Source organism: Ambystoma mexicanum, chromosome 4q, assembly GCF_040938575.1.
Source record: "Ambystoma mexicanum isolate Mex_15411 chromosome 4q, UKY_AmexF1_1, whole genome shotgun sequence".
Lineage (NCBI taxonomy): Eukaryota > Metazoa > Chordata > Amphibia > Caudata > Ambystomatidae > Ambystoma > Ambystoma mexicanum.
The window spans coordinates 326898330-327186687 of record NC_090928.1 but is presented as its reverse complement, the minus strand read 5'-3'; positions in this window follow the sequence as shown (position 1 = coordinate 327186687).

Here is a 288358-nt window from a genome sequence, read left to right as displayed (position 1 = left end):
AGTCTGGCTCATACCCCAGCTTTGCCACTTTTCTGAAAGGGTATCTTGGGCAAGTCATTTTCTCTTACTGCACCATATATTAGAAGTGATTCAGCTTATAGTGTATAGTCACAAAATCCCAAATGATAGTTTCAGCAGGCTATAGTGTTGCTCCATTTATGTCAACATTGGTGGCCATTCATAAGCCACTTAGAGTTATTAGTCTCATTATTCTTTTATTGTAACTTACTGTATTTTTCTATATTGTCCCTCCCGTCCTGGAGATGTCAGCATAAACTAAACAACATATTTTTCCCCTTCAAACACTATAACAAACCCCTATTGTAAATAACTTTCATACAATTGCACCAATATGTGCTAGCAGATTCTGTCATGCCCGCGCCGCTGGCACACGCATTGGCAACCATCATGGACTACTTGGTACTCATTTATCCTCCTAATACTCTTTGAACAACTCCTATTCACGCCTTGGTCTTTAATTTCCATTTGCTCGACTTTGGTTCTTTCTTATTTTATTCATCTAACTACATTTACCACAATGCACCTTGCTACAGTCCTCAATTCCTGGCTATTCTCATTCATCGTTATTGGGACCACAATCCCCAGAAGCCCTAGCGGCCAGTGCTGCTTCCACTTGCTCAGGACCAGAGAGGGAGGAGGCAGATTGTTTTCAGGTGTGCTGCTCCAGGTGCTCTCAATTAGCCTGCCTCAGAACCGGGCAGGGCTGTATATAAGCAGCTGCCTGCAGGAGCACAGTGTCTTGCATCTTGAGATCTCCCCACTCCTGTTTGCCTTGACCCTCTACTTTGTTTGCTGTTCCTGCATTTTCCTGTTTTGATCCAGTGCCCTTTCCGGGCTCCCTGCCTTGCAGCCGATCTCGCTCCGCTGCCTTCTACCTACAGCCCTTGTCCTCTGGGCTTCCTGCCTTGCAGCCTACTACAGTCCTCTGCAGCCCTCTACAGTCAGTGGCCCTGCTCCTCTGGGCTTCCTTCCTTGCAGCCGATCACGCTCCGCTGCCTTCTACCTACAGCCCTTGTCCTCTGGGCTTCCTGCCTTGCAGCCTACTACAGTCCTCTGCAGCCCTCTACAGTCAGCGGCCCTGCTTCTCTGGGCTCACTCCCTGCTGCCCTGCTCTTCTGGGCTCCTTGCCTTGCAGCCTGCCTCACTCCGGCTGCCTACAGTTCTTGTCCTCTGGGCTCCCTGCCCTGCAGCCTGCACCTCTTCGCTGCCTACAGCCCTTGTCCTCTGGGCTCCTTCCTTGCAGCCTGCTCCCTCCGCTGCCTACAGCCCTTGTCCTATGGGCTCCCTGCCTTGAGGCTTGCTACACTCCTCTGCCTTACAGCCTGTTTTACACTTAGTTGCCTACAGCCCTGCTCCTCTGGGTTCCCTACCTCGCGGCCCTATTCTTTTGGGCTCTCTGTCTGTTGCCTACTACTAATCTCTCTCTGTCCTGTTCTTCTGGACTCCCTGCTTTACAGCCTACTGCAGTCCTCCACAGTTCACTACAGTTTGCCTGCACCTAGTGCCACTCTTGACTGCAGACCTGCTTCCTACTTTGCAGCCCTTCTGTTTTCCTGACTGCTGCTCCCTTGAGTCCTCTGTACTCCACCTTAGGTTATCGTCTTCTGTCTAACTGCCTTTCCTTCATTTCCTTCTGCTAGATTGCTCATTGACTTCCTTTTCGCTGGATATTTCTGTTCTTGTCTTCTCATGTGCCTTATGTAATCCCTTTTTACAGAGCTTGCCCGTTGGTTTCCGGCAGGCAACCTCTGCCCCTTCCCTTGTCACGTTTTCAGTGTTACAGACACCCACTGCTGTTGTTCCCAGTCATGAGCATACAGCGCGGGCCTCTGTTATAGAAATCTGTGCAGAAGGCTGGAGTTTCCTAAGGTTCGTGGAACACTCTTTCCCATTTCAGCATACACCCCAAGAGGGAATCCAATTTGTTTGTACCTTTGTATCTTTTGCCCCTTTTTGGCTCCCAGCTACAGTTTCCTACTCTTCTTTCTTGTTGAACTTCCTGCTGTGTATGCTTATCTGCTACCTTACTTCAGCACAGCCACCCAAACCCTACCGGGGTGCCATGTGGCACTCTTGACAGAGTGCCATTCCTGACAGATTCCCATTACATATCATGTTCATGATGCTACAACCCCCATATATAATAGAATTCATAGCATTCATATTGGAAATCACTTGTGTCGTACCCACAATACATGAACGTAAATCAGATTCCTGGAGAATACATGCCATCATAACTGTAAAGCCCTTTTATTAAGCCTCGCTTTCTGCCCGCCAACATACATCCATGCCAGTTCTTGCACACACATTCATTCTGTCACACACTCACAAAATAAACACACAGCTGCACACTTGCACAGACTCATGCATGGGCATGCTCAAACTGTTGTGCTTTCTCTCTTTCTCTCTCTCTTTCTCTCTCTCTCTTTCTCTCTCTCTTCAGAATCAGCAGCATCCCTCCAGCGCAGAAGTGGTGGATACAATGCCAGAGAGTGCAACCAAGCCACATGCCATGACTCTAATCCTCGGGGCACACACATCCAGCACATAGGCCACCAGGGGTGAAGGCAAACGCAGCAAATTGAGCAGTAGTCTAAACTGTCAATTGCCCCCTACAAGGAACACTTAGGGGAACTGGCCCGAGCTCTAGTTCTGTGGTGATTGCAGATAGAAGCCAATCCTCCTGCTTTCTCCTGCCCCATTCCCTCCTAGGATGAGCACCACCCACATGTCATGTTACCTCCAGTGATACGTAGCCTGAAAATTCATGGGCAGTGGCTGGGCTGTCATACTTGTCAGGTGGCCAATCAGAGCTGTGCCTATAGAAATTACGGACAAATGGTGATCGTAATTTCTGTAGGTCTATAAACGTCTGTTAAGGACGTTTGTAGACAACACAGACAACTAGCCTAAATTAACAAATGTTTGTGAGAAATACAGAAGGGTAATCGCCCTAACTCAGTGGAGACATGTATGTATGAGAACAATACATGACTTGACCATTAAGATGTTCTTAAACTAGTTGTATACTGACACAAGTGTTGGGATGCACTTACAACATTCCATCCAGGCAAAAAGGTTCAGGCTGGGAAAAACCTATTAGTAGGGGGCCACAATGGGAGCAGAGTGAGTTTCACACAGCAGAAGGCGCATATGTCACTTTTAGTTAGTTTTGATACCTAATAGATACCCCATACAGCAACACAGAATGAGCAACAAATGTATTAATATTGCAGTTGCTGAGATTATAGATAATGGTAGCGTGTTATTGGCCCTGTGTTTAAAAATAGTTACGCTTTAGGTGAGATGCGAGAAGGGAGCTGAAGTAGGTCAAAGATGGAGTCAGAGAAGTATTGTGGTAGAAGCAAATTCAGCGAGTCACCATGGCAAGAGTGTCGCCATATTGTATTTTAAGGCTTAGTACATGATGGACAGAATAAAGGCCCTGATGTGGAGCTGCAGCTCTGTTTAGCAAATCCCTTTTCCTTTGCCCAAGAGAGACGCCGAGGTCAGAGACACCCACGTTGTGCAGATAAACGCTAATTGTGTCCAGCTGCAGAGCCTGAAGGCGATGGGAATGGAATGTTAGCTGTGGGGAGGGCAGGTAGGGCTACGCCCTTTGAACGACACATTCATGAGAATAAGGCACAAGGTTTTGTGATGACAATAGACCGGGAAAACATTTAGAGCATTACTGCCTTCACCCAAGGAGCGGTCACCCCATTAGAATTACAAGTATATGCATAACTGAAGCAAATAAATGCCTGATATTCAGATTCAAGAGTGGTGCCCTGGTCACATCATTACTGGGCACCTGGGGTTTGAAGGCGATAAGGGGACAGCCGTGTCTAGAACGTTCTGGGAATTGGGATAGGAGGAGCACAGGTGATGCCTGTTTAATTCGGTACAAGTTCGGGGGTGCAGCTTGTGAACTGTCAACAGTCATATAATGAGAAGGCCAACTGACTTATCAAAACAGTGTTGGCCTCTCTAGTCTTACTTTGAACATGTCTGGGTTGGAGGGGTGCACATCACATGACGGTCATGATTTATTTGTGCGTCAATATACCTGTTAGCCAAGCATGTGCCTGGATTCAATAGTGATTATGGAGTGGGTCACGTGGACAGGGGAATGGGTTTAGATAAGGTGTGGGAAGTCAATTCAGGGAATATAGAGGGGTGTTAGCATGTTCTATAGGTGGTAGCCATTGAGGGTGGTGGGATGACATTGTAACCTATGTATGCTAATATGTGATTTTCCACTATATAACATGTAACTTCTTGTGTTGTGATGAACTCTGTGTCAGTTCAGTTCTACAGGACTGCCTGAGACCTTTGCATATAATGAAACCTTGTTTTCCCTTGCAAAGCGGTGCAGTGGTGAATTGGCCGTTTGGAATATTTTTATCATACTGGTTTTGGGTCACGTCTTTCTTTTCACAAGAATAAGAATAAAACTAGTTTTAGCGTAATTTTAATCCACAAAAGTAACTTCATTACGTGATCCCGCGTGTCATATCAACAGTGATCACAGCACATCTCCATATTGGAAAAAATTACGTATTGTGACGAATCTGGAAAAGTCGTCAGTAGACTCTGGGGGAGGGTCATCCCCTATGTGGGCAGGGAAGGGCAGAGGTTACCTGACTCCAACCATAGGGCTGACTATCTGAGGGAGCCCCACGTGAGAGGAGACCAACCTCGGTGGGGTGAAGATGGCTCACTAGAAGAAGACCTGTCATAACCCCCCTTGTGAGGGATAATAGTCACCAGTCATTGTCTTCCCAGTTATGTATGACATTGTAATATGGACCATCCTGTTAAATATTATAGGCAAACACAAACTTGGGCCTATGGGCCTACTGGGACAAGGAAGAGGTCCAGAGTAATGAAGATCATGCCTACTGAGAACTAAACAGTGCAATCTAGTTGTTTTGAACAGCTTACCAATGCCGGGAACTTTAAAACGCCAGACAATCCGGGAAGATGGCGACCATACCCAAGGCCGTTTGGGAAACCGGACCGATGCCGGACCAGAAAGCAGGCAAGATTGTGGTAGTGCCAGAAGAGCAGGCTCAGAGACCAGAGGTCCGCGCTGAGGAAGTAAGGAGCAAGAGATGCTCTACTGGGAGAGCCACTGCAGTACGAGGACCGGAAAGCCTACGCAATGCTGGCCAGAAGACGAAGCTTACCACTGGGCAATGCGCAGGCTGCTGGGAATGCAGAAGCAGCCAGGAGAGACTGGTGAGCCCACATAGGGAGATTGGGGCACCAGTGCAATTCGAGGCATACACTGCACACCAATTCAAAGTAATTGGAAAGCCTGGGAGAACCCGAGCAGGGGAGCTGGGGGAACCTGGCAAGCATGTGAAGTTGTGAATGAAAGGCGGGCAAAGGCCCAGTACTGTAATGGAAAAGAATGTGAACATATGAGAGTGTTACAACATTGGCAAACTCCTGACAGGAGAGTATACCAGGCACTTTGCATGCAAGTTTGGGACCCGCACCAAAATTAAGGAATTAAAGAAGTCTAATAAAGTCCTGGCAGGAGAGTATAACAGGCACCCTGAATGCGAGTCTGGGACATGTGAGAAACCTGATGGCGTTCTTGCCTATAGACCCCAGGGATTCTTTGTTCAGGTGGCCAGGGCATGGCTATCGCCTTTGATACCAGACCCTGGGGTTGGAACAGTGCTGCAGGATCACCTGGGCAGCGGGTCCTTGGGGACTGCTGGAGGAATGCCCTGGGGAAAGACACTGTATTCACCCCTTTATGGCACACACCTTCCCAACACCTCTTCCACCTTTTTAGGTTGTTGTAAATCCTGTCCTGTTGCAGCCTTCCCAATTGAAACAGGTACCCACATCAAAAGGAGGCGTAGGGGAATAAAAACAACACCCTATATTTCACAAGAACCCTATATTTCACAAGAACAAAATCGTTCCCCTTCTTCTAACAATATTCGTCTTCCTTTTTCTGACAGCACACGAAAAAACAACTCCCACAATTCCTACTTCCACTCTAGAAATCCCATTTCTATACTAGAATACCAAAACACGAAGAAGAAGAAGAGGAAAAAGGGTGCAGTGAAGATTATCTATTGGAATCAATGCACTAGGGATTCCTATGGGCAGTCGCCATTTTATCCCGATAATGAGACCAGGCAAGGTCAGGCCTCCCTTCACAATCATTCCCACCTGAAACCTGTTGAGACTTCCAGACAGTATAATAGACAGAGCACACAGGCACACTCTGAGTGAGCTGGGGATGCTGGATGGAGCACAGAGGCCAGGAGGAGAATTCGAGCTGAGTACATGGGAGGATGCAGTGTGGCAAGGGAGTGTCAGCTCCAGGGAGCCAAACCAAGGGCAGCTTGGGTCACCTGGCAGTGCCCACACACCAGAGCTCCTCCCCTGTGCAAACAGGAGAGCCCAGGCCTTTCAGGGGCAGGTGGTAGGACCCTGACCTCAACAAACATCCCCTTGTGCTCTTGCTGCTGCCAACACATGAGAAAGCAGTTTTCGAAGTGGGAGATAAATAAGATAAAGTGCATTCTGGGACTGGAAGTTGAAAGACATTTATTTTGTGAACTTTGAGAGGGGTCCAAGCCCGACTGAGGGAGAACCATATGTGAACTTTAAGAGGTGTCCGAGTCTGACTGAGGGAGACCCATCTGTGAACTTTAAGAGGGGTCAGAGCCAGACTCAGGGAGATCACTGTGTGAACCTTAAGCAGGGGTCCGAGCCCGACTGAGGGAGACCTGGAAAAGACAAGAAAGAAATGCACACAGACGGTGAGTAGGCGAGCAACATGAAAGTCTAATGTGTGTTAAGGAAAGATTGAAGTTGCAACATTATATCGCACAATTGAAGTCTGCATGCATATGGATGAGATGGGAAGGAAGGCAGGCCCGTATTGAACGTTTAAAGTACTGACAACAGCGAAACTAGCAATACAGAATAGCGGAGTGGTCCGGCGAAGGAAGTAGCCCACTCGAAAGTCTCCACGAAAGATGAAATGGTTTTCTTGTTGAAGTGAAAGGGTATGAACTCTAAAAAGCTTGATGATGAAGATTAACCCAGAGAAAAGGGGGAGTGAAAAGGTCAATGTTGAACTTTTGTGCTTATGAGACCGAACTACATAGACCAAGAGATAATGGGGCAAATAACACAAGAGTGTGAGCTGAAAGGAAAGTCGAAGTAGTCCTGCAGAGGTCTACAGTAAAAGCCTTGCATATTCGAAAGTCTTTGACATCAGGAAAATGTCAGAGCCCGACTGAGGGACACCAGAAGTGTGATCAGTTAGGGGAAGGGAACCCCTAAAGGATGTGATCTAAGCTTGAGGAAAGGAATCCCTGCAAGTGTTGTGTTTGAAAGGTCCCATCCCGACTGAGGGAGACCTACGTGATGTAACGTTCACCTGGTATCCACGGGGACGCCACCCAATCTGGCTGGACGGCTTCCGACCTTGGACCCACTCCCTTGGACTCTTGTTCGGCTGAGGACCAGGTCTGAAAACACAGGAGTTTAGGTTTTAGCTTATAGTCTCTTTTAGCCCGGAGCCCACCTCGCTTGTGGACCCAACGACCCATTAGTGCTCTCCTCACCTTGGTTTTTGGTATGGTGCGCTCGCCATCCTGCTGTTCTGTGCAGGGGTGTGTTGTGGATGGGCGCGTCGCAACCTAGTTGCTTCACTGGTGCGGGCCCCACAGAGTCCAGACCTGCTGTGACTCAGTTTGTCAGGTAAGTCTGCTGTTTTGACAGCTTGTCCTTTATTTGTAATTGCCCCTATTAATGTCTTTCCTTCTTTCTTAGGTGCAGAAGGAGTTCTGGTGATGCTGTGCACGAGATGGTTAGTGAAAGCGCAGAGCATGGCGCTACGTGCTTTTCTTGTGCTAACCTGTTTGTTGTCCCTTTCTTGCAGGCCGCCCTGATGTTCTGGACTGTATGTTGCCGAGAAGATGGAGAGCGGTGAGTAAGGTTTTGTTCGAACCGCCTTCTACCACTTATGCCTGTTAATCAGCCTTGTCTTTATTCTTGCAGGTCGTTGAAAGGCCCAGAATGGACGTGGACCAAAAGCAAGTCCAATTCAGGTAAGCGTGCGCCTTTTGATTGTTTTTTAAATGTGAACCATAAACGCTTACTAATGCTGCTTCTCTATTCTCCGCAGGTTGCGGCTTCCAGGAGAGAGAGCGAGCGTTCGCGAGATGCTGGATGTTTGGGATTCTGGAGCGGATGACAGGAGCAGGGCTCACTATAGGTAAGCGAAAACTAACAGTGTTCTTGTTTTCTTGTTCTTGCAGGTACCGGGCCCGGAATGCAGAGGAAGATCTGACAGACCGTGGTGAGCGTCACGCTGCGACCAGCAGAGTAACGCAAAGCGTGTTCTCCAGCTTGGGCATGGCTTATATAGCCTGCAGGTATCCCAGGTGCCCCCAGGCCTGACCACACCCTAAATGCTAGACCGCATGGCTCAGTTCTGGAACTGAGCCATGCGGGGGCATCCATGTTGTGAAACTGCCATTGTAAGTTCCAGTTCTCCCATTTCCCATATGAACCTGGCGCCAGAGGTGCCAGGACTGACTCCAAGAGAGTCTTGGGGGACATGATGGGACCCTTGGGGCCATGATGGAAGACCGTGGTACAGCCCAGGTGGCCTGACTGCCAGGGGCAGGGGTAATGACAGCACTCCCCCCCAAGGCCCCTCTCAGGGAGGTTCTACTGTCTGGTCCTGGCTTGGTGGGATAATCACGATGGAAACACTGTATCAAACGTGGTGCATGGATGTAATCACAGGGTTCCCATGTCCTGTCTTGCGGACCATACCCTTTCCAGTCCACTAGATAGTATAATTTCGTTCTGACGTACTTTGAGTCCAGGATGTCCTTGACCTCAAACTCCGGTTTTCCATTGACCATTACTGGTTCGGGTGGTGTGGTAACCCGTGTTCCAGGTTGAACTGGTTTCACGAGAGATACATGGAACACAGGATGAATATGCATGTTGGTAGGCAAGGCCAGTTTAACTGCAGCTGGGTTTATAATAAATTCGATGGTGAAAGGTCCTAAGTATCGTGGACAAAATGTCAGGGTTCCTTTTATAGGCACATGTTTTGATGTTAACCAAACCTCGTCTCCCACCTGGTAGTTGGGAGCCCTTTCACGACGCTGATCTGCGTATTTCTTTTGGCGGTCTTTGGCTTGACGTAAATGTTCGACGGCTCTTATGAAGGCCTGAGAAATGATGGTGTGTAAGGTTTTGATGGCCAGCATTTCCAGAGTCGTGGGGACATCCAGTTCAGACTTGCGTGGATGTCTGCCGTAAATTGTGTAAAATGGGGTCTCTCCTGTACTGCTGTGCAGGGAATTATTATAAGCATGCTCAGCTATCCACTGCAAGTCTTTCCAATTCCCTTCCACTTGATGTAACATACAGCGCAGATACTGTTCAAGCGTTTGGTTCGTCCTTTCTGTTTGGCCATCCGTTTGGGGTGGTGGCTAGTGGATAGTCTGATGTCGATTTGAGCCATTGAACAGCATTTTCTCCAGAAGTTGGATACAAATTGGGTACCTCGATCAGAGATCAGCACTGACGGGAACCCATGAAGTCTTATGATGTGTTCGAGGAATATCTTTGCCAGGCTAGATTCATTTGGGAGACCTTTAAACGGCAAGAAGTGGGCCATTTTAGAAAAAAAGTCTACGACCACTAGAATGATATTGTATCCTTGACTGGATGGTAGGTCGGTGATAAAGTCAAGTGATAATGTATGCCAGGGTCCCGGCAGAATTTCCAGTGGTCTGAGGAGTCCAGCTGGTTTCTGCTTAGATGACTTCTTTTGCGCACATATACCACAAGAGATGATGAATTGAATGACGTCTTTACGCCACATGGGCCACCAGTAGCTTCGCTTTACCTTAGCTCTAGTTTTAGCAATTCCAGGGTGGCCCTCAATTAGGGAGTCATGATATCCTGAGATTACCTGTTCCTGATGCTCTTTCTTGGGCAAGAATAGATGGTTCCTGAAATATGGTAGTTGGTCCTTGACTGTATAGTGTTCTCCCCGCGAATCCCATTCTTGTAACAACTCGGGAGTCATCAGGTGTCGGATCCCTTGCAGCAATTCGTCCTGAGTCATCGTGGTTGTAATGCCCAGGAGTTTGTCACTCGGGATGATGGCCACAGGATCGGGGGTCGTGTGTACCAGTTCATCAGTACCCATGCGCGAAAGGGCATCGGCTTTTCTGTTTTTGACCCCGGGTCGAAACGTGATCACATAATCATACTCCGCAAAGAAAAGGGCCCAGCGTAGCTGTCGTGAGGATTGAGCCTTCGCAGTTTTTAGGTATTGTAGATTTCGATGGTCAGTTATCGCGGCGATAGTGAGCCTGGTACCTAGCAGATAATGTTGCCAGACATTGAAGGCTGATTTGATGGCTAGGAGCTCTTTGTCCATGATAGTGTAATTGAGTTCAGGTGGTGAAAACTTACGTGACCAGAAGGCTATAGGATGTAGCTGTTACGGACTTGGTCTTGATGGTCGTGTAGATTAGTAAGCCTCCGTCCCCAAGTACCACACAGACAACGAGATATTCAGTGTCTGTGCAGTCTTTGAGGCCACAGGTTTTTTGTGAGCCGTCAGGTCTGGAACCGGGAACAGCCAGAAGGACCCCTGGAGCACTGCAAGGCAATAAGTGACTATCAAAACAATGTGCGTGTTGTACAATAAATACCCAGCAAGGAAAAGAGCACCGCTTACCTAGTGTATAGAAAATGACACCCTGATGGATAGTGGGGCCCTGGACGGGGCTTGGTGTGTGAGACTCTGTGGATGGGCGCACACCGAGGTTTGAGGCAATCCAGGTTATGCAGCCAGGCGAACGCCTTGCAGAGGCCGGTGGCCAAGAATACCAAAACACAACGAAATCCGTGAGGCAATCCAAATACAAGTCCGAGGTCGTACAAAATGTTCAAAGGTGCCAGAGGAGTAGACAAATCAATCCAGTAGACAAATCCGAGGTCGTGACAGAGTTCAAGCCAAAGTTCACAAATGCCAAGGGTTGGACAAAAGCAATCCAGTAGACAAAATCCGAGGTCGTACACAGATCGTAGGAGCAAGGTTCAAAACAAGGAACAAGAGCCGTACAGTACTGAAAGAGTTCAGCTGTAAAGCAACGCTTCCGTGTTCCTGGCCGCTTTTGAATCCTTGAGAGAAATCACGTGATGCGTGTCACGTGATGCGGAAGCGTGATGCGGAAGCGTTGTCGCCACGTGACTCCTGGCGGTGCTCGCCCCCTCACGTGATGCGTGATCGTGTTGGCCCTCTCACGTGACGCGAGGATCGTTGCAAACGATGTGGATTGTTACGGGCTGCCAGTGGGAGTCTCCATTGTGCTTTCCAGCGCTGGGATGGCCGGTAAACCCCTGGTCCAAACAGTGTCCTGGTATGGCGGGTAAGATGATGCAGTCTCCGACTGCCAGAGTGCATAAACGGGATCCCCTGATGGATTTTGGCAGGGACCGGGCGTGCGGAGGGAGCAGGGAGAGGGTGTGCGGGAGAAAGCGTGACAGAGCCCCCCCTCAAAGGCCCACGACCCCGTGGGCTAGATGGGTAGTCCTTATGAAAACGGGCAACCAGGGTCGGGGCTTGCACATCTCGGGAAGGGACCCAGGAGCGGTCCTCAGGGCCATAACCCACCCAATCCACAAGATACTGAAGACGACCCCTGAGGAAACGAGAACCCAAAATGGCACTGACCTCGTACTCGTCAGGAGAGGACACAGAAACAGGAGCAGGAGGGGCACTAAGTCGGGTAGGCGCAAGACAGGGCTTGAGGAGGGAGGTGTGGAAAACAGGGTGAATCCGCCAGGTAGGCGGAACTGAAAGGCGCAAGGCCACAGGATTCAGGACTTTAGCAATTTTGTAGGGACCAACAAAGCGAGGCAGCAGCTTGCGACAGCCAGGTATATGCAAATGGCGGGTCGAGAGCCAAACCCGGTCACCCACACAATATTTAGGAGCCGCCAGCCGCCTCCTATCTGCCTTGGTTTTCATCACCGCCTGGGCCTCGCGCAGGTGGGTAAGTGTTTGGGCATGGATCGCGACCAGGTCACGAGCGCAGGCGTCAGCAGCAGGAGTGGCGGAGGGGAAATCAGGAAGAGGAAGGGCACGAGGATGCTGGCCGTACAAGGAATAGAAAGGGGAGAAACCAGTAGACGAGTGCCAGGAATTGTTATAGGCAAACTCAGCTAGGTGGAGCAGGTCAAACCAGGAATCCTGGTACTGGAGGGTAAGACAGCGCAGATACTGTTCCAGGGCCTGGTTCACTCTCTCGGTCTGCCCATCACTTTCTGGATGATAGGCAGAGGAGAAGCGGGAATCGATACCCAAAAGGCCAGTGAGAGCACGCCAGAAACAAGATGTGAACTGGGACCCTCGGTCCGAAACAATGACCTGCGGGAGACCAAACAGACAGAAAACGGACTGAAAGAACAAACGGGCCAATGTGGGTGCTGAGGGTATTCCCGTACAAGGTATGAAGCGGGCCATTTTTGTGTAGGAGTCAACGATAACCCAGATCGTGTCGTAGCCTCGTCTGCGGGGTAGGTCAGTGATAAGGTCCATAGAGACCGTGTGCCAGGGCCTGGGCGGGACTGGTAGTGGTTGGAGCAGCCCCAGAGGCCGCCCCCTAGACGACTTGCACTGAGCGCATATTGAACAAGTGTTGACGTAGTTCTCTATGTCTCTCCTCATTGAAGGCCACCAGCACCACTGCTGTAGGAGTTCTAGAGTGCGTTTTTGCCCCGGGTGCCCGTTGACTGCAGCATCATGAGACCAAGCGAGTGCCTGATTGCGTGCATCGCTGGTTGGGAGAAATAGTTTCCCTTGAATAAAAGGCAACCCCTCCTGTAGTTGAACATCCCACTCATTTAAGGCATGTGGGTGTTGGGAAACCCAGTGTCTGATGGTGGTAAGCATAGGAGGGGATGGTGTACACACACAGATGACGTGGCCCTTTTTTAACAATGTGTCGGGAAATAGAGGTAACGATTCCCCCCCAGGAGACCGGGAAAGTGCATCCGCTTTGCCGTGGGAGAGACCCGGCCTATGTTTCACCACAAAATCAAATGCTGCAAGAAAGAGATGCCAGCGGACATGCCTGCTGTTTGTACACTTCAGCGTTGCTAGATCTTGCAGGTTCTTATGATCAGAATATACCACCGTCTGGTGTTTTGCCCCGATGAGGTGGTGTCGCCATGTCTGGAGGGCGTCCTTGATGGCTAACAGTTCCTTTTCGGTAACTGTATAGTGGGATTCGGCTGGAGTGAATTTCCGGGAATGATAGGCTACCGGATGGAGACGGCCTGTGGTTGGACAAGACTGGGAAAGAACTGCCCCTAATGCGAAAGAGGAGGCGTCTGCTTCTAGGATGAACAGGAGTTCTGGGTCTGGGTGTTGTAAGACCGGAGCCGAGGCAAACCTAGATTTAAGTGCCTCAAATGCTTTTTGGTGTTCGGGAGTCCAATTAAACGGAACAAGAGGGCTGGTCAAGGCTGTGAGGGGAGAAACAATGGCCGAGAAACCGGCGATAAAGCGTCGGTAATAATTGGCGAAGCCAAGGAAAGACTGGAGCTGTTTAACATTGACCGGGGCAGGCCATTCCATGATGGCTCGAACTTTCGACGAATTCATGGAGAGACCCCCGGGGGTGATGTGAAAACCCAGGAAATCCACCTCCTTCGAGTGAAACAAGCACTTCTCTGGTTTAGCAAATAAAGCATTGTTCTTGAGACGGGATAGGACTTCTCTGACATGCATGACATGTTCTTCCAAGGAGGACGAAAATATCAGTATGTCATCCAGATAGACAACAACATAGACATCAAGAATGTCAGAGAAGACTTCGTTGACGAAACGCTGGAAGGTGGCAGGGGCGTTACACAGCCCGAAAGGCATTACTGTATATTCATATAACCCTTGTCGGGAGCAGAACGCCGTCTTCCATTCGTCTCCATGGCGCATTCGGATCAAGTTGTATGCCCCCCTTAGATCCAGCTTAGTGAAGATGGACGCACGTGTCAGTCTATCAAGCAAGGTGGAGATAAGCGGGATGGGATACCTGTTCTTTATAGTGATGGCATTCAACCGTCTATAGTCTATGCATGGTCGTAGGTCACCCTCCTTTTTGGGCACAAAAAAGATAGGGCTGGCGGCTGGGGAACAAGAGGGACGAATGTGGCCTAACCGTAGGGCTTGTTGTATATAGTCCTTCAAAACGGTTTCTTCGGAATGGGATAATGAGTAAATCCTACCCTTTGGTATTGGCGCATCGGGAATCAAGTCAATGGGGCAGTCATAAGGCCTATGCGGAGGGAGACCCTCTGCCGTGGCTTTATCAAAAACCTGCAGATAATCGTGGTAGTCAGCAGGAATACCAGCTGTAACAGCCCCCACGGTATGTGTAGGTGTGGGTGGATCAATATCCTCAATTCGAGAAGAGGCCATGGCGCCAAGAATAGCGGCGGGAGAGGTGAGTCTCTCGGGTTCTGTTAAGCAGAAATGCTGACATACATCTGATTCAAACGTTACCTGCCCAGTGCCCCAATTGATCAAGGGGTTGTGTTGTCTTAACCAGGGTATGCCCAGTATGATACCAAACTGGGGCGTGGTGATAAGGTCGAAAGACATGGTTTCTTTATGGGTGTCCTGAATCACCACTTCTAGAGGGGCAGTCTGCTGTTTGATTGGACCAGACGAAAGGGAGGTGCCGTCAACCGCTTGTACAGGCTCAGGATGTTCTTTCTGAACTAGGGGCAGATTGAGATGCTGGGCTAAAGTGATGTCAAGAAAACAGCCAGTGGCCCCTGAGTCAATCACGATGCGTACGGCATGCATGACTTCCCTAGAGGGTTTCAGCAGTGCCTGTACTACTATGGGTCTAATAGGGCCAAATACGGGTCCAGTGGGGGTCAATGAAGGGCTGGCCGGTACCCCCGATCTCAAGGGCGAGCCTTCGGAAAACCCAGAGTTTTGTTTTTTGGCCGACGGGGACATTCTCTTACATAATGCCCACTAGTCCCACAGTAAAAACAGGCATTACTGGTTCTCCTGCGTTCCCGCTCAACTGAGGTTATAGGACTACGGATGCCACCGATTTGCATAGGTTCACCACCAGTGGCAGTTGAAGCGGGAGAGAGCTGGCCAGAAATAAACGTCTCTGCTTTACGCTCGGTTCTGCGAGCGTCCACCTGGAGAGTGAGATCAACAAGATCAGAGAAAACAGAAGGAAGGGATGGAACCACCGCGAGGGCGTCTTTCATGGGGTTGCATAATCCTCGATAGTAGACAATCGCCTTTTTCTGCTCTGGCCAGGACGTTTCGGCTGCAAGCTGGTTGAAACGAGTGATGTACTCAATCAGAGAAAGCTTGCCCTGTGATAGTTCAAGGAGTTCCAGGTCTCGTGATTGGGCCTTATATCGGGTATCGAACACCTTCGCCATCTCGGACACTAGTAGCTCGAAATCATACAAAGCTGGATGGTCGTTCTCTAGTAACGGATTCGCCCAAGTAGCGGCTACACCGGATAAGTGGGACAGAAGAAAGGCGGCCTTGGTAACGGAGTCGGGGAAGGCCTGGGGTCTGCACAAAAAATGTAGTTTGCATTGGTTGACGAATGTGCGGTATTTGCGGGGATCGCCTTGGTAGCGTTCTGGAGCCGCCAGGGGAAGAGGGGTTGGGAGTAGAACAGGCATGGGAGTAGGAGGCAGAGTAGGGGCAGGCTGGAGTGGAGGGTCGGGATCCCCGAACTCAGCGTCAACAGGCAAAGGTTGGCGTGCGCTTTGTAAGGCGTCGAGACGATGGTGAATGGCAGTGGTTGCGGCGGCCATGTCGGTCCTAAGGGCCGCGACAGCCTGCATTAGAGCGGTCACAGGGTCCCCGGCGGAGGCATCCATAATCAGCATGACCAAGCAGGCTTCACAGTCTGTTACGGACTTGGTCTTGATGGTCGTGTAGATTAGTAAGCCTCCGTCCCCAAGTACCACACAGACAACGAGATATTCAGTGTCTGTGCAGTCTTTGAGGCCACAGGTTTTTTGTGAGCCGTCAGGTCTGGAACCGGGAACAGCCAGAAGGACCCCTGGAGCACTGCAAGGCAATAAGTGACTATCAAAACAATGTGCGTGTTGTACAATAAATACCCAGCAAGGAAAAGAGCACCGCTTACCTAGTGTATAGAAAATGACACCCTGATGGATAGTGGGGCCCTGGACGGGGCTTGGTGTGCGAGACTCTGTGGATGGGCGCACACCGAGGTTTGAGGCAATCCAGGTTATGCAGCCAGGCGAACGCCTTGCAGAGGCCGGTGGCCAAGAATACCAAAACACAACGAAATCCGTGAGGCAATCCAAATACAAGTCCGAGGTCGTACAAAATGTTCAAAGGTGCCAGAGGAGTAGACAAATCAATCCAGTAGACAAATCCGAGGTCGTGACAGAGTTCAAGCCAAAGTTCACAAATGCCAAGGGTTGGACAAAAGCAATCCAGTAGACAAAATCCGAGGTCGTACACAGATCGTAGGAGCAAGGTTCAAAACAAGGAACAAAAGCCGTACAGTACTGAAAGAGTTCAGCTGTGAAGCAACGCTTCCGTGTTCCTGGCCGCTTTTGAATCCTTGAGAGAAATCACGTGATGCGTGTCACGTGATGCGGAAGCGTTGTCGCCACGTGACTCCTGGCGGTGCTCGCCCCCTCACGTGATGCGTGATCGTGTTGGCCCTCTCACGTGACGCGAGGATCGTTGCAAACGATGTGGATTGTTACGGGCTGCCAGTGGGAGTCTCCATTGTGCTTTCCAGCGCTGGGATGGCCGGTAAACCCCTGGTCCAAACAGTGTCCTGGTATGGCGGGTAAGATGATGCAGTCTCCGACTGCCAGAGTGCATAAACGGGATCCCCTGATGGATTTTGGCAGGGACCAGGCGTGCGGAGGGAGCAGGGAGAGGGAGTGCGGGAGAAAGCGTGACAGTAGCTGGCCGGTATGTGGGTCCCTTTGCGATAGAACAGCACCCATCGCCATGCTGGAGGCGTCTGTTTCCACCACATACGGAAAATCTGGGCGAGGGTGTCGTAAGATCAGGGCGGAAATGAATCTCACATTGAGTTCTTGAAAGGCCTTTTCTGCCTCTTCCGTCCACTGGCACTTCTTGTTCCACTTCCTCAATAATTATGTGATTGGATGTACTATTTGAGAAAATCCCGGAATAAATTGGTGGTAAAAGTTTGCAAAGCCCAACATGCTCTGGATCCCTTTGAATGAACTTGGGGCTGGCTAGTTTAGAATGGTGTCAACCTTGTGCACATCCATTTGGATTCCCTTTGGAGTGAGGATGAAGCCAAGGAACTCTACCTCAGTGACGTGATATGAACATTTTTTGAGTTTGGCATAGAGGTGATGTTGGCAGAGCTTCCTAAGGACGGAACGAACATGCTTGACGTGGTCCTGTTTCGAGGCCGAGTATACTAGAATATTGTCTATATACACCAGGGCACAGACGTCAATCAGCTCTCTCAAGACATCGTTCATGAAATACTGAAATGCGGCGGGGGCATTGCAAAGGCCAAATGGCATTACCTGGTATTCATATAAGCCATATTTGGTACGAAAACGCTGTCTTCCATTCATCCCCCTTTTTAATTCGGACAAGATGGTATGCCCCTCTAAGGTCCAATTTCGTGTAGATTTGGGCATCTTTGACTTGGTCTAACAATTCCGGAATAAGCGGCGAGGGGTAACGATTTGTAACAGTGATTTGGGTCAGCGCTCGATAGTCGAAGCAAGTCCTCAAATCACCTTCCTTCTTCGGCGCAAAGAATAGGGGAGATGCTGCAGGTGACTTCGAGGGGCGGATAAAAGCATTAGCCAGGTATTGATCTAGGTAGGACTTCAAATGTTGATTCTCTGGTTCTGTAAGTGCATAGATTCGAGGGATTTGTGCACCAGGTACCAGATCGATCTGGCAATCATAGGGTCTGTGTGGTGGTAAGGTGTTAGCTTGTTCCTTTTGAAACACATCCTGAAAGTCCTGGTATTCATTTGGTAGGGTACCGATCACACCTAGGGCAATTGCCGCTGTTCCCTGGACAGATGGGCTTGTATTCGTTGACTTCCTTCCTTTGTAATAGCAAGTGCGAGCCTTCAGAAAAGACCAATTCCCTTGCACGCCAATCAGTATGCAGATTGTGTGCGACCAACCACGGCATCCCTAGGATCAACCGGAACTGAGGCGGCTTGATGAGATCGAAAGCAATAGATTCCCGGTGGCCATCCTGACATAGACGGGTTAGAACTGTTGTGCATTTGGATACTGGACTGGAAGCGATTTCTGTACCATCAACGGTGGTTACTGTCTCGGTGGTCGACTTAGGGAACAGAGAGAGCCCCATCTTTGCTGCAAGATCCTGGTCCATATAATTCCCAATGGCTCCGCTGTCAACCTATGCTTCTACAGTATGCATCCTAGACAGCTGCTGGTGATTGATTAGGATCACAGGCAACGCGAAATGGGAGGTCTGTAGTTGACTTTCTTCACTCGACAAATGGACCCCTACATTTGCCGGGCTTGGTAGTTTTCTGACTCTTCATTCATGTTTTCCTTATCCGTGGCTCCTACGGTCCTCCTTGGTGGCTTTACTGGGCACTCTTTGAGGAAATTACCTGCTTTTCAGCAGTATAGGCATAGCTGCTGTTCCCTCCTCTTGTCTCTTCCAGCTTTGGTTAAAGGAGGTCTTACTCCTCCTAGTTGCATTGGCTCCACTGAACTGTCTGCCACTCGTGGAACATGGTCCTTAGACCGCACAAACATAGGGCGAGTGTCTGGTCTGCTCTGATCTGCTCTTCGGTCTTGCAACCTGTGATCAAGTTGAACCACAAGGTTGATAAACTCTGTACAGTCTTTTGGTGGATCCACCACTTGGGCAAGAACATCCTTTAGCTCCCCCCGTAGGCCCTGGTGAAATAGTGTGGTTCTCTTTTCCTCCGGCCACCCTGCTTCGACCTCAAGCCTGTTGAAGGTCGCTATATATGTTAATAAGTCTTGGTTTCCTTGACGGAGGGACAAGAGTTCGTTGTCTAGTGCCTGTCCATGAGTACGACGGGCGAAGAGCTTTTCCATCTCCTGCTGGAGCCCCCAAAGTCACGTAGCAGTGTGTCATCCTGACTAACGAAAGGTACAGACCAGTCTGCAGCACTGCCACTCAAATAAGACAACACAAAGGCCACCCGTGATTGATCATTAGGAAAGGCCCCTGGTCTGCAAAGAAAATGGAGGCGACACTGGTTCATGAAGGTTGCATACTTCCTAGGATCCCCTGTAAAACGCTCTGGTGAGGCTAAAGGAACTGCTCCTGGGAGGGTGATCTGCACCGGGAGAACTGTGTGAACTTTATGTTGAACTGTGTTTTGAAAGCTGGAACAAGAGACTTTAACGTGGAAGGCCAGCCTTTTGAATTGCCTTTGTTTTGAGAACCTGAGCCAGAATGTGTCACCCTGTTTACAGGGGCTGCCTTAATCCGTTCTGTCCAACGTGGGAAGGAGGGCTGACTCAGCCATCTTGATCCTTTATGTTAGAACACTGTTTTTTCTTTATATATGCCTTTTCTCATGCACCCATTTATTGTTATAGTATAAGGGCAGGCAATAGGTTTATTTAGTATAGGCAATTTTGTTTTGACTGAAGCAACTAGGACTGTTTTATTTATTATTTGATGGTAGAGCGTGCTCCCATCTTTAGATATAGGGCCAGACAGGAATTTATCCTACCCTTTTGCTAAAATAAACACCCTTGAACATTATATCTCTTGTGTCTGTCTTCACTTCACTTCCATGCCTCCCTTACATATGGTATCAGGAGCGGGACGAGACTCAATTGAAACAAATTTGGGGACCCCACCAGAAAGAAAAGTATTTGAATCATAGGATGATGATCACCTTTCACCCCCTGACTCCTCGGGCTATTCTCCCTGAGAGGAAATTGGTAGAAGGGAATGTCTAACACCACCTGTGACCCCAAGGCCACTTAGTACCAGGGAGAGATACAATCCTGATATCGTTAGAAATACAAATCAGTTTTCTCAGTATTATGTTGGTCTATATGATACCCTACAGTAGAAAATATTTAAAAATAATACCTCTCCTTGCTAGTCGAGATGAATTGTGATTAGTTCTACTTAATTTTTCTGCTAATCTCATGAAGATCAGTAGGGGTAAACTTTTCGGAAACCTCCTCGATGAGAACCAGGGAGAACCACTGTATGAGAAAACTAACGAGACCACACATCTACTTGACCTCTCCTCAAGCAGCCACCCTGACACTTTCAGAGAAGAAGAAAACGTAAGTTATTCTAAAAAGGATGAAACGCAGGGAATAACATATTATCCCAACAATAGGATGCCACCTAAACATCTGCTTATTTCCTTGGAGAACTCAGAACCCCTAGGGCAAGAGTTGAGATTTCCCTTCAGTTATTACCCTATGAGCTTGGGGAACTGGAATCATTCTCTGCAGATATATCTCTTAAATGCACACCCCAAACTATACACCAGGTTGAAAATACTAAGATTTATACTCCAACTACAGAATCTATTAAAGGGAGAGCTCCTCTGTCGCGCAGTCTCGAAATCCTCAATTTCTCCTCACAAAAATCCCCATAGGCAATCCAGGGTTTGGAAGAAAGCAGAAAGCAAGCAAAGCACTCTGGGTTAAAATACATCCCGGGGATTTAGAAAAACCTGCTATTCCAGCTGATGGAGATGATGGAAATGAATTGTGAGCCCATTCTATCCCCTATGTCATCAGGCTCTACGGGAGGAAACCAATTCTATAGATGCTCGGAGAATCTGAGAGACAAGGTACCAGAAGAGACGACCTTAGACAAAGTTAGGAAAGAGAGTGACAATCCCCCCAAAAACATTTTTTTACCACCTGATAAAAGAAAGGAGAAACTCATTATCTCTGGCTTGAACCACTTCCCTGATTCAGAATCCTCCCAAATAGAACAATGCTATTTCGGTGGGTATTGGAACCATAAATTAAAAGATTGTCCCTGTAATACTTTAGATTAATTACGAGAATTGAAATGACCAAAGGGTTACCTTAGAGAAACACCAGTCGTTATCTCTCCTACGCTTCCTTCTTCGGAAATGGTTTCCAACAGGGGTAGAAAATGAGTGCCTCCCTGAGACCCTTCCTCCGCCTCGAATACAAGGATTAAGGAGGGGAAGGACTCCAGGGAAACCCTCTGGGGAAGAAAACCCTGTGTTGATGGCCCCTGGATAGATGTTGTCTGTCTGGCGAGGTTCTTGGTACCCAGAATATCCGCTGAAGGTGAGCCGTCTGAATAAAGACAGAGGAAAGTGGTAAGTTGAGGCAAGGATATTAGAAGGCAGAATATGGGTAGAGGAAATGAGGAGTACCTGATTGAAATGGGGAACCACTTATCAAGCTAGATTGCAGGTCTCCCGATGAGACGCGGACAGGAGTAACCTCGGGGGCGTCCCAGGAAGAGAATTGTTCTCATATCTCAATGCTGCAGATCGTACCCTGCTTTTCCCTGCTTCTGCATAGGTAAAACAAGGTTAGGTGTCAATTCTGATCTATATCTATCCCCGGGTATACTAGGGACTGAATATCTATCTTCACGTACCGCACGCCAGGGAGGGAGTCTCACTAGCGAACCGATCAGTGAGGTTCAGCTCGAAACGAATGGGGCTGAGGAAATCCGCTCGAGTCTTAGATGTTGTGCAAAAGTTGAGAGAAGGATTCAGGTCTGAAAACAGGTGAGTAAAAAGGGGTAGAGTTACACAGAAGGAATGACACACACTCTGGTAAGTAATAGATCCTAGTATCGAACTCACGAAGCGTTGTTGTGGAGGAGTAGCAACGCATCCGCGTGTTGTCCGCAGGATCAGATGAACCGGCTCCGGCGTCGGGGGGCGGTCCTTCCACCGCGTGGCCATGGTGTACGTCTAGACCCACACCCTCTGTAGCGGCGGCCATCTTGGTAGTAAAGATGGCCGCAATCCGTCTAATAGACCATCTATGCCACAGTGACCACGGTCTTCGCAGGGGCGTGACAGTATGCCCCCTCCGAAGGGCAGGGGCCCCCGGCTTTCCCGGATGGTTACGGAAGAATCGGCGAACAAGAGCTGGTGCATGTACTGCAGATGCAGGTTCCCAGGAACGGTCAGCAGGAGAATAACCCTGCCAATCAACCAAAAACTGAAGGCGACCTCGAAAGATGCGAGAGTCACAAATATCCGCCACCTCATATTCAGGACCCGACGGGGTAGACACCGGAGGAGGGTGAGTATTCTTCAATCTTGAAAATCGATCACACACATCCTTCTTTAGTTGGGACACATGAAACACGGGATGAATCCGGGACCAAGAAGGAGGAAGCCTGAGTTTGAAAGCAGAGGAACCCAACTTCCGCAGAATGGGAAAAGGTCCGAAATATTTAGGAGACAGTTTGGATGGGACCAGATGCCGTGGTAAGAAACGAGAGGCCAGCCATACCAAATCACCCGCCTTCAGGGAGGGTGCTGGAGAACGGTGTTTGTCTGCAAACCGTTTGACTCTATCCTGAGCTTCAAGTAGCGAGGATTTAGCCGCCAAATGACCTGACTGGATAGCTTGAAGTAGGTTATCCACATCTGGAAATCGTGACGAAGAAGGAAGGCCAGTAGGAAAACAAGAAGGGTGAAATCCATATGAGCAAAAAAAAGGACTGGAACCCAGAGCGGAATGACGGGAATTATTATAGGCAAACTCCGCCAATGGTAATAGAGAAACCCAGTTGTCCTGTGAAGCTGAGATGTAGCAGCGCAAATAGCCCTCCAATGTCTGGTTCAGTCGTTCCGTTTGGCCGTTGGTTTGAGGATGGAAGCCAGAACTCAATGCTCGGGAGATCTTGAGACTTTTACATATCTGTTGCCAATAACGTGAAGTATATTGGGAACCACGATCGGAGATGATAGTTTCTGGAAGCCCATGGAGCGTGAAGATGCGTGAAAGGAAAACTTTCGCCATCTGGGCTGCAGTGGGAATGCAAGGTAGAGGAATAAAGTGTGCCATCTTCGTAAAGTAGTCGATTGTAACCATGATTACCGTACAACCATCTGAGATAGGGAGTTCGACTATAAAATCTGTCGAAATTATCTGCCAAGGTCGATCAGGAATCGGCATCAATGATAGAAGACCCACTGGGCCCGACCGAGGGGTCTTTGTTTGTAAACACATGGCACATGCCGACACATAGTCTCTGATATCTCTGCTCATCTTTGGCCACCAGAAATGGCGTTGAATCAAATCCTTGGTATTAGTCATACCGCGATGTCCTGCCATCGGAGAATCATGACAGAGTTGAAGTACCACTCTTCTTAATTCTTCGGAGGGAATGAATAACTGTTTGTTTCTATAGAGGCTTCCTTGAGAGGAGTTAAGTCTCCAGAGAGCGGCAAACCGTGGATTGGCCTGTATAAATCGAGAGGTATCCATAGCTACCAGTTGAAGAAAGGTGGTGATTTCCTGCAAAAATTTGGCTTTGGGAAACAAGGGTTCGGAACGGAAAGGAGTGGTAGAGTTGTAATCCTTTCTGGATAATGCATCTGCCTTGAGGTTAACTCTTCCCGGTATGAAGGAGAAGATGATATCATAGGGCGAAAAAAAATGGGCCCAACGAGCTTGGCGACTATTTCGGGTTTGAGAGTATTGTAAGGCTCGGAGATTGCTGTGATCGGTCCGTACTTCGATGGCAAATTTGGCCCCTAGTAACAGATGGCGCCACTCCTCAAAGGCTCTCTTAATAGCTAATAATTCCTTTTCGAGGACCGAGTAATTGATCTCTGAAGGTGAGAGTGTCTTAGATAGATAGGCCACAGGGCACTCCTCTCCTTGTTCATTTTCTTGCAGTAGTACTGCACCTACAGCATGATGCGAGGCATCCGATTCTACAATGAAATTCTTGTTTTGGTCTGGGGTCAGGAGTATAGGTTCCTTGGTGAAATCTTCCTTGAGACTCTCAAAGGCTATTTGAGCCTTGTCTGACCAAAAGAACTTTGCATTTTTCTTAAGGAGAGCCGTCATAGGGAGAATCTTCTCTGAATAGTGGGGAATGAAACGCCTATAAAAGTTGGCGAATCCTAAGAATCTCTGCAGGTCTTTAACACACTGTGGAACTGGCCATTCCGTTATAGCAGAGACCTTTCTGGGATCCATGGCAACTCCTTTGGTGGATAGTATATAACCCAGATAAGCCACTCTGTCCTTGTGGAATTCACATTTGTCTAGTTTGCAAAAAAGATGATTCTCCTCCAGTCTCTGTAATACTTCCTTCACATGTCGGATATGGTCCGATATGGAAACTGAGAAGACCAGTATGTCGTCCAAATAGACTATAACGGTATGTAGAAGGATATCCGAGAATATGTGATCCATAAAACGTTGGAAAACAGCTGGTGCATTGGAAAGTCCGAATGGCATCACTTTGTATTCATAGTGGCCCAAGGGAGTACGAAAGGCGGTTTTCCATTCATCCCCTGCGCGGATTCGGATAAGATGGTAAGCTCCGCGTAGGTCTAGCTTGGTAAATATCTTGGCACCTTTTACTGCCTCTAGAATATCTGGGATTAGTGGCATCGGGTAGCGATCCGGAGTGGTGATCTTGTTCAAACCCCGATAATCTACACATGGTCTGAGTTCTGTCGAATCCTTCTTGGGGATAAAGAACAGTGAGGCGCCGGCAGGAGAAGTGGATTCCTGAATGAGGCCGTTATGTAAATTCTTCTGGAGATACTCTTTTAGGACTTCCCGTTCGCGTGTTGAAAGTATATACATGCGCCCAAAGGGGATTGGAACACCCGGATCTAACTCTAGGGCGCAATCATCTCTACGATGGGGAGGTAATTCGGCGAACTCAGAATTGGAAAATACTACTTGAAATTCTTGGTAGTCAGGAGGTATTTCCTGGATGTTATGTAACACCGAAGTAGTGCAATTCCTTTCTTGGACGGAGTGTGTAGAACAAAACCCCAACGCTCCACCAGAAAGGCAGTGAGTAAGGCAATGTTCCGATCCTAGAAAAATTGTGCCGGCCTTCCAATTGATGTATGGATTATGGGCTCTGAGCCACGGTAATCCCAATATCAAGGGATAATGTGCAGTGCGAATGACATCGAATACGATAGTCTCTTGATGAGAAGCAATCTTCATTTGAATAGGTCTTGTTTGTTCCCGGATAGGACCGGAAGTCAGTGGACTTCCATCAACAGATTCTACTGGAACAGCAATGGTTTTAAGGGAGCATGGTATATTCTTGTCATTCTTCCAATGGGTGTCTACAAAATTTCCCGCGGCTCCGCAATCAATCAATGCAGGAACCAATATTGGCTCGGAAGTGCCCCATTCCAATGAAACCTGTATGGCAATCATGGGAGGATCGGGAGTGTCTGTGACTTGAGAAGTTACTGACATGGATGAGGAACCTGTTATTGGCTCCCTAGCCGCGGTTCCCCAAGCGGTTGGGAGGAAGCGTTTCCCTGTCGTTTGGTAGGGGTGAGGGGGCAATCCTGTACTGGGTGGTCCTTGGACCCACAATACATACACAAGCCCTTAGCCCTCCGTCGATTACGTTCTTCCAAGGTGAGTCTACCTCTTCCTCTTGTGATCCCTATTTGCATAGGTTCATCAATTGGGGTTTTCATAGGACTAGAAGGGTGCATAGTAAATGGTCTCACAGAACGGTTTCGACGTCGCTCTCTGAGCCTTTCCTGTAGACGGTAGTCCATTTGCATCACTAATGTAATCATTTCCGCTAGGTTGGGAGGTCGAGACACCCTAGACACCTCGTCTTTAAGTTCCTCATTCAAACCCCTACGAAATAGTGTTATCAGAGCATCATCAGCCCAAGAGGTTCCAGCAGCAAGCTGTTTAAAAGAGGTGATATATGACAGTAGATCCTGTGATCCCTGTTTGAAGTCTAATAATTGCTCTTGGGAAGAAACAGTGATCTCTTGTCTGCTAAACATGGACCTAAGACTGTTCAGAAAGGCGGGATAGGAGTCAAGCAGAGCGTTGTTTGTCACAACCAGAGGTGTAGCCCATGCCAATGCCGGTCCAGTCAAGTTAGCTATCATATGTCCCACCTTGTCACGATCATTCTGAAAGAAGGCCGTTTTAAATGAAAACTGGACAGTACATGCTTCGATAAAGGCTTTAAGTTTGTGGGGATTCCCATCATATAAACCCCCTGGAATAGGACCGGGAGGTAATTCTGAACAACTAGGTACCCTTCCAACCTGTTGTCTCAAAAATGCATTTTCCTGCTTTAATGCCTGCACTTCCGCAGTCAAAGACTGGACAGCAGAAACTAATTGCTGCTGTTGGGCTGCGCCCATGGTATCTCCTAGAACTATCGAGTTCTTTAAGGCAACCGTTCAGCACCTGGGAAGACCCAGTATTTTCTTTTTCTTTTGGGCGTTGCTAACTGTAATACTTTAGATTAATTACGAGAATTGAAATGACCAAAGGGTTACCTTAGAGAAACACCAGTCGTTATCTCTCCTACGCTTCCTTCTTCGGAAATGGTTTCCAACAGGGGTAGAAAATGAGTGCCTCCCTGAGACCCTTCCTCCGCCTCGAATACAAGGATTAAGGAGGGGAAGGACTCCAGGGAAACCCTCTGGGGAAGAAAACCCTGTGTTGATGGCCCCTGGATAGATGTTGTCTGTCTGGCGAGGTTCTTGGTACCCAGAATATCCGTTGAAGGTGAGCCGTCTGAATAAAGACAGAGGAAAGTGGTAAGTTGAGGCAAGGATATTAGAAGGCAGAATATGGGTAGAGGAAATGAGGAGTACCTGATTGAAATGGGGAACCACTTATCAAGCTAGATTGCAGGTCTCCCGATGAGACGCGGACAGGAGTAACCTCGGGGGCGTCCCAGGAAGAGAATTGTTCTCATATCTCAATGCTGCAGATCGTACCCTGCTTTTCCCTGCTTCTGCATAGGTAAAACAAGGTTAGGTGTCAATTCTGATCTATATCTATCCCCGGGTATACTAGGGACTGAATATCTATCTTCACGTACCGCACGCCAGGGAGGGAGTCTCACTGCGAACCGATCAGTGAGGTTCAGCTCGAAACGAATGGGGCTGAGGAAATCCGCTCGAGTCTTAGATGTTGTGCAAAAGTTGAGAGAAGGATTCAGGTCTGAAAACAGGTGAGTAAAAAGGGGTAGAGTTACACAGAAGGAATGACACACACTCTGGTAAGTAATAGATCCTAGTATCGAACTCACGAAGCGTTGTTGTGGAGGAGTAGCAACGCATCCGCGCGTTGTCCGCAGGATCAGATGAACCGGCTCCGGCGTCGGGGGGCGGTCCTTCCACCGCGCGGCCATGGTGTACGTCTAGACCCACACCCTCTGTAGCGGCGGCCATCTTGGTAGTAAAGATGGCCGCAATCCGTCTAATAGACCATCTATGCCACAGTGACCACGGTCTTCGCAGGGGCGTGACAGTCCCATAAAAAGGGTGGAAGAACTCATGGAGAGACTAGTTATAAGTGTTCCTTGTGCGGAAGGCCAGGGTTTTAGGGGAAGAGTATGTGAAAAACCTGATGGCGTTCTAACTTATAGACCCCATGGATTCTTTGTTCAGGTGGCCAGGGCATGGCCATCGCCTTTGGAACCAGACCGTGGGGGTGAACCAGTGCAGGAGTATCACCTGGGCCGGGTGTCCTTGGGGACTGCTGGAGGAATGCCCTCGGGAGAGATGCTGTATCCCCCACCTCCACCTGTATGGGTTGTTGTAAGTCCTGTCCCTCCCCAATTCCAACAGGTACCCACATCAAAGGGCATTGTAGGAGAAAAAAATACAACACCCTATATTTCAAAACAACAAAATCGTCCCCCTTCTTCTGACAATATTATACTTCCTTTTCTAACACCACTCCAAAAAAACTACAACTCCCACCATTCCTACTTCCACTCTAGAGATACCATTTCTGTATTAGAATACCAAAACACTAAGAAGAAGAGGAAGAAGGGTGCAATGAAGATTACCTATAGGAATCGATGCACTAGGGATTCCTTTGGGCAGTTGCCATTTTGTCCCGATAATGAGACCAGGCAAAGGTCTGGCCTCCCTCCACAATCATTCCCCACCTGAAACCTGTTGAGCGTCCCAGACAGTATAAAAGACAGAGCACACAGGCACACTCTGAGCGAGCTGGGGATGCTGGATGGAGCTCAGAGGCCCGAAGGAGAATTTGAGCTGAAGAGACCCTGGAGGACCAAGGACTGCCTAATTTTCTGGCCTGTGAGTACAGGGGCGGTTGCAGTTTGGCGAGGGAGTGCCAACTCCAGGGAGCCAAACCAGGGGCAGCTTGGGTCACCTGGCAGTGCCCACACCAGAGCTCCTCCTCTGGGCAAATAGGAGAGCCAAGGCCTTTCAGGGGCAGGTGGTAGGACCCTGACCTCAACAAACATCCCCTTGTTCTCTTGCTGCTCCCAAAATATGAAAAATCAATTTTCGGGGAGCTAGCAAAGTGGGAACAAAATAAGAAAAAGTGCATTCTGGTACTGGAAGTCCAAAGACATTTATTTTTGTAATGTATATATATATATATATATATATATATATATATCGCGGAGGCAAAAGGGTGTAATACTGGAAATTAATTATTAACGAGGGGATGGGGATTTACAGATAAGATAGATGAATCGCAAGCTTGACCAGACTCAGTCTTCTTCTCTGCCCGCCTCAATGGCCACTCTCCCTCACAGTTCTCGAACCGCCATGAAGTGAGTCTGCCCGCATGGCAGGCTAAGCATGCGGCGTGGCAGAGCAAGTCCCCTACTACGATTTTGTGAGCTTTGAGAGGGGTCCGAGCCCGACCGAGGTAGACCCATTTGTGTTTTTTGAGATGGGTCCGAGCCCGACTGATGGAGACCCATCTGTGAACTTTAAGAGGGGTCCGAGCCTGACTGAGGGAGACCCGTGGAAAAGACAAGAACGAAATGCACAAAGCCGGTGAGTTGGTAAGTGACAGGAAAGACTGGTGTGTGTTAAGGACAGATTGAAGTTGCAACAGTTTATCGCACAATTGACGGCTTCACGCATGTGGATGAGACGCAAAGGAAGGCAGTCCTGTGATGAACTTTTAAAGTACTGATAATGGTGAAACTAGCGATACAGAGTAGCAGAGTGGTCCAGTGAAGAAGTAGCCCACTCAAAAGTCTCAGCGAAAGATGAAATGGTTTTCTCATTGAAGTGAAAATGAATTAACTCTAAAAAGCATGATGATGAAGATTAACCCAGAGAAAAGGGGGAGTGAAAAAGGTGAATGTTGAACTTTTGTGCTTATGAACCTGAACCACCCAGACCAAGAGACACTGGGGAAAATAAAACATGAGTATGAGCTGAAAGGAACTCGAAGTGGTCCTGCAGAGATCTACAGTAAAAGCCTCGTACATTTGAAAATCTTCGACATCAGGAAAAGGTCTGAGCCCGACTGAGGGAGACCAGAAGTGTAATAGGTTAGGGGAAGGAACCCCTAAGGAATGTGAATTAAGCTTGGGGAAGGGAATCCCTGCAAGTGTTGTCTTTGAAAGGACTGAGCTCGACTGAGGCAGATCTACGTTGACATTTTGCTTTGAAAGGTCTGAGCCTGACTGAGGGAGACCTACATGAACTTTTTGTTGAACTGTGTTTTGAAAGCTGGAACGAGAGACTTTAACGTGGAAGGCCAGGCGGGCCTCGATCCACGTTTTGAACTGCCTTCGTTTTGAGAACCTGAGCCAGAGTGTGTCATCCTGTCTACAGGGGGCGCCTTACTCCATGCTGTCCAGCGTGGGGAGTAGAGCTGCCCCAGCCATCTTGATCCTTTATGTTAGAACACTGTTTTTCCTTTATATACACCTTTTCCCATGCACCCATGTATTGTAATAGTATAAGGGCAGGAAATATGTTTATTTAGTATAGGCCATTTTGTTTTGACTGACACAACTAGGACTGTTTTATTTATTATTTGATGGTAGAGCATGCGCCCAGCTTCAGAGATATGGCCAGACAGGAGCTTATCCAATCCTTTTTCTCAATAAAGACACTTGAACATTATATCTCTTGTGTCTGTCTTCACTTGTGATACCATGCCTCCCTTACAGACCCATACCCAAATAAACAAAATAAAGAAGTTGGATAAAGTCCTGGCAGGAGAGTATATCAGGCAATTCGAATGGAAGTGTGGCACCCGCACCCAAAATACAAGTAGTCAACTCTTAACCAAGTCCTTGCAGAAGAGTACACCAGTCCCCTTTTTGGTTATGAGTCAGGAGACTCAACCCTAAACTGTGTTGAATAAAAACAAGGAAAGAAAGCAAGTCTTGTGAAGGATTGAAAATCAAAGTCTTGTGATGTCATGAATGAGATTTGTGATGCAATCTTTGATGTCATGGGCGTTAGTCCTTGCAGTGCACACTGGTGGCACGAGTTATGGTTGCTTAGCTTACCATAACTGTCGAATTTCGTGGGTTTTTCGGTTTTACCTGTAACCATAACGTGCCTGTAACAATGTTTTTCCATTGAATTGCATAGGTTTTTGCTAGTGCAACTTAACCATAACGTCCCTTTAACAATGTTTTTGTTAGTGAATTTCATAGGTTTTTAGTAGGGTACTGTAAGCAGAACGTTGCTTTAGCATACCGTTTTCTGTTAAGAGGATAGGTATTTGGTACGGAAATATAACCGTAACGTCCTGTTAACAACGGTTTTTCACTGATTCCTTGCCTGCACTCATGATAAACACGTGGAAAGGGCAAATTGTCTGCTGCATGTATCCATTTGCATTGCCCCTTATTTTTCCGAATGGAGTTGGTGTATCGTACCAATTACAGATGTACATAGTAAATGTTGTTTAGTGTGTCAGGAGGCTCTCTGTTTCTGTTCACAGTGCACACAGCAGAGTAACCAATGACATAAGCTGCCCTTCAACCATACCCACTTCCATACTCGCATTACATACGGACTACACCCTCTGGCCACACTACCCAACTTCTTACTGCACCATCTCCTGCCGCACACCAAATACTGTAGCATGTTCCATCTATCACCACAACCATAGAATGCACAATCACACTTTGCAACTCACTTGTGCTGCTGTAGCATGTCGACAATGTGCTCCACACTCATTCTCCAAAGATCACCACCCTTTTCCTTATACACTACCAAACCTGCATTGCTCTAGTGGGCCTGTCTTTGCACACATTCCCCCCACCGTAATTCAACAATAAATGTCAGCATATCACCAAATACCACTATGCACATATGCACCACTGGCACCAGCACTCCTAACCAACCTCGACACTGCAATGGACATGCACATCATTACATACAACTGATACCATAATGTTTAAACATTACACTGTCTCTGGCACCCCTATGCCCTTTCATTCACATACTATTGTCTTACCCACTTCCACTCAGAAAGGATTGTTTCACTGGCAAAGTAAACACAACATGTTTACAACTTTGCCCATACTGGAAGCATTGCGCACTCAACACACTATCCAAGCACATATAAGCTTCCCTTCACCCATACCCTGGAACATACTGACAGTATACAAGCATTGCATCCAGTGCCCACACAGCGTGACTTTTCACTACAGCATCTCCAACCACAGGGCACCGCCATGGAGCTATGCAGTAACAAATTGCAACAGTTACCATAAAGTACAAACAAGACAATTTCTCCTGCATCCCTGTGCACTTTCAATCACATACTATGAGCGTACCGACTAAAGTATTGTGCCACTGCCAACCTACCCACAATCTGTTTGCAACAGTGGCCTATAATGGCTTAAATGTGCCTCACACCCATTCCTTACATGTCACCACCCTCTAACTCATGCACATTGAAAAATGTATTACTGCCATGGGTGTCCTCAAGGCCTAGGCTCTTGAATGCATGGCCTACGACCTACGGCCTTCGGCCATGCATCCAATAGTCTAGGCCTTGAACACACTCACGGCAATGTAATGCCACCATGCATGTCTCCATATCAGCAACTGCGACAATCCACATAGACACCACTGCCACCAACACTCCTACTCAACCTGTACACTGCAATGGCACTACGCAGCAACAAATGGCAACAGTTAACATAATGGCCATGTGGGCAGCTACCATTTTGCACAAACATGCCACACGTAGGTAGCACCACTTCACCCCAACACCCAATCACGAACACAGATCGCACTTACCAGAATGCACAAACATACCACATCCTCCACCACCTCTACCCACAGCCATTCACAAAGTATTGTGTCACTAACCACAACATTTTCACAACATTCGGCCTACTTCTACAATTCTGCACACATCATAGGCCTTGAAGACACCCAGGGGCGTAGGAGACACATAAAATCTGGGGGGGACAGGGACATCTTGGGGACTTTGCTTTATTTATTTATTGTGTTTTAGTCAAAGAACCGAACTTTTAACAAAATTAGAATTAAAATAGAAGTAAGTATTAAATTACAAATATCACTGTATAACACAAGAAAAGAAAACAGAAGAAAATTAAAGGATGCAGCAGCAAAGAACATGTCTTTGTATGTTGCATTTCTGGATTTTTCATCTGACTAGGAGCTCATGGTAAGAGAGAGGAAATAACAATTACTTCCAGTGGGCCACAGCTAGAACGCCAGCTTGTTAAGAGGCAGATCACCTGTAAGTGGACTCCTGCCAAATAAAGGAGATGAAGCCTTTTCTAACAACTGCAAGTTGCTTCTTTTTTGTGTGGGGCAAGGAGACGTGTGTGTCTCTTGGAATGGAAAGATGGGGGTTTCAAAGAAAGAGTGGGGTACAGCAAACAAGGAGGAGGAGCGATCGCAAGCCCACCCCTTATAAGCACTCCCCAGGTCCGCGGCCGGATGTGTCGGATGGGCATGGATGATTGGAGGACATTCTTGCCCTGGTTTGGAGCATGGCCCCTACAGCCATGATGGGGGGAGGGGCCTATTACTTTTGATTCTACGTACCCTTTGAGGGTGGGCAGACATTGCCTCCTGCTTTAGCCCACTAACAGCTGTGCTTTGCAACTTTATCACACATACCTGTCAGGTGGCATGTAACTCAATGCTACTAATGTTATCAGCCTCAGAAGTCTGGAATCCTTTGCCACATCAACTAGGGTACAGGCTTGCCACCTGAGACTTACTCATGTCTGAGTTGGCATCTGTCGTCCTGTGGGGAAGACACACACAGAAAGAGCAGGGCACAGTGCTCTTGTTGGTTTTTCACACTTCTTGCTTGGGGTGGGCACAATTCACTCTGCAGTGAAAGTGTCACATGCCGGGCAATACTCTCCCACTTTGACAATGCCACCCAAAGAGCGAAATTGGCCTTTTGAAATACCTCTGTCGACCTATTATTGCGCAATTCACACTGATGGGTTTAAGCACCTGCTTAACGCGAGATGGCAATTAAGGGCATTTGCCAACGCATTCAAGAAGCACATGACATCCTCTTACCAGCGACATGCCATGCTCACTCATTCTGATCACGCATCAGCATTTATCTAGGGTTATGTTAAATGTATTTATTTATTACATGTGTAGCATCACGCAAAACCCCCCAAGCATCAAGGCGCAAAGTAAACTGCATGGAGTGGACCACTTCCATTGGCTCACGTTTTTACTTTTCCGCCACAAAATGGAAGATTTTAGCGTAAAAGGCAGGTGAAATCACATTGCTTTTCCACTTTGGAAGAGTGTAAATACCTCGCACAATTAGCGATTGCTGGCGGAATTGACAATGGCTTCCACTGAACTCTGCCCGCTTTTACCAGGTTTCATTTCCAAGCAAATCCCAGAGGAATCCCTTTCCTTATTTCCAGCATGAGAATCCTTGCTGGCAGTAAGGCCGCATTTGTCTGGTGGAGCGGGAAATACAGGGGGTCCTGGTGTGTCCACTCGGCTCCCGACCTCCACCCACAAAATGCACGAAAATCTGGCCAATTAGAAAAAGCAACATTAATAGTGTTTTCCACCACTTTTTCTGAACCAATTTACCTGGAAAATGCTGTGTTGCATCGGAAGCGGAATGCATTCACTCTGAGTATAATCCCACTGGAAGATTAAGCCAGGTGCTGAACACAGGTGTTAGATATTCCTGTGCACAATCTGCATTTGGAGAATTAACTAACTGAGCTACCTTACAAATGATATCTCCTCTGGGGCTTTACCGTCTTAACCCCTTAACTGCCATGGGTATTTCCCCCCAGTGCCAAGGCCTTTTTTAGTAATTTCGGTATGTCGCCATTCAATCCCTTGTAACTTCTTTGTTACATGAGATATCTCGGCCAAAGTTGGCCCCTTTTTTCCCACATGTAGGCAGTCGTAACGCCACCTTGGAATCCTAGTTTACTGTAGGGGGGGTGAGAGAAAATAACCAAAAAGGAGAACATTTGTATTTTGTTCAGAAAATGCCAATAAAATGTTGTACAAAGAAGCCTGTGGTGTTTTCCTTGTAAGAGCTAGGAACAAATGGTTTGCTGTGCTGGATTCGCCATTTTCCAGGATTTCAAGAACAGATTGAGTGAAAACCAAAATAACATATTTTGATATGCTAATCAGCCGTTTTGTGAGAGGTAGGCGATTTAGGCGTTTTTTGTCCAATAGGACATGCCTGGACGGAATGGAAGAAAAGGGTAGGAAAGCTGGATGGGAAGCCAGAAAGGCATACATTTCTGAAAAGTAGACAATATTGCAAGTTTAGGAAGGGGTGATTTGCGCAGGTCAGGCAACAACTATTTAGGGAAAGATTCCATAGTTTGGGGGGAAATCGAAAAAATGACAGGAAAAAAACCCCCACAATTTCCGCACATTTCACTCTGGTCACCCACCGAAACACGAAGCCAACAACACATGGCCTACCTTCCCATATTCCCACAGGTTCCCGATGAAAACGGTACCTCGCATGTGTGGGTGCACCTATCTGGGTGCAAAGGAAAAGCTTAAACACTGGTAACCCCAAGTCTTTTCGCAGAGCAGATTTTCAGGAATTTTGCTCATGTGGACAACCTACAGATTTGGGCGTAGGGTGTCGAAGCCATGAAGGAAAACAGGGAACCCCATGCATTTCCGAAAAGAAGACACCCGTGGGAATCCACAGAGGTCTGACGTGCATGAATCGCCCCATAATTTATGACCCACAATCCCTGACAAAGCCTGAAATTTAGTGGAAAAAAGACAATGTTCACTTTGTCTGGGATTGTGGGTCATAAATTCTGGGGCGATTTGCGCAAATCAGACCTCTGTGGATTCCCACGGGTGTCTTCATTTAAGAAATGCAAGGGGTACCCTGTTTTCCTTTGTGGCTTCGAAACCCTAGGCCCAAATATGTAGGTTGTCTCCCCAAACCCTTTGGGGGTTACCAGTGGTTTAGCCTTTTCCTTTTGTGTCCAGGTAGGTGCACCCACACATGTGAGGTACCGTTTACATCAGGACACTTGTGGGAACGCGGGAAGGTAGGACATGTGGTGTTGGCAGTGTGTTTCGGTGGGTGGCAAGAGGGAAATGTCTGAAAATTGTAGTTTTTTAACCAAATTTCAGACTTTGTCAGGGATTGTGGGTATTACATTCTGGGTTGATTCGCCCTAATCAGACCTCTGTGGATTCCCACGGGTGTCCTCTTTTTGGAAATGTATGGGGTTCCCTGTTTTCCTTGGTGGCTTTGACACCCTAGGCCCAAATCTGTATGTTGTCCACATGAGCAAAATCTGCTCTACCAAAAGGCTTGGGGTTACCAGTGGGTTAGCCTTTTCCCTTTGCGCCCAGGTATGTGCACCCACACATTTGAGGGACCGTTTTCATCGGGACACCTGTGGGAACGCAGGATAGTAGGACATGTGTTGTTGGCGGTGTGTTTCAGTGGGTGGCCAGAGTGAAATGTCTGAATATTTCCACCAAATTTCAGAGACATTTCCCTCTGCATACCCACCGAAACACACCGCCAACAACAGATGTCCTACCTTCCCGCGTTCCCACAGGTGTCCCGACGAAAACGGTACCTCACATGTGTGTATGCACCTAACTTGGTGCAAAGGGGAAAGGCTAACCCACTGGTAACCCCAAGCCTTTGGGCAAAGCAGATTTTGCTCATGTGGACAACCTACAGATTTGGGCCTAGGGTGTCGAAGCCACCAAGGAAAACAGAGAACCCCATGCATTTCCAAAAAGAAGACACCCATGGGCACCCCCCTTTTCACTAAAAACATCCATGGTGGTTGAGTGAACCCCACACCCACCCAAAACACGTTATAATTTTTTTATTTTTGTTTTGCCTCTTTCCTAGCGGCAGATTGTGCTAGCAATCTGCGCCCAGGGAGGGCTACTTGAGATGTCCCCCATCCATTTGGGGTGGGGGGAGAGGGCCACCCCCCTTTCCACTAAAAACATCCATGGTGGTTCAGTGGCCCCCACACCTACCCAAAACAAGTAATAATTTGTTTTATTTTTGTTTTGCCCCTTTCCTAGGGGCAGATAGGCACATGTGTGTGGCCATCTGCCCCCCGGGGGGGCAAAACGTACTGCCCCAGGCCTGGGGGATGGCTCTACCAATATTTGCAGTGGCCTCCCTCCCACCCCAAATGGATGGGGGCCTCTCATGTACCCCTTCCTAAGGGCAGAGATCTGCCCCCAGGGAAGGCTACATAAGGTGCCCCCATCCACTTAGGGTGGGGGGAGATGGCCACCCCCCTTTCAAACACAAACAATCCTGGTGGTCTAGTGGGCCCCCACCCCCACCCAAAACAAGTTATAATATATATATTTTTGTTTTGCCCTTCCCTAGGGGCAGATGGCATATGTGTGTGACCATCTGCCCCCAGGGGGGTGGCAAAATGTACTGCCCCAGGCCTGGGGGGTGGCTCTGCCAATATTTGCAGTGGCCTCCCTCCCACCTCAAATGGATGGGGGGATCTCATGTACTCCTTCCTAGGGGCAGAAATCTGCCCCCAGGGAAGGCTATATAAGATGCCCCCATCCACTTAGGGAGGGGGGAGAGGGCCACCCCCCTTGCAAAAATCCCTGGTGGCTAGTGGTCCCACCCGCACCCACCCCACCCAAAACTACGTTTAAAAAAAAGATATCTTTTTTTTTGTTTGCCCCCCTTCCCTGGGGGCAGATGATCACCCATCTGCCCCCAGGGTATTGCGCCCATGCTTTGGGGGACTGGGGGAGAGGGCAGCTTGCATAGTAAGCAGCTCCTCCCCCCACTTCAAAAACAGATCCCTGCACGACACACCAAACACATATTCTGGGGGGGATACATGACATTACACCCCCCACTTAAAATGGTGGGGGGGATTTGTCCCCCTGTTCCTCCCATGTCCTACGCCCATGAAGACACCTACAGCAACATAATGCCACCATGCATTTCACCATTTCACCAACTATGACCATCAACATATAGACCACTGCCACCAGCAGTCCTACCCAACCTGCGCACCACCATGTAGCTATGCAGCTACAAATTCCAACAGTTCACACAATGTGGAAAAAAACACTCTCTCCTGCACTCCTATACACTTTCAATTACATACTATTGGCGTACCCACTCCCATTCACAAAGTACTGTGTAACTGCCAACCTACCCACAATCAGTTGGCAGCACTAACGCTACTGCAAACAATCTGCACACACCGCACTATGCAAGCACCACCCTGTACCGGATGCAGACTCAAACGTGCTTTCCTGCGGTGTGTATGTTGCAGCCCTGCGCTCCTCAGTTCATGCCCTACAGCCTACGGCTTCGGCCATGCACCCAATAATGTAATCCTTCCACAGACCCACCGCACCTTCATTCACCCATGCATGCCTCCATGTTCCCAACTCCACGTTCCATCTGCAGCGCACCACCACCCGCGCTCCCATCCTACCTATGTAATGTACAATTCACTCCCCATCTGCAAATGACCTGCCACCACTCACCACGAAAAGAGTTTTCCAAAAACAGGTCACGGCAGAAGCTAAGGGACCGTTATGACAGCTGCCTCCAATCACCACAGAAAATACTAGCCTACATATGTCACATGAACCACTTCTCACTCCCCCAGCCATTCCCTCCCTTATTGCCACCAACACAATGCGTACAGTACATTTTCCAGACCCTTCCGTCGCTGCACTGTCCTCCGATACACCATGGCGACTTTCCCAAAATGTTTTGATGCACAGCACCCTTCCCTCCAGCCAACCACCGGCCGTGTCCAAAGTTCTCCGTCACCACGCCGTACCACGATCCAATGACACGTCTGTCTGCGGAGGAAACAGGGAAATGGGTCCGCAGAGCGGACCCAGATATCACTAATTATTTGGGGCGTACATTTCAGTATTTTACAAAGAAATTACTTGTCGGATTTCCACCAAACACACAAAAGCACGCTTTCTGGCCCAAGCTCCCGCTTATAGCGCAAATTTGCTGAAAATCCATCCAGCCGTTCGCGCTGTAGCCGTGCGCAAAGTTTTTCCCCATTCAGTCTATGGGCAAAAAAATATTTTGGGATCTCTCCTATACCTCCACCCACCCCCGCACGAAACCTCGCCCAACTTGGCGAAAAAATTCAGAGCCGCCCATATACTTTTTTTGCTAAGTTTGGTGAGGATTCGTTCAGGTGGAGCGAAGTTATAAGCCACCGAAAAAAGTGCTCTTCCTATGAGTTTAGCAACTTAACCATAACTACACGGCCGCTACTGCAGGCCGTGTAATATATGTAAAGTGAGGACAACCATACAAGGTCTGAATACAGACAATTAATGTTTTTATTTAAGCATTTAAGCTTGCCAGTAAATTGCATTTTATATTTAATCTTACAACTCGATATATGGTATTGATTTGAGTGTGTATGGCAGAATGCAATCCATAATTGCTGCAATAGCCATAGGCACTAGGGAATATCACTGAGTGGCATTATTGCACATAATTATTTCGTGCCAATCTTCTGTTAACTCTATATACATATTTATCTCTCCGATGTGCCATCATTCTGCGTAAATGGCTGGTGTTATAAGTGATTTCAGATATCACAATCCTTACACACACCTAGTTACACTGGTTTTGGATTAACTATTTCTTGAGGCTAATTTATATACATATGTGGCTCATGAATGGTACTGATTGTGCAAATCCAACATCGGAATTGATTGTTTAAATTCAGTTATACTTTTCTTTTTGCAATTTACTAATAATTTATGCACATCTTAATGGTCAACTCATACACTATTTACAGGCATACATTTCTCCATTATGGGGAAGTGTTGTGATCATTGTTGATAGCACACGTGGGATCATTACTTTTGTGGATTAACATTAAGCTAAATTTAGTTTTATTCTCTTTCTTGTCTCAATATAAAATTAGTTTAAGAACATCTTAATGGCCAAGTCATGCATTGTTCATCTCCAATATGGAGACATGCTGTGTTCTCTCATGACATCACATGCGGGACCACGCAATGATGTCACACGCGGGACCACACAATGATGTTACTTTTGATATTAATATCACACTTCAAAATGGTGGCGGACTAAAACAAATGGCTTCTGTTGGCAATGCACCTTTCTATTTACTTAGGATGGTACCAACGCAAATGCTATTTATAGGAATTGGATAAAATATTTTTAATGGAGAGAAAACACGTCACTCTGAGAAAGTTGAATCTTAAACTGAGTATCTTAGTAAATTTCGTACAACTTTGGTTTTGGATTAATAGTGCTTTTAACAACTATGATAGTGATATAATAGTACAATGTTTGTTTTGTTGAATGATCCATATCTTTTGTTTAGATGGAACATACTGTTACATATGCATAACATCATCTTGGATTCGTAATATTATGACGTTGATTAGAATTACATTTCAATAAGTCAGCTATCGATGCAGGACTTTCACAAATTGTTAAGAGGTTTAAACATATCATTTGATACAGCCACCAATTTATATGCCCAGGTGCCGACCATAAAAGTCACTAATGATTTCTCTTTACTTTCCAATTTCTTTTTTATTTTTTCCATGTGGTTTGTCTATATAATCTGTTTCTCTCCCATATCCTCTCATTTTATGTTATCAGTATAACCATTACTTGAACGATAATTTTATTAATTTGAATGAGATTTGTGTGGACACTTGGCCTTCAAAAAGCCCCGCAGGGCGAAACTCATAGCCATGTAGTTGGCAAACAGAACATCAGTGTAAATTTGACATTAAATAGTTCTTGTCACTTTAATAACACACAAACGTGAAGTGTGATATTTTTCTTTTTACTTGTACAAGGACATATTGATTAAATAATCTAAAAAAAATTGCTATATTTCTTTTATTATGTACTAATTAGTTTGGAGGGAGAGTGCTAGAATTTGGGTTATGTTTCCACTTTTGGATACGTTTGGACCAGCACTTGGTTGTCTGCTAGTTTTCCCACAGCATAGCGCTTGTTTTGGACTAATAGGCTGCAGGTGTAGGGTAAGGGTTTGCCTTGCCTGACCATAATTAACTACATACATGGGACATGCCTGACCTTCATGTCTCTTTTTGTCCCAGTACTTGAATGGGAAATGGAGGTAATTTTCACAGCTCCTAGTTGTCTCTTCCTCGTCTCAGTATTGTCATGCAATTCAAAGGGTGAGTGAAGTGGAACACTTTTACAATGTGTCATAAAGGTCAGAAAAAGATTAGGTTTCTCATCCTGAGGATGAGGGGGATACCACGATTTATTCCTAAGTACCTCATCTCTACTCTTTCTTTTCCTTTGTTTAATATGTCTGGCATGATACTGATTCCTATCCTTCTCTGAGGCCAGGGAACTAGATGAAAAATATCTTATAACATTTTAAGGGATAGGGGTTCCTTTTGGAAAGGAAGATATGGAATACTGTGTCTTGCCTATGGGAATCTCACCTCCAATTCCAGAGGACCCTCTATCCAGGTGATCCTCCCTCGCATGTCCACCCCCAGGGGCAGGATCCAAAAGTGATGGCCTTTCCCTGCCCACCTGCATAGAGTATACCCGGAGAGTAGACATGAGAAGACCCTCAGGTTTCTCACATACACTTCCCCAATGCAGGTTAGACCATCCCGCTTCACGAGGAAACTGGGGGAGAAAGTCTTCATTAGCTTGTTCGTGGCTTCTCTGGTTTTCACTCTGGAGTATTTTAGAGCACTCTCCAAGGCATCCCGCATACCCCTTAGTCTGGGTTTCTTCAGCAGCAGTATGAGTGTTTCTTTATCACTAACCTTCTCCTTATTTCTGGGGAATTGTAATTTCCCTGAAAAAAACTTGCAGTTTCAACAGCATTGGATCTTCACTGTGCTATCCGGGATTCCCATTGATCGAACTGAGGTAAATCTGTTCCTAAGACCAATGGAGTTGGCAAGTTAGCAACTATGGCCACTACCAGATGTATCTCATTACCTAGAATAGAAAGGGGTATTTCAACTTATGGGTAGGTTTCAACAGGGCCATGTACACAGCCTACCTTCTCTTCACCCTTTTCCCTTAATTTCTGGGGGAATCATTCTGTTTTAATGCACATTTCTTACTCCCGCTGTCTAGTTGAGCCCAAATGGGCTTCCCTTGCAAGATGGCAGAGATTTGATAGGAAGTTTTATTTCCAGTGCATAAGAATATCTCTGATGGTTTCTTATTTCCTTTCTGTTTATAATGGCCTTCCTTCGGGGTGGTTTTCAAGATACCAGGTTGATTTTCTAATTCCTTGTCTAATGGTTCAACTCTCTTATCTCCCTGAATTTTGTTAGATGAATCTACTGGTGGTGAATGGAAAGGGTCTGTTTCATTTAATGGATACTGTCTTACTACATGTCCATACCACTTAAAAGAATAACATTGTTTGTAGGGGCCGAGAAAGGGGTTAATTATTAAAGGATATCCTTTTCCTTTTTCCTGTTCCCCTCAAGAGTCGTTTTCCTGTTTCATTGATGTTGTAATCAAGGGAAGATGGATAAATAGTAGTTCTTTCGAGTTAGATGTTAGTTGATTAGAACTGCTTGAAGCATTATTACCCGTCTATCCCTGAAAGGTTTCCCTTACAGTACCATTGATGACAGGTACCCTGAAGTTTTCATACTTTAAACTGCCTACCTGTTTAATTTCCATTGGGTTATCCGCAAAATTCAAAAATATAAGCTTCGATTCACCTCCCCAGGAGAGAACCAGACAGATCTTTAATTCTGTCTCTTCAGGAGGTATGACATACACACCTATACCTGGTGGAAAATTGATGTGTAATCCTAAAGAGATTATTATTTTATCTCTTCCGTGTACTCGGCAGTAATATGGGCAAAAAAGATAAAAATCATCCCCCTCTACAGTTTTCCTAATGAGAAGAATGGTTGAGGAACCAACACCTTAAAGTGCAATACCAGCAATTGGTTCCTATTGTTAAAAGGATTTAAGCTTTCTCCCAAGTCCTCACTTTGTTGTTTCGACCAGTTGAAAAAAAAATGTTTGGTCATCCTCCATCTTTTTGTCTCGTAATCCCTTACTACCTCTTTTGAGTCTTGAGTTAGCAGAGTCCTCAGAGATCCTAATAGTTTCCCAAATCCTTTGAGTTTCCTCGTCAACTCTTTCCTCATGGATTCTGAAGAGCATAGCTCTCTCCAGCACCCCTTGAGCAGTCTTATGACCTTGAAAACATTTAAAATGGGTTCTTCCCGTAGTTTATCATCAATATCTTTACATTACCTCAGAAGTTTGGGTCTATAACTCCTGCTAAAATATCGATCCCAAAATTCCAGGCTAACCCTAACTTGGGTGCTATTCTGATGTACGTATCTAGGGTGGAATTAATATAAAATCTGTGGGGATCAACTTCCTTTCACCTGGAGGAACCATTTTGTCCCTACTGCTACAAATGTCAAACCTGATAGAAGCCTTTTTGGCCACTGAGAATTCTGACACTATTAACCCACTTATGCTCTGCCCTGCGGCATCACTGTGTCCGGGTGGTGCCAGAATGATCAAAATGGCCGCAAAACCCCTTTGCGTGCCAAAGCCTATGGAAATCGCGCTTTGCAACACGAAAAGATGGCTGCCAAATCTACCACGCATGCTGTCAGTGGTGGAACGGAGACCTCAATCCTGAAACATGTCACTGGGCTTCACAACAAGTAAAAATTGAGCACAGATGAAAAGCAGTGCTTTACTGAAAGAAATCCAGAATCTTGTTTCAAATCTTTTTTCTTGGTTACTGAAACTGCAGAATGCCGGTCCAAAACACCATAAAACATCCAATATTCTTGCTGGGTGTTACTAGTCACTTCATTCAAGAAATCATTTCGTACATACAATGACCTGAAAAGCGGAATCTGACATCCGAACATTCACAGCAAAAATGTGCCTCCCTGTGAAACCTGTCAAAATCTGGGCGCAGTACCAGCGGGCGCCTGGGGACAGCTGTCAGTAGCTTGCATCAGAAGATTTAAACTTGTGCAACTGAAATCAAATGTCTGAAAACTAAGTGACCTGTTATCAAGAGTAACATGGGTTGTAAGTATTTAAATCCCATGGTTTAGAAGCTAGAATAAGTGTTCTAGCTGCTTGTTTGAAAATTGCAAGTTTGTTTTAAACCCAGAAAATAATGTAACAAAATGACATTTAAATTGAGCCTGCCTAAAAACAAACCAGTTCCACAGCTTTCCCCCACAAAGGTGAGGCACCTCCCTTCTGCTCCACTCCACCAGGAAATCACACCTCTGTGATGATTAGATCAGGGGAGGAGATCTTGGGCTGTAGGGGAAGAGGACAATGGACTTCCTCTGGCTGAAAGGATATGCAGAGTGTGAAGAGTCATAAACGGCCTCTCCCAAAAGAAAGGGGGCGGAGATTGCTTCTGAGCTGCCAGAATGAGAAGGAGGCGGAGACAAACCACCATTTGCTGTTAAACAAAGGCAAAAGTACAAAAGTACATTTTTAAAAAAAGACTGATAAATTACTGTCTATAATTGTGAAAAATATGTCAACAACAGATTTGTGAATGGGATTTCTGGATGCACGGTTTAAGAGATGCCAGAAAACTGTGAGATGTTCTGGGAAGTAGTAGCAGAAAATATGGTCTTACTCCAAATGTATACATGCCAAAAGCATGAAACTTCATACTCTTATGCCCATATGCAATGCGCACATTTGTACACATTTTTCGATAAACTAGACATTGTTTTTCGGCCAAAAAGGGACCAATTCTGTCAAAAGCAGACACAAGATCTGACAACGACGGGGATTGGAAGAGCATCTGCCACACAAAATATGTAAACTGTATATATGATTGTTATAAAGATTGTACACATGTAAATATGTATTATACTAAAAGTAGATTTTATGTTCAAAGGGACAAGGGGAGGATTCTCTGACTCATAAACTCACACCATCATGGTGACACCCTTTTTTCTCCTCCAATCAAGGGAGAGAGGAGACTCTAGCCAATTGCCTGCCTAGAGGGGCGCGCTTAGGATAAACCAGCACACACACCCTTTATGATATGCATAAATAGAGACAGCTCAGACTGAAAAGAGACAGACAGATTCACCCACTATCCTGATCCTGGCGAAGCACCCTAAACTATCCATATTCCCTGCTCCAGACTCCAGAAACGTGGCAAGCAGAAAGGCCCATTCGATTAGTTGAACCATTTTCAACTAGGCCTTGAATTTCAAGAACCAGAAAGAATTCCCCGAAACTAAAGGGGAACAAAAGAAACAGCCGGGCTGTGCTGTAACTGCTTGCCTGCTAAAATATTATCTTCACAACCAAGAAGGGCAGATTAAACCCAATCCTGTGCCGTGCTGTGCCGATCCTGTCCAATCCTGTCGTGCGGTGACCAGAGCACCTTGCTGATTGCAGACCCAGTCCAATCCGGTGTGCCCAGCAGTCTGTCCCAGAACCAGAATTCCTGACCAGAATCCCTGACCAGAATCCCTGAGGTTCCATTTGAAGCCCAGATAGTGAGTATCTATAGATAGGATGGTGTCACTAGCATATGTACTGTCCATAGTAATCCCTGTCTTAAACCCATTCTCTCTCATATTTAGAACCTGATATTGTTAGGAGTAGTTTGAATTGTCAGAGCTTTTCTTGCGCTTAGTTTCTCTCAATTATTTTCTAAAATCATAAATCATTAGGGTTGTGAATAAATACATTGAATCCCAGAAAGATATTGATGATCCGCCGGATGAAGGGTCTGTGGCCAGGACTGTGGAGATACACGTGTGGCATTCTCATTTTCTATGGTCATAATCTAGTATAAGATCCCCCATTTATCTTTTGAAAGTGTTTCCTGGTTTTCCCATTCTTGTGCCTATCTCAGAAAAACGACCTCCACTAAAACGTCCATAACTTTCTCAGCATCTCAAATCCATATAGTTTTCCCACAATCGCGATTACCGCACACAGAAAGATTTGCTGCAAATTTTGTTTTAGGCAAAATTCTGTCACGTGTAAAACAGCTTTTCATTGCACCCGACCTCAGTTTTAAGTTTTAACATTGCTTATTAGTGTCAAACAATTGCTAGTGTTTGTCTATAACTATCTAAAGCGGCTCCCATTAGAATTTAAACAATTTCAGCGATTCAGACCCTATTTAGTGTTTTGCACATTCCATTCCGAGATAACTTTAAAACCATTTTGACAGTTTGCCAATCATTTCTGTTTCTCTCTTGTGTTTGCTGGGGGGGGAGTTGGGATTGACACTTTGTTTGAATTCTGCAGTCCTAAATGCCTGCTCTCTCTCCTCCTATCTCTTTACATTGCCTGTTGGGTGGCTGAGGGGTGTGCAGGGGGAAATAGTAACTACATTGCTATTTGATTTGAAACCACACAAAAGTATTACTTCTGTTCTGAATTGTTTTTGCTCATTATTACTCCTATTGATTAAAGCAATTGCTTAGTGTTGCATCACCCCATTGGTGACTATTGTATACCCATTACACATAGTGTGATTATATTGTGGACTATATAAATACATATTTTAACTTTGCAAACCAGCCTGATTCCTGGTTCAGTGTGACCGGGGGGTTCCCAGAGAGGGGTGTGATATAAGTGGTACACCGTTCAGAATGAAAGAATTTTTACACACAAATAAATAAATTAGGATTTCAGTTGTGCATTACACGCTAGGCGTTGACTTAGGTGAAGTGCCGGATTGAAATCCCTTACTGATAACAAGATCACCACCAACTTCAATTTCTCATCCTTTGAATATTAGATGAGACACAGTTTTATAAAGGTCAGGGTGCCGTTCCCCAAGTTCAAAACAATTCCAGAGTTACACACTTCCAGGACAACACAACTCAGGGTTCCCTTTCCCACTTTAATGTCAATATCAAAATGAAATGCCTTGAAGTCTTTGGTCTTTTCACTGGAATTTCACAACCTGGAGTTCCCTTCCCCACTTTAATGTCAATATCAAAATGAAATGTATTGAAGCTTTTGGTCTTTCTGCTGGACTTTCACAATTTAGGATTCCCTTCCTCAAGTCTGATGTTTGGCAATATTTGGTTTCCTGCTTTCACCACAGCAAGCTTCCTTGTAAACATAAGAAAGTTCTCTGGTCTTGGCACAGTTTTAGACCACTTGTTCCACCCATTACAGGTCATGCAACCAGGAACTTTCAGGTTTCATTCAAAGTCCAACAGTTTATGGGTCTGTAAAATGGAGAATCTGTGGATACTACAGTAACGTAGCAGTATGCCTACAGACCTCGAGCACGACCATCATTCCCACATCACTAGAGATTGAACTCCATTCAGTAAGTTTATTATGTATCCCCATCAGTGAACATCTCAGTTTAGATTGTTCGTGTCTTTAATTATACCAATATACCAATATACTTAGACTGGTCCATAACTTTATTTTACACAGGCTAAAACACCGTATTGACTCCTGATGAAACTGTCGATGTGAAATATTTTACAGACCCATAATCATGGATCATCCTTCTTATTCTAATGTTAAAAACATAAAAAACAGGGTAAGCCAACCACTATTCCTTACCACCTTGAGATCTCATGTTGAAATGATAAAATATGTAATTAGGAATTACTCGATGTCCTTCTTTCTGAAAATGGCGATTAACTAGTCCTTTCTCTTTCTGTTACTTTAATATTAGCCAAAAAACCCATTAGGTTTCAATTAACAAAATCTTTTTTTCCCATAAGAATTATGGACACCTCTTTTGGTTTTATATGGTTTTAATTTTCCAAATTGAGAACATATCTGACAGTAGGATCAATGTTACACGATAATCAATGCTTATACTGGAATTATAAATAATGATGTTTTCTATTATCTAATGAATATCTTCTTGTAAAAATGAATATTGCAATTGAATGTAAATTATGAATATCAATTATTCAACTAATCTAGAACATTGTTTAACTTTTCTTAATAGAGTTAAAGTTTTGAATTGCATATAGCCCCTGAAGAAGAGAATAACTCTCGAAACGCGCTGTGCAATCCTGTTTGGACCAATAAATCCTGAACTAAAGATCAAGTCACAAGTTGTCTTTTGTACTTAAGAGAATATTTAATCTACGATTGTCTCTATGTTCTAACTATGTTAGGCAAAAAAACACTTGCTTCAATTAATGCATGGTATAAGTCTAACCAAAAACCATACTAAATATTCATATCAGATACTCTTTTAAAACTTTGGCTCCATAAGCCCCAGATAGTGTGCAGGGGACGGGAGTTCCCTAATAGGGAACTTATTCTGTTCTCATGTTTCCAGGATAGAGGTTCCCAGAAAATATGGAATACTATTTCTCGCCTATGGGCATCTCACCTCCAATCCCCAAGGACCCTTTATAAAGGCGATCCTTCCACACTTGCCAAAAGCAATGGCCTTTCCCTGGCCACCTGCATAGATGATCCTGGGAGAGTAGACATAAGAAGACTCTCAGATATTTCACAGTAGCAACGCCCGAGAAACGAAACAACAGTTCAACGGTCGTTTCTTTACTTTCAGTCAGAAATGACTGACTGAACACTGCACATGGAAGGACACAAAGAAAATTACAAAAGCGGACAAGAAAAGAAACACGGTAACCTCAAAGAAATAATTAAAACATGCAGCATATAAAAAATGAATTATAAAAGAATTAAAAACCAAACTAACTATTACTACAATTTATAAAACTAGGATTGCAAAGAAATAGGGAAAAGGCAGTATATTTACTATCAAATAAAGGAAAAAAACAACTGAGCCTCAAAGGACATATATAGTCATGAACGTTCTCAAAATGGGATAAGTTGGTGGAAGTGTACAGAATATTCAAAAACTGATTGCAGGGGAAGGGCTTGCACAAAAAGTGATAGTAAGTAAGTAAGTGGTAGTAAGATGATAGTGGAAGCAACTCCTCACATTTTATTGTGATTGGTCATTGGTGGTCAGCTCGAGTTACAGGAACTGCAAACACTGCAACATCCAATAGCGACACCCTGGCTGAGTCTGTCCCACCCACCAGAGCTGTGGCCACTGATGGGGGGTCCCACATCATGTTGAGATGGAGATAGAAAAAAACTCCTGTTTGGCACTGGTGGGCTGCCGACACACAGCTGCGGTAGCACTGGGCTTGGCAAAGAACAGGTATCGCAACCATAAGATTATGTTTCTCTTGAGAATTTGATCATAGGACAATATTTTTGATGACCAATGTAAGCCTGTTTGAGATCACATAATGCTCTGATTCACTGCCTAGGCTTTCAGTTTACCTTCGTAGGATAATGTGGATACTTGAGTTTGGTTTGGAGCATATTGTCCATGCCACTTGTAGTGTATGCCATAAAGATAGACTACAGGGCGGCAATTCATTACAAGATTGGATGGTGTCACTCATGCCTCTTCAGATGTGTCCACATTTGTTGTTATTGCAACTCTTAGGTAAATAGTTGTCCGGCCCCGGGAAGTCTCTTAAGAAAGGAACTGTACTGTGTGACCCATAAGTCCCTTCTTTGGGGCGAGGTTTCGCTAGACATCATGGCACATTGTTTTTCTATGTTGTCTAAGACTAGATGTTACATGGAGTTCTCATTCGAAGGCGCTGTTTTCAAGAAATAAAACAGTGTTGACTTCATCACAGTGAATATTTTTGTCCAGAAATGACAGACAGCGAGTAAAGGTGAGCATTTTTGAATTAGATATCTGGAAATGTATATTCTCAGTAGGATTGACTCCCTTCTCTTGGATAAATGTGTGGTTCTTTGACATGTTCTCCTGTATAGCCAGATCTTTTAACACAATTAAGTTGTTTTTCCTCTTTTGAAGAGGAGGGCCTCCTTGAAATTTAAGAAGTTTGAAATCGCCTGATACATTCTTTTCGGGCAGTAAGTGACATGGTGTAAAATAGGTTATTTGTTTTGTGAAAGGGTCCACATGGGAGTCGACTGGTGACAGTTTCTCTGCATACCTTGGTTTCAACAAGCGGTAAGCACATGTTAAGGTGAAACATTTAATGACAATTTAGCGATTTATTTATAGTTCCCTGTTGTCAGAGTCTTTTTCATCTCCTTTACAGTGGGTTCAACCGATAAGGAATTTGTTTGTGAAATACTAATACATGTGTCAGATGCAGGAGCCGACATGCAGAAGTAAGTGGTTTTGTGATTTCTTACTTAATCTGAACATTGACTTTCTGCGTTGTGTAGAAGTTTAGGTTTTTCGATAGAAAGAAAAATATGTGAAAACTGGTGGCAACGTTAATTAAATGAAATGGGGCCAAAACGTGACTGTAGGTGCGGCGGAAATACTTCTAGAGTTTGACCTGTCAGGCATTGGAGGCAGGGAAGGGATTGCAGAGAGGTCTATTTATTTTGTTTATAACAATATAGAAATAGGGAATCAAGTGGGTTATAGATACGCAAAACTCTGATTACAAAAGGGCTAAATTCTAACAAAATTAATCTGGATTAGAACTCATAATCGTATATATTCATACAAATAGGCAACCTTTTTGACATTTGCATTGTATATATGATTTGTGACTAGGCCTATTATACTGTTGTTTCTAGAGTGATGTGGTCCTCCTGACAAAGAGCAATTCTGACTGCTTGAAGCGTGCAGAGGTGTATTCCATGTTTGCCAATAAATCAGTCTGCATGAGCATCATTGTGCACGACCTGAGTGGTAATCATTGAAGCATATGTCGAAAATTGGAGTAATTGGGCCTCATTACGAGTATGGAGGCAGCCATGCCCTTAACAAGGGCATGGCTGCCTCCATACCGGGTTCCAGCTCCGGGTTTTGTGAATGAGGAATTACCGGGTCATTCCAACCTTGGAGGACCCGGTAATTCCTCATTCACAAAACCCATCCCCATTCCCATTTGAGCCCCAACGGGCCCGTTATTAGCTCCATGGTCCCCTTGCGGGAACAGCTAAGGACGTCTGATCTGACCAGACGTTCTGTGCGGGTCCCGCAAGGGAACCTCATAATAGGGCGGAATGGGTTTACCGGCACCAGCACCATTACCGGTGTCGGAAACCCATTCCGCCAACCTCGTAATGAGGCCCATTGTGTTAAACATTACTACAAAAGCTTTGTTTGAAAAATGTCTTAAGTGATGCTAGCCACAATATGTTTGCAACCACTTTGGTATACCGAATGTGTGCATCTCTGTCACGGCCTCCCGATGGTCATTGTGGCATCAGTGGAGGAGGGGGTGGCCATTACATAGTGCCATCACATTTTCTTCAGACTGTCCTCAAAGCTCTAGTTGTCATCCCAAGGTGGCGACCGCCAGATCCGGCGTTCTTCATAACGAAGCCGGAACCCGCAGGACGCTGCATTGCAACTCTCTGGTGTGCTTCTCCCTGAGGTATTATGCTGCCTTTCCTCCCCCCTTGTAACCTCTGTTTGTGTGCCTTTTCCTGCCCTTTTCCTTGTTTCTTGTTTTACTACAGGATCCTTTTCCCCCTGTCTTTTGGATTTCCTACTGGGCTCCACTTAGTTTGTGCCTATGGACTTATTCAGACTAACAGAGTGGCAGCTTGTCAGGATCAACCTTTTCTCTTCTCCGACCGCCTGCACTCCAGAATGAAAGGATCAAAGACCTCCAAGCAGCCTGACAAAAAGGTAACTCCCGCATCTGAGAGTGAGATTTATGAAAAGAGTGACGTTGGAGAGGGCCTTGTTGAGAATCTCACGGTCCACCTAAAGTGTTGTATGCGTGGTCACATCTTGCTTAAGGAGCAAGCATCGGCCATGTTAAATTGAGGAAAGGCAAGCCAGCCACTGATAGGGTGAGCCTTCCTAACTCTGAAATGGCTGCCACTGCAATGCTCTTTCAACCGCAGAAACAGGTATTCAGTAGTTCTATGTAAGAACCACCCACAATGAGCTTGGTGGCAACAGATTCAGTAGAAAGCCACAAGTCGTAAAACTTCTAGACAATGCAACTTCCAAGAGAACAAAGAACTAATTGGAAGGGGAATCGCCTAGAGTATTCTATACTTCAGAACTTAGTAAACGTGATATTTGACGATAAAGTAGATCCAAAACATGTACTCACGTAAAGCAAGCCAAGCAACGTGAAGGACCAGGAAAACCAGGAGAGCTGATTCGATGTTGATTCGATGTTGGACGGTTAAATGCTTTCTTAATAGAAGTCCGTCTGATGATGCCAGTTCCAGGGTAAGGACAATCCAACCTAAACCTATACCCGACGGCACGAGGACGCCTAATAGAGGTCCAAAAATAACAATCCCAATTCCTTATGGCAAGTTCCAAAGAAACAGTTCTCCGAGTAGAAAGTCCAAAGCAAAGTTCAAAGTGCAGAAAGAATCCAATACGCCAAATCCAGAAATGTCAGACAAGAAACCAGGTCGTTCGTTCCGAGTTCAAGGGAATATTCAATAACAATCCGAGGGACAAAACAGGGTACAAGATAGGTAATGCGAGGACAAGGTGGTGAGCTCCAAAAATCGTAAATTCAGAAGCCGCGTTCCGACTACCGGGTGGAGATTTAAAGCAATCACGTGACTCTGCGTGAAACGTAGTCACGCCGCAATCGTGCGCGAGCGTGCTCAGGCAACCAACGTCTCCACGGCAATCCCCAACGTTGTTTGATCCGCTGGAAGTGTTTCGGCTCCGAATGTTTTGGGATTGTGGAACATGTAGTTCTGCCATAACGCTTGAGGGGACGTGAAGCAGACGCTGATTTCTTGACATTCTAAACCGAGTATTGTAAGAACTACTTTAATTCCTGCTTTTACTGTGGATACAGAATGTTATAAGAACTAAGCAGAACACATTTTCTGATTAAGAAGAGGGGAGGCTTGTGGGGACCTAATGGAAACAGATTTGTATGTGCCAATACAGCTCTAATGATGAAAAATGCGAATTTCCCTTCCATATTGATTAAGCTGGCATGTAACATGCTTTTTTCAATGATAACTACTATAGAAGTATGGAGTGTGGCAGATCAGTGGTGTTTGAGCATTTATGGGTGAAAGGGGTGTCTCTGGCATCTCAGGGTTTTTGATTTTCAAATGTAGGCAATGTTACCTATATTTGTATCAAAGAAATGTGGGAAATATCAGGACTCAGGGTCACTAAGTGAGCAAGAACAGCAAGCTGTGCCAACCCCTTGTTAGTGGTGCGGCCTGAAGTGAGCACAGGGGCACACAAGCCATTTAAAACACATCTGTTTTTAGAAAGTATCAAGCATGGCGTCCCGCCTCTGCTTCTTACATGATGCTGAGCGGGGCTGTTCCAGGATAAAGTTAAGGGATGACATCGCTGCCAGGCAAGAGAGGGTTGATGATTCGAGTGAATGCTAGGAATTAACCTCCAGGATCTTCCTGTGTCGCGAAATAGGAAGTATCTGCAGGCCCACTTCCGTAGCTCATGATGGCGTTCTGATTTCCATCGCGTGGGGAAAGTTCAAGCAAGCCAGGGGTTCACAATACGTCTGATGGTGAATCACAACTGGAGGACCAGGCTGCAGAGACCGGACCTGTAGCAAGCAGGCTGCCTCCCTGCTCTGAGCAGGGAGGCAGTAGGAGCCTCATGGGCTCAAGATGGAGGAAGGAAGGGAAGGCCAAGCTAGACTAAAGGCAATGGGAGACAGAAGGCAAGGTACCACAAGGAGTGGCAGGCAAGGTAGGAAGGGGATATGTACAGGAGCAGAGGAACTGAATAAGAATGCAGGCGAAAGGACTGCAGGAGCAAGAGCCAGAACTGAGAACAACAAATCCAAAGGTCAGGTCACACTGTAGGTGTGTAAATACACCCAAATATCTCCAGCTTGCAGGTTAAATAACCCGCCGGCTTGGCACTAAGGCTTTGTGGCCTCAGGCATATTTCCAATGCAAAAGGTGCTCATGGATAGATGTGAGACGCCGGTCTCCCGCATCTGAGCTGTACCACCAGAATGGCGGCGGCCATGGGCCATGGAGGATGCCAACTACTGCAGGATTCTGTCTTCCGTGCCTGGAAGAGGGGCAGCGGCTAGTGCCACAGGCCCTCTTGGAGCCTGTCTCTGACAGTGGTCAGTGTAGAGAGATCCTCCATACAGGTAAGTGGCATGAGCCCGTCCGCTGGCACGCATGTCAGAACGTTTTTACGTATGGGTTTAATGCATTTATGTATTTCTTCCAAAACACCGGAGAGTTCTAAAAGTTGTACAGAATGATTGTTTATGCAACCAGCAATGTTGTGTAGGTTCTCAAGATAAATCTTGCTATAACAGCATTGACAAATTTTGTTTTCTGGAATTGACAGTGAACACAAGAAGGTGGCGACAGCGGAAAAAAGTACAGAACAGTACACATAGAGAAGACATGGAGAAAATGCAAGATCTGTTTATGCAAAGATAGGTAAAATAAAACAGATGAAAGTAAGGAAAGGTGGAATTGGCCATGACAAAGATGGAGAAATGGTTAACTTGCAAAAGGTCAAAGACTATGTTGGAGCAGTTCATCCTCAGCCGGGAGCAAGGCAGCACTAGTGATCGCAATGTTAACAAGAATTAAAGAGCGGTGATAGAGGCAGATGGGCTAAATTAACTGGAACAAAATCCGGAGAGAGGTGAATCAGTAGGGGAGACTAGCCTAAAGCAATGGGCACATGAACTGTAGAGAGTGAGGCAGGACCAATGCAATGGGGGCAAGAATTAAAGAGAAGTGTGAAGGGGAGATATACAAAATGAATAGGAACAAGAACTGGCAAGAATTGAGCGCTGGGTATAGAGAGTGTTGAGAGTGGTATGGCAAAATAAAAGAAATCAGGGACTGGTGAGAAGTGAGAATGGACAAAAGCAGGTTTAGAGTGCAAATTCTTTCCTGGGACAAGTCTTAATTTTAACACCTATCGGTTTAGAAATCTTGGACAGGCGGCAGTCTGGCACAAGAAGTTAAAAGAAGCAACTGCCCCAGAAAATCTAATCGGGGGCATCTAGCACTCATGAGTAGGCAGCTGTGCATCTGCTGTCACTGTACAGTGGACGCAAGGATCATAAACCTGTAGCCCCCATTCCACCACCTCACCCCCACACTCACTAGCCATCTGTTCCATGGCCATGTTTTCAGGTATATCTTCAACTATTAATTAATTAATTAATTCATTAATTAATTAAAATGTTTGTATCGTGTCACACAACCACAGGTCTCAGGGCACACATAAAAACACAGACTAACAACGAGAGTCAGGAGAAGAGAGGGAGAGGCAGGGTTCAATTATGGTGCAAGATTGAAAAGGTGGGTCTTAATCCTTTTCTTAAAGTTCGTCAAGGATATTATCTTTCTCATATCGGCAGGAAGGGCTTTCCAGGCCAGGGGGCCTGAACAATGAATGTGGTGCCACCAAAACCTTTAAGTTTGAATTTCGGTTGTTGGCGGCTCGCCTGGTCGGAGGACCTGAGTGAGCGGCAAGGTTAGTAGACCTTAGTGCGCTCAATGATATAAGAGGGGGCCTGGAGATTAAGACATTTGTGACTCAGCGTTAAGGCCTTGTAAGTAACACAATGTTTCACTGGGAGCCAGTGGAGCTGCCCCCTCATGTTGCTTATGTGAACTCGTCTGGCAAGACCCTTAGTGGGCCGGACTACCCCATTTTGAATTACCTGTAGAGCTGTAAAGTTTGCCTGCGGGGTGCCCAGGAACAAGCTGTTACAATAATCCAGGCTCAAGTTAACCAATGCTGAAGCAAGAAGGGGCATGTTCCTAGGTGACAAAAAAGGACAAATGTGGCCGAGGAGTTTATTGATGTAGCCACAGGATGCCCTCAGGAGGGTAACCTCAGGTTTCATAGTAAATTCAGCATCTAACATGACCCCAAGGGGCTTTACACTTTTTGCCACTGGGATGGTGGAGCCAGCAGTGTTGAAGCTTTGGAAGTCTGCAACTAGCTTTTTCAGCCGAGGGCCTGAGGCAACAATCAGAAGCTCTGTTTTATCTTTGTTCAAGGCCAGCACATTGGCTGCCAGCCAAGCCTGTATGGCGCCATAGACCACATTAATGGTTGCCGTGTCTTGCGTGTAATACATTACATTGCTAACTGAAGACACAGGCCACAAGAACAGGAGCATTATTTCTTGGACAACTCTCGCCTCTGTCTCCTTCTCGAATGTGGCGGCAGGAATTTTATTCTCTGGATGTCGCATCATCCTAGTACAACCTGTGCTTGGAGAGAGCCATGCACATGCATAGAAGTGGCACGCGGTCCACAATTCCATGCCCCCTCCAAAAATGTAAATATTATATTATCATGATTATTTGCTTAGCATGCACCACCCTCCCCAAAGGGAGGGGATTGATATCTTCCCTATGTAATACCTGAGACATGAAGGTGGTGTTTGTGCACAGAGCTTTTCTCACTTACTCTGGCAGAGGTTGGATGAAGTGCACGTTCAAAGCTATATTTTTTGGGTTTGGTTGATAGATGTTTTTTGTGGCTAGCGGTTTTGACGATTGACTTCTTTGTTAAAAGTGTGTCCTACTACACCATGTTGGTTGTGTGTGGATGAGTATTAGTACTTAAAGTAGTATGTTTGTGCAAGGCATGTCATTTGTGGTGGTTAGTCTTAAGTGTAGAACTATATTCCTTTTTGCTGCATTTGGGGTGATTGGTGCTGTCCTTGCTTGTTCGACCTTCCAGAGCATTTGTTTTGTGGTTGACGTTTCTTGTGAGCTTTGCATGCAAGGATTGTCTTGTTGTAGGGTGGACTTCTTGGTTAATTGCTGTGCATTCACATTTTAAAGTAATATAAATACAAACCTCCACATTGCGATGTGGCATTTTTCTCATTGATAGCTCCATACCATACCCATCTGCTTAGTACTACTGAATGGTTCCTGTCCTGAGAGCTCTCATATGACTCCCACTTGGCAGGGCCAACCTTAATTTTCTTTTGAGCACATTTTAACCCTTCCATGATGCATCTACTCAAAAGCATGTCATGAAATGCTGGTGATATGCAAGTCTTCAGTATCAGAGATGAGGAGCCTGATACGTCCTGTTAAATTCCTTTAGTGGGTGTATTTTACATCAACAACAATCAGGGATTCTGATTGGAAATCCAAATTTAAGCCTTAAGTGTTAGTTAAGGTAACTTGTTATCACACACAGGAACACTCTAAGGAAACAACTTTTTACACGTGATTCTTTTGTTCTCTTTCACTAAATGTGTTACCTAACAGTCCGTAATAGAACACCCTTTCCCTGTGTGGGTTGTCAGTCCCTAGGTAAGCGGTGGTGGACCGCCTATCTAATAGGGAAAGATGAGGAGAGCTGTTCCTAGGTCTACAATGTTATTCGCTAGATATAATTCTTGTTAAAAGGCAAAACAGTATCTACTTCAGTAGAGCAACATTTCTAGGAGGAACCTTTTCACCAGGGCACCAGGGTCGGAAGTGTGTTGACAGTGTACTGTAGATCAGTTGCTTGGTTAAGGGAAACCATAAAATCGTTTCTTAAAAGAAGAAAACATTGTGTATATGTACATTCTATACACCACTAATGGATCTTAATTATTTAAACAAATTAATTAGTTAGTAAGGGGCGAAAAAGGTCTGTTCTCCAGTACAGTGGCATCATGTCATGATGCCTGTCCCCGGGAAGCCAGACCAGGCCCAGCAACCCTGGAAGCAGGCATCATGCCATTTGGAGCATGCCCAAAAACCCCAGTTAGGGGCTGTTTGGGTGCAGTCCTGGCACCTATGGCGCCAGGCTCATAAGGATAAAGTCAGTCCTGGCGCCTTGGGCGCCAGGCTCATTACAGAAAACCTACCTAATGCAGACCATGCTGCATATTTACCTGGTGCAGACTATGCTGCACGAAGCCACAAGCCAAATGGGGCTTAGGAGGGACTATTTTACCTAAGGGACTACTTTCTACTCGGGTGGGGGCTGTGGAAGAATACTTACCTGGGACTTCTTCCAAGGCTATTTAAACCACGCCCGGACAGCCGCACGTGCTTTGCGTTATTCTGCATTCAGCAGCGTAACGCTCACCGTGCCTTCAGCAGCTTCCAGTCTTCAGCCACGCCCGCTTCAGTCCTGGACCACCTGGAAACGAAAAGAATGAAGGAGAAGGGATTTAAACTTGAAACCTTACCTGAATTCTTGATCCATCGCGCCGTCGATCTTGAAGAAGAAGTCATCGCACGCGCGCCGCCAAGCACCTCGCAGCGCCGCGCTGAACTCACCATCCAGTGCAGCTTTTCCTCACTCCATCGCAAACTCTGCACAGACCGCTCTCCGATATCTAAGGGGACAAGAAAAGCCAGGTGAGCAAGGAATGCAAAAGGGCAATACAAGCTACCCCCAAAGACTTACCGGATTATCACAGGGGGGTACTCACCTCATCTCGGGTCGGCACAGTTAACTCTGCATCACCGCCGCACCCCGGCCCCTAAGGGGAAACCACTGGACATTACAAGCTACCCCCCCAAAGACTCACCTGATTTCCCGCAGGGGGGTACTCACCTCATCTCGGGTCGGCGCAGTTAACTCTGCATCATCACCGTACCCCGGCCCCTAAGGGGAAAACCACTATAGACTTACCTGACTCTCACAAACTGCCATTTGGACTCTTCGTGGTGGTTAAACCGGAAACCTACAAGGAATCGGAAAGAGTGAAGATCAGACATTTGAACTCTTACAAACTATTGGAATCTAGAGTCAATACTGGAACTCACCAATTCCTCCACGCCAGTGAAGTAACTGGTCGTCTACGCGCCCCTACGCTCGATGCAGGATGGAGAGTTCATCTTTCCAAACCATCAGGTGAGATTAAGAGGGAACATCAGGAGTGGTCAGTGGGCAGACAACGGGAGTGGAAGGTGGGTTAACGCTCAAATTACGGGAGGTTAATCCCCCTTTCTCCTTTGCAGAAAGATATTCATACGAGCCGACAACGAAGTTAAGTGGGTCTGTCCAGTCAGTCATCTCGGCTCTACGTGGCACCAGGCCAGCCCAGATCGACGCCCCCGTGGGAATCAGGTGAGCGTAACAGAATGCGAAGCCTACCTACAAATACCCACCTGGGCGTCATGGAGACCTCGGAAACGGATCAGTTGGCCCAATTATTAGGGGAATTAAGGGCCGAAGTGCATTCCGCCCACCAAGAAACTAATGCCCTCAGGAGAGAACTTATAGTATCAAAAGAATGAACCGATGATTTGGCCAGACAACTATTGCAAAGGAGGCTGGACAAACACCTCTACCAGGACTCGGGGCAAGTCCAGCTCCTGTACCACTGAGTAACCCGGTGCAGATAAATCTACCTGGAGCCGTACCCTTGGCTCCGCCTGAACGCTTTGACGGAGACCCAAAAAGGTTTGCTATATTCATGAATCAATGCCGCTTGCACTTTTTATGTAGACTTGGAGCCTTCCCGAATGATCAGGCCAAGGTGGCCTTTGTGCTGTCATATCTCAGCGGCAGTGCGGCGGATTGGTCCATTCCTCTAGTCAATCAGGATGACCTGATTCTTCGAGATTTCCAGGGTTTTCGAACAAGCATGGAAAGACTATTCGCCCGACACTCCCAAGGACAGGCTTTGGATAACAAACTTTTATCCTTACGGCAAGGTAATCAGGATCTTTTATCTTACATTGCAACCTTTAACAGATTAGTAGTGGAAACCGAATGGCCTGAAGCCAAGCGAATCACATTATTCCATCGAGGGCTTCGAGGAGAACTCAAAGATGTTTTGGCCCAAATCGTGAACACGCCTCAAGACTGTGCTGAATATATAGATTTAGTGGTCCAGTTAGATCACAGACTTCAAACCAGAAAGGCTGATCGAACCAAGTTTGAGAATAGGGTGTTGACTAAAACCCATGTAAGCTCCAAGGGAGTAGATGCCCCAGAACCTATGCAACTCGGGGGGGTTAGAGGACCCCTAACCCAGAAGGAAAGAGAAAGAAGACGGCAACTGCAATTATGTCTCTATTGCGGAACTACTGGTCATTTTCTTCGGAACTGCCCTGTAAAACCACCCAAGAAAACTATAGGAGCAGCAGACGAAAACCATTTGGAACCTGACTCGGGAAACGACCAAGCCCGGCAAGTGTAGAGGTCCGCTTGCCGAGCTTAAAGAAGGACACTCTGACCTCGCATTTGACCATACCCATGGTCCTTGTAGATCCAGAGCAGCCATCACGCATGCACGCGGTAAAGGCATACGTTGATAGTGGAGCCATAGGAAACTATTTGGACTGTGAATTGGCTTCCAGGATGAATCTACCTCTCACCCGAAAGACCACTGCCAATGTCGTCACCACAGTGGATGGAACGGAAATTATCTCTGGGCCTGTAACTCATTCCACTGCAGAGATGACATTGCTGGGTCAAGATGGGCACCGAGAGGTTATGGTGTTTGATTTGATCAAGGCCCCACAGTTCCAACTGATACTGGGAATACCTTGGTTGGAAAAACATAATCCCTGTATTGATTGGCGAGAGAAGAGACTAACCTTCCCAGAATGTGCTCACACCTGCTACCCAAAGAAAACTCTAAACTCAGTCCTGGCCCCAGTAATCCCAGCTGCCATGCAATTGCCTGCTGAATACCAAGACTTTCAGGATGTCTTCCAAAAGGAACAGACAAACACTTTACCACCTCACAGATCGTATGATTGTCAAATAGATCTTGTACCGGGAGCACAACCACCTTGCAGCAGAATCTATGCCCTTACGGAACCCGAAAATCTCCACTTGCTAATGGTTTCATTCGCCCGTCCAAGTTCCCTGCATCTTCAGCTTTGTTCTTCGTACCTAAAAAGGAAGGCGACCTTAGAACATGCATAGACTACCGCGCTCTGAATCAGATAACCATCAAGAATCGATACCCATTGCCTTTGATCCCGGAACTACTAAACCAGGTGAAGGACGCTTGTATATACACTAAACTAGACCTTCGGGGGGCATATCATCTGGCACGTGTCAAAGAGGGCGATGAATGGAAGACTGCTTTTCGCACCAAGTACGGATTATTTGGGTACCAGGTGATGCCTTTCGGACTATGCAATGCACCAGCAGCCTTCCAATTCTTCATGAATGATGTCCTCCAAGAGCTTATCGATGTCTGTGTGGTCGTTTACATCGACAATATCTTAGTATACTCCTTATCAGAATCTGATCATGTAAAGCACATCCGAGCAGTCCTAGAGAAGTTACGTCAGCAGAAATTATATGCTAAACTGGAAAAGTGCGTCTTTCACACTACGGAAGTGGAATTCCTTGGATTTATTCTGACCCCAAGAGGAATCAGGATGGATACACGTAAGGTGGACGCAATTCTTAATTGGCCTTCGCCAACCTCAGTCAAAGGCGTCCAAAGCATGCTTGGCTTTGCCAATTTCTACCGCAGGTTTATCCCAGACTTCTCACACATTGTACATCCCATTACAATGCTATTGCGAAAGAATAAACGTTTTGTGTGGACAGAAGAAGCCGAGAACGCCTTCCAAGAGTTAAAAGCAAAATTCACATCTGCCCCTGTATTAAGACACCCGCGCCCGGAGCTTCCATACGTAGTGGAAACGGATGCATCCAGTTCAGCCATGGGAGCAGTGCTCTCCCAAAAGGATCCCGAAACTAACCAGCTTCACCCAGTGGCATTTTGGTCAAGAAAGTTTTCAGCTCCCGAATTAAACTATGCTATTACCGACAAGGAGCTGTTAGCCATCAAGTCCACCTTCAAGGCTTGGCGGCACTATCTGCTGGGTGCCAGACATACCATTACAGTCATCACCGATCACCAGAACTTGCAATACCTAAAGACAGCTAAGGCCCAATCTTCGCGCCAACTCCGTTAGGCATTGTTCTTCGCCGAGTTTGATTTTGTAATAACCTATCGACCAGGTTGTAAAAACGGTAAAGCAGACGCCTTGTCCCGGATTGGAATGGGAGAAACTGAAATAGCCTTAGAACCTGTACCCATAATTCCCGAGCAGAGAATCCTTGGCCTGACGTCCATACATACACTGGAGGACATTTAAGAAAAGATCCACCAGCTCTTTGATTCAGTTGCCTTACAGGACTCGGCCAAGAAAGGTCCAGAGCATTCTGTCACCGATGATTTACCTTATTACCAAGGCCGGCTATTTCTGCCACAAAAGGAACTACAAGAACTTGTCATTTCCCGGTACCATGATACCTTACTGGAAGGACATCCTGGTATTGCAAAAACGGAAGCCAAAATTAAGAAACAATTCTGGTGGCTCACCTGGCGCAAAGACATTAAATTGTTTGTCATGTCTTGTGGTATTTGCGCCCAAAATAAAAGTCAAAAGAAAAGACCTGCTGGACTATTACAACCTTTGGACATCCCACCAACTCCTTGGCATACCTTGTCATTAGACTTTATCACAGATCTACCCCCGTGCAATGGCTTTAACACCATTTTAGTTATTGTGGACCTTTTTTCCAAAATGGCCCACTTTATTCCTTTAAAAGGGATACCTTCAGCTTTAGTCCTGGCCAAAGAGTTCCTTGAAAACATTGTTCGCCTACACGGCTTTCCATCCGTGTTGATTTCGGGCCGGGGCAGTCAATTCATTTAGCATTTTTGGAGAAAATGTTGCCAACTGGCGCAGATAGATGTTAGGCTTTCCACCAGTCACCACCCTCAGACCGACGGTCAAACAGAGAGGACCAACCAGACTCTTGAGCAGTACTTGCGTTGTATGCTACATCAGTCTGAGGGTACTTAGAAAGACATTCTTTGGATTGCCGAGTATGCATACAATAATTCCGTACACTCGGGAACTGCACAAAGTCCTTTTTTTACCATCTATGGATACCATCCTCGAACCTCGGACCTTGATTCGCCCCAACACTTGGAGATGCCTGCGGTGGACCATCTCCATGCTGTTATTACACAAGCCTTTAAAGAAGCATCTGCACATTTGCGAAAGGCTAAGGAAAAATACAAGAAAGATGCGGATCTACACAGGAGTGAAGCACCGCAATACCAGATAGGGGACCAAGTATGGTTGGCCACTAAGCACATCCCACTCAAGGGAACACAGACCTTTAACCCTAGGTATTTAGGACCTTACTCCATCAAGGCCATCATTAACCCGGTGGCTGTCAAGTTGGACCTACCTGCTCATATGCGGATTCATCCCGTTTTTCACGTGTCCCTTTTGAAGCCAGTACAACCAGGAACAAGACTAACCAAACCACCCAATCCCATCCTCATAGACGGAGAGCCCGAATTTGAGGTTAAGAGCATCTTGGACTCAAAAAGAGTGAGATCACAAATATTTTATCTAATCGACTGGAAAGGCTACAGTCCTCAGGAAAGGTCTTGGGAACCTAGTGACCACGTGCATGCACCTCAATTAGTGAAGAAGTTCCACCGAGAATTTCCTAACAAACCAAGGCCAAGGGGAAGAACGACTTTAGGAGGGGCCTTGAGGGGGAGTGCTGTCATGATGCCTGCCCCCGGGAAGCCAGACCAGGCCCAGCAACCCCGGAAGCAGGCATCATGCCATTTGGAGCATGCCCAAAACCCCAGTTAGGGGCTGTTTGGGTGCAGTCCTGGTGCCTATGGCACCAGGCTCATAAGGATAAAGTCAGTCCTGGCGCCATGGTCGCCAGGGTCATTACAGAAAACCTACCTAATGCAGACCATGCTGCATATATACCTGGTGCAGACCATGCTGCACGAAGCCACAAGCCAAATGGGGCTTAGGAGGGACTATTTTACCTAAGGGACTACTTTCAACTCGGGTGGGGGCTGTGGAAGAATACTTACCTGGGACTTTTTCCAAGGCTATTTAAACCACGCCCGGACAGCCGCACGTGCTTCGCGTTATTCTGCATTCAGCAGCGTAACGCTCACCGTGCCTTCAGCAGCTTCCAGTCTTCAGCCACGCCCGCTTCAGCCCTGGACCACCTGGAAACGAAAAGAAAGAAGGAGAAGGGATTTAAACTTGAAACCTTACCTGAATTCTTGATCCATCGCGCCGTCGATCTTGAAGAAGTCATTGCACGCGCGCCGCCACGCACCTCGCAGCGCCGCACTGAACTCACCATCCAGTGCAGCTTTTCCTCACTCCATCGCGAACTCTGCACAGACCGCTCTCCGATATCTAAGGGGACAAAAAAAGCCAGGTGAGCAAGGAATGCAGAAGGGCAATACAAGCTACCCCCAAAGACTTACCGGATTATCACAGGGGGGTACTCACCTCATCTCGGGTCGGCGCAGTTAACTCTGCATCACCGCCGCACCCCGGCCCCTAGGGGAAACCACTGGACATTACAAGCTACCCCCCCAAAGACTCACCTGATTTACCGCAGGGGGGTACTCACCTCATCTCGGGTCGGCGCAGTTAACTCTGCATCATCGCCGTACCCCGGCCCCTAAGGGGAAAACCACTATAGACTTACCTGACTCTCACCAACTGCCATTTGGACTCTTCGTGGTGGTTAAACCGGCAACCTACAAGGAATCAGAAAGAGTGAAGATCAGACATTTAAACTCTTACAAACTATTGGATTCTAGAGTCAATACTGGAACTCACCAATTCCTCCACGCCAGTGAAGTAACTGGTCGTCTACGCGCCCCTGCGCTCGATGCAGGATGGAGAGCTCATCTTTCCAAACCATCAGGTGAGATTAAGAGGGAACATCAGGAGTGGTCAGTGGGCAGACAACGGGAGTGGAAGGTGGGTTAACGCTCAAATTACGGGAGGTTAATCCCCCTTTCTCCTTTGCAGAAAGATATTCATACGAGCCGACAAACGAAGTTAAGTGGGTCTGTCCAGTCAGTCATCTCGGCTCTACGTGGCACCAGGCCAGTCCAGATCGACGGCCTCGTGGGAATCAGGTGAGCGTAACACATCAGCTAAATCCTGTATCCCACGTTGTTTCAGGGATATCATCCGTCCAGGTGGTCGACCGGTTTCGATGACTTTTCAAAGTGTGTCATCTTCTTCAGGACCACGTGATTTTGTTGTGACTGGATCAGATCGGCTTTTCCAATTGATATGGCGGTGATCACCACATCTACCTAGAGAGAAATATTAAAAGCTGGTTTTGGTCTAGGTCCGGTAAGTAAACAATTTCTTTATATATGCATACTAGCATTCATTTATATTACTTTAACACTATGGTAACAACCTATTCATAATTGGTTAGGGCTCTGTGTGTAGTCCTTGGGTACCTCAGCCCTACCCAGATGCTTTGTTAGATGGTGTATAGTACAACCACTTGGTTCAATGTCGACCATAGTTGAGTGTTACCTTCAGCCCAGACTTTTTCGTCTTGTGTCTGGGTGGTCTTTAAAAGGTCCCGGTCTCTGGTTGTTATGTGAGATCCAGGAAATTTCTGTTTTGGTCTTGGGTCCCATAGAGGAGGAAAAAGGTGAGTATTAGTCATTGTTTTCCCTTGGGGTCCCGTAATTCAGGTTTTATCCATTCACGGTCCATGTGTCCTTCTGGAAAAAACCTGCCTCTTAGCTTCTTGCATTGGCTATCATCTGATGCGCACTGAGATGAAAAATCATAGCCGTTATATTAGTTCTCCCTTTTGCCTGTTCGTGGTTTAATGGTGACTGGGGATGCTCGATGCGCCAGCACATGGCTGGCTATTGGGTAAACCATAACATAATTTGTGGCTTACTGGTGAACCAAAGTGCCTGTTTTTAGAAAGCACTTTGTTTGTCATGTCTATGCCGTGCAGGAAAAAGCCTGCCTCTTTATTTATATTTGACCTTCATTTGATGTGTGCTCAGTAGGTAGCATTGTTATCTGCCGCAGTATTCTGACTCATTTACTGTCCATAGCTGATCGTATCTGTGCAGCTCTTTCATATTTTACGAGCACCGTGTACAGTGTGCTGCCCATTCCGTAATCCATATTAGGATACAGATAAAATCAGAATCGGGCGAATTACTGTTGAGGTGGGCACCAGACTTCATTCTGCGTATGTATACTGTATTCCGAGAGCTACTTGCGCTTTTATTTTACCGAGTAGTGCTATTTCATATGCACGACTGTTCTCAACCAATATACATGTCAGAGTATTGAGCGTGCTTCTGCTGCGCATCCGACCTCGATCGAAGGTTAGGAGTGCCAGTTGCTTACTGTTAGTGTGGAAAATCCCTGCCTGCAGTGTTAGAGGAACGCCATCTTGCTCACGCTCCCGTGTCCGCACAACAAACAGTTGCTAAGCAACCCAGTGATGGCTTTTAATGGCCATCTTTAGTTTCTACATCAAAGATTTACCGTCGGCCATCTTGGAGTGGAGCAGGTGTGTTAATAGGCAAATTGGGTGCTGCCTGGTGGATGGCTCTAATGGGTTCTATTTGGAGAATTTTTCTTGTAACTCAGGTGTTTATTTGCAAATAATGGTGTATTTCATCTAGTATTAATGTGCTTATACATGGGAGGTGAACGTGATATGGCACCTCTATTTCATTGTAGATTATATAATTTTGGCTGGTGATTGTGGTCTTGTATTTGTGGATTGGAGGGCCAATCTTCATTTTCTGAAGAGTGATTCCCCTTGTGGTGCATTATTTAATCAGTCCAAGCGCATGCCATTGAATCTCTTTGTTGAGGCCATTTTTGACTTTGTCGAGGCGCAATATCCACAGCTGTTCATGTTTCAGTAGCATTTCGGCAAAATGTCCTCCTCTTCGTGGTGGTCTCACCTTTTCAAGAATAGTCCATTTGAAATCATCCTGTGTGTCGCCATGTGTTTGTATTTTACATCATACTTTGAAAATCAGTTTTCGGTCAGTAAAATATATTCAGCTACAAAACCTAGTTTTTTTCTTCTAAAGTTTATACGTTATTGCTATCTGGCGAGGGACAGACACAAGTGTTTTTGCATGTTATTCTCTGATCTTCCCATGTTAATATGCCCTCTCTCTCTCTCTCTCTCTTTCTCTCTCTCTCTCTCTCTCTCTCTCTCTTTCTGTCTCTCTCTCTCTCACACACACACACACACACACACACACGCACACACACTCACAAACAGGCACAGTCTCACTCTTTTTCACTGTCTCTTCATCACTGAGGGGCATTCACCTGTTATTTTCAATAGTGTGAAGCACCGTTGACAAACTCTAATGGGTACAAATGTATGTACACTTTGCAACAGGGGAGAGGTGATGCTGCATGAAGCTGCCTCATTTGTGCCATCGCAAAGTACTTTTGCAACATACAAAAGCACTATTCCAAGAGGACACACCACAAAAAGGCATAGTTTTGCACTCATAACTACCATGGTGTTTTGCTTTTCAAATGTGCACAGTCATCTTCTTTACAGCCACAGTACACAATGATCAGAAAAACTTGTACACATTGAAAGGCAATTATTCACACAACATACTTTCAGCTAAAATGTAAAATGGCTCGTTATGGCCAATTATTATCAAATCAGCATACATAAAGAAATAAACTACATAAAAAGGTGAAGGTGAAAAGGTTAATTATACTTCACCTTTAAAGCGCCAGCCAGGTAACACCTCATCTTTGCCAAAACTGTACTGGCAAACTCTAAACCAGGTGAACAGAGAGATTTGTGCTTAACGGACAATAGAAAGCAATGTGTCCACCCTTTCCCCAAAGCTTCTTCCATCAGCCTAATCTGGTGCTCTACAATTGAAACCTCCCACAAATGCAGGATGGTATTTTTGCAGAAAGCTCTGATTTTCCAAGCCCACCCGTTGCTCGCCTCCATGGGCATTCGGCTGAAATGCTACATCGAAAACGCAAGAGGTAAACACTTCCCTTTCTCATGGGAGCGCGAAAGACAGCATCGGCACTACCATGTTATCCAACAGCTGCTGGCATCTCTGTTCAGAACAATCCTTGAAGCACTCCAAGCTAGCATAGGCGAGAAAAACATGTTTTCTAATTGAAGAATCCAGACAGTGTTCAGACTGTGCATTAAAATGCAGACCTCTCTGAGGAAGAAATATGTCCATTGCTGCTCTGGGCTCACCCAGAATGCATTTCACACAGACTCCATGTTTTAGTCAAAAACGTTACATTTCAAAAGCATTGCGCATGGTAAGGGGGGACGTTTATATGGTGCAGGGTAAACAACAGATTTTCAGAAGCCAGTACTGGGGTGCAAATAGTCTTTTATAGTGCATCTCGGGCTATATAAGTGATGGATGTAAGGTTGTGAATGAGTCATAGCCACTGGAATGGCTCTTAGCAAACAATTGAAACAATTGTTAATCAGTATGCTATGACATTGCAGAAGTGGAAAGGACATATGCAAACCATGTTTGGTTCCACTGCAAAAGGGACAATGCAATACGAACTGCTAGATCACATCCCTATTGCACTAGACCACACGCAGCACCGGCCATGCTTCATCCACACTGGGCACCATCGGTGGTGCGTAGCTTGGCACTCTAGGTACAGCAAGCTCCGGACCCACATCTGGGGATACCAGAGTGACTACAGGAAAAATATAATCAATGCTTTTTCAGTGCATTCAGTGGCTTTTGAAAACTAGGCATTCACATAACAAGGGCAAAACCCTAATCCATACTAGGGAATAGGGTAAAATATTGAAATACAAACACATTTCCCCATGGAGTACATTTTGAAAAAAAGGGTAGCTCGATTTTAAACATTCAAAGATATAGTGGCATTGTTACTAAAAAGCCTCTCTAATATGGTAAATATGCTAAACAGTCAAATCAATATATACAATAATGTTATTATAACATAAAATTCAATATATAATTAATTAAAAACCAAAACAGTGAAAGAGTGCATACCCAACACCCAACCAAACGTAGGGAAACATATTTTAAAATAATTCTGTCCCATCCAATCGGAGAAACATACTTTACCACATAAAGACAATTAAATAATGGCATAGGTAAAAAATACATTTTCAGTATACAAAAGTGCAACACCACATACACACATACATACATGCAGACATTTATGAAGGTATAACTTCATTGTATACTAACATAAAATCAAATTGTAGACAATTATGTACAGTTTCTGAGTCCATTGGAAGTAAATTGCTATGATCATATACATTCTTGTATATGGCTGTCATAATTTCTTTTTGAAGTGACAATAGGTTTCAGGTTGTGTGGTCCAGGTCATTCCAAAGCCTTTTTCAAGATGGCAGTATTTGCAGTGGCAAAATCTATTAATTCTCTTCTGAAGGATATAGAACAAACCTCATTTTTGGTAATAGAATGCACATTTCAGCTCTTATCCTACCGCATCAATTAGAAATTGCACTCAATACCGAATAGCGCTTTAAAAACATTTTACGATTATGTCGAAATTGTGATTTTAGAGCTATCACTAGAGCATTTCTATTATGCACCTCCATTAGGTTCTGCACCAGCAGTGGTAGTCCTGTTTTGACAAAGCAATTGAGCTTGGACCTGTCTCTCTAGCCTCACCAGCAGTAAGCCCTGGTGTACTAGCACTAAGATACCAATGGAGCTCTCAAAATTGACCTCTAACCTGTGTTGCATTTAAATAGCATTAAAATCCTTCCCCCGCCTATATTTCTTTAAACACTGAGGTTCAAGTACAAAAATACATCAGAATAAACGCTGCAATGAACTTTCTGGGACGATAAGTCATCAAATAAAATGGCCAAGCATTCTGAAGTCCTTTCATTTTTTGTAAGTCTGAATTCTTCTGTGCTGAAAATGTGTCAAATGTAGGATTTTCTTGACAAAACCAAAAGGGAAGTCAATCACTAGGTTGTGGTGCTAAGGAGAACAGTCCTTCATTCTGTTTTTCATTCTAAGGATGCTTCTAATACCCTTGAAGTGACATTTTAAACACTCCGAAATCTATGTAAGTCTTTCACAGCCTGGATCTTTCAATTGAGATTTATTTTGCCCTTTCCTAGCTCTCAAAATGCCCCTCTATCCTGACCAGTGCTGAGACATCCCCTGAGTTCTCACACTGCACCCCTGTCTTGACGTTTAAAACCACAGTACTACAACTCCCACAGAGCTTTTAAATTGCACCACTCCCCAGACCTGCACCCTCAACGGCCATTAAAGTATTGAAACATTCACAGAGCTTTCACAGAACACCTCTATTCTGACTTGCAGTATTCACTTCTGTACCAGTAAGGAGACATCCACCATGCTCTCACAATAACCGTTATCTGGACCTGCGCCAGACACCACTCTCCTATCTGTGGATCATTCACAATTCACCTCTATGCTGGCCTGTATGTTATATTGCTATGCGAGAATTGAGACATCTATACAGTTATATCAATGCTGCCTTGCAGTTTGTACTGTATTCAAAGTACTGGGAGATCAGAAGACCTCCCAAATGCACATCTACCCTGATGTGTGTCATCAATTGCTGTCCCACTACCAATATGTCCACACATCTCTCGCAATACCAGTAGTGGGCCAACCGTTGATCTACTCCATGCTTTTAAAAAATTAGTCCAAGAATATTCTTTTTTTTTACACCAAATTTCTTTCATTTCACCATTCAATTATTGGGGCCATGGGTCTTCTACTTGCTCCCCATCCCACCCCATTCTCTAACAATGGAAACTAATGTCTCCCAACACTAGGGAGTTCAACAAAGTACACATTGAGCCTCAAACCTGACTGTGTTACAATTTTCCTTTGGAATGCCTTTTAAAGAAAATTGATCTTTAGGAAGAGCCGATATGCTTTTTAGCTTTATTTTAATTTGTAATGCGCACTCCACAAAATGCAATTGTTTCTTGCCAGTACCTGGTCTCAGATCATGGATGTGACTCTGGAAAGGAAACCAGAAAAGGCAAGGAATCCGTACTAGTCCAAGGAATGAAGAGATTCACGTTGAAAGTCTATCATTGCACACTGCATGATCGACTAGAAAATCCTCATTCATTATAGCAGTACTGTACTCTCTCCGAGGTGTAAGCCCACTTTACTGGACGGAATTCTCAAATTGTCAGTCTCTAACCACAATATGTGGCCCATACAATATTCTGATAATGTCCGTCATGAATCTGTAACTAGTCAGCCCTTTGGTGCAAGCCAATGGCAGATCCATTAAGAAATATGAATGCTCTGTGCTTTAGTCATGTAGTAAGTGACACGACACATACAATCCACAGGATTGACTTACTGTTCAGCAACATCAGAGCATCCAACCCAGGGCTGGACTGGGAACCAAAAATGGCCCTGGAATTTGTTTTCAAAGTGGTCCCATATTACATTTTGTGACTGAATGTAGTGTGCAAGACCAACCCCCTGAAGTCGGGCTGGAGGGCAGGGGTACAACCCCTAAGGCCTTTTGAAAAAATTATACCAAATGATGAATGTCAAAGCACATGTGTCCCTGTATAAAGATTAAAAAGTAGTTGAACATAGCACTATCTCCCATAAGATTTGGTAAGAGTCAATAATAACAGATACTGAAGCTTTGTACGAGTTTCTTTATTTCCTTGCATACAAAAGAGGCCTATGGTGCAGAGGCCCACCAGGAAATCTACCGAGTTCCCTGTAGGCCAGTCCACCACTAATCTAGCCTAACAGTGCAAGGGCAAGCTTAGTTAGATCATTCTCAAATGCTTCTCCATCTCGTGAACATAAAGTAGTGTCCTTAAACCATAACAAAGCGCAGCCTATCCCTGTTCAGGTCAGATAGCTTTGTCAATGTAAACAAAGGTATGTTTGATTTGATTTACAACATAGCTGCTTCACATCTACTTGCCACCTCTTACCTGGAGGGGCTGCTAATAGCTGTAGACCAACATTACTGACATCTTCAGTAACAGTTGGCTTGCACATTGGAGAGATTGTAAACAGATTCAGAACCAACAACATTCACGTGAGAAATCTGAAAGTGCCCTTCAGTCAATGAAGAGGGTAGCTGTATGTGAGAGCGGTTGAGGAGGATCCTAACAGAAGGCTCAGACCTCCGAGTAGGCAAAGAACGAGCCCATAATGTGCTGTGAGAAGCACCACCCTGACGCATTCTTTCAGGCCCGTTTACACTACCTATATAGTAAATTTCAGTTGGTTTAAGACCTGACACCATCAACCCTACCCCAAAGGTGTATGCAGAGACTGAGTATGAAAGCACTCACTGCCAATCACATGAGGCAGAATTGGGTCTCCCTGTAAAAGTATCCAGAAAGGGACTGAGCACATGACCCATGTGCAAATAGACGGCTTCCAGATTTCTGGGATCTTGAATAACAAAGGAAAATGTATAGTACCATGTTTTAAAGCTGCCAATGATATGTGCTTAGCGCGTGTGAAGGAAAACAATATAGAAGGAGCAATTTTCCACCTCATTTATTTTCTCCAATTGCGGAACTGGTTTGCTTTCATGCGCACATTATTTTTCATGTGCGCAACTGACTAATGATCTAAGCCACTTTGTGAACATGGGTAGTTAGTGAGCTACCCCCTCTGAAGGGATTGTGGAAGGGGAGTAACCCTTCACCAATGCTGCAATTCTTTACAAACAATACAAAAGGTTCATCATGCAACATTTTTTCAAACAATATGGCTAAAAAACAAATGTTTTATAATCGGTTCCAAGAGAGCTCATAAACCAATACAAAACCTCAAGATCTTCCACAGTACCTAGCAGAAGGACTACTCTGGAGAGAAAAATGCATGTGTGAACCGAAGGAAAGCATTACCTTCTCAGTATAAACCATGAGGTTAGTGGTGGTTATTCATTTGCTGAGTGGCAAACACTCCCTTGGAGCCAATGCAGAACATATTTTATGCCACTGGAAAGCAAAAGGATCATGTGTATTACAAGGAGCAAATATAGCTTACTTGCTGGGGTAACCGGAGTTGCCTGTGTCCTGATCGAGTGGTGTCTCATGTGCCCTGCAGGAAGTTGCTCTTGTCCTCATGTCAGCAAGTGTTGCTTCAGTTTGCTCTGGTATCTCATCTGCCCTGTAGAAGGTTGCTCTTGTCCTTGTAATCTTTCTTTATTCCCTTTAGAAATGCTGTAATAAACACTTTCCAACTGTATACAGTAGTAATATATTTCAAAGGAATAACCAACAGATGGAACCTTTTGCATCAGACACTTTTACAAATTTTGCCTCATTCTAGTACCTACTGTAGTGAATCGGAGTGAGCATCAGTAAATGAGGCTGTCTACGGAGTGATTTTTTTGCATTCAAACATAGACTAAAAGCTTGCCCCAGACAAATGAGGAATGCATGCAAAATTTGGTAACAGTGGGTTCAGCGGTGTGAATTTGCATAGTCGGACAAACACACACACACACACACACACACACACACACACACACACACACACACACACACACACACACATCCAAACATTTTTCTTTATATATGATTTTTGCATCCAAATATAGACAATAATCTTGCCCCAGACAAAAGAGAAATCCATGCAAAATTTGGTAGACGTGGGTTTAATTGTGTGGATTTGTATATACACAGACACATACATACATTCAGCTTTATATATAAAGATTATTACTATTGTGTGCAGAAAAAGATTCAGACACAATACATTAAGTGCCAGACAGAATAATGGCAGCCAAAGGGAGTGTGCTAGAAAACATGCCAATAAGAGTTCATGTGGCAGTGGCACTAGAATTAAGTAGTGCAGTTGTCAGGAGAGCAGGTTTCTCATACTTTTTGTGCTAGGGTAATAGTTGCATCAGAATTGCTATACCTCAAAGAATGATAATCGGGATGTATGTGCTGCTGCTTATCATCAAGAATGAATTGCTCTGAGAACATAGCATTGAGAACACATTCTTAAACACCCTTACAAATAAGAGGCACACCGATCACTTTTACTCTCTAAAAACAGGCAAATAATCCCAACAAAGAAAATTGGGAGTAAATATATGCCCGACAAAAAAGGAAATAATTAACAAATAGGAGCAAGCTTACCCATAATGTTTCAGAAATATTTTCGGGTCAGTGGTACCAACAGAGCTGTGGAACAGAAAGGGGCTCTAATAATATTATTGCCTGATCTGAAGATGAAAGAAATGGAATTATAATTTAATAAACATGAATTACTAGGTGGAAAGTAGTTTGGAGTTCAAAAAGATATCTGTGTTTAGAGTTAAAATAGATTTCCAGTCATCTAAAAACGTACCCAGAATTGGCAACACCTTGAAAAATCATTTGACTTCAAACTTCCAAAAGTATGGACTAAAATCTTATCAGTACCTTGCATTCAAGACTGCTCTGGAAGGTGAAATGACAGAGCAGAGAATATTGCCTGTAATTGTTTAGCCGACCCTTCCTCACACCAAGCAACATTTGTTTTTAACCGTTTATTTTGATTTTGAAAACAAACACTTTTCATACATTAAACACACAATGCCACTTTGTACGATAGAATCGATTTCCGATGCCACAAAAAACAGCAAAGTAGTCAACAGTCCCTCACGCACCCACAACCCCTGATATCCACTTTTTTTCTGATCCCCCTCTAAGACCCATGAACAATAACACTATCCTGTTTAGTTTGCCGCCTCAAGGCGGTCGTAGATCCGAGTTTAACTCCAATTTATCCCATATCTCATGCCACACTGTGTATCGTAACTTGGTTCCTTCCCTTGGGGTTGTTTGATAACTCAGATCTCTCTCAGCCCTCGCCCATTTGCCCTTTGGCTTGCAGTAGACCCAGTGCAGGGTCTTTAGCCACAACTTTCCCGTGCCTGCCCTTTCCCCAAGGCAGGACCTCTAGCAAGCAGTGTTTAATCGTGAATTCGGACTCGCACCTCAAATAATTCAAACAGTTCAAAATAGATAGCGTCACTTAATCCTACCACCCAATCACATCCCCACCACATGCGTAAGAAGGTCCAATCTTTTTCTTACATCTCCAACAAGTCTTGCCCTCTCCCAACACCATCTTAGCCACTCTCACAGGTGAAATGTATGCCCACCAAACTATTTTGTATTGTATCCATTGAAATTTAAAATTTCTGGATACCCGCTTTGCGTGGTCAAGTACTTTAGATCACTCGCTATCTGAAAAATGCTCACCCATGTTCGTTTCCCACTTAGATCTAAGCTTCACTGCTGCGTTATCACATTCCTCCCTGTTTGCCGCGTACAATTCCAAGACATTCTTCCCCCTTCCACTAGTTGTAAGAGGGTTGCATTTATCCCATGGTTACGTTGTTTCTCAGGGAACCCACCCCAGGCCTCCCTCACTCCAGCCATCAACATGGCAAACTCTAAAAAGTTCAGGCGAACCAAAGAATGAGCACTTTTAAATTAGGTCTACGTTATTGTCCTGTCACCCACATATAGATCGTCCATGATCCCAGCCGTCCAATCGCCTTCCCCTTCTTCCCAGCTGTTACACGTCTCAATCTACTGCAACCCAGGAGTGCAATCAGTGAAAAGGGAAACCTCTGTCCCACATTTGTACAGTAGCCGTCCACCAAGTATTTCCAATAGTCGGTATGGTTCCGACTCTTTCATAATCCAGATCGTGTTGTGGCCACCATGTGCTGTAAGACTGATGGCAAGTCGTATGCTATAAAATCCAGCACACCAATCTCCCCTTTCCCTGCCGGTAATTGTAATGTCCCTAAAGCAATCCTTGGGGTCCCCCTTCCAAAAGAACCGAGTAAGGCTACTATGAAGCGATTGGAAAGATGCAGTTCTCAAAACCATCTGCATTACTTGAAAAACATACAATAATCTGGGCAATATAACCATCTTCACCAAAGCCACCCGCCCTTCAAAGAAATGGGGAACTTAATCCAAAAACCTGTGAGACTTTCGAATGTCGTAATTAGTTTCCCTACGTTCTGGCTATACATCCACTCCCAATCCACACATACCCTTTTTCCCAGGTATTTAAATCTTGTGGGCGATGTCTCCATTCCAAATTGTTCTAACTCCGTGTTAGTTTCGGTAGGCAGCACATAAACAGTCGACTTGGACTTATTGACAAGCAGTCACTATAACGCGCCCAACTCTTCTATCGTTTGAATAGCTTGACAGAGGTTTGTCTGTGGGTTCCGGATATATAATAACACATTGGGCCTCATTACACGGATGGTGGAGAACCATGGCGCTATTAGCGCCATGGTTCATGCCGGTAAAATACCGGCACCGCCTTGGCGGAAAGGGGAATTACCGCCCCATTCCAAGGTTGGCGGAGCAGTAATTCCCCCTTCCACCATTGCCCTTTCCCATTCCCATTTTTGCCCCATAGGGCATAATGGGAATGGGGAAGGCGCTAATTGCGGTACCGCAAATTGCGGTACCGTAATTAGCTCCCTGGGTCCCTTTGCGGGTTGGTTTTTAATGCCTGCAAAAAGCAGGCGTTAAATCCCCCAACCCGCAAAGGGACCTCATAGTAAGGCGGTAAGGATTTACCGGTACCGGTATTTTACCGGTACCGGTAAATCCTTACCGCCATCCGTGTAATGAGGCCCACTGTCTGCATACAAGTATATACAGTGTCTGGTCTATGCTAGCAGCAGAGTTGTGCACTCATGCCTGTGTCCATACATCCTCCCCAGAGGGTCAATTGGCCAATGCAAATACCAGAGGGGGGAGCGGGCACCCCGTTGCATTCCCCTTCCCACACTCCATGAAGGAAACATCACCCTGTTAACCTGAATCCTGGATGAAGATCTTGCATACAAGTTCACACACTCAATAAAGCTGACCCAAGGCCCATTATTTTCAAAACCATCCATTGAAATTATCAGGAGACAGAGTCAAAAGACTTGTATGAGTCCATACTGATTACGGGTAGCCTCCCCTCTGTTTGTCTGTGCTTATCCAGTATCAAAAGCAACCACCACAGGTTATTCATTGTGGATCTCGCCTTAGATAAATCCACTCTGATCGGCATGAACCAACGTCTGCATAAGCAGAGACAAACGGCCTGCCAAGACCTTACACATCATTTTAATGTCCACATTTATCATAGACAGGGATCAGGATGATACATACTCGGTCGCATACCTCCCTTCCTTAGGCAGAGTTATTACCAGTGCTTCCAGCATGGATTCCGGGAAACGCCCTATCAATTTAGCCTCCAGAAAAACCTTGAGTAACTGTTAGGGAGAATTCTCTGTTTAGGCTGAATTTCCTAACCTAGTGAGTCCCCCAGCAGCTTTGCTGGATTTCTGGAGTTTGTTTTTTTCCATCCTGCCAAGAATGAGACTCTTTTTCTCCCACTCTTGGACATGAATGTGTGTAATTCCTTTGAATGTCAATGTGTTCTATGGGCTATGGGGTCTTTTACTCCATAGGGTCTCATATGTTTTACTATGTGTGTTACAACGCACCCTCCATGCCGTAGCACTGGGGCGTCCTAGCGGACCTCCATCATAGACTCCATACCCGGGGACTGACTACTGTCTCCCCGGGCATGTAAAGTCACCATTGGCTTTACTAGACCTAAATTTGCTAACAGAACTAGTACAAACCACCATATTGTGGACGTACTAGTAGGGGTAATTCGAGTACTCCTGGGTCTGTTATTCGAGGGGGCACTGTCCCGTCCCCCCTCGTCGAGTTTTAGCTGGTGGCAGTGGAAACTACTTGTTATATTCGACCCCGAATATAACCCTATGGGATTCTTCCCATTGTTGGAGATTGATACTTTTCCTCGTTAATCTCTAACATACCACCGGTTTACTTATCTTAAATAAGTCTATCGGATGGTATTTTCTGCCAGAACTCGGTTTTTAAAATGGCGTCTGTGTTCATCTCTGTGACTCCTAAACCAAAGGTTGAGCCCTTTGTTCCACCTTTGGCGGGCTTCTGTACAGAGACCCTCCAAAGTGGTGCCATTCTGTCTGGGTTACCACAGGGGTGTAGGAGGGGGTTTAGGCACCCTGGACTGAGTTGCCTTGCCAATTCCAGTCGCACTCTGGTGTGATTGGCCCAAGTGGTGAGCCACCCCGCTCACCACTTAGCGTGTTTTGATTGACAGCTAGGCTGAATGAATGGGGGTTTTCTGCATAAAAGCAGGGCTTTTGGGACTGGATCTTCAGAAGTCGCCACAGGACCTAAGAATCTGACGAGGGTAAAGCTGAGCCGACCTGCAACGACGACACCTCCGGTGGAGCCCTGCGGAACCGACTCACACTTCCCGATGACATAGGAGATCTCCCTGCCGGAGAGTCTCTTCCCCTGACTGGTGGGAACAACCAGTCCCCTTTGCTTTTTCTTCGCTCCAGGACGCAGTGGTCGAATTGCCCGTGCAGAGCACCTCGGCAACCGGATAGCCACTACCCCTGTACCGCGACCAAAAGGTGGTGCCTTGTGACGGAGCACTCCGCGGCTGGTCTCTTCCCTGGTGGTGCACTGGACTTCACTTTTCTTCGACGACGAGATCATCTCTACTCTTGGCAAAGACCCGACGTGCATCCACCACCAGGAACAACTGCCCCCGCCGGAGCTGTCTCTCCACAAACAAGGTACCGTGTCCGCCTGGCTTCCCTTTCTGCCGGATAAAGTGAGGTGTCTTAATCCTCGCCTTTCCATTGGGTCGCCTCCAAGCTTTCTTTAACGTGTTGTTCTGAACTGGTCCAATCTTTCCATAACAATTGCGATAAAGACTCGAAGCGCATTTCCACTGAGACAATTTTTGGGACATATCACCTTGCCTCTCTCCGAGTGGGCCTGGCCTCTGAACTTTGTGATCTGCAGTAGACCATGCCTTACTTGCCTTGAATTTGTCCGTAAAGTATTGGTACCGAGTTGATTTCATAACCTGCCTTATTTTTCTCTCCCGTCCTAACGAATACTAGAGTGCCATCTAGGTTAAAGCATACACCTCTGTCTGCAAATAAGTGATGCCGGTGAACCTAGACTTGTCGAACTATTGTTAGGGGGATTGATCTTTTTCTTCGTATAGTAATTGTGATTGAAGTTGTTTGCCGTATTAGTGCCAGAGTGTTTTCTATAGATGTGTTGTTATAAATAAATACCTTTATATCTTTACACCGAAGCCTTGTTCCGTGTTTGCTTGTTCTACTGTGTAGATTGCCCTATATTGTATACTCCACATACTGCCTAACTCTTCTTGAGGGAAGTCTGACTGCTCAGCCACAGCTACCAAGTGAATCTGTGTGGTACAGACTGCTACCAAGTGGGTTTACTGCCAAACACCTGTAGTCCTAAATCGTTTGCAGTGGTCCCAGAGGGAACTGCACAGGTTTCAGCCTAACAGTAACTTAGGTCCAGGATATCACCATATTCCTTATAAACTTCCTCCAGTATCCCTTAGCCCTCCCGGGCGTCTTACCCCGGGATAGACTGCTAATTTCTCTTGTCACCTCTTGCACATCAAAATCACTCCCAACTGTTCACTCTGTTGATCATTCAATATAGTAAACTCAGCTTCCAACAACTACTGTGTTGCCTGGTAAACGTCCTGTAACGCAGCGCAAATCCCATCGTTATTTGTTGTTACTGTCCCGCCTGGTCCATGTATACCCTAACACCGTCGCAGCCCCCTTTCCTTTCTGACTAACCAGGCCAGCAATGTACTTGCTTTATCGCCCTCAGAGTGCTTTCTGGTCACATATCCAGCATGATTATGAGTATCCAAATGTTAACTTGCTTCACTTAGCTCCCCTTTTCCAGCAGTCTGTACATCGCCCTGCAACCTCCCCCTTGCCAGTTCCTGGGCAAGTTGTGCAAATTTCAGTTCAATCTTCTTCACTTGCCGACCGAGGACCCTAGGGACCCCCACATTCGTTGATATGAATATATGCCACTCAGGATTGGTGTGCCGCCAATGATTTCTGCCTGAATGCCAGCAAGACAGAGATCCTCCTCATCGGCACACCTTCTCCCCCCTTTCCCGTCACTCTCTGGCCAGCCTCCATGGGCCCTCCCTCTACACCCACCTGCGAGGCTAAGAACCTCGGGTTCATCTTTGAATCCACGCTTTTCTTCTTTGACCACATCTCTGATGTCCCTAAAAAGTCTAATTTCCTACTGCACCTCCTCAGAGGTACTCTGCCTTTCCTCTCCTTCCCCCAGAAGCTCACAGTCTCCCGAGCCCTGATTCTCTCTAGGTTGGACTAGTGTAACAGCCTCTTTCTAAACCTACCTGCCTCTACTCTCCGCGCTTTGCAACTCATCCAGAGCAGGACTGCGAGACTTGTCCTTGGCCTCAAGACCTGGGATCGTCTGTCTCCAGCCCTAAAATCTCTCTACTGGCTCCCAGTTGATGCAAGGATTAAATTTTAAAACCTTTGCATTATTCACAAGGCTTTTTGGTGCCTGGCTCCAAAATACCTTCAACTGTCCCTCTGTAAATACCTCCCCTCTCAAGCTCTTCGCTCCTCTACCTCTAACTCCCTCAGGGTCAGTTGTTTTTCAAAGAAACGGGCTGGCAGTAGATCTCAGTCTTCGACTGGTTCCTCCCTCTGGAACAGCCTCCCTGCCACACTTAAAGTTGAGGAGAACCATCTCCGGTTCCGGAAGCACCTCAAGACTATCCTCTTTGCTTCTGCCTTCCCCCCTCCTCTCCCCTGCTGATCTTCTCTATTTCGGCACTGTGCACCTGGCCTACCCTATGACTTCCGGGCCCAGGTACCTGCTCACCCTGCCACCCACCTGCACTGCCTCTGTGCAATCCCTTGCACTGGGGTCTGTATCTGCAAGTTTACAGCCCCTCCACCCCCACTTATCCTGCACTTATCGGACAGACCATGTCTGCTGCCTTAAACCCAGCCCTTGCCACTTGCTGGCTGCACTACCACTGTTTGTTCCCATGCATTATCTTTTTTGTATTTATTTTACTTTATTTATTTTATTATTTGTCCGTTTTCCCTCTCACCGCACTTTCCACTTCTCCCCCCTTTGACGCACATCTCCCCTTTCTCTCTCCCATGCACTTGCACGCTCTCAATGTCACTGCGCCTAGTAAGATCATTGTTTTGTTCTCTCTTGTTCCCCTCCCTTGCCTTGTAACACTCTGAAACACGTGTGTACGAGCACAATACAAATAAAATATCAATATCAATATCAATGCATAACCCTCTCATAAAAACCTTCAGCGCTGCCCACTCCATAGAACTGTCCACCGGAGTGCCCCATTTTTCCTCAAGCAACTGACGTATACTGTCTTCCAGTGATGCCATGAACCCAACATCTTCTAACAATCGGTTAACACACTTCCACATGGTTATGAGCAGCCACATTTTTTTAACCAACTCTACCACAATTGATGAGTGGTCAAATAATGACCTATCCAGGTACTCCACACTGGACACCCAGTCACATTTCTCCTCCACCACAAATGCATAGTCTATTCGCAAATAGGATCTGTGGACCGTTGAGAAGTAGGAGTAGCTGAACTCATTCCCATGTGCCACCCTCCAGGCATCCTTAAGACATAGATCCCCCACCACCAATGCCAGGGCCTTTGTCACCGTACCCAACTGCCTAATCATGGCACTAACCACATCCAACCTGCCATGTAGCACACAATTAAAATCTCTGACCCAAAGGGTCCAAGCATTCCTATGATGCACCATTACTTCCTGCATTTTGTTAAATAACTTCGCTTGAGCAACATTGGGTGCATAGGTTCCAAAAAGATACACTGGTGTACACAGTAACATCCCCACAATGCCAGCATATCTTCCTTTGTTATCCACCATAGTCTGTGAAACCTTCACCAGCGCAGCATCCCTGATCCACACAAGCACCTCCCTCAACTAAGTAGAGAAGATGGTACCAATCACCACCCCTTTCTACCGCTTCTGTACTGCCTGCATCCTTTGTGCATCTCTTGTAAAATTGCCACATCCATTTTGTGCCTGCTAAGGTACGGGTAGCCTTCCCTCTCGCAACTACATTACTCATCCCTCGCACATTCCAGCTAAGCATCCTCAGCCTGGCCATTCCAACAATTCTCTGCCAATGATCCCCAGCCAGTGTGGACCCGACATCCAGCCGCAACCCTCATAAAGTAGACAAGTGAACAGCAATGTAATAATCTCTCATCCCAAACTCCTACCCTACCCCACCCTGTGCCCACAGCCCCCAACGCAGGAGGCAACCCCTTCAATTCCCAAAGCCAATTCACCCAACTTAATCTCAGATTCAGGTCCCTCCCTATCTTCACATAGGACCTGCTGGCCAGTAGTAGGGGGGAGGGTAGAACACTGTAGGCAGGCAACTCCAACTAGCCCTCGTCAACAACCCCCATGCAAATGCACCTTCCAGTGCTCCTTCGAATCCCAGACACCCAAGAATTCACAACCGCCTCAGCCTGTCAGCGTGACCAATTGTACTTTTTGTTCAGAAATAGTCCTTGAACACATAAACGAAATAAACAGTCATGTTCAACACCCACATCAGCAACCTTCAGCCATTGTTCTCTGCAGCCTACGGCCCTAAACCTGCATCAATCGCTGCTGCCTACTCAGGCACATGGCCAGGATTCCAAGGCGCCAGTTCATCTCTAAGTACCAGCGTACCGTCCGTACTGACACAAATTCTCCCAGTACCTGGTCCCACCTTTAGACTCCTTGTAGGGTGTAACATGCTCTCCCTACATGATTCCTCCCACTCCCTAATGTAGCGCTGCCCCCATACTCAGAGTCCAACCAGTCCTATACCTCATTCCGGCGATGGAAAAAAAGAGAGCGCTCATCCGCTAGTACTCTCAGCTTTGCGGGGAAGAACCTTGTGTATTTTAGCCCAAGGTCACAAAGCCTCCACCTCAATGCATCGTAGGAGTTGAGCTGTTTCTGTACCTCTTGGTTAAAGTCCTGAAACACCAATACACACATGCTGTATAGGATGCTGTTCTCTTTGCATCCTGCAAGATTTCATCTTAATCTCTATAATGCAATAACTTCACTATGATGGCTCTTGGTGGAGCTCCATTTGGGGGTCTTTTACCTGGGACCATGTGTGCTCTCTCAAAAGTAAACCACATCGACAGCCCCCTAATTTTCAGGATGTCTGTAAAGAACTGCTCAAGATATAGTTCCATATTGTGGTCCTCCTCCCACTCTGCGATCCCCAAGATTCTGAAGTTGCACCGATGAGATCAACCCTCTGCTTCTTCTGCTTTGACCTCAAGTGCTCTGGTGGTTGCAGTAAGCGCTTCCATCCGGGTCTGTAGTACTGTAACCCCGGCTTCTCCATCTCCAACCCTATTCTGCACTTCAGCCACATGCTCCCCCATTTTCATGAGGTCAGCCCTTACCAGAGAGAGATCAACGCACCCTGACTGGATCCCTTCAGTCTCGGATCGCTGCCAAAAGTTGCTTTATTGTCACTGTATCTTCAGGCGGGCCCAGGTCCAAGCCATCTTCAGCCATCTGTGTTTTTTGTTTAGGCATTTTATCCCCCCCCCAAGCATTGCTCCACCTTCTGCTGGCGCTTCACCATTTTCCAGAAAGACCCCAGCATGTCCGCTCCCACTCAGCTCCAGGACTGCTGTTAACTTACTCAATATGCACACTGAATGGTATCCCCTGTGAGTTTGTCAGTTCTTTTCTAATGATCCTGTACCCAGTAGGGTACATTATTATCTCAATTCAGCCTGCAGGGAGGGTCATCCCACCAACCACTCCCTAATGCTTTTGCCAGCTCCTCTGTGCAACTATACAACTGTGCGATGGGCCAAACAGCTCCTTACTCCAGGCGGATGCCAGGCCCCAGCTTCTCAAAGTAATGGCAGTTTCCAAGCCCAGCCTGTCCTCCTGTCCAGAATAATTGCACGGCATACTGCACAGGCCTGTTACAAGCCGCAGTAGAGTTTATCAGCCGTCCCACCCCATGCGCTCCTCTGCGATGCAGCTCCTGAGCCCCACAGGACTCCTGCAGCACAACCTCTCGCTGCCTGCTCCCCGTTGTCACCGTAGCCACTGTGCACATCCATACACGGACTCTGTCACCTCCAGCTCCATGGCTCACATCCAGCTCTGTGGCCTCACAACGCCACGCAACGATGTTTCGGATGGCAGGTCACCTCTGGCCACCTTCTCTGTGCACCTATACAACCGTGCAACGTGCCACCCAGCTCCTCGCTCCCCCCAGTCCACTTGTCCAGAATACACGTAACAGACCTGTCACAGCCTACCATTTATCAGCCGTCCCTCCCCAGGTACTCCTCTCTGATTGTGGTATCCTTCAACTCATCCTCCTGCTGCACTCTCCCTGTTGTCACCGTAGCCTCGGCGTACCTCTGTGCGCAGGCTCAACCAGCTCCAGCACCCCATGGAAAAGATTGCTGGGCACAGATTGCTGCAATGAACCGCTCTGATTGTGCAGCAGATGCTCAACAATCAGATGTACATTTTGAATGTTGTGTGAGGCCAGGAGTTTGCATAATTTTCGGATGATCTTCCCCAGCTGCATAGAGCTCAGAGTCATGGCCATCTTGTTAGGGCTCTCAAGCGCCACTCAGCCAGAATAAAATTAAACAAATTCCAGTCTTACTAAGGTACCCCTTTAAAAAATAATCACATAGGTTTGCCTAATAAGTTAATAGCATTACTTAATCTCAGGCGTAATAGATGCCATATCCAATGACAATGGCCCCCTCTTCTGCAATTCACTGTTAACAGTTAAACAAGAAAGAGGGGATGCTAGAGGGATGCTAGAGTCTCCAGACCCAGTCTTCAAACTTTCCCATCCCAAGCCCCCCTTGAGGACATTTTGAAGATGGGCCCTCCCCCCAGGGTATTGGTGTCGCTGGATGGGAGGCAGACAAAGATTTCTCAAGGCCACCTACTCCTGGTCACAGGGGTAGCTCTGAGTAAGACGCATACCAAAAGACTTAGGGCCTTATCGCGGGTTGGACAGAGTAGTAAAAATGCAGCGGTAGCGCTATTACTGCTGCATTACTGCTCCACTCCATCCTGAGTTTGGGCGGACCTCAGTGCATTCACCTTCAGCGTTCAGCTGCAGCTGAATGCGCCGACATCCTGGCCATTTTTGGCACAATTCCACCGTCCTGCGAGCCATTTTAGTGATTTAAATAAGCATTCTGTGCTTTCACTTCCTCTGAATGCTTTCCAGCTGATAGATATTTATTTCACTGGTGCCCGCTGCCTTTATCCCATTGATAATCTCGGGATGCACTTTAGATGGCCGCCGCCTCGAGTGCACCCAGTGCCTGATCCCGCCCTCTCTGCTTGCCTGACTTCTTTGCCCGACAACGTTTCGATTGGCTGCCTCATATTTAACTAATCACAATCAACCGACAGGCGAGAGCTGGCCTGCGAAGTAAGGACGAGAAAGAAGGCTCCCCTGCTGACGGAGCTGACTGAGCGTGCTGTGCTGCTGGTTGCGCTAGGTCTCTGAGCTCTGCCTTTCCTGTACTCTGCTGCACATACTCCTTCATCCGGGAACAACCATAGTCACTATCAACCGCTGCAAGATGAGACTGTTATGCTCCTCATGATTTTGTACACTTGTACCCCCTTGTTCCCACAGCACTGAGACTTGCCTAAAACCCTGTGGCCTAAAACCGCAGACCGTGCTATTTAAATCACAGCACTATTCTCTGGCAGGCAATACAACCTTTTCTTTGTCACCCCAGCTGATTGTAGATGTTCACTACCTTTGTGGTGCCTGCAAGCTATGCCACACAACGTATTTGATCCCTAGCTCTCCCCTGTCTGATCCAAACAAAAATGTACTTTAGCAGTAACAGTGCTTTAACTCCTTGTGCTGTTATATGGTAATTGCACTTTGCCCTCTCCCAGGACTATTCCGTAGCTTTCATTCTGGCTGTACTGCATATCTGGTTTATCTAGTTGAAACGCTTTTGAGCCATGCTATTGAATGCCCATTTAGCCCACCTGTAGGAAATGCCTAGTATCATTCACACAGTAAAATGTATGTTATGCCCATTTTATGTATCTGAGTCCCTTTACTGAATCCCCACTTAGCCCACCCCGTGGGTTTACTCCGCAGCATTCATTTTTAGCAGAACTGCATGTCATGCTTATCTATACGAATTTGCTCTCTGCACTATATTACTGTAACTGCATTTAAGCCCCTGTGCAACTTGCCACCATGCCCCGGCTTCCAATAGCCATTCACTCCCTTCAGCCACCTTTCCCTAAGCTATCTGCATTCGCCTTGGTAATCACACTCTACCTCACCCTCTATTCAGCATCTGCGCACAATCACACCACAACTCCGTTACCTAACTCTCGCTACCACAATACCACAACTATGGCCATTACCATTCATTACACAAATCCATACCTCAATAACCCTGCCTTATGGCTCCAACATTTTGCCTCCCGACCCAATCCGAACCAACCATGCTCACTTTCTATGAGAAACGCCAGACTTGGCTCAAAACTCACCTATGCCTCTCACCACCAAATGACACCCATTTTCGTCAAAATAAACACCCACTACTTATCGCTAGGACTGTTTCCTCTCCACACACACCTACCGTCCAACTTAACAACCCTGCTGCGAACACCATCAAAGGGGCATTAATTAATGCTAGATCCCTCACAGCCCTCGCACTAGATGTGGCGGATCTCATCCTAACTCATGACCTCGACTTTATGGCCGTCACTGAAACCTGGCTTCATGCTGCCTCTGGGCCACTATTCTCTCTAGCCATTCCTACAGGTTATAATATCATCAGACACGACTGTAACACTAATCAATCCAAAGGTGTGGCATTGCCATCATCCAAACTTCCGCCTCTCCTCTGTGCATCAAATCTCCTCAATGGAAGCACTTACAGCCAAATTTGCCCTTACCCCTAACCACACCATTCCACTTCACCTACTTAACAGGCCCCCAGGGCCACTCTCCACCTTCACTAAAGACCTATCTAACGTTCTGACAGACAGTACTAAAATCAACTCCCAAATTATTGTACTAGGCGACTTTAACTTGGGTCTCGCTGTCCCTAATGACACTGCTGCCCTGATGATTGACAATATGCTCACAAACTCAGCATATCAATATACCTACACATTCCAAGGGTAGAATCCTTGACTGGATAGCTGACCTTAACTGTGTAATCAATGTTGAATCTAACCAACCTTGTGCTTGGACTGAACACCATTTAATCATCTTTTATATCCTCACCAAAACCATCAGATCCACTCCAGACGTCGCACCTGCTATTCCCACAAGAAATAAGCGTGACATAACTTCTCCCTCTCATCCTTCCAGTCCTTAATAAACAGGCGCTCTCATGCACTGACCCAACTGTCTTGGTTGACACCTTCAACCACACCATGCTAAAAGCCCTTGACCTCCTTGCCCCATCTAAACTGAGAAAACCTAAACCTCGAGCTCACCTCAACTCTTGGTTCACACCCCAGCTTAGAACTCTACGCAAAGAAAACCAAATCTCTGAATCACACTGGAAAAGTAACCCTATGGAAGCTAATAAAGCTAGCATCATTCTAGCAACGCTAAACTATAAGGAAGCCATACTCCAGGCAAAAAAAGACACTTAAAACAAACGCATTGAGCAAGCCAAATCCAATATTTAGAATCTTAAAAGAACTCGAAACCCCTGTCACTGCACCTGATACCTGCACCAAAGATAGCATTTGGTGCACTAATATCCAAAACGCACTCCTTGGCAAGATAGCCCCCCTCCGAGTCAAAATTAATGACAAACAAACTAGTCTACAACTCAACTTGCAACCTAACACTCTTCCGATGATAAACAACCCAACCCCTGATTCATTGATTCCGTTCAGCTTCTCACCTCCATCAGTTACTGAAGTGGAAAATATTATCAATAGCCTTAAACCCTCCAACTGCCAGGGGGGCCTCTGCCCTGCGCCTATCATCAAGGAAGCCGCCTCTGATCTAGCTCCCTTCATTACCACATTCATTAACTCTTCCTTCAGCACTGGGATCGTACTGGACAACTTGAAGAATGCTTGGGCTATCCCGCTCCTAAAAAAAACAACACTGGATGCTAATATACCTACTAACTACAGGCCCATCACCACGGTGCCTTTTCTACTAAAAACCCTTGACCGAGCTGCCTACCTACAGATTCAAGACTACCTCGAATCTAATAAACTCCAGGGACTAAGGCAATCTGGGTTTCGACCGCGACACGGCACCGAAACTACCCTTATCGATCTTAAAACTCAGATCGAAGACCTAAGAGATAAGGGTAAACTTGCATTAGTACTCCTTCTCGACCTCTCTGCAGCATTCGATCTCGTAAATCACCAAATACTGTGTCAACACCTTAAACTAGCTGCACACTTTTCAGATAAAGCCACAGCTCGGATCAGCTCATTCCTGGACAACAGATTGATGCGTGTCTTTTCCCCCTTAGCAGCTTCACCCTCTCCTGTCACCTGTGGGGTACCACAAGGATCCTGTGTCTCTCCTACGTTGTACAACGTGTTTACAAAACCTCTATTTGATATCTTGGATTATCTGGGTGTCACATACACCAATTATGCTGACGACACCGAGATACTCATCCCGATCTCAGGAGACTACTCATCCAACCCTCTCTCTGTGAATGCCCTCTACCAAGTCATCCAAACCTGGATGGCGCAGGATGGACTTTGTCTGAATGACGAAAAGACAGAGCTCCTTATTCTCGGCTCTCCCCAAAAACTAACCAAACGTGACCCTGCGTTCAAATCCTTCACCATTGATGGTAATACCATTAAGGCTTCCAAGGGCTAAACTTTGGAATTCGCTCCCCAACTTGCTAAGAGCTTAACCCTCTTTCCATAGATTCCAAAACATGGCCAAAGCTTAGCTGTCCGCCCAAGACCCCCCCCTTTCCACTCGCCAACCTCTTTCCATGCAATAGCCTCCTGCCTCATCTCATGTATATAGGTTATGTCTTATTATGTTCACTCTGTAACTGCCTTATGTATATAACTGTAACTTAAATTGTAATTGTAATGTTCTGTTTGCCCTATCATGTTGTAACTAAGTGATGTGCCCGGATGTCCTTGAGCCTGGTGCGCTCTATAAATAAAATAAATACAAATACAAATACTGCGGTAAAAGCACTGAAAATGCCCCATTGAGTCCTATGGACTAAAAAAAAATGGGGATTTACCCCTGGACCAAATTGCTTGGCACTATTTGCATTGGGGTTTACCTCAAACTCGTGATAAGGCCCTAAGTGCCCACAAGTACCTCAAGTTCTTGAGTCTCCAAAGGGAGTGAAATGGAGTTCAATATCAGGCATTTGTTTTGTAGAGTTGAACTACCTAAATGAGTGACAGTTGAGAAGCTTGCATATGTGGTGAGAGGGTTGATGTAGCCTCACATCACAGGTTATTTCATTGCAGAAGCATGTAGGGTCAGCATTCATACCAAAAAGACAGCATATATATGTTAGTTCTTATGGATGGGGTTACACAGTATAACTCAGCTGCAGACTCCTTCACATCCATATCACTTTTTTAAAGTCCTTTTCACTGCCTCCTTTATCTGTTAATCCCTTATATATCACACTTCTTCCTTACCTAGTCTCTCCTATCTACTGTCCTCTCTCTTTCTTACTGGAATTTTTCTGCCTCCCTTCTTTCTCTCTGGTCTGGGCTGCAATTCTCTTGTTCTGTCATTGTACCACTTGCAATATATGTAGCCTTCTCGTCCCCTCAAACTCAGTCTCTTTTCCCTCCTCCTTATACACTTCCTACTCCCCATTCTCCACCCCCTTCATCCCTCCTATTCTGTCTTTTCTCATCCTCCAGTTCTGTCTCTTATTTCTCTGGCCTTCTGCCCATTCTGTCTCTTGGCTCTCTAAACCTCTCATTCTGTCTCCTGGCTCCATATCATTCTTAATTTGTCTTCTCTTTCTCTCTCTCCTGCGGCTTCTGCTCTCTCTGCTCACTACCAAGTAGTTGCCTTTCCCCCTTCTGTTTTGCGTCATTGCTTCTATCCCATTACCCCTGTCACTTTTCCTGTTTAGCGTCTGCTCTTACTGTTCTTACTGTTTCGCCTTAGTTTCTCATCCTCATGTCCTCTTATTTGTCAATCCTCTGTCATCTATCACCCCTTTAAATTATCTCCCCATTCATTCCATCTCGGTTTCCTACTCTCTCACATAGTCTTTCACTCTCAATCTGTATTATTTACTTTCATTCTGGCACCCTGTCTCTTCCTAAACAACTATTTGGAGGGACACCAGGATAGATACACTACGGTCAGTCCTGACCACAAAAAAGTTAAATAAAGACTGAGTGTAAGAATGCTCATATGCAGGGGACCATATAATCTTAATGAAAAGGAGAGAAAGTATTCAATTCACTCCTTACTTTGTTCAATTCAAGTAGAACATTTATTATTAAGAATTAGCTATATAAAAAGTTGAACGAACAAATTAGTAATGGAAAAATAGTAGGAAAGTAGTAAAAACGTTATTAGATGCTAACTATTAAAACAACAGGTCATTCTAAAAATTAACCATGTAGAGAATGATTATAAAAACCATACTCGTAAACAGACAATTTATCAAAAAATAATCCAATCACAATACAAATACACTTACATACACAACATTCAATGTGATATATAAAATAGAGTTATTCAATCATTGACTTTTATTTTGAAATAATTAGCCTTGAAAAATAAATATAGGCCAATATTATCCCAACGTGTTTCTTTCCTTCGATTTGTTTCCTTTTTGGTTTAGGAAATTCTCCAGGGGAATATTCAATGATAATTGTTCTGTTAATATGGTGAAGGCGCATGACCAGATGATGTCAATCACTCCTTTTTGATTTTATGGTCGTCTATTCGATTCATTAAGAATCGAATTGGATGGGGAAGAAAATCAATGTCTTCGTTTTCTCTCTTCTTGAAATAATTCAATCGAGTGACTCATGTATGTTGTTAATTACGATTGGAGCTGTCTTCAGAATCTTGTAATTAGGTTGTTCCTTGGGAAAGTACAGTGCAGACAACAGCTATTTTTAATTGCACGTCAAGTTTGGTGTGTATTAGGATATCCAGCACATAAGGATGTAGTTCCCAATTGCCTTATACGTTGTGGGATTCACGTTGAGAATTTAATTCAATTTGAAATAGACAGCCTCACTGGATCAATGGTGGAGTGGAGTTCTAGATTAGTGTTATCCTTTCCCTCGTTTGTGCGCGACCATTTTTGCTACTGTTTATTACTATGCTGTTTCATTCCATCTCCCTCCTGTCTCACTCCATTTTCTTCGCAATCTGTTTCAATCTTTCCCCTTCCATTCAGCCTCACTCCTTTCCCTTCCAATTTTCTCTCACTCCTTCCCCCCCTGTTCTGCCCCACTCCTTTGCCGTCCTATTCTGACCAACTCATTTCCCCTCCTGTTTTGTCTCCCTCGTTCCCCTCATATTCTGTCCCACTCCTTTCCCCTCCTGTTCTGTCCCGCTCCTTTCCCTTCCTATTCTGCCCAAATAATTTCCCCTCCTGTTCTGTCCCACTCCTTTCCCCTCATATTATGCCACACTCCTTTCCCCTCCTGTTCTGTCCCACTCCTTTCCCCTCATATTATGCCACACTCCTTGCCCCTCCTGTTCTGGCTCTTTCCTTTCCCCTCCTATGTTGTCCCACCCCTTTCCACTCCTGCTCTCTCACGCTGTGATTTCTTCTTGCATGGAGCACCTGAAATCCAAAATGCAAAGGCAGCGATGCCGATCAATGTTTATCGGCTGTGTTACAAGTGCTGCCTTTGCATTCTTCCTTTTAGCCGGGCGCTCATTTCAAGAAGCAGTGACACAGCCGTTTAACAGCCTATCAGTGTTTATCAGAGGTGTTGGCAAACTGTGCCGTTCCATTCTGCCCCTTTCACCTGCAGTGCTTGCCACAATACCACTGGTCAACACTGATAGGCTGTTCATTCTTCAAGCTGTTGCATTCCTGCCCCACTCCCCTCCACCTCTGGGGCATGGTGCCATGCCCCACCAGAGGGGCGCCCCCCACTGTTTGATGAACAATGCTCTAGACACAGAAGGCATACTTATATTGCGATCCATCAGCAGCTGAACAAAGAAAATGGATTATTACTAGAGCCTATTGTCCTTCAATGCAAACAAACAACACAATCCAGTCATTTTACGGCCTAAACATCTGACTTGGATTTTGAAAGTGGCTCATTGTCCCCCACTCCCAAGGAATGTGCTCCTGGGCACCCAGGCTCCTGCGCTGGCTTCCAAAAATAGTTCACATATATCAGTAGAAAGTAAGGTAGGCTGCTCTGGTGATTGTGATATTTGTATACCCACAATACTTGGCATTAAACAAATGAAAGCGTCACCCATATTATGGGCAGTTAAAATAATTGGAGGAATCTGGATAAACACAGGTATTAATCTTCGTCACTTTAAACTTTGGTTTCTGATATGGGTGCGGGTCCCGGACTGTTGCGTTGTATCCGCTTGGTTCACTCTCCTGCCAAGCATACAACTCTTCCCTTCCTTACTTCTTTTGTCTTCACAGTCCCAGACCCTCTTATTCTTGATTTATTTTTTGGGTGCGATTCCCAGACTTGCGTTCTTGCATTGCATCTGCTTGGTTAATCTCCTGCCAAGTATAAAACTCTTCCTGGTTTGCTTTGTTTGCAGTCAGGGTCCCAGACCCTCTTATTCTTGACCTCTTATTTGGGTGCGCATCCCAGACTCGCACTGTAGCGTTGTATCTGCTTGTTTCATTCTCCTGCCAAGTGTACAACTCTTCCTGCTTTGTTTCAGGGTCCCAGGACCTCTTCAACCAGCTTCTGTGTTCACCCTGTTGCTTCCCCCGGACCTCTAGCACCTCGCGGGTAACCTGCGTACAAGTTTGTTTCTTTCTCATAGATATTAGTAGTTCCTGGGCAACTGTGTCTCTTCTCGAGTCTCTGGCAGCGTTCGGGTATTCTGCGGGGTCTGCAGCGACTCTGCAGTTTTCTTACTCTTCCCGGCTGTGCGTTGTCTCTCTCTTGTGCTTTGCTTGAGCCTGGGGCGCTCAGAGGATTCACTCGGCAGCAACCTGAGTAGTCCTTTCCTCCATGGACCACGTTCGGGTTCTCCTTTTCCTCCGTTTACAGCTTCCCTTGCGGCTCGCGTCAGCTGCTCCTGTGCATGGCTCCCGATAGTCCCCCTCAGAGGATCGCTCTTCATTCTCTGCATCCCAGCTGAGCTTCTTTCAAACTCCTGCGTGGGACTGTTGTACTGCTTTGGGCCAGTTACTCGTTTTGAGAAGCTAGACAGTTCACGTTGCTTCACTAGAGTGATCCTTGGACTCCTGGTAGTCTTCTTCACAGGACCAGTTTCAAAACTATATGCATGATGCGTTGCACTTTCTGGGATTTCAGTCTCGTCATTTATGTTAGGTTGACTGACTTGACAACAAAACACATTGGCTCTATCTAGCGAGGGGGTTGGAGTAGGGGTTAAGTGTATTGAAGCTGGGTCATGCCGCGTTCTCTGATAATGGTTGGCCCCAATCTCATAGAGGGATTCCTTCCCCATGTGATCCCCCGTCGGTGCACCAACCCCAGGAGGACTATTGTACTGTGGATGCTCCTCCCTGGCCCCATGAGATAGGTCTCCCCCTATGGGAGAAGGGGCGCCATCCTCAGATTCGTCCCACTTACCTAAAATCCTTTGAGGCAAATTAACAGGTTTGTCAGGTCCCCTTTGCATATTGGTGGTAGGGTAAAGAGGGATAGACCAGAATAGCATGACTAGTTCTTATAATTTAGCATTCTTAACAGAGAAAGCAAGTGCCAGGTAAGTGCTATGGCTTGCGCCTCGTGAATGCTTCAGAAGGTTGTAATTGTCCATATCCAACAGGAACATCATCATTTTACTCCATCAAAGACATAATCAATGATTCCAGGGGAAGCACGCTCACTAGTCCTTCTGCAAAGCATTGGGGGCAGTAAAAGGGATTCCCTCTGCTCCCCAGTGATAAAGAATACAACGATAAGTGGCTGGATGAACCTGAGTGGTCTAAAGCTAAATGCCTCCAAAACTGAGCTCATTTTACTTGGTCCCCTGGACCTTCTCCATGGAAACAACCCTTTGCTGGTACCAGCCAGACTCTTTGGAATCGATACTTCAGTTTCAACTAAGATTCGAAATGTGGAGGTTACCTGTGATGGCAACCTGGGATCGAATCCCAGATTAATGCAATTGTCAAAGTGCCTTTTTTTAGACTTTCGGAATGTTGGCATGTTTTGCTGTTTATCCTTCAAGGTGGACCACCATTATGTGCTCGATACACTGATGAATTTGACTCTGGGTTATGCAAATGCATTGTACTCAGGGCTCCCAGACTATCAAATTAAACTTTGTTAGAAGGATCATGTATCAGACCTATGAAGATTGCTGCATGGGTTGGCGGTTAATAGTTGGATTGTTTTTAAGGTCCTTTGTTTGAACTTTAAACGACTCCACAGCCTAGACCCTAACTACTTAATTATGTAGACTGTTCCTTATGTTCCTACCAGGGAACTCCAATCTTACAGGTTTAATCTTCTGAAAGTTCTCCCTATCTCGCAGTGGAGGGGCAAATTATGGTTCAGCACTCTAGTTTATGGTCAAATGTAACACCTGATTTTAAAGCCAGGGTCAACTTTGCCCCATTTCAGATCGCCATTAAAACGCTCTTCACTGAAAATGAGTGCTGTGTCTTCCCTGTATCTCCATCACGTTGGTTGTTCATTGCTTTGCATGTGGCGAGATGAAATTAGTTTCGCATGTTGCGCTATACAAACCGTCAAGTCAATGGGGCAATAACAGCAGGGGAGGGAGCATGAGTTGGTTGGCTAAAGTCTCTTTGCTTGAAGATCACTCGAGAAGTAATTTGTATAGGATTTGCAGGCATGTGATACACACGCCCATAAAAAACAATGCAGATAACGGATAAGGACAACTCAAGTTCAAGAACAAACTATGAAATGCAAGTGGACACTTGATAAACAGACTTTGATACATGTAAGGAGCCTGAACACCCCGGTAAACAGATCCACTATATGGCGATTTTCTGACAGAGATGCAACCAGGCATTATATGTGTGCAAGGAACTCACTTGCTCCCTTTAGAGGGGCCTAAGAACACTGGGCAATGGAGCATTATTATAATCCATTGGAAATGATTGATCTAAACCCACCAAAAAGTATTATTTAAGGGAGCCATGCAATCTGGCTCTCTTTTATACGTAATTTCATTGTAACCGCTGTTTCAAAGGATTTGGAACAACAAACACAAATTAACCATATTTTCCAACAACATGCTGATCATTCAGTGGACTAAAAAACATGTATTGCCACACACAGATAGATCAGTTTGGGAAGGGGCAGATTCAAGGTCGATATTGCTAAATCAGAAATCCTACAGCTAGCTCTCCCGCCCCAAGAAGCGAAGGTTTCAAAGGAAAATGTACGGTTAAGATAAGCATTTAAGTCTATTAGAAATCTTGGGCTACGATTGACCAACTCAGTTCAATTGGGAAAGACATAGATATCATACCACATCAAAGTACTTATCGCATGGTATGGGAGGACTGAAGATCTGAAGAGATGAAAATGAACATTCTTCAGCAGCTATTGTATCCCTTTTATGATTGCCCCACCTAGAAAGACTAATTCCATTAGTAGAATGAGGGGAACATTTTGAGGATTGATTAAAAAAACTCTGAACACCACAAGGGACATGGGGGCAGGTAAGCAGAGGGTGGCTGCATTTCCCTTTACTAAATCAAATATTGCCAAGCAGCGCAACTGAGATATTTGTATTTTGTATTTATTTAGGGGACACGGTTGGGGCTTAGGCTCAAAGTGTCATGCAGCAGAGGCAGTCCCAATACTAGATGCGTTAACAGAGTTGCTGAAAATGTATGGTTGTGATAGGCTGGCTATTGGAGGGGTAGAGTATGGGGGGCATAAAAAAGGGACAACAGCTTTGCTGAATGCAAGGAGAAATGTGGGCTACCCACAACTGAACGGCTCAGGTACACACAAGTGAGACACTGGATCACAAACTCTGCAGTCAAAAGGGCAGGTATCAGGACCCCTATGGGACTAGACCTCACGGTGCAGGAGGGCAGGAAATCTGGGGGGGTCTCCCTCTTAGTGAAACTACCCTATACGGTTAATTGGCAGCATGAAATTGACCAATAAATCACAAAAGAGTTGTGGTACAGGATCTGGCAGAGAACTCATAAAAGCTCTAGTGTACACAAATTAAAGAAGGGGGTATTAGGTTGTGTTATAGGTGGTACCTCACACCAGCGAGACTTCACAAAAATGTTCCAAACACCTCTGACCGTTGTTGGCTGGATTGTGGCGATAAGGGAGACATTAAACACATGTGGTGGAAATGTCCTGTAATACAAGTTTACTGGAAAATTCAAGGCATCACTGGGACTCACCTTCCCTTATGCCCCTTGGTAATACATTTGGGAGACACATCACCATCTGGCTCTGAGGCAACACTTCTCACCCACTTACGGCTTGCAGCCAAAATAACCAGAGGGCGCCTTTGGAAGTTGCAAGATGGTCCAATTGCGTATTGGTGGCTTAAAGTTTGGGACATATTGGCTATACAAAGGATTAAGGCGTTGTTGACTAATACTATTCCCAAGTACACCCAGGTGTGGACCCTATTCATAGAACATGTAAGGGACATGGAGGCTGCGTTGCGTAGACCCTGATTTATGCGGCACTTATGCCTTGGTTAATGGCCTTGTGTGATGATACTCTGAAGATATATTTGAGACATGATTTGGGGTCCCAACCTACCTGAGAACGAAGGGGTCTCAGTGGATTTTGACAATGTGTTGGAACAGAATGGGGTTTTTCTGGGATAATACCATAATGCTGAAACTGTACACAGGCTTACAGTACCCATGCATTACTTTTCTTTTCTTTTTTATTTACTGTTCCCTTGGGGGTAAAGGGGGGTTGAAGTTGAAACTGAAATAGTGTCATCCATCATTGTCACCTTGTAATGCTAAATGTTTTCTGTTATGCTGATGTTAAAGAAAATAAAGCTTAAAAACAAAATGCTCAACAGAAAAGTATATATGAATATATACCTTAAGCCTTAAGTCAGCAATGACATGTTTATTTTTTTTTTTTTTTTTTTTTTTTTTATTGTAATTTTTAGTTTTAAATCAAACTTTTATCACAACATTTTCCTTTACATTTGTTTAAAATCTTTTAAGAACATCAGCTGTTACATTTCACTCTTCATCACCCAGGCTTAAGTTTCATTTGCCAAACAATCATCTAGAAAGTTTATTGTCGAGCAAGTTAGATGTATCGAACTTCCACCTAATATTCTTTGCCACCAATCGTCCATGTTGTCATTTTTTGGCGCAAATTTCCCAAGATGGAGTTTTCTCCTAAGCTTAAGCTCTGGGCATACTGTTATAAGATGTTTAGGTGTTTCAGTGTGTATCTTACAAAATCTGCATGCTTCATCTTGTGTTTTTACCATGTGACGTGCCACAAGCATTTGATTTGTTTTTATAGCATTTAATCTTAATTTCAAGAAGCCATTCCGATGGTGTCTCGAGGGGAATCTCTGCAAATATTTGGGCACGTTATTTAGTTTGTTTGTTAACTGACTTTTGTCCAAGGTGGATGAGAGATCTTTTAGTTTTTCTATATTTTTTATCCACAGCCATTGTTGTAATTTTTTCTTTGCTATTTGTGGCTGATCGAGAAGTGTTTTGAGTGTGATGTCAGTTGCATTCAAAATTTTCTCGAGCTTGTGTACCCAGTTCTCAATTAAATTGCTGGTCTTCGAATTGCCAGTTGTCATTAGTATTTTATATGCAGGTTCAGGGTTTGTGATCCGCATTTTCCTTAACATTGCGAGAGATTTCCATATTACGCAGCCATGCAGTTCTTCTAGGGCAAGTTCATGTCTTATTGCGATAGTTGGGATGTAATTAGGTAAGCTTAACACTTTCCGCCAGAAAATGCCCTCCAGTTTTGTCCAAATTTCATAATCCAAGTTCCATATGGTTTCCGACCCATATGTAATTCCAGGAATTACTTTTTGAATATAAAATTGTCGTACTGGAAGCAGACTGAACTTTCCATACAAGCTATTAATTTTTGCCCCTTGCAGAGAGAATGTTTTCATACGTTGTATCAGGTATGTAACCCAATTGTTTTCACAAATTGACGTATTAATTAATACTCCTAAGTATCGAATTTCTTTAACAACTTCTATTTTGTCGTCGTCAATCCTCCATGTAAAATCTCGGTTTTTCTTTCCTTTGGCTGGTCCAAATTTCATTATTTTGGTCTTGTTTACGTTGATTTTTAGTTCATTTTCCTTCATATAGTGATGTAGACCCTGAAGTAGATGTTGGAGCCCTATTTGTGTTTGATCCAGAAGGACTAGGTCATCTGCATAGGTTATACACCAGATTTGTTGGCCATTTATTTTCGGTGAGAAGCGATGGATCTTGCTCAGTGCATTCGGAATGTCGGCAATAAACAATTTAAATAAGACTGCAGCCAACGGACATCCTTGTTTCACCCCTCTGGTGGTATTTATGGCTTCGGTTAGATCTCCTTTACCGTTTAATCTTACTCGAATCGATGTTTTCGTGTGAAAAGCCATTATTGGGTGCAAAATGTTGGTTGGACATCCCCAATTTACAAGTTTTCTCCACAGAAGATCTCGATTAACTGTGTCGAAAGCCTGTTGCATATCTACAAATGCTATGTATAAATTAGTTTTTTTTGCCATGGTTTCTAGTTTTAGCAGATTTATTATGGTCAGATTAATATCTGTCCCCACTCCTTTTGTGAACCCAGTTTGACGGTGGTCCATTATACCTTTCTTAGTGGCCCATAAAGTGATCTTTTGTTGTAGGAATGTTGCCATTATTTTCCCCATTGTGTCAAGAAGGGCGATGGGTCGATAATTTGCTGGGTCAGCACGATCTCCCTTCTTGAACACTGGTATCACAATAGCTTCTGTCCAAGATTCCGGTAGTTGTTTCTGCTTTGCAATTCTTTCAAACAGAATCGCAATAAAGCTTGCCCATTCAGTTTTCTGAGCTTTTAATTGTACATTGGATACACCGTCAGGACCTGCTGCTCTTGAGTTTTTTAAATTGCAGATTGCGAATTGAATAGCTTCTGTAGATTCAACTACATTCCAGTTGGTTGGTTCACAACTCACATCACGTGCTAAGACTTGCTTTGTTTGGTTAAATACGCCTGTAAAGTGTTGGTGCCACGCTCTCTCAGACACTCCGTTTGCAAGCATATCAGTTTGGTGCGCATTATTATTGTTTAGAATTCGCCAGATCTCGCGCGTGTTATTAGATTGAAACAGGGATATCATTTGTTGTCCTCGTTCTTGGTCTCTTATTATGGCAAATGATTTATGCCAATTACGATATGTCTGACGCTTTTGTTTTATTTGTTGATAGGTATATGTACCCCAGTGACGCTTCAATTTTCGTATGTCCTTATTGAGTTTTTTTTTTTGGCTTTTAACCAAATTGCTCCATTCGTGCTTGTGTGTTTGTTTGTTGTTTAAGAAACTTTGGCTGCTCCTTTGTTGGTACGGCAACAACGACGTGTAGTTGATTGAATCTTTGTCTTTGTTTGGTCTTACTCGAAATTCCTTAGTGAGGTTCTTTATCTGCTGTTCATTTATGCGAAGCCGGTTGCGTCCTTGATTTATTTCCACCGGTTGATTATATGTGCCTGCTTCCTTTTTACGATGTATTGGCCAAGACATTTTTAGAATGTTATGGTCACTCCGCTCTGTTTCGATAATACTTAAATTTAAGATCTTTATCCAAACATTTCTGGATGTCCAAATGTAATCTAGTATTTTTTTGTATCCAAAGTTTCTCCAAGTGAACAATGGAGGGATATCTCCTGGTATATGTCCATTTACTAGATCGCAATCTCTCGCTTCCATTTCATGATCCCAGCGCACTCTTCTTTCGCTAGAGGTTCGTTTTTCTTTTATATTTGATGTTATGAGTTTCCTTTCTGTATTGAACCATGATAGGTTCATGTCTCCACATATGATTATTGATAGATCTTGATATTTCTTTTGATTTTTGTCAATTATCGATGTTACTGTTTGGATGAACAGTTTGATTGAGATCTTTGTTGGATTCCAGTAAAGGTTGATTAAAAGTATGTATTTAACCTCCGTTTCTTGGCTGGTTGATCTCCGCATTAATGTAGCTTGTACGAAACTATTTGGATTGTTAGTTTCACATATTTCCCATCCTAATCCATGTTTGACCATGGTTATTAGTCCAGACTGCGGGCGTCCTCGAGCATTTTTTTCAGCTGGATTTAGCAGAGTGAGGTAACCGTCCTTTACCGGCGAACTACACAACCATGTTTCTTGTAAACAAATTAGAAAATTGTCCGTCAAATCGACTGGAAATTCTTCAAAGAGGTGCTGAAAACCTCGTGTGTTCCATGAGATTAAAGTTACAACCTCCTCTCGCCCATTTTCCTCTACCTATTGTTTTCTTGACTTATGATCCGCCTCATTTTTTTTCACATTTTTCACCTGACAGATTTTCATCTGGTTTCTTATGGTATCACGACGCTGTTCCTTAGCCTCAATTTCTGATTTTCTGGTATTTGAGCTTCTAGGGGGTTGGGAAATGGATTCTTCCTCATCTGTGATTTCAAATCCCATGAACAATAATTCGTCTTTGGCTCCCATGAGTGTTTTCCTTACGGCATTCGAGTTGATGTGTAGCAGTACTAGATCTCCTCGTTCTTCTGAGAGGTATTCGACGATTCTTATGTCATATGTTGTAATGGTTCTTAGGATAGGGACTGAATGTAATAGTCTCATAACATTCCCTCTGTTTAGGTTTACATCGTTTTCTTCCTGAAAAATGTTTTCAATCCTTATTTTTCCTAGTTTTTCTTTCTGTTCAGTTTGTTGTTGACTTTCTTCTGAACGCAATTTAATCTGTGATTGTGCACGTGTTAACTTTGGATTTAGAGAGGCTTGATTTTTTGTCTCCGTGCTATCATTTTTACCACTCTCTTTCTCATGTTGTTTATTTTCATTATTCATTACGATCAGTTTTTCTCTAACCGCTTTTATGTTTGTTGTTGTTGCTCTTTGTTTCTCAAAGTGTCCTTTTTGAAATCCTTTGCGAGGTTCTTTCGAAGCTGACTCACTAGTTTCGTCCACATCGGAATCATCCGTTTGTTCCTCAACAAAATTGTCAGTATAAGTTGACAAATCACATAGGTCTACTGAGGATTCTATCGATTGCACAGAAGCGTTGTCAGAGTCTATTCTCATTCTTTTTTTCAAATTTGATGGGATAGGATTGTCTGTTATCCCCGTTATTTTTATCAAGGGTTTTTCCTTTTCTTGTTTATTGATTGATGCCGATTTTTCTCTTGCAAAAAGACTTTGTTTTATTGGTGTGGGTAAATTTCGAATAAACTTTCTTGAACCAGAGGAATTTTTTTTCTTTTTTGTTACGTCCAGGTTTTTTTTTTCCGTTTTTTTTCTATGCGATTTTAAGTTTTCCAAATTTGATTGATCAGCCTTTGCGTCGTGTGTAATGGTTTTTGCTGCTCCTCCAAATATGCCATAAGTTGTCTTTTTGATTGTTGCATTTTGCAGGTACATAGATGGCCCAGCTTGAGCATCTTCTGCTGTATCACTTTGAAGGTCTCTTGCAGGCAGAATGACTGTAGACTTTGTTTGTACTTCTTTAAGCAATGTACTGCAGTTCTCCATAGTTGATTGTTTTTCTTTATTTGCTGGATATTTATTTATTTGATTTAGTGCAGTTTTTTCCTGCGATAGGTCTTTTTGCTCGATATTTGTTACTTCTTTGTTATTTTGTATTGTAAATCTGTTAGGACTCCTATCTCCACACGTCTGACTAGGCGTTCTTACTTCAAGGTCTGTCATGCCGACCGCATTTTCCATCTCTCTATCTTGTGTACTTGATTCTTGCCTCATGTTTTCCTTCAGAAATTTCATTAGGCGGCTTTTTCCCATGCAGTCATTTTTAATCTGTGTACTTAATTCAGTGTGACGTGACCAGTTTCTGGAAGCTTCATTGCCTATTTGATGAGATAGCTCCCTATTAGCGGTTTCCAATCTATTGAACTTTTCATTTAACTGACTTAATAGTGCGTTGTTATTTTGAAGTTCATCATGAAGTGATTCATATAATTTAATAAAGGGAATTAGAGCCAACGAGGTGGCAGCGAGGACATTATTATGTATTTGAATGGCAGCCGCCGTTGATATATTGGTTTTTGTCGCAGCCTCATTTTCCAGATCTTGATTTGAAGCCTCTTTCTCTTCGGGCTCCCTTTCCGTTCCGACTTTGTGTCTTACGGTGTTTGGAGCTGATGTCCCTGGATTCGTGTTATCAGCTTGTGTTATACCAGGCGTTGCACAACTTGACATCAAATGTGAGGAATTATTTTGGCGGCTTTTTTTCCTCTGCTGATCATGTAACTTGCTGCTTGAACTAAGTGAGGAATTTACCAGCAGCTGATTTTTTTTTGGCGTTTGTCTTCCAGTGAGCGACGCACTTTGTTCTATTTGAGTATGGTTTTTAGGAGACAGATCGATAGTTATGTTATTTTTGTTCTTGTCGATCGTTTCAATAGGTCCCGTTATATCACGTCTGTCTTTGTTTTTATATTTGTCTGTGAAGCTTTCAGTAAGTTTATGCCTCATGGCTTCAACATCTGCTTTTAAACGTTCCGTTAGGCGTGCTTCTCGACCTGCAAAGTCAAAACTAGCGGTCTGTTTTGGCGTATTTTTCTGCCAACTTTCATTATTATATTGAGCATAAATTTGTTTGTGTAATGTTTGTAGCCCTGGTTGTAAATTGATTTCCATATTCTCTTCCATGACCCTTGATTTTTTGGCCATGTCTTTTTTTTCCTTTCCTTTATCCGATCCAACTGAGATATTGAGCTCACAAAGTCCCAGTTCCTCTGAGCTTTTCGTTGTTTGCGCTTTTCTATATTCTGCATCATTTTTCTTGTGGTCTGAGGGAGGATAAACAAAGCGCATAAGACTCTCTTCGCCTGACCGCTCTGGGACTGCTAATTGTAGCAGTTCGTGATCGGTCACGTCGAAGGGCGAATCAAACATTAATGTATTGATTTCAATGGGGTGGACAGTTACTACTCCATCTTGGATTTCTTTTTCAACGGCATTTTCACCATTCAAATTGGTTTTTTCTATGCGTTGGTTTTGATCATCAATATTTTCGCACTCGAGCATTATGGTATCTATATTGGCCATGTTTATTCCGCTGGTATTGATGTTACAATTTGCCTCAAGATTGTAATTAGCGCCAGTAAATGTTTGCGCTTGTGTGAGGTGTCCATTTCCCACCATGACCTCTCTTTGGCTGTTTTTAGTGGAGCGACTAGCCAAGTATTTGGTGAATATTTGCGCAAGCGGAGACACAGAAAAAGATTCATTATTGGAGTTTTTTGAGTTTGCACTTATTGAAGTCCTAGGCACCTCCTGTACCAAACAAACCTTGTTTGTCATTTGCTGTTCGAAACTCGACCAATTATAACCCTCCAAACCATGTGGTTTGGTACATGTTTTCTCACTCATAGTTGCAGGATTTTCAATATGCCGTGTGCAAAGCTTTTGCTTAGAGCGTGTTTGTGGTCCCACCTCCACCATATCGTTTCCTTCTTACCTGACTCGTCTGCTAGCCTCTTTGCTGACTGTAGTCTTTTCTTGCCTTATGCCGAAGTCGCCGAACAGCCTAACAGTACAGCACCAGCCCTTCTGCCACCAGGGCTTACGCCGCGAGGGTGAGAGCGAGTGTGTTTTGTGCTTATTTCCTGTCACGTGACTCCTCACGTGACCAACGAGGCTCCGCCCCCTCCTGGGAACGAAGCGCGGAGCTGTAGGGATAGTGAACAGCTGAAGTTGGAAAGATTCGCCTTCCACCACGCGAGTCTCTAGGTCTCTAGGTCTGCCAAAAAGTCCTCAGCAACTGTAGTACGCCACTCGGCAGAGAGCGAGTGTGTTTTGTGCTTATTTCCTGTCACGTGACTCCTCACGTGACCAACGAGGCTCCGCCCCCTCCTGGGAACGAAGCGCGGAGCTGTAGGGATAGTGAACAGCTGAAGTTGGAAAGATTCGCCTTCCACCACGCGAGTCTCTAGGTCTCTAGGTCTGCCAAAAAGTCCTCAGCAACTGTAGTACATGTTTATATAGTTACATATTTGGACAGGGACGATGGTCATGGGGGACGGGCAGAAAAGAGAGGGTGAAGGGCGCATCTTCTCTAGTTAGCAGGTGAAACTTCAGCCTACTCTGTTCCTTCACTGAATGGAGTGCCTTGACACCAGGTACAAAAGCGATCCAGAAGTGAGGTACCAGAAGGATAAAGGAGAGGGAACGGGGTGTACATGGCTGTCTGGAAGATCATCTGACAACTGTCCCCACTAGCTCCCGATGCAGCTCCAGGCCGGGCCTCTCATGATGTGGACAAAAAAGTTCCCTCGACTTGTACTGACTGCCTTGACTATGTAACATGAAACCAGCGTCTTGATGCTTCCGGGTTTCGTGCACTTAACAAACGAACAAATAAATAAATGTTTCTTATCAAATAGCAGACCTCCTGTGGGACTCCCCGTAATCACCTGCCTCTGTGGATGGAGTGACACCCGTGGCTTACAGTGGGGATCTTGTCTGGGCTGTTATGACACTCCTGGACTCATATCCCGAAGCCTGAGCGGAGCCTCAGAGTCATTGGAATTGACAGCGCGGTTCGTGCTGATTAATCAGCAGCGGCTCTGCTATGGTGGGCACTCGACCCACATCTTCTCTGCAGGACTGCATGATCCTCCGCCACTGAGCTGGGGGCTTGAACAGGTCTGAATCTGTGGTGGCGGGGATGCAGACCTATTGCACCGCTCAATGCCCTGGCATTGCAGGACAGCGTGAGTGCTGCTGGTCTTCGGGGGCCTGGTGCTGCTGTGCTGATGAGGAGCACACTTGCTTTGGATCCTGGGGCTTCTTCGCTGAATCGCTCCTCTGCACAGTCACCATGGGGGTTCTGAAGGTGTCTTCAATAGATTGCAGAAACTGACGAATGAGCACAGCTGCACTATCTGTGGCTAGATGAGCATGCTTGGACCCGGGCAAGACCCCAGCTGATTCTTTTTACACCCAACGAACTCTATCCTGAGGCCTGCAGAATGTCATCCTATGAATTGGTCCAACATTCATGATGCCCCGCTGCTAACACAGGCCAAAGGTTTGGCTGTGGGCTGGATACTCTCATGAGGCTACTGGGCAGAAACTGTCCTCTACACTAATTAGATGGATTGCAATGCGTTGCGGCCCAGCCGTGGGCCTCCCATCCCAGTGTCCTTGGTCATAATTGGACTAAATACATGAAAACCTTCTCAAGGGGATATTGATGGACGGGCATCCTTTGCCGGTAGCTAGTAAGTTTCAGTTAGTGTTCTGTATGCAAGCCAATGATTGATCACCACACTGAAATCTGGTAAAGTCCTTTTTTACCTACTGCAGAGACTTACCTGAGTCAGTCTGAGCTACTCTTCACTACCGAGACACACTCCCAACCGACTTTGGCGACATAGTTCAGTGTCCTTACTACTGAATCAAACTAGATAGATGAACGTTCACTTCAACGCCCACACCACCACAGGTTCATAAGCAGGACCATACCCAGTTCCTATGTGTGGTTTACCCTGGCACAGCACAGGTGAGTTTTAACGGCTTTGATGGCCACGGTACAGAAGAAGCAAAAGGGTCCAAAATCCAAGGCCATCAAAGAGATGATGGCACTACACATTCAAACTAAGTAGCATTGCCAGCAGTTAAAAGTACAGATCCAACTGCTTTCCGAAAGTGACCTAGAGACAGAAGCACTAGCCATGAGGAGTGACCTACGCGTCCTAAGGCAACTACAAAGGAGAGGAGATGTCCAAGTTCTTTTTAGACACATTCTAAACCTTCCTTATGATGCTGATATGATTTTGGATCACACGCACAACCTAAAAATGTGCTTCCTGACACCTTGTCATGTGGGCACTTCCGCCAAGCTGAAGAGAAAATGCAGTTGGCCTCTTGTTGCTCCAAACAAGTTCACTTCAGCGATGGGAAAATATGTTCAAGACCTATCACAGGCCACACTTGTGAGGAGGAAAAAATTTAGCTTTGATAACTGTCCTGGCCAGAATATCCTGGCCCACTTGCCTCCTGAGCGCACCTCGTTATCTCCTGAGGAAGTTCCTGGTAGATGAAGGGGTCGGTGCCTGCCAACATTAGTTCTTGTGCGATGTCACAATCAAGGATTTTTGCAATCAGGGGCACCTGGTGGCAGCGATCAAATGAGGGCTTAATACACCCTCTCTGCAGTGAAGATGGCAGACAGTCACTTGAGAGGCCACACCTCCTTCAGGAGTAGTTTCTCCCGAAACCAGTCAGGTCCATTGCCTTCCTCCACTTGCATCAGGCTCCCCACCTTGATGTTTAAACAGTGTGGTCTGGCATCCGCAGCCCTAAGACGCCTTTCCATGCGCTTGGTGTAAGCAAGAACACTGTTCATGCTGCCTGCAAAGTAAGTTGAATGCGTCTTCCAGCCAGACAACTTTGTCTCCATGATACACACATTCTCCACAAATATTTGTAGGCGCTGATGAATCAGAGAAATGTCCCTCCCACCTCACCTTTTCTCAGCCTTGGTGCTGCTCTGCAGTCCTGTAGAGCTTGCAGGATCTCCTGTGCTCACGTGCTGGCATTCTGGCCCAGCGCTTATCATTTTGTAACAATGCCACACATATGTTCAATACCCTGACATTTTTGGAATTTAGCACAGGTATGAATGACCCCATAAGGCTTGACATCAAATCCTGTTATACAAGGAGCCTCCAAAACTAATCATTAGCGCACAGAGCCCTGAGAAGGAGAGAAAGACATAATGCGATCCTAATGAATGCATATTGTGGTACAATTATACAGTATTAAGACATTTATTTGGTAATCTGTAAATATGCTGAAAAAGAGTCTTCTGAGGTTTGCAGTCAAGAAAAACGAGCCCCTCTGCGAGTCTACAGTTGTCAATAGTTATCAGTTGTAAGCATAGGTATATACCGCTATTTTGACTGCCAAATAGCTAGAATATTTTTCGTAACCAATGGGTTTTATCCTTGTGCGCCAACTGGTAATGGATCTTAATCCTGGTATATTAACAGGTGCTTCAAATGAACAATCAAGTTTTCTTCAACATTACGCAGTTTGTTTATTTTGTCCAATTTTCCACTTTCAAATTTTCAAATTTTTCTCATTTTTATTTTGTTTCCAAATTGGATAACATATTTTCTCTCAATTGGTTAACACATCCTGTCTCTCTTTCAAATTTTCAAATTTTTCTCATTTGAATTCTGTTTCCAAATTGATTAACACATATTGGATCTCAATTGGTTAACACATCTTTTCTCTCTACAAGTGTTTCATCACCTTAATGCAGTGGCTCATCAGGAGAGATTTCCTAGGGCATTTCCAAATTCTGCAATGAGAAGGTTTTTTCCCTTTTTCCTTAGTACATTAAATGCATTTGCAATGATAGCTTCTTTCTTTCTCAAAAGTCAGTTTATCAGGAAACGATGCGCCTGATGTCTCCGATCCTAAAAAAGAGCTTTACTGCCATATTAGAAAAAAAATGTGGGAAGTATTGGCAGAGTTGAATCTTGGGAGTTACCTTGTCAGCATTATAGCAAAAATTAATAGGGATGCCCAGATTATGGTACGGGGTTATGAGATGTGTTTGACAGCAGTACGTTATGGCATGATATGATATGATATGGCATTTATAACGTGCCTTTACACAAGTGTTTTTAGGCGCAACGAGGCAAGGAAGGGGGAACATGGGGAAGACAGAGACAACGATCTTACTAGGCCAGGTGACATTGAGATCACGCACGTGCGGGAGGGAAGGGGGGGCCAGTGCAGTACATGGGAATGACAGTAAAATAAATAGAATAAATAAAGCAATAAGTAAAAGTGCGGCCAGCTGGTGGCAAGTGCAGGATAAGTGCATACACCAGGGGTCAAGTGCTGATAGAGGGCTGTAGGGATACAGAAAACAGTCCCAAGGTGTAGAGGATGCCAGGGAGACAGTGCAGGGGTGCAACTGGTGGGGGAAGGGACCTGGGCTCAATATCAGAGGGTAGCCAGGTGACCAGTGCAGTTTCAGTTTCAGCCAGGAGTTCAGCAGGGGAGAGGAGGAGAAAAAGCTGAAGCAATGAGGAAGGTTTTGAGGTGCTTCCGGAACCAGAGATGGTTCTCCTCAAGTTTCAGGGAGGTAGGGAGGCTGTTCCAGAGGGAGGCACCAGCCGAAGAAAGATATCTACCGCCAACTCGTTGCTTGGAGAAGTGACTGACCTTGAGGGAGTTGGAGGCAGATGAGTGAATAGCTCCTGAAGGAAGATATTTAGGAAGAGTGAGTTGAAGGTATTGAGGCCCCAGGCCCCAAAATGCCTTGTGGACAATGCAGAGAGTTTTGAACTTAATCCTTGCAGCCACTGAGAGCCAGTGCAGAGATTTCAGTCCTGAAGAGATACGATCCCTGGGCTTGAGGCCAAAGACAAGTCTCGCATTCCTGTTCTGGATGAGTTGCAGAGGGCGGAGAGTAGAAGCAGGCAGATTTAGAAAGAGGCTGTTGCAGTAGTCCAGCCTAGAGAGAACCAGAGCTCTGGAGACAGTGAGCACCTGGAGGAAGGAGAGGAAAGGAAGAATACCTCTGGGGAGGTGCAGCTGGTAGTGTGACTTCTTAGAGACGTCAGAGATGTGAGGAGAGAAGTAGAGTGTGGAGACGAAGATGACCCCAAGGTGTTTGGCCTCACAGGTGGCAGCAGGGAGAGGGCCAAGAGAGGCCGGCCAGAGAGTGACAGGAAAGGAGGGAGCAGGAGTGTCAATGAGGAGAATCACGGTCTTACTGGCATTAAGGCAGAGATCATTGGTGGCGCACCACTCCTGTATAGCAGACAGATAGTCAGGGAGGAGAGAAGGAGAAGTGCCATATGGGAGCATGAAAATGAGTTGGGTGTCATCCACATAGCACTGAAAGTTGGGGCAGAGAGCAGCAATGCGGTGGGCAAGAAGTGCCAGGTATTGGTTGAACAGTCAGTGAGAGAGGTTAGACCCCTGGTGAGCACCACAGGTAGAGATAGAGATAGAGGAGAGGTAGGACCCAAGTTGGACCTGCAGGGTCGATCTGAGAGGAAAGTGGTCAGCCAAGCCAGGGCCTGATCAGTGATACCCAGGTTATCATGGAGACGGTTGAGCAGGATGGCATGGTTGACCTTGTCAAAGGCAAAAAGAGATCGAGTAAGATGAGGACACAGGGGGTGTTGGAATCGAGGTTGGAGAGCAGGTCTTCACAGATCTTCAGGAGAGCAGTTTCCATGCTTCTGCAGCTCTGAAGTCAGATTGAGGGTCATGGAGACAACCAACAGATTCAGTGTGAAGATTAAGCTGGGAGATGGCCAGCTTTTCCAGGAGTTTGCCCAGGAAGGGAGTGATGGAGATTGGGCGATAGTTAGCCAGACAGGAGGGGTCGGCTGTGGGTTTCTTAAGAAGAGGGTGCCCAAGGGAGTGCTTCAGGGGTGAAGGGAAGAATCCTGTGGCGAAAGAATGTTTGCAGAAGTCAGCCAGAGCAGGGGCTGAGGTGTCAATGTGGTCCTTGATGGTTTTGGAGGAACAGGGGTGAACCTGTTTTGACGAGACTTTCATAGATCGGACTTGTCTAGAAACCTCATCTGGGGAGAACAGGGGAAAGGCAGAGAAGCAAGGAGGAGAGGTGGCCGAAGAAGGGCAGCAGGGAGTAGAGGGGGAGAGGAAGAGAGAAAGAACAGAATCTCCTGAGTTTTAGAGATGAAATGCGAAGCCAGGGCCATGCAGAGGGCTTGGGAGGGGACAGGAAAGGTAGAGATTGCAGCAGGATTGACCAGCTCCTTGCAGATTTTAAAGAGTTCGGCCGAGTTGTTAGATGCCACAGAGACACAGACTTGGATGTGGGCTCTCTTTTTGGTGCGGACAGAGAGCCGGTATTGCCTTTGGACCAGGCGTCAGGCCAGTTTGTCAGAGGATGTACCGGAAGCATGCCATTTCCACTCAGCCACCCTGCACTTGCGTTTAAGGGTGGCGAGGTCTGAGTCATACCAGGAGTTGCACTTGGCTTTGGGCTTCAAGCGGGTCCTTATGACAGGGGCAAGAACATCGAGGGTATCAGATATAGCAGAGTGGAGCATGGAGAGGGCTGTGTCAGGGTGTGAGTCAGCCAAAGGTCGAGGGGGGTGTGTGAAAGTGGAAGCGAAAACCTCAACTGACACACGCTTCATGGGTCGGATAACCGAGAAGGTAGGTGGCAGTGCTGGAGTTGGCTTGGCCTTAAGGGTGGAGAGAGTGAGCTGGGAGGAAAGGAGAAAGTGATCACTCCCGGAGAGTGGAGTGGTCAGAGGGAAAGAGAGGGGAAGGTCTGAAGAGATCAGAACATCAAGAGTGTGCCTTGCAGAGTGAGTCAGGCCGGAGTGGTGGATAGAGAGTGAGAGTGAGTCGCAGAGGTTGCGAAAGAGTCCATAGGAAGGACAGGAAGCATCCAGGTGGATGTTAAAGTCTCCAAGAAGGAGGAGTTTAGTGGTCGAGACCAGTAGGGAAGAGGAGGGGTCCGCCCACTCAGAGAGGAAGGAGATCTGACCAGGTGGCCGATAGATGGTAGCCACAGTAAGGGAATGGCTACGTGAGGGAGAGAGCCTGCAGACGAGGCATTTGAAAGAGGAGTAGGCCTGGGTAGGAATGACAGAGGCAAGAATCCACTCTGGGAAGATCAGGGCTACACCCCCTGCGGAACGGTTGGACCTGGGCGCGGAGAGGATCTTGTAGCCATCACGGAGGAGAATGTCAAAGCTCGCGACAGGGCTGGCCATGAACCATGTCTCTGTGAGACCGAGGACATCGAGGTTGAGTTCTTCCAGGAGGCGGCAGATGTCAGAAGAGTGTTTGACAGCTGAGTGAGAAGGTTGCCGTCCTTGAAAGACTTCCGCAGTGGGGTATAAATCAGAGGTACGCCATGCGGAGGTGTAGAGGCATCTATTCTGTTTAATATTTATATCAATGCCTAAGACTGAACAAATTAACAACCGATACGCCCGAAATAGGCACAGACCACAGCCATTACAGTCATCTGCAGATGACTTAGTACTTATTGCTAGGACTCCAAATGTGCTCCAGCTGTTAGTGGTTGGTTTTGCTGGTTTGAAATCTGAGAGGAGTCCTTTGTTTAATGGCTGTACCAAAGGTAATGGCTGTGAGTGGTATACCAAAGAAGATGAGATGCATCCAAAAAGATGCCATACACTTCAGACAGACACAGGATTTCAAATATATGTGATGATGTTGCAGGCTGGGCATCAGGAACCCTAGGTGACCACAGGAGAGGAGCCCAGGAAATAGATATAATGAAACCCTGCTGGCTCGATGTTGGTGGGGGTTGGATGGAAGCTGCATAGAGGCGCTGCTGCATTGAAACATGGGGTTCTAGTTGTTGGCAGGAGTTGGGGCTCCCAAAATGCAGTGAACACGGTAGTGCAGCGAGAGGGAAGGCCTGATCCCAAAACGCCTTGTGAAGGTCATCATGGATTGAGGAGCGACGTACTGGACTGGGGTGAGAGGGGTCATGAGTCTGTCCATTGGTGTGTGGTGCAAATTGGCCAGGCTTCAAGCAGGGGGGTCACCTGTCAGTGACAGGGTGGACTCTAGGCTGGAGTTCCAGTGTGGTAGGATAATGGAGAGTAGAGAGCCCTGCAAATTCCTTTGTCTTTCTTGAGAATTCTCCAACAACTCCATAAAGACAAAAGGCATGTGTCAGATTCAGATCAGGAGGCTTATGTACAGAAGGTTTCCCTGTTACTACGTACATCCAGCAGGGGGAGTCTTGTTACTTCTCCTGTTTTATGTGTATGTTAGATGTTTAGGGAAGGATTGTGGTAATTAAAATCCTGTTGTTTAATTTGCAGTGGTCCCAATACCACTACCAGGCTACACTGATGACACTGTTCTACTAGCAAGAATGTCTGTTGCCCTCCAAGGTCTGGTAGATGTCTGTGGGATTTATACGCAAGAAAGGGGGCTCCCGATCAATGCTGCTATATCGAACATTCTAGTAGTGTGTGGTAATATGAATACCTCTCGCTACTTTCCTTTATATGGAGAAAAATGTGATCAAGTCAAATCATTCATGTATCCAGGTGTGCCCTTCTTCACAATCAAGAAGGGGATTGCCCACATAAACAAACAAGCTGCAACCACAATGCAAATAAATGGAGCCAACCTTCATTTTCTGGGTGGGTTTAAGCATGTATCACATAGTACATCGCACACCATAGGTCTGTATTTTTCGGATGTTTGCCATTAAGCAATATGCCCAACTTAAAACAGCTGAAGACTTATTCTTTAAATGTTCCTTGAGCTTACCCACCTATGGTGATTCTAAAATCAGATCAGTTCCTCCATGGCTCATTCTATGGAGTAATTCCAGGCTCTCCCCTCCCAAACAAATATTGAGGGATGTTTGCACCCGGCATCCTATAACAAGTATACCATGTATTTGCCATGTCCAGCAGATCCTGACTCTGGTGCAGTGCTATAGCCTCTTTAGTTTCCTATTTACCATCAGCAGGCAGGATATGGGCTGGATTGGTGCACCAATCAGAGTTGAGAGAGGCCATGGAACTTCAGAAAAAGGAGAATTTGTTTCATTCCATAACTCATATGGTTTCACTGAGAACTACTTTACCTGGATTACTGAGCCTAGAACTAGAAAATCAACGACTTGCTTTAGGTTTGACATATCGCCCATATGGAATACTATGGGGCTCATTACGCGTTTGGTGGTATCTCAGCTGTAAATCCGCAGAGAAACCACCAAACGGAATTACTGTTACCATCACTTGATCCCGTGGGTTTACCACAGAATTACAATGATATGATATGATAAGTCATTGATAACACGCCTATATACAAGTGTTTCTAGGCCTGTACACAAGCTGTCGTAGGCAGTGTAAATCCCCAGTGTAAATCCCCATATTCTGGAGCCCATAGGACTCCGTTGGGGATTTTTGGTGGAATTACCACTGGTGGAATTGCCTTTTTGGAGGCAAAGTCAAGTATTTACATCCAGCATCAAGCTAAAGGTAGAGTGTAAAGACTGGAGGGGAGTATCTGTATGTCTGCCTTCTCTATGGCACGGTAAAGGCACAGAACAAACCAGCCTGGGCTCTCAATTTGGTAGCAATGGATGAGCAGCTAGGCTTAAGTTTTCAGGAGCGGATTCAGGCTTGTTCTTAAGTACAGTGAGTCCCCATGCCCCCACAAAGGAATGTCCACACACTATTTTAGGTGATAACACAGCTTCTTTATATAAACTAAGATTCAGTAATATATATATATAGAGAGAGAAAATGCACGTAAGGAGCAAGCAGTGTTTTATTCTATGAAAAACAGACTTGTGCTACTACAAACAAGCCCAACAACAAACCACCTGATACTCAGTGCAATGAAGAAGTGAGACTTCTCAGAGAATTAGAAAAGCTCCAAAGAAGGGAGATTAGCAAATGGTGGGAAGAGTATTTGTTGCAAAACTATGTTGATGTGGGACGGATCCCGAGAGGCTTAAGCATACTCACAACACCGACCTTTGAAGAACAGGACCCCGTTATGTTGGAAGAATGGGGTGAATCAAGCAACAGGTGCTCAGTGACATTCCTTAACATTTTAATAAAGTATGCAAAGATTGACTGCCAAAAAGTGTTGTCTAAAATACAAGAGATTGAGGAACAACTCAAGGATACCAATCAAAGCGAAGAAAGAAAAGCCATCCGAACGAATATGGAAAAGGGGCTTAAAACATTTGAGGAAGAAATTAAGTTACGAAAACAATGGAAATTTCTGTGAGATAAAGAGGACTATGACACTCTAAGACAAACACTCCCAACAATAACATCAAACACAGAGAACACAGCATCAAGCGCACCATCATCCTCTGATGTTGACACTACAGAGAGTGAAAATGAACAGCCCCAAAGAAAGTTGAATTTTTTAGAAGAGATGAGACTCTTAGGGATGGATGGCAGAAGCAGCAACAACAAACAAACAAGAGGAAGAGGACGGGGAAAATCGGCCAAGTCGCAAGGAACAAGAAAACAAGGAGGAGCAATCGCCTCAGATATCACAGCAATGGACAAGACAGACAGACAAACACGCTCTGGGACAAAAAATTGATGGCAATACAAAGCAAATCAACAGAAATGTCCATTATTAATTTAACATCACGTGATTTCTCGCTGGAAGAACAAAAGGTGTTAAAGCTTGGTTTGAATTTTTGTCCCTCTTCTCCCTATAACTACGCAGAAACAAGAATAGACTTTGACAGATATATGCGTAAGATTTGTTTGAAAAAAATATTTGCCATCAACCCCCCTAAGACCAAGGATGATGAACCACGATGTGGCTACACTCCCCTGGTTATAGAAGATATACATGTACTACGAGATCTCATCCATCTAGAAAACGAATGGCAAGAAAATGAAGATATAAGTGTCCCACAATGGGACCTTATGAACATTTGCACGGATTGGCCCTACAAGAGTAATCTTAAACTAAAATCACGCTTTAATCCCATGTTCAATCCTGGGGGAAACATTGAGGCCTTCCAAGATCTAGTTATTAGCGACCTCAAGAAGTTTAGAAAAACCAAAACCGACGTCAAAAATAATCTTACTCGCTGAGAGCAGGAGATCCTGTCCAGCATGTGCACTTTGGAAGACTATATCATCAAACCTTCTGACAAAGGTACTAAGGTAGTCATAATGAATCGGCTAGATTATATCATCGAAGCCAATAGACAACTGAAGGATCCCAAATGCTGCAAGTTGCTGGATATGGGCCCAACAGTAGAAATGAACGACAAACTCTTTCAGTTACTGATGAAATGGAAAGAGAAAGGCCTATTGGAAGAAGACATGTGTACATTTCTGCATCCTAAGTTTCCGGTGATGCCCACAATTTACTTCTTCCCTAAGGTCCACAAAAATAAAACAAGACCACCATGGAGACCCATAGTAACACTATGTGGGGCACTTCTTGAAAACGTGTCAAAACCAGTGGATGAAACGTTGATAAAGTTTGTTACCAGCCTACCGTCATATTTACGAGATACAAAGGACTTCCTCAATAAAATAGACAGAATACCCTGGGAAACAACCTACCTACTAGCAACATTAGATGTGGTCTCTCTATACACATCAATTAAACACACAGATGGCCTGAAGTCGTGTGAGTATTTTCTAAAAACCAGATCATTGAATTATTTGGAACATGGCAAGATGATTTTAGAGATGATCAACCTTTGCTTAACCAACAATAGCTTTTTATTTGACAACAACTTTTGTACCCAGTTGCAAAGAACTGCCATGGGAACTACGTTAGCCCCTGCCTATGCAAATTTAACGATGGGGTGGTGCGAGAAGTTAACAGTGTGGGTCCCCTCCAACAGTCACCAAACGGACAAAGTGGTCCTTTGGTTACGTTATATAGACGATTTATTTGTAATTTGGGATGGACCCACTGATGAATGGTTGGAGCTTGTTAAGTCACTCAATATAAATGAATATAATCTGCAGTTCACCGAGTGCCACAGTAAGACTGCTATCGTCTACTTGTAACTGTGGCACAGGATGTTCTAGTGACTGAACTTTACCGTAAACCTACAAGCTCCAACACACCCTTGCATGCCAAAAGTAACCCCCCCATTGCTCTGAAGTGGAGCATTCCCTATGGTGAATTTATTTGCATTAGGCGGAATTGCTCCCAACTGGAAATTATGACAACGAATGTAGAAATATGGCCTTGAGGTTTCAACAAAGAAGAAAGTGTTGGAAAGAAGGTACATTAAAGCACGACAGAAGGATCGCTCTATCCTATTGATGCCCAAAGTCCAAACTAAAATTGAAAAGGAAGAAACAGACTCGCGACTCATCTTGACATTTAGCAAAGCTTCTAAGCACATTCGCCATATAATACACAAACATTGGCATGTACGTAAGCAAGATGAATATTTGGGGAGTACCTTGGGCTCTAATTTTAACATCACTTACAGGCGTTCGGCCTCCCTGAAGGATAGCCTGGGGTCTAGTTACTTGAGTCCCAGAACCTCACAAGCAGTCCCGAGCTGGCTAAGTGCAAACTCAGAAGGCTTCCAGAAATGCACAAAATGCAAGGCGTGTAAGTTCACTAAAAACATAAAAAATTACCTACATCCTGTATTACATAGTAATGTGACTATAAAATCTAGGATCACATGTGAAACAGAGTATGTTGTGTATGTGCTTACCTGCCCGTGCAACAAATGGTATGTGGGGAGTACGATCGGCAAATTGAAACTCAGGATATTGCAACATATAAGAGCTATCAAAAATGTCGACCCCACATATCCAATGGCCCTACATTTCCAGGAGAAGCACGGAGGCAAACTAGAAGGCTTTGGGTATTTTGGTATACACACTATCCTAAAAACAGCAAGGGGAGGTAATCAGGAACTTTCCCTTAGACAATCGGAAACCAGTTATATCTTAGACTTTGAGATTAAGAAACCGAAAGGCCATAACCTAGATGAAGAACTATATACCTTTTTAGGCACTTAAGTAGTCCAAGATGTAATTGTAGCATTTTTATTCATGGACTTTAAAGAAGACCCCAGATTCCAACATCTCTTTAGGAGATCCTGTTTGTCTATCAGCATGTATTTTTAAGATAGTTATCTCATCATTACAGTTGTATAAATCTAGGTCCTCTGGACGACTCCTGAGGCTAGAAGAGGCTCTTCCTCGTCCCAGTACCTTTGGTGCCTTGGCAGGAAAAGTGGCATAGTTTCTCGATTTCACTCGGCGATTCGCTCTGAGTAAATGGACCCTCCTTTGAGAAGGAGCCAGTGGGATGCTAAATCCAAGAAGAAAAATCGAACCAAAGTATTTCTGTCGTGCAGCAGTTTTGCTCTTCACAGTGCTCTTGTTAGAAGGTACCCAAGATCCTTCTGGATGCAGTGGAAGGAACATCAGCCACTTTACTTGAAACAGAACCCAAGATGGCACCTCCCCGGTTCCATCTCGGAGAAACCCATGTGCAGGTCTAGTCTTTCTAAAGATGGCAGCATTAGCTTCCTCCCGGATCCATATCATGCCTAACTGAGAACGGGTAGGTGCGTCGCTACTAGCTCCGCTCCTTTTGCCTAAGCTTTTTCCTCAGCATTCCTTGCATAACGCTACTACTTTAGCAATCCTTTCTCTGCCCTACGCTCTTCTTAGCAATCCTTTTTTTTTCTCGCTAGCTTCTGTTCCCCTTCGGCTCCAGTAGCTCCCCCTTCCTGCTTCTTACCCTTTTTTATCCTTCTTTCCTCCCATTTTATCTTGGTCTTTCTCTTTCTCCCCTTTTTCTTGCATGGCTGACTTCACTGTGTACTCGCTGCACTTGTGCTGTTGCGACTCCATGCGGCTCCTCTGCAGCACAAGCCACTGCGGTCATTGAGTCCTCCTTCCTTGCTGCCGCGACCCCAAGCAGCTCCTCTGCAGCACAAGCCGCTCCGGTCATTGAGTCCTCCTTCCTGGCTGCCACAGATCCTAGCGGCTTCTCCACTGCTCCAGCCGCCGCGGTCATTGAGTCCTCCTTACTGGCTCCCACGGCTCCTAGTGGCTCCTCCTCAGCCGCCGCGAAATTGGGACTTTCTTCTATGCTGCCAAGCTTCAATTACATTCAAAGTGCATCTTTCTGCAACTGAATTACGCTGCTTACCAGACTACCAGGTTTTATTCCCCAAGAGGGTTTCCCGAGGGTGCTGCCCCCGAGGTGCACAGAGCTCAGTAACTGGCTTCTGGACATCTTGAGGGAAGTGTTCATATTCCACAAGTCCGCTACAGAACTGCACCAAAACTGCACCTGCAAGGAGAACTGCACCTACTATGAAAGAAGACATCCATAGAGTGTACAAATTCCTTACTAATAGAAGAATGTTACAGCTCTCCTTTGGTCGATGATTCTTCTGACTGTAGAAGTCCTGTGAAGACAAAACTTGCTGTGGACTCCTCAAAGGCTTGACAGATGAGAGAAAGACCCCTGGGACCCTTTGATGAATTCTGGCGGTGATGGGTTCATAGGTCAATTTTGGTGTTGGGTTATGGAATCAACAAAATTTGCCTCATGCTCCCCTGGACTCGCTTTCTAAAAGGAATCGTTGGGATTCCGTAAACACACCAAACAAAAAGCACAAAAGAGTTATAGCACTTCACAAAGGTGTGCAGCGCTTTTTTGCACCTTTCTATTCGCATTGGCAGTTACCTTGGAAATTAGCGGTATAAAACTACAATACCCAGAAAACCTGCCTCCTTTGTAGTCCAGAGGTGTTATCGTGGAGCTTCGTTTCACTATGGTTCCGCCTCTTTGTTCATTTAACCTGCGGCTGCTCTCGGAACGCTGCTTCTGTTTAGTTACAAGCCGGCATTCTTTGAAGTACATACTTCTGTATTCCTTTGTTCTCTCATCTTTCCTTGTGTACCAGACCATTTGCCTGATAACGGACTCCTTCCTCTTTGACTCTGCCTTTGTCTACGGCCCGCTCGTGTACCAGACCATTTGCCTGAAAACTGACTCCTTCCTCATTGATTCTGCTTCTGTTTGGACTCTCCCCTGAGTCTGGACAATTTTGTGAGAGAACAGCCCCGATAGTGGTCCCAGAAGCATCTGCTTTGACTAGAAACGGGAGAAGAGGATTCGGATGTTGCAATACCTGGGCAGTAGTAAACGTTGTCTTGAGAGTTTCAAAAGCTATCTGTCCTTCTGGGTTCCACTGATAGGGTTTTTTGGAACTGGTCAATGCTGTAAGAGGGGCAGCAATAGAGGAAAATGAGCGGATAAAGCGCCTGTAAAAGTTTGAAAAACCCAAAGAAGACTGAAAGGCTTTAGTCGACGTAGGGACAGGCTATTTCAATATGGCCCTGACTTTGGAGCGACTCATTCGAAATCCCTTGGCTGGTTAGGTCATAACTGAGGAATTACACCTCGGTGGAATTGAAAATGCATTTTTCCGCCTTGACGTATAGTCGGTTTTCCCTCAATCTCTGCAAAACAAGTTGCATATGTTTAGTGTGTTCTTCTCTCGATGAAGAATAAATAAGAATGTCATCTAAATATACTACGACGAACTAGTCCAGGCAGTCATCGAAGATGTCGTTCATAAACGCCTGGAAAGTGACTGGGGCATTGCATAGGCCGAACGGCATCACTAAATATTCGTATAAGCCGTATCGGGTTTTGAAGGCGGTCTTCCACTCGTCCCCTTTTCTGATCCGGCCAAGGTTGTAAGCACCCCGGAGATCAAGTTTGGTGAAGACCACCGAAGAACCGAGCTGGTCTAACAGTACTGAAATTAGCAGAAGAGGATATTGGTTCTTCACTGTAATCGCATTTAATGCCCTATAGTCTATACAGGGGTGAAGGTCTCCCTCCTTCTTTGGGACGAAAAAGAGAGGGGATGCTGCAGGGGACCTGGAGGCCCTGATGAAACCGGTGGCTAAAGCCTTATCTATGTAATCCTTCAGGACCTTGTCCTCTGGCAAAATAAGGGAATAGACCCTACCAGTGGGTATCTTAGCCCCTGGCATTAAGTCAATGGGGCAGTCATAAGGTCTGCGAGGTGGTAATTGGTCTACCTCCCCTTTGTCAAATACACCTCGGAACGACTCAGATTCAGATGCTATTATAGGTTCTGTAGTATTAGAGATAGCTCCGATTACTGACATGGATGCCACCAAAGCCTGACAAGAAGACTCCGGACACACACTAGTGTTCTGGAACAATCATCATTGCATTCCGAGAAAGGGAACTGTACAGTTTTCTTCGCCCAGTCAATAGCTGGGTTGTGGTGTTGCAACCAGGGGATGCCCAATATGACCTGGAATTGTGGAGCCTTGATTAAATCAAAAGAAATGAACTCTGCATGTCTGTCCTCCGTTTGCATATGGACGAGGGACGTGTTTTGTGTAACCAAGCCGGAGATTAGAGACGTGCCGTCCACTGCGTGATCAGCCTCCGGATGGGCCTTAGACAAAATAGCAATGTTATTAGGAGTGGCATACTCATAGTCCATGTAGTTTCCGGTTGCCCCAGAGTCAATGATGGCCAGGGAAGGAAAGGTAGTGTCAGCAGCAGTAGTTAATACTACCGGCAGACTGATGGGAGCAGTGACTGCACCATGTGAGTCCAAAGAAAGTACCCCCAGTGTAAGGACTCTATCTATCGCCGGGTTCTGGCGTTTCCTGTCTTTTTAACAGGCTTTTTAGGACAGTCCTTCAATTGGTGGTCAGCTGAACCACAGTACATACTTAGATTATGTGATCTACTATGTTCGCATTGTGAAGGAGTTAGAGGACACCGCACCGCCCCTATCGGCATCGGTTCTTGGAAATTAGCGGTATAAAACTACAATACCCAGAAAACCTGCCTCCTCTGTAGTTCAGAGGTGTTAACCTGGAGCTTCGTTTCACTATGGTTCCGCCTCTTTGTTCATTTAACCTGCGGCTGCTCTCGGAACGCTGCTTCTGTTTAGTTACAAGCCAGCATTCTTTGAAGTACATATTTCTGTATTCCTTTGTTCTCTCGTCTTTCCTCGTGTACCAGACCATTTGCCTGAAAACAGACTCCTTCCTCATTGATTCTGCCTTTGTCTACGGCCCGATCATGTACCAGACCATTTGCCTGAAAACAGACTCCTTCCTCATTGATTCTGCTTCTGTCTACGGCCCGTTTGTGTTCCAGTTACACATATCAGTTCATGCCCTGTAATTTCTCCCGCCTGCATCTCCTGGGGGCAGTTCTTCTCCTGAGACTGTTACAACACCTGCATTACATCTAGCAATGCTGGTAAGCCCAATCTATTTACACTTTGATTCCTGTTTTACAAACTGTGAACTCTGCATTTGGATTGAGTCTCCTCCCATTTAAGTGCATGTAAGGACGCCTTGCTGTTGTGCACCACCGTGAAACTAGAGCGACCCTCGTGCCGCCCTGGTATAGCTACCTCACTAACCATCCTTTTTTTTTTTATACTTCCGTTGTGTCCTGGACTCATCCAATCACTATTACCTCCACCAGTGGTAAGGTCTTGTTTCAAGTTTACCCTCTTTAGTGGTTGTCCTCATTTAGGCAAGTACCTAATATGTCTTCTGCTTTGTAGGTTGTTTCCAATCTTGATCATTGCATAAGGGGAAAACTGCTCAGGTATTCCATTAGAGGCTCGGGACTTGGGGAGGAAGGGATCTGTTCTATCTGAAAACTCATCTCTTATCTTTTCTTTACAGCTGGGTCCGTGGCGGTGCGTTCTCCCCGCTCTTTCTTTTGAGTGATCTGTCCCCTTGTCTGGTACTTCTTACAGCAGAGGGTCATATGATTTTAAAGAGCTATTTACCCTCACAAAGAGGAGGCTCGGGTGGAGGCTCTAACCTGAGCTCTTCAAGCAAATACCCAGTTCGCAGTCCTGGTCTGTTGGTTCGTGCTCCCCTCACCGGTGAGTAACAATTGCAGTATTCCACCTTTCGGTTCTTCAGTGCTGCAGCCGCAGCACGGACCTCTGGATGGCTTCTGGTGACCTGGACTCAACCACTTGAGTGACCTCAGACCATCACCAAGTCTCGACCCTCGGGATATCTTTGGTAGCGTCTGGTGGCGGGAAACTCACAGACGGACTTTCCTTTGCAGTAAGCTAATCTGAACTCTCTCTGGCAGGGAAACGTGGTTAGTGATGATGCAAGGATGTCCTTTGAACTGTTCTTATGCAGTTTGGAACTTTTGCAGCTCCGGGGGTCCAGCAGCACTATGCTAGGGTACCCCCTCTTCTGGGTGGTAGACAGCAACGGCTTCCAGTGGTAGCGGTTACGAAACACACCTTCGGACCCTGAGTGAACCCATGTACTTCTTCGACTCTAGATGTCCAGGCACTCCTCTTAAGGACTTATGATGACCCCTTGCCCAGATGGCAGGCACACAAGACTGGCTTCCAGGGCACTTCGGAGGAAGAGTAGCAGGTGTGCACAATGGTTCCTCGTAGCTTCGGGAGAGGTTTCCTTTGCAGGTCCTCTCTGAATCAGTCCTTGGAAGAACACAGCAGCTTTTTGGACTACTCAAAGAAAATGCACGAGCAGACTTCTCCTCCAGCTGGGCTTGAAGCAACAGCTTCTTTATGCTTCAGCTTCGACTTCAGCTTCTGAACAAACTGGTAAGTGAGAGCTCCCCAGATATACACATCTGTTCCGCATTCACTCTGGCTGAGCCAGGCTCAGTCAGCCAATCACGCAGAAGGGCATTCATGCAGGCAGGCACTGAATCAGGCTCACCTGCATTCAGGCCATTCACTCCACCCAGATACCTATAACAAAGAATGTGGATTGGGTAAGTACCCAGTCTTTGAGCACACTACACTGCATTCATGTCAGTTTCAGTCAGGGTGGTCTTATTCATTGTGTCACACACACAGAAACCTGACACCCATAACACAGAATGTGAGTTCACTTCAGACTCCATTCATACAGTTCCCACCTCTATGGTGTACCCAAACCACACAGCCTCTGGGAAGGCTCCAGTCAGTCTGATAGGAGGCAGCCCCAGAGCCATATATGGAATTTCCACCCAACAGCCAGTCAGGAGGAAGAGACAGAGTCTGGGCTTCCCAGGACTTTGGGAAACAAGGTAAAAGTCAATAGAAACCAAGAGGCCACAGGGGCCATCATGCCCTCCTGCAGGAATCGAGTGATTCCTATGGCAGGGACTGAGTGTCCCAAAGTGGAGGGCACTCAGAGCCACCGCCAAGTCAGCATGTAGCTGCCACCAGCACATACCCTGCCCTGTGGGCAACACACAGGTGCCCAGAAACACACATAAGGGGTACAAGGGTGTACCCCACGCATGGGTGCCATAAGGATATCCCATGGGTGTTGTTCACTAAAAAGAAAACGAATAGATGCACTGCCAGAGGTCCAGGCTGGACCTCAGTGGCAGGAAACAGAGAAAACACACACAGAGAAGTGGTAGGACAAGGACTACGAGGCCATGTCCCTCCATGAGGCACTTCCAGCAGCACATAGAACTTCCACTTATGCTCCAGAAATGGGCAGAATTACCAGTAGGGAATTTACGCAAGTGGTAATTCTGACGTTGCAGAAAAAATTGAGTTAACGTTTACCTCAATTTATTTTCCTGCACCTCCAAACTCGTAATCAGGCCTTTTGGCTCTATGGCAATGTTCAAATTAACCCCATTCTGATATCCTGTTCTGCCTGAAATATGAACATGCTCTTGCCATTTTAATTAATACCATTGCTAAATTCGAGAGCCTTCACAAAGTGGTGACCAGCTCTTTTATTTTTTAAATTAATTCCTGATAGAATGGTTGCCTGGGCCCTTCAGGAGTTCCTAAAAATATAGCTTTAATAATCAGAGGCTGAGATAATGACTGCGACCACAAAATGCATTTTATAGTTAAGTCTTTGTAATGTCACTGTCAGTGTTGTCTTCTAAGCCTGATTTAACTGTTTAACCTGCCCTGTAAGTGTATTTGATGCATTGTTATATGTTGCAATGAATTAATTTGATTTGTATGGCATTGCACTGCAACCAAAAAATGTATCCGTTGCCTAATCTTTTGTACCAAAGGATTGAGATGTACATTTCATGTTTAATTTACAATGTTTGTATTCATTACATCTGCACATTACCAAGGACCTGGGAATAGTATTTAATAATTCACTATTAAGTAAACATTGTTCTGTTTTTGATAATTCATTTTACGGAAAAGTGGCCTTTTTCTGTGGCATGGAATTAATGTGCCCTCTTTTTTTTAAAAACAATTTAATTAATTTTGTTCAAACAACAAATAACAAACCCAACTCAACTTACAGTGGTTACATATCTTGCTCATAAATGCACATACATTGTTACTTTTTCGCCCACTGTATTTCCCGTACCACCCCCCTCCCAAGCCTACTTTCTCCCATTGTCAGTCTCCACCTCTTGTGGTGGGGAGACCTATTCAGCCACGCTTACTGAATCATCATCACTTGGTCCAGCATTCAAGGGCCCAAATAGCTCTGCTATTAATTGTCTCCAACCCGCTAGGGCTCCAGCTTCACCCTCTATGTCCCCTTTACACGCTTCCTGCAATGCCGCTGTTTCTGCCTCCGCCCACTTCTGCAAGTCCCTCCACCACGTCTCCACATTGGGCTTGTGGCACGCTTTCCATCCCATTGCAATCCTTCTCTTCGCCAGTACATATGCCAGATCTTTCAATTTACTTACATGTTTAAGCTTCCGCGGTCTGGGCAACCCCCCCCCCCCAAACAGGCAAGCCCACCCCGTATCCACCTTCATGCGGATTCCCTTGTCCTCCATTTTCTGTGCTATATCTCTCCAATATTTCGCTATCAGTGGACATGCCCAGAACATATGCACCATTCCTGCGTTTTCCTCATTGCATTTGGGACACACTTGCCTTCCGGCGTTCTTAAACTTGGCTATCTTAAGTGGCGTCAGATATGCTCTGTGAGTTATATACAACTGTATTTGTTGCAGCCTAGCATTTCTCAACACTTTTTTATGATACCCCTGAGCCCTTTCCCACATCCCATCACTCATCATATCCCCTACTTCCTCCTCCCAGTCCAGTCTAAGTTGCACCAATTCCTTGCCCCCTTGAGTCATCATCATCTCGTACACTCTAGATGTTTCATGCCCTCCTTCTGCTATATCACATATCACATCTAGTGTGGTGTCCGGTTCCTCTGCAAGTTCCACCTCAGACCAGGTATCCTTAATTCGTTGCACCATCCCATGATACGTAATATATTGCCCAGCACTCAACCCCGTTTGTTCCACTAGATCCTCAAATTCCAATATTTTTCCCTCTTGCCACACATCTCCCAATGTTGCTATTCCTACCGGTTCCCAATACTTCCTAATCTTTAACCTTAATTGCTTTTCTGTCCCCATCATTGTGACCAGTGGGATTTGCGGAGAGCACAGGGCCGGCTTGTCCAACAACCAGCAGGCCCTCTGCCACATCCCCCACCCAAGGCCCAGCATCCCCGGACGACCTCTTAGCTCCCGCTTGGGTAACCATATCATTTCTCTCAAAAAGTATGGGGCGCAATCACCTTGATGCAGCCTATGCTCTAAGGTAGGCTCCACAGAGAGCCATTTGGCTACATGTTGCAACTGGCTCGCTACATAATATACTTCCCAGTTAGGTAATTTAATGCCCCCTTTCTCATGCGGGTTTTGGAGTTTCCACAGGGCTACCCTGTTCCTCATCCCGTACCATAGGAATTCCCTGCATATGCTGTCCAACTTAATAAAGAATTGCCGGGGTATAGAGTATGGGATGTTCACGAAGCAATGCAACAGTCTAGGCAATGCCACCATCTTGAGCATCGCCCCACGTCCCATCATTGCTAAGGGGAGTTTCGCCCAGAACTTCATGCTGTTCTCCAGTTTCTGAACCGTTCTTTCTGTATTATGCCTATGTTCGGCTTCTGCTGTATGATATATGTCTATCCCAAGATACCTAAAAGTTGTGGCCTCCCACGGTATCTGGAGTACCGGCAAATTCTCCGCCAAGAGCCCTCTATATCTGCCCAGCGGGAACACACAGGATTTACTTGGGTTCACGGCTATACCTGAGAGTTCAGCAAACCTCCCCATCACTTTCAACACATACTGCAGATTCTCCTCTGGGTAGCGCAGATACAATAGCATATCGTCTGCATATAGTGAAATTAAATGTGATGTTTCCCCAACGACAATGCCTATTGCGTCATATTGCTGCCTTAAATAAATCGCCAGAGGCTCCAAGGACAGAATATACAATATGGGGGACCAGGGGCATCCCTGTCTGGTCCCTCTCCCAAGTTGCCACCTTTCAGAGATCACAGTTCCTGTCTTCACTCTCGCTAATGGCTCACTATATAGGAGTTCTACCCAGTGAAGATATCCTGGTCCCATACCATAGTTGGCTAGGGCCGCCTTCAGCAGGGCCATCTGACCGAGTCAAATGCCTTGAACGCATCCAGCGACACTATCGGCATTTCGCTAGTGTCCCCTTCAGTGTTTTCAATCACTCGATGGAGTCGCCTCAAATTATTCGAGATATTCCTATTTGGGACATATCCTGTTTGATCAGGATGAATTAGTTTGTTTATGACCTTCTTTAATCTGTTTGCTAGAACCTCTGTTAAAATCTTACTATCTTGGTTCAACATCGATAGGGGCCTATGGGAACCGCAGTTACTACCAGGCCTGTTGGGCTTGGGGAGTGGTATAATAACTGCTTTGCGCAGTGATTCCGGTAATCTCCCAACTTCATATGCTTCGTTAAGCATTTCCAGCAGTGGGGGGAGAATCTCTGCTTTATATGCCTTATAAAATTCGCTTGGGAGTCCGTCAGTTCCCGGGGTTTTACACGTGGGCAGCTGCCTCACCACTTCTTCTAGCTCTTCTAGAGTGATCGGGGCATCTAGCTCCTCCCTTTCTTCCACACTAATTTGGGGTAGCCCAATGTCTTCCAGTATGTCTCCTATCTCCCCTCTTCTGCTTCCCGTCTTGTCTCCGTACAAGCGTCTATAATAGTCTGCAAATTCTTGATTAACCCCCTCTTGCGTATCCACTACGTCGCCATTGTCTTTCACTATTGTTCTGATTGGGGGCCTTGGAGTCTCGTTTTTGTAGAGCCACGCAATGAGTCTTCCTGGTTTGTCGCCTCCGGCATGTTGCCTTTCTATGTACTTTTTATAATTAAGATTACATAATCTCTCCGAGTATCCTGCACATTTCTGCTGCAGGCCCAGTGCCATTTCTGTATCTGCCTTAGTGTTGCTGCCCCGTTCCAATACCCTCTCCAATTCCTTTTCAGAGTCCTGTAATTCGGTCAGAATCCCATGCTGTAGTCCTTTAGGCTTGGCTATGGCCATTCCTCTCACTACCACTTTAAAGGCTTCCCAGAGTGTGCCTGCTGTCTGGACACTGCCAGTATTTATCTCAAAATAACGTATTATTTCCTCTCGCATATCCTCCCTGAATACGCTATCTTTAAGCGCTTCTGCACGCAATCGCCATGTGGGTATCATTCCACTAGGGGGGCGGTGTTGCCATGTTAGCAGCAGTGGCGAGTGGTCTGAGAGGACTCTAGCTTTGCACTCCGCCTGCGGTATTTCGGTCAGTAACTCCTGCGTGACAAATACATAGTCCAGTCTTGTGTATAGGCCCTGCGGGGCTGCATAATGTGAATATTGTCTATCCTGCGGGTGACGTGTTCTCCGTGCATCTGTCAGCCCAAAATTCGCCAATAGTGCATGTAGTGCCTTTGCAGCCGGGTGGGTCTAACTATTTTATTATCTGATCTATCTATGGTGGGGTTCAACACACAATTGAAGTCTCCCCCCCACAATATAGCTCCCCCCACGCTGCCACTGAGTGTACTATACAGGGTCCTAAAATACGCAGCTGTATCTTGGTTCGGGGCTTAAGTATTTACGATGCAGATCTCTCTATTTTCCACCAACCGTCTCATGAACACCATCCTGCCATCCACCTCTACCTGCGAGTTCAGCAACTGAAACGGAACATGTGGGGCCACCCATGTGATTACCCCTCTTGCATAGGCAGAGTATGTTGCCCCCACCACTGTCCCTCTCCATTTCTTCCGTACCACTTCTAGTTTGTCTTTTGTTAAATGAGTTTCTTGCAACAGGGCTATATCCACTTTCTGTCTGCATAGGTACATCATTACCTTGTTCCGCTTTAGATAACTGTTGAGCCCCCTAACGTTCCAAGTGACTATCTTAAGGTCTCCCATGGTTCATCTCGTTTTCTGTGAGGTGTAGGCTCACCCCATAACTCTTCCCCAACTATAACTGACCACAGCACACAACCCCTTCCCTCCCTCCTCCCCAACCTACCCCAACCCAAACAGCTGCCCAGCTCCATCCCTGGATCTCAGGCTCCCCCGCTTTTGGACCTACCCTGATACCCCGGGCAAGACCCCAGCAGGGCATCACCGCACTATCGGCGACCTAACTAAACTCTAAATGGGGGATGTAAAGGTTGGTCCTGCAAGGCTTCTAGTCCAAATCTTGATCGCAATAGTAGCGGATCATGTGTTTCTTCCAGCCTGATCACACCCTTCAACAAGCTACTTCAATTACTATATTCCAGTCCCATAGTCTTAAGTTCTGACACTCCCCGGTGCCCCTCTCGTTCATTACTTATCCGCATCACCTTCTTCTCCTGCCCGAACGTCCGACTCCTGGGGGCATCCTTGCGTGTCGAGCCATCCCATTGCTTCTTCCGGAGTTTCAAAAAACAAAGTTCTGTGCTTGTGAAAAACCTTCAGTTTAGCCGGGTAAAGCAGCATGTACTTATGACCCGCTTCTCGCAATCGCCTCTTGACTGCCCCAAAGTTCATTCTGCTCCGCCGCACCATCAGGGTATAGTCCGGGTAAGCTGTTATGTTTGCCGAACCCTTTGTATTGTCCCACCTTTGCGGAAGTGTTCCAGGATCCTTTCTCGATCCCTGTAGTTAAGTATCTTGGCGATTACCGGCCTTGGTGGGCCTCCTGGCGGTGGTTTCCTCGTTAGGGCTCTATGCGCCCTTTCGACCGCGAACCCCTGAGACAGCACTCCTCCAGTGATTCCTTGTAGCAACATTGTTTCAACGAATTCCGTGGGGTTATGGCCTTCTGCTCCTTCTGGTAGTCCAACAATACGGATATTATTTCTCCGGGCTCGTCCTTCCGCATCCTCCGCTCTGCTCTCCAGATTACCCACTTGTTGTACCAGGGCGTGAAGCTCCGACCGGTGGGAAGCACAGTCTGCCGTGTTAGGGCCCATCTCCTTCTCGAGGTCCCCCGTGCGCTCCGCCAGAGACCTAACATCTTGCCGTAGCAGATTCACATCCTCTTGCACTGCCCCAACCTGGAGCTCCAGCGCTGTTTTTAGTTCTGTCACCGCCAGTTCGAGCTTGGTCTCCCAAGCGGCCTTCAGATCGGCGATCGCCTCAAGGACCTCCTGATTCGTGCCCATGGTGGCACTGCTCCCAACTTGGGCTTTGTCTTTGTTCCTGGCTCCATCCGGGTGGCGTCTTAGTGTATTCCTCTAATGTGGGTTGCTTACTCTTCAGTCTTGGGGGTTTATTAGAGATAGTGCTGTGTCTATGAGTCGTGGGTCAGCCCCTTTACCCGTGGTCTTCAGTCCCAGCAAGAGTGGATTCTCGCTATCCTCAAAGGGCCGATAGTATCTGCTGGTTCCTTCGATCGTCCACGCTCCGCTCCGGGCACTCCACCAGCGTCTCTCCCCTTACTTTCCTTTCACTTCGGCCACCTGGACTGGGCAATGTGATGATTATTTCGTATCCCTAGTGATCCTCCTCGGCTGTTGTCGAACGGAGTCAGCTCGTCCGTCTCAGGGGTGCGCCCCTCGGGAGCTCTTTGTTCTCATCCGCGGCCATTTTGATGTCTCTTCCGCGATCGGCCTCTCAGTCCAAAGTAACAATATGACCGTTCCTCTGCAGTAAATTTGCAGTCAACCTGTTCATGCTCTGCTCTGGGCCTTCCCACGCCTGCACATACTTTTTGGGCTGCCGCTAATCAAAAAAAATATGCGTATCTTGGTCGGATCAAGTTGTCGGATCACGGAGCTCACAGGGTTTCCAGCCTATTCCATGGCTGCCAAGCCACGCCCCCCAATGTGCCCTCTTTTATGTGATATTATGGCATGTTAATAAGCTTTTATACTGCCCCCAGCCCCACCACAGTGGTCATAGAGCGCCGTTGCTTGTCTGGCTAGTTTCATGAAAGCTTTTATTTGGGTCAGCTTTCTGAAAACTCTTTTTTTCCTTTTCATGAACTATATGTGCTTTACATTAACGCCTTATGGGTTAAAGGTGATTCCGTTGAAATATTATTTCATATTGTGGCCACTGTGATGAACTACCAAATGTGAGGGTGTGAAAGCCCTGGATTTTTGATTTTAATAAATAAAATGTGTGTAATTCTGTTTCTGAAAGAGGGGTCTGCTAAAGAGACCCCTGCTTTCATAAATGCGCCATGCTTAAATCATAGTCCGCAAATGTACCTTGCTTTAACCAGTCTCCTGGCTTGTACAGCACCAGCTTTGCAATGGCACAGATCAGGTTCAAAGGTCACCTGTGCATCTCTGACAGCTGCTGCAACACCAAGTCCATGTAGGCAGTTAGAATTTTAACTGCCAGCATCTTTGTGTTACATTCAGATCACTGTACACCCTAGCCAGTCTGGTGTCAGGTGAATCTTTAAATAGAAGCCATGCCAGGGTTGTGGCACAGTGACTACTATGGGTACACAATTATACAGCCTCACCGATTTGATATCACAGCAGTGTCAGCTCTGTGAACAGGGCCTATCTATGGCAGGTCTGATGTTTATTGGGGTATAGGCTTGCTGTCGCCAAAGCCGCCATGTTGTGGAATAATATTCTGAATGCTTACCCTTTGATTCCCCAAGCATGAAGGGTCACACCTTTCCCCAGGGCACATAAGCTTACTACAGGAGGACTCCAGGGAATGGTGCTTCAGGGGCAGCACTTACATAACAAAGCCAGCCTCACACCAGGGTGGTAATCACTGGGATTCCTTTGAAGCTAGCAGGCATGGGAAGGGACAGAGTTAGAGTAGCCAGAGAGGGAAGATAGGGCTGGAGAAGGGTCCCACCATCTTGCTTTCTGTTAGGGTTCTCTTTTTTTCCCGCCCACTTCCCATTTCCCGCAAGCAAGGTACTCTGGCTGTGATATTTTAAGGCAAAGGGCACATGTTGCAACAATGGGGATTGGATTCCTTAGCTGAGGCATGCTTTGGACCAATCAGTAGTTGCATTTTGCCTTTGAAAGGCTTATCTCTGGACTTCCACAACAACAAGAAGAATTGACCTGGACTTCTGTTGGGGATTCTGTCTATCCCGAAATCCTTTGCCAGTGAGTTGACAACAGAAGACATCCAAGTCAGAGGAAAGCTCTGTCCCTTAAACATTGCCAGGGAATAGTGGGGGTGACGTCTGCTGGACCAGGGCCTCACTGCTGGCTGCACTGGAACCAGGTACTGGTTCACTGGATATGAAGGATTCCCTGTAGGTGCCAGTCAAACTCTACAGTGTGGGAGCGCAGAACGTTGTCCCTGGAGACTTTGGATTGGCCTACCAGCAACTAAGAAGTCACAGAGCAGTTCTGGGCACTTTTGCCCACATTGAACCACTTGTGAGCTACACCAACCCCGACATCGCATTCCTGTCGCAAGCGTCTTCATGTCCTGTGCTGTCGCTGCTTGGACCGCACTGTGTGTTGGACCCAGTCTACCAGTTTACTAGCCCCAACCACTTGTGAGCTACACCAACCCGGACATCGCATTCCTGTCTCAAGCGTCTTCATGTCCTGTGCTGTCACTGCTTGGACCGCACTGTGTGTTGGACCCAGTCTACCAGATTACTAGCCCCACACCAAATCTCTACCCAAGGAAGCTCCTAGAAACCTGGCTACATTTTGTAGAACCCCTAAAGGAAGGAATAAACTAATGTGAGGAGGCCTTGTCCCCCATGTCTAGTTTTGGCACCATAGTGCTGCCTTTTACTTCTAAGACATTCTTGAACATTGACAACTTGCCGATTAAGTGCCTGAACATCCCAGCTCATCTACCAGAGTGCTATCCTACAACAGTGTGCATTTTCTGTGTTTTCTTTACAGTGGTGGGTATTGTTAGTGAGTCGATATATTTATAGAAATTTAATTTAACATTCTTTTTTTGGAACTATTGTTGTTTGGGTTGCTACTGTCATCAGCTCACACCCCTCCAGAAAATATAGCCTGCCCTCGGCCAGCATTACTATACAAGGTGAAGGAGGTGTTCTTTTCGGACTCTGCCCGTTTCACCTTTATCACTGGAATTACTGCTGGTTTAATAGTAGTGCAGGGTAAGTAGGCGGTTTAGCCACTCCTTATCCCTGTACCCCTGCAGAGCAGTAGTCATTCCATCACAACCACTTTCTGGTTCTAATGATATCCCATTTTAAAGGAATTGTCATAAAGTGTGCGTAATAATGTATATTTGATGTGCACATTGCTGCTGTACGGTGTAACCTTTTATTCCGAAATAAAGTCCATTTTTACTTTGAATTCATTGTATGGTGCGCAACAATGCAGCTTTCAAAAAGTGTCTTTGGCCCTCATTAGGACCCAGGCGTTAAGGGGCTAACGGCGCCGTAAAAGGTTGCGGCGCCGTTAACCCCTTAACGCCTTACTACAAGGTCCCTTTGCGGCTCCCGACCTTAACGGCTGGTCTGTACCAGCCGTTAAGGTATGGACCCGCAAAGGGACCTTGAAGGTAATTACGGTACCGCAATTCCCCTTTCCCATTGAGCCCTATGGGGCAAAAATGAGAATGGGGAAGGGCTAATGGTAAATGGGGAATTACCGCCCCGCCAACCTTGGAATGGGGTGGTAATTCCCCATTTCACCATGGCGGAATCGGTAAGTTACCAGCGTTAACCATGGTGCTAATAACGCCATTGGTTAACGCCGGGGTTGTAATGAGGGCCAGTTGAATGAGACAATTGCAGGCAACATAAGGGACCCACGGTTGCACCATATGTGATAAATATGTATATTGGAAGATCTGACGAAGTCATGTATACAAATAACAGCCCATATCATAAGGACATCTAAACAGGGAAAAAGAAATGATATATTGATGATACATAAATATGGAAAGAAAGCAAGGAAGAGGGAATTCACTTGTGGTCTAGATAAAAAGTAGCACGCGCGCACGCACGCACGCACGCACGCACGCACACACACACTCTCTCTCTCTCTCAGCAGCGCCTTTGACATGATTCAAGTGAAGTTCTCTGATTTGACTGTCTTCTATTAGGAAAGATGGCGCCATGAAAACGTATCTAGAACCTACAGCGAGCAACTCGCCAACGTCCTGAATCTTCACAGGACAGCTAACCCCATAGGCAATTTCCATGCATACACCGCAATTACTTTAAAATGAAATGTTATGAGGGAGATGTATCACTTTGGAGCCGCTAATTATAACAGTAAATTACAAAGGGGTAACACAGAAAATTCACGTGTGCTCGTAACAGTGTTTTTGAAGGAAGACCGTTGTCCCAGGAGACAGAAGATCCCACCAAATATTAAAAGGTAAGACGACATTGATCTACTGTGAACAGTGAGAGTAGAGCATTAAATGAACTTTTCTTTGCATTGAAACCTATTAAAACCATTAAAAAGCCAGTGATTTAGAGTGGCATTTTCTCAACTACAACAAAAGCACAAAACCCCTGATTAACAACAATTACAGAATGCGCGGGTTCCCCCTGACAAAATGGCAAATGACCTGTCCTGCAAATGTGCAGCAAACTGGTACACAGAAATGTAAGCAGAACTGGATAATGGACTTCAAAGAAATGGCAACTGGCCGAATACACTCACTGAAGTGCTCTGATGGTGCTGTACTGTGTGTGATCTTATGCCCTTGTAGGTTGCTGTAGATTGATGCATGACTTGCCAAGTCATTGATAAATTAAGAGATTGCACATTTTAGGAAAGTCTTTAAGATGCAGAAAAGGAGAGAAAGACCACAATAGCTCTGATGAGTTATGGACTATTGAAAACAAGGGGGTAAAGGCAGGTACCATGAGAGAAATAACCGGATATAAGGGAATGCAGCAACACCGGAGTAGGATTAGAGGAATCATTGGGGAGGGGCACACATTGGTCCTTTTTGCAAGCTCCAAAGCACCTAAAATGACCCAATATAAGTAATTGAGAGAAGGACTTTGGAATATAGATTGGCCCAGCAAGTGAAGCGTTTGTCATAAGAAGAGTCCCATCAAGAATGTGCGGAACAGGTGAAAGATTTTGAGAAGATGGGAGAGTGGCGATTAAATAAATAGAGAGCTTATCACAGCCAAATGCACCTTTTTATATATTCTGGGTGCAACACACCCGAGCATCTCTGCCCTTGGATCACAGAGAAGCATGTTACTACGCTAAGTGAACTAATTAGTGATTGGTTCAACTTTGAGAAAAGACTTGTGTGAGACAAGCATGGCATCAAGAGATACACAGAATCAAAAAGCATTTGTTTTAAAACCTTTATTTACTAAGGTTCCTGGGTTGGTAGAATGCCTGACTGGCCCTGACTCTAAAGGGAAAGTTCCCTTAACTGATGTTTCTAATAGCCGTCATTGTCTAGTAGTCCAAAATAAAAGTCAGCCTGTGTCTAAACCTAAGCTTGCCCTTCTGCTGTACAAATATGTGATAGGAAGTCTTTTCAAAAGGAAAAAAATGATGGTTCAATAAAAAAATGGCAAAACCAGAGTTGGTTCTGGGTGGTCTTCTAACCAGGTTCATTTTGATCAATGTCACAAGGATGATTCCTCAATAGGCCTCTCAGGGTTCCCTCTCAGGGTTCCCTCCCCCAAGCTCAGGCCTCTTCCAGTTCACCTTGCACAATTTTCCAAACTGACAATTATCCTTACCATCATCTACACGACCATGCCTACAGTTCTGCCTACAGAGGGCCTTGGTGCCCACATACAACTCATCTCTAAACCCTGCAACTTAGAACAAAGGAAGCTTAGACTCCGGGCTCGACTACCTAAAATATTCGAACCTATTACTAAATATAACATTAACCTAGAACACCTCCGACCCAAAATATGCCGACCACTGGTAACCACGCCCCTCTCAGACACCAACCACACCATAAAATCAATAAACTTATAGCCAAACCCCCGCTCACAGCACAGCTAGAACCTGAACTAAAAGCTGCTCTAATCAATGCCAGATCATTAGTCGCCCATGCCACTGACATAGCAGATATCATACGGGATAATAGCCTTGACTTCATTGCCATTACTGAATCTTGGCTCCACGATGCAGCAGGTCCGGCTCTCACTCTGGCAGTCCCAGAGAATTATACCATTCTCAGAGCTGACAGACCAGACTCGCGCGGTGGAGGAATTGCAATTATCGCCAAATCTAATCTCTCTATGAGAATCACACCCACACCCTCCCTCAAATCCTGCGAGCTTCTCTCTATCAAATTACCGACTGCAAACTCCCAAACACTAAATATCCACCTTATCTATAGACCCCCTGGCCCCGTCAGCACCTTCACTGAAGACATCACCACTGTTATCTCTGAGAAGCTAAAAGAATCCTCCCAAACACTAGTACTAGGAGATTTCAATCTAGGGCTCAACGATATCAACGACCATCATGCTACTGCCACAGGCAATACTCTGTCAGTGCTAGGCTTCACGCAGTTCGTGAATACTTCCACACATATCAAGGGAAGAACACTAGACTGGATTGCCAGTCACAACTGCTACCCCTCTATAACAGCCATCACCCCCCAAATATGGTCTGACCATTACCTTATCTCTTTCACCCTCAACACCAAAAGACCCATAATCTTAACACCCACGCCAGCCACACCCACCTTAACGAGAAACAAGAAAAACATTACAGCCGACAATATTCTGCCCCACATCCTACCCAAACTAAATTCCCTACCTGACCACTCTGACCCAGGCATCCTAGTGGATGCATTCAACGCAGCCATGTGCTCTGCTCTTGACAGTATTGCTCCATTTAAACTTCGGATCAGTAAACCCAAAAAGCATTTGAACTCATGGTTTACACCCCACCTAAAAAACTTAAGACTACAGAAGAGAAAATGCGAAACAGCTTGGAACCGACTTCCGACCGCTGAAAATAAAACTAACTTAATTAACATCTCCTCGCAATACAAAAGAGACATCATCCTGGCCAAACAAGAAACCTATAATAATAGGATCTCCCAATCCAACTCCAGCATGAAGGAGCTATTCTCCATCCTAAAGGAACTGGAAACTCCTATCACAGTACAGGATGACTCCATCAAAGACAAAACTTGGTGCACAGACATACAACTGGCACTAACCAACAAAGTATCCAACCTCCAAACAAAAATTGCCCTAAAGAAAGCCTCTCTGCCAACTCAACCTCTGATAGTCAAAATTCCCACATCCAACAACCCAGAATCCACCCAATTCCGTTTCTCCAAGGTCTCAGTAATTGAGGTAGAGAAGACCATTTTGACTCTCAAACCTTCTAATTGCAAAGGCGACCAATGCCCCGCACAACTGATCAAGGATGCGGCTAGGGATTTAGCCCCCTTTATCACAAAACTTATCAATGCCTCCTTTACTACGGGCACCATCCCCCGCAACCTAAAGGAATCTTGGGTACTCCCCCTCCTAAAAAAGCAAACATTGGACCCCAACATTCCTACTAACTACAGGCCCATCACCACGGTTCCCTTCCTACTAAAAATATTAGACAAGGTAGCATACACCCAAATCCAGAACTTCCTTGAGATGAACCATCTCCTCGGCACCCGCCAATCCGGTTTCCGTCCGCAACACGGCACAGAGACTGCCCTTATCGACCTAAAAGCCCAAATAGATTCACTCAGAGACGAGGGAAAACTAGCTCTCCTCCTCCTTCTAGACCTCTCAGCCGCCTTTGATCTGGTGGATCATAAAGTCCTATGTAATCACCCGGACTCGGCTGCCCACTTCTCAGAGGAGGCTATAGTCTGGATTCAATCATTTCTTAGTGACAGGACTATGAGGGTGTTCTCCCCCGCAGCGGCAGCAGACCCTATCCCAATCACCTGCGGAGTGCCCCAGGGATCCTGCGTCTCGCCGACACTCTATAACATCTTCACCAAGCCACTCTTTGACGATCTTGATAATCTGGGTATCACCTACACTAACTATGCAGATGATACTCAGATTCTCTTACCACTTACTGGGGATTACGTCGAAGATCTGGCTCTGGTGAATAGAGTCTATAGCATCGTTCAGGCATGGATGGCCAACCATGGCCTATGCTTGAACGATGACAAAACAGAGCTCATCATCCTGGGCACGGCAGCCCGTATCTCCAAACTTAACCAAAACTACTCCGCCTTCATCATCGATGGCAACACTATCAAGGTCGCCAGAGAAGTAAAAACCCTAGGTTTTTACCTTGATGCGACACTATCTTTCACCAAACAGGTGAACTCACTGTCATCATCCACTGCCTATACATGCAAGTTAATACGAGCTGGGAAACCATTCCTTTCAGAGGACAGCTGTCTTATTCTAGCTAGAGCCCTCATTTTATCGAAATTAGATTATTGCAACGCCCTCTACATAGGGACTACCAAACAAATCATCCACAGAATCCAAGTGCTCCAAAACAATGCACTTAGAGCGGCCCTAAGTATCCCCAGAAGTGCACACATTTCAGAAATAAGACGAAAACACAAATGGCTTTCCACCCAAGAAAAAATCAACCTTAAATCTGCGTCCCTTATCCACAAATGCCTAAACAACAAAGCTCCCCGATACCTCTCAGAACGCTTCAACAGGAAAAATCCAACGAGACTCACAAAGACAGCCAGCCCCAACTGCCTCCTAGTGCCCAGATTCAAACTAGCCACCATTGGAGGTTCCAGTTTCCCAGTTAAGGCAGCACAGTTATGGAACTCCCTACCCCTTGCACTCAGATCTGACCAAACCTTCAATAACTTCAGAAAGAACACCATAAAATGGCTTATTGAGAATGCGACATAGCGTATGTCACTTTATACGTAACGTCTTCTTATAATGTTTGTACTAACCTGCTTTTACTGTTTGATCGCCATAGATTTGACTGTTTAGCTACGCCTTATCTGCACTTGCACTTGCCCTACCCTGCAGATTCGAAATGTCCACTATGCCTGTAACCTGTAACGTTAACTAATCTGTAACCTGTAAACGTTAACTAAGCTGTAAACCTCCTTGTTCTCTTGCGCCCTGCTACCCTAGGGTCTGGTGCGCACAATAAATAAATAAACAAACAAACAAACAAACTTTCAAAACAAAATACCATATAACACAGTTCCTTTTTGGTCTCACAGGGTGCCTTTCCTCAAGCTTAGGCCTCTCTAGTTCCAAACATCAATTCAGCTGGTCAGGATATGCCTTTACTTTACATATAGTTTCTCTTTCACATCACTTTGTCATGGGGTACAATCCGAGGCTTTCAAAAACGCCATGCTCTTTGCTTTTCCTCAGCGCGACCACTCTGACCCTTTTGCCCCTCACTTGATTTCTTACTTCTTACTCTTTTTATCTTCCGGTGCTTCCTGCACCACTTTCATGCCTCTCTTTCCTTTTTGCTGTGCACACTTGCAATGTCCCTTTTATCTTCCTCTTTGTTGTGCCTCTTGTACGCTTCCCCACGGGCTTCTGGCCCCTTTTCCACTCTCTTATGCTTTTGTGCCTCTTGCACCTTTTCCTTGGGCTTTTTGTCCCTTTTTACACTAATCACTTCAATTATCGCTTTTATTCCACTTAATACATCACACACACGCGTCTCTCCAGTTTCACACGAACACTGTTACTTTCATATCTTTGAAGTCTTTCCTTTAACTTCACTCGAACACTTTAACAGACACGGTCGTCTTTCATATGCGTTTAACAAGCCACTTTGTATCGCGCTTTTCACAACCCTGCTCTGCATTGCTTTCAGACTCACTGTGCTGACTTCTGCACTTAAGCTTTGCAGCACTTCTTCATTCCGAGGTTAGGGTCTCCCCGGCTGCCCCTCGGACACTCCTGGGCTATCTCAGCAGCCCAGGGGAACGAGCACTTGCATCCGCAGTTGCTACAGGAGACCAGAACACCCTTCGGTTGCCATCTGCAGACTCTCCTGGGCTCCCTGGAGACACGGCTCCCTCCCCACACTTCTGCACTTGCAAACTGCAGCTCCTCAGCGTCTCAGTGTTCCAGTGTCTGACCTCTGGTCCTGGGTCGCTTTTGTGTCTCGGCTCTCCCCCCCGCAACTCGCTCTTCTTTGGCTTTAAAATCTAGTTTGGGGCTGAGAAGGGATCCCCTGCTAGAGTCCACTCAGCCATGCAACCTCCCTCCTGCTCTCTCAACTGCCTGTCACTTTGTTCTCTCATCAGCCTCCTTTTATACACTTGGGGTGTATCAATGGGCTGCAGGTGTGTGTTCAGGGTTGGGCTTGCCTGATCTTCAATATTCCAATTAAAAGGACATGCCTGGCCTTTAGTCCTGTAAATAGGGTCACGTGGAGTCAGGTGTGAGTGGCCAGTGTTAAATGCCTGACTGTACTTATGAGACAACCTGATGGTAGTTGGTGGTAGTCTTTCCTTTGTTTTTCAAGATGTTTCTTATAGGTAATCCTCACCACTCTCGGTTGCCTGCTCCTCGTCCCAGTATTTGTTGGAAATGGAGAGGTGGAGACCAAACAAGATGGTAGTTGATATTTACAGGTTATATTATTTCAAGGCGATTGGCAAAGGAGAGAGGGAAATCCTCTGGCCCTATTTCTATATCCCAAAGATGATTCTCTTGGTGTCAGATTACTGCCTATTTTAAACACTCGGACATGAGTGCTCAGGGCTGTGTAATACTTCCCATGATCAGAACTAGGGGAAGACAAAGAAGTGTTGGGATGAAAGTTATGTCTTTATCTTATTTTACTTTCCCCTTTTCCGGAGTTTGTTCTGAGGTGACATGTGTGTCCCTCTCTTAGGTTTGGGATATGGGGACCTGCATTGCCCATGAAGGCTACTGGATCTCTTCACCTACCGTTCGGTTGGGATACCGCGTCTCGCCTAGGGTACTCTCCTGAGTTTAACCCCAGACTCCCCAACCCAGGAGATCCTCCCTCGCTTGGTTGGATTACAAAAGCGATGGCCCTCCCCTGGCCACCTGAATAGAGGATTCTCAGGGTCTGCATTGGAGAATAACCTTAGGTTTCTCACACTTGGTGTGGAATTTAGAATAATGAATCACAATGATTTGGCAAATTGTAGCTATAAAGATAACATTCCACACATTCAATAGGATTGTATATGGTATCCATCTGCTGGGTCACTACTGAACATGCAGACAGCCATAAACTACCCTAACACAGATGTTAATGGACTAAAGGAAAACACAAAGGTGGGGAAACAACTACTGCAGCGGCGGGCTACAACTACGCCCGCTGAAGAGGCGCGTACAGCGGAAAGGATCATTCTAAGCAACCTGTCACACATGCAAGACCTAACCTGTCGAATGAAACTCTGGACCAAGAAGGGTCTGATGGCAGACACAAATGTGCTCTGTTGCTTTGGAAGAACAACTTCCAGCCTCAGATAGACTCTTGGCTTTCACACATGTCAGAGATGGCCTACCTGGAAAACACGTACATATATGCTTATATGCTTCCTTCATGGGGACAGAGCCACCTTCGTTAGGAAGTTGGAACCCAATCCTGGAAATCTATGCCTAACTGTGAGCCATCCTCTAAGATAGGGGTTTGCAACCTTTGGCTCTCCAGATGTTTGGACTACAACTCCCATCGTCCCTAACTAGCGTAGACAATAGCCATATATCCTGGGAATTGTTGTCCGATACATCTGGAGAGCCAAATGTTGCAGACCCCTGCTCCAAGCTATAGCATCCTGGCTGATACAAATAGCCAACTGCACTGACTTGTTTGAGCTGGAGGTGTACATCCTGAAATGCACTGCACCGTTTATTGGTACTGACAAGGTATGTAAGAGCACTATAGAAGACAATGCCCCTCATTCCAGGGTTGGTGGTAGTCATGGCGCTATTAGCACCATGACTACCACCAATAACGGGACCGTGTCTGCCCTTGTTCAATGGGGACTTACCGGTCCAGTCCAACCCTGGCAGGACTGGTAAATCCCCACTGAAAAAGCCATTCCCCATTCCCATTTGAGCCTCCATAGGGCTTAATGGAAAAGGGGAAGGTGCTGCGGTACCGTTATTAGCTCTGAAGTCTCTTAACGGGCCCCGTCCATAACGCCTGGTAAAGCCAGGCGTTAAGGAAGGGACCCGCTAAGGGACCTCGGAATAGGGCACAAAGGGATTACCGGCACCGATGTCCTTAACTCTGCCCGGTATCCCTTCGCGCCCACCTCGTAATGAGGCCCAATGATGCTTAACCTATTATACCATGGCTGCCTATTCGCCTCTGTGAAATCCTTTTGGTTTTCTTGTAAACGATAATGTACAAATAAAAGAATATTTTTTTTTTGCAAAGAGTATACCACAAAACACCGGAGCTACTATACAGCTGAGGGTACCCCCTGACCGATCAGTCGTTTCGAAACATAGTGACTCATTAGCAGTTGTTGTGTTTTCTGCTTCATGGGCTGTGCATGGCAATTCGTCCAACATATTCCACAGAATATATCGATCTGCATCTGCGCTCCCCTTCTGAAGGGATCTATGTTAATATATTTGCAGCATCCACATCGCCAGCCAGTTACATTATCCTTTTCACAGCACCAGGCTTTGACAGGCCAGCAGTAGATTGCCGAGTCTGTCACGTATTCAAGGTTATGCCTTTAATTAATTACAGCTTCAGTTCGGCTTTAAGCCACATATAATATATTTGTTTTAAGAAATAAAAGTAAAATCGAGCAACACATTATGTTCATTGAAATTTCATTCTACTTTCTTTCATTATCTTCTATTTACTTTTACTTTATTTTCTACCACTTTCCGCCCTTACATCACTATTCCAATTTCCCTTTCTTATTTTTTGTCAGGTCGTGTGATTGCATTGGAGTACAGATAGGTTGGAGATGGGCTCGGAGAAAGGACCCACATCTTGTGGTTGTTGTCTGGCTTTTGACACTTGCATTAATAGCCCGTCGACATACTAATCTTTATGGCCATTCTCACCCATTGCCTGTCACTCATCCCCAAAACAGACCCTCTTGATATATCTGATTTATAATCATAGTAGGTGTGTCCTCACAGCTGTTCTTTGCACGGACGTCCTGTTAAAACCATTGTGACAAGGCCTGCATACATGTCCTGTCAGTGGAGGGAGTCCACCCCACTGCTGCAGGAGGACACGGACGGGGAGAAGACGTAACGGGACACAGCAGAAACTCTAGGTGTCTATGCGCCGTCCAAAAATAGAGGCCTTACTAATGAAACTCCCACCAGCCCACCAGAGATTTTAACATTAAAAGGTCCACCAGAGAGCCTTAGGAAACTGGGACTCCAGTCCCTCAGAAAGTCTTGTAGTTTCTTTGCAAGAGACGCTGCCAGAAAAGGGGGCTGGGCTTACAAGCCCTTTTCAATCCTACCGATGCACGGTCCTTGCAACACCCCCTTGTGCCAGGTAAGCAATTGGACAGGGCGAGTATCCAATCTTGGGTGGGGGTGGGGAATTTAAGAAGGTGCCTGTGTGTTGTGCAGTGTGGGTTAGTTGGGTGAGGACAGGCAGTGGAGAAAGACGTCGGAGAGTCCAGAGGAGGCAGAAGCTAAAGGAGTGCGGGGGCTCTTGGTGAGAGGGGCCTGTGGAGTGTTTGTGTTTGAGAGTAAGGAGTGTGTGCAATAGTGATAGAGTAGAAAATAGTAGCAGTTGGGTGTGGTGGTAGCAGTAGAAAGTAGTAGTTGGTAGTAGTGGATGGTGGTTCATGGTAGCGACCGTGTTAGAAGTGGACAGTATTGGAAGAGATTTCATGAGAGTAGTAGGAGTAGTAGGAACAGGGGGGAGAGAGCTAGTTGAGGTAGTGCGGAAGTAGTGATGACAGTAGAAGGGGGGTAGAAGGTAGAGTAGTAGTGAGTAGGAAAGAAGGCAGTAGTAGAAGAGGTATTGCTAGTAGAGTGGCGGTTTGAAAAGAAGAGTGGTAACATCTGAGGGTGGAGGTAGGAAGGTAGAGTGTGAGAGTGGAGGGACAGTGGTTTGGTGGGAAAGGAACACTCCGGGACCCAGTGCAAGGACGGGTCAGGAGCGACTGTGCATGCAAGGAGAACAAGGGGAACTGGGTGGAAGGATGCACCAACCCATATTCGCTATAGAGTACTAAGCGGGGCAAAGTTAGGGATAACTAGAAGATTCCTAGTGAGATAGCCAGCCACTGTCTTAGGGTTACCCCTTTTAGCCTAAGGAAGAAAAGCAGACAGTAGCGGTCTCCTTCCAATATTACTAACATTCCTGACAGGGATGCCTGGGATAGGGAGGTGGAGATAAGGCCAGGGAAGTCGAGACAGAGAGGGATGGCCCTAGTGCCAAATCTGCCAAGAGGATCTGGTAGGCCCCGCAGATCCTTGAAATCAGAAGCCATTCTGGCCTTTTGCATTGTAAATAAACACCCTTGGACTTACTTCCAGAGTCAACGTGGTTCTTTTTGGCGGGCCACCCAGTCACACCCTGCATTGCCAAAGCCATGACTTGTTGGCTTGTGTGTAGGCATCCACCATTTGCCAGGCAGTGAGATCATGTGCCCTGGTGCTCACACCATGTTTTAGATGTTGCTATCTTACAGCCAAATAGTACCATTATGGCATTGCCTAGCAAATCTCATGCCCACACAAAAGCCAACACCTGGCTCGGACTGGCCTATAGGGCAATAAGCCAATGACTGAACCGAAAACTCAAAAATGATAGTGTGGGACAGTTTGTTTGGTCAAAGTGGGCCAATTTCTGGCAGTGTGGGCCAGTTTGATGAGTTACTTCACTTTAGCCGGCTAGTAGTTTTGACCATTATTGCTGAGCAAATAGCCTTTAAACTGCACAATTTGCATTGCATTTTATCAAACAACTCCCCTTTTCAAACAGCCTGTCCTAAAAGGAATGAATTGCCATTTGTTACTGTGGGCCATTTTCATTGGTGCCGAAACAATTGTATGCCCTAGTCCGACCCTGGCCAAAACTGCTGGCTTTGGCAATGCGCGTTCAAGTTTGTAATGAGTGTGAACCCCATTGCCTCTGCCCTATCCACCTCTCCCCACCCTGTTCACACCTGATTAGATTTTAATCCTCAAATGCTCACTCTTCTCATAACACCTAGTGGCCTCCTCACAACCCACATGTGTGTTTCGTCATTCAGTAGTACATACATCTTTTCAAAGTTCAGATCCTAGCCTGGCGTATCCTGGTTAAATGTAGAACGCCGCTATTATGCGCACTTCGCAATGATTATTCTTGCTGATTCACATTTTTTGTCTAATTATTAGCAAACAGTCTTGATGTGTTTAGCTTGCATAAACAGGATGCTGTGAAAATGTATTTTTGTTAACTCTTGAATAATATTAAAAAGATAAACAAAGCAATTTCCTAAAATCAAATTGATGTGTAAAAAAGATTATGATTTTAGAGAAATCATATTTAGAGTAGCGTATTTATTTAAAGAGAAACGTGTGCATGCATGTATGTGATGTACATATGCATTTTTACAAGCAGGTTAGACTGGGCTGACGTTGTTCCTGTGGTACAGATGAGATGATGTGAAAGTGTGTCAAGAAAAACCTGACAAGGTGACCGGCTGGCGTGGTGATGGAGATAACGAGCTATATATGTCACGATCCGGACCAATTCCAAAGCTCAGGGAAAGACCTGGGCCGAAAGGCTGGCTGCCTGCCGCCAATCCAGGCTATTTGTTGTGTAGCCCCTTCCAAAATGGCCCCCAGGACTGGATACTTTAATTGGATTCAACATGGACACTAGAGGGCCGTATTACTAGCTTCCCTGATGGTCTAGTGGTTCTGGGTGGGCCCATGGCTATATAAACTCCGCCCTGGGCCACACCCAGTGCTTAGCGTTTTCTCCGGCTGCTAGCGTGACGTTAGCCTGCTTTGGAGTTCCTTGTCTACAACAAGCTCAGCACTACGGGTCACGGCATCTTGAGACCAGTTCTGCACTACGAGTCAAGACGCCTTGAGACCAGCTCATGTCAAGGCCTGTGCAACACGGACCACGCGGCGCGAAGTAAGGCTCTTTACAATACTCACCTGAGCGCGTGCAGACCACGGACCTCTTCCTCTCTGTTCCTGCATCACCTTCTGTGTTCTGCTCGCGTTTCTGTTCTTTGTGCACCGCAACACCTGAGGAGCAAAGAAACAAAAGGACATAGTGGTAAGCTGAGATCCTGGCAATTATATTCATCCCGCCCACCACCCACGCATCACTTACCTGCTCAGCTGGGTTCAGGAAACAGCACTGCACTTTCTGTGCCAAACGCATTACAAAACACAAAAGAGAGGACAGTGGGTGTCGCAGCTGGACTGGGCATTCCACCAATCTAGTGGAAGAACTATTACTCACCTCGCCTCAGTGAAGGAACTTAGACGAATGGACCTGGCCTGGTAAATGCCTAGTGAGGAAACTGGGCAGCAGCATTACCAGACTCTAGGACTGGAAAGACTTTGCCGAAAACGCCGGGAGGCGCAACGCGCACCAAAACCGGATCTTCCAGATCTCTCCTACCTCTCTGACCACTGGGTGTTTGAACCAACAGTGAGTAGAGAGGAGGGAGAGTTTTTGGGTAAAAAACAGGATGTGCACAAACCGGACCAGCACTCGTCGACAGACCGGGCCATGCACTCCTGCAGGGCCCCAGAGGTAAGCGTTACAGAACGCTAAGCCCACGTTCTTGCTTTGCCTGAGTGCCATGGCTTCAGAGGTCGACCAGTTGGCCCTCCTGCTGGGGGAACTAAGAGCCGAGGTGCATGCTGCACGCTCGGAAACCAGTGCAGTAAGGAAAGAGTTGGTGGTGAACCGTGAGAGAACAGAAGAGCTGGCAAGACGCCTCACCAGTACCCGAGCAGGACAAACCCCATTGCCAAGCACTGCCGAAGGAGCAGCAGCAGCCTCTCAGATACAGGTAACAACTCCAGTTACTGTCCCGTTGGCTCCACCGGAAAGGTTCTTGGGTGACCCACTGAAGTATGGAGTATTCATGACACAGTGTCGGCTTCATTTCTTACGCTGACCGGGAGCATTTCCGACGGACCAAACAAAGGTAGCCTTCATTTTATCATACCTAGGAGGACATGCCGCCAGTTGGTCAGTGCCATTGGTTGATCGAGATGACCCCGTTTTACATAACTTTGCACAGTTTCAGCAGGAGATGGATAAGCTCTTTTCCCGCCGCACTCGGGGTCACGCTCTGGATGCAGAGCTACTGTAACACTTAACTGACTCCCACAGAGGCGCTGGCCTGGTTCGCGCTGCTGTGACCTCTTCTAAGGTGATGCGCAGGGTTCGGAAGACGGACTGGACCGGGCCCCCAAATCTGGCTTGTCTGGCTCGCAGAAGTATCCTTCTGTAGGCGAAAATAGGGGATTAACTGTCTGCGCGGTAATGCAATCAGCCTCCCACTTTCCCCTCTCACCCTCCTCGAAACCCTTCTGTGATTCCTCGTAGCGTCTCACCTTAGGGTCTGGAAGGACGAGCTCTCCATCCTGCTTCTGATGCAGGGGCGCGTTGGTATCCAGTTACTTCACTGGATTTTCGGATTGGTGAGAACCAAACTTGCTTGGCTTCCAGGTAAGTTTTTTTGATAAGAGGTTCCCCTTGTGTCCATGCATTAATGTACTAATGCTAGTGTCTTTTTCCCCATAGGGGCTGGGGTACGGAATTCCGGGGAACAGGCACCGACCCGAGATGAGAGGTGAAATCCTTGTAGAAATCAGGTAAGTCTTTAATGAGCGTTTTTTGGTAATGTCTTTTCATTCGCTCATTAACGCTGATGTCTCTTTTTCCCCTTAGGGGCCGGGGTCCGGAAATGCCAGGATGCGGCGCGGACCCGAAATGAAGAGGGAATGAATCAACAGGTAAGTCTGAACATGGAGATTTAGCTTTCCTTATTCCCTTCTCTCTCTCACCTTTTGTTCTGGTCTTTTTCTCCCTAGGCGCTGGGGCGTGACTGCGAATCCGGATGATCGCTGCTGAACATGGAGGCGCCCAGTAAAGGTGAGTGTAATGCGGCACTGCAGCGATCGACGCGATGGGCTTTTAAATAAAAGTCTTCCTTTTCAGGATTGTTGGCGAGATGTCTTCGGGATGCGGATTTAGCAGGTAAGGACTTTTCCTTCTTCTGTTCTGTTCTTCTCTTCCTTTGCAGGTGATCCAGGATGCTGGCAGGCATGGCAGAAGTCAGGATGCAGGAGCAGACACGGTGAGCGTCCAGCTGCTATATGCAGAACAACGCGAAGCACGTGTGGCTGTTCGGGTGGGGTTTAAATAGCCTTGGAAGAAGTTCCAGGTATGTATCCTTCCTCCAATCAGGTATGTATCCTTCCCCGACCACGCCCGGATGGTAAATTAGTCCCACAGGTAAAGTAGTTCCTTTCAGGCCTCAAGGAGGCCGGGATCCTGCAGCATGGTCTGCATCAGGTAAGTGCACCCAAGCACATCCATAATGAGCCTGGCGCTTATGGCGCCAGGACTGATGTCTTTTATGAGCCTGGCGCCATAGGCACCAGGACACTGTCCAAAGGGCCCCTATATGGGGTTGCTGGGTCCTTCCTTGGGGACTGGATGTCCGCTTTCGGGGACGCAGGGCTTGAACCGGCTCCCCGGGAGCGGGCATCATGACAGCTACTGGGTCTTTGGCAGGGATCACAAGAACTATAGGTAATAAATACAGCATTTAATCGTTTGGTGGCTGAAACTAATTGGTCGGAGGACAACAGGACAACCCTGTTCTACCTAGGGTTACGCAACGAGTTGAAAGACGTTCTTGCTCAGGTCGTGAACCCACCTGATCGGTGTGCTGAATATATAGACTTGGTGGTCCAGCTAGATCACAGATTACAGGAAAGGAAGTCTGACCGGGCCCGTTTTGAAAGTCGTCCCTTATATGTCCGTCCCCGGGACACGCCACGGGCGACTGACAATGCACTGGAACCGATGCACTTGGGAAGTATTCATGGTCCGCTGACAAAGGAAGAAAGGGAGCGACGTAGAAAACAACAATTGTGTTTGCGGGACATTTCTTGAAGGACTGCCCAAATGAAGTAAATCGGAAACCTTTAGGGGCGATGGAAGCCACAACAGAGCCACCTGAGCCATCGGAAAACTACTTGGCTCGACAAGAGTAGAGACCGGCTTGTCGGGACAGGGAGAATTGTCAGCGGTCTCGCATATAACAACACCAGTTATCCTATTATGCCCCGAGCGGCCACAACGGATGCACGCTTTGGAAGCGTACATCGACTGCGGTGCTGTAGGTAACTACATGGACATCACCATGGCTCAACGGTTAGGGGTGCCTACCCAAAGAAGGGAGAAGGCTGACACCATACTGTCCGTGGATGTAACTCAATTGACTTCCGGGCCGGTGACCCAATTGTACTGGAACAGTTGTGATGCTATGCCATGACGGTCATCGGGAGAACATTGTCTTCGACCTTATCAATGCCCCACAATTTCAACTGATTCTTGGGATGCCCTGGTTAGTACATCATAACCCCATTATAGATTGGCATAAGCATACGGCGCAGTTTTCATCCGAATGTGCTCAGGTCTGTTACCCGGTTCTAGAAAAAACTCAAGAAAAACCTAAGTCAGCAACACTGACTGCAGGAACTGTTCTAGGGATAGTAGGCCAATTGCCTCCTGAGTACAGCGATTTCCAGGACGTCTTTCGTAAAGAACAAGCCAACGTATTACCGCCACATAGGCCCTATGACTGTCAGATAGACTTGATTCCTGGAGCACAGTTGCCATGTAGCCGCATCTACGCCCTCACCGAAAAGGAAAACCAGCACCTGCGTGAATATCTGGACCAATACCATGCCAATTGGTTCATTCGACCTTCCAAATCCCCAGTTTCCTCAGCTCTCTTCTTCGTCCCTAAAAAGGAAGGGGACCTGAGAACATGTATAGACTACAGAGGGCTCAATAAGATTACTGTGAAAAACCGGTATCCGTTACCCCTGATCCCTGTACTTCTAGACCAAGTAAAATGAGCCAAGATCTACACGAAACTGGACCTCAGGGGGGCCTACCATTTAGTTCATGTGAAGGCTGGAGACGAGTGGAAGACGGCCTTCCACACCAAATTCGGGCTGTTCGAGTATACTGTCATGCCCTTTGGGCTGTGCAACGCGCCGGCAGCATTTCAGTATTTTATGACAGATGTACTCCGAGAGTTACTGGACGTTTGCGCTATGGTGTACATTGACAATATTTTAATTTACTCCGAAACCATCGAACAGCATACACACCACGTAAGAGCAGTCCTTGCTAAGTGGCGTCAACACCACCTATTTGCAAAGCTTGAAAAATGTGCCTTTCACGTCACCACGGTGGAGTTTCTCAGATACATACTCAGCCCACAGGGCATCCAGATGGACAAACGCAAGGTGGAAGCGATTTTGCAGTGGCCATCCCCCTCTTCCATCAAGACTGTCCAGAGCTTCTTAGGCTTCGCGAACTTCTACAGGAGATTCATTGACGATTTTTCGGAGGTAGTCCACCCAATTACATCATTGCTCAGGAAGAATCGCATTTTCCAATGGACCCCCGAAGCTGAGAAGGCTTTCCAAGAGCTAAAGATACGATTTACCTCAGCACCAATACTCCGTCACCCAATCCCAGAACTCCCATTCTTGGTAGAAACGGATGCTTCCAATGTAGCGATGGGGGCGGTGTTGTCCCAAAGGGATCCAAAAATCAACCAACTGCATCCTGTGGCCTTTTGGTCTAGGAAGTTCAATCCCGCCAAACTAAACTATGCGGTGACCGACAAGGAACTTCTTGCCATAAAAGCAGCTTTTAAGGAATGGCGGCACCATCTTTTGGGAGCACGACACCCAGTTACAGTCCTTACCGATCACCGTAACCTGCAATTCCTGCGGACCGCCACCTACGTTGGGCTCAGTTTTTCTCAGAATACGAATTTACAGTCAGTTACCGCCCCGGGGTAAAAAACGTCAAAGCGGATGCACTATCATGGATCAGCTGGAACACTGAAAAACTGGATGCGTATGCGTCACCACCTTCACCGTCCATTATACCCGAAGAAAAGCTGATTGGATTAATCAGCGATCATCAGACCACACTGGAAAAGTTACATGAAGAAATCACAAGAGCCATGACCCCCACAGAAGTACAAACATGGGTTTCACAGGGACCACAATGTTTGGCACTGAACAATCTACCATACTACCAAAAACGCCTTTATTTACCGCACCAGGAAATGCGGGACGTAATCATGAAAACTTATCATGATTCCCTTACAGCAGGACACCCTGGTATAGCAAAGACCATGGCAAAGATTCGACAACATTTCTGGTGGCCTACTTGGCGTAAAGACATTGTACAACACGTGAAATCCTGTGATGTCTGTGCTAGCAATAAGGCATCTAGAACCAAGCCTCAAGGATTACTACCTCCCTTATCGATTCCACCGACTCCCTGGCACACAATTTCCTTAGACTTCATCACAGATCTACCCGCTTGTGGAAACTATAATACCATATTGGTCATTGTGGATCTTCTAACCAAAATGGCGCATTTCATCGCTTTGAAGGGGATACCGAATGCTGGACAACTAGCACAAGTTTTTCTAACCAATATTGTCAAACTGCGCGGGTTCCCTTCAGTGGTAATCTCAGATCGGGGGAGCCAGTTCGTGTCCAGGTTTTGGAGAGCGTGTTGTGCCAAGGCTCAGATCAAGGTTTGTCTGTCTACTAGCCACCATCCGCAGACCGATGCACAGACCGAGAGAACAAATCATTCGCTTGAGCAATACCTTCGGTGCATGCTTGGTCAAACAGATCAGAACTGGAGGGAACTACTATGGGCTGCTGAATATGCATACAACAACACGGTGCACAGTTCTACCGGTATTTCACCTTTCTTCTTCCTGTACGGACGAGATCCACGAACTTCAACTCTAGATCCACCGATGGCATTAGAGATGCCGGCCGTGAGCGCTTTGCTCACCAGCATTAAGGAAACCCTAAAAAGGGCTATGCAAACCCTCAAAGACACTAAGGCAAACCAAAAACGTTTTGCAGACAGGAAAAGAACACCTGAACCCTGTTATCGGATCGGGGACAAGGTATGGCTGTCCATAAAGCATATATAGCTAAAAGGACCTAAGAAATTTCATCCCAGGTACATCGGGCCATACCCAATACAAAACATCATCAATCCTGTGGCTATGGAACTAGAACTGCCACTAGAACTCCGTGTACATCCAGTATTCCATGTTTCATTATTGAAGCCGGTACATCCAGGCACGCGAGACACCCTCAAAAGGCCTCCGTCCATAATGATACAGGGAGAAGCCGAATACAAGGTAAAAAACATCTTGGACTCCAAGGTCGTCCGAAAGAAACTCTATTATTTAGTGGACTGGAAGGGCTATGGAGTTTTAGACCGAACTTGGGAACCGGTGGAACACCTTCATGCACCTCGCCTGATGGCCCAATATCACTGAGCACGCCGGGAGTGGCTCTCCTTGGGGGGGTTTTGGGGGGAAGTGCTGTCACGATCCGGACCAATTCCAAAGCTCAGGGAAAGACCTGGGCCGAAAGGCTGGCTGCCTGGCACCAATCCAGGCTATTTGCTGTGTAGCCCCTTCCAAAATGGCCATCAGGACTGGATACTTTAATTGGATTCAACATGGCCACTAGAGGGCCATATTACTAGCTTCCCTGATTGTCTAGTGGTTCTGGGTGGGCCTAGGGCTATATAAACCACGCCCTGGGCCACACCCAGTGCTTAGCGTTTTCTCCGGCTGCTAGCATGACGCTTGCCTGCTTTGGAGTTCCTCGTGTACAACCAGCTCAGCACTACGGGTCAAGGCATTTTGAGACCAGTTCTGCACTACTAGTTAAGACGCCTTGAGACCAGCTCTGCGCTACGTGTCAAGGCCTGTGCAACACGGACCATGCGGCGCGAAGTAAGACTCTTTACAATACTCACCTGAGCGCGTGCAGACCACGGACCTCTTCCGCTCTGTTCCTGCATCACCTTCTGGGTTCTGCTCGCGTTTCTGTTCTTCGTGCACCGCAACACCTGAGCAAAGAAACAAAAGGACATAGGGGTAAGCTGAGATCCTGGCAATTATATTCATCCCGCCCACCACCCACGCATCACTTACCTGCTCAGTTGGGTTCAGGAAACAGCTCGGCACTTTCTGTGCCAAACTTTGAATACTGCGCCTGGGGGAAAAGGAAACAGGAAGATATTAACACATTGAAACAACGCATTACAAAACACAAAAGAGAGGACAGTGGGTGTCTCAGCTGGACTGGGCATTCGACCAATCTAGTGGAAGAACTACTACTTACCTGGCCCAGTGAAGGAACTGAGACGGATGGAACTGGCCTGGTAAATGCCTAGTGATGAAACTGGGCAGCAGCATTACCAGACTCTCGGACTGGAAAGACTTTGCCGAAAACGCCAGGAGGCGCAATGCGCACCAAAACCGGATCTTCCAGATCTCTCCTACCTCTCTGACCACTGGGTGTTTGAACCAGCAGTGAGTAGTGAGGAGGGAGAGTTTTTGGGTAAACAACAGGAGGTGCACAAACCGGACCAGCACTCGTCGACAGACCGGACCAGGCACTCCTGCAGGGCCCCACAGGTAAGCGTTACAATGTAGCTGTGACGGAATGCCATCTGCAATGGTGTAAAAGCCTTTCTTAAACATGTTTTTTAATCATAAAACGATGTGGGTAATTCTGTTTCTGAAAGGGAGCTCGACTAATCATACCCCTCTTTCATAATGATCCATGCCAAAAAAATATTGCACTCGTGTCCCAAAACCCCCAGCAACAAACCTACAGTGGTCTGTAGGACAGATTCAAAGGCCACATGTGCATTCCTGACAGCTGCTGTAGCACAAAAAGTGGCAGAGGCGGCATTATAATCATCGTCATCTTTGGTTCAAATCATACTAATTGTGTACCCTAGTGAGCCTGGTAGCATATTACACTGTAATGATAAACCATGTCTGGTTATGATGTGGTGGCTACTAGGATCATACAATTATACATCAGCAGCATTGGGCATCATATTAGTTTGGTTTGCTGAGCAGTGCTTCAGCCATGGCCGGGCTGATATACATTAGTTGTGTGGCCTAAATATCTCCACAACAGCCACATGGGACACTGCTCGAGAGAGATGCTTCTTTGATCCCCCTGGAGAAGGTAACACCATCCTTCCAGGGCACAGGAACCCCCCATATGAGGTCCCATCAGTGCTTCAAAGGCAGTCCTGGCATAACAGAGCAACAATCGCACCAAGGTGCTGATAACTCATGTCCTTTTGAAGTAGGCAGATGTGTGAAGGGGGTGGATTAAAGTCGCCAGAAAGACAGTGTAGGCCATGATAGGGGTTCCACCATCTTGGATTCTGGTACAGATCCCTATCCTTACTGTCCCCATCGTTTCCTGCAGACAAAGCATCTGGGTATGATGTCAGAAGGCAAAGGACAGCTGTTCCAGCCGCCTGCATTGGACTCCTGACAACAGGTTTGTTTTGGAGAAAACCACTGTAGCACTTTGCCTTTATTAGGGAAGGAAACCCGTCTCTTATTCAATTCATTTTCGGACTCCCCAAAGAAGAAGAGGGATTCACTGGAACTCTGTTGGGAATACAGTCTATTACAAAGTCCTCTGCGATAGAGGTGAAGGCAGAGAGCTCTAAGGTAGAGGAAAGCTCTGCCCTCTAACCATCCCCCAGAAATGTTTGGGGCAACACTGCTGAAAACAAAGCCATTTCCACTGTATGTTCACTGGAACCAGGATCCTGCCTGCGGAAGTGAAGGACCCCCTACATATGCCAGACAAGCTCTCTGGAGTGGACGTGCAGATCTAAGGATTCACCTTGTCCCTGGAGACCTCGACTGGGCCTTCAGAAGTGCAGAAGCACTTAGTAACCGCCTCAAGACCTATCAGAAATGGCTTGACAGCTCTCAACTCACTTTAAGCTGCTATAGAACCTGTGGTTCTGCTTTTGGCACTCTAAGGATTTCAAATGGCTTATCTGCTTCTTTGAGCTGTCTCAACACCAACTGTACTCATTGAAGCTCTTCGCTGCTGTGACTGCTGGCGCTCCTGTGTGGGAGTACCCAACTCGTCGTATCCCAAGCTCCAACATGACCTAAGAGAAGCATTGCCTCGATGCGACTCGAAAACCGATTTCACCTTCAGGAAGCCATCTTCTCATCTATCTTGAATGCTGACTCAACCCAGCAGACACACCGTTTTGACCTGACTCGACTGCTGACGTGCACTATTGGTACCCATCAACTTAAACCTTCTTGAGTGCCGACTCAATCCACAGAGAGCCCTTCCTTGAAGTCGACTCACCATCGACTCGCAAATGAATCAATGCGGCTCGACCATCTCAACACTGGATCGACTGCACCCGAAACAACCTAATAAGGGTATTTGCAGATGCCCTGTGCCACTGGTCTACCTTGATGCACTATAGTGACTTTTGAGCTGCCGTTCTTGCCTTTTAAAGACATATCTTTGATCATTGACATTGCTCCTGAAATCATTTTCCTGAGAAACCCTGCCTATCAACCCATAGTGTCCTTTATTCTCTAAGTCGGCATTCTCTGTGTTTCTTTTACTGGGGTGGGTCTTTAGTTTTTTTAATTTGTTATTTAAGCACCAAAGTACTCTTGTAGTCTGTGTTGTAACTGTATCAACTCACAACCCTATTAAAGATGATAGCCTGCCCTCGACCTTCATAACAAAAAAGGTGAAAAGAGTATAATTGTGCCTGTTTCACCTCTATGATTAGGATCACTGCAGGTTTAGTAGTGGTCTGGGGGTGAGTAGCAGTTCTAGACACTACTCATCCCTGTAATCCAACTGAGCAGCATACTAGTAAGATAGCTGAGCAAGTTGAGCGCTCGCTGCTGTGATCGGTGTGTAATCTGCATGCCGCAGGTTCTAATCCTGGCAAGGCCAACCCAAGCATTCCTCCTTCCCAGATCGATAAATGACTACCAACTTCAGTTGGGTGATAATTCTAGGCGAATATGTTCTATGGACAGCGCTTTGACGAAAGCGCTATATACATGGAAAAAAGTTATCGTTTTGTCACAGGGGAAAGTGATGTGAACAGACGAAGTAAAAGACAGACGTTAAAATGAAAAAGTAAAGGGAGGGGTCCACTTAGAAGCACTGCCCCTAAAGTTGTCACAATGTTGTTAAAAGAGAATTTCTTTATCTTCAGAAAAGGAGATTTCTGAGGATGCAGGTCAGGCGTACAACATGTGTTGACTCAAATAAGAATTGTGATCAATAGCTGTAATTTTATGATAATGAACAAATAGATGCTTCAGAGTAAATTGAACAATTTTGAAAACAAATGATAACCTGTTTTGAGGACGCGTTTTATATTATGTTTTGCCACAATCAGAGTAATCTGACCTGTTGCTAGTTTTTAAATAAATAAGAGAAAGTAAGAGGACTCTCACTATACATTGTTAGAGTGACAGTTACCTTGAGGCAGAGCACTCGGTAGAGCACATACAGGAAGGGGCAGGGGGGTCCAGAATCCCTTTAAAATAGGTTAACCTATTTTATTTTAATTGAATAATGTGTATTACCATTTTCAAATTTGCAAAAGTGAGGTGGTAATCTACAATATGAATGCATTTGCGAGGGAACAGTGTATATTAAGAGTCCAAAAGGCACGCCTCAGATGGTAAAAGCAGGTCTGATATATAGCTGAGGATCCCCCTGTACTCCGTCTCCCTTATGACACTTTTGGAGATCACATATTTTGGGCCAATGCTTTCCATGATCTAATTCCTACGATTCTCCCAACAGTTCTTGACTGGTTTCCTCTATCCCAGAACATAGGGAAGAAAATCCTTTTCTCAACCTTGAAACACACAAAAAAAGACAAAAAAAAACACATGTCAACGTAACACAGATCTGGCCCCTCCTCTTAGAATGTATTACTAGATGTGTCACCGAGCAGTTACTTGTGACCCTGGACTAGGCATCAATATCTATTGGCAAGCCGCTTATTCCCATCTCCTACTCTTATTTCTGCTCGAAATCTTTATTATGCATTGAAACAGACCCACCCAACGCTCTTAATTGGGCGGGGCATGCCTGCTCTCTTTCGACTAGGTATGTTATGTTATTGGGCATTTGTATAGCGCCTTTCACCACTGGTGTGATCTCAACACGTTGTGGTTTGAATGCCTTCATGGAGAGTAGTCCAGGTCAGTGGAAAAATAGGGTGGTAAGTTATGTATGTGTGCACTCAGTATGTGTGCAGCTAGGCCGAAATGGTGTGGTGGGTAGCTGCATTCTAATGTTAGGAGTGGTGTGGAGGTTGTGTGAGAACAGCAGAATGTGTACTGCTAGGCCACATTTTCTTGGCATAGCTGCATTCTAGTGGAAGTGGTGTTTGTATATGAGATTATGTGTGCAGCTAGGACGATTTTATGGTGGGGTGCAGCTGAATTCTAAAGATCATTGAGGGGTGCATGGTAGTGTATAATTATGCGTGAAGCTATGCCAAAGTTAATCATGGCGGATAGCCGCATTCTAATTGTTTTTTGGTGCAGAGGAGCGAGTTAGCATATTGGTAGGTATGTGTGAGTATCTGACACAGACCTCCAGATCCTGTAGCAAGCCCTGTAATCTGAGCCTAAAGTACGTTTTAAACTCTGATTGCCCATTGTGGACCATATTCCACTGTGCCAGTCAGCAAAATCTGGATGTCGGGCCTTTCTCCACAAGCTAGCAATGGTGAGATGTCCTATCAAGAAGAGTTGGCTGAGCAGAAATATATCCTGTCTCAATGCAAATTGCAAGGATGGTTTTCTCAATCCCAACATTAAATATCTTGGAGCCCTCGTGGCAGGACACCCTAGAATGTTTACGGCAGCCGCAAGTACCTCTGTCAAGAACAATAGGATCTTTGGACACAAGCACCCTACATGAAAGTCATCCCCCACTTCACACTCCTTCACCAGCAAAGTCTGTGATGAGCCTTGTACATACAGTGTAATGTTTCTGGGGTTTATATACATCATTTTATAGTAAACCTCTTTATTGGTGACGCATTTTGTTGATGTGTGAATGTCCATAAACTCGCCCAGTCTTTTTGGTTGATCGTGTTTCCAAATTGGGCATCCCAGGTTTCCCTAAATAAGTATCTATGCTCTGAGTATTTTATACATTAGCGAGATAAGACCTTTTGAAGGAGGGTCAGATATTATGAAGACTTTTAACTTCAGCGAGTTGACGACTGACCGCTGCTTTGTTAAGAGGATGTAAGACCCAGTGTCTCAGTTGTAGGTAAGCTAGTCTGTCTCATTCCGCCACCTGGAATTCACTTTTGCATTCTTCAGAAGAGTTCACTATATTGCCCTTAAACATGTCCCTGACGTCCTGTATTCACCCTTCTTCCAAGTCTCGAATGTTCCCCTATGGAGAATTGGTGTTAGTTGTGAGGTCAGGGAGGATTATCTCACGACTGTAGGAGTGTCTTTATAAGTGTTCCAATGTACGCGCAGGGGGGGGGGGTGGCTTCATACCTCCCGACTCGCATGCTTTTGGCGGGTTTTCTCCCACCTTGTAAGCAGCTCTCTCACCCGCCAAGCTCCCTACCCACCCATATAAGTCAATGGGCTTTCACCCACTAAAAATAAAATCTGGTGTTTTCACCCGGTCTGGGGTCACAAAACGTTGAGAGCTCTGGTGGTCTTGTTTGCTCAGCCACAAAATATCCCAGAGGGCCCTCCCTAGTATTGCTGTCTGTTCTATCTGATTCCTATTTTGCCCATTCTACCATGGCCATCAGTTGACATGCATCCCAGTATTTCTTAAAGTGCAGTGGGCCCAATCATCCTCTAGTTACAGGTTGTTTCATAATGGCTGCTTTAACTCCATGAGGTTTTCCTCCCCAGATGAAATCAGTCGAGTCATTTTATCTAGCTTGCTGAAAAAGTCTAAAGGCATAGGTAGAGGCTTTGACTGGAATATATATAATAGTCGTGGGTTTACTTTGAGTTTAATAGTCAAGATTCTTCCTATTCAGGAGATGTAGAGCAGTTTCAAAATGCCTCGGCTCACCATGAACCTCTGGGAGGCTCAAAAGCCAGACGCTGCTGAGGTTGAGGTTGTTTCACTCGCTTTTCAGGTAGCTTTTTCAAACTTGGCAAATCGGATTTCTGACATACAACTACTGGCAAATGCTGTTGGGGGGCCTATGAAGTAAGTATAAGGGCTTTGCTGTCGGTATTTTCTTGGACCTGGATTCAACATGCCCAGGCTTACTTTGGCACTGTACAAGGCTCACTCGTCTGACCACTGCTGAACCAAAGACAGGCTTCGTGTCCTTAAGCACTTTGCAAAGAAGCACACGCATACCATCTGGTCAAATATAAAATCCTTGTGGTAACCATGACATAAAGTGCAGACTGGATTCATAACCAGGATGCTGGTGGAAGGTAATGTCATTGTAGAGGTAATCTTGTCTATGAGGGTGATTCTTCCACTCTTCTTGCTGATGCGATTGACTGAGTTAATCGGGTAGAACAAAGAGTAAACGTGTGCTGCCCTAATGAGTAGTTAATAGATGCTGTTGTCATTCTGACTTGGAGTGAGAATTAATGAGAAGGCATCTCGCCCTGCGGTTGCTTTCTGGCTGAACTGGGGGATGGTGCTGTTGGGTGTCTAGTGCGTGTTGCAGTTCATCCTGCAAGAGACTATACATGTTCCCCTTAGGACTGTAATTTTCTCCCTAGCTTGAATATCTGGTCCCTCGAGCTATTGTGTTATGAATGTTATTTTGTTAAGTTACTGTGAATCGTACCTAACACATAGTTTACAGAATCTAAAATTTCTGGAAACAAGTCCATCATGTTGTCACACTCCCCAGTCTTACCAGCTCCGTGCCTCTGCGCTGGTGCCACAACACGAAGATGGTCCCTGGCAGCTTCCATGGCGTCTTCTGGACAGAACGCACAGGAAAAAACTACACTAACCAGTGCATAGCACGGGTGTGTCCAGTCACCTGGCACTCTGCCATGTACGCACGTGACACACACCATGATGCTGGAAGAACTAAAAACTCAGTGGGCCTCATTACGAGTCCGGCGGTAACCGTGCCTGAAATTCCGGCAGGTTACCGCCGGACTCGTATTACCATTCCGCCTCATGATTGCCGGAATCACTGGGGCATTACAACCCCGGTGACCCGGTAATTCCGGAGGCGGAATTCTGTTAATCCCCATTCCCATGGAGACCTATAGGACTCCATGGGAATGGGGAAGTGGAAACACTGGCACCATGCTGTGATTGTGCTGGTGTTTCCATGTCCGCCTGCAGGCGGGTGGTGTTAAACCCGCCAGGTCAGACCTGGTGGGAATGACACCTCCCGCCTGCAGGCCTCTTAATCAGCCGATCCTGAAAGAATGGTGGTGGCGGATTTACCACCACCATTCTTTCCGGACCAGCTGACTCGTAATGAGGCCCAGTGTCTTCCTGGCATCTGCACTTCTCAACTGATTACCTGCGAGTGGCGTTTTCTTGAATTTTCTGGCTATCCTGGTGTGCTGGACTTAGGTAACCTCTACATGGACCTTCTCTTTGGATTTCCCTTTTGTTTGGCTTTGATAAGGATCTGGACTTTGTGACCTGAATTTAAGCTTATGGATTGTGGATTTTGGACTTGGGGATCTCCCAAAGGAATTAGCACTTTAATTTGGACTTCTAACGATTGGACTTCCTGGATGCTTTCTCTCCTCCCCTTCTCCCTTACAAGTATGTCCTTGTGCTGCCCGGGTAGGTCCTCTGTCCTGGCCCTATATTCCTATTTTCTGTATATCTGGAAACCACAGGTACAATGGTTTCGTGGGGAAGCGGTTTGGGTATCACTTATTGTTTGGTGCTGATCTTTTGTTTTCTTGTCTTTACAGCTACATAGATGGACTGTCAGCTGGCTTGGCAAACCCAGTGCTGTCCTTTGGTATAGGGATTGTTTCTTACAACTTAATCTGGTGAAAGCCTCCACACTACTGGGTAAGGGCCACTTGAGCACATTTCAAGTCTGTCACTCAACCACTCACCATCTAACTGCAACTAGTACCATGCTTCCTCAGTTCTAGATAAATAACACTCTGGTGTAAACTCTGCTGTAAACCAAGCTGCACTCTCCTGAGTCCTACATTCATACACTCATACCTACCAAAAACGTATCACATTTCAGAAACACATAACCCTACTTCCACTAACCATATCCCTTCCCACTCATCCCAACTGTTTTTCCTCTCCGATTTTGTTCATTCTATTCTCTAGTTTCTCTTTCTACCACCTCCTCCCCAAACATCCCCTTCCTTTGCACAGACTAAGGTCTGGTAACACCATGGTAGGGTCACTCACAATAGGCCACCTTTTCGGACAAGACCAGGTGCTGTAAGACCACTACAGTGGTGATGGGCACAGTATAAATATTGGATATCATAAGATAACATCTATTAGGTCAGACTGAAGCTTTAGGAGCAGGGGTATAGTATTTTGCTCGACTGTGGTATCATTAGATTACATTAGCTTAATGCCCAGATATGTTATGGATTTTTTTAACCCATCGCAAGGGTGTGGCAATCAAAAAGGGACGTCTTGAGTTGGGGGTCTAAACTAATTGGCATGATCTCTGATTTATTCAGGTTGATCTTAAATCCAGACACCCTGCCATAATCCTCCTGTCGTGATACCAGATATGGTACAGAGTTTTCAGGGTCACCAAGGAAAGACAGAATGTCTTCAGCAAACATTGTCAGTTTGTATGAGTCATCCCCAAATGCCTACAATGCCAGAAACAACTCTGATCTAAACTGCCAGAGGCTCCAGCGAGAGTCAAATTAGAAGCAGGGAAGGGAGAACACTTTCTTGTGCCCCATTCCATTCACACTGTGGATGTTTTTTCCCATTCACTCATATAGGGGAGGAATAGCATGTGAAGTCCTAAAGCAAGAAGGTGACATTCCCTTTGTGTGTAAAGCCCCTGCCAGGAAGGCCCTGCTAGCTGATGTCGAAGGCTTTCTCTGGTCTCTCTAATCTGTAAGAGTAAACTGATCAGTAACCATACCAGGCAAATACATGGTAAACCAGGTTCATCAAGGCCTATTGGTCCAAAGCTGTAATAGGACTAAAATAAACTGTAATGGACACCTTCCTCCCTGATCCCAGAGAAATTTACTGTAGAAGCCTCCCTCCCGTGTCCCACGGATACTGGTAAACAACTGGCTGCTAGTGAAAATCTTTGCAGTCCTCATCAGGCCCTCCAGTTTACAACAGTTTTGCATGTTGTGTTGAACCAGGAATAAGGCGCGGACACAGAGGACTCATGATGTATGTCATTACCATTTCTTAAATGAAAAAGGGGTTGGAAAATGGCTCACTGTCCCTAACCTAGAAGGTATTTCCCTCCCTCAAACATAAACTAAGGGTCTGTTGTGTGCCAAGATGTCCAAAGCAAACATTTCCTTCGTCTGAAATCCTATCCTAGCCCTCACACTCTAAAAGTAACTCTAAGCTCTAAGGGGAATGTATGTGACTTGTAAAGTGTGCAAATGTTCAACAAAAAGGCGTAAATCCAACAAAAGTTCAAAATGAATAATGTTCACAGTTCCAGGGAATCACTTACTTCCCCAGGTTTCTTTCCATCAAAAAAAAAGTTAAGAATAACCAAGTTCTTTGTAGTTCAAGAGGATAACTCCCTTCCTCTTGATGTTGCAACTTATTCCAGGGGAAAGGTCTCCCTTCCCCAAATCCTTCTCACATTCGACGTAATCCAAAAATCCTGGGATTCTGTCACTCATACATCAACAACACCTTGTTAACTCCCCTGCCAGATTTTTTCATATAGTTCCTTGATACAATTTGGGTGCAGGTCCCAGACTCGCAAAAAAACCTGGTATAACCTCCTGCCGGGTTCCTTTTCACATACACTGTAGTACACATCACCTACTTGGCTTTGCCTGGTATATTATCCTGCCAGGACTTTCTTTCAACATTTAATTTCTGTCTTTTATGCCACAATGTTTTATTTTATAATGTGGCTACGTGTTCCATTCCCTTTTCCATGGACTTCCACACTATTTTCCTCACATATATTTAATAACGTGGCTACAGGTCACAGACCCTTTTTCAGGTTTTTCTTAAGTTATAATTAAATATTGGAACTCCCTTCCCCCTGCTCTATGGGAAGATCTCCCTTACCAGCAATTCCGATCAAATCTGATTCAATGGTTAAAAGAACACGATGCCTAACCTCACCCCACTTACATCTGTGATGTCATGTATATCTTGTATATTTTCACATCTGTACTCTGTACTCTGTATACTTGTAAACATGCCTACAGCACTGTAACCGTAGCTGTACCCTATGTTTAATATGTAAACTGTAACCTAAGTTGAACAACCCTCTTTCTGCCTTCGTGCCCAAATACCTCTGGGTCTGGTGCGCAATATAAATAATAAAACAAACAAACAATCAAACAAATGTCCCAGGGGCCATGTTATCCTGCTCAGGCTTCACTCAGCTCTCACACAGTGTTTCTTTCTGTACGTGGTACACTCTCCAAAGGGCCCTAGTGGCCCCATCCCTCTAGGTGGGCTCACCGGTTCTCAGCAGTGGCCTTGGGGTCATTTGTGTCTCTTATGTCGGTCTGTGGCTTGTTATCGGGTCTGCAGAGTGTTTTGTTCGCTCATCAGCTTCCACCATGCCTCCGGCTCCCCTTGGCAACTTCTCCTCTTCTCAGCGTCTCAGTGGCAGTGCTCCGACTGTGAACTTCTCCGTACAGCGTTCCCCAGCCTCCCACGGCTTGGCAAGACTGCCTGCTTCTTCAGGTTGCTCCAACCTGTGTCGGAAGCAGAGAATTTCCTTCACCGCCAGCTGCCGTACTCCCAATCTCTCTCTTCTGGAGTTCTTACCACAGCTGGGTAAGAAGATGAAGTCCATGCTTCTTTTCCCAGCATGGTTTTAAACCATGTTGGATCAGTCACATTCTTCCAGCTACTAGACAGCTGGTGTTGGCTCACATTAGGAGTAATCATTGTTGCTCCTTGCCTCTTCCTCATCTCAGTTATTGTTTCTTTACTTGATCTCTGATATTGGTGATTACTGCCAGTAAAATTGTCGAGTTGTTGAAGGGGACGATGGCAATATGTGATTAGGGCATGAAGGATGGAGGGAATATCCCTAAATGGGAAATGGGGTTATTGTGCCTGACCCGACGATGTCATTTCTCTCTCCCGAGGGAAGCCTCTCCCCATGTGGTCCTTCCTCAAATAGTCGCCCCAGGGTCTGGATCAGGTAGCGGCTCCCGTCCCCTGACCACATGAGGAGAGGTTATCTCAGGGAAAGGAGTGATGACAGCATCAGATTCATTGCAATGTCCAATGAGTGGGATATAAAATGAGGTTCAAAACTGGGCTGCACAAGCCTCCTACAAGGGCTGTTGAGCTGTTGGTGGTATCCCACTCCACTCCTCATCTTCTAATGCTAGGATATGGTGCAAGAGCTAAAAGGCATTGGAAGCCCTAGTTTGATAAAAAAAAGATTTCAGCCATACTATGTCATGTTATTAGTCTTTTATGCTGTGCACAACCCCACTGTAGTGGTCTTGTAGCACTGAGCCTTGTCCATGTAGCGGTGAACTGCATCCCTGTACAGCAGTGTTCTTCAAAACATTTTGGTTTGGGCCCCCTGAGCAAAATTTGGGCATGCCGGGCCCTCCAAAAATGCCAAATGGACAGTATGTACAAATGGCTATGAACTATTGTGCGCCATCACTGCACCCTACTCCCAATATAGACCCTGGGCTCCCTCATCCCACTCAAACCCAGTCCCTGTGCTCTCCCCACCCCAACACAGACCCTGGGATCTCCCCATCCTGCTCCCACCACTATCTCAGTGCTCCCACCCATCCTGCTCCCACCACAGTCCCTGGGCTCCCCCAACCCGTTCCCAACACAGACCTAGGGCCAGTGGGAGCTGCTCAATTGTTTGTGGAGGGGCATAAGTATTTCCCACAAAAATGCCATAGCCACTGAGCGCAGCGAGGGAACCCGAACCAATCAAGGAGGTTTCGGGGGGTTTTCCCACTTGACTTCTTTTAAAATAATGGGTTAAAATGTTGCATTTAGGCCATACTTAAAAAAAATGGGTAAAAAGCTAAACAGTTTGCAATTGGTGCTGGGGGGCCAAGGGAAAAAGCATGGTATTTTTGACTGGACATCTATGATAGATACAAAAAATGCCATCCCTGTCCGCCAAGCCGCTGCAGAAGGAGAGTTTATATTGGCAGGTGGGTAGGGGGATTGTGCAAAAAGGCATTTTTAATATACCTTTGTTGTACAACCCTCCTTCCATCAGCTCAATGGACCAAAACACACACACACACACACACACACACACCCCTTCACACCGCAATCACTCTATCATTCATACGAGCATCCATTCCCATACATTGGGAATACTCATAAAACAAGCATACAACAGGGTTTCCCTTAGACAGTTCAGCCAGCCCAGGAGCACTCCCTCAGCTGGAAAAAACAGCTGAGGGAGTGCTCAGTGTTTCACTGGGCTGGCTCCTCAGCTCCTCCTTATTGGGTGAGGAGCCACTGGGTGGACGCCCCCTCGCCCATTATGGATGAGCTGCCAGGCTTGGACTGGCCTATAGGGCAATAGGGCAATGCCCGTACCAAAAACACAAAATGCTAGTGTAGGCCAGTCAAAAAGGGCCATTTTTTTGGCCAATGTGGACCAGTTTAATTAGTTATTTCACTATGCAGCTATTCGTTTTGAACATTGTTGCTGAATAAATATTCTTTAAATATCACAATTTGCTTACCTTTGAACAAAAACCACCCCCTTGGGTACTAGTCAAACAGTCTGTGCCTAAAGAAATGAATATCCATTTGCAACTGCGGGCCACTTTTTCATTGGTGCCTGAGACAGTTTTATGGTCCAGTCCGACCATGGGAGCCGCCCCTGCCCATAACTTCCAATATAAAATAAAAATATATCTAATTTTCTTTTTTTTACATTTCATGCTGGGTTCTCGCGCCCCTCCCCCCCCCCCGGGGGGCGGCGCACCCTTCAGTTTGAAGACCTCTGCTGTACAGGGTGGCAGCCGGACCGTTATCTGTAGGGTGAAAAGTAAACAGGGCCGAAACATGTCTGGGGTTGCTTGGTTTTCTGTGCAGAGGGGACCTGGCCTAGCAGTTCGGGCTGGGCTGCTACCATTGGTGGCGGCAGCTGACTGATTTGCACATGGCTGGACCCCTTTTGCAATGGCGCAGTCGGGCTGAAAAACCGTGGTGTGGAAGGTTGCCCAGAGTAATTGCCAGTGGTTCAGATTCATTCGAAACCTTCCACCAATCACTTTTGTGGTCAGTATAAAACTAGAAATGACAATAAAAAATAAAAAAGCATACTTATATACTTTTCCGGTACACCAGAAGGGCTTTGTGAGTTTTTGTATAAAAGGGACAAACACAAGACACTATATACAACTTAACTTACTCCTGAGCAGCTAAATTACTAAAAAGTAAAACACAATAAATATGAAAAAGAGTCCTTCAAATATTAAACATATAAAAAAGGCTCTTTAAAAAATATGTACAAGTCTATACAGTGCAGTGTATTAAAAACTATTTATAAAAGACCTTACTTGCAATACAACCTGGCCTGGGCTATCTGAAGGTGTCTGGCTGCTGCTCTCCTGATCTTCTTTCTTCCTGCACTCTTCTGTAGTGGCCCTTCTGTGGCAGATGATGGCAGCAGCAGGCAGCAGCAGGCAGCAGCAGGCAGCAGCAAGGATGAAGGCTCCAAAGTCTTATTTGGGCTGGGCTGCTTGACAAAATGCAGCCCAGAACCCACTTACAATGTGGGGGGCCCTCCGCAGCTTTTCACATCTGGGCCACGTCTGCCAGGTGTGGCCTAGGTCTCAAGGGGCCACTTGTAAAGGGGGTGGCTCCTTTCTTTAAATTATAGCCCCAGGAGGGCTAAAAACACATTGTGCGCACCCCAGCTATGGGGAGCGCTGTTAAATCAGAGTGCCCCGGCTCAGCAGTGATTATAGGCCATCTGGGGTGGGTGGCAGGGATGTTTCTGGCACTCCACGCCTGTCAGGGGAGTGCCAAATTAAAGCCTGGGCAGCAGCAGTGACAAGGCACAACCAGCGCTCCACTCGTGACAGTTTATTTTGCGTGCGATGGTCCCTTAGTGTAAACCTTTTTTCCTGGTCCCCAGCACGGCTCTTGTGCTGGGGATTCGATTTTCTTTTTTTTATTTTCGGGATCATGGGTGCGGCTTGACGCGCCGGGGATCCTCTCATGAATCCCCCGACCTGGAGTTACATGAAGATATTAATAAAAGAATTGACAACTTAGCATATCCGTCTCGACAAATCCCAGTGTACAATTATTAAGCAATGAACACCTACAAAGGATGGAGAGGACCCAACGGCATTAGTCTACCCACAGTTCACTTTGACATACAGTATTAGGCCATCAATGGGTATTATTTGTACTCTACTGCTTACAACTTAAGATTGAATCCTTGAAGAAGGGTTTCTGGGGCACTTGATCTATTTCCTTGTCATTGGAATACCCTGTCTGACTTTGAGTCTAAGTGTGAACATTTTAGGACAAAAGAATATCAGTGAGATACAAAGATCAGAGCTCTTAAGAACGCCACATTTCCCAGACAGACCATATAGATTATACAAAGCAAATTTCCCGCCACTTCTCAAAGAACTCAAAAGTGACCTGCTGCGCTGGCAGAAACAGGAAATCTCATGGTTCGGAAGAATTACGGACCTAAAAATGAACCTTATTCCTAGACTGCTTTATCATTGCTCAGCCTTACCAACTACCATCCCGAAACAAGCGATACAGAACCTACAAAGGAACATCATGGGGCCCAGGTATTGTCCTACTGGGAGCGAGCGGCGAGGGCCAATTCCCCCTGTCAGACCACAGAGCCGAACTTTGTGCTCACCTGTTGACGGCCGCTAAAATCTCTGTAGCAAGGCTCTGGAGAAACCCAGAGGGTCCGGCAGTCCAAATGTGGTGGACAAAGTGTTGGGACATAGTAACGGCGGAAAAAATAACTGCCCACCGGTTTGGAAATAGCGACAAATTCTACCAGACCTGGGCCCCATTTCTGGACTACACACAGAGATACTAAGGCCTGGCCCGACAACCTCCCTCTCTTCGATGGATTGACAAGCAAGATTGAAGACGAGGGTGGAGGAGCAGAACAGGAGTATCGACCAAGGGAAGGCCTCTCAGGCTCGCGAGAGCATACATAAACTAAGGCAGGCCTAGGGCCATTCAGATCCAGTCCCCCTCCCAATAGGATTTAAATTTGAAGCATGAACAGCGTCCATTGGCTCTTGCCCCATCTGCACTGTCCTTGTGCTACCCCCCTCCCCTGCCTTCCCCATTGAGACTTTTCTGACCTGATGTTATTGTTTAAGTTTATGTTCGCCTGGATTAACAAGAAAAGTAGCGATGTCTTCGGCGCTTGTAACTGAATGCTATAATGTCTAATTGCTTGTATGAAATCAATAAAACCAATAAAAAGATGTTTGGAAAAAAAAAAGAACGCCACATTTCAGGATTGACCAGTTATCTTTAACACTTGCGTGGCCCATTGGTCCTGATGTTTGACTCTGTTAATCCACCCGAGCGGAACCTTTGGTTAATTTTGCATATTGTGTTGACTTTTGGATGAGGTTGCTTCGGCCGAACATGTTGTGCTGTCAGGCCTGTGTGCTTTTGAATGTGTCCTGAGGCCATAGTCTCTGAGCTATGCTCGGAGTGTAGTGCAGTGAAGCATGATTCCAGAAGTAATAAACACTGTTCAGGTTGTGCTTTAAAGGGGTATGTATATTATTTACGGGTATTATATCTGTTGCTGTGGGGTGGAGTGTTAGAAGGTCGTGGTGTGGCGCGCAGTGCGCAGCACACCATAGGTATGTGGTGTAAATCCATTTGTGTGACGTGTTCTATGTGGTCCGCCATGTGCTGATGGATGCAGAGTGTACTACTGCTGCTGGGTGTAGTGTCTGCTGTTTGCAGTTATGACCACTTATCCAGGTCTGGAAGGATAGCTCATGGGCAACACTACAACGCGGTGCAACACAGGTTTGAATCCCGATCCTGTGCTTAGAAACCACTCGCTGGTATTAAGGGCGTTATAAATGAACAATAAAACAAATAAATAAATAAAACCTTATAACTTCTGCTGTCCACCTTCTTCAGTAGATGAGGAAAGCTCTAGGAGGTTAGCGCTTCCCTTCCTTTGAAGCTGCGACCAATGTGTTGCATTGGTCGCAGGGGCAACACGACAATGTGGTGCAGCACAGGTTCGAATCCCGATCCTGTGCTTAGAAACCACTCGCTGGTATTAAGGACGTTATAAATGAACAATAAAACAAATAAATAAATAAAACCTTATGCTGCCCACCTTCTTCAGTGGATGAGGAAGGCTCTAGGAGGTTAGCGCTTCCCTTCCTTTGAAGCTGCGACCAATGTGTTGTCAGAGATATGCAAGCATTAAATCAAAGTGGTGCTTCCACCGTTATTAACAAGTTCATTATTTTCTCTCCCGCCCTTATAAGCGGCCAGGGCAGCCGGCCATCCAAAAGTCGTTCATGGTTGAATGCAGTAACAAGGTTCCAAAGAGGTAATGGGCTGAATAGTAAGAGCCACCCCTCCGGTATTTGGTATGGCCACTTGGTCATGCTTGCTTGAAATGGGTCGATAAATCAATGAGCTTTATTTGTATTTCATTCATCGTCATTAGAAGACAAATGCGCAGAAGGCGGGAACACGCTGCTTGGGTTAAAGAAGCAATAGCTAGGTCACATGAAGATCATAGAAGAGCGAGTTGAAAACAGGGGAGAGGGCTATTAATCAAAGAAAGAGGACGAGAGCTCGTTTTCCCAGCAACGCGAATGTAAATCAATATAAAGCGCAGATGGATTGGGGCATTAGTATAATATCTTGCTAAGATGTCTCTTAACTGATCAAGCCAATTTAGGCTGCATAGATACAGCGCAGACACATATGTTACTCTTGCATTCTAATATATGCAGCATCACAAACAAACATTGACATACACAGGTGAGGTGCTACCATAATAAACAAACGCATTTACACAACGTGCTCAAGTCCTCACAATGTACAGCAGTTATTTCTATCTCTAAACAGGAATTGCTATCAGCTGTCAAGGTAATCAGGATTTTTTCTGGGTGTTGCCACCAAATTGACATCATATAACCTACTCAAGCCATTTTTCCGCTACTGCCATCTTATAAAAGCGCATTGAGGTCATACACATGGGGAAAGGGCACTTTATTAATGACAATTACAATACAATATGTTCAGGTGCACGATTTGCCAGTTATTGGTGTTTTACACACATGTACTCACACATGTCAGCTGATGCCCGAATGCCAATACCATTTACAATCGATTGTGACAATAATTCCCGATACAACAGATGCAAGGTGTTACCAAGCTATGCCCAGGTACTCACTTTGTTTGCCAGGCATTGTTATAATTTGTCAAGAGGCTCTTATGGTATGCCAGGTATGACCCCCATTTACTGGCATTTTATGTCCAGGTACTTCATACATGCCAACATTCCGACGGACCTGGGCGGTGTTGTGGCCCACTCCCGGACCACCGGAGTGGGCCGCAGATGATGTCGGGAGCACCCGACATAAACCATTGGGCTGTGTTCACACAGCATACCAGGAGCAGGGGTCACCCTGCAGGGTCAGGTCCAACATAGCCAATCCTCACAGCTGGGGGCACCCAGCTAGCACCAGTCTCGGCGCTGGGAGCACCCAGGCCGAGGTTGGCGAACAGGCCATGCTCACATGGCGGGGACAGTTTCAGAGAGGACGGCGTTGCCCAGCAGGGGCACCGTCCTAGTGCCGGGCCGCGTGGCTAGGCCCACGGCACAATTTGCAGCACCAGCATGGTGCACACAAGGAGACGCAGGAGTCAGAGTAGGATCGACTGGCGAGCTGGAAGTGGCTCGTCCCTTTTATTAACATGGTCACCCCATGTGACCATGACGGCACCACTAGAATGTACCATGTCCCCCAGAAGGGGTGACATGCAACAGGCGGGAGATTCCATCAGAGAAATCGGCAGACATGCATTTTCCCATAGAGCTAGAATTATTTTATGCGGGAGAACGTGAAAAATAGCAATATTTTTCAGTGAACACTCAGGAGTCTCCTGCCTAAATCGGGAGGGTTGGCATGTATGGTACTTAGCCAGATGTTGTATCATTTGGCTAATGACCCAATTTTCTAGGTGTGCCATAATATGTCTAGGTACTGGCACTTTTTGCCTGGTTATGGCATTGAACTACCAAAGTGCTCAAGCCACTTGCCAGATACTGCCATGAATTGCCCATGTCGTAACATTATGTGGCAGAGAGCAGCCAGCGAAGAGCCTGGCACCCTGTTCCCTTCATGCCGTTACCAGAGGGAGAACAGTGTCACGCTTTGCCTCTCTCTTTTTTTAAACAGTCTTTTAAAAGCAAGTTGTGCTTTACAGCCGGCATTTACAATATATCCCTGTGGCATCCACCTGCTTTTAGCAAGCCGGATTTCATAGGGTTCCATGGTTTTAACGCTTACCTGAAAATCTCATGAAGTATTTGAAGGCGCAGGAGCAAGGATTGGCAGACACATTAATCCTGCGTTGTGCCCATTCTCTGCCTAAAATGACAAGCTCTCGAACAGCCTCATTTTACAATAAATGTTAATGGCATTGTTAAAACGTACATGCTCTAGGGTCCGCTGCACGCAATTTTAAGGGGATCTTTTCATTAAAAGTCTTAACTACATTCAGGGGACCACCAACATTAGAATTAACGTGCCGCTGAGTCCCTGACAATCTGAATAATCCATAAAGCAGAGTGGACAAGGAAAGAGAAAAAGAGAGGCATACTTCCTTTTACTCTTCCATTTTTCACTTTGTATCATGGAAAAGTAAATACTGCCTGCAAACATGCTTTGCAGGTGGCGTTTACTAATGGATTCCTATGGAATCCTCCTGGTTTTGACTAGGCGCGAAACAGAGCAAGATTCTATAGAAATCCATTTGTTACCCACCTGCATAAAATTCTCATGCAGTCAGTCATACAACGAGACGCCCTGACAAGACAGTGGCGGACTGCACAGCTGAGTTCTTGTCTGTGCTCCTTGCCCCTCCTCCATCTCATTGCTGCTCCAAAATGGGACAACATGTTGAAGGAAGGCACACAGGCACTGTGCCTCTCTTTTACACTTCCATTTAATACATCACCCCATTTAAAATGAGGCTGTGAACGTTCAGTGGGCAGAGGGAGAAAAGGAAAGTGTAAAATCAAGGTGAACTCACTTTTACTCTTTCATTTTCCTCCACTTCTCGTGAACAAGAAAAGAATGCATGCAAATTACACTTTGTAGCTAGTTTTTACTAATGGATTACGATGGAATTCGCCTTCGCATTAGCAGAAGCTAATGCAAGGCAGATTCCATAGGAATCCATTCTTTTTTTTTTTTAAACTCTGTTTATTAGTGGTCACAAAGAGATACACAGCACCTTTTCACATCGCACCTCATACAATCAAGAAATATACATATCATCGGAGATCATGTTACATAAATAGACTCTAAATGGGCCCCATATGTCTTTGGGCCTGCAAGTCGGAGGTCGGGTCAGGACACATTGTTCTTCCGTTTCATTTACATGCGCTAGTTCACTAAGTAATTGGTTCATGCTGGGTGGACCAGTACTTTTCCATTTTTGTAGGATGCATTTTTTGGCCACCGCACATGCAATATTAAACAGTCTTCTAGTTTTCTCAGAGCGTTTGTCGATGTCCCCAAATAGATATTTTTGAGGTGTTAAATCAGGGGGGACCTGTGTTATTTCTTCAAGCATCACAGCCACATCTTTCCAGAAGCCTGCCACCACCTGACATTCCCAGTACATATGCAAGTCTCCTGCCTGCGGCATATTGCACTTGGGGCATGCATCAGAGACCTCTGGGGCAAATTTAGCTATTTTAGTCGGTGTGTAATGTAGCCTATTTAATATTTTGAATTGGATTAGCCATAATCCAGAATTTAGAGACACCTTCTTTGTGAGTGAGCAGTATCTAGTCAATTTCTCTTCTTCAATGGGCATCTGTAAGTCCCTCTCCCATTTCTCTTTACTTTGATTGGCTGTGGGGGTATGGGCCTGCACTGCCGAATACAGCCTTGAAATTCCCAGGCCTTCTGTAGCATTTTCCAACTGAACACATGGGTGTGGCTGAGGTTCATCTGGGAATAGCAGCCATTTTTTCTGGAATGCCTATCTCATACGGTAATATTGGAGTGTCCTAAGTGGCCCACATCCCAGTGCTCTCAGCAGTTCCCCCAGCATCGCAAATTTGCCATTGATGAACATATCCCCTATTTTCATTTCGTTATTAGGGTCCCAAGATTCCTGTATTGTGCTGTCATGTGTGGGGGGTGTACCCGGGAAATTCCATAAGGGTATTTCTGGGTTATAGGGTGTCTCCAACTTCAGTCTCTTGTATATAGCCTCCCATGCCCTGATCGTACAGCTAACCAGATTGTATTTGCATGTGTTCTTATATTGTGTGTCAAAAATGACTGATTGTATATTCGTGGGGTGTGTGGTGTATTCTTCTATCCATGTGTGGGGCGTCTTGTGTGTAGTATTGTACCAATATTTTTCAAATTGTGTTTGAGCAACATAATAGTAGAGCTCAAAGTCGGGGGCTGCTATACCACCAGTGGAGTATGATTCTGTCATCCTTTCCCAGCTTATCCTAGCTGTCTTCCCGTTCCAGAGGGATGCCACCACCATGGATTGGAGTTTGGTGAAAAAAGTCCTGCCCGGCCATATGGGGATATTAACAAAGAAGTAGAGAAGCTTGGGCAGGATTACAATTTTAAGGACGGCGACCCTGCTGTATAGCGATATCGGAAGGCGCCCACAGATCTGAAGCTTTGTATTAATGGTCTGTAGCGTGGTTTCATAATTATCTGAATATAATGTGAGTCTATCCCTGGACACAAGGATCCCCAAATATCTAATATGCTGTTCTGACCACGTCCGTTTAGTATGTCGGGGCGTTTGGTGGTCGGTGTGAGCGGAAATATTTACGACTTGGCCCTGTTCACTGTATACCCTGAATAAGTTGCAAATTCTTGTATTTCCGCCATTATGGGTGCTATATTTGTCTCAGGTTCACAGATATATAATAACGTATCATCGCCATATAGTGAGATCAGTTGAGTGAACCCTTTCATTTTTATCCCTTTGTCAGCATGCCTCGGTCTTTCCGCAGCTGCCATTGGCTCTATGGTTAGCGCAAATAGCAGGGGCGAAAACGGGCATCCTGTCTGGTGCCCCTGCCTAACAAAAATAGTTCAGAGATGGATCTATTGGTTAACACCCGAGCTCCCGGTTCAGTGTATAGCAGTTTTATGTATCTAATGAAATTGGGATCCACCCCAAATGCCTCTAGTACAGCCACGAGATAGACCCATGAAACCGAATCAAATGCTTTCTCTGCGTCAAGGGATATGGCCACTCCGCTTCTCTTCAGATCTATTTGGGCCATTATGCCAAAAAGCCTACGGAGTTCAGGGCTGTGGGCCTCATAGGAATAAACCCATTTTGATCAGGATGAACAAGCCCGGGAACGCCGGCAAAAGTCGATTGGCCATCACCTTTGCAAATATTTTAGCGTCCGTGTTTATGAGTGACAGGGGCCTGTAGGACGATACATCTTGTGGCGGTCGCCGTGGCTTGGGGAGCACCGTGATCACTGCCTCTCTCATAGATGGGGGTAATATGTTGCACTCAAGGGATTCCTCCCATACCAGCTTAAGTATCGGAACAAGCTCTTCTCGGAACTCTTTATAAAATTCAGACCCCAGTGCCTTGCCCGATGACAATGCTTTGATTGCTTCTGCAATTTCCTCAGCAGATACCAGCTGATCCATCGCTAAGCGATCTTCATCCGGGAGTTTTGGAAGGGCGAGAGCCACAAGGTATGTTTTAATGTCTGCGTGTGATTTCTTATCTTTGTTGGAATATAGTTCTTTATAAAATTTAACAAATTCCATATTTATCTCCTCCTCCCTCAAGAGTACCCCCCCCTGTGGTGTTTGTATGCTAGTGATCTGGTTAGATTGCTTATCATGTTTGAGTAGGTTGGATAGTGTTCTGCCAGCTTTGTTACCCTCTGGTGGCCAGGTTATCAAATTCCTGTAGGTGTGTGTGTATGTCAGGTAATATTTCCCTGTCTTGTGTACGAGTGTAGGTTTCCTCTAGTTTATCTAATTTGCTTTCAATGTCTGTTAGCTCAGCACGTACGCTCTTCAGCATGCCTACAGACTTAGACAGCAACACTCCCCTGATCCGCACCTTGAAGGATTCCCACACTGTGGAGTATCTACCCACCGTTTCCACATTATTGGTGAAAAATTCTGCTATCTCGACATGTAGTGCTTCCACCACCCCGGGGTCTCCCAACATCCCATTCGGCATTCTCCATCTTCTCCCGGATCAGGTGGCATTTCGGAGCTTTAACTCTAACATCACTGGGGAGTGATCGGAGAAAGTGCGGGGCAAGATTTCACGTTTCTGCAGTGCAGTAGACATGACTGAGGAAACAAACCAGTAGTCAATTCTGGATTCAGAGTCAAGAACCGAAGAATAGTATGTGTATCTCCTGCTCCCAGGGTGTATTTCACGCCAGGCATCCACCAGTGACAGTTGTGAGAGAATGTTGCTCAGGGTAAGGGCTGTCCTACTCGGAGTGCTAGTAATTTTCGAGGACCTATCCAGTGCGGGGTTTAACACCACAGTGAAGTCTCCGCCCCAGATCACATTGGACACACCATAGGCAGCGATCATCTGGTATATATTCACATAGAAAGTAGGGTCGTCTATATTGGGCCCGTATGTATTAACCACTAGTAATTGTTGGCCAGCGACCCTTCCCCATACAACAACATAACTGCCCTGTTGATCCACCTTGTGGCCCTCTAGCCCAAATCCCAAGCTTGGATGAATAAGAGTGATAACCCCACTGGCCTGAGTAGAGTAGTCAGTCTCAAACTGTAGATTCCCCCATTTGGGCATTATATGCATGTTGCTGCCTCCCATTGTGTGTGTTTCTTGCAACATCAGCACCTGGGGCCCATGTCTAGCAATGTAATAACCAAGTTTCTTGACTTTCATCTGATTATTTAGTCCCCTTACATTCCACGTAAGCAATTTTAACCTCAACCCATCACCAGTGCTTTATAGGAACATATTTTGCCATTGTCATGACCATTAGGGTTATATCTTTGGTGCAAGCCGGTCAGCACTAGTCTCAATGCAACCACGATTTTAACATTCAACAAACAGTTGAGCTCAGTCAAACTACCATCTGGATCAAACACCTTCCAGTGGCCACAAATTCCCCTCTTAACCCATAAAGAGTTTCTTTCCAACCAGGAATAACCAATTCCAGTCCCACATCCCTCCCACCCACCCTCATCATCAACCCCAACTTGATGATGTTCCCATCTGAATTTATGGAACATTCCAGGGGTAACCATGTTGCTTCACATGGCCGCCGACTAGGGTCCAGCTCCACTTGACCACAGTGTGCGGTCAGCCTTTAGCAGTCGAGGCTGCAGCCCCTAGGATATAGTAATTTAGCATGTACTCGTTCATTCATTGATTCTTTATTTTCAAATCTGTTTATTGGCATTTGTTATAAGCACAAGAAAATTGCCAGGTCTGCCATCAGACAATAAATCAGATTGCATCTCAAATTATTAACATTTACAACTTAACATAGAAACTTTAACTATCTCCAAATGTCTGCTTCTTGAGTGGCCGGTGCCGAGTGGGGCATTGGGGGGGATCGGGACTTTCAGGGGATGACGGGACTTCCTTTAGCAGGGCCCGCATAAACTTATGGTTGGGCTTCTACCAGAATTCCACTCCTGTCCGTGGGACTTCCTACTGCGGGTTTGTGCTGGTTCATGGGGGCTTATCGTCTGAGGGGTAAAACAGGGAGTCTGTGAGTCCCTTCCAAGCCTCTAGGGTTACACTCGAGGCATCTGTGGATCTGGCTACACTTTCTTCCCAGGCTTTCGTTTCGGCTTGCACCCATCTTTTCAGTTCCCTGTGCCAGATTTTCTGTTGTGGTCCCGATGGTTTCTTCCAGGACATTGCAATTGTCCTCTTAGCCAGAATGCACATAATGTCCATTAATCTAGTGAGGTGTTTCAGCTTTGTTGGTCTGGGGTATGTGCCAAGTAGGCACTCCGCAGGAGTCCATTCATACCTGGTCAGCCCCAGAGTTTCGCTTGTCTGCTGTACAAAAGACCACAGTGATTGTGTCCTGGCACACCGCCAGAACATGTGGAGCAGGTCCGCGTTGTCCATTTCGCACCAGGTGCATTCTGGGCTCCGAGTGTTGTAAAGTTTGGCCAGCCTGTTTGGGGTTAGGTATGTTCGATGCAGCATGTTCAATTGTATTTGTCTAAATCTGTGATTTCTGGATACTGTTTTAGGGAATATGAGGGCCCTTTCCCATTCCCCGTCCGTTAACTCTCGGCCTATGTCTGCTTCCCATTTGGATTTTAGCCCGGCACTGCGTGGGTTGGGGGTGTCATTTAGGTGGCCGTAGATCTGAGACACTGGTCTTCCTCCCTCACCTAGTTCATATAGCAGCGTAATTAGGGGGTTCGTGTCTGGTTCCTCCGGCCATGTCGGCCATCTGGCACGTGCCGTGGATCTTAATTTCTGGTACCATAGAAACTGGCCAACGTGGACATCATTTTGTTCTTGAAGTGTTTCAAATTCCATGAACTCCCCCTCCGTGTATAAGTCCCCCCATGAGTAAATCCCCTTCTGTTCCCAGTGCCTGAGGTGTTGCAGATCTGGGTGGGTTTTGCATAGATCTGAGATAAGCGGTATGTTCGGGGAGTATTGGTGTTTGACGCGTGCAAGGGATTCAGCCCTATGCCAGATTTTGCGTCCAAGGGAGACCAGTAGGGGGGCGTTTCTTGTCAAATAGGTGGGGGCCCAGGGAAGTTCTTTCATATATAACGGGGAGACCAGTGGCTGCAGGAGTGGCGTCTCCGATGTGGCATCGTCTGCTAGCCACTTGGTGACAAAGCCAAGCTGCGCTGCTAGGAAGTATTTTTCAAAGTTTGGGAGTTGGATTCCCCCCTGAGTGTACGGTAGTGACAACGTGGCAAGCGCAATCTTACGTCTTCCCTTCCCCCACAGGAAGTCTCTCAGCATACTTTCCAGTAGGCGAAAGAAGGGCGCTTTGATGTAGAAGTGTACATTCTGAAATCCATACAAGAATCTGGGAAGGATGATCATTTTAGTTATGGAGGCTCTGCCCATCATGGATAGGGGGAGTTTCGCCCAGAAGGCCATAGATTTCCTCAAGGCCGGGAGAGCCGCTTTAGTGTTGCGCTCATGCATTTGTTCCGGGGAGTGCATTATGTGTATGCCCAAGTATTTGAACGAGGTGTGTTCCCATCTTATTCCCACCGAAGGAAGCTCCGATGCTTCCTTTCCCTTAAGATTCGCCAGGGGGAAGAGGCAGGATTTGGTTCTGCTGAATTTTATTCCAGAGACCTTCGCAAAATTATCTAGGACCTCCATCATCGTGGGCACATTGTATTGTGGGTCCCTGACAAATAACAGGACGTCGTCCGCGTAAAGAGAAATAATGTGGTCAATGTCTCCCAGCCGGATCCCAGCATCAAAAAATTGCTTTCGAAAATAGATAGCAATGGGTTCCAGGCCCAGTACATAGAGCATGGGAGAGAGGGGGCAACCCTGTCTGGTTCCTCTGCATATGTTCCAGACCTCCGAAATATGCTTCCCCGTTTTAACCCTGGCTCTAGGTTTCGTGTATAGTGTCATGATCCACCTAATGAACCTAGGGCCAAAACCAAACCCCTCCAGAACCGCCAATAGCCATTCCCAAAAGATCGAATCGAACGCCTTGATGGCGTCCAGGGACAGCAGTGCGAACTCTTCTGTGGAATCTACAGTTTGGGCGATGACATGCTGCACTCGGCGCAAATTCGTGGTTGTGTTTCTGGCTGGTATGAAGCCGCATTGGTCCTCATGTACTACTTCCCCTATAATTCTAGCCAGTCTATTAGCTAACACTGTCGTCAGGATTTTCGCGTCATAGTTAAGCATTGCTATCGGGCGGTAAGAGTCGCATCTATCAGGGGGTTTATTGGGCTTAATAATCGGGATCAGGAGGGTCTCTCTCATGCTATCGGGTAATACTCCTGTCTCATATGCTTCCCGAAAGACCTCCTGTAATAGGGGCGTTAGTGTAGGCTCATATGTCTTATAAAACTCCGTGGGTAGGCCATCGCTCCCAGGGGTCTTGCAAGTGGCTAGTGATCTAATAGCTTCCGTGATTTCCTCCGTTGTGATATCTGCATCTAGGGCCTCTGATTGCTCTGGGGGCATCCTGGGGAGTCCTATCTCTTCAAGGGTGTCCATGATTTTTTCTAGGGGGACCTGGTCATCATGAGAGTAAAGGTGTTCATAGAAGCCCTTAAACGTTTCGTTAATGGCTTGTTGTGTCTGTGCTACCCCCCCCTCTTCGGTCTGTACTCTAGTGATTGTGTGCCTGGGGTGTTCTTTCTTGCAGAGCCAGGCGAGCATTCTGCCTGGTTTGTCAGCCTCCGTGTGTATTCTATTTGTTTTGGTGGCATAATCAAATTTGGCGAGCCTATTCCATGCCAAGGTAGAGTTAGTTCTAAGTGCTCTGAGGTTGTCCTCCCTTTGTTCTGTGTCGACCGGGGCAGCTTCCAATTGTTCTATTTCCTGTTCCCAGTGGGCCAGATCGCCCCTAAGTTGTTTCCTAATGCCCCCTGCCTTTGCTATTATTTCTCCTCTCGTCACTACCTTTAGGGCGTCCCACATTGTACTTAAGCGGTCTACACTTCCTGTGTTTCTTTCTATGAAGTCTTCTATGAATTTGTGTAGGTCCTCCCTAAATGTCGGGTCGCCCAGGGCATCTATCGGCATTCTCCACATTGGAATAGGAGGTCTGGGGCCAGTGTGATTCCAGCCCACCAGAAGAGGCGAGTGGTCAGAGATGGTTCTGCCCAGATATAGAGCTTCATCTATCTGTGAAAGGTGTTCCTTGCTTATGAAAACATAGTCTAGTCTGGTGTGGAGACCGTGTGGAGAGGAGAAATATGAATACCCCCGAGCGTCAGGGTGACACTCCCTCCAGGTGTCTGCCAAGTGTAGCCTGTTGACTAGTAGGGAGAGGGCTGTAGTAGCTGCTGAGGGCCCCTTTGGGTGCGGAAAGGACCTGTCAAGTGTCGGGTCATGGACACAGTTGAAATCACCCCCCCAGAAGAGGATTTCATGCCTATTCAGTGCAATCCTAGTGTACATGGAGTTTAGGTGTGATGGGATGTTAGTGTTGGGGAGATAAGAGTTCACTATGCAAATATCTGATTGTTCTAGCCTGCCCCATATTATTACGAATCTTCCCTCTGGGTCGGACTCGGTTTTGGTTACCCGGAAAGGGAGTTGTGGGTGAATCCAGGTATACACCCCTCTTGCATACTTAGAGTACGAAGATCCGGCCCCCTGGCCTCCCCAGTGTTCATTTAGCCTCGCTAAGGATTCAGCCGTGCAATGTGTCTCTTGTAGTAACGCTATCTGTACTTTCTTTCTGTTCAAATAGGACTTGACTCTATTTCGGCGTAGGTATGATCCCAAGCCTCTCACATTCCAGGTCAGTATCTTTATATTCATTTTAGCCGCCATTACAGGGCAATTGGGTCACACTCACAGTTGTCCGATCCCTGTTGTCCTCGTGGGTCCTGCTATCTCGTCCTGGACTTCTCCCCGCCTGCCTTTCCGCTCCGGCCCCGGGTCTTTCACTGGTTGGAGATTTATGAACTTGTGTAAATCCCATTGTGGTAAATGGGAGGAAAACTAAACAAAACTTTCTAAACTGTCCCTAGCAGCTGCTTTAAACTTGCAGCGCTCAGGGGCTCCTGAGCCTTCCAGGCCACTCCTGGCCTTCCGGATCAGGTTGTGTGTGAGCAAACGGCTCACACCTTTGTTGGTGGGATGGGTAGTTTGTCCGCCGCTTGTGTGCTCCCCGGGTCTCGCGTCCGATATAGCGAGGTTAATAGTAGAACTTTCATGATGGTACAGTCATCTACGATTCGTGTGGCTTCCCTTTTGTTTGCTGCGGGGATCGCCTTCTGCCCGCATACACCCGGGGGTGGGTGGTCATCCCCGATCCGAGTTCGGTGGATCCTCCTTGCCATCTGCCAGGTTGTTGTGTTCAAGCCACATACTAGCTGCAGCTGGGGTCTCCAGGAACGTTGCTTTCCCCTTATATAGAATCTTGAGCCGTGACGGGTATAAGAGCATGTATTTCAAATTGAGCTTTCTCAGCCGGGCTTTTATCGGAATGTAAGAGTTTCTGGCTCGCTGTACTGCAGGGGTGTAGTCCGGGTATATGACTATTGTGGAGCCGTTTCTTTTTATCTCCCCGCCTTCTCTGGAGAACCGCAGTATGATTTCGCGGTCTCTGAAATTTAAGATCTTTGCTATGATTGGCCTTGGATGCGATCCAGGTGGGGGACGTCTCTGGAGAGACCTGTGGGCCCTTTCGACAGAGAACCCCTGGGAGAGATTTGCCGCCCCTATTTCTTGCTGTAGAAGCGTTTCGATGAAGGTCGTCGGGTCCGGGCCTTCCAGATCTTCAGGGACCCCCAGTATACGAATGTTATTAGGTCGCGCTCGACCTTCCGCGTCCTCTGAGCGGGCTTCTAGCCTTGTTACTTTTTGTTCCAAATCTCTAACCGCCAACTCCAGATCTCGGGTGTTCTCAGCATTTTCCTGCAGGGCAGTCTCCGCAACCGTGACCCTTTCCGTTAGGTTGCGGGCGTCCTGCCGCATAAGTTGCATGTCAGATTTCACCTCTTCGAGCCGTCCCTCGAGTGATGTGCGGAGGGCAGCTATTGCTTGGAGGACTTGCGTGTGCTTAAGGTCTTCCACTTGTTGGGGCAGGTCTTCGGGGGTTTCTCGGTCTTGTTGAGATGATTGCCTTTGGGGTTTGACCGTCGTGAAGGAGTCCATCGTGACCAGTTTCGGCTTGGTCCTGGGGGGAGACATCTCCTGATCAATGTCCTGAAAGTGCTGCCCCCTGCGGAGTTCCGTCGACGGTACCTGTATTAAATTTTCCGTGTGGGCTACTAGGGAACTTTGATCCCAAGGATCCAGCTCCAGGTATTCCGTTGTTTCTGGCTATTGGTGTTTCCCGGCAGTTAGGTTCAGGTTGTGCGAAGGGCCTTGCTCTGGAGGTCGTTGTGTTGCAAATAGGCCCGGGGCCTCAGGTTACGTCTAGTACTTTCTGATTCCTGCCAGCTTGTCTAGTGGGGGTACTGGCGTGCCGGTGTCTTCCCACCACCAGCCAAGAGATTGGTCTCCTTTCACTCTCTTGGGCCTTAGTGCTGTGAGTGGGTTCCGACCTCTTCCGGGGGCCCGCAGGTTCAGAGCAGTCCTCCTCGCAGGAGTCAGTGTTGGGCCCCAGGGCCAGCCAAGCCACACTCACTCGGTCTGCTGAAACCGCATGAGTCAATTGCGGGTGGTCCCGTCAGGGAGCGCTGTGGAGGGGACCCGATCCCGCTTCGAGCGTTGGTGAGGGGGCCCACCGTCTTTCGTTCTGTTCCCCGTGGCCGGTCTCACCCTTACACCGCCGGGACTGCTCCGCGTTCCCTGCTCTGGCGTCCGCGGCAGACGCGACCTCCTCCTGGCTGCGCCCGCGCCTCGCCGCGGTTTCTCCCACCTCCGCAGTAGTCGCCGACGCCGGCCCCTGCTCTCAGCTGCTCCGCGTTCCCTGCTCTGGCGTCCGCGGCAGACGCGACCTCCTCCTGGCTGTGCCCGCGCCTCGCCGCGGTTTCTCCTACCTCCGCAGTAGTCGCCGGCGCCGGCCCCCGCTCTCAGCTGCTCATCGGCGACTGGCTCCTCCACCGCGGCCGCTCTCAACTGCGTCGGTTCGTGGTATGATCCGGGGGGCCGAGGCTGGCCTTTTCCTACTCCGCGGCGGGCGCCGCCATCTTGGAATCCCTGGGGGCTCGAGTACGGGCTTCCCGTTCTCCGCCGTCCGGGCTCAGATTTCGCCCAGAGTTGTTGCCGAGTGCTGGCAATCGGTTCCCCCACAATATTCTGGCCTCAGTTCGTCTCGTAGACCTGGATTCAGCGAAAGTTATGCGATTTTGTCAGGATCGCCGACGGAGCACCGTGGAGGTCTGTCCTTACGGCATGCGCGCTGGCCACGCCCCCCCATTCATTGATTCTTAGTCCGCCGGTCGAGGCCTGTTGTTCTGTGCCGGGCTGCCCCCTCTGGGAGGCAGGGGTATGGAGGTTTTAATATATTGTACGGCTTCGGCCGGCTTTTTGAAAAAATGCACCCTTCCTGCATGTTGAATCCTCATTTTGGCCGGGAACATCAGGGCATATGGGACTTGGCGTTCTTTCAGGAGTCTTTTGACAGGTTTGTAGGATCTTCTGCTCGCTTGAACCCCAGCGGAAAAATCTGAGTAAATGTGTATTCGGTTTCCTTCATATTGGAGCATTTCAGCCTCCCTCGCCAGTCGTAGGATTGCATCCCTGTCCCTGTAGTTAAGAAGTCTAGCAATTATTGTCCGTGGCGGTGCGCCTGGTATAGGTGCTGGCACCAGTGTGCGATGCGCTCTTTCGACTAAGAAGTGTCCGGAGAATGCCTCCGGCCCAAACAAACATTTGAGTAATGTTTCAAGTTGCTTCTCCATCTGTCCTTTTCCAAAGGATTCCGCCATGCCCACCACACAGATGTTATTTCTCCTTGATCTCGATTTGAGATCCTCACATTTATTCTGCAGTTTGGACACGGTGTCTTTAAATTGGGTGATGTCGCGGCCGTGGTGCGCAATGGTATCTTCATTAGTGCTTATTCTGCTTTCAGTTTCCGTGACACGTGCGCTGTCTTTGTCAGCTCTGGCCTTGAGGGAGCCAATAGTGGTTACTATGTCATCCAGCTTCATATGTACTGCACGAAATCCATTCTGCACTGATGTTGTCAACCTGTCTTCTTGGTCTCCAATTTCTGGTTCCAGGGTCTCAGTAGTGCTGGTGTGGCCGTCTATGGCAGGATTCTGATTTTGGCTGCCAGTGAAGGCATCCATTGGTGCCTTTCTTCCTGCTGCCAGGGGTCTTGGTTCCCTTGCCTGACTTGTGTGGTTCGCCCATATTGTTATCATAATATTTGCTGTTATATTTCCTCAACGGCTCGTTATCGGGCTTGTCACCCTTCCGCGCGGTCACAGTGCTATATCTTATATAATGTTGCTGCAAGGGGCCAGAGCAAGGACTCTAGTTTAAGAGCGATGCTCCCGAGCCATCCCAGGGTATGGTCTGCCGGTGCCCGTGTACCACGAGTGGTCTGTGTCCTCCAACGTATTTTAGTGCTCAAATTTGAAATTCGTAGTAGTGCGTGGCTTGTTGACCTCACAAATGTCTTTGATCACCAATATTTGCCCGGTGATTTTATATAGGCTCAGCTCCGGCCCGCCTCTCGGGGCAGTATGTATACTTATGTAGTGGGGCAACTAGAGGACCATCACCATCCGAGAATCCCCCTGCGCTGTCGCGTGTTCTCATGCGTATGCGTATAAGGGGTTGCGCCCCGGGGTCGGGGTGTCCGCTGTGGCCTGCCGGGGCCGTGTGCAGGAAGGGTCCTCCAGGCAACACACAACAAGCTCTGCCGTATATCCCATGTGGTAAGGGGCCAAGCTCCTGCAAGCGCCGCGGATCCAGTGAGGCACGCCGCGCCTATGTTATATTTTAAAAAGTCATCAGCCATCACAGCAGAACCCCTAGATGGCAAGGGTCCGCAGGTGCGCACCGCTCAATTGTGCTTGCCGGGGAACGTTCCCCCCCACCGCCTCTCTGATCCTCTTACTTGCTATTTCAGGGCGTTTGTTGTGCCCGCCTCGGGTCTCCTCTCTCCGCAGCGCCACAGCATAGCTGCCCACTCCATGTCGCGGGGTGCAGTGGAACCAGGGGCCGGCCCGGGGGCCCAGTGGCTGGAGAGCACCGCAACCCGGGTCGTTCACAGTGGTCTGGTAGCCCACCTGCACTCCGCACACCTCCTCAGCTCCCACGCACCCACGCCACAGCAAGGATTCAAGCCGGGCGTAGGCTGCAGGGACAGGCTCCTCCTCCTCGCGGCCTTCCAACTGCCCACATCCACGGCTCACGAGTTGTTGTGTCTGGTTCTCACTGCCAGGTCTCTTCAGGCGTGTGGGCCGGCCAGTTTTCAGTCCGCCACAACAAAGCGTTTTTGTGCATTTTTCGTCCGGATTTTCACCGAGTACCCGCGGGCACTAGGGCTGTCCGCGCTGCTGGTTTTGGCTTGTCAGGCAACCTCGAAAACTATCTCGTAGCGCAGGATTTTGCAGTGGAGCGGGAGCTCCGAGATTAGGCGGCCATTTCCACAGTGCGCGACAGCGCCCCCGATGGAATCCATTAATTTTAAAAACACCTGCATGAAAATGCCATGGAGGCCCAAAATTAAATGTATTGACAAGACAGAGGAGGAAAGCATGGCAGAGATTTTATCTCCGCTCTGTGCCCCTCCTTCAGCTTGTGATTGCAGTAAAATGGGACGGAAAGTTAAATCAAGGCGTAATATTGTTATGCCTTGCTTTTAAGCCCTGATTTACCATTTAAAATGGAGTGTAAAAGTGAGGTGTAAGTGGCTTTTGCTTTGCATTTATGCCTCTTTTGAACTGTCAGGACGGTTCTATGTCATTTCGCAGACAGTAATTACTTTGTGATAATTTACCATGAAGTAATTATTTCAAATTTTTTCATCAACATTTTTTATTTAAGTGGGGGATTTGTATTTAAAGACCCCGAACAGAAGTCCCTTTCACATGAATAGCAGCCATTTAAACACTGCAACCAAAAAGGTCCTGGCTTTGCTTTCCCTGTCACATGAATGGCAAGCATTTAAACATTGCGACAAAAATGGCCTGGCGTTTTCTTTTGTTTCATGTCAAGTTTGAGAGCCATGTGGAAAGGGGCATACCTATCATTATCAATGGACACGCAGCAGTTAATTCGCCTCAGAAGGAGCAATGAAAGAATCATGTGACATGGAAAATAGGATTTTTAACCATTAAAAGCAAAAACGGTGTTCAGGAGGAGAGGAATTCACTGACGGGCCCATAGGTCAGCGCTCATCCTCTAGAACTTGTAAGACAAGATAGCTGCACCATGTGAGGTCTGGGAGTGCAGGATTCACTTACTCCAACACGACTCAATAATGAGGACTCCCATCCCTCTACATCACGCGTGATAGACGTCACTACAACTACGACGTCTTATTGGTTATACTATCTATAGGACTCCAGAAAACTTGGTCCATTGTGATTGATCAGGTTACACCCCTAGACATAAATGTCCACTTTTAATTAGCAGCATGCAGAATCGACACCCCTGTGCCTGGTGTCCCAAGTTTCACCCTGCCTCCCTTCCATCAATCAGTGTTTTAGAGCGATGTGTTAATTAGTTGGCTAAGGATGGCCTCGAAACTGTAGTCCCTTATCGGGAAAAGTTATGGCATCCTCGGGTCCTGGATGACATCAGGCGATGGTACTTCTTCGCGCTTGGCTAGTCACGTGTTAGTTCACCATGAATCTGCTTCAGTTTCCAGCTTTTAGTGCATTTAATTCTGTTTCAGCCTCGCCACCTGCATGCCCCCCCTTATCTTGACCTTCATGAGGCAGGCTGGTATGCTCTGAAGTTTGAGTCTTGTTAGCTGACGCTCTCCTCCCTTTCTCTGGTTGATCTCGATTTCCTAGGCATGAGCAGCTCTTTGTTGAGTTACAATTCTGCTCCTTCTCTTGCCTTTGACTGGGTTACGGAACTAGCCCTGTCAGGGCTCTGGCAGCCTGGGTACATTCTTGCTTTTACAAAATGGAGTCGCACTTGTATAATGTGCCTTATTGAGGTAGATATATGGTTGGCACTTGCCGCTCTATCTTCTACTAAGCATTGCAAGCAGTATCGATTTCTTAGCATCTTGCGTTTCAAGCCTATTTACACACGTTTAACATGTCGGTTGCTTCCATCTTGTCTCGTAGCACCATTTCCTCACGTTTTAACATTGTCTCTTCTCTGTGTCCATTACATTTATTTTCGTAGTTACTCGCTCTGGCGTGCTTTTCTTCGATAGCCGCTTTTGTTCATTCACAAGTCTGTTCAGGCCCTTAAGTAATTTCCACTGGCCTTCCATTAAGGCTTTTGGGGTCTCTTCGGTGACCGTATGTATGTACTCTTCGTTCCGTATCAGCGGCTGGTATGGCTGTCTGATAGGGTACCATGCTGCCCAGGGTTGTCTGTTTATGGGTGCTTCAACAGGTATGGATCTTCTGATGTATACTGGGCAGAGTCCCAGTGCAGCTCTTTGTAGGTTCATTTGCTCTTCATACGTCACATACCTTGGCGAGTACGCTCCTGGTACCTCGAAATGAGGGGAAGGGGTGCAGACCATGTCTGGGACCTCCTCTACACTCCCCCCTCTGGTCGGTTAATCGACCACTTCTGCAACCTCCTTTGCATTTATTTCTTTTGATTCTTCGGTGTCATGCTCATCGTCTTCAGCGGGTGTACATGATGGTGTGAATGTGTGAGCCTTTGGAGTCCATATTTTTATCACTCCCTTCAAACTCCCTGCTGTTTTCACATGTTCGTCTTTGTTCCATGTCATTAGCTGACATTGTCCATTTGGGCTGCAGTAGATCCATTTTCCTTCATACCTTCTTCGTTTCTTAGGGTATGTGAACTTTGTTCCTTCTGGTGCAAATTTGCTGGCTTTCACAAAGTCTATTATTTCTTCATCCATCAGGTCTCTGGACTTCCACCCTGGCTCAACATCAACCATTATTTTCATCCCTATGGCTTTCTTCACAGTTTTCTGGCACTGTGTAATGATTATCTTGATAACATAGAATCCTAGCAATACCATTGCTAGTAGAGCTCCCAGAAACTTGAATCTATCTGCCATCCATTGTGGGACCCACAGGAATAGGTCTCCAAACTAGCTGTCATCGTCCACTTCATCACTTTCATCGATCATCTGGTTTTTCAGGCTTGTCAACATGCTTATGGCCTCTGTTAGGGTTCCGTTTTTCTTCATCGTGTGATGGTACAAATGTGCAACATGATTCTCCGATTTTTGCACAAACACCTCCATCCATTGCAGTGATCATGTCAAGCACATATCTGTTTTGGAGGGTCATCAGTCTGATTGCTCTCAGATCTTCTTTGATTGCGTTGAATCCTTTTATAGTGGTATTGATGGTCTGCAATAACTCCCATCTGGTTATCTGCAACCATTTAGCATTCACTCCAACTTGGATGTGGGGCGAGAGTAGTTTTGTGAATACTGTTGAGGTGAGGCTGAACAGCCTGTGTTAGTATGGGATTGCATGAAATGCCTCTTCTGATTTGGGAGAGAAGTAATTTTCCCTCTTCATTCTGGATACCAGTTCCACAGATCTCCTTCTTCTTAGATGAGCATCTGCTTTCGGGAAACTGTCCAACTTCAGGACATTCTTAGGGATCACTAGCGTGGGAACGTGAATGTTCACTAGAGTGCATATGCCTCCTCAGTTTTTCGGCAGCCTTAAGTATGCCTTGGATCGACACGCCCAGTAATGGTCCATAATAACTGCGGTTCCTTGTGTCATTCCTGGAGCTTCAAAGATTCGTCCGCAGTTTTGATTCTCTCCCATCTTTCTTGTGCCATTGTTTCTGAAACATAGTTTCGGGCTCTCCAGTGGCACTATCTGCAGGGGTCCCCCTCTATCTTCGACCCATGTTAGTAGCTTTACTAGCTTTGGCCACAGGGGCTTGCACAGTTTTTGAGAGTTTTCTATTGCTTCTTTGCAGGCTCCAAGGACCATCCACGCTCGGCAGATTACTACTCCGTCCTCCCATCCATCTGGGGAGACCACTGACCCCCAGATCTGCATTTGGCCTCTGTTCTTCCAGATTTGAGCCTCTTCTGCAGTCTTTCCTTGAACGTTCAGTCTCGGGTTAACTTCCCATTTTATCCCTGATCCTTTGATGCCAGGATTCTCGTACCTGATCACATGATTTCTGGTGTGCGCTCGGTTTCTTGTTTTAATGTCCTGGACGTAGCCATCTTCATCCGGGTAATCCTTTTCGTTGGCCCATATCAACGAGGCATCTTTTCCCATAAATTGTCCTCTCGTGTTACACATTGCTACATGTGACATACAGTGTGCTGTAGGGACATCAATTTCTACAGCCACGAAGATCTTGGATTTTCCCATGCTGTATGGTAGGAGAGCACAGACGAAGCATTCTCCTTCGAACTGCCTTCATCCTACTTCCTTCATGTGCTGGCACCATATGTTGTTTCCGAGATGGGCTGTGCTGTCCAGGTAATCATTAAGTTCATTGTTATCTTCGTGTGGGCTTTTCTTGATTCTCAGCGTTCTTCTGTAGTTTGCTATGACCATGTCTCTAAATGCGTCTGTGCTGCTTTTCCTCTCTGCGTGTCTCAGTGGAGCAGGTTGCCTCGACTGCATCGCTGTGGTAGGAGAAGGTTTTGTGTTTTCTTTCCTTCCCTTTTGTATTTTGTCGTAGACTTCCTCTAATCGCCATTGGCTCCCCAACCTCCCAACGCGTGGTCGTGTTGTAGGCCTGAGGCTTGTTCCTTGCATTGGAGCAGGTGTGCTTGCTGTTATAGTCTCTATAGTCCTGCCTTTCAGCTCCTTGTGCAGTTTCTTTGCTCTGACTATGAATTGGAGCAAATAGTCTATCAGCATTTGTGTTTTCTCTGTGAATTCCTTTGTGGCTACTTTTGCTCTTTTGAAGGATTTTGCTATGCCCTCTTTCTCCAGTGGTTCACTTGGCTCCTCTTGGGTACTTCCACTGTTTTCTGGAACTGATTGTTCAGTAGGCAGTCTCCCCTTCTCTGCTGCCTTCGTTGGAGGCCCTGTAGCCATTGACACTTGCCCTTGTCTGTGTGCATCCTGTGTGTGGGTGCGTGCAGTGGTCAGTGCAGCATTTTCATTCATTCCGTGCTGACCCTGTCTCCACCTTTTCTCTTCATTTGTTACCTCAAATGTGTCTAAATCATTGCTCATTACATTTAAATTTAGTTTGTTACTTTTATCATCAGGTTTTCTTGGGACTGGAATGACTATATAGGGTCTGGGTGCTTTCGTAGGCCCGAGATGTTCATTATCTGGTGGGTGCACCGAGATTGGGACACTTTGTACACATAATCATTTGGAACGACAATTTGCAGCATTTTCCTCCAGGGAAGTGGGGGCACCCTTCTGTTGGGGGTAAAACCAAGTTACTGTTCTGGGACCACATTTCGAATGAGTTCATAGTCAGTTATTTATTCCTTCTCTTGCTCTGGTCTCGTAGTTCGAGAGTTCATTACTATTAAATTGACGAGTACTTCTCCAAATGTCCCCCCTCATGTGAGTAACAACGGTAGTCTCTGGGTACTCAGTACAGTTCCTTTGCTAGACTATGAAAAAGGGTTAGGCTAGCAATTTTGGTACATCACATTCATTATGCATATCGATAATAGGTGAGGTCCCAATGCACGCCTCAAATTTGTCTTGGTCCTGAGGACATGCTGGAACTTGCTCAATGTGAAAGAATGAAAAGATGGAACTGCTAAAAATCACACAAAAATAAAATGTTGTAAAAATAAAAACAAAAATAAAAATAAAAGTGAACATATGAAAAAAAAGGGAAAAATGAGAAAAATGAAGAAAAAGGAAAATAAGATGGTAAAGTTCTTGCGTCCACTCTTTTTCGCTCGGTCTGTCGGCGACAAGTTGAAGAACAGTGTCTCTCTCCTCGATCTGCTCCACGGCAGAAGGACGATGAAAAGGATAATAAGAAAAAATAGAAGAAAAAATAAAAATAACTAGGATCAAGATGTCGTAATCCTCGTTTCTGCTCTTCTCAATCTGTCCTCAGCGGAAAATCATTGGGATCTCGTCTTGAGGCTCTCCTCAGCAGTTGATGAACATAATTACTTTTCAGTTGCGCTATGATGGTTCTCAGGAGCTTGTTTAATTGTGCGTTCTTTACTAGGTCTCTGAGGAATGCGGGTACGTCAACATTGTTTGGTCTACCCACTAGTTCTGGAAAGTTCTCAATGAGGTGAACGAAGACATGGTATGCATATCTGCTGTCTTCTGGTGACAACAACATTCGTTCTGATTTTCTGGTCTCCAGATCATAGGCCTTTTTTGTGACGTGAACAGTCTTTACACTTTCCTGCTGCGTGGATTGCGACCACGTAATTCAGTTTGTACCACACTCGGTTTAGGAATTCGTTGTTTCTTGCATCTCTGATAAAGGATAAGGTATCTGTGGTTCTCCCGACGAGTCCTGGGCATTCCTCGATGATGCGAAAGAAAAGCGTGTATGCCAGCTCATCAATGATCACTTGTGGTGGAAGCATCTGTACCCTTATCACCGTACTCGGGCAGTACAATGAAGGCTTCCGTGATGACAGTCAGTAGTTGCCAGATTATTTTCATGTTGGCTGGATGTTGAATTAAGTCTGTGATACTGGTAACTCTCCCTATAAGTGATGGATATGTCTCTAATACTAGCCAGAAACAGGAAAGCACATCCTCTGTGATGTTTGTACTGGGGGATACCATAAATTATGTGAACAAAGTCTCAAGACTGATTGCTTCAGGATACTGTGTTACACTCTCAGGCAATGTCTTATTTGCAGTCTATCAGAGTCTTGATTCTTTGTACTACTTGAGCATGTCATGCTTTCAAAAGTTCATTTTATCAATGTTGTTGTGGCTTTGGATGTGCTTCTCTTTACCCTGCAACTGGGATGTACAGAGTGTTCGTTATGTCCTTATTCCCCTTTGCTTGGGGAACCTGTCCAGTTTTATGCCACAACTTGCATCTGGGTTCTTTGTCTTGGTTTTCTGCTCATGCGTCCTTCTTCCTCACCATGGATCTTGTCTGCACGTGCTGAGATTCTTCCCCATTGTCTGTGGTTTCTTTGCAGTGGATGCAGCAGGAGGGCTCTCCTCTATATACGGTTTAATGTCATTTATGAAGATCCATGCCCTTCTGCCCTGGAGCTTGACGGCGGAGGGGGTGCAGTCCTCTACGATGAAAGGGCCATTAAATCTTGGTTCGTCCCACCTCTTCCTGGTAAAGTTCCTCACAAGCACGCTGTCACCAGGGAAGATGAGGGGCGCCTGTTCACCTTGCTCGGTGTCTGCTTCAGCACTTCCTGCTGTGTTTCGTGCTGTGCTGTCCCCTTTTCGCCGTCGCTGAAGCTGGCCTGTAATGACAGAGGCACTGGATGTCATACAGCTTAAGTAGTCCTGCATCTCTGTTCCCAGAACCTCCCTAGTCGGCTGGGCATCACATCTAGCTCTATCTCGGGAGGTAAGAGGGGTCCTCATCCTTCTGCCTGTAACTATCTCGTGCGGCGTGAGATGATGGTCGGAGCTGGGTTGGTTCCGAAGTGCATATAATGCCAATGGTAGACAGTGTAGCCATCCCTTCTTTAATGTGAGCTTCAACTTAGCTATCCTCTCCTTAAGCAAGCCTTTGATTCGTTCACATATCCCATTCCCCTTAGGATGCTACGCCGACGAGAATTTGTGCTTTATACCAAGCAACAAGCTAATCTGTTCGAAAACTGAATTTACAAAGTGGGCCCCATTATCTGATCTCATTACCTCGCACACCCCCCATCTAGGGAACACTTCCCTCACCAGGAACTTGGCAGCACAGGTAGCGTCGGGGTGTGTACAGGGACCTGCTTCTATCCATCTAGAGAATGGACACACCACCACAATTAAATACCTGTACCCGTTGCACACTTGAATCATGTCGACGTAGTCGACATGCAAGTGCTGGAATGGTCAATTCGGTCTGGGAATGGTTCCTCTCACTACTTTTAATGTGTGCCCAGCGGTGAACTGTTGGCAGATAATGCATTCACCATGAAAAATGCAACATGCTCTGCTAAATTCGGTGTGAACCAGTCTTCTGCGAGCGTTGCAGCAAGATTTCCTTTTGTCATATGGATGGGGTAGTGTAGTTGTTCTAATGCTACTTTTAGAAGGGCGACAGGCATTACTTGTTTACCAGTGCTGTCTTGCCTCAGCAACCCGTCAGAGAGGTTTAAAGAACACCCTTGACGCTTCCACAAATTTTTCTCTTCCTGAGGTGCCTCCCCCTGGAGCTCCATTAGCTGAGTCTGCCCCATTTTGCTATAGGTTTCTGGTGTGGCTCGCGCTACCATCATCCTCTCATGGGTACGTGCCACCTCCACGTCCATGATTGTTTCATTCTTGGATGCCATGCGCTTGGCTTCCGTGTCTGCTTGATGATTTCCACGTGACACGAAATCCGTCCCCTTGCTATGAGCGGCGCATTTCACGACCGCTATGCCCACTGGGAGCTGTAGTGCTTTTATCAACCTGTCCAATAAGGCTGCATTTTGCACTAGCGTGCCGTCTGCTCGGAGGTAGCCCCTCCTTTTCCAGTGCGCTAGACCTACATGTACTGTGGACGTCACATAGGCTGAGTCACTGTACACAGTTACTTCCTGATCTGCATGATTCTCAATGGCGAGTATCAGTGCCAGCAGTTCTGCACCTTGCACAGAATAGTGAGAGGGTATTCGCGCACTGATGAGTACTCGAAACTCTCCATTCGCTAGGTGTTTTACCACGGCCACACCTGTATACCTTTGTCCGTCTTCTTGGTCGATTCTCAAAGAACCGTCAATAAAGAATGATCTCTCCACTTGCCAGGGCATTTTCCTTTACCCTGGGGATCTCATCATAGAATTCCTCATAGTGCGCACAGTCGTGTATAGGCTCTCCCTCTGTGACTGGCTCAGCTATGAACGTAGCAGGGTTTACAGTTTTACATCGCACTATTTTGATCGATGGGTTAGAAATAATCACCTCATAGGCGGATGCTCTCTGAAATGTCAGTGTGCCCTTTGGCTTCTCTAGTATGGCGAACAGCAAATGCTCAACATACAATGCCATGGAGCACCCCATTCCAATGGATCACGCCTTTTCGATAGTGAATGCGGCAGCAGCTAGATTTTGTTCGCATGGGAAGTGGTCTTTCATAACCGGGTCCAGACTCCCACTGTAATATGCTAGGCGCTTGAACCCCAGCGAGGTTCGCTGCGTGAGCACTGCTGTCATAAAATTACCATCAGAGTGTGAGAACAGGTAGAACTCCTCCACATAATTAGGAATCCCGAGAACTGGGGCCTTACAAATTGCCCCTTTAAGTTCTCCAAACCCTTTTTCCATTGCCTCCGTCCATTACACTTCTCCTTTTGTTGCCTAGGCTTTCTTCAAAGCCTGAAGCAAGGGATTGGTATATGAGCTGTAGTCAAAGACCCATGCTCTGACATAATTGCACAGGCCTAAGAAGCTCTGCATTTGTTTTATCGTGCATGGCTTGGCCGTGTTCATGATGGCTTCAGTCCTTTCTGAGGTTACCTTTTTCCCCTCATGAGAGATCAGTTGCCCTATGTACAACACCTCCTGTTGACAGTACTGCAACTTTTCCTTAAAAACTTTGTATCCATTCTCAGCCAGTATATTAAATAGCTGGACAGAGTCGCACCTGCATTGCTCTTCAGTGGTGCTGCAGATCAGAATGTCATCTACATACTGCAAAACAACACTGTCCACCGCAATATTGCTTACGTCCATTTGCAGGACTCTGTTGAAAATAGACGGGGACTCGCAATACCCCTGTGGCAACCTCGTGCTTTTCAGACGCATCTGTCTGAAAGTGAATGACGTCAGGTCTTGAGAGTCATGGTGCAACGGGATTGAGAAAAACGCATTTTTCAAATCGATCACCGTGAAATATTTTACCTCAGTGGGTATGTTACACAGTAATGTGGATGGATTAGGGACTAGAGGGAACTCGGCTTCAACTATATCGTTTAATGCTCGTAAATCTTGGATTAAACGCCAAGACCCCCCCTTTGATTTCTTGACAGGGTAAATCACTGTATTGCAAGGTGATTCTGACGTTACTAGGATGTCCTGCTCCATCATGGCAGAAATTGTCTTCGCGATCCCTTCATCCGCTTCTCTGGACATGGGATATTGTCGCGCTCATGGTAAAATTGCTCCTGGTTTCAGTTTAATTTTCACTTCAACTGCCCCCTTCAGGAGACCTATGTCATAGGGCCCTGTAGTCCAGACTGCGGCAGGCACTTGGGCCATGTCGTCATCAAAGTATTCTGGACGTACCAGCTCCAACATCATTCTCTGTGGCAACTCCCGTTTGATCATTTTGACCCAAAATGTGAGACTTACTTCCACTCTTGTCTCCTCTAGGTCAGGGTGCTCTTTGAATAGATCGTCATCTGTGATGTCAGTCACTCGATGCCCTTCTTTGATGGCGATAATCGCACACCATTGTCTGCCTTCATCATCATATCCTTCGACCAATACCACTTTCCCTCGCACTGCGGCAGATTGTATCATTAAGGGAAATACTTGTCCCTCCTCTTCGTGCATGGGTATTCTTGGTCTGAACAGAAACTCATCAGGGGTTCTCATAGTTTTGTCTGCGAGGCCTGGCAGTCCCACCATAAGCACCCGCACGCCATATGCAAAGACTTCTGGCTCTAACGGTACAGCTGTCATGGCTATACGTCCTGAGTATGCTCTGATCATTTCGCACACGTTTGAATAATGCATTCCTGGAGTGGGGCACACTATACAATTCTCGGTAAACGAGATGGTCATATTTAATTTAGTCATCAGGTCTCGGCCCAGAATATTTACTGGGGTCTGACGTGAATACAAAAGGGGTACATTCATTTCGCACTCTCCCACTGAGACTGGGAGTGCGTCTGTAAAGGGAACTCTACTATGAGCTCCAGTGAAACTCTGAGTATCTATTGCCTCACCGGACAAGGAAAATTTGCCCTCTCGTATGCATGAGCGCGTTGCACCCATGTCAACTAAGAAGGAATATTCTTTACCCCCTATGGTAACATTTACCCTAGGTTCCCTAGGGTCTGGTGTCACTGATAGGATAGAGCACATCAGACTCCCCCGTGAGCTGTCCTATTTCATATATAAGTTCGGCCCACTGTATACTTGTTGATTTCCCCCAGCCCCAGGGTTGACTCCCCCTCTGGAGCTAGCGCCCTGTGACATTTACGATGGTGCCTGCTGTTATTGTCCCTGTGGCAAGTTCCCCATGTTCGGTGGTTGAACCACTTGCTGTGCACCTTGCTGCATGCCTGACGCCTGCTGCTGTACGGTCTAATTTTGTGCACCGCCCTGTTGCGGGATGGCAGGCTGATTCACCATGCCTGCCCCCATTCCTTGGCTATTTTGCCACATGCCTTGGGTTCTGCACATGTGCGCCACATGTCCTGTCATTCCACACACCCAACACACTGGCGGTGGTCGGGCCATCTGTCCATCTGGCATAGCTGGACTGCCCATCTGCGTGTTCTGAAAGCCATTTTGATTATTCTGAAAGCCTCCCTGGTTACCTCGAAACCCTCTTTGATTACTCTGCCATCCTCTTCCTCCAAAACCCCTTCCTCTTGGGTAAAATCCTGCGTTACCCTGATTATTCTGCGATGGGTTGGTTGCTTGTTGTGCGCTTGGTTCGGCTGGGCTGGTGAGCATGGCTCCCTCAAGAGCATACTTTGAGAGCTTCTTTTGCACCAGCTTCGGCCTCCTCGCCCTTACGAGTTGCCTCCTTTTTCCGGTTCTTTTCTTGTAACAATCTAGAGTAGTGTGCAATTGTCAACTGTATTTCGGCCCATGGTTTTGCTTCTACTCCTACCAATTTTTTGAGCTGCTTCTGCACCGGTTCAGGCAGGGACGTCATTTCACCAAAATGCCAGGGGTAGCGGAAGTGACATCACCCGACCCTTGACCCTCTGATGACATCACAGGAAGTGATGTCATTAGACCCCGCCCCAAAGTGATACAGCGGGTAGCGATGGAACACGACATTTCACCCGTTGAAAAAACAGGAAGTGGCATCACATAGCATTGTACACTATGTAAAATATAGTTATGATATCACTATATGATGTACATTCATACAAGAATGGATCGCCATATATATCATTAAGTTCAGTGTTTATTGGCCCGTATTACCAAATGACTGTGTATGCAAGCAGACGTCCATGACCAAATGATAAGCGTAAGTGCTATATAATAACACATCATTAAGCGCTTTATATAGAAAAAATATACACCCAATATCACCCAACCTGTGTTGGTACTCATTTATCGACCTCAGAAGGATGAACGGCTTAGGCTTAGTGAGGCGTTTAAGAACAGACTAAATCAGTGACTCACCCCCTGAAGTGTGCCTGAAATAAACATTTAATGAGGCCAGCAATTACTGTATAGAATTCCAGAAAGACACATTATTTGGTATACCTATTCTTTCTTATTTAGGGTCAGTGCTGAAAGTGTTAGAAGAAAAATAAGAACAAGTGCCTCAAGTCTTTTTTTTTAAGGGGCCTGAACAAGAAAGCCAGCCACCCCAGAAGTAAAGAGCCACAGCCAAGGAGCTTGCATAACTTAAAAAAAAAAAAAAAAAAATGTTTTTTTTTTAGTAGAGGTCGCAAGGGACACCACAGAGGTCGCAAGGGACACCACAGAGGTCGCAGTTGCGACCCCTGGCGACCCCCAAATGACGTCCCTGGGTTCAGGCAACCCCTGGCATAATATGTGGTAGAATACAGGGATATATTTCGTCCAAGACTCATGCATTTCGAGCACCCACGTGTCTTGAAAATTCTGGATATAAATCAACAGGTCCTCTGACTCTTTCTTTTTCCGAATCATAATAGCCCCCATATCAGAGGTGTCTGGATATAGCGTTCTCAGCGCTTTCCACACTGCTGCCCTTCAGTTATTAAATGGCACTCTGTCATGGGAGGTGTTAGTTAGGGTTACCCTAGGATAGCCTGCCCGTTTCCATACATCATCTGCTCTTTCACCAAGTATGGCAATTAGGAGGCCATTAATGTCCCCCATAGCTAAGGTGACACCCCCCGTCATTTTCTCTAAGTCATGTATCCACTTTCTGGCTCCCGATGTCAGCATTGGAAGCTTATTTTTAAGGTTCTCTCGGTCCATGTGTGGCCATGGAATATATTGTGGTCTTGCTCCCCCCTTTTCTAGCAATGGGAATTGGAATGCACAGTCCTCCTTCTCTTTCCCCATAGCTCTCCGGTCTATCGCCGGGGTGGCATTCCTGCCTTGCCGTCTACCTGGCAATCCCCTTAATCTGTCTGGATAGGTAGGTGCTGCCCCCCCCTCTGACCGTGGGGTGTTTCTTCATGTCGGCTGGACTGTCCAGCGGACTTCGGTGCCCTACTTGTGGACCCGCCAGTGCCTGACCATCGTACCTCTCGGTCCCCTGGAAGCCGTTTTTTGCACCGTCTCCCTTCTTCATGTGCCACATCCTCCGTTTCACCACCGGAGTCAGATCCTGAATACTCCCAGTTTACACAACTCCTTGCATCTTCTTCGTTCTGCCCAATCTCCAGCCTGTATAGGGACAGTCCCCTGCTCCCACTACTTCGGGTGACATCCTCAGTGTCATATAGCAGAGTGCTCTCTAAACACTCATCTTCCCTTCCTCCATCGGATATCTGCTCTAGCCCCATCTCATCGTATATTTTATCGATCGTTTCCCCGATGCTTCTGGTGTCGAAGTCATCTTCAATATTTGTCTCGCTTGTACCTGGTACCGCATCGCTTGCAGGAAATAATTCTTCTATGTCTTCCATTCTGCTGTATGATTGGGTTTAATTACTTCCAGCTCCAAATATTCAAGATCCCGTGCCCTCTGTCTGCGCTTACGTTCCATTTCCTCTTCTATTTCCTTTCGCTTCTTCGATTCTTCTCTAGTCTTATCTACTTCCCTCATCCGTTCATTTCTACGTTCCTTTGCCCTTCTACTTTCCTCATCTTCTCACTTTTTTACCTTCCTTTCGTGCACTCTTCTTTCTTCCTCTAACTTTAGCATGTCTGCCTGTACTTTTTATAGGCTGCGTATTGTGTGCGACTGAGCGGTATTCCTTGCTCTTCGCAATATAGTTGTTCTTTCCTTAGCCTATCTTTCTTTCTTGTCCTTTCATACCTTACTTCCATCCCTTTCTCTCTCTCTCTCTCTCTCTCTCTCTCTCTCCTTTGCGTCTCATCAGACCTCTCCCTTGGCCTCAAATCATCACTTCCTTTTCCATCCAACTTCAGTAATATCTGACCTCCCATCCATTCGTCTTTCGCGAATGCTATCTCATCACCTCTACCTTCATTTTTTTACGTTTATTTCCCTCTTTCTCTTTATCTGGAGGTGCACAAATCTGTGCCCAATCTTTCCCTTCATCTTTGCATCTCTCTCTGTCCCTTGAGACCGCGGAGGCGATATTGTTTTCCTGTTCTTTTCCCTTATTATCGTCACTACTGTACGTATGGCGACTCATATGTGGGGTTGCTATACCCCGTGGCTGCTTTAAGTTCTCTTAGTGGGTAAAGACCCTCTGACTTACTTCCTTCAATCACTGACTCAGGCGGGGCTGGTGGCGCGGTAGGCGTCTCACCCCCCTCCGTACATACATTTAGTATCCAGTCTGTGGGTGGTTCTTCCACCTTCGTTTCTTCAAACATTTTCCACAATTCTAGAACAGCAAGACGTTTCTCTAGCTTCTTGCATGTATATGTGGCGTGTAGGAAGGTCGTCATATGCTGTAAAAAAGCATTAGAGAGTGACCCATTCTGGGGCCAAGGCATAAACATCTTATTGGCGGTACCTTTAACCCACTGCGTGCTGTATTTCTTTAGTTTTGGTGCATGCTTGGGTAGCTGCCTGCACAAATGCGCAAGCGGGGCAACTTCCTCCATTTTTTATTTCGTCACTAACAGTATTTATACAGTTCTTTACCCTTCCAATAGTATGAGCGAGCACCACATACGCAAGCTCCAATCCAATCTTTTCCTGCCAAAATTTATACCATCAATTTACTCAAAACCCATCAATTCAATGGCGATTCCCTCTTAGTTACAGAATCGTATAAAGCCAAAATGCATTTCAAACAATCATTAATACAATTATTTTACATTTGACATACAACAAGACACGTATTACAGACACTTGACAGACTAGACGAACACCAGCTGGACACACGTATACCTGCCTTCTAATCGATACCCCGACATGGGGTGTAAACGAACCCCTTTGATGCCGTCTTTAATCGTCACCGTAGCCTAATCGTCCCCCCTCTGTGGGCTATGAGTTCATGTTTCTTCTGACCGCTGTTTTAAAGCACAGGAATAAGGCGAATCCTTATGTTTTTATCTCAGGTGCCCCCCTGGTAATCCTTATGTTTTATCTCAGGTGCCCCCCTGTTAATCCTTACGTTTTTATCTCAGGTGGCCCCCTGATAATCCTTATGTTTTTTATCTCAGGTGCCCCCTGATAATCCACTCTTTATTTCTTATGCTCGAGTCATTAACCCCCTATATATATATATATACAGTCTACTCTACTTCTAACTACTTTATTTTTTTCTCCGCCACCCTCCATTACCTTTCCTTTATTTACTCTAATGCCTACAAGACATTTGCCAAAGTAACGAGTTTGTTGTTTCACTCACCGATCGCATCTTTTCCTCTCTGGAACTTTGGGATCACTGCCCCTTCCTCTTCCAGCTTTAATGGTTTTCGTCCGATCCGCTGCCCGTGGGAATGAGAAGGGTTATGCTTGGAAATGCGGGTTCCTTCAGACCCACTGCAGATTTTTGAAATTTTACTCTATCATTGTCCACGGGGAGCTTCTCAGTCTACTCAGCTGGAATGGCGAAAGGACTTGTGATCTTGCCAAAGGCCTAGAGTTACTTCGTGCCGTCGGTCTAAAGGTGTCTTAGTATTAATAATCAATAATTAATGGCCGAAACCATCCTCTGCTACCAAGTGTTCAGGAGGAGAGGAATTCACTGGCGGGCCCATAGGTCAGCGCTCACCCTCTAGAACTTGTAAGATAAGATAGCTGCACCATGTGAGGTCTGGGAGTGTAGGATTCACTTACTCCAACACGACTCAATAATGAGGACTCAGTAAATTGGCAAAGGGAAGTCTGTTTAATGACAAGTACATCAAACAGAGAAACAAATGGAAATCAGCAGCATTGCGATCACCTGTCTCGCTCCGACTTCCTCGAACTTCAGTCGAACAGTCATTGTTATAGGCAGAACTCGTCATCACTGACGTCTAATTCTATAAAAAATCATCATGCAATATAATTGGTTAGGAAAGGTAACTTAAGTATAGGTGTTATATCTGTATATGATAATAGGGCATGCGGATTGGATAACTCTTATCGGGTGGGTGTCTACGCCCATCCCTCTACATCACGCGTGATAGACGTCACTACAACTACAACGTCTTATTGGTTCTACTATCTATAGGACTCCAGATAACTTGGTGCATTGTGATTGGGTAGGTTACACCCCTAGACATAAATTTCCACTTTTAATTAGCAGCATGCAGAATGGACACCCATGTGCCTGGTGTCCCAAGTTTCACCCTGCCTCCCTTCCATCAATCAGTGTTTTAGGGTGATGTGTCAATTAGTTGGCTAAGGATGGCCTCGAAACTGTAGTCTCTTATCGGTTAAAGTTATGGCATCCTCGGGTCCTGGATGACATCAGGCGATGGTACTTCTTCGTGCCTGGCTGGTCATGTGTTAGTTCACCATGAATCTGCTTCAGTTTCCAGCTTTTAGTGCATTAAATCCTGTTTCAGCCGCGCCACCTGCATGCCCCCCCCCCTTATCTTGACCTTCATGAGGCAGGCTGGTATGCTGTGAAGTTTGAGTCTTGTTAGCTGACGCTCTCCTCCCTTTCTCTGCTTGACCTCGATTTCCTAGGCATGAGCCGCTCTTTGTTGAGTTTCGATTCCGCTCCTTCTCTTGCCTTTGGCTGGGTTACAAAACTAGGCCTGTCAGGCCTCTGGCAGCCTGGGTACATTCCTGTTTTTACAAAATGGAGTCACACTTGTATAATGTGCCTTATTGAGGTAGATATATGGTTGGCGCTTGCCGCTCTATCTTCTACTAAGCATTGCAAGCAGTATCGATTTCTTAGCTTCTTGAGTTTCAAGCCTATTTGCACACGTTTAACAGGTCGGTTGCTTCCATCTTGTCTCGTAGCACTGTTTCCTCACGTTTTAACATTGTCTCTTCTCTGTGTCCATTACATTTATTTTCGTAGTTACTCGCACTGGCGTGCTTGTCTTCGATAGCCGCTTTTGTTCATTCACGAGTCTGTTCAGGCCCTTAAGTCATTTCCACTGGCCTTCCATTAAGGCTTTTGGGGTCTCTTCGTGGACTGTATGTAGGTACTCTTCGTTCCGTATCAGTGGCTGGTATGGCTGTCTGATAGGATACCGTGCTGCCCAGGGTTGTCTGGTTATCGGTGCATCAACAGGTATGGATCTCCTGATGTATACTGGGCAGAGTCCCAGTGGAGCTCTTTGTAGGTTCATTTGCTCCTCATATGTCACATACCTTGGCGAGTACGCTCCTGGTACCTCGAAATGTGTTTGCAAATAAAAATGGCTTTAAAAAGCCACAATGGAAAAAGATATCACTGCTCACAGAAAAATGTCAGGAAAGCAAAACATGACTTGTGGGGTGACCAAAGCAAATGTATATTATGTTTCACCTACAGAACTCCAGGAACAGTTGGAGAGACACTTACTTCAGGAAACACCTGTTCTGGCTGGGTGCAGAAACTTCACAATGAAAACCCCCACTGTAGCTGGTTGTCGCACCTCCCAGCTAACAACCCGGCAATAAATTTGATGCTGCTGAAGGTGTCAAAATTACCTATCCTGGAGACTGGCTGGCAGGAAAGCAGGGATTTCAAAGAAAGCCATCCTGGGCTGAAGCATGACTAAAAGCTGTGAATCCGTGTTGCACCCACTTCAAAAGAGCCCACACTGACTTCAAAGAGACTCATAAAAAACTCTGGTCACAGGCGAGCCCAGGGAGACAGATAGCTGTGGGGGATGAAGCGGCCCTCCCATTTGATAAACAGGAGACAATCCCAATTAATTAAAAAGACTATTTTTGTTTTAGGCATTTTGCGCAGCAATCAGACTGAGGATTGATTTCATTTTCATGCCATTGTTCATGTAATTTCCAGGCACTTTTGGGGATATATATTATGCATCTCCCTGGGACTCTGGGAACTGTAATGACCAGTTAGATTAGGTTTCTGGCTGATCTGAACATGTGACAATTATGAGAAAATGAAATTAGGAACATGCTTGATAACTTACATATTCATAACTATTGTACATTTTATAATAACGAAAAAATGTGACACATGGCCATGCTACATCATACGGATTTGGCGGTCGGCTTATCTAATTCCCCATGATCAGCTCAAACAGAATATATTTTTATATAGCAGTGCCTAGTACATGTAACGCTCACCTGGTGTCCACAGGGACGTCACTCAGCCTGTTCTGACCTCTTACGACCTCAAACTCTTCCCTGGAGTCTACTCAACTGGAGACTGGGCCTGAAACACAGGATTGGTAGAGTTTAACTCCCTATTGTCTCTGTGTGCTTGAACCCCTTCTTCCCTGGGGTCTAACCCTTCCCTTTGATACACAGCTCACCTTGTTTTCTTGGAAAGTGTGCTCTCCGTCCTGCTTTCAGCGTAGGGGCGCATTGATTGATGCGGGCTCGTTGCTGCCTAGTTACTTCACTGGCAAGAGCCCGACAGGTAAGTATAATGAGTCTTTTGAACAGTTCTCCAACTTCGTTCCTTTCCTTCCTTAGATGATGGCCGGCGTCCGGGGATGGCGACGTGCTGCTGAGATGAGTAGCGCTGAAGGTGAGTGAGAGCGCGATGCGCAATGCGCCCCTTTCGTATTTGTATTGAACTGAGTTCTTTTTCTGTGTCTTTTAGGTGCCGCGATGTTTTCAGCGTGGATGCCGGTTATGAAGAAGAAATGCGGTGAGTAAGCGTGGTATGCGGCGCCTCTAGATGTTTCCACGCTAACCTGGAGTGTCTTTTCCCTCTTGCAGATGGATGAGAAGTTCCGGAGACAGAGTTCCCCCAGAGCGGCTAGGATTCAGGTAAGCATTTGAAGCTTGTACAGTCTTTAAAAATAAGCGAAGATTTGCTGAATGCTTACTAATGCCTTTTTTCTGTTCTTTTCCCTTTTCCTTAGGAAGCGGCGTGCCCGGATGGGAATGACACCGCCGAAAATGCCCGCAGAACAGAAGGAGCGATGAATGATGGGCAGAAGTGCCGCAAGGTAAGGCTGTTCCTAACAGTGTTCTTGTTCTTGCAGGAGCTGAGCGCAGAAGAAAGATACAGGCCTACTGGAGACTGATCCGAACACGGTGAGTGTCACGCTGCAGGTGCAGAAAACACAAAGCATGTTTCTCAGCCTGGGCGTGGCTTAAATAGTCTCTGGATATCCCAGGTGTCTCTGGGCTGAACCACACCCAAAAGACTAGACTGCACATGCAGTTCTGGGAACCGAAATATGTGGGGGCATCCATCTTGTGCCCATCAATGCACTACATGTCCAATTCCCAATGTTATCCTATGGGAGTGAGTGAGTCTGGTGCCACAAGTGCCAGGTCTGACTCCAAGTGGGTCTTTGGAGGGATGGAAAGGCCCTTCAGGGCCATGTAGGTGATCATGGAGGGCTGGGGACATGAGGGGCAGGAATCATGACAGTACAATTATGAAGTTATGATATATAACTAGTTTTTGCCAAAAAGTTGCAAGGAGAATAAAGGATGATGACGGATGGAAAAAGACAGATGGTGCTCTCCTCCCCTGAAGCAATCCTTACTGGGGCCGGAGAGAGGGATGGTAACTGTCGAATCCTAGTGGCAGGGATAATTACAGGGTACTTCCCCTAGACTGAAACATTAGTGATGTAATGTCTGCTATATAAGGGGGACTGTACTGGGACAGAGGAGACAACCACCAGGGAAGACAGAAAAAGGAGGACGGAGAGAAGACTGCTGAAACTTACCATCTTTGGAAGTGGAGTTACCAGACCCCTTGTCTTTTCTTTCCAGAGTGTCCCGAGATCCAGCTGGCTTTTCTGAATCTTAAACAAAGGCTGCTATGTAAGTAGCAATAACCCCAGCCCTAAATTGCATAAGCCCTTCATTTTTGTAGCAATGCATCCTATATTTCCCCATTGAAAACCCCAACTGCCTGTGTAGTTCAGTCATCTCCCCATAGAAGAATCTCTTGTTTGCCTGTGTATGTTAGTATATCCCCATTAAAAAAACCTAATTTGTCTGTGTTAATCCTTAGTATTTTTGTAAGTAAATCAATTAATTCCATGATTAAATTTCACGGATCGGGATTGTTGAAATTCGAAACAATCTCTTTCCCAGTGTTTTTGTAAATTGTTATAGCCATTAGAGTGTTGCCCCAAAAGAATGATTCCCCTTGTGAGCTGAAAACCAAATTTGTCTGTGTATTGTGTGCATTACCAAACAAATTCCTATTTGCATCTGTCAGTTTAAACCCCAACTGGTTTCATTAGTGTGAGCAATCCCTTTGCCCCAAAGTCTACCTTTTATGTGTCTCTGTCTTTTTAACTGAAACCCGATTTTCCTATTGTAAGTTACCCCTTTCGCAGAGCCTACATCTGATATAAACCTCACTGTAAACGAATTTCCATTTGCCACTGTATTTTCCCTTTGCATTTGCCTTCTCCCAAAAACCGTTTTTTCGACTTCATTCCTATTTTCCCTGGTGTGTTGATTAGTATTTTCTAAACATGTGCCTGTCTCCTAGGCATAAGCAATACGAATTTTCGTCTATGCTGTCCCTTAGCAGTTGTGAGAAATAGTAAAAAAAAACATTCTTCCATTTTGCTCCAGAAACGGGGTTACACTTTCTTTGCTGGCTTCCCATCTTGTGGTGGTGGGGTTCACCCCAAAACCGATTTTCCCCCAAGATTCCTACTCCCTGCCACTGCCTTCCATTCAAAGGAATCAAGTCCAAATTGATGTTTGGGGGTGAGTGTTGCATGTGCTTAACCATAGTGCTCTCATTGTGGTAAATTGTCCTTTTTCTGTTCTGCCATTACATAACCGGAATTAACTGTAATAGTATATCTTAACCTGGTTGTTTTGTAGAGATTATTGCATTTTGTGTTGCCACAACATTGGTGGCTGTGTAATTGGTTGATTTTCCTTTTTCATTAAATAATACATTAATAAATACCTTATTGATACACACCGGCCTGGTTCCTATTCCATTGTGACACAGGGTGTTTGTGGAGGGTGAGTGCGAGACGGGTTGAAGGCCTACTCAAAAAGAATCCATGGTATACCAAAAATAAAAAGAGTTTTATTGTGCTCCACATTCACGGTAGGGGAAGGAGTTCCCTGGCTGGCGTGTGCCGTGTAATAAACCGTGAAATGGGATCTCACCCCATGCCCCTTCCCTGTCTTTGCTGCTCATATCCCAAAACCCTCCAGGCTCCCGTTTTAGCCCTTACCCCACAATTCACTAAATATTTCTATGAAAATTCTAAGTAATTACTTAGTGGTAAATTACCGCAAAGTAATTACTGTCGATGAAACAACGTGATACCATCTGGACTTTGACAGTCTTTGAGTCTGCAAGCCTTTGTCTGGAAGGAAACGCAAATCAGTGAATTATTTGGTGGTCTTGGTTCACTTGACCACATCTTGCGACTCTGAATTAATCTCTTTATCTTCCTGCACCACAGTCCTCTTATCTGGAAAAAGTAAGAAGACTTGAAATGGGTTAAATGAAAATTATTCTAAATAAATAAATAAATAAAAGGCTGTTATTAGAACCAGTTGTGCATCACAATTGCCTGCAAGAAATTACCTAGGAGCAACTCAGCATCAACATCTTTATATTGAATTATCTTTGGCTTTAGCAACTGCAAATGATGTAATTCAACCATTACGCCTTGAAAACAATGTTGTCATGTTTTATTTTGACACACAAGTTAATTTAACATATTTTGTATGTACTCTCATAAAGACCATTCCTCAATTTATCTTGTGAAATTAGGACCCACCCCCAACGCACATTTCAGGTGTTTCATTCTGAAAGCAAAACAAATTGTTTAAAAACAAATGCTAGAAGCTTTAAATTACTTAAATGTGTTAGAATACAAAAGAAAAAAGAAAAACAACACATAACACTCAGTTAATGTTATCCGACAACATCCATTTTATAAAGGTAATTTTGGGGGGTGCATGGCTTGGCGGCCAATTAAGATGGCTCCGAGCATGAATGAGCTCAGAACTTTGCTCAGATCTCCCAACTGTGACCAGAACATGTGACCGACTCCATAGCACTGGCATGTGTAAAGCCAGCTTGCACTCCCAAAGGTTTGCTCAGAAAGGTATGTGGATGTTCCACTCCCCCACACATTGCAATCTTCAAGGTCTAAATTGTACACTGTGTTAAATAGGGCAACGTGGAGAGCAGGGAAAAGAAATGAAAACACAGCCCACCCTGTTAGTGTGCTCTCAGGTAAGCAGGAGGGGTTGGGTAGGTTTCAGTCATTGTATGTGTAGTCCAGTTGAAGCTCAGTATATCAGGCCAATCCCTTTACAAGATCAGTGATAGCACAGACATCAACACATCATGCTTGAGCATCTAGAGGTCTGAAAGAGGGGATATACAGCCAGTTTATGTAAGGTTTTACTAGGGATAAGTGCCATGGAAAGCTTTTGACAGATTGGGCTGACTTGGAGTGAGTTTGACAACAATTCATTGCCTTAGAGAGGCTGGCGGGGCGGGTGCAGTGCTAGTTGAATGTCTTGGAATGGCATTGGAAAAAAATTATGGAAAGTGTCAGGTATTGATGTTGTGATCCCTGTACCTCTATGAGTGAAAAGGTGAAAGTCAGTTAGTTGGAATAGTGACTCATGAAATCGCGATGTCTGCTCAAGCCCCCTGCCAGTGTATTGAAAATGTGCATGCATTTGAATTCACAGGTCTTTCTGGCTTTGTTAGGCCTGAAACTACAGCGGAGTACAGCAATCTTGAGATCATCAAGAGTATAATTAGATTCAAATGCATGCACATTTTCAATACACTGGCAGAGGGATTGAACAGACATCGCGGATTCATGAGTTAGACAATCGAGTATTAGTTACATGATACGCTATACATATCAGGGTGTTATATTTGTATTGCTTCTATAGAGGGTGGGGATACGAAAGTGTGTCATCTGTTGCAAATTATATCTATTCTGGGAACTTTCTACATTACAAACGAAGGGTTTGTTGGCCTTTTTCGATACAAAGGATGTGCCCCAAAAAGAAGCGGAAAAGGACCCATCTACCAAAAGCATTCTTTTGTCTTGCGTGGCACCCAGGGAGACTATACAATATATCCAATTAGAAACAAGGAACTGGCTCTAGGTGAATGGTAAGTGGACAACATGCCATATAATTTTATGCATGTAATATTTCATATAGTGGTTTTGGACAATGAATCTTAGAGGGTACTTCTTCTGTTCCTGAGAACTCATTTAACCCCCCCACCCCCGATTCTGAGGACAACCAATGGAACCCCACTGGCTATTTTTTTTTGTCCTTGTATAAGGGTGAACTTACATTGTAAGGGGGGCTTCTCATGCGGAGGGCTATGATCTTGTTATGACTAAAGTGTAAAACTTCTATAATTTGGTTATTGTCAGATAATCCGCTTGAAGTAGTTTTATTTTTTCCATATCTGCTCACATATGTCCTTTCCTTTGGATTGTCGTATTTTTCCATTCAGTGAAGGCTCTCATTGCAGAGCTGAGTTACCCCATTCAGGGTTTCCAGGCGTTAAGACATTTGGAGAACAGGAGAGGAAGGACCCTACCTCTCACCCAGATCCACATCAAAGGCCTGCACAATGTCATAAGCCCGGAGGGGACTCTGACCCGGTGAAGCTTCCCTGAAGCACTGCATGTAACCCATTTCCTTTCTACCGAATGCTGTGCCACACATCCCAACCCTTCACCATGCTCATGGATCACAAACCACCTGGTTCCTGCTCCTACCAACCTGCCATTCTTGCCTCCTACGTATCTCCTCTTAACTATGTCCTGCCCCGATTGCTCCAGCAACTACAACTCCCTGCTCCTGCAGCAAGAGTCTGTGACCGGCCCCTTGCCTCACAAGCTGACCTGCATCAAACCCCCACACCATTGGGTTGTCCATTAGAAAGAAACATCTCGAGGAAGTCGAGGAAGGTCAAGTTTTCAGACGACAAGCTCCATGGTTATTGGATTCCATAGGGAAGCAGGAGAATCGCCTAGTTGTATCCGAGATGGGTAAGACTATGTTAGTTCTTCACTCTAACCTGTGAAAGAAAATCTATGCCAATTTGAACATGGGGTCTGACAACCCACACACTCCAATGCTGGTGGGCTATAAAAAAGCTTTGACAAAACACAAGAGGTTTGTCTGCAGCCTGATCGCAGGCCCTTGTGTGGAGGTACCATTGAGGTAGCTGGAGGTGTATAGAGTTGACCAGATCATGAGTACTAAATACCAAAGGCAACAAATGTAGGGTTCCATTTGGTTTCATTAACCACACTTACCTCGTCTTTTAGTTTGACTCCTGTTGGTTGTATGCGTTATTATTATTATTTTTAAATCACGTTTTTACTTGTCATTTTTTCAAAGCATCAACAATGTCACCAACATGCACAACATAAAGATTCTGTGATTACCCTCCCTCCCCTTCCCTCTCGCCCACCCCCCTCCCCCTATATGCAGTTCAACAGATTTCTTTTATTACATTGTCACAACTTGGAAATCCCTATTTGAGAACAATGTTCTCCCCAGGGCAGGTTATCTTCCATATTTATTAAACCAAGGCAGCCAGATCCCCTCTATGTCCGTTCTTGTCTCATCCAGTAGGTGAGTCAGGTATTCCATGTCATATATCGACTTCGCTTTCCAAACCCATTCCCGCTCTGTGGGTAAGCTCCGCCTCTTCCAGTGTTGTGCCACACAGCTCCTTGTCGCCACCAGTAAAGTGTGGACCATGTGCCCCCCCCCACGGTCCTCCTTCTGAGATACACCAAACAAAGCAAGCTGGGCTCCCTGGGCCTCAGTATCTCGTCCAAACCCTTTAGCCATCCCAGGATCTCTTTCCAGTAGGTCCGAATGAGTGTGCACTTCCACCACATGTGGTAGTAGTCATTGTGTGCCCTCCTAAAGCGCCAGCAGCACACATCTACCTCAGGGTACATTTTCACTAATGTAGCGGGTGGGTAGTGCCATCTGTGTAACAGTTTAAATGCCTGCATTCTGTATTGGAGGGACAATGTGGACCTTTTCACCACCTACATATTTTACCCCATCGTTAGTCGGTCAGTTCAATTCCCAGATCCTCTGCCAACTTCCCCGTGCTGGTAATATGTCATTGGGTTTGCAGCCTTTGTTCCCTGTATAGCCTCGATATTCGCCCCTTTGTATTGGTTTCCTGTAGCAGTACTTTCTCGAATGGGATGAGCTCCCGGCACAGGTTGTTTCCCCAGCTATGCTTCATCAGGACTCCCTTCAACTGTATGTATTTAAAGGCTGAGAGCCCCTTCATCCCATCTAATCGAGCCACTGGCATGAATTCTCCTCCCTTCCACGACTGCCCTGCCCTCGAGAGCCCTGCCTCGTACCATGATTGAAACCTCCAAGGGTCTGTGATGGGATTTCATATGGGTGGCGCCAAGGGCCTTCTATACTGTGGCTAGAAAGTGGGTTGGCACCTTCGTGGGGAGCATTTAGAAGAGGAGCAGCAGTTCAGGGAGGATTGTCATCTTGATACCATTTAATCGTGCCATCCAGGATAAACCAATCTGTCTCCAGCGCTGCATGTCCTCCTTTATATTACTCCATAATGGGAGGTAGTTCTTCTCAAATAAACTTTCAGGTTCCCATGTGATTTCGATTCCAAGGTATCTAGGAACCTGAAAGCTGCATGACTTTTACTCCTCGACCTACCAGCGGCGTTTGACTTAGTAGACCATAAAATCCTTTGTAACCACTTGGACTCGGCCGCTCACTTCTCGCAAAAAGCGATAGGATGGATACAATCATTCCTAAACAACAGGACCATGCGCGTCTTCTCAACCTCAGGGTCCACTGACCCCATCCCTATTACCTTTGGAGTGCCCAGAGATCAAGTGTTTCCCTGACCCTTTACAATATATTCACAAAGCCCCTTTTTGATGATCTTGATGGTCTTGGTATCACCTACACCAACTATGCCGATGATACCCAGATCCTCATACCGTTGATGGGAGATTATGACAAGGATTTGGCCTTGGTGAATAGAGTGTACCTCATCATCCAGGCATGGATGGCCTCTCATGGTCTAAGCCTGAATGATGACAAGACAGAGCTTATAATTCTCAGCACCTATTCCAATATCAACAAACTTGGCCACAAATACACCAACTTTATCATAGATGGTAACACCATCAAGGTAGCCAAAGAAGTCAACATTTTAGGCTTCTACCTAGATGCCTCCCTTACTTTCAACAGACAGGTCAACTCCATGGCCTCTTCTACCTCCTACACATGTAAAATAATCAGAGCGGCCAAGCCCTTCCTCTCCACCAACAGCTGCACTACCCTGGCTAGAGCCTTAATTTGATCAAAACTGGATTATTGTAACGCCCTATATCTAGGGTCTAACAAATATATCACCAACAAAATCCAGATTCTACATAATAATGCTCTCAGAGCAGCTTTGAGTATCCCCAAACAAGCTCATATCTCTGACATAAGGAGATTGAACAACTGGCTCACCACAAAGGACAAAATCTCACTAAAAGTAGCCTCACTCACACACAAATGCCTTAATAACACTGCCCCATGATACCTCAAAGACAGATTCAAGAGACAGTCTTCCAACCGCCCTACTAGAACTGTCAACTCCAACCCTCTGATGGTGCCCAGATTTAAACGCTCCAAAACCGGTAGAGGCAGCTTCCCGGTGAAAGCTGCCCAACTTTGCAGCTCCTTTCCTCCCGCTTTAAGGTCAGAGCAAACATACCCACACTTTAGGCACAACTTCATTCACTGGATCAAGGAAAATGACCGCTAACACATAGACTGCCCCATACCGACCACACGATTCCTTGTTCGTCTCCCTTCTGCCTGTATTTCCGATCTTACATAATCTGTATATATATGTGTATAACTGTACAGCAATGTAACCTAAGCTGAAAATGTTCTTGTTGCTCTTTGCGCCCTGATACCCTCGGGTCTGGCATGCACTATAAATAATAAAACAAACAAGCAAACATCTAAAGCCCTCCTGCGTCGTCTTGAATCCTCATTTACCAATCCAATTGCTATCCACCTGGTCCAAATTCCCCACTAGGAATGCCACTGACTTGGCAAGCTTAACCCAGAACCCCTGATAGTTTCTAATACTCTTTCAGACCCTTTAAAAGGGTGGGCACTGAAAACCACGGGTTCATGAGTTGGAGTAATGCGTAATCTGCAAAAAGACTTGCTTTATATTCTTGCCCGCCTATGTGCACCCCGTTATATCTCTGAAACTCTCAGGCTTATTACCCATGGTTCCATAACCAGCGCATACAGCAGGGGCGACAGGGGGCATCCCTGTCTGGTCCCTCTATGGAGCTACATTGTCTTGGACATGATCCCATTAACCATCACACTTGCTCTCAGAGTGTGATACAGGGCCCTGATCCATCCCATCCATCGCTCTCCCATATCTATCTCCTCAAGTACCCCTTCCATGAAGGACCAGTTAACCCTGTTGAATGCCTTTTCTGCATCCAGGGAAAGTACAAAGGCCCCCTCCCTTTGTGTCCTCGGGTCCTACAGGATGTGTAGGGTCTTTCTTAGGTTATCAGAGCCTTGCCTATTTTGAATGAATCCCGTCTGGTCTGGGTGTATCAGGCGAGGGAGGTGTACCTCCAGACGGGACGCCAAGATTCTTGTGAAGATCTTTGCGTCTACGTTAAGCAAGGATAGGGGCCTATACGAAGCACAGTCCGTCTTGTCTTAACCCTGTTTGGGAATCACTGTTATGAGCACCTCCCCGAAAGTGGGGGGCATTTCTCCAGTCTGTCTTATGGAGTTAAAGACCTTCACTAGGGGCCCTGCCACGACGCCTTTGAACTGCTTGTGGAAGCCTGCTGTATAGCCGCCTACCCCTGGTGCCTTCCGTGACTTCAACTGACCTATCACCCTCTTTACCTCCTCCCTTGTTATCTCTGTCTCCTGCATGGATTTCCCCTTTGTCGTCAGGTGGGGAATGGGGAGTTTATCCAAGTATTCCTTGACTTCCTTCTCTTCCAGTTTTGTAGGCTGGGAGTAGAGTGTTTCATAGAAGCCAGCACAGTATTCGGAGATGTGTTCCTCGCATTCGATTACCTACCCTTTCTTGTTCCTCAGCCGGTGGACGCCTTTGTCCCCCCTACATTCTCTGACTCTATTTGCCAGCAGTGTCCCCACCCAGTCACCCCTTTCGTAAAATCTTTGTTTGGTATATCTCATCTTCTTTGCCACCTCCCATATCAGAAGTGAATGTAGTTCCTGTCTCTTGTCCCGCATTGCCGCCAATAAACCCTCTGTCCACTCCCGGTCTTGTTAGCCTTGTCCTCATGTCTCTTAATTGCTCCCGTACTTTCACCTCTAGTGCCGCTCTTTCTGTCTTTTTGCAGGCCCCTTCCACTATAAGAATGCCCCTCACTGTCGCCTTGGCCGCCTCCCATATCGTTTTCTGACTGTCTCCCCTAAGTCGTTTGTTGCAAATTATTCGGTGATCTCTGTCTGTAGGAAGTCTCAAAATACTGGGTCTCATAGGAGACTGTCATTGCATCTCCAAGGCGATCGCCCCTTCCTTCCTTCTTCTAACCACCAGTCTGTTGTGACCATCTCATGGTCGGACCATGTTACTGCCTTCACCTTTGGTGATGACCCCTGGCCTCCTGCTCCCTTAGGACCAGTAGGAGGTCAATTCTAGTGTTTGTGTGGTGTGGGGGCGAGAAGACGGTGTATCCTCCTGCATGGGGGAACTTGGCCCTCCATACATCAACCCAGAAGTGGTCCTGCAGCATTTGGGAGAATGCTTCATGGTCCCTTCCCTTTGCTTTGATCTTGTCTCCCTTTGCTGACCACCAGTCCACTGCCGGATCTGCTATCAGATTAACGTCACCTCCCACCATTAGCCTACCCTCCCCCCACTCCTAGAGCACTGAAAATGCCTTTTGTAGGAAGGCCATCTGGTGTACATCTGGTGCGTATATGGAAGCTAGGGTGATCAACTGACCATCTATCCTGCCGTTGATTGCCACGAGCCTGCCGCTGAAACCCCTCTTCACCTGCACCTCTCGTAGTTGTATAGCTCGCTATAGAACAATCCCCACGTCCTCTTTTTTGCTCATTTTATGTGAGGCCCAGTAGGTCTGAACAACCTCTGCTCCGTTCAGGGCCGGCTCCATCCCATGTCTGTAGTGTGTTTCTTGTAGGAATAGTATTGCTATTTTGGCTTTTCGGAGCATGTTTACCGGGAGCGATCTTTTGTTTGGGGAGTTCAGCCCTTTCACATTCAGTGTGGCCACCTTCCAATTAGCCATCTTCCCTTCTTTGTATCCTACCTCCACTCCCGCCCTTCGCCAAACCTTTCCCCCACTTTGGTTCTAATTTTGCACTGCCTTCAGGCTGCCCCAACCCCCTTTCAGTCTGTCCCCCTTCCCATGCTTCGACGGGTTCCCTTCTCCTTCCTAATAGAGGCTTTGAGTGCCCGTATTAGAGCTTCCGGGCATACCGGTCGAATCACCAATGTAGTTGCCCCTGTCCTGTCCCCCATTGCCCCTCTTATTACTCCCCCATTTGTGTAGACTTGTAACGTTACTTGCCCCCCCCTTCCCTGTGTAATTTGTCCTGGGCTTTTCCCTCCTTCCTCCCTCTTCTCCCTTCTCTCTTCTCCCTTTTTTGCCCTAGCACCGGGCCTTAAACCCTCCAAATTCTCTCCCTCATAAAACTCAAACAGTAATCTGGCAATGGCCAGAACTCTTTTTCTCCCATAACATAACTCTACCTCTCACATGTTTCACCCCACATCCTCCCTCAGAAGCATGCATGGGTTCATAACAACTTGGATCCAAGCACGTGGCTCCTAGGACCCCCTAAGATAAGTAACTGTCAACAGTTGACCCAGATTCCTTCAGGTAGCTTCTGGTCTAGGAGGTGGGGTGTTGAGCTTCTCGAATGTCCTGGTCCCTGCATTTTGCTCCTTCCATATTCAGTCTTTGGGCCTTTAAGTTCTCATCTCTTGGATAGCTCTGCCCCCCCCTTCTTCTCCCTGGTGATCTTGTTGGGGCCCTGCCAACTCCTCTGTGGCTCTTTTACTATCTTCCTTCAGCACCAGGTGGTATCTCTCCCCCTCCAAATCAAATATAAGTGCGAAAGGGTACCCTATCTGTATCTCACCCCTTTCTCCTGGAGCCACCTTGTGAGAGGGCTGTACTTCTTGCGCTTCGAGAGGGTCTATGCCGAGAGGTCCTGGAAGATAGCTACTTTAGAGTTCTCATAGTCAATGGCCCCCAGTCGTCTTGCTTTCTCCAGGATGTCGGCCTTGTCTTGATAGTAGTGTAGCTTTGCCAGAACCGAGCGAGGCTCCTCGTCACCCCCTCCTGCTCGGTGTACCCGATCTAGTGCCACTCGTTCTCCTTCCTTAGTTCCTAGGACCATCCCGATTATTTCTTGAATTTTCATTTCCCAGACCAGTTGTCGATTCCCCCTCCTTTTCTTTCAGTCCAAAAAAGCAAAGGTTATTGCGTCTCTCACTGTTTTTGATGTTGTCCACTTTGAGCCCTAGGTCCACTTCCCTCCTCTCTGTGTCTCGGTGTCTCGGAGTCGGACCTCTATCTGTGACTCCAGCACTCCAGAGCAGGCTTGGTTCGCTTCCACACCTTAAAGCCGTTCCTCCAGTGTAAGCACTTTCGCTGACATGTCCGCCCCCTTCGCCCCAATGTCTGTGCGTATTCCATGGATTTCCTCCAGTATCATTTGGATGTCACTTTCTATGGTGCCAATTTCTGTGGAACATGGGTGGGATCCACCTTCAGCCTTCAGTGCTGCCATGTCTCCCCTGTTTGGGTATTGGAACTGCGAGAGTGCTGTTTTCCAGCTCAGTCACTCGGCCAGGTTCTGGTGTTGCAGTGTCTCTTTTGCTACCTCCTATCTGAGCTTTCCTTTTTCTTTCCTGCCACCTTTGGTGGGCCCTTGCCCTGTTACACCTATTTCCGCAGTTCATGGGGGTGGGTGGGCCCAAGAAGTCTCCCTTCACCTTTGCCACCTCTCTACTATCCGTGTAATGGAACTGCAAGAGCACCTCCCTCCAACTCATCCACCAGTGCTCCACCGGGCTGCTTCAGCCTGTGAGGCAGTACCCGGACAGTGTTTCCTCTGGTCTTATTTCCTGTGTTGCCCCTTCGGCCTGCCGCTGGGGTACAGCAATGCCCATCCAAATGGCGCGGTGTCCTGTTGCACCGGGCCCCCAGTTACTGGTCTGCCCCCTCGATGGTCCCCCTCTTACCAGTTCTGCTCTGCAGGTTTCTTGCTCTGGGGCCCTCCTACAGCCAGGTCACAGTGTACCATCCCCGCGCCAGGTCTCTGCCTCACATTGCTATTGACACTGCTCCAAGCTGGCAATGTTGCTTCGCCCTTGTCACGCTGACCGTTGGGGAATCTACCACCATCCAGCTCACCCTGGTGCTTTCCGTAGCACTATCCAGCACGCTGCACTCCGGTGCTGCCCAGCTTTCTCCACTTAGTAGGGCCGTCACTGCCTCCCACCTTGGTGCGGCGCAGTTCCCCTCGCTGCACTGCTCTTGGGAACGATGCGCTGAAGCCCGTTCAGCTGGCGCGGCAGGTCGATGCCTATCCTGCCGCCTCGCAGTGTCCCGGCGCGGGTCTCAGACCGCTCATACACCTTTATATCTTGCTGCAGGGGTTGCAGCAAATCTCACCCACCTGGGGGGCCAACGCCGTCAGCACTCTTTATACCCGGCCCAGGGAGGTCCAGCCCTCCGTGAGACACTGTGGTCAACTGCAGGTCGCGCTGTTCCTCCTCTGCCAGACAGCTCACACAGGCCACGCCACCTCGGGGCAGGCCTCACCGCACCAGCTTCATTTTCCCCAAGCCCACAGGGTCAGGGTGGCTCCTTCACAGGGCTGCTGGTGCCCAGCTGCTTTCCCGCTCGACGACTTAGTTGGGAAGGGTCCTGAGCAGTCAACTCCACTATAACACCACAATTAGTCAGGGCAGGGGGATGGAGCACAGCGTTCAGGCAGCCATTATGCCTGTGCGCCCTAGTGGCCTCTTTGTTTTATTTTAATGGGGCGAGGGCCATGCTCCACACCCCCTGTTTCCCCCCTTCTCTGTAGGCACACAGACACCCTACACTCCATGCATCCGCTACACATAAAAACATGTACATATATGTTGGTCGTGCAACCAACAGATGTCAAACTAAAAGACAACAAGGCAAATGTGGTTGAGGAAACCACAGATTACCCTAATGTATGTATACATTAATCGACATGTGTGTTTTGCGAGGCCCAATATCTCCACAGGAAGCTTTTATATGACTGAAAAACTGCCCTAGAGATGTAGAATCCATGGCGAAGCCTGAATATGAAATGCAACTTCTGTATGTTGCATAAAGCGACATGTGTTGTGCTAGACTCTATGCCTCCTCAAAATGATTCCTTCAGTTAGCCAACTTATTTTAGAGGGATCAAATCCATGGGGAAGAGCCTAATGGCTACCACGTCCATGGTGCAAGTTATTCCACACAGAATTTGATGAGCCAACACCTGATGCTGTGTTATGGGGACCTGCTCAGGGCGAATCTGCTTCTATGTACGATGTTTGCACAGACACACATGCTGGAGATCTGTCAGGGGTGTTGCCAGTCCAGTGGATCACACTAGCAAACATGCTGGAGATCTGTCAGGGGTGTTGCCAGTCCAGTGGATCACACCAGACACCTTTTATTAGCAGAAGCAAAAAGCAGCCATGTTTGAGAGGGGTGCCGGTCCGTTTGTTGGAATGTGAAAAGTTACTCGAGGCTGACAGAAACCTGGCTGGCCACCTGTGGCATGCTCTGCTGTGCACCCACCCCATTTTGACTGTACATGAGAATGGCAATGTCAACTATCCCTACCATTAAGCAAGAGCTGTATGATACCCCACAACTTATTATTGTGAACTAGGATGTTTTCTCACTGGTATGCCTGTAAAGGCAAGCGCATGTTCAGAGTGTCAGTCAATGTTATGTGTCCTTTTCAAGCAGGGTGGCAAGAGAAACAAATCGCCATGCTTGGCCCCCGAGGCATCGCAACACAGGAATGTCATCAGAGTTTCTGATTTTGATTTGTATGCCATACCATGCTTGGCTAGATGTGTAATTTCTTCACGGTGTGCATTCTGGGACTTTTACTTCGGGGTTTAGGCTGCCAATGAAAAACCCAGAACTGTTCAAGCACATCCCACATTAGTTGTTGTTTCCAAGGACATCATTGGCAAAATGGGTTACGCCATTGAGGCAGCAATGTGGTCCATAGGACTGGATGGATTAAGGAAACAAGTATTTAAGAAATTCAGTGTTTGAAGGGAATAGCACAATCACTTCTGTTCAAAGTAAATTTTGCATTCCCTCAATTAACATAAGTCCCAGTTTCAGATCATTTCAGATCAGGGAATGTTGGAAATCAGTAAGGTATACTAAAATGTTTAACTTTGCAATCACAGGGATCAAGCGCAATTTCACTTTTATCAATATTCATATGAATCAGATTACCTATTAACCCTCTGAGAGTACCATGAAGAGGAGCATTGACAGGGAACGCAGGTCTGACATCCGCACATTTCAATCTAGTGTGTGACATGCAAGTTGTGAACATGAGTGACAAGAAGCATACTAACATCTCACTGTCAATTACAGGGTCCACACCGAACATAGCGAAGGCAGGTGATCCTGGCACATCAGCCCTGGGGGAGACAGGTACTCTAGCTCCTGTTGCCCCGCCACAGATATCAGCCCACCCTAGCCCTTTTGTACCCCTAGCCTAGCCACCGGCACACAACACACCATTGTCATGTTGGGCATTCCTCCGTCCCAGAAATTGAGGCCTGGTAACATCTTGCATGTGATAGATGTACAGGATGATGTGGAGATGCCACCTCTACAGAAGTCGCGGCCTCCCTCCAGCTGTGTAGGAAGGCTGAACTTGCCTAAATGCACCAGAGATACTGTGACACATGAGGTTTTCCATGGGGCGGGTCCTGGTGCAGCTTTATCATACACTGGAGCAGACAAAGCTGAGGTAGCGGCCAGTAACGCTCAGAAGGAATACATGTTGAAGGAGGCACATGAGTCAAGAATAGAGGCTGAGTAGGCGTGGATGTGGGCATCGCTGCTTGGGCCGAAGGTGCAACTGCCCAGGTCAGGGCTGGAGCTGAAGCCCTGAAGCATGTGGCTCAGGTGAAGCCGAGGCAGCCCAACAGCAAGCCTCCGGACACAATTCTGAAGTAATCCACACCTCACATAGCACCGCGCAAGCACTACGCAATGTTGACTGCTCCAACCGATCCTCCTGCCACCAAATGGTTGATGCCAGGTTCCATCATTCCTCGGCACTTGCCATCTCAGGTGGGTGCAGGCGTGCTAGGACCAAACTATCTCACTTATGTCGGAGTCCATAAAGCATGAGAAAGGAACCCTTGCACCTGCTGTTGCATCCTCTCTCACCCTACCCTCACCATCTGCTCGGCACCGCATGTTCCCATTTTACCAACCCTGGAAGCGAACACCCCATAACCATTATGTACACACGAATGTTCATGGAAGAGGTGCGATTTTATTTTCATCATACATGACAACTGTGTTTCTTTTTTACACTCCCTTTAAAGTTTGTCAACTGTATTTTTGTTGAATTTTGGATTAGGACTATGGCCATTTCTTCTTCTTTGTGGGTTGAGACTATGGCTACCCTTCCCCCAGTCCTACGGATGAACAGTCTCAAGGCCCTTTATCTACCTAAAAAAGTCAAATACTTGGAAGAACAAAAAATATGGTATTAAGATAATCCACCCAAAAAATAGGAAACACATGACACATTGGAGCCTACCTTACCCCTCGCTACCACCCAGACAGCTCCCTTCAATTATACCAGCACACCATTGCCGAAGAAAGGAGCTCAAACATTATTACTGCCTAATCTGAAATGGAACTTTAAGGTAAAAATGCATCTTTTTACTTGTGTCGGTTACTATGTTGAACGAATGATGGATTTCCAAATGATATCATTTTAAAGTTAAATATATATTTGTACTCACCTAAAAATGTCCCAGTGGAAATATTAATCACTTCTTGACTTCCTTAGTAAAATGCTCTCACAACATCTTATTTGGAGACTTGCCCACTTCATCCCCGGATTATTTTTCTTGGATTGACACCCCCTCTCACGCCACCCCCCTTGACTTGTTCTAATTTATTGAAATTAAACATTTCCTTTCTCCCTCTCTTCTAAACCACACCCTTTTTCTTTTCTCAGTATCTATCATGCTTATGTCCTCCCCCCACTTTGTCCTGCTCTTGCTTCTTTACTTAACTCTATCCTGCCCAATAACTTTCACTTTTCCTGTTTGGTGACTTTAATATTCACGTTTACACCATTGCCCCATTCCTCTCTGTTCTCATGTCATTTTACCCCACTCAGGTCTCCACTCCTCCCTCTCATCTTATTATCTCATCCACCCCCTCTAGAAGCTCCGCAATTGCCTTTCTTCTCTTTCCTAACACTGTCTTTTTCCTTCTATAGCTCCTCTCTCACCTGTTCCTCTCCCCCTCCTTTCCCTGTTTTATTTAGTTGCAATCCTTTCTCCTTACATATTCCTCTCTTCTTCTTATATCCTTTTCTCCACTCCTTCTATTGACTCCTCCACCTCTCTTGGACGTAAAGTCACCCCTGATCATTTCAATGCTGCCATTCCACTTTCCCTTCAGGCTTTTTTCACTTCTTGCTTCCTTTTCCCTATTGTGCAACGCCCCCGCTAGCCTTTGCTTTTTTCTCCACTGGAAACAGCTCATAATTTACCTCACAAAGATGGCCACAAAAGGCAGACAACTCAGGGTCCCTGCAATCTCCCCCATTCTCTCATTGCTTCACTCTATTTATGATCATGACCTTTTATTCGCTAAAGGTCTCCGCTACCAACTCCGAGTACATACTAAGTCGCCTCACCTCTGTTGTCATGGTTTCTTTGTTCTCAACTCTTTACTCTCACCCACGCCCGGATTCTCAGAACTTTGCATCTCTAAAATGTATAAACTTTGTTCAACCTTTGCGCCCCTTCTCCATCGTGCTCAGGTACTGTATGTGCTTTTTCCACTGCTTTTGCTCCACTGTTTCTCCTAGTAATTACCACTTGACTTAGACACGAAAATGCCCCTGCTGTGACCCTGGTCCCTGCTCTTTGATTCCTGAAGTGTTTTCTTTTCTTCCTCTTGTTAATTTTCCCCACACTTCTAGCGCTGTCCTTGACTCCTTTGTATGTACCACTGTCTTCCTATTCTTAAACATTTTCCTCAGGCCATTCACCCTCTTCTTATTATCATCCTAGCTCTCTCCTACATGTTGTTTCTAAGCTTCTTGGATGGTTTGTTTACCGTATACCCAGCACTCTACTTTTGTGCACTCTAACTCTCTTCTTCCCCCCACCTCAATCAGGCTTTTGTGCTATTCAGTCTATTGAGACTGCACTTCTGTCAGTTACTAATTAAGCAATTACTGTTAACAGCCCAGAGCACAAGTTACAGACCCGAACGCAGCAAGGGCCTTAACGATGGGCCCCAGTGCAGGTACCACCCGATCCGGTAGGCTGGATCAGGTGTTATTGCTATTAGAACCCTGGTTTTCCAATCCGGAAACTCGGTTGTTGACAGCAAAGTATTTTTTATGAATGAATGGGATGAGATCATGGCGTCCCATTAATTCGTACCATAAACATACCTAAGATGGCCTTCATGGAGTTGGAAGTCGGGGCTCCATGTGGAGCCCCTCTTCCATTTCCATGACAACCCGGGAGGCTGGAACGGCGCCGGTTGTGCCACCACCGAAAGAAAAAGGTCAGCGGGGTAAGAGGTGGCGAGGGAAGGAATCAGGGACCGGAGGGGAGTGGAGGGTGGGGAGAAGTTGGCAGGGCGGGGGAGCATGCATCAGGATGCTTGGAATGCAGGCTTGGATCGTGGGAGTCAGCCGCGATCCAAGCAACCTGATTGACTTGCTCCCCCGCCACAGGGGCTAATTTCCTTTCTTCTTCTTGATGCCTGCCACCTTTGTTAGTTTGACCTGTTAGCTGCATTTGACGTGGTTGACCATTTGACTCTTCACGCTACTCTTTTTTTCCTTTGGCCTTTTCTGGTTCTGTCCTTCCATTTGCTTTGTATCTGTTTATCTGCACATACTCTGTTTACTGGGCTGATTTTTCTTCCCCTCTACGCAGTGCTCCAGATAAGATTTGCAAGTGGGAGTATTTTACTCCCTATTTTTTTAAGTTGGGAGTAAAGGGATTATTTAGGGAGTAGAAATGTAATTCGAATTCCCAATGAGAGTATTTTATAAGTGGGGGGAAAAGTTTAAACTGGAAAATGGAATTTACTTTGTAACAATTATGTCTTTGCACAGTGAAGGATAGAGGTTTATTTCTTTTGATCAGGCAGTTATAACAGTAATTTCTTCCGGTGGTGCTATCTGCATTACTTTTCCAAACACGTCCATGGAGCTGTCTGGGTGAAAGCAGAGGCACAAGGTATTTTCTGATTTGTTGGCAGTATTTCTACTCATTTTAATCTTTTGGGAGAATTGGCCTATTTTTAGGGAGTAAAAGTGGCCGATGCACCCCTCATCTGTAGGGCTGTATCAGGGTTACACAGGCATCTGCCCTCCTTCCCTATTTATTTAATGTCTAAACTATTCCACCTCTTGCTGCCACAATCTCTTATTTTGGTCTTTCCTTTCAGTTTTATTCTGGCAACACTCAAAACTCACGCCACTCTATTATTGCTAACTGTCTCTCCACTGTACAGCATGGGATTACTTCTCCCTCGCCCAATCCCAGTATACTTAAAAGGGAAATGAGCTCCTTTCCCACCTCTTTACCTCATCACGGTCTCATGCCTCCATTTCTTGCTCTGGTTCCTCCTTCCTTGCTTTCTCGCTATCCCCCTCTCTCTCACTCTTTTCCTCTCACATGCTCTCTCTCTGTTTTTCTGCTCACAATCTTGGTGTTATCTTTGATCACCCACTCAAAATCCCCCCTTTCCTAACTCTGCCTGCAACATACACATGTATCTTTATTGTTTTTCCACTTCTTTCGTCTCTGACCTCATTGGCTATATTTTGGCAATTGCTCTATTGATCTTCACTGCTTCTAGTTGTGTTCTGTGTCCTCTTCCTTCTACCTGTCCAGTCTCTAATCATCTCGCTTCTCTTCCCTGGCTTCCTGTTCCTCTTCCCTGGCTTCCTGTTCCTCTTCCCTGGCTTCCTGTTCCTGCTGCTCTCGGCTTCCATGTCTTGTGGCTCGTGTGCATATCCCTTCATGGTCTGGACCCAGTCATCTTGTCTCGGGGACGGCTCTCTATACACCTGCCCATCTTCTCCATTCTTTTTCTCAGTTTCCTTTTGCCTCTCCTTCCCCCATGTTCTTCCTCCCGTTTCCACGCTTTTCTCTACTAACTCCATGCAATTGGAATGCAGTTCCCCTCTCTGTTCAAACTGCTCCTGCCCTCTCTGTTTTCCTCGCTCTTTTGAACTCGCATTTATTTTCTAATCCCTAATATAGCCTGACCACATCTGTTTGAGAAGCTGCAGTTACCAGCTGCACTGTAAAATTATTTGATCATGTTCTTAATTTTGTAACACCAATAAAATGTGCCCATCTCCATATGGTCCCAATGAAATGAAACGTAGCCCTCGGATTCTCAAGACAAAATATGTCCAATTCTAGTGCAGACTGATTTTCTGTAATAATTCTGGGTTTGGAGAAAATGTCTTGTTAAATTAACTCGTTCCAACCGTTGAGAACAGACAATGGGGACACGCAAAAGCCAAGTAAGCTGCGTAACAGCCCCACCATTAGCCCCTTTGTGGTCTGGTCACACAAGTAGGTTACAAATAAAAAAATAAAAACAAGAGCTCGTGCACAATGTACATTTCCCACTACCACCACACCGAGGAGGGGAGCAGAGAGCACAGCCTTGCAATGAAATAACCCAATGCTCGCCCTAATGGTGCTACTTCAACTACCACCCAAGGTTTGGCATTATCACCAGTCCCAAAAAAACATTAGAAGTATAGATATTGCCCTGCGTTTCTGAAGGGCGAATTGACTCGTGGCTAAAAGGTTTTCACCTGCTGTAAACAATAGAGTGGGCCATTACATAACTCTAGCTCAGGAGCATGGGCTTGGTAGGTCTGGAAAAGATCTGGGGCTACGCTAATGTCGGGACTGTCAGGACTCGGGGCTACCTGGCCTTTTGGTTGCAGCCACTGAGCTTCTATCCGGGGCGACAACCAAAAGACCCGGGGCTATAGTCCCCTCAAAACCTCCGGTCCCTCCTCCCTAGCAACGCCTCTGGTTTGGCCCCTTCAGTGCAAAATGCCTCACCATCATTACCGCACTGATTGGTTTCAGCTCAGACCTCATCTTTCTCTGTGAAGGCGATTGTCATTGGTAATGCAATTACCGCCTGTGGCAATGCATTTGTCACTGGTGGTAATGCTCTGAACACCACCAGCACCACAGTAAAGTGGATCTTGTTGTCAGATTCTATTCATGCTGTCTGTCCTTTATGGGGGGGGGGGTATTTTTCCAATGAACTCCGGCGTCATTTATACCACCCTCTCCGAAAGGAGGTCAGCTGCTCCTTTGGTGTACATTGCCCATAAACGCACAGTCTAAGGAACTTTTTTAAATGCAGGGAAAAATAAACACACATTCATACTTTCCCAGCGATAAAACAAATGAAATGATGTGCCTATTTGCAAGTGTCTCGGCTTCCTCATTGACTCAGCAACTCATGTGACGGTGACACGTGATCCACTCAGACCAATCACAAGTCTGCAAAGTCAGTTTAGTACTCATGATGATTGGTTTTAACATTTGTATTGTTTTGTTAATTGTTTATTTTCTCAGATTGATTTTTATCAGCTCGTCGTAGGGGTTGCGAGTGCTCTCTCTGCCCTACTATGTTGAGTTATTTTACTATCAGAAGTGCAGGTATTTATGGGTTTTTAGTTATATATTCGCAATGTATAGATTGTTTGTAATGAACTTGTCATTAGCTACATATTCAATCCGCATTATGTAAATGATCTTGATGGTTAATGAAATGTACTTCATATACTTTTGATGATTTTACACCGAATACAAGTTATTTGATGACAGTTTTGTTCAATTAGGGAAAGTAGAACCAGAGTCTAGATCTCGTGGTTACGCCACCAACAATGTTGCCACTAGACCAGTTCTCCTTCAAGCACATTTCTTCCCAATAAATGAAATCATCTAGAATTAAATAGCCAAGGATAAAACAACTCCTCATCTCTGGAGATTTGCAATGGGGGAAAATCATAGGAATGGATCCTATGTTTTGCAAATGTCTTTCGAGACTCTTCTAGGTAAGAGCAGGAGTTGCCATTTGCATTGAGTCTACGGGTAAATGTTCACGCAGTGCCCTGAGATGACTGCACAAGATGAATTAATAGTTGCAGTCTGGGCCTCCTTCTTCAAAACGAGCCGAGCAGGAACATTTGCAAATTGGGTCCTTCCGGTGTCCTGGAGCACAGCTTCCAGCGGATCCTTCCCCCTTTGCATTCCTGCACTGCAGCCTGGCTCATACAGGCATGACAAACACAAGGGCAAATGCTAACAGGATGAACAGACTGTCCCACAGTTAGCAGAGTCCACTTAAATAAATTACAGTCAAAGGGATAAACCTGTCCAAAAAATGTAATTCTCAGTGACTAACCAACATTAACGACGGAAGGAAAGGTAGCTCTGTTTAAGTCAATTACTGATGAAGAGGTAATGCCGTGAAGCAGCATTATTTCTGCACAATTTTCTATGCGGTGACTCTTAGAGGAAGGCTCTTCAAAATGGATCCCCAGACCTCACCCCTTATCATTGCCATTTAACTACCATTTCAGCAGAAAACGCTTTAGTAGGCAAACACGATGGCGACTTCTTTGTTCAAGGTTTATATAAAACAATCCTTTTCATTAATAATTAGCAAACTGAAAAGGCAAATAACATTTGTTACCAGATCCATTAAGGCAAATTTTACTTTGAAAGAGCATTAAATGTTAAGAATAAATGTTTTGCTTTAGGCTATTAATCTGGCCTAATTCATTTGATATAATATGCTTTCCCTGTTACATGATGTTTGCCTCCTATTTAGAAATGTTTTGGGACATCATTGTCTAGATGTGCTGTTAAGTTCAATGCTATACTGAATACAATCGATCGAGTGATATACCCCACACCTGTGGATTTCAAATCAGGGCTCATCAACAATGAACATGTTTGTGGTGGTCTTTTTTTTGTTTTTTGCAGCAATATGAGATTATCTGGGCACATAAATAAAAAGTTGCGTATTGCCCGGGACCCAAGTTACAGGCTTGAGCGAAGAAGGGGCCTGAACGAGGGCCCCAGTGCTATTGTCTGCTGGAAATGCCCCCACCCAGGGGTTTATTATTATTTTTTTTATTCACACATCACCTGGTTTTTGTTAAACCTTAGATGCAACCAATTAATCAATACATACATAAAAATTGTTTCCAGAAAAAAAAACATTATTTACAGGAACTATTTGCAAAGAAACTAATTTCGGAGAAAGGAGAAGAAAGAAAAGGAACAAAAAAGAAGAAGAAGAAAGGAACAAAATAAAAACGAAAGGCAAACACTTTTCCTCCTCAGAAGGCCCAATCTATGAAGTTGTTTTCACCCAACTTGTATGTTTTCGATAGCCTCCATAGTGGTGAAGATTGACCTCACAAACTGAAGTGCAGCTAGTGACAGCGAGAGCCGAGCCCTCCAGCTGATGTGAGCCCACCATTCGTCCAGCGTTTTTGTGGTCGATTCCTCAAGGAACCTCCCTAGGTATTTAGCTCTTGTAGAGTGCAAGGGCTCACACACTAACACAAGATGTTTCAGAGACTCATGACTTTTGTTGCACATCCGACAGTTTAGTACTCTCTCTTCCTGGGCCTTCGTTCTCCTTTCTGTGACCACCCGTGTTGGATAAAGGTCTAAGCGAAATCTTAGGAAGTTTTGGCGCTCAGACGGTGAAGGAAATCTATCAAGGTAAGGTATGACCGTACCCCTACTGTAGTGTTCCGCTGGTCCATCCACATACAGTTTGTAGCCTTTCACTTTTTGCTCAGTCCGAATCCAGTCGAGGTCCAGTAATTTATGCTTCACTCTCATTGGGTTTTCAGTTAGTGTTTTGCCCGAAAGGGCTAGAGACAACAGGATAGAAGAACAGGACTCAAGTCAGGTTTTCTACCTGGTTCCCTTCCATGACCTCCTTGATTATAGAAAACCCACTTACTCCTGGAGGGTGAATACATTTCCTCAGAAAGGATAAAGACTTCCATTCCATTAGAGAGTATAGGGAGTATAGGGAGGATAGGCCCAGTTCCCTACGAACCCGTTCTATTGGTATTGACTTTGGAAGTGCCAAAACCCTCTTCCAAAACAGGCCTTCCAAGTGGTTCCAGTTTTTGGGGTCCATAAAGAGGTTGGCCTCTGCTGCATAGGTAAGTATAGGCGCGACTTTCAATTTGTAAAAGTCCAGAATTGGAATCATAGAAAATTTACAATAGCGCCCTTTAATAAGCAGCGCTTGAGATGCCAGGTTGTTGACTTTACTTCTCAAGTGGTCGATGCCAGGAACGTCTCCCCAATTGTTATTTAGCGTTATCCCCAGATACATCATCAATGCCACCACTGGTATTTGTTCTCCGTTCAGTGTCCAACGGCATTTATTCCGCTTACTGACCCTGCCACTATCGCCCAGTATCAAGATTTTAGATTTTTTTGTGTTTATTCGGAGGCCGTTTTTGTGAATATAGAGAGACAAGTCAGTTAATTGCCTCTGCAGCTCAATTTCCGTCTGGTCGAGCAGTAGCAGGTTGTCAGCAAATAGTAGTCTGCCCACTGGATGGCCAGCGATTTTAGGTGGAAAGCATCTCGTATTTGTGAAAGCCTCAGCCATGTCTGATATAAATAGGCAAAAGACCACTGGGGCCAAGCGACAACCCTGCTTTAACCCATTCTCTGATAGAATTTCGTTGGACAGTAACCCCCTCCTGTCCAACCTAATTTTTAAGGTGGTATCACAGTGAAGGGCTTCCATGGGTTCTCTCAAGGCTAAGGGAAAACCCCATTTCTTAAGTTTGTCCCACAGGATTCTGCGGTCCACAGAGTCGAAAGCCTGTTCCAGGTCGATCGAAGCGATGTAAATCGACCGTATCTTTTTCTGATTGACCAGGCACTTGAGTATACTGACGATAAATATATTTAAACTGGTGCCGATCCCCTTTCGGAAGCCGGACTGCCACTGGTCCTGGTGGTGGGCCATCAGGCTCCATTCATTTAGGTGCCTCAAGATGATTGCCGCAAATATTTTGCCAACCACGTCAAGAAGGGTGATAGGCATGTAGTTGCAGGGGTCCGACCTGTCCCCCTTCTTGAAGATGGGGACCACTATAGAACAGGTCCAGGATAGTGGCAGACGCTTTTCTCTCACCACGGCGGTAAATGCCCCCACCCAGGGGTTTATAGTTATTAGCACCCTGGCATGATTTCCGAGGTGCTGATATTTTTCTTAAAATTGAGAAACAGCTTGGCATCCGTTTCCCAAGTTCTAAAAACCTACAGCTTTAATGGAATATGGAGAAGGGAACTACTCCTAGTACCATCTCCATTTCTTTGGTGGCCATTGGAGGAGTTACTGGAGCAGGGTGGCGAGTGAGCGAGCAGGGTTGGAAAATGAGAGATGTAGGGGCTGGTGGGGACACTGGGGAGGCAGTGGGTGCACCCTATGAGGCAAGATTGTTGCTTCAAGCTGCGTAGGGGCCTCGAAAGACAGGCAGTGCAGTTTTGTAATGCCTGTCTTCTGAGCCCCCTGATTGACTAGGAAACCACCTGACATCACCTCCCAGTTGCTAAGTTTTATAATTTAATTGTAATGTTTATACTTTGCAACTTTTGTGCAAATTGATTTATTGATACACGTGGCATGTTTAAATAGTTCCCCTGGTAATATTGCAATATGTATGCATTTCCGGCTTCCTTATGGAACTACAAGGGTTTCTGTTATGCCTGGTAGGAGGAGGCCTTTTTAGCATGCAGTATTTTGTAATGAGTGACTGGCTTGCTCACACTAGGTGGTAGCGCAACTTGAACATCAATAGGTATCGTTCTACCTAATGCTAAAGATACTATTTTGAATTGGGTGTATTTTACTCCCTTTTTTCAAAGTTGGGAGTAAAATGCATTTTTAGAGAGTAAAAAAGTTAAGTGCCACTAGGAATGGCATTATTTAATAAGCGAGAAAACATGTTTTATATGTAAAACAGTAATATTTTGTAGTACACATTTCTTTGCACCTAGTTATTAATACACATTCAAAGACACATTATTACCTCTTCACATTAGGCAGTACAAAGTAATAGTTTCTTCCAGTGGTACTGCTGGTCAAAACATCCATTGAGCTGTTTGGATGAAAGCAAGGGGGCAGGTTTGTATGTGCCTGTTTCCTATTTTTCATTGGGAGGATTTGCCTATTTTTAGGGAGTAATAGTGAGCGATACACCCCTTACCTGTATTGCTGGTTCTACCCAGGGTCGGACTGGGACAAGAAATAGGCCCGGACACCCAAAAAAAGTGGCCCAACCCTCGCCTCAAAAAAGTGGCCCTCAGAACCATCATCCGTGAATTGCGTCAATTCACGACTATACAGAAAATGCTACTTATGAAGGGTTCATATGTCTGTTGCACGTTATGTTTTGTGTAAACGCTTGAGAAAGTGATAACATTCCTTTTTGTTCTTGTTTTTAAAAACATCATCACATAGCTAAATACTTATTTTGCAGAACCAGATTCAAGGCATGTCTATTCGTTGCCACCAGTAATGAAAATAGAGTTGCATTTAATAAGCAGTACATCCAAATGATGACACCGGAAAGTACCTTGCCAGTTGCATGTGTGCTCAAATATTACATTTCAACACATAAAATGGCATATCTTTGCATACAGTTCTGTGATGGGTCCACAGCTTCGAGGCGCAGGAGTGGCATGAACCAACCACCCCACTGTGGTTTTGGGACCTGCTGAGAGTCGATGCTTATACAGGGCTCCGCAACCCAGCAGCGAAGGAGGGTTAGGGTGACGATGGTTGGCTAGCAAGGGGGAAGTGGGGAAACCGGAATGAGTTTTAGGGAGAGGTTATTGATAGGTTGGGGATGTTAGGGTAAGGTTTTGAGTACTGCGCACGCTTGCAGCGAGCCGTTACACTCATCGAAACCCACGTCCCTGCTTCTGACTCTACACACACATACAATATCACTATAGCAGTATACAAAGGCAGAGCAACATAATAAACACACATGAGGTAGTGCAACACTTAGCTTAGTTTGTCACCAGAGTGTCCCTTGTTGTCGCCAGCTATTTGTTGTGCCAGAATGTGTCGTAGTAGCTGTTCAAATGGTGCAAGAGAGTGCTACAATTATTGCACATATCAAACACTTCCACATGTGGCTGTTCAGATACGGCTAGTAGTTTTGACCATTGTTGTTGAATCAATATTCTTTAAATTGCGCAATTTGCATTACGTTTCATCATAAAATCCACCCTTGGGTACTAGTTAAACAGTCTGTCACAAAAGGAATGAATAGCTATTTGCAACTGGTCCACTTTTTCGTTGGTGCCTGAGCGAATTGTATGCCCAGCCAGCCCAGTCCGACCCTAGACCCCGTGTTGTCATAGTGTGTCTAGTAGTCTAGAAGCAAAGGCACGTTCTTGGCATGTAATTTTGATGTCTTGCAGGTGGGTAGCCCAGGTGTCAGTGACGTAGAGGGTGCATGGTATGGCTTTGTATTATTGAACAAGTTTCTAATTTGAAATTTGTCAGTAAAGAGAACCAATGCTCGGCCTGATACATGAGGGAACATGACAAACAAAGTGGATCCAAAATAATGGGCATAATGAAAACTATCTCAGTTGTGAGGTTACTTGCTCTGATGAAATATATAGCTGCCGACCTACCTAACGTAAGTATGTGGTTAGTTGAACTCACAAGCCATTTATTAGTGGCAATAAATTAGGTTTCAAGAGGTGTTGCAGGGAGATTGGACCATAACTTATTCAGTTGTATCTGTAGCGCTAATGGTACTATAATAAAGTGGACTGGATCGACTGCTCACCCATGACATCGAACGCCTTTGCCGGTAGCATTTACAGAGAAATTTGTGTAATTATGGCATGCACTGGTTTTGTTTCGCCATTACAAATATGGTGCTGAAAACAGGTCAAGTAGGCACGGCTGAATGGACTACGGCAACATGTATAGTTGTAAGTTTATCACTGTTGGAAACATAGATGCAGTTTATTACTGTGCTTTATGCAAAGAAAATGTGCTGGATGTAAAAAATAAATTAAAAAAAATAAGCAGACCATTTTATAAGTAACGAGGGACTTGAAATGCACACACATAAACATAACAGTATCACGTCATTAATATGCAGATGTTTTTGGGGGATTACTGAAGAGGACCTTGCCCTCGCAACCCATTTGTCATGAATTGCTGTGTGCTGGGCAAACCTTACCTAACAATAGGGGGAAAGCAACGAAAATGCTATTTGTGCACCAGCGCTCTGATGCACACTGCCAGACTTGACAAGAGTTCTGCACTAGCACCTGGTCAAGCATGGCGTGGGGGGGGAGAAACACCCTGATGCTATGCTGCTGTGGAGCAAACTGTCACACAGTCTGGCAGTCTGGCACACCAACACATGTCGCGCTAACATGCCTGTCAAGTGTTCAGTGCTTGAAGCACACACTGCTCATGCAGTGTGTGCTTCAAGCACTGAAGCTTTGCAACTTTCAGAGCTATGCGAAGTCCCACCAGAATAACTGGTTTTGTTTAAACCATCAATGGTTGAGGTGGGTGTTACTAATATAAAGGGTAATATTAAGTGGCGTACGCCCCCCCTCCACCCACACACACACAAAAATATCTTGCTTGACTCACTCACCAAACGGGTAGCCCTTGCTGGATGGGATTACAGATGGGATGAGCATCCCTGGTTTAAGTTTTAGGTTTAAATCCTAAAACAACTGCAATCCTGGTGCGTGTGTCCGAGGATATGTGGCATTCCTGGAATTCCAGAGTAGGAGGTAGAGGCGAGAATAGAAAGGAGAGGCATAGAGGCTACCCACGAAGCTACAAACTGAAGCCACGGGCCGGGGGAGAGACTTCTCCTTCTTTGGCCACCAAGGGCAATCCGGGAATGCAAAAGACTGCCCCTCCATGTGACCTTGGGCATGCCCTCCCGCCTCTTCTGTGTCCAGGGCTGGGTAAAGTCATCAATCCAGTATTGCTTCCCGGACATCAAAGGTCCCTGCCATATGCCGTTTTCGCATGGCGACTGCTCACCGTGGAGAAGTAAGCGAGTTTACAATGTGGGTGGTGGACTCAACAGGCCGTATAGCGGTGTGTGCGTTTGGGCCAGGGTCAGCAGTGGGCCACTGGCACAGGAGTCCACACCAGCTGCCCCACGGGCCGGCCCGGCAGTGGCACAGTCTGCAGGCAGGCACTGGAACCGCTGGCGCCAGGCACCTGCTGAGCCACGCTGAAAGCGAAGTCCAACAAAGTCAAGTGACGGTGATGCACTGCCTCCGGGACCGTGTGTGCGCCCAAATTAAAATGCCCAGGCATCACCTGACCCCACCCCCACTGACTGGAGAGGTGTCGCTGAACCAGCTCTCTCTCCCCTCAGTTCTCCTCCTCCCTTAATTTAACTGTCGCTGCGTGCTGCCTGGCAATTTACGGCTCCACCCCCCAGGGCATTGAGACAGCAAAGTTGATTTCAACTTTGCAAGTGTGTGCAAAAACAATTTGTTGTTGGCACGGTGCACCTGCAAAGTTGAAAGCAACTTGCAGCACAGTGTCTGTGCAGTGTGCGAGGTCCGGCCCAGCCCATACTAGTAGCCCAGGGTGCCGGCTGCATTGTTAGAATTCACAGCCTAGAGCCGCCTGACTGGCGCCAGCCAGGCCGGCGGCGACGGCAGATTCCTTTGCCAGGCCACTGAGACAGGCCAGCGAGCACAGCCCCTCCTTTATAATTCATCACAGCAAGGTAACCAACGTGCGTATTACCTTGCTTTGATGAATGCTGCAGGTCTGCAGCCAATCAATCCCAATCCGCTGCTAGTGCGAGCTGGCTCGGGCCGGCAGCAAAAGTAATTTACGTTACTTAAAGTAACGTAAGTTACAAAACCAATAAAAACCAGGATTGCACACCAAAATAAACGGCCCAGGGAGGCTTGTTATAAAACCGGCCCCCTGGTGGACAACCAGGTTTTCACTGAATGTCATAGGTTTTTAGGAGCGCAACTTAACCATAACGTTCCTTTAACAAAGTTTTTTCACTTAATTTCAGAGGTTTTTAATAGCGCAATTTAACCATAACATCCTCTTAACAACATTTTTTCTCTGAATATAGATATAGATAGCACGAATTTGATATGTTTTTAGTAGGACTCCCTTCGTTTATAAACATGTACCATACAACATATTGAACCCCCTGTACTGCGCTAGTGGTTCTGATGTCCCCGGACTGTGCGCATGTCTGCAGACGTACTCGGTCAACATCAACACTATCCAAAAACTCAGGGGGTATCTCACATTGCTCTGTCATGCAATAAAAACACTAAACATGTTCAAAGAGCAGCATATGAATAAATGACATTAAAAATAAATAAGAAGTGCAAACTGTATATGTAAGACACCAACATTCCAATTACATAGCATATGGAACATAATGGAACATACCAAAAAAGAAAAAACATATGCCTCCAGCAGAATTACCTCACAGAAACTGCACAGCAAAAATCAACAGCACACCTATGAAGTACACTACACTACATTAATTCCTATATTTATAAACCTTCTGTAGTAGGCTACATGAAAAATAATGTTCTTTTTTTTTTTTTTTTTTTACACAGAAATGTCTAGTACTTTGGAAGAAAGTTTTCCTCAGGACAAAATGAATGAAAACAGTGATACTAATGGTAGACACTACACTTCTCTAAATAAGCCAATTAATAAACATTAGTAGCCGGCGAGGGCCCAATCAGAATGAAAGAACCATTCTGATTGGCCCTCGCTGAGGCATTCCCGGCCGGGAATCCCTCGGCCGGGATTCCACTGTCATTGTTCCTTGTTGCTGACGGGGGGTGTGGCAGCCCCTCAGCCAATGAGGAGGCTCAAAGCGTGGCCATCCCTGCTCGGAGCCTCCCCACGGCTGAGAAGCTGCCCTCCCCCCTGCCGGGGACTCAGGGATGTTTTTTTTTTTTTTTTGGTCCGCTGCAGAGTTTCGGGACGAAAAGAATGCTTTTAGTTCCCCCGGTCACGCAGATCTTGCGGGGTATTGATAGCTATATGCCCCTCGCTGCCTGGGCTTTGCCGACTCTGGTAATGCCCCCGGGCTTCATTAACTTAACTATGCTGCTCAGGGCCTATTGCTTAATTATTTTATGTGTACTTAACACATTTTGTTTTTTAAAAGAACATACAGACAATAAGAATAATACTGAAACAGACTCCTTGGAAAATCATCTGCAGCGTTTATAGCAAAAAGTGGATCAAGTAATGACCAATTTCATTTCAGGACCATATAAAGGAAAAAAAAAAATATCATTGTCCCACATGTACCGGAACCCCTTTTCCATATCCCAACCAACCATCCCCAAAAAATCACCATTGCAAAAAACGTTATGATGAGACTTCAATCCCTTCCACCCCTACCATCCAACATGTACAAACCCCTAAATCCCCTGTATTTGTATCAATTTCTGCTTCCCCTTCTCTTTCATAATGTTTATATTTTTATACATTAATAAAATAATATGTGTGCTGTTACTATATTCCTCTGTGTCTTGTTTTTTTTAAAAAGGCCGTTAGGGTGTCCCCGGACAGCGCAGGTGTCCGGAATGTCCACAATTAACCAAAATGGGGGTGTCCTATGGACATTATACCTGTCCGCACTGTCCGCAATCAAAATGGAGGTGTCCACAGGACACTCAATCCGTCCGCATGTCTGCAACTATTCAAAATAAGGTGTCCTAAGAACATACCCCCTGTTCGCATTGTCCACAACCAGAATGAATATGTTCGTAGAACACATTGCCCGCCCGCCTGTCTGCAAAGTTGTGATGCACATTTAATTTGTTAGTGGACCTGAACACTGTCCGTAGAACACCCGCATGCATGCGTATGACACCCTTGGGTCCTACAAACATCGCGCCTGTCCGTAACTGTCTGCCGCACATGTGTCACACTTTTAATTAGTTCGGGGACATGAACACTGTCCGTAGAACACCTGCACGCATGCATACACCCAACCTCGCGCATTTGGTGTCCTACGGACACCCGTCCCATTCGCAAACCTGTCCGTGACGTCATCATTTGACCGCACCACGCTAAGCATGGGTCCTTGTTCGCGAACACAGTCGGCCCCCCGGACACCAAAAAAGGGCTTTTTAGAGCAATCCAATGTATTTTCCTGTGAAACTTCACCTATGCACATGTCCCAGACCATGTCTCTAGTGATCTTCATACTTTTTGGAACTTTTTTAGCCCTTTTTTGGTGTTCGAAGTGTTCGCGGTCAGCGCGGGTTTCCGCGAAGCACGCACCAGCACCCCTATAAAAGGCCACACCCAAGAACTGATTTTGGATTTCCAGAACAGAGCATTGCTCCAGATTGCTGGTTATCTGAAATTGCTTTTGCTGTGCTGTGCTCTTTTACATTTGGGGAAGATGGCAACCATGGCGAGTCCTGCTCCTGCTGCCTCAACATCAGCACCATCCCCAACCCCTCCACCACCACCTCTCCAAGAGCCTGCAGAGGGGAACAGGCATGAGAATGCACAAGAGGATGAAGAGGATGAGGAGGATGAAGTAGTGGAAGTCCCTACTACTAGCACTCACCGTGAATCTTGGGTGTGGAGCTTGTTTGCCACTTTTGATGGAGTACCGAAAGCTTGTGCAAACAAGCTGTGCTGCACTCAGTGCCAGTTGGTGCTGAGTCGTGCCAAACCAGGTTTGTACAGCTACAGTGCTACCTCAATGAAGCGACACCTAAGGTCGTTCCACGGTGGGGCTATTCGTAAGGTTGTACCTTGCAATAAACGTAGTAGGTTGACTTCCTCTGCAGCATCCTCCGTTTCTGCTCCTGTCACCACAAGAGGCACTTATGTGGGGCAGCGCATCCCTCCAGCTGCCTCGCAGGCCATACATGATGCTGTAGACCCTTACCTTTCGAAGGTCATAGTGTTGTTTATGCACTGCGACACAGTACTCTGCAGGGGGGAGACCCTTCGATGAGCAATGCAGCAAAAAACATTTGAGTTAAAGGACGACCCTTAAGAAATGGGTTTATACTTTTTTGTAAAGAGATGGCAATGATACAGAATAGACGTCATGATCATGGTGATATGACGAGCGTCACAAGATGTGACTCCATTTCATGGATTTTTCAATTGTACTCTAATTAGTACATCTGAGAAAATAAAGATGTTTGAGTAAATGCGCTCATATTTTAATGAATGGCAAATAGGCCTTTTCAAAATGGCGATGCTATGGAATGGATGCCATGAATGTGATGCCATGACTACACTACACAATGTCACAATATGTGACTCAATTTTGGAATTTTTTTAATCAGCGTTCAGAATAAATCACGGTTTACATCAGATTACTAGTGGAGCATCATGCTAGGAACACGATGGAGGTTTTTAGAAAAATGGGAATTCATTAGATGACAGATGAAAATAAGGAAAAATGATAAGGGAATTAAGTGAACAAGATGTGAGGATAATCAAGACTGTGGCTATTTATTTTCTCAAATTACAAGGAAAAGATATTGGAGATATTGGAGAGGAATGAAAGGAGTATGAAGTATTGAGAATTAAACAACTCACTGGTGATTGAGTTCCCTAAATTCTGCTGGTAAGAAAGAAAAAGGTTTGGTAACAACAGTTGATGAAGGAATATTTATATATTAAATGGTGACTATTGAGACACATTCATTTAATTTCAATATTCGAATCTGCCATAGGAAGAAGCTCCCTTCTTACACATCTCCAAGCCTTTAAGAACCGAGGATCGGAAAGTCTGCTGTAAAGCCCTGGCAGGACAAGGCTGCGGTGTTGAGTGATGCAGGTGCAGAGGAGACGCTGCCTGACGATACATAGCACGAAACACTACGTCCACACCTCCAAGCCTTTAAGAGCCGTGGATTGGACCCTCTGCAGCAAAGCCCTCACAGGACAAGGCTGCAGTGTTGAATGATGCAGGTGCGTGGGAGATGCTGCCCGAAGATACGTAGCACACAATGCTACATCCATGCCTCTGAGCACCACTCCTCTCTCTTGGACTGACCACTTTCTTGTCTCCTCTCACCTGTTGCTCTCTGCCTCTCAGGCTAAGCTGTCCCCAGCACTGCCACCCACCTTCTTGGTCATCTAGCCCATGAAGCGGCTGTCAGTGCAGGCTTTCACCGCTACTTTCTCTCCTCCTCCTACGCGTTTGGCTCACTCACACTCTGACACAGCCCTTTCCAACCTTCATCTCTCTATCTCTAACACTCTTGATGTCTTTGCTCTTGTTATGAGGATCTGTTTGAAGCCTGCATCCAACTGCAACTCTTCCTACAATTCTGACCTCACCACCCGCAAGTGTAGGGTGGCAGAGAGGAAGTGGAGGGCATCAAGCACACCCTCTGACAAAGTGGCCTGCTGCCTGCTCCAAAGGCAATACAGACTCTTTGCCCTCTCTAAGAAGAGAGCCTACATCCAAACCTGTGTCTCGGCGGCCTCTAACAACTTGGCTGAACTTTTCCAAATCTGCAAGGAGCTAGCCAATCCTGCTGCAGACTCTACCTCTCCTGTTCCCTCCCAGGCCCTTTGCACGGGCTTGGCATCTCATTTCACCACTAAATCTCAGGACATCCTGCCCACTCTGTCTTCCTCCACCTCCTCTTCCTCTCCCTCTACCTTTCCAGGCCCCTCTCTGGCCGTTTCTCCTCTCCCTTTCTCCTCCTTCCCCCTGTTAACTCGCGACAATGTTTCTAGACAAGTCAGATCTATGAAAGTCTCATCAAAGCAGGTGCTGTCCCGCTCCTGCATAACCATCAAGGACCATATCGACACCCTCGCTCCAGCCTTGGCCGATTTCTGCAATCACTCTTTCTCCACTGGAACTTTCCCCTCCCCACTTAAGCACTCTCTTGTGCACCCCCTTCTTAGGAAGCCTTCTGTCGATCCTCCCTCTCCGGTAAACTATCGCCCAATTTCCATCACTCCTTTACCAGGCAAACTCCTGGAAAAGCTGGCCATATCCCAGCTTAATCTACATACTGAATCTGTTGGTTGACACCATGACCACCAGTCTGGCCTCAGAGTGGCCAGAAGCATGGAAAACGGCTCCTCCTGAACGCCAATGAAGACTTGTTCTCCAATCTTGACTCTAACCTTCCTTCTATCCTCATTCTCCTTGATCTATCCTCTGCTTTTGACACGGTCAATCACGCTATCCTGTTCAATCATCTCTGAGACAACTTGGGTATCTCTCATCAAGCCCTTGCCTGGTTGACCTCCTTTCTCACTGACTGACCCTCCTAGGTCCAACTTGGGTCTTTCCTCTCTTCTATCTCTCTCTCTACTTGTGGTGTTCCCCAGGGGTCTAACCTCTCTCCCTGGCTATTTAAACACGTCCTGGCACCTCTGACCCACCAAATCTCTACCTTCTGATCTAACTTTCAGTGTTATGCAGATGACACCAAGCTCTCCTTCAGGCTATTCTCAGTCTCTACTCCACCTTCTCTCATACCAGACTGTCTGTCCGCTATTCAGGAATAATGTGCCTCCAACGACCTTAATGCCAGTAAGACTGAGATCCTCCTCATCAAGACTCCTGCTCCTGCCTTCCCTCTCTCACTCTGGCTGCCCACCCTGGGCCCTCTGTCTGCTCCTTTCAGTGAGGCTAAGAACCTTGGGATCATCTTTGACTCCACCATCTCCTTCTCTCCTCACATCTCTGACGTCTCTAAGAAGTCACAGTATCAGCTGCACCACCTCAGAGTTATTCTTTCCCCCAGAAGCTCACTGTCGCCAGAGGACTGGTCCTCTCTAGGCTGGACTACTGCAACAGCCTCTTTCTAAATCTGCCTGCCTCTACTCTTCGCCCTCTACAACTTATCCAGAACAGGACTGCAAGACTTGTCCTTTGCTTCAGGCCTAGGCATCATATGTCTCCAGCCCTGAAATCTCTCCACTGGCACCCTGTGGCTATGAGGATCAATTTCAAGACCGTCTGCATCGTCCACAAGGCTTTCTGGGGCCTGGGACCACACTACATTCAACTTTCTCTTTCTACGCATCTTCTTTCTCGAGCCCTCTGCTCATCCACCTCTGACTCTCTGATGGTCAGATGCTTCTCCAGGCAGAGAGTGGGGGGTAGATCTTTGTCGTTGGTTGGGGCCTCCCTCTGGAACAGCCTCCCTACCTCTCACAAACTTGAGCAGGACCATCTAAGGTTCCGGAAGCAACTCAAGACCTTCCTTTTCGCTTCTGCTTTCTCTCTCCCTCTCCCATGCAGATGTCCCTATCTGCTGCGCATACTGGTTACCTGGCCACCCACTGAACTTACGGGACCAGGCTGCTGCACGACCGGTTGCCCTTGCACTGCCTCCGGGCCTCTCAACCACTTAAGGGACTGTATCTGCAACCCTACAATCCCCTGACTCTCTGCACTCATGAGCCACCTCAAGGCTGCCCTTACTAGTTACTTTGCTTCACCCCCCTCACATCCCCTAGCGCGATCTGAATGACACAAGGCCTAGTAAGATCGTTGGTTTATCCTCCTTCTGTCCTCCCTTCCTTGTCTTGTCGCGCCTAGAAACACTTGTGTACAGGCGCATTATAAATGACTTATCATATCATATATCAAATCTGATACGGTCAGTTGGTATCCACGATGATGACATATAGATGAAGTTATCATCTAGTTGTTTAACTAAAGTTTGAAGTTATTGATAATTCATAGGACAACAGATCTAAATTTCCTTGGGAAGGGCTTTTATAATGCAAAATGCGTAGAAAATTTGTAGCAAAAAGAGAAGACGATTGCTAATAGAACTGTCCTGCGAACAAAAGAGTGATGGTGAAAAAGAAAATATATTTTTTTAAAAGTAGAATTGCTAAAGGAAATGTATCCAGTTATTTGAATTTTCATTTAATGTGAATTACAATGGAGGGGTATTTGTGAAATAACTAGCAATACGAATTCTGTATTGGATATATACGTAATTGTGATTCATAGATTTTCACTTTAAATTATGGTTTGTAACTGAATATTAAAACATGTGCATTGTGAGTAATTTACGTTGAAGCAAGTTTTTGGAATAATGAATTAATGAAGAGACAATTCTGCGAAAGAGTGCATTTTGGATCTCTGTAAGTGTTAATCGGGTGTTTGTTATAATTTAGTTTTTTTAACTTGATTAGCAAACACGTTCTTTCTGGACGCACCTTAAACATTCAAAAACAGTATTCATGACCAGAAATGAAGGCAAATAGTAAGGAAATAAAATGAGTGCATCCCATATCTATTGAAGTTATTAGGCCAGTGACAACACTTGTCATGTTTGCTTTACCCTTGATGCATAGTATTTGCAACCCTTGATGCACAGTACATTTGATGTAGGCCAGTCTAGCCATGTGACAACACTCGTCATGTTTCCTTAACTCTTGATGCACAGCAACTGTGTCCTTCCTTCCTTGTCTTGTCGCGCCTAGAAACACTTGTGTGCAGGCGCATTATAAATGACTTATCATATCATATGCCCTTGCTCAGGATCAGGCAGCACAGTCCTTCATACAAATAAAGCACATTAGGGGCTGTGCTGCTGTCACTTAGGTGAGGGAGTGGCCTGTCACTCAGGTATGGGGGCATCACCCCCCCCACCTATAGATGTGGACTGACATGGTTTAAATGTAACTCCTGCTTCCAATAGCAGACAGTGGAGAACTCTGGGCACCACACTAATGTGGTTGCATTTTGAATCTCTGGGGCCAAATTACTGATAAATCACAGAGATGCAAATGCATTTTGTACATGTGCAATTACTTTGCATAAAGTGCAAATGGCATTTGGCAAGCACAGCCCTTGCTTCAGAAGCCATCAGAGCTGCTAAGGGGCGATTTTAGTGGATCCAGAGGTGGGTGCCTTTGTGCTATGTGACCCAATGGACTGAAGAGTTGGTATCCCTGTGTGGTGCCTGGGGACGTGTGCCCATACCGTGCCTGGGCTGCATTGACTGTGCCAGGCCTAAGTGAGGTTTCTCACGCTTATGTGGGGTGACCTTGGAGAGCAGATCCCATTAGTGTTATGATGCCTTCTACCAAGAAAAATGGAGGCTCCAGGGGCACCATACTTGATTCATTTGCAGCTAAAACCCTGATGAAAACCCCTGCAGCAGCCACGAATGGGGAGGAGCGAGAGGAGGTGTTGGAAACAGCCACTCTAACGGCCCAGGATCCTGACCATGAGAATAAAGTTATGGCCACAATTACAGCGCTGCAGGGATCACTAGAGGGCCGAATCGATGCAATCACAGTAGACATGTCCTTGCTGCAGCAAGATGTGCACTTGCTATCAGAGAGAGTGACAAGCACAGAAACAACTTTGGCTGACAACGTGATCACCACCATGAGCCTAGAGGTCACTGTGAAGGCCCTGGAGAGGCGCAATGCAGCCCTTGAGCTTCAGGCAGAAGATGCAGAGGGGAGGTCCAGATGCAACAACATCTGTGTGCTCTGCCTCCCTGAGGAATGCACTGATCTGACCACACTTATCGAAAACCTCCTCCTGCAGGAGATTGGGCCTGGGAAATTATCCCAGGGATTTACAAAATTGAGAGGCCACACTGTTCGCTGCAGCGGAGACCCCCGCCGGGGGCTAACCCGAAGTCTGTCATTGCACGTGTCCTCAACCTCCGAAACAGAGAAGTCATATTGCAAAATTCCAGAGAAGGCCGAACCATCTGGCGGGGTAACCTGAAGCTTGCTGTGTTCCTGATTACACTCCACTGGTGCAGAAGAAGCAAAATATGTTTGTGCCGATGAAGGAGAGGATGAGGCTGCACGGCCTAAAGTATATGCTGATTTACCCAGCAAAATTGGAAGTAATATATAACGGAAGTCCCTCTTCTTTAACACCCCCGATGAAGCCAACGACTTGATGGATGGCCCATAATGGGATGGCAGACGGCAGGGATGGTCGAACTACGGAGAAGCCTGACAGGAGACAGTGAACTATTGCCTGCAACCGACGACCGCAACGAGCCTATGGCTGCTGCCTGGCCGTGTCCAGTTCCTTACTTTTGCAACCAGCACCCTTGGCCAACATTGGTCAGACTGCCGAAGGAGTTACGCTGTCCTTTGCAGTATGTGTGTGGTCACCTACCCCACATGCCAATACTTTTAAGCGGGTGCCATATCTTTGGCACCCTCCGCAGGTTGGCCCGAACAGCACAGTACTGTGGACCTATATGTTGTCAGAATTTACCTGATGTGTGCATTTTATGCTGGTTAAATTGATTTTCTTTGTTATTTGTGAAAAACCAGACAGTGTTTCACGACCAAGTCCCTAGGGATCCCATACTCAGATGGCCAGGGAAAGGCCATCGCTTTTGGATCCCGACCCTGGGGTGGACAAGCGAGGGAGGATCACTTGGGTAGAGGGTCATCTGGGAGTGGGGGAGAAGCACCCAATGGTGAGACATGGGATCCCCTTTTTCCTATCCCTGCTTATATCATGAGAAACTAAAACTCCTATAATTCCTTCCTACTCTATCTTAACAATAGAAATGCACTGAGGAAGATGAGGAATGAGGCCAGAAAGATTACCTCCCCTGGCTTGCATTGGCCCTGTCCCGGTAATGAGGCCTGGCAGGGTCAGTCACATAGCTCTGACAAGTTACACCTGCCACTTATTAACACTCCCTGTGAAGATAAAGGTGGCACACACAAGCACAATTTGAGCGAAGATGGGTATGAGAAGGGACAGCTCCTCCAAGGCTGAAGCGAGCCAGGCTGTGGAAGTTGGAAGGCCAATGGGCTGATCGGCAGTTGAGAGGATCAAGAGAAAGCCAGGCAAGATTTCCAAGCTTTCGGGAAGCAGTGAGCCTTCGAAGAGCAAGCCGAGTGAGCGGAGGAAAGAAATCTTCAAGTTGCCAGATGGGCGGCCCGTGACCCTCCCGGGTAAACAGCAGAGATGGGGAGGAGCGAGAGGAGGTGTTGGAAACAGCCTTGAGCTGCAGGAAAATGATGAAGGAAATCCCATTAACATGACCAGTGAGTAACCGAAGGGAAGAAAATTCTGGTTGCTGTTAAAGGGAAAGTGACTGTAATTTGAAAGTTGAAGGTTTTGCATGTGCCGATCAAACACCAGTGAAAAGAACAATTGATGAAAGGAAAGGATACAAAGTAACAGAGTGGTCCCCTGCGGCAAAGTCGCACATTTGAAAGTCTTTGTGAAATGTTATGAGTTTGAAAGATATTGCAGCGGACGTCATGGCTGGTTATTTGCCACGAGAAGTGGGGGTGCCTAGCCTGCTGGGATGATTGGTGGGAAGATCACGTGTGACTGCAATGGCCATGATTAAGGTGCTGATGTGGAACGTCAGGGCTCTGAATACCTATATAAGACGGAACAGAATTAAATCGTACTTATGCAGAAGAAACGTTTCTCTAGCACTGCTCCAGGAGACTCACCTGCTGCCGTCCGAACAAGAGAACATTGTGACCAGATGGGGTGGTACTGGCTATAGGTTCACTTACTCAAAGTATCCCATGGGAGTCTTGGTGTGGATTGCGGCTACCACTCCCTTCCAGCTAATAGACACCGAAAAAGATGACAAGGGCAGATTCATCGTAGTGCATGGTTTTTCCGAACATAGGGAAGTGTATATAGTGAACTCCTACTCACCTAGTCACACAACGGCAAAGCCCCTCTGCCCACTGAATGGGAAGTTGGCTGGTATTAGGGGCACTATGCTTTTGCTTTAATTGTATAGTAGAATCCATTAGGGATAGATCTACCTCCACACATCTTGGACCACTAACTGCTTCAGAGGTCCTCATTGCTGTGCTGGAGGACCTGGTTGCCGTCTGGAGAGGTCTCCATGGGGATGATTGCTGCTACTCATATTACTCTGCACCACACAGACTATACACCAGAATTGACTATATTTTTGTTGGGAGGGAGCATGTCACTCAGCTTGTGGATGCCACATATTATAGCCCTACAATATCTGACCATTCCCTGTTGGGTGTTGTGAGATTGGCATCATGGAAGAAGACACAGACAACAGATGTATTATGTGACAAAAGTTTTTTTATTAAACAAAAAGGTCAGGATGGAGGATGGCTTAACTTGCCCTATGCTAAGGTGGGGTGTCCGTACCTAAAGAAACTAAGGAAAGTCTGTGTCAGTATGTTCAACTGAAAAGTCTGTCTGTGTCCAAAACCTATACTTGGCCTCACAACTAATACAAAACAATGTGTAGGGGTGTCAACCATAAACCAAACAGTTTGCCAAACAAAGTTCTGGGCTACTTCCAGCTCTGGCTTACTCTTCTGCTTCTTTTCCCAAATGTCAATAGGTTCACAACAATGTTCGTTTTACCTTTGTTTGGATTTTGTAGCAATACAGTTCCACACTTTTGGGAAGGTCAGGATGCCCTTACCCAAGTACGCACAGTTCCGTGGTTCCAGGGCAATACGTCTCAGTGTTCCGTTCCCAAAGTTTAATATCAATACAAAAGGAGTATCTTGAAGCTTTGTCTTTTCACTGGATTTGCACAATTCCTTATAATTCAGGGCTCCCTTCCTCAAGTCTGATATTCATCAATGGTTGCTTTCCTTCTTTCACCACAGCAAAACTTCTTTGTTGGCACATAGGAGCTCTCTGGTCTTGGCACAGTTTTAGGCCACACGGTCCACCCATTACAGGTCACGCAACCAGGAATCTAGCGTTCGCTTTTCCACAGTTCTTTGTTTCACATGTAGTAGAGCTCTGGTCTTGGCGCAGTTTTAGATCACACGGTCCACCCATTACAGGTCACGGAACCAGGAACTTCCAAGTCTCCTTGCAAAGTTCAATATTCAGCCAAACAAGTTGTTTCTTAACTACAGCTTCACAACTTTACCACATGATTAGATTCTTAATCTCAATCCGTTTCTTAAATGTAGCTTCATAACTTTAATAAATGAGTGGTTTCTCCTTCTTGATTCTACTTTATTCAGAGTCTTTCATTCCACTTAGCTTTTCTTTTTGTTTTCAATTCAAGGTTCATTAATTGCAGCTTATCTTACTTCATTTCATTCATTCAATCAGTTCAGTTTTCCATAAATGCTGCTTTCATTTAAATAAGTGTGCTTTTGCTTCTTTATTTCAATTCGGTATTCAAATAAATGTCACTTTGCTTGTTTCATTGAATGTGGGATTCAATAAAGTTTGCTTTCACTTGTTTCATTCAATGCGTTATTCAATAAAGGTTGCTTTCACTTGCTTCATTTAATATAGTATTCAAGAAGGTTCTTTTTGCTTGTTTCATTCAATTCGATATTCAAATGCAAATACCTTTGCTTGTTTCATTCATTTCCATATTCAAGTAAAGGTAATGTTGCATATTTCATTCCGTTCGCTATTCAAATGCATGTAACTTTGCTTGTTTCCTTGACCGCTACTATATTCTCGGTCTTCTTTGAGCGCCACAGGAATATCTTCCTTCCCCGGTAAAGCCAGATTGCTGGGCGCTCAATGTAGCACAAGCCGGCTCTCATGTGTAGCTTTGCCTCTGCTCTCCGGCAGTGCATGCTGCCCACCTTCCCTTTTCAGGGATGTCTGTCCTGAATCAATCATCCTGCAGTGCTCCCAGGGTCTCATTCGGCGTACTGGCGTCTTGGCTTCTCTTGCTCCCAAACGGCTCCTTCTGCTTCCACTTTCCTCTCTCTCCTCCGACTAGATGTTCCACGCTTTATACACCGGTGGTCTAGTAACGGGCTGCAGGTGTGTTTCATTCATTACTTTTGCCTGACTCTCATTACCAAAACATGCCTGACGTCCATGCATCTTCCTCGTCCCAGTACCTGAATGGGCAAAAGGAATCATCTTCATAACTCCTAATTGTTTCTTCCTCGTCTCAGTACTTGAATGGGTCAAGGGTGTAATCTTCATAACTCCTAGTTGTTTCTTCCTCGTCTCAGTACTGTTCTGCATCTCAAGAGGGGAATGGAGGGGAACAATCTTATTATGACCCTTAAAGGTTGGGGAAACATTAATCTGTTTGTCCCAATGACCCAGGGAATTCTGGGTTTTGTTCAAAAGTAACTTATCCTACTTTTTCTCCTCCTCTGCTTAGCATGTCTAGGGCAATAATATCTCCTTCCCTTCTCTGAGGCAAGGGAACAAGGTGAACAATATCCCATAACCACTTCTAGGATAGGGTTTTCTTTCTGAAAGGACAATGTGAAATACTGTTTTTCACCTACTGGCATCCCACCTCAATCCCAGAGGGCCCTCTATCCAGGTGATCCTCCCTTGCCTGTCCACCCCAGGGGCAGGATCCAAAAGTGATGGCCTTTCCCTGGCCACCAGGGGAGTGTTCATTGGGTGTGTGCCATAGCCCATCCTCCTGTGCTGATGTGGCGCATGCCTGTGGGTGCTCTCCTTGATGAGGCATTTAGGGAACCTATAGATGCCGCCCTTACGGAATGCCTGGAGAGAAATGCGGGCAGTGCGGCCCATTAGGAGACGCTCAAAATGGTGATCCGAGGAGAAACATTTGCTAATGTGGGGGGGGGGGCATTCGAAAATCCCTGAAGGGGAGCTTGAGAGCCTGGAAGGCCGCATCTATGTACTTAAAAATGGTGGCTCTCTGGATGTGGCGGGGGAATTGTGGGCCTTGCGTCTTGAGTGCACCTTGGCCTGGGAGAGGCTTTGCAAATTTGATTATGGTACTTACACTTCCAGATTACATGCAGAGGGGGATAAAGCGAGACATCACTGAGCATGGTTGTGTAATAATGAAACCCCCTACACTTGATCGTGGTGGTCATGGATGAATGTGGCGTGACGTGGCGCTCACAGGCAGAAATTAATGACACCTTCAGTGCATTTTACTGTGCACTGTATGGACGTGGTGGGCCTTTCAATATAGATGTGGTGGAGTACACGCTGTCCCAGATTGCGCTCGCTAGGTTTACTGCCAAACAGGCTGGAGTTGTAGACAGGCTTATAACTGTAGAGGAGATCTTGGATGTTATACGATCCCTCAAGTCTGGGAAGACCCCTGGGGAGATGGCTTCCCCTCTGAGTTTTATAAGGAGCACAGGGACACTCTGGCTGTGGTGTTGCTTGAGGAAGTGTTCGACTGTGGCCAGCTTCTGCACAGCATGAGGCAATCAATGATGATCCCATTGCTCAAACCTGGCAAGAACCCCGAGCTATGGGACTCCGACAGGCCACTGTTTATCTTAGCCCAAGACTTTAAGATATTTATGGCGTTACTGGCCGGCAGCCTTATCCGGGTTATAGGTTCCCTGATTCATGAACCTCTGCAGATTGCAGTACATTATGGACCAGTTGTCCCACCAAAAGGCAGATTGTGGTGTGATATCGCTTGATGCTATCAAAGCATTCAACTCGGTCTCCTGGGAATGAATCTATGCAGTGCGGCATAGATTTGTGTTTGGCCAGGGATGTAGAAGTTGGGTGCGGTTGCTATACACCAGACCACTGGCCAGGGTCCCCACTGGTAGACACATCTCATCTATATAGGAGATTCTTCAGGGCACCAGACAGAGCTGCCCGCTGTCTCCAATGTTATACATCCTGGCGCTGGACCTCCTTGTGGAATCTGATCTCGCTCTATGCTGGTGACATACTCTTTACTTGTACGAACCAGAACACAACTTGTCATTTGTCTTGGACACTTTGGATAACTTTGCAGACATCTCTGGCCTTAGATACTCTAAGGACACATCCTGCATGTCTCCCTTGGCCAACCTGCAAAGGCTAGCTCATCAGGACTTTCTGGACCTGTCTCAGGTGGGAGACTCGGGTGTTCCACTATTAGCGGATCCTCATCCTGCACTCTGCAGAAGAGATGCATTTGCCTAACGCTGTGAGGGCCCCTGATGGGATGATGCAATCCATGGGCTTTTGGTCTCGGCTGCCTCGATCCATGCCGGGACAAGTTGCGATCGTCAAAATTATTATACTGCCCCGCCTACTTTATCACATTTGTAATGTGAATTTCCTTAACCCTGCTGTTTTTTCAGGAGGACTGAGACTATCCTCAGAAATTTCCTCTGGGGGCATGCCACCATAAGATTGTGATAACCACACTTTATCGCAGTCATGAGGAAATTGGCGCAAGGCTCCCATGGCTAGAACTTTACTATTTAACGGCTCAATTGAGGTTTATTGCGGGTTGGCTGGCAGACAAACCCCTGCGTGATGCTATTCTCATGATGGAGTACATCAGGACGGCTAGGTTGAAGCAAGTATTGGGGATTTATGAGAATTCCAGCGGCACCATGCCTTATATGCTACGGTTGGGCAGACAGCTATGGGCCAGGATAGTCTGCCTGCTTAAGCTTGATAAAGTTTATTCTCCTCATATCCCCTTGGCCGCTGATCTCTGCCAGGATAGCAGAAACCTTTTGGTTGCTAGGCAGTGGGAGGAGGCTGGTGTTTCCGTGTGGCGGGCTATGTATAAGGGAGGAGTATTTAAGGGCTTTGATGATATGATCACCAGCACCGGACTACATGGGGGCACATTCCTGCGATATCTAAGAGCCTCAGAGCCACAAAGTTGGCCGGATTCCTGCAAGATACTGTTATTACTGTATGAAATTGAGGATGCATGGAAACCGGTATCACAACTATACAGTGGACTCCTGTGCATGGCAAGTACTGACAGCTTAAAGGTTACAGCAGCTAGGGGGTTGGACTTGGGGCTAGAGCTGGAGGATGAACAGTGGGAAACTGCATTACTTTTTGCTAAGCGAGTGTCAAGAAATGCACAATTCCGACTGATACAGCTCAATGTACTCCACCGAACACACTTGGCTCCTGCTAGAGTTGCCAGGTTATATAGTAGAGTGTTGCCCGACTTCCCGTGGTGTGGAAATGCTCCAGTAGACCTGCTGCATATGCTCTGGAGCTGCCTGATGGTACAGGCTCTCTGGGGCAACGTTCAATTAACGCTTGAAGGAGTTCGCATATCTAGATTTGAGTGGACCCCGGCTGAATGTCTGTTGGGAATTTACAGTAGACCACACTAAGTGAGACATGTAAATAAACGTATGGATCTGGTTTGTGTTCTTGGAAAAAGAAGAATTGTGCTTGCTTGGAGATTCCCGATTGGCCTGAGTCATGCACTGTGGCGAAGGACATGCAGCGGTGGAGCACTGCTGATACTGTAGTGTGGCACAGAGCCATGCGGGCGGGCCTAGGAGAGTGTACCACCAATAAAGAGGCCTGCAATGCACTTCTTGTAGCCATGTTTGGTCCTTCTGATGACAAGTCTCAGCGAGTGTTGTGCCCCTTCTGAATTGCCTATTGTGTCCTGAGGGTGGTATGGTTGCTCCCCCTTCCAGAATGGTGTCCCTAGTCGATGCAGGTGTTGAAACCTCTGGGGTCCTGGCTAAGTCCTTTTGCGCCCATTGCGGGTGGGGGGTGTTTGACTTTCTGGCCTCGCCAACTTGCTCTCAAAACACCAATGGAATATTGTGTTTGTCAGTAAGATGTCCAGTTTGTTTGGTTGTATGTTTTGTTGCAGTTCAATCTGTACCTTGGTGCTATGATCGCCTGATATTTCTTCTGTACTGTGATACTGCGTATATGCCAATAAACAGATTTTAAAATAAGTAAACAGTATTTGGCAATTATAATCCAGCCCTAGGAATATTCATGTATTTATTGCAACAAAGTATTTGCATTCTCCATGTGATAGCGACAGCCTTCAAACCATTTGTGGGACAACACTTATCTTAACAACATTCTCTCTCAATGGGTGTACCGGAAAGTACAAGCTAACCTCACTAGGTTGCATGAGGGGCTTCAGAGATGTATAAGAAAAAGATCAGAAGTGGTACTTGAAATTTCAATATCACTGCAAGATATTCCCAGGTGAGTTTTTGTGAAGGTTCACCTGGAAGCACCAACATGAAAAACTCCAACCTGAATGTCTCCTTTTGCGTAAACTAAATCCCAATACAACTTTCAGAGTACATTTGACAACCTCAGTCATGGTGGGCAAAAAAACAGTAGCCTGTGCCACTGCCTCTAATAGTAATAAACTCAAAATGGCTTCCATCTGTGGTGAAATGCAATACAATCAGATAATTTGATTGAATGATTGATTTTCATGTCAGGAGAGACGTGACTGATATGAAAAGTAGGATTTTTCCCCAATCCATATGTCAGAGAGAATTAAAATATGCAGCGGCCCAGAAAAGCACAAATTACACTGGCATGGATGTGCTTCAGCTGAATGTGAAGTTCAAGTTAGCATTAACTCAGATTGAACTAGACGTTCCATAGTGAGGAATAAATGTGATTATGTAGTCGCACTGGCCCGGAGCAGGGAGCTACACTATCTGGAAAGGCATCCTGGCATTCATTGGCCTGGATCACTACTAAATCCTTTTTGCATGACTTCAGCTCCGCTCATATTTTAAACCGCGTTCCAACAGCCTGGTGTAATGGATCAATCTCACTTTATTCTCTGGTGGGCAAGCAAGATGTAATTATGATGGATACACTCTCAGAATAGAGGGTGGTACCGACATCGGATTTACCCGTCCAGAAGACAGAGGCTTTTGGCGGGAATTCAAGGCATTTGGCACATTCATTCTTTAACTGGGGCACTAGGCTGTAGAATTTAAGCTGTAAACCCTGAGGCCGGTCTTCACTGGCCTGGAAACCAAGAGGTTTACTAACCAAACAGCTCCCGGCCAAGGAGTTTTTAGCTGCAAGGGAGGAGGGCCGGCGTGCTTGACTCGCACTTAGCTAAGGGTAGGGGCTACAGAGAGAGAGACAGAAAGGACATGCAAAGAAACAGCAGACGTTGGATGGTGGAATGAGGCATGGGCAGATGGGGCACTTCAGGAAGGAAGCACTGGGAGACAGGTTGGGGGTGGTTGTAGTCAAAATGTGGGATAACGGGACAGAGATGAAGCGGATGAGGTGGGGAAGTCCACTGGCCCTGAACAGACCAACATCATGGGATGCTGGGGCACTTTGAGCCACAGTGTTATGAATGGAGGCTGACTCGGATGACCTGGCTCCTGTGCGAGGCAGCGGTCACACGCAAGCACACACGAACCCTTCCACAGTCAGCCGATGTTACACGTCACCACCCGGAAATAAAGGAGCTCCTGCCAGCACGCTGGAGCTGGCGGATTATGCTCCGGTGGCATTTCACCAGAAGCAGGTCTGCCGAGTGTCTCTTTGAATGGTGTGTCAGGCCCAGCTGCAGCATCCAACAACTGGTGACGAGAATGGGATCCACCAGCCTCATACGTGTCTCGGGAGGATAGCTCAGGGGCAACATGCTCGCCTTGGAAGCAAAAAGACACAGAACAACACAGGTTCGATCCCCAGGTCCACGCTTAGAAACCTCTGGGTATTAAGCGCGTTATGAATAACCTATCATATCATATCATACTTACCGGCCTAGTGCTCACTTCAGAGCTACACTGCGAACCTGAAAACACTGACGTGCACCTGCACTGCCACCAGCCAGGCGCACAAAGCACAAGAACCTTGAGTGGAATACTCACAAGGCTAACCACATCTACTAACACAGCACTATTCTTCCACAGCCTAGGATAGGTGCTGATATCCAACACAAGCCATAGCATCAACCACTGCGCGTGAAACAAAATGAGTAAACAGGAATAGGCGTGACGTTCGAATAAACCAGCGCCAACATGTCTACTTCAGGGAAAGCGACTGCAGCGCTAAGTCAAACAGAGAGACCATCCAGCTTCAGCCCACCACCCCTACCTCTTTTCAATATGGCAAAAGATCCATCATCTAGAGGCTCGGGGTGGGCTCAATGGCTCGGGCGATTAAACAACTACTTCAAGGCTGTCCGTGAAACTGATCCAGAAGCCAAAAGATCCACACTACTACATCTGGTAGGTGAAGAAGTCCATGAACTGTTTAATTTGTTACCCAACAATAGAGCCACAAATGCTTATTCATCAGATGCACTATCAGCATATTTTAAACCACAAATAAAACCAGATTACCAGCGAGTCAATCTCAGACAAGCCCAATAATGAAGCAGCGAGTCGCTAGATGCATTCGATGCCAGATTACGATATCTGGCAAGCTCACGGAACTGGTAGACACCAATGATGAAATTAGGGCCCGGATAATTCAAAGGCATACCTCAATGAAGTTCAGACAAAACGTTTAATAAGAGCCATACATTTCTAGAAAATGGCCAGCAGTCAGGACCTAAAAGATGCCAGGGGCCACGCCCATGGACAAATCCTTCAGCAAACATACCACGGAGAGAGCTACCGCTGTCGAGCATATCAATGCAGTACAGCAAAAGGGAAGACCAACAAACGCCACAGGTCAATCGAGAACCAATCACAGATGGAAACGTCCCGATCAAGAAAATGAAGCCGAAGTAACTGGACGCAGGTGCTCCTACTGTGAAGCAGCCCACATAACCTACAAGATTTTCCAGCAAAGGGTTTTGCATGTTAAAGAAGCACTTTACCATTTCTCTAATGTATGGCTCTCCAGACCCACTGAAGTCATAAGTACCCCTAGAAAATCAACAGCGAGAAGATTAGCCCCACTGTCAGAAGAAGGGCCCTCGGCAGAGCCATTTGAATCCAGTGAAGACACAGTATTCCTTGTGTATGAAATTCACCAAAACTCTCAGAACAACAGGGCCAAGCCGCCTTTCTGCAAGGCCCAACTGATTAAAATGAGTGTCCGCGGTGATCAATACCGGAGCATCTGTCAATGTATTACCCGTGGCCTAAGTCAAGCTCCTACAACCACGTCCATGCTTGCAACCCACAGGAGTGTGGATATACGCATACGCTAACAACACCTTCAAGGGCGTGCTCACACCCAAAATTCCCCATGGTTTTGTGTCAGAATTTACTAGGACATGCTCCACAGCTGCAGAGTGGCAGAGTCTCTAGACCTAATTCAGTTTACATTCCAACTTCAAGAATCAGACATTGAAAGGCTTCTGGAAAAATATAGCTCAGTATTCAACAGAATTGGCTGCTTCAAAACCAAACAGGTAAGACTGCATATTGACCACGCTGTGAAACCAGTTTGCCTAAGTCATTGCCAAGTCCATCTTAGATCCAAAGTCGAATCAGAACTTGCAAAACTCGAGAGAGCTGGAATCATTGAAAAGGCATCTGGCCCACCCCGTCGGGGTGCCAATAGTCAAATCACAGAAGTCCAAACAGCTGGGCCAGACCCAAATATGACTAGACATGCGCCTACCAAACAAGGCGATCAAGCATGAGAGACACATTATGTACACCGGCAACGGCATCATTGTGGAAATCAGTGGCTCTCAATGCTTCTACTGGTTTGATCTCAAATCAGGTTACCACCAGTTAAAACTTGGACTCGGATAGCCCGGCTCCTGCATCAGTCAGCCGTATCCTCCCACCGCCCCACACCCACACACACATCCGCATCCATCCACAGGCAGACGGCACCACATATCGCAATATGGAAATAAAGGAGTTCCTATCTCTGCATTCAAGCAGGCAGATTATCCCCAGGACGATATCAATGTCACTTCTCCCAAGTGTGCCCTTGATCGGTGTGCTCGGGGCGGCAGCCGCACAAAACACATGGCCTGAGTGAAAGCCTAGGGATTTGGAATGGGAGGGCTCCATTAGCATTGGTGGTCACTAAATCCCTATGTAACCCCCTCTACCCTTGAACACTGATAGAATGCCACTGTCTGCCATGCCTGGTATGCCAATATTGATTTGCTGTCTGAAACCGTCTTGTGATTCTAATGTTGGTCCCGGAGACATTCTCTTAAAGTGATGTCTTGTTATGCTGTGGATATATGCAAGGCAGCACACATGCCGAAAACGGGGCCTGGGGTCCCCAGAACCATTCCGGTTATTGAGGGAAAACAGTGCTAAATGGTGTTATTGCGAGACGGGACAGGTTCTCGCAAGATATGCCATGCTTATTACGCAAGGCAATGATGGTATGGGAATGTGAATTATGCCTTTAATGGGGAAACATCAGTAATATGGGGGATGAGGAGTCTGGCCACCCGAAGATCTTAACACCTAAGAGGCAGAGTGTTGAGGGTAGAGTCTAAATGAGGCCACCATCCCCGGCGTGGACAGTTGGCAGTAACTCACTGCTCGGTTAGGGCTGTTAGCTCGCAGAAGGCCAGGAAACCTTAGATGCTGTTTGGTATGGATGGGTGTAAGTGACTGGTGTAAAGGAAAATGCTCACATGCCCTGTGCAATGACCACAGTGCATCCAAGGGAAAACATGCACCTTAAACCTTGTGCAAAGTCGGGTGGGTGACTTTGTGAAGGTGCGCTTGCAGAGTTTTAGAAATACAGACACAGGAATCATAATGTTTGACTTTGTACACCTCCCACACATACTTGTTTTTTGTCTTTCTATACTAGAAGACATCATTAATTGCAAAAGCCACAGGACCTAGATATTTGTATTCAGGTGCTTGCCACCATTTGTCGCTTGAATTTATTTAGATATCTCTGCTGGCCACCAAGGAGAAATCCAAGGTTGATTCTAGTATTTTAATTTGAATAGATAATCTTTTTCGTGAACCAGTATCAAGTTCACCTCTTGGTAAATAAACGTGATGTGTGGGAAGGCATTTCCAAAAATCCAGAGCACACAGTGTACATGGCCTCTCTTTTGTGATTTCAGTGAAATAATTATTTATTTAATCTCTTTGCTTAGTCGTTGATGCCTTGTGCATTTAGATTGGACACCACAATCACCTCCTGCTCCAAAACCGTTGCTTCTTCGACCTTCTAATTCTTGTCCATTGGTGCCTGTTTGGGTGTGTGTGAGAGAGGAGAGGAAGATGAGGGGGACTGTGAATCTACACCATCTAGAAGGCAAACACAAGTCAAGATCAAGCTCCAAAGAGAGGAGATCCCTGAAGCTTCTTTAAAGCCACCAAACTCCCCAGGCTCTTCATGAGTCTGGCAGTATATGGCAAAAGTGGCGGTAACGGAATTACCGCCGTTTTTACCATGCTGCTAAATCATGAGTCAGTGCTAATTCCACTGGCAGAATTAACCACAGCAGATCTATCACCAGCATAGGGTTAAATTAGCCCTGGCACTAATTGTGCCGGTGGAATAACCACGAACATACAAAACCGTATTTCTGCCAAATTACAAGTTGCAATACCGCCGAAATACCACTGAAAATGGACAGTAATTCCGTCAAAAACACAGTGGGGTTACCTCCACCTAAAAGGTGGAGGGAAATGCATATATATAGTGGAAATTAAGCCACAGGTGCACCCAATCCACTCAGGAAGCGTACATTAGGCCCTCACCTTCCCCAAACACACTTTCCAACACCACGTTGCCACTAGCTGTTGAAAATGTGGACATGCAGCTGCTCCTGCTCTACATTCAGCTGCATCAGCTGGAAGAGCAGCACAGGTTACAGGGCGCAGAGAGGATAAGGAGAAGACGCCATGCAAGGCGAGCACCCATTGTGTTGAAAATGCCAGATTTGAACAAAGACTTTATCCTTCAGATCGATGCCTCCAAAACAGGACTAGGTGCCTTTCTATCCCAAGAATATGATGGCATTAAACATCCAGTGTTATGCACTAGTCAGAAGCTTTCTCCTAGAGAGCAAAGCCATGCCACCATCAAGCTTGAGGCCCTGGCAATCAAATCGGAGATCACCCATCTAAAGTAAAACTTGACTGGTTGAAAACTTAGGTTGGTCACTGATTACCCTCCATTAACCTGGATAAGTTGTGACGATATAAAGGTGTCTTAACTTCTCCCCAGGGGTGAGCTCCTTCTCATGAGATTAGAGGGGTGAGGCCTCTACCCAATATGTCCCTTAGGTGTGGTTGAATGCGGGTGGACCTGCATGGGGTGGGATACCCCTACTGTGGATGTGGGAAACCCCTACTGGGAATGAGGATGACCACATGAGTGCTAGGCGGCACAACACCCAAACCCAAACCTGCCCGAAAACTCCAGTACCCTTTCACACACCTCCTCGGACTGATACATCCATCTGCTATTGTAACATCATTTCAGTTTCACCAACTGAGATGAAGAAGATCATCCGAGACATAAAGATTACTCCCAATGCAAGTACTGAGAAGAGGTGTCCCCAAGGAGCCATGAAGAGTGGTCCATGGAACTGGAGGAAACGTTCTAGTGCTCCGTGGGAGTTGTTCACCTAAGCAACATAAAAATAGAGGAGGGACTTGGTGAAAGAGAGAACAGTCCTGGATGCAGGCCAGCCCCGAAGTAGAGCTGCAGGGGAGACAGTCCAGTCCAGCAAAAGAAGAGAAGACGCAGAGAATGCTCTGGAGAAGCTGAAGGCCGTCATCCTCTGGAGACAGGAAGCAGGCAGCTAGAATCCTTTTCCCGGTGGTGTGGAGCTGGTCGGGAACGTGGCCGCAGGCTGGGAAGCGGTGGCACCACTTCTGGAAGGTTTACTGTGCAGTGCTGCAACAGCTCCTACACCGCCGGTCCAGAGAACGGGAACGAAACATGCTGAGCGCAAGCAACAGAGACACAGAACTCCTGCACAATGCTCTCAAATGAAGCACGACCCCAGGAAGAACCAGCAGAGCATCCTGGAGCCAGTGAAGGTAACGGGTGCAACGCAGGAACTGTTCCGGGTATAAAGTTGGTGAATGAATGTAAGTTAACCGAAAATAACAACACATGTAATCTCCTTTGTGGCAGTACTTGGCAGGACAGTGAACCTAGAGGGCCTAGCATAGGAGGGAGAGAGACAAGGGTTTGAAACCTAAGCAAAATAAGGGTCTTGGACCCGAACCAGCAACAAGCAAATAATGGAGGGAGTCACCCTCTCCAGACAGTGGCAGAGATAAGCCCAATGGCCACCAAGGTTTGGGATCATGTCCACAACTACAGTGGGGTAGAGAAGCCCACTGGCCACAAGGGAAGGGCCTGGGACCCTGTGTACTGTAGCAGTGGCAAAGTGGAAACCACTGGCCATACAAGAAGTGTCTGGGACCCCAACAGAAAGATGCAATAGGACATTTCTGATGCCATGTCCATTAATGGCCTGAGTAGTTAGTTTGAGATAATTCAACATTTGAAATGTATCCCATGCAACACCAGATTCCTTGTTGTTTTGTCTGATTTGTAGCCCAGGTGTCGAGTTATGGGGTTTTCCCATCTTTTTGGTTCAACATTTTTAGTGCATTGTATCAAGACATTCCAGGGAAAGGGAGTCATTACCCCTGGATTTGTTGGAAGTTGTGGAGAACCATGCCAGGAGAAGGGAATCATTCCCTCTGCTATTTTTGTTTGGAAGGAACATTCTGTTAAAAGCGGTCCAAGAAGCAGGAGAATGGAGTCATTCTATTAAAGAAGAAACTTTCTGTTAGTTACCTTTTTAGTTGTAGTGTGAGGAATAGAAGTAGGTTATGACACAGGACGTAGCAATTTATTTTGATTACCATTCTGACAGACCCTTTTAGTATTCGTTTTGAGGCAAGGAACCCCCTCTTAGAAGTTAGGCATAGTGAGGACCTTTTTCATCTTAAAATAAATGTGGATAACCAAAATCATGCCACCTTAGTCTCCTTCTTCAACACCTTTATGTATGGTGTCAGAGTGGGATCTGACCTAACTGATACAAATTGGGGAACCCTGAAATACTCCATGTTGAGCAATAGGGGTGTAACCCTATAACGGTATACCGTTATAGATACTGTGAACAGCTTAATTGAACTATAATAAACGTCACGTTGTTTATACCGGTATACCGTTTTAGGACCTGCAGCTATTAAGTTAGCTTTTCAATCTGGTTTGGAAAGGCTGCAGTAAGCAAGTACTCACATTCTGGATCTTGCACTGTGGGATGTGACATTTGGCAGACAAGAGCAAAGGGAAAGTGAGGCCACATTAGTAAATGCAGCTTTGATGCTGTGAACGCTTTCTCTGTGATCAGTAGAGTCGTGTTAAATATCAGCCGATTTGTAGTTTTCCCACCAATTTGAAAGATGGGGAACTAAACATCCCATAATTCAAAGTAGGGAATGAACTGGATGCCCCTCTGATGCAGGTCCACAAAAAACGTTAGCTCAGTAGACTGTATGAACACTGGGCCTATCAGTGCTTTGTGCTAGTATATAAACTGCCCCCCTCGCCACCGTCCTCTGTGTAGATTTACACAATTGCACTAGAGTTGTTCCTTCACCTGCCTTCTGCATATGGCACTGGACTCAAGCAGGGGGGCTGGGCTGGGTGATATATTTATCGAACTTATTTGTGATGCAAGTCTCATATTATTAGAACAATGTACATAACCATCTCACTTATACACCTTCACAAAATCCAAACGCTAAAAAACTATAATCATAAATGGGTCTAAATCAATTTATTATTAAGACACATTTAGAAAAGTTAAAAAAGAGAGAAAGCAGAAATATACAGATATATGTCATCAATCAAAAACTGCATAATCGACTTAATCTAATCCTAAAAACATGATGGGGGTTAGTAAATTTGATGAAAACTAGCTGATGTTGATAAAGCAGTATTCTAGATGTAAGACTTTAGAAATTGATAAGTCTTGTCAAGTGTCGACATGTTTCGGCCTTGTTGGAGATTGAGACACTATCTCTAGTGTCTCTACACCTGTGATTTTTCGGCCTTCTTCAGGACAGACAATTTCTTTTATTCAAAATGGAAACCTCTTTCATATACCCCGGTCAATTTTGCATAATCTAAAAATAAACATACAACAGATTTTGTGAGCGACAATGGTTTAAATAGCAATACAACATATATTAAATTGTCCAGCATAAAAGACTGCTTGTACCAATGTTAACAAGGTTTTGTACGCTATATCTCTCCTATGGGTCAGAAATGTACACACAAGGTAGAGAGAAACACACATTAAAAAGACACATCACAACTAGCACTAAGGTCCCCCTTCGGGGAAAACAGTCACAAAATATATCACCAAGCCACAACTTACATCCTGGGTGGACGTGAGAAGAACGGCTACAAATGGCCGTAGTGGGTGAAGGTATCAAATTTCTTTATCACCGGAGGTTCGTGGATCATCTATTCATTTGTTCACCCGACCCAACAATTAATTGGGGCCTGCGTTTGAATGAAAACAAATTTCATATCATTTATCGCATCCGCATGTCTGTGGTATTTCAGACAATGCGTGCATTTTCAATGTATTGGCTACATAATGGTGTTGTTTCTTATTGTTACCAATATTTTACTCATGTATCTATCACGAATTGACTACAAATAGACAAAATAGAGAAATTGGAGGAATAGAATGCCTCACTTCAGTCATCTCAGTTAACTCACCTCACTCTGGGTGAGTTATTAATTCTTCATGCAGTGGAGTCTACTATGTAGTGTGCCGCTCAGGCGTTTCTTGCCCGTCTAGCTATCCAGTGTCAAAGCTTGCAAAAGGTCTTCAAAACAACTCAAAAGTTGTTTATCTGCAAAGTGAAACATTTTCGTTTTTAGCATGGAGACTATATTGTTACTCCATTTCCCACCTTATAAAAGTTCTACCGCATTATAAGTATGTGAGCGAAAGGCTAACATCCTCTTTGAAAAGCCCTTACCTTGAGTAACTTGATGCGTGCAGCGGAACAAACATCCTCCTGCCGGTGGTGTTCTTGCATCTTACAGCCGAATGCGCTGTTTTATCTTGTTCAGCTGGGATCAGGTGATCGATCACGTGATCACTTGATGCTCAAGCTGAGAGTATGCCTTAAAGGGACCGCTCGCTCCGGCAAAGTGCAGCCGTGAGCCAACGTCAAGTAATGCCTAAAATGGGCCAGTAAAAAGTGCGCTAGTATTAGCTTTGGGAGGCGCCTGAGGAAGGATACATGTTTATTTGTACTAAATTAATGTTAGTCAGTGGCCAATTCTGGCCGATGGGTACACAATAAAATTAAAATGTAAATATCTGCTATCTGGTGAGCTCTTATGTCAAAGAGATCAATGAATTCCATTCTACCGCACTGTTTAGCCCTTTGGTGGCAGTGTTAAGGGAATAAATCCAACGCTGTTCACTTAAACTCAAGAGTATTTCTCTGTTTCCCCCTCTTTCTGTTGCTGGAATAGTTTGTAATACAAACCAGAATAAATCTGTGTATTTATGTCTCTGCTGTTCATAATGTGCAACTAGGGGTTTGTTGGCAACTTTATTTTTTAAACAGGATTTGTGTTCACTTATGCGTTGTTTAACGCATCTTTTTGTTTTTCCTATATAAATCAGGTTACAGGGGCATTTTATACCATAAATTACCCAAGATGAATTACAATTAGAAAAACTGCAGAAAACCCAGTCTTTTCCATAAAGGTCAATTGATTTTATATTACCTGTAAGGGGGCACGTAATGCATCTACCACATTTAAAATGCCCAATGACTGGTGGTAGATGCCACAGACTCGTTTGATTGGGTATCGTCTCTTTTTTCGGATAAGTATGTACAACTAGATCTCTGACATTTTTTTGTCTCTTAAAGGCAAAACGCGGGACAATCGGTTCGAAATCCGGAGTTAGTAAAATATGCCAATTGTTTTTAATGCTTTTCCTGAGTTTGTTACTGATGGGGCTAAATGTCGTCACACATGTGAGTTTGTCTTCCTTCACTTTGGGTTCTGGATGTAGACATCTGTCTCTATTTGAGTGCCTAGCACGCTTAAAGGCAGAATGCACTATTTTGTCCGGGTAACCTCTAGCTTTGAGTCTAGTCTTGAGGTCCTTTCCTTCTTTTACATAATCGGCAATATCTGAGCAATTTCTTCTAATGCGAAGGAACTGTCCTATTGGAAGGTTTTCTCGCAGGGCCAAAGGGTGGAAACTATTGAATTGAAGGAGGGTATTCCTATCAGTAGGTTTGCGAAACAAGCTTGTGGATAGTCTACCGCTGTTGGATTTTCGAATAAGTAGATCGAGGAAGGGGATTTCAAAAAGATCCCATGACATGGTGAATTTAATTAACTCACTCTGGTTATTTAACCATCTTAGAAAGTCCTGTAGGGCCGGGGCATCTCCTTTCCACACCATCAATACATCATCTATGTACCGATACCATTGTCCTATTTGTTCTTTAAATGGATTATTGGTATGGTATATAGATGTTTCTTCATAGTTATCCACATAAAGGTTGGCCAAATCAGGGGCAAATGTTGCGCCCATGCTTGTCCCATGGATTTGGCGAAAAAACACACTGTCACACAGAAAGAAATTTTCAGTGAGTGCTAGACGGATGCACTCCAGAATAAACGCTGTGGGGACTTGCTCCAACGTTGATATCCGTTTATTCAAAAAACTTTCCATAATCCTTAAGCACCCATCTTGAGGTATACTTGTGTATAAAGCTGTGACGTCTAAAGTCACCAAAATCGAGTTTTCGTGACTAGGGAGTTCATTAATGATATTAATCATACTGGTGGTATCTTTCACAAAAGACTTCATGGTTCTGACGAAAGGCCTGAGAAACCAATCTGAATAGATTGAAAGTGGCTCCAGAATTGAATTTATGGCAGACAAGATAGGTCTGCCAGGTGGAGAAATGGGATTTTTATGGATTTTAGGTAATAAGTAAAACGCAGGGATGCCATAAATTCAATTCTGGAGCCACTTTCAATCTATTCAGATTGGTTTCTCAGGCCTTTCGGATTACTATTTTAACTTTGTCATTTTCAAAAGGTTTTTGTGCCACTATCTTTAAGAAGGTAAATGAACATGTATTGCAAGAATCAAGAAAGAAATCAACAGCACATCAACAGCACCCACTGAACGCTGTCCTGTTAGGATTACATGGTCAGTGGTGACTCCAACATCAGTCCTTTATAATACACCAGGCAGATGGTAAACAACTACAGTGATTTGATCAATATGGAACCTTTCGTTGGGTCTGTGTTGGCTATGACATTTTGACAAAAGAAACACAATGACATGGACTTTCAGACCTCACATGAGTGACTTTTCTCCCTATACTGGGATAAAGCGTTATCAAAACAAACTGTTTTGACTGATCGCAGCGAGGGGTCATGATGCCAATGCCATGTGATTCCAAAATAATGCAGGTTGAGGCCGATTTTCAAAGCGATGACCTGTGACTGAGCAGCAAGTTCATTGCTCAAAATGTGCATTTGAACACTTCCACTAGTCACTCTTTTATTCAAGGCGATCAACGAGTGAGCGCCATGAAAGAACGAATCTGCAGCCGCCTTTGATTCCTGGAGGATCAGCTAAAAATGTGCAGAGACAAGTTTCAAAATGCTGACAATTTATGACCTTTAAGAAATATTTGTTAAGATTAGTTAACTCCACCTGCTATACCGCGATAACCATGATATACCGTCATTTGGCAAGAAGGTTATCATACCGCCATAAAACCAATACCGTGACACCCCTATGAGCAGTCAGGCCACTGGTCCCACTGTAGCTACTAGTGGAGCTATAGGCTTTGACTTACACAGTAGTCAGGGTGTCTCTATCAAGGTTGGAGAACGCCACTTGCTCCCCACAGGATAAATACTAGCACCTCCTAAGGGTATTTACATCTGCCTAGAGTCCAAATTCAGGTTAGCCTGGAAATATGGTCTGGGCGTAATGGCTGGAGTAATAGATCCAGACTACAGGGGTGACTTAAAGTTACTAATGCAGAATAATGGGAAACATACTTGCCATGTAAAAATTGGAGAGAAAGTTGCCCAAGGAATTTTAGAAGCAGCCCTCTTTCCTAAACCCATAGAGATTAAGGAATAAGAACTCACAGAAAGGGGAACTAAGGGTTTTGGAGAAGCTTATGAGGAATTCCCTTCCATTGTAACCCAATAACTACAGGAGAGGAGACAGAAATAATTCCTGACCTAGCTTTTGCTCAGCGAAATGATCCTAATCCGTCAAACACCTTCTCAAAAGTAGTGTCTGAAGAAGAAGGAAGGTCTAAAGATGGGCCATTTCTTTTCCTGAAACACAGCCTTACCACAGAAGGGGTAACCAGGACCCAGAATTTTGTGCCTAGAAGTCACAACAGGATTGTCTGCAAAATGGCTCATGCTCATTCCACTTCAGGACATTTGGGGAAGGACAAAACACAGGGGCAGATTATCAACAGGTTTAACTGGCCCAGGGTCTACGCTGATGTTAAGAACATTATAGCTATTTGTCCCCTATGCCAGAAAACAGCTCCCCAATCCCCTTCACCCTCACCACTACAACCGCTACCTATAATAGGGTTGGCAATTTCTAGAATTGGTATGGACATTGTGAGGCCACTGGAGTCATCCAAACCAAGAAATAAGTATATTCTAGTGTTTCTAGATTATGTAATCTGGTACCCGGAAGCCTTCCCATTGAGAAAAAACACCTCACAACAAATCCTTAAACATCTAATCCCTTTTCTGTTACAGGTAGGTTTCCCAAAAGAAATATTAACTGACTAATGGGGAGCCCATATATCTAAGTTCATGGCAGAAGTAAAGGAGATTTTGCAGATAAAAACCCTAAGCACCTCCCTGTACCATCCTCAGACAGACGGCTTAGTGGGACATTTTAATAAAACACTGAAAATCGTTTGGAAAAAGTAAGTGGTAGCAGATGGTCGCAACTGGGACTCTATGATCCCTTCTGCTTTTTTTGACATCAGAAAAGCCCCCCAGACCTCTTTAGGGGTTTCTCCTTTTGGGCTCCTTTACAGAGACGATCCCAGAGATGTTTTAGACATGCTCAAGGACACCTGGGAGGAAAGGTAAGAGGCAGGCATGCCTATGTCCCAAACTGCCCAGAGGATTGCAAAGCACTTGACTATTGTGCAGAACTTGGTTCAAAAACATCTAGGACAGGCCCAAGAAAGCCAAAAGGGTCATTATGATAGGAAGGCAGTGTCAAAGTCCTTTTCCATCAGACAGAAAGTCTTGGTTCTCTTCCCCACCTCAGAGCACAAAATGCTTTTGCGATGGTATGGACCATATGAAGTCTTAGAAAAACAGGTCCTTATAATTATACTGTCGCTCAACCAGACCGAGGGCTTAAATCTCAGACCTACCACATCAACTTCCTAAAGGAGTGGAAGGAGGACCCGCTAGAATCTTCACCTGTCCTAATGGCTACCTTATTATCTGATGAGAAGGCTGAGTATAGTTTGGTTCCCTCGGACATCGCTGTGTGAAAACAACAAAACATCCAGGACTTACTGTGGCAGTTCCCAGATATATTCAGTAGTGATCCTGGGAGAGTGACAGGTGTCAAACACTACATTGGCTCACCCCGAGGCAAACTAATACATCTGAGACCTTATCGAATTCCAGAGGCGAGAAAGGAGATAGTCCTCCAGGAGGTGTAGATGTTAGAAGCCAACATAATTGAACCGTCCCAGAGTCTGTGGTCATCTCCAATAGTTCTTGTGACCAAACCTGATCAATCGTGGAGGTTCTGCATAGACGTTTGGAAGTTGAATGCTGTGTCCCATTTTGACAACTATCCGATGTCTCGGATTGACTACCTCATCGATTGACTGGGTTCGTCTCTCTACATCTACACTATTGTTCTAACCAAGGGCTATTGGCAGGTGCTACTGAACCCCTTGGATAAAGAAAAAATTGCCTTCTTCACCACCAGAGGATTATTTCATTTCAAAGTCCTTCCCTTTGGGGCCCCAGCAACCTTTCAGTGGCTGATAGACCAGATATTGCAATCCTATTCCCATTTCTGTGGTGCATATCTGGATGATATGGTGATACACAGCAAAACTTGGGAGGAACACATGTTTCACTTGTTTGAGATCACCCGTGCTTTGGGACAAGCCGGCCTTACCACCAATCCCAAAAAGTGCCATTTAGCCCAGTTGGCGGTAAAGTATTTAGGATTTTTTTTGTTGGTGATGAGCTAGTCCATTCCCAATTGGAAATAGTCAGGGTTGTACAGGGAACACCTCCCACAAAGACCAAAAGAGACCTGGGGGCCTTTTTGGGGTTTACTGGATATTACCAGAGGTTTACTCCCAACTATTCGGCCATAACATCTCGACTCACGGATAAGCGGTAAAATGCTGAGCAACAACTCCGACGGCAGAAAGAAGATCAGGCTAGCTTTAATATATGAAACATATCTTGTCAAGAGAGCCGGTCCTGACATTTCCCCATTTCAATAAAGAGTTCATCCTGCAGATGGATGCTTCCAAAGTAGGGATTGGGGCTGATTTATCCCAAGAATACGATGGGATAGAGTATCCAATTGTATACATCAGTAGGAAGCTCTTCCCAAAGGAAACAATTATGCTACCATCAAACTCGAAGCCTTAACAATGAAGTGGGAGGTGGGTTATTTAAAATATTATCTGACAGGGAGAAAATTCACGTTGATAACCGACCACTCACCGCTCACTTGGCTCAGTCTGCGGAAAGAAACAAACCCTAGGATTATGCGCTGGTTCCTTGCTCTCCAGCCTTTCTGCTTTCATGTAGACCACAGAAAGGGCAACTAGCAGGGAAATGTTACTTTCTTGTCCCGATTTCACTTAGAGGGAGATGGGGAAGCCAGCAGCATTAGGGGAAGGGCATGTGATGATTCACAAGCACAAGATCTCCTCACTTCTCCCCAGGGTGGAGCCTCTTCTCATGAGGCTAGGGAGGTGAGACCGCTTCCCGATACTCCCCTAGGGGTATTTAATGCGGGAGGACCTCATGGGGAGGGACTCCCCTACTGGGGATGAGGATGAACACCTGGGTGATAGGTGGCACAACACCCAAACCTGCCCAAAACCTTTGGTAACCTTTCACACACCCCTCTGACTGATACATCCATGTGCTATTGTAACATCACATCAGTTTAGCCAACTGAGACAAAGGTGATCATCGGAGACATAAAGATTACTCCCTATGCAAGTACTGGGAAGAGGTGGCCCCAACAAGCTATGAAGAGTGGTCCATGGAACTGGAGGAAACGTTCTAGTGCTCTGCGGGGTAGTGTTCACCTAAGCAACATAAAAATAGATGAAAGACTCAGTAAGAGAGACCAGTCTTGGATGCAGGCCAGCTCAGAAATAGAGCAGCATGGGAGACAGTCCAGCCCTGGAAAAGCAGAGGAGATGCAGAGACCGCTCTGGAGAAGCTGAAGGCCATCATACACTGGAGACGGGAAGCAGGTGGCAAGAATCCTTTGTCTGGAGGGGTGGAGGGGGTCGGGAATGTTGTTGGAGAGGCTGGGAAGCGGTGGCGCGACCTCTGGACGGTGGACCATGCGGTCCTGCAACAGTACCTACACTGCCGGTCCAGAGAACTGGAACAAGACACGCGGAGCGAGAGCAACAGAGGCACAGAACACCCTCAAAATGCTTCCAAATGAAGCACAACCCCAGGAAGAACTGGCAGAGTGTCCCGGGGCCAGTGAAGGGGCAATGTGAGAACCGGTAGGGGTGTAAAGTTGGTGAATGAATGCAAATTAACCCAGAAAAACAATACAGGCCATTTCCTTTGTGGCAGTACTTGGCAGGAAGTGAACCAAAAGGGCCTAGCACAAGAGGGAGAGACACAAGGGTTTGTAACTCAAGCAAGATAAGGGTCTTGGACCTGAACCAGTACCAAGCAAATACCACAGGGAGTTGCCCTCCAGACAGTGGCGGAGATAAGCCCACTGGCCACCAGGGAAGGGTCTGGGACTCTGTCCACAACTACAGTGTGGGGCAGGGTCCCAGACTCCTCCCTAATGGCCACTTTGGAAGGAGTCTGGGACCCTGTCCACCGTAACAGTAGCCAAGAGGAAACCACTGGTCATACAAGAAGGGTCTGGAGCCCCAACAGAAAGAGACCAAAGCATGAAAGAAGTCTTCCTCAATATAGTGGTGGAGATAAGGGTTCCATGTCTTAAAATCGTGGCAAAAATGGCTGTGAATACAAAATATTGCAGCAAAAATGTTGTGGTTTTGCTGCCAAAATCATGTAAAGTATGCGGGGGACACCTCTGCAACTCCCAGACCCATTATACCATTTAAGAGGAGCGAGGGACACCCCCACAACCACTGCTCCTGCTCCCCTTAAATGGTATAATGGGGTTCACCTTTACCGGGTCAAACCACTGCATTTTTGCTGCACATTTTTTACCAGCAACATTTTTTATTACCAGATACCAAGTTCACTAGTTATAAGAGAAGGATATGGGATCCTAATAAGATTTGGGGAATTGTTAAAAGCAAGTCACAATGGACAAGTGTGTATCAAGCTGGAAGCACTCAGAAATTATTGTATCAAGAAATACCAGGAGAAGGGAGTCATTCTCCTGGTACCACATCAGAGGTTTTGATAGGAACGCCAGGGCAAGGGAGTAATTCCCCCTGGCCTTGTGTTGAACTGTGCCAAAACATACCAAAAGAAGGGAAACAGTCTCTTGGCCCGGAAATAATAGTTGATGTGAAGCAGCCAGGGGAAGGGAGTCATTCCCCCTGGCCTTTTTCTGCATTGTATCAAGACATAACAGGTGTAAGGGAGACATGACAATATAATCAATTTCTCGGTTTTTGGGGTTGTAAAAAACTCCTACTTTGCCCTATAACTAGGATGGGTTTAGTCTCTAGCATCACAATAATAAAGAAACACAGTCCTGGGCAGTCTGTCAAATCAAAGATGGCCTATAATAATGAAACATAATGCCTGCCATATGCCTTATACAGAAAATGTGTAAATGGGAATGTGTATGCAAAGGAAAATCAGTATCAAGTATCGTAACATAAAGAATCAATGTGGCTGAGTCAGCTCTCCATCCCACTTTGGACAGCACGGAGTAAGGCTGTCCCCGTAAGTAGGACGATACACTCTGGCTCAGTTTCTTTTTTTTTTTTATAACTCTGTTTATTGAGTTTTAAAGCATAACAACATAACAAGAAACATGAATCATCGGCATACAACAAATGAGAAAGGCGTAGCATAGCAGCATCAAAGACAATATCAAAGGCAAGAGGGGCATTGCAGGGCCAAGGGCCAAGGACAGTTGCAGGTCAAGGCAGGCGGATAAAGTTAATCAAGATGTTGAGCTGTATCGACCGGCGGGGTTTACTGTGCATCAAGCCATTTGTCCCATATTTTCCTGAATTTGTGGGGGCAACCCCGTGCGTTGTAGATCCGGCGTTCCGAAGCCGCACACCTGTTCAGGTCATTCCTCCATCGGTTCAGGCACAGTGGGTCTGCGGAACCCCATTTAGCCGCGATAAGTCTCTTGCCAGCCCCTAATGCTATTGACAGGAACATTTTCCCATGTTTTGTCAGGTCTACTTCCCCCCAGATGCCCAGGAGTACCATTTTGGGGTCCCTAGGGATTGGTGTTCCCATGGCGGCAGAAATCATATTAATACAGTCCCCCCAGAAGAGCTGTAACACTGGGCATTCCCATATAATATGGTAGAAGGTGGCGGACTCAGTTTTGCATCTGATACATGTCCCATCATCTAGTCCCCCCCATCTGGCCATTGCAGCCTGTGAGTGATAAGAGCGGTGGAGAATTCTCAATTGTATTAGTCTGAGTTTATTTTCTATCCCAATTTCCCTGGGGGACATCAACGCGTCGACCCAGTCCTCCGGCTCCAGTTGACCCACATCCCTTTCCCACTTTGCTTTGAGCCCGTCAAGCTGCGGAGTCCCAAAAGAATTGAGGGCCTGATAGAGAGTGGAGGTGACCTTTGAAGGGATGCCCTGGGGGAGGATATTGGTCTCAATGGGAGAGCATGGGGGTATGTCTGTCGTGTCTGGGAATTGGGTGTGGATGGCGTGGGCCAACTGCGCATGTCGAATCCGGTCCATGGGCGTCAGATCAAACTGTACTTGCATAGTCTCGAAGTCTAGAAGGCGTCCCCCCTGTATCACATGTGCCAGTGTGTGTATCCCTTTTGCGTGCCAGTGAGCGAAAGCACTCATTTTCACTACTTCTGGGAGGAGTGCGTTGTGCCATATAGGTTGGGACAGTGTTGGAATTCCTTTCCAGCCGACCAGTTTGTGTGCCTCCCGCCAAGCTCGGCGGATATGGTGAATCGTCTTGGGAAGCCTCGGGAGACAGTTGTGGGTGGCATACAGTGTCTGGAGTGGGGATAACAGGGTCATGGTCTCCAGCTCGATACGGATGTGCGGTAGTGTGGGATCTGCATGCATCCAATCGTTTACCACTCCGATCTGTGTTGCAAGGTAGTATGTACGTATGCAGGGCAAGCCGATACCCCCCTCCCAGACCGATCTTTGGAGCGTATCAAGGGCAATTCTGGATTGCTTCCCTCCCCATAATAGTGTGCGGAGATTCCTATCGATAAGTGCGAAGATTTCCTTGGAGATGATGAATGGGGCGTTTTGGAGGACGTGGAGGAGTCTGGGGAGGGTCATCATCTTAAATAGTGCGGCTCTACCCAACAGCGACAGGGGGAGTGATTGCCAGTGGGAAGTGTCTCTGTTGAACCGCTCAAGCACAGGTTGTAGGTTCAGTTGGGGGAACCTTTCAAGTGTCGGGTCGAGTCGTAAGCCTAAATATGTAAATTCCCTTATAGAGATGCGGTATGGGCAGGACTCAGGAATCGCGGAATCACCACCCTGGATTGGGAAGTAAATAGTTTTGGTTTCATTCACTTTCAGACCCACAAAGTTCTGATATTCCCTAAGGATGAGGGAAACAATAGGGCATGAGATGCATGGGTTACTGAGATAGACAAGGAGGTCGTCCGCATATAGCGAAAGGCGGTCTTCACCCCTACCCAGTGGGAATGGTTTAGAGGATCTGCCGTTTACTCTTACCGTGGCCTCCGGGAATGCATAGAGCAGCCGGACACATGATATGAATGCTTGTCCCAGGTTCATCCGGTCCATGATTGCCCACAGAGCGTCCCACCCCAATGCCTTTTCAAAGTCCACCGCCAGGAGGGCTAGTGGGACCGGTATCTCTTTGGCTCTGCACAGCGCCAGTTGGACCCTGCGTAGGTTCATACGAGTGGACTTGTTGGGCATAAATCCGCACTGGTCCGGATGAATAAGGGTCTCTATTACTTTCAGAAGCCTGTTGGCGAGTGCTCTGGCGAGGACCTTGGCTTCTCCATTAATTAATGAGATGGGGCGATAGGAGGCACATTCCTCCAGAGGTTTCCCAGGTTTATGTATGACTATGATGCATGCCTTCCTGAGGTCCGGGGGGAGCGCCCCAAGTTCTTTGCTACGTAGGAACATGCGGTGCATATGGGTTGATAGCCTACCTCCGAGGTATTTCCATGTTTCTGTGGGGAAGCCGTTGGGGCCCGGGGTTTTCCCGGGTTGGAGCTGTGTTAGCGCCTCTTGCACCTCGGTCTCTGTGAGTTCCGCGTTCAGGAGTTCCGACTGGCGTCGTGAGAGTTTCGGGATCTCGATCCGGTCGAGGTAATGGGAGGGTGCAGCCGGCGAGCTCTCGGCGGGTGGGGTATAGAGCTTCTCATAGTAGGTGGCAAATGCTTCGACAATGTCAGAGTCGCCCGTGAGTAGTGTGCCATCCGGTGACTTGATGGCACGCACATGTCCCCTGTTTTGTTGCCGCCTCTCCAGCCAGGCCAGTGTCTTATTTGCTTTGTCGCCGCGTTCATAAATTTGACTCCGGACGAGCTGGTGGGCAGTTCGTGCTGTGTCCAGAGCTAGGTTACTGAGGGCATCTTGTGCCGTGGTCAGGGCATCCTTCGTCTCCCGGTTGCTGCGCTCCAGAGTCTGTCTTTCACACTCCAGGACATATGCCTCTGCCTCTCTGATCTTCTGGGCTTGTCTTCTTTGGTGGGCAGAAACCACCGAGATAGCTTCTCCCCGAAGAACTGCCTTATATGCCTCCCAGATCACGATCGGGCAGTCCACTGAGCCCCACTGAGCTCGAAATACTGTTGTCTTTTTTTCCAGTTCCTCCGCTATCTCGGGGAGCCGCAGATGGTATGTGTTCAGACGCCAGTTGCGATCCGGACCTGGGCAGGTGCTCTTCAGGGTTAAGAGGAGTGGAGAGTGGTCTGAAACGCCCCTTGCGAGGAACTCAGCAGCCAGGAGTCTGTGGTTTATGCTACTGGGGATGAAGGCATAATCAATCCTGGAGAACGATTTGTGCGCGCCAGAGAAGAATGAAAAACCGGCCTCGTCGTCATGGAGTGAACGCCATGTGTCCGTCATTCCCAGGGCTTCGGCGAGCATGGCGAGTGGCGTAGAGGCGGGGCGGCATCCGGATCTCCTATGAGATCTATCAAGATCAGTGTCCATGACCTCGTTAAAGTCCCCTCCTATCACCCACAGATCGGCCTCTTCCTCCAGGAGGACATGCCGCAGTTCAGACAGTAGTTCCTTCGTGAGCGTGGGGGGCGGCATAAATTGCTGCGAGGCCCCATTTTTCGCCCCAGACATCGGCGAGCAGCAACACATATCGGCCCCGGGGGTCAGCTCTGACCTTCCTAACCTGTAGGGGGACGCGTTTGTGAACGAGGATCATTCTGCCCCTGGCGCCTTTCGTGAATCCGGCCTGGTAGGTGTACGTGTAGTTGGACCTTTTGAAAAAATTGGAGTTCGTACCGTTCAGGTGTGTTTCGTTTAAAAGAGCTATGTCCTGCGAGTAGCGATTAAGATATTGGAGCACCAGCCTTCGCTTTATGCTGGAGCCCAGTCCATTAACATTCCAGGACAGTAAGGATATCCTGTTAGAGGTCATCCTATCTGCGTGGGTGCTGTAGCTCGTCATCTGGACGGATCAATGGCAGTTGCATAGTGTTCAAGGGAGCGCAGGGGTGCTCCCGCAGAGGAAACACCAGTGGGTCGCTCCGTGACGACCCGCCAGACGCTTGGAGAACAGTAGTGTTATTAGCCGTTTCGCCCGGAGGACATGCGCGCCCCCCTCGCCAGTGCCCATCTGTGTCATGCCTTCTCGATCCATAATTCGGATTCCTTATATACCTAAAACGCCCACCTCCCTGTACTTCCCCCCCCAACTGGGAGCGCCTGTCGCCTGCATTCGTCTGCTTCCAGCCTTCTTGTCTCGTGAATCCGTTTCCTTAGGTCCCCAAAACTCCCCCCACCCTGTACTTCCCCCCCAACTGGGAGCACCTGTCGCCCAAACATTAAACTTATAACTTGGTGAACTGCAGCTTCCTCAGGATGATCCGAGCTCGGGAGGTAACCGCTGCGGGATCCCTCGGACTGCGCTTGGGACTGCGGTGCCTAGTCGATGGCGGCCGCAATAATGTAGTTGCCGTGGTATCCCGTGGCGAGTTCAATTCTGTGGTGCCCAGACCTCATCCGTTCCCTGTGGTATTTTTGGTGGAGCGCTGTGGCGATTCGGTTTCCGAGACTGTCTGAATGTGGGGCGGTGAGTTCTGCCCAGGTCCGGGTTTGCGGACAGACGGTCCAGAGGGCGAGCGTCGGGCCGGAGGCCCATTGAGGATCTGCGTTTCAAGCCAGTCCCATGCTTCTTTGGGGTTGTGAAATAGGTGGGTTGTACCCTCATGGTGGACCTTGAGCGTCGCCGGGAAAAAGAGAGCGAACTTGATTGATAAGGAGTGGAGTTTCTTCTTGACAGAATCAAACGATTGGCGGGCCTTTTGGACCTCTTTAGTATAGTCCGGGTAGAACCCCACTTTGTAGCCATTGTATGTAATTGGACCGGAGGCCCGTGCCATCTGCAGGATAGCGTCTCGGTCCCGATAGTTGAGGAGACGTGCAATTATTGTTCTGGGCGGGGCTCCTGGGGCAGGTCGCCCAGTGGGTACCCTGTGTGCTCTTTCGATAGAGAAGAAGTTCGACAGTTTCCTGGGGGCGAAGATGTGGGTCAGCCAGTCTTCTAGGAAAAGTTCGACACTGGGGCCTTCCTCTTTTTCTGGGATCCCGAGGATCCTGAGGTTATTGCGACGTGCCCTGCCCTCACTGTCTTCGGCTTTTGGGCAATTATGGCGAGTTGTTGCTCCAACTGGCGGACGTTATCTTCTGTGTCTGACACTCTTTGTTCCGCTTCTCCGACCCTGGACGATAGGTTGCGGAGATCTTGGCGTAGGAGAGATACTTCCGTGGAGACTCCACCTATTTTGAGTTCCAGCGATGTTCTCGAGTCCCCAATTGCCTTCATTATGTCATTCAGGGAGAGTTGGGGGTCCTGAGTTTCTTCCCTGTTGCCTGGTTCCACCAGGCTATGTGTCTCCTGTTGCGAGGGGGCCTCCACTGTGTAGAGGTCCATTTTGCTCTGCAGGGTCTGCCGCTTGGCCTTGTCTTTGCCCATGTCCAGGGCAGTAGTTTGTGTGAGATTTTAGGCCCAGGTGGATCGTGTGGATGTCCCTCAGGGATTGCCGTGGAGGCCCAGTTGGGGTGGGCTTGTCGGGCGTCTATCTGTTGCCCCTCTGTCCTTGATCCTGGGCCCCAGTGATGATATGTAGGTTGCTGAGAGCCAGTCCCCTGTTCCGGCTGGTCCGGTGTGCTCGATGGAGGGTCTGGAGTTTACTGGGGGGGAGGTTGTCTGTAGTTCACAGTGCGTGATCCCTCCAGGAGTTATTCCCCCTTTGTGGGGTGTACGTCCATTGGTTTCTGCCTGTGGGGCGGTATGGGCCTTGCTCCCTCCGCAATCACGCCCCGAGGATGGTCAGTCCGCAAGGCTTTTGGGGAGTAGGTGCTTATTGGGGAGGGGGGTATGCCTTCAATCCCCGCGACTCCTCACTGTTGTTGTCTTGGAGTGTGCCGCCTCCCTCATGCGGGTCTCTGTCCCGCAATTCGCCGGATTAGGGGGGAGAGGTTGCCCGTATCCTGCTGTTGCTGCTGGGGGGAGCGCGGCCTCGCGTTGCCTGTGCCTGCGCCGTCGCTCCACCCCAGGTGCCGCCGTCTCGCTGTCGGGGGGGTGCGGGAGGGCTCCAGCTCCGCACCCCTTCTCAATATATGTGGCCCAGTCCAGCAAGTGTTTTGCCCCGCCGGCAACGGGTAGCGCGTTCAGCCCCCGTATGCCAGCTCCTCCGCGGGCGTATCTGCGGCGCCACCGGGGGGACACTGGAGAGGCGCGGGACACTGTCCAGTTGTTTGCGGGGTTGGCGGGGGGGCTGCGCGTACCTTGTGATGTCGCTGCACTGTCCCCAGGCCTCTCTCCTTCCTCACTGCTTCCCAGCCTCAGGTGTCGCAGTCTCGCCGCTCGGGGGTGGGGGGAGCCTGTTCTGGCGCCTCCGAGAGGCCGCTCCGTGCTGCTAGCTCCCAGCCGCCAGGGTATCAAGTCGTGATGGCCGCAGGCGCGGGGTGCCAGCCGCTGTCGTGCCACGATTCGGTGCCACTTCTGGTCGCCACCTCGGGTTCCAACGGTAATCCGCAGGCGTGCCCCCGCCGATCGTGGTCCGGTGGTTTTTCGCTCCCCGGGGGGCCAAGGCCGCGGCCGCTCGAGGGGGGAGGGGCGGAGCAGCCACTCACGTCCGTCCGGCAATGGGGGCGAGATTCGCGCCGACGGACTCCGGGGCGTTCCTTGTGATCCTGGGTCCGATTCTGCCCCAGATTGCAGGGTTCGCCGCCTGGATGGGTGCGCTGCCTCTGTGTTGCCCGAGGTCAGGCGTTTTCAAGCAATTACCGGCTTTTTACAGTATATATTGTCGCGGCCACCGGGAGCTGATGCCTTTAGCTCCTCATGCGCGGCTCGCGCATGCGCAGTCCTCTGGCTCAGTTTCTTAAAACAAAGGCAATTCCAAAAACGTGGATCAAGGCCCACTTGGTCTTCCATGTTAAATCACTTATTTCATCTTTCTCCAGCTCTTTCACAGTTCAACAAAAAGTTAACAGCTCAACAGAAAGTTCACGTAGGTCTCCCTCCATCGGTCTCAGACCTTTCAACGCAAAAAGTTCAAGTAGGTCTCCCTCGATCGGGCTCAGACCTTTAAATCACAGCATTTGTAGGGAATCCCTCCCAGAAGCTTAATTCACATTTGTTAGGGGTTCCCTTCAACTAACTTATCACACTTGCAGTCTCCCTCAGTAGGGCTCTGATCTTTCCTGAAGTCGGAGATTTTCAAATGTGTGAGGCTTTTGCTATAGACCTTGGCAGGGCCACTTCGACTTTCCCTTTAGATCAGACTCTTGTGTTATTTGCCCCAGTGTCCCTGGGTAGTTCAGTATCACAAGCACAAAAGTTCAACATTAACCTTGTCACTTCCCCTTTTGTTGGGATTATTCTTAATTGTTACGCATTTTAGAGTTCATTCACTTTGTCGCTTTATAACAAACAATTCGCAGTTCGCGGAGACTTTCGAGTTGGCTACTTCCATCTGCCCGATCACTCTGCTACTCTGTATCCCTGGCTTCACAGTTATCAGTAATTAAAAGTTCCTCACAGGTCTGACTTCCTTCGCGTCTCATCCACAAGCGTGCAGCCTTCAATTGTGGGATATATTGTCACACTTTCAATCTTTCCTAAACACACACTGGCCTTTAATGTCACTCGCCAACTCACTGGTTGTGTGCATGCCTTTCTTGTCTTTTCTGTTTTAATTCACGAGTCAAGGTTAATACCACAGGCTTGGCCTCGCCTTCCCAACTCTGTCCTCTGTCGTTCACCCGGGGTGGGGGGTGGGTGGTTGCTGGCACCTTTGAAACACAATGCAGTCTTCTTGTCTGGGATTTGGCCTTCTCCATGTATCTTTTACTGCTTTTCGGAGGCAACAACCTCCTGCAGGGATCTCCTGGGTCTCTCTACCCTTTGCTCTTGTCCATCTATTGGTCATTCTGCTCCAGTAGGTTTGCCTTCGCCCCAGAGGTTCTGCTCCTTCTCGTGTTCCACCTTGCTCAGATTGTGTCTCTATGTTCTGCCTTTTATCTGTGTGGGGAGAGCTAATGGATGTCAGATGTATGTAGTTAAATTCAAGTGTCTGACTTTGCCTGACCCGATTAGCGGGACATGTCCAATGAAATGTGTAAGGGTTAGCCTGTTTACTCTCAGTCGCCCTTTTCCTCGGACCAGTGTTTGTGTAGAAAAGGGGGGAGGGTTGGGATGTTGGAGGATCCTATTAAATACGATGGATCATGGGTAAGGGAAATAGGAGAATACTGCGTCTCACCATCGGTTGTCTCACCCCACTCCCCAAAGACCCCTCACCCAGGTGATCCTCCCAGGGTCTGGACCCAAAGGCGATGGTCATGCCCTGGCCACATGAGAGAGAGATCCCCGGGGACTAGTAGGTGAGACACCCTTTGGCTTCTCACACAGGGGAAGGGAATAATTCCCCCTGGTTTTATTGGAAGTTATGTAGAACCACGCCATCTAAGAAGCAGTAGAATGGAGTCATTCTCCTTAAAGAAGGAACTTTCTGTTAGTTACCTTTTTAGTTGTAGTGTGAGGGATAGAAGTAGGTTATGACACAGGACACTGCAATTTGCTTTGACAGACATTCTGACAGATCCTTTTAATATTAGTTTTGAGGCAGGGAAACCCTTCCTAGAAGTTAGGGATAGTGAGCACCTTTTTCACCATATAATAAAACTCTATAAGCAAAATCATGCCACCTTTTGTGTCTGTCTCCTTCATCGACACCCTTACAGGGTCTAAGAAAAGACACCAACACCAAGATAATGAGGTGGTTGTGAGATATATAGCCATTTTGTTTCACTGTCGAAACATCGAAAGGGACAAGAACAAGGAAATGTGGATTTCCTACACTGATTTCCAGTCAACATAGAAGGGGCATCCACCGACTTTAAGGGGAGGGTATGTGATGAATCGCAGGAATTTGTCTCTTCTCCCCAAAGGGGAGACCCCCTGTGATTCAACGGTGGTGAGCTCAGTCCCCAATACCCTGGCTGGTGGTAGAGGCAAGCAGGACCTCACCGGGAGAGACTTCCCCTTTGGGGAGAAGGACTCCCGTTCTCAGGAGGGACTTACTATAGAATCCTTCACGATAACACCAGTATATCTTACTGATGACAAAGCCTCTGAAGAACAAGTTAAAATCTGTTACTGACAACCTGACATAGAAAATATCCTTTTAAAATCCCATTCTACTGGGATGAAGAAGAAGCCTAGGGGACAAAGAGAACCTATTAGAGAAAGAGAAGAAGGAATGCCTTCTTACGCAGAGGAAGCCCTCCAGCTACGTCAGAGAGGGGAGGAGTCTGGTGAAGTGAACATTCAGCCCACAAGATTCAAAAGGAGACCCAGGCAGGCTATGAGACGTGCAGCGTTCTGCAGTCGAGCAGAGCCCTGAGCTGTCAGACATGCTATGGTCAGTAGAAAGAAACAGCAGGGAAGAGAGGGGACGCTCCGCGTCCCAAGGAGATGAGAGAGAGGGATACACAGAGTGGTGGCGTGACCACAGGAGGTTCTTGGTGGACTGCAGTTTCAATTAACTACACCAAGACCATTTGCATACAGCGATCTCAGGATGAGTGGAAACCCAAGATAACAGACCATCAAAAAGGAAGAAACGAGGAAAGAGAAACTGGCGGAGAGACTTGAGACGCCCGGAAGGGAGAAAAGGAAACCATTCATGTACCTGTGAAGAACGCAGTAATGTTACCGCTCAACATGAAAGGTAAAGGGGCTAGCAGGAGACCCAGAGAAGGGAGTGTGGATTATTAGAGGACTACTCGTAGTTGTCAAAGCCTAGAGAGTAAAGAGACATAACGTGAGTGGATGAGAATCATTACTGGACTTCTCCTACTTGTCACAGTCACAAGAGTAAAGATATAATGAGAGTGAATGGACATCATTACTGGACTGTGCCTACTCATCACAGTCACAACAGTAGAGATATAATAACAGTGAATACATATTTACTGGACTGCTCCTACTCGTCACAATCCAGAGACTAAAGATATAATAAGAGCGAATTAGAATCATTTCTGGAATGCTCAGACTCATAATAACGAGAACCAAGATGCAATAAGAGAAACTGAGAATCATTATTATAAAACTCCTACTCAACACTTTCATGAGAGAGAAAATACAAGAAGGATAGTAAAGGTCCAAGGTCCAGAGAAAAGTCAATCATAAAAGAGGAATTTAAAAAGGAATCATACTTTATGAAAATATCTCAGAAAGCTGAGGATGAAATGTTCAAGGAAAATGAACTGTTCAGAAATATAAGAAAAATCCCAGACAGAACAAATAATTGTAAAAAAAAACAACCCAGGGAAAAAGATGAGGATCAATCATTACAAGGAAACTCAGGAAAAGAAACCCAAAGTCAAGAGCACATTAAATAAACTGTAGGATTTGGTAAAAGTGATTACTAGGGACTAAAGATCATCAATGGAAGAGTGGCCAAATTACAAGTCAAGAAACCAGGGGAAAGGAGACCTTCTCCTATATTCAAGTTGTTAAGACTAGTGGTAGGGTCGGATAGGTTAGCTTTCGACAGTGAACGCTTCTTGACTTTCAGACATTCACTGACGACTGACAAGCATCTTAGTTGTGTTAGGTATGGAAGCCTTGTAGAATAGGGAAAGACAGGCCTTATCTATATTCTTTAATACAATTATCAGTATAATGTCTAATCATAGTCTGTGTCCTTCTTCTGACCTACCACACACTTCATTCCAAATCTTTTTCTGAAGGATGCGATATTCACAATGGCTAGGGTGAATCTTTTTTGGAGATACTTTGACAAATTTGGCAGTTCTTGAAAGTGTCCTCTACTTTCCTGTAAAGACAAGGCAACCATGTCTTTTGTCTCCTTAGGTGTCATGACCATGTTCCAGAACCCAAGATCCAGCCAGAGTTCAGCGCTCCAGGGTTAAATGTCCAACCAGGGTTCAGGGTTCTACCACTGTTCTGGGCAGAAAGGCTGATTTATGCCCCCTTCCTGGTCAAACCTGATGCATTTATATCATTCCAAGAGGGCTGCCAGCTTACTGAGACAAAACATCACCAAGATGGCTGTGGAGTTTCCTGCGGACCGAGGGCTATATAAACCCAGCCCTGGGTTGCGCCTGTGCTTTATGTTGCCTTGCAAGCACTAAATGCTGGCTGGCCGAATGCTTACTGAAGTCTGGATTCTTCGTTTTCCATTCTAGCTTTCTATGACCGCATCAACAGTTTGTCGAACCCGGTACATGCAAAGAAAGAGAAACCGAAAGTCAGACATCCATGCACGCTCCAACAAAGAACTCCATAAACTCTAACGCTCACACCGAGAAGTAAAAAGCACATGACGATAACGCACTTGGTGTGAGACACTGCAGCTACACAAAGGCAGAAAAAGACACACTTCGTTCTCCTAACCATTTATCTAATTTAGCTGTGTCTTTACTGGGAATCCCACTGTCTTCAATTCTTCATGTAATCAAGCACAATCCTGCCTGCAAAAAGGAAGAGAGTGACATTAATAGACATTTAGATAAAGCTACAACACCACAGAGCAAACACTGGACTTTATTGTGGATACTAACAAGAGAGGAACACAGCAGGTCTGAGAGGACCACAGCAGATCGGGGTCTTCACCCAGTGAAGTAACTAGAAGAAGAATTGCAGCAGTGTTCTATATGAGAATACAGCTATCATACTGGTGAGCCAATGTTGGAAATATAGTGTCTGGTATTATCACCATCTGGATGGCGTTAGGGAGGGGTTCTAAGACACATGTTATACAGTACCTACATCCCCTCTGTCTCCTACAGGAAACCGTTCATACTGGTGTCATCCACGAACAGTGTTCCAGCGGAGGCCATCCAGAACACCACCATAAAAACATCCTACCTCTTTTGTCGCAAATGAGTGCGAGTACCTCTAGAGCGACGCGCATGGTTGTTTCAAGGAGAGGTGTGGATAACTGGGACATCATCCATTCCTGCAAGACACCAGGTAGCTTACAGAATGCGAAGCCCATGTTTTTTGTTTGCCTGGAGGAGAGAGTACTTCAGAGGAAGATTGATTGTCCGCTATTCTGGAGGAGCTCAGGGCAGCAGTGCAAGCGTCTCGCTCTGAAACGAACATACTTCACTGGGAGCTAGTTGTTAATAGAGACAAAACAGAAAAACTGGCCAGACACTTGACACAGACACAAGCAGGGCAGGTCCCGTTACCAGGCCCTTCAGTCCCCAATATTTCCACAGCAGCCCCCATTCAGTTGGAAGCATCAGTTCCTTTAGCTCCACCCGAACACTTCATCTGAGAACCACAGAAATATGCTATCTTTATGAATCAGTGTAAATTAACCTTTCTCTGTAGGGCTGGGGCCCCTCTGAATGACCAAACAAAGGTCTAATTTGTGTTATATGTGGTGCCATGCAGCAAACTCGTCCATACCACTGGTTGAGAGAGATTACTGAGATTACCCTATTCTTTGCAATTGCAGGTGGCTTCAGGGCGGAACTGGAGAAGTCAGTCACACAAAAAACACAAGCACAGGCCTTGGCTAACACATTAATATCTCTATGGCAGGGGTCACACAATCTCTTGACTTATATCACTACCTTCAACAGATTACTAGCAGAGATTAATTGGCCAGAAGAGAAGCGGACATCCTTGTTTCACAGAGGACTTTATGGGGAACTGAAAGATTTCCTGGCTCAGGTAGTGAACCCTCCTAGCCTCCGCAGAGAGTTTATTAAATTAGTGGTGCAACTAGACCACTACCTACAAGAAAGACAAGCAGATAGCTCTCAGTCAGAGCTACATTCAGTATTTGTACGGCCAAAGGAAAATACCCTCTGCAAAACTGAACTGCCCCCTGGACCCATGCAGATGGGTAGCGTCAGGGTCCCATTAATGAACAAGGAGAGAAATCAGAGAAGGCAACTTCAACTATGCTTATAATGTGGCAAATCAGGTGGTTCAATGTCATTTCATCGACACCCATTTTTACGACAGGTGTTGTGACCCAAAATGTTTGCTGAAAAAACAGGAGTGAGCAACAACTGTAAAACTATGAAGCCCAGCAGGTGTTGAGACCCGGCTGCTGAGCGTAGAATGAGATCCACAGATCTCCCATTTTGTTATCCCGTCATATAAGTCAGTCCACAAAACTACATGCTTTGGAATCATACCTGTATTGTAGGGCGGTCTCCAATTATATGGACAAAATCCTGACAACCCATATCGGTGTGCTCACTCAACTGAAGGATACAGTAGAAAACATGGTAGCAGTGGACAGGACACCCTTGTCTTCCGGCCCAGTAACAGTGCATACTGCAATGCTAAGTTTGTTGTGCCAGGATGGACATAGAGAATATTTTACCTTCGATCTCATCAATTCTCTGCCGTTGCAAGTCATCTTGGGTCTACCATGGCTGGAGAGCTATTTTCCGCATATTGATTGGAAAGCAAAACAACGCAAATTTCCTGATGACTGTTTACAGTCCTGCTATGTCCATTCACCCAAAACCGGTACCCCGTTGCCTGCAGCCATGCCACATTGCATGGAACGAGTTTTGGGCATCATTGGGAAACTCCCTCCTGTATATAAAGAATACAACGACGTGCTCAGAAAGGAACAGGCCAACATCTTGCCACCTCATAGACAATACAATTGCCAAATAGATTTGATACCTAGAGCCCAAGTACCCTGCAGCCATATTGATGCCCAGGCCGAGCAGGAGAACTGACACCATCCATAATATTTAGATCAATATCTGTCAAATGGATTTATCCGCCCATCGAAGTCACCTGCAGCCTCAACCCTATTCTTTGGTTCCAAGAAGGAGGGTGATCTCTGGACCCGTATTGATTACAGAAAGTTGAACGATATTACAGTAAAGAACAGTTTTCTCTGCTACTGATACCAGTTGTTTTGGATCAAGTCAGAGGGGGAGTTGTGTACACCAAACTAAATCTTCGGGGGGCCTATCATCTTGTATGTGTGTAACAGGGCGATGAATGAAAGACAGCCTTCCACACCAAATATGGCCTCTTTGAATATCAAGTTATGCACTTTGGTTTATGCAGCCCCCTGGTAGTGTTCCAGTATTTTATGAACAATGTCTTGCGTGAATTACTGGGCGTCTGAGCAATCCTTTACTTCGATAACATCTTGGTGTACTCAACAAACTTGGCTGATCATGTCACGCATGTCAAGGCAGTGTTTGAACGACTCAGAAAACATTGACTGTTTGCAAAAGCTGAAAAGTGTTTGTTCCATGTAACTGAGGTTGAGTTTTTAGGTTTCATTCTGTCACCACAGGGCATATGTATGGACAACCGGAAAGTGGAACCAATACTACAATGGCCATCTCCAACATCAGTGAAAAGAGTTCCGAGTTTCATAGGAATCGCTAACTTCTACAGGTGCTTTGTTCCAGGTTTCTCAGCTATCGTGCATCCCATTACTTCTTTGCTGTGCAAAAACAAGACCTTCCTGTGGATTAAAGCGTCGGAACAAGCCTTCCAAACTTTGAAACAAAGATTCACAACAGTACCGATTTGACAGCATCCTAATCCCGATCTCCCATGCATTGTGGAAACAGACGCATCAAACATCGCTATGAGTGCTGTACTGGCCCAATGAGACCCGGGATCTGGGCAACTACAAAAATGTACTCCTGCAGAAAAGAATTACACCATTACAGACAAAGAACATCTGGCAATTAAAGCTGCATTCAAGGAATGGACACACTATGTTCTGGGGGCTAAGCATCAAGTCACAGTCTTCACTGACCATCAAAATCTTCAGTATTTAAAGTCTGCATGAGCACAATCAGCCAGACAGTGATGCTGAGCATTCTTCTTCACAGAATACGATTTTGTTATATCTTATTACTATGGTGCGAAAAAGACGAGGAAGACCAAGCATTTGCATCCCCAGAACCCATGGCCATTATTCCAAGATTGTTGGAGCTGTGCTCTAGCACTTTGAAGCATCCTCTATGCGCTAAATGGAATTACCAGTAAATATCTTAGACCAACTAACTGGACAGAGCCACAGAAGATGGTAAAATACTGCTTTAGTCTCAATGAAAGGAAGTAGGTAGTTGTACAGCTATCAAAATAGATGCATGCATAATCACACCTCCTCTTGTTTATATAGGGTTTATATAATTTTTCATACATCATTTATGACATCATCCTACGTGGCATTTTGCAAAACCTACTAGCGAGGGGGATTGGATTAGGGGAACATATTTACTTATAGAATCATATAAGTGTTAATATCTCATTGGCTGCCCCTTGTCTGTAGGACAAGCCCTGAGCTACTTCTACATATGTAGTATACTGATTATAGCACAGAATATGGTAGCAGATTGGTAACTGCAACATTATATGAGAACGTGCATAGCAGGCTGTATGATTGGTTGGCAACCGTATCCAACCCTGCACTTTTGGCTTGTTTACCTCCACATGAGTAGAAATAAAACCTAGGTGCTTGAGATGCATCAATTCACTCCTTGTTTTCCCAATTAGTCCATCATATGTATCGACCTGATCCTTAGCCAAGGCCTTCTGTTTGTAGTTGACCTCGTAGTCTGCTCACTGTTCTGGAACATGGAGGGGGTATGAGCAGACCATGATCTCCATCTAGGGTTTTAATGAATAGCCCTTGTTTTTTTACTTCCGAGTCATGTGTTAGGAGACCACAATTTGTCCATTTCAGCCTCTTATTTAGGACTATTTGATGTTATTAAACAGGGTTCCATTACCCTCTATGGCCTTTAGAGACTTGCTCACTCCACCTCACATAGGCTTTTGTCCTCGGGATGTGTTCAATACCTGGCACTTGCAAATGTCCTTGTCTCTTCTAATCTTAGCAGAAATATGTCTTATGCACTTCCTTTGTGCCTTGCACCCATCTCTCGAAATAGCCTTCTTGATCCCAGGCCACGATACTCCCTTATTCTGCATGCAAAAAATCAATAATCAAACTAACTCAGGAAGTTGGCAAATCAAAGCTGTTTTATTTGCAATTATCTAAAACAGGGAGTTACAATGAACATCGACAATTTGTTCGATCTTCTCACTCTCTCTTAATCTTATAAAAAAGCATCTTATATAGCAAAAACTCATCATTGCTGACATCACCCTACGTGGCAAACTACAAAACCTATTGGAGAAAGTGATTGGGTCTAGGGGAACATCTAGGTATTATAAATTCTATGCTTGTCTAAGAGAGTGATAGGGTCTCTAGTGTCAGGTGGGGCAGCTAAGCCCTCCCCTCAAACAGGTCACTATGAACGTCATCAAATAGACGACATCCGATTGGCTCTCTAGTACGTACCCCTCTATAATTGATTGGCACCCTTACATTGGTCAGTACTTTTCCATATACGGCAGCACACGCAGGCTGGCCTCCAGGTGCTAGTGGGTTGGTCTTGATCATAGCTTCCCACCAGTTAGTATTCTATCCATCATGCTTGTGTTGTCTTGTCAGCACTAAAAGTTGGCCAAACTCTTACCAAAGTCTGGATTCTGCATTTTCCCATTCCTGTTACCTGCGACTATATCCACTGTTTCTTGAACCTTGTACCTGCAAAGAAAGAGAAGGAAAAGTCAGACGTCCACGCGCATTCCAACAAAGAACTCCATCAACTCTAATGCTCACACGAGAAGTAAAAAGCATATGAAGGTAACGCACTTGGTGAATTGTGCGCTCACAGCCATGATGCTTCTTCAAAACATAGAGCGCTCAGATAAAGCATGTTAATTTAATGCACTTGGTGAATTGTGCACATATAAGAAGAGATCACTGAGGATAATGCGCTTTGCAAAGTCTGCACGCGCAAGAGGGGGTGGATCACACTAGCCCGTGAAGACAATGGCCCTCATTACAAGTCCGGTGCTGGACCATGGTGCTGTTAGCACCATGGTCCATGCCGGTGTCCGGCATGGTGGATGGCGGAATTACCGCCCCATTCCAAGGTGAGTGGGGCGGTAATTCCCCATTCTCCATTTGCCCTTCCCCAATCCCATTTTTGCCCCATAGGGCATAATGGGGATGGGGAAGGCGCTAATTACGGCACCGTAAATTACGGTGCCATAATTAGCACCAAGGTCGCTTAGCGCCTTGGACTTTAACGCCTGCAAAAAGCAGGCGTTAAAGTGTGAATCAGGCGTTGAAGGTACGCATACATATGTAATGTTGTGCTCACACTTGGAGTTTGTACTAATCACCATATGTGTTAAAAGAATGTACCCTTTGTTAAAAGAAGAGGCCATCTCTTTATACAGCGACATTTAAGACCTGCTGACCTGGCAAGAACTTGTTTTTAACAGAAGAATTGTGTTTGGTCACTGTATGTCGAAGCATGTTGAGCCTGCTAAAACTATCTGCAGATTACGGGTGGGGAAGGAATGAGTAAGCACAGCCTCGTGCACAGAGATAAGGACACAGAAGGGCACGAGAGAGAGCGAATAACAGATAACAGGAAACCACAATAGCAGATGTTGAACTGTTGACCGTTGATGCAAAGTCATGACTGGGAGGAACCGCCTTGTGGTGGACATAATCTATGTGCAGCAATGTATGACAATGTAAAACAGATGGGTATAAAAGGACCACGATGTGCAGGGCAAAGCGCGGCACTTTGATGACTTGCTTTGCGAGACGGTTGAACTTGTGGCCCATTCGCGAATGCTTGTGTGTTAATAAAGCAATGTTTACTCAACTCTTTTCTGTTTGAGTTTTCATAGGGTCCCTTTTGTACTGGTTTTGGCGACGGCGAGAAATCGCACCCACAATTTTGGTGTCAGAAGTGGGACGCGAAGGAGCGACAGTCCGTCACTGGGTGAGGAACGCCGCGGCGGAGCCGGAGAAGGAATTGATCACGGGGCCCCAACAACTGAATCCGCACCTTTGATTGCAACCAACGCGTCATCCTTGTTTTTCCGGCTCCGTTGGCGGTGGAACAGCAGGCTGTCGCCCTTCGGGTCCGGAACACTCTGGCGGGACCCTTAAGATAAGTGGTATGGACGGATGCATGATGGAATAAGGAAATAATGATTCAGGGTTTGTGAAGAGGACGGTGGTAAGTCCGTCTATGAAGAAGTAATGTTGAAATGATGATATGATATGTTAGATACGCCAGGAGGATGTATTATTATTGTTAGCCAATAGGTGCATATTTGGGAAAGGTGAGTGTTTTAGGCAATTGTGGTATACCAACAAAATGGGTCAAGCGGCTTCCAGCAAGGGAGGTATAGGCAAGAGACACTATGCCCCCCTTGAAGGAACCCCTGCATTTGATATGTTGATTAAACATGGATTGAACTCGACATTGTTTTTAAGGGAGTGGTCTGAATATACAAAAGATTCGATTGAACATAATTGGCCAGATACCGGGTCCTTTGACATAGACCGCATATCCAAAATAGAAATAGAATTAGTAAAAAGACGGGTTAGACCCGCACAGTTTGAGGCTATACGACTATGGAGGGTAGAAGCAATGCGCAGGCGCAATGCTCAGAATAAACAAAAAGCAAAGGAGCAGAAGAGAACGGTAAATCAAAAATTACATGATCTAGAGATAAAAGAGAAGGGTGAGAGGCTAGATCAGTTGGATAGACATATGATGATTAAGAACAGTGGGGGTATGTATCCTGCCGTGCCGGTGCCTCGATATGAAGATGTGATAGGGCTAGAAGCAGAACAAACAACGACTGAATTATTGTTTCCAGGAGCTACAGCTCCACCGGCAGACAGTGAGGGTGAAAGGGTGGAATTCCCAATGAAGTATGGAGACCCAGATAGGTTGATAGACCATAGGAGAACGACTACTGTAGAAAAGGATAGAGATGGAGACTTGCAAATCCTTATGACCGGGCTGTATGGCACACCCCTCAATGACAGCCTACGGGACCAATTGGGGCGTTTGACACCTTTGGAATTTAGGACAGTGGCCACTAAACTATATACCTTTCATGAGGGTAACTGTAAATTGAGAGGACAGAGTACTGCGGATCTGCCCTCAGCATATCAGGACGCTGTCGCGTTACTACCAGTGACTGCGTCCAGTGTTCAGTTATGGGGATGTATGTCCGACATAATAGCGGAAGTCATAAGGGGCGGTGTTGAATGGGAGAAGGAAAAGAGGGCATGGGAAAGAGAGGTGAGGGAAAGAGAGGCTAAACTCAAAGATGCAGACCAGGCGGGCCAAAACGTAGCTAATCGTATGATAGCATCCATACACTCGCAGTCCATGTCCACCCTGGTGAGTCTGATGGAGGGCCTTGGCTGGCCTATACAAGTAAACGTAATTAAATATCTTCTTATTAGAGTGGATGATATAGAAGAGGAAAAGGAGCCTAGATATGTGTCCCAGTGGAATAGGATTAGGACGGAATTGGATAAGAAACTGCTATCTAATATAAGAGTGGATGATTCAGGGGCGGAAGAATGGAGGATGGCTAAGGTGGAGAAACTATTAAAAGATTATAAAAAAATAAAAGAGAAAGCTCTTAGTCATCAATCCTCTGTTTCGCCACCAGCGCAGGCCCTTGTAAGTGAACAAACAGACATGGAAAAGTTACTATTAATGCCAATGAGAGAGTGCCAACCCACCATAGAGGCAGCCACTGGTAACATGATGCGCACCTATGTGTATGTCCCTTTATCCCGAATTGAATTAATGCATATCACCAAGTCCATCCCCGACCCCCGTATAGACCCGGCAGGATTCTACAAGGAAGTAGGAAAGTTATTCAGACCAGGGTTATTTACCGTAGAGGATGTAGATAACATATTGTTAGCCATTGTCCCAGAAGAAATATGGACCCCCTTTCGTGCCAAAGACAATGAAACAATAAAATGGAAAGATGTAATGGATGCGAGCAAAAATAGAAAACTGCATGAGGAATATCCTGAACCCCTAAGGGGGCATGGCATGGCAGTCCTGAGGGCTCTAGAAAAGGTGTTACCCCCATTTGATGTGAATGTGGAGAAACTGTCCGCTGTGATACAGGGTGCAAGTGAGGAAGTAGCACAGTACTTTCTGCGTTATGAAGCAGCATTCAAAGCGCACAGTGGGCTAGAGATAGGGTCTGAAACGGGCCAACGGTACTTTGCCACAAACTTTGTAGAGGGGCTCCACGGGCCAATTCAGGAGAACATTAGGAGGGCAGAAAGTACATGGATGACTAGGAACCCCCGGGATCTCCTCGAAATGGCTAGGTACTACGAAAGAGGGGAAAGAGTGAAGGGACAACAAAAGGCACGACAAGAGAAGGATTTAAAAACCAAAGTGTTGATGCAACAGTTGCATCAAGGGCCCCAAGGCAGGTATAACTACAATTATAACGGCCCGTCACAGGGCTATAGTAGCAACATGATAGGGGGCCAAGGGACAGGAAGAGGTACAGTGCAAGGAGGTGCGCTATATGGGAGGAGGGATGGGCTACCCCAAGATGTATGTGCCTTCTGCAAGAGACCCGGACACTGGAAATCCCAGTGTCCCCAGAGTGGTGGGAGAGGAAGGGGCGTACGGCCCCCTTCACAGACATCATTTGCCCCAGGAAATAGGACTGGTGGGTACGGCAACCAAGACAATAGAATGTTTAAACCCCCTCAACCCAATGCCTTTGACGGACAAGCAAGAGGGGATGTTCCCTGGCCGGCCCCGCCTCCCCCCAATCTACTGTATCAGCCACAACAAACGACACAAGTACAAGGTGTATGCCAGGGTGAAGAATGTGGAGAAGGGGTATACTATAACGATGATTTTCAGGATAACACAAGCGATATGTCCTGAGGATGCCGGAATGAGATAGCGGGAGTGGTGCAGGTTCCTATAGACCAAAGGGGGCCTTATGCCTCTATTAGGATCGGCCCCCACCGAAACTTGAGATGTCTGGTAGACACGGGAGCTGGAAACAGGCACACCTGATTATACTAAGAGATTTTGCCTTTTTGTTGATGAACAGGAAGGTTGCGCTGTGTCAGTCTTGACACAGGAACAAGGGGGTAAACAGAGACCATGTGCATATTTTTCTAGCACTCTGGACTCAGTAGCTCGAGGCCTACCCCCATGCATGAGAGCAGTAGCTGCAGCAGCGACAGCCCTAAAACAAAGTGCAGGTATCATCCT